This window comes from Xiphophorus maculatus, chromosome 17 (genome assembly GCF_002775205.1).
Source record: "Xiphophorus maculatus strain JP 163 A chromosome 17, X_maculatus-5.0-male, whole genome shotgun sequence".
Lineage (NCBI taxonomy): Eukaryota > Metazoa > Chordata > Actinopteri > Cyprinodontiformes > Poeciliidae > Xiphophorus > Xiphophorus maculatus.
This window is the reverse complement of record NC_036459.1, coordinates 5,054,770-5,259,313: the sequence shown is the minus strand read 5'-3', so window position 1 is coordinate 5,259,313 and position 204,544 is coordinate 5,054,770. Positions and strand designations below refer to the sequence as shown.

Below are 204,544 nucleotides of genomic sequence, written 5' to 3'. Positions count from 1 at the left end.
TACAAAAAAAAGTTAGGAAAAATGTATCATTTTCCCACAACATATGTGCAACTTTGTTGGTCTCTGAGAGAAACATCCTGAGAAGTTCAGCATATTTGAGTTTGTCATTGTAATCTGAAAAGTTTGTGAGGTTGGAAAGCTTTTGGAGAGCACTTTGATTATATATGCCATTTGTTTTAGAAAGTTGAACTCTCCTGGCTACTGTAGCACTGTGCATTTCCACTGATGAGATCCAAAATGCAGCCACAGATTAGACATCCAGGAATCACTCTAAATGTTTCAGAAAGTAAAGTTGTAAGAAGAAACGGATGAGGGAAAAATCCTCTTGCATACCTTCCGCAAACTTGAAAAACGACGACGACAAAAAAACAAACACTATACATATACCATATTGTTACTTTCAAAGTTTCAGTTGATTTGTAATAGATAGTATGAGGCGGACAGGCTTGCAGAGGTGATTTAAGTCCTCATTTCCTCCAGGAGATTTATCGGTGGAGGAAAAATGCAGCGACTAGACGGGAATGACCTCCATCTGGGATTATATGTAATTGAAAATGTCCAACTGAAAACCACTGTTGGATAAATGGCATAATGACTTCAACTCAGTGGCAAAGGGCACTTGCTTGTATTTTCGAGTGGGTAATGTTGGAGAGGAGAGAAAGTAAGAGCAGGAGCGCTCTTGTTCTCCCTCTGAGGGGATTTCTCCTCGTTACTCCTGCAGCTGCTCCGCTCGCCGACTGAGTGGCCCCCTCTTCTGCCGCAGCCCTTCATCTCCCCGAGGTCACATGATTCTTTTAAAACCCCACCTTAGGCCCTTCAACAACTTGTCATCTGGGGTTACCATGGTGACATATGTCATCAGGACCAATGTGGCGTGTTGGAGGTTTATTTTTAACTGCCAGCTTAGCGGGCTGGAATGAGGAACGAGGCGAAGCTGTCAGGAGGTTTGGGGGTGGGGGGAGTTTTGGGGACGTTTAGGGGCTTCCAGTGGGGCTTCCCAGCTTGTAGTGAGATCATGCCAAGGGTGTTCTTGTAGGAATGTGAATCATCTATCTACGTGATCTGTTAATACAACATTATGTCACACTGGAACCTGGAAAGTCAGTTAACAAGTAATCCTGACAACTGGAGAAGGGGGAATTCAAAAGGCTCCGAGTGGCAGCCCGGGATAATTTGTGGGTGCTTTTTCCACTTCCTTTGACACTGAATCCTAAACATCAGCACCTGTTTTACCCAAGACTGTTTTCAGAGGAACAGATTTTTGCATCTGTCTGCGTACTAATGTTCTTGTTTGTTGAAGCTACTCGTTTTCAGAACTTTTAGGTCCTAGTAACTGAAATAGTTTCCACGCGTTGTGGTTTTCCATTACACACCCTTTTCAGGGAACCATGTGAAGAAATGAGCCTAATTAAGATTCTCCACTGTGTCACTAAAGCCACCCGGATATTTATGATTTACTTCTGTTATGCTGTGTGTATGTGCCTTTCCAGTGGAAATTTCTTTTTTTTGTTTTTCATATGTCTTGTGGTCAAAGGTGAAAGTAGGAGTAAAACCTTGCTATCTTGTCAGGGGTGTGTTTATGACTTCATGCACTCGGAGACCTACAAATACCTGAAAGAATTCCAAGTAGTATTTCCAACTCAAACTCTTTTATCATAATAATTCATCTTTTTGACGTAGACAAAAAAGATGAACTAATAGGCCTGAGTGAGTTGTGAGGGGAATTCAGATCCTATTAATAGGCTCAAGGAGTCCCTCCATTGCATCACATCCATAAACTTGTACAGCAATCCAGATGATCACTTTAGCACAGTGCTGATATTACCAGCTTAAGATTGCAAGTTCCAAATCTACATTCAGTTTAGTGCTCTAAAAAATATTTGGCATTTACACATTTCGGCCTTTTTCATTTTGATGAACAACCACTGTTTTTGGTGTCTGATCTTGAGTGGCTACACCAAAGATTCAAGTCAGAAATCACCAAACTAGAATATTAACATGAAGTTCACAAAAAAGTTCTTTAACAAAAAAGTATCATGCTTCAGTCTAATGAAACTCAAGACAGACTTCTTGAGTTCTTCTATGCGTCTGGAATACCACCATACTGAGAGTCAGTATGGTGGCTGACTCTCAGTATGGTGAGTATCATCAATTTTATCAACTGGATCATAAACGTGGAACAGCCAAAAAGTCATCCAGAAGGTCTAAAAGGAACCCAACACAAACTCCAAAGAACTGCAGGCATCAACTGTGAGATCATGATTTAACAATAATGCTGTGCAAAAATGGAACCCATCAGAGAATTTCAAAGTAAAAAACTCTGCTGACAAAAGCAATGAAACACACCAACACAAAAGTTCCTCTTACATTTGTTAGAGCTGGCAGAAACTTTAGTCAGCATTTCAGAAAAACTATCTACTGTGGTGGTGGTAGTGTGAAGGTCTGGGGCAGCTTTGTTGCTTCCATACTTGGATGATTTGACGTAATTAATGGGACCATGAATTCTGCTCTCTAGCAAAAAGAAAACAAACTTCTTTTATACTTGATAGGAGAAGTATCCTTGACCTTGGTTTTCTTCTTTTTTTTAATTTTCAAGAGAAACTATGGTAACTCAAAGTGGAGCATACAGTTGGTTATTGAACTATGAAACGTTTAGAGCCAAGAATATTGCTTTGTCAGAGTTTGAACACAAAAAGTTGTCACCAGAATTCTAAGTCCTCTGTGAATAGAGTTGGTGTTAGCATAACTGTGAAAAAAATACTTATGGTTCCTCAAAATACTGCCCAACTGGAGGATGTAAAGGGAGAATGAAAAGTAGAGTTCAAAACCTTGTGGAATAACGTATCTAAGTTTGGGGAAGGTGAATTAGACAGAACCTGAAGATGAACAAACCGTAGCCTGTCGGTTAGATATGATTTAAACCACTGGAAAGCAGTGACCTTGATCCCAAATAGGTGTTCCAATCTTTATTATAAGAAGCTGTGCTTGTGGGTGTCAGATGCAGCTCAGAAGCCCAAAGATAAGCACCAACACCATTGTGTGAAGCAACAAGTAGATCCATTGTGTCCCTAATTAACGCATAGAATCGCTGCCTATCTCTCTCATATATTTCGACTTGCACTGTCAGCCCAGTTTTACGAATAATTATGCAAAGTAGCCGACTTAAGAAAACACTCTGAATGGGTTTACACAATAGATTGAAGTTTTTTTTTTTCAGACTCATTCTGTTACTTGATCTCTGAACCCTTACCACAAAACCTTTGTTTTTGACTAACTAGTTGAGCAACCACACGCAGCTCAAACCAGATTTTGGAAGAGATTGTGAAATATTAATTATCTATGTCAGTGTTTTTTTATGAAGCTATGTGAGACTGTTTCAGTAGGGGTTGTGATATCAGAACAGTTGCCAGTTACCAATTTCAAACTCAGGTTTAGCTCAAGTTTAAATAGTTTCTCTCATTTCTAGTCTTTTACTACTCAGCCTTGACTTTTAATAGTTAAAATCCTCATTTGAAATTGGATTTAACAGCTTAAAAGTAAGAAACGAAGCACAAAGACAGCCAATAATTTAGCAGTTAAAGTTAAGAGTGGCCATTCTCTCAACAATTGTCATCACTATGCTTTATGCTGGTGAACTATGCAGCTGTTGTGTAAAACATGACAGCAGGGAATGGAAGCAGCTGGGAATCTCAATTTTCACTTTAGACAAACCTCAAAAGCCATTGCAAGTCTAAAGTTTTTTCCTTCTCTTGAAGCCAAGAAGCCATTTGTTTTATGAACTTGTGGCCAAATGTATTTAAAACTGTTCTCTGTAGATGAGAGGAACTCTGCCCTGGTCAGGCATTCAGTTTGACGAATCTCACTCCGTTTTCCTGCACAGAAACTATTTCAGGAAAGTAGAAGTGATCAATCCATCCTTTTTTTTTAATATGTGAAGCAGCCACACACAAGTCTGACACGATCTCATTAGAAGGGTCTTTTCTGTTCAAACGCACCATTTTCAAACAAAAAGCAGCAATGCTGTGTTGTTGCATATACTAGTTAATTGGTTTATTTGGTAGGGACAGACATACAGCGACATAGACAAACTGAACAAAACAGCAGTCCCATGTTTATGTCATAGTGCAATAGCAACAGCTAATTCGCAGCACTTGTCCCCATCTCATCAACTGTGCATTTTTTCTATTTTCCAAACACAGAAAATGTGGTTTTATAGTGCAGTTAGGTTTACTTTACTTTTTATTATCAACACTTGATTGTGGTAGAAAGAATAAATAATTCGACTTAAATTTTTTTTTTCTAAAGAAAACATAGCCTTTTCACGCATTGTTACTAAACATGGCTGGCATTGTATTCTGCATTTCATTTTATCCTTTGTTCTGTGTAGATCCAGCGGCCATGACCCGTTAGTTATAACAACGAAGAACAAAAAGATGGAAGGTGTGCTGTAGGGAGAGTGGCACTTTAACTCTGCTGATGCAGAGATTTTTGTGAAGCGTTCCTTTGTGCCCCGAGGATGTATGTGATTTTAGTTTAATAGCAGCAGGCTTCCACAGAAGAAACTTGCAGCAAAAGGCCACAGCGAAAAGAAAAAAAAAACATAACTCCCGTACTAAAGCTGGACTAAAATGCTCTTATTTCAGTTATCTCCCTCTCTTGCTCATCTAATGGTCCGGTCCATGCTTACTGATGTCGACTATGTTGATGTCAGAGCAAAGAGCTCAAAGCGGCTTTGGTGGCACGCTGAGTGCAGGGGGTTGGGGGGAGCGATCGGTTGAAGGTACGACATAAAAAGAGAACAAGAAATACGAACACTTTCACATGGCAACACAATGAGTGAAGCATACAAACACTTGCACATCTTACGCTGCAGTTTGTCTTTGGCATATCATCCTGCAGATAAGGATTAAGACACCGCCGCAGCATGGTGCCAGAAACAAATAGCCTGGAAGCAGAAGTCCTGATCAGATCAGCAGAGTGAGGCTCCTGAGAGGAGGTCTGTGTTATGAACCGACAGGAAGTGCCCGTGATGTAATGGTCACGCATGCCACGGCGCAGCCTTTCGCAGCGCAACACAGCCACTGAACTGCAGGCGGACGTTTGTCCTTGAGCGCCGGGGCTGCTGCCCACACATTGGCTGAATAAACATTTGCAAAGGGATTTCAGTGATTTGAGTAAATAACTGAGGTGCCTGACTATTGGGTGGAGTGGTGTTTTACTCCCATCACATTATTTGTCCAAAATGCATGTTTGGAAGGATTTAAAGAAGCTTGAGCTATTGGATGAAATGATTTTGAGAGCTCTTTTCCCCGGCAGTATTAGCACACGGCTTCCTAAGAGGCAAGCAAGTACTAACATCAAATTAAAGCTAAACTTTCATGGAAAGAGTAGAAAACGGATGCACAGGTGTATCTCAATGAATTACCATGTCATCATAAAGTCAATCTGATGTGCATAGTGATTCAACACAATAGAAGTTTCACTTTTTGAACAGAATTAATAGATTTTTTATTATTCTTGTATACTTGTAAATGAGTGCACCTGCCAGGGTTACACCTGCAGCGCTGGATGGAGCTTTAAAGTGTCTGAAAACCTTTTTCTGCACAACCTCAACAGCAGATCACAGACTTCAAAAGAGCTATCGGTATTTGTCACTCATGTTTGTTAAAGCAAAGCATCCAGGGTTTATGAGTTACATCACAATGAGCGAGATAGAGTTCCTAGATATATATATATATTTTGTTTCGCAGCAATTTAAATGTAAGTTTTTTTTGTTTTGTTTTGTTTTTTGCAATTGTTCTGAGTGGAGTCAGAGTTCTGCTCATTAGGACAAACAAGCTGTGCTGCAGAGATAGCATAAGGGCTATTCACCCCTCCCTGGCACTGAGCTGATAGTAATACCAGCCTGAACTCACACACTGCTGACACACAAGCATCATTCACCTGCCCTGTTCCCCATTTACCTCGGTGCATCACTGCACTGCCAGCAAGGTAACACGACACAGTGCAGAAACGACACAAATGGACAGGGACATCACAGCCCTCGGGTCTTCCCCGGCTGTCAGTCTTATTCACACCTGGTGGATTTTTAATTTTTTTTTTTAAAACCATTGTCTCTAGCAATATTCCCCGTCTGTGGCGGTCTCCCGCTCAAAGTAATGACCTCATCTGACAGCACAGCTGCCAGTGGGCAGCAGACTGCTTATGAAACCAGCCCATTCTATCCCTAAAATTCTAAGGTTGTGCAACTGGAGCAGGAGCAGCGTGGGCTCGTGTGTGCAAGTTTTATATTTTTTTATTTTTAATGTGGTTGAAATTCAGGGATTATGCAATAGGGCTGATATTGTGTCTGCCAGGGGGGAAAAATCATAAATTCTGAGCTCTATTGTTCTATTAAAGGACTTTATTTCATATGCACAAACATGTACATATGACCTCACACACATACTCATTTTGAAGTCTGACCATATGTGAATAATAGATAGCAAAGTAATGTGTCAAAGTCCTTGGTGTGGCCTGGAAAGAGAGTGGAGATTAAATGTGCACCGACACTGACCTCAGCCAGGTCATATTACACACCCACAAACGCACAGATGCACGCAATCCCATGCATGCAGTCTGCTATGATGGCATTGCTGACCAATAAAATAGGCGGCAGTAACCAGAGCTCAACTTCAGTATAGATTTTATTTATTTATTTATTGCATTTCCCTTTATGCTTTTCTGAGGTTGGTCACAATTTGACTGAGCTGCGCATTAAGCATATTTGTTGTTGAGTCTAAACCAGTTTTTGTTAAAAGTAATTAGGGATGAAAACCGGCTGCTCAGATGTGTTTCATGTTTGAAATTCTGAGATGCAGAAAAGCTGCAGCTGCCATAATACTGAAATCCTTATCTTTGTGCTTTGTGTTGCGTTTTGTCTGCTTTTACAAAATGAAATGGCCAGGAGGGAATTAAATTTTTCTTTGCAACATAATCTTCTAAAATCCATTTTGCACTGAATGTTCAGCACAAAGAAAGTAAATTTGTTACACTGAAAACTGACGTGCCATGGTTCTGTTTGACACAGACAAGTTGTTAAACATGCAACCTATGAAAACATTATTTTTTTCCAACATTTACAATCACAACTAAAAAAAATTGGCAGTAATACTTCTTAAATCTCCATTCAGTTATGTCTATTCCATTATTATTTCACCCTTGCTTGTTAACTTGTCTCTTTTCCTATATTATGCATTATGAACATAACTCACACCAAATTGTTACACCTTGAGATCACACTGTTCTTGTGCTTATTTTTCATCTTTCTGCTTCTTCTCACCTTTTTAGCCGAACACAACAATGACCTGCACATTGATCTGCTCTACAGAACATAATTAGCTCTCCAACGCCTTCTAAGTCTTCCTGTTTTTTTATTTATTTATTTATTTTTTATTTTAGAAAAAGGTCATGAATAATGTAACAAGTTTTGCGTCACAATTTGTGCGGGCAACAATGTTGGCATGTTAAGCCAAGGCACCTGATCCTTTCTTCCAATGACATGATGGAATATGTTAGCGGGTGTTAGCTTTCACCAGGTGAGGCTGCAATATTGATGAAGAGGGTGAGGCGGTTTTTCCACTGCCTCAACCGCGAGCAGCTCCTCCTTTTGTTGACGCCTCTGTCAGCATCTGATACGGACGCGGTGCCTGGGCTGCGGCGGCGCTGCTGGGTTTGATGGGTTGATAAGTCGGGCGAACTTGGTGAAGTGGACGGAAAGGGAGGAGCTGGGCATTGCATGGTGTGTATTTTCCATCTGTCATGAAAGTGGAGCAGCTCATTATCACAAAGTGCTCTCTGTTGATCTGACCTGAAACGACAAGCGTGAAGGTGTAGGTTTAAGCAAATGTTCATGTAGTATTAATGCGTCCTAGTCGGATCGTTCAGATGCTGTTTGTTCTTACTACCAATCATGTTTGGGGGTTCAAAGTTAGTGTTTTGGTCCCATTTATTTAAATAAGCTCTTTGTTATGAAGATTAGGTTGCCTGGTTGGGGAACTTACATGGCTCATCTTCCCTTTATGCAGATGATGTGATTGTCTTCTAGACATAACCTTCAGTGTGCAGAGAAGCAGTTCAAAGCTGTGGTGAGCTCTGGCCTCTCGAAGTCTGACGTCATGGTTCTTAACCGGAAAAAGGTGCACCACCCGTATAGGTCAAAGGTCAGTGTCTGACTCAGGAGGAAAAATATCCTAATGTCTTATTCAGGAGTGATGGTAGGATGGAACAGGATATAGTGAGGGATATAGGTGCCACAGAGGCAGAACTAAACAAAGGGACCATGTATCCATCTGGAGACGGACAGAGAGACGATTTTCATCTTGAATGACCTTGACTGATTGGAAACTGAAGAGTCTGATCAGACCTTCAAAACCACTCATATACCATATAATTTCATGCTAACCAAAGTACTTTTTGTGGAATCAATCAGCAGTATAATGCTATTTATACTTTTCCATCCATTATCAACTAACAAATATATGAAAACATTTTTCTTTCAAAAGATGAGACGTTGTTTGAACTTTTCATCCCAGCTGTCCATCAATCTCAAAAGCTGGAAAGCAGTGCCCTGGTTATAGCAGTTAGATTATGTATGCAGCAGTAATGTCTTGATAATCCAGGTATAACATGAAAGATAATTTCTCCTAATTTGTCCTTTGGCTTTATATTTTTTCTAGGTTTTGTGGCTGTGGTGAGGCAAGAGGTACTTGTCCTCTTTGTGGATACCTTTCCTGTACATGATGGAATAAATGTAAGCAATTTCTCAAGTGCTATTTCTGTATACTTAATCCACAGGGTTTAATGTCCCTGTTGACAATTCAGCATGCAAGTTTGTGAATGCTTTGGGGCACAGTTGAAGCATTGTCAGCCTTAAATAGGGCTTCTGACAGTGTAGGAGAGGAGCTGAGAAAAAATGGAATCTCAGCAGGGAGATTGTGACAATAGCAAATTAAATCTGAAGGGACCTTGCAGACCGATTATAATAGAGCAACTAGATGTCCATCTGAAGAAGTGGCTTTTTCCTTTTATCATCCTTCAACAACAGACAAGGAAAGTAGGGGTTACTTAGATTTTTCTAAGATGCTGCTTCTTTAAGGAGCTCTAAAATTGCACTTAGACTATCAAAATCCAAGATCCGAGGTCACAAACTTCATGAAAGCGATTTGCAGCCTCTTATGAATCTGTCAGCAGGCTTTACCACTTGTGCCTCCAGTGGAATTAACTTCCCATCCTTGCTGTACCGTGATGATTGATTTCAAGGACTGCCTGCAATCCTGTCCAAGCTGTAGCTTGCAAAAGAATGGTTTTAATAACCAAGTTTTAGGATATCTAGTCAAAAAGGTGCCATGCAGGGTGTTACTGGTTATTTGCAGTGTGCTTATCTCTACAACACCTGAGCCCTGGCCATCACACTTGATGGTTTGATTAGTAAGACAGTAAGACAGATGGCTTGCTTTACGTCATGCTTGACCGTTACATGAAAACTGGAGCACAGCCAGGTTCAAATAACCTTTTATCAAATACTATGTCAGAGCCAACAAAACCTGCTGTAAACAGCAGCAGTTTTTAGCTCTTTTTCATTTTTTTCTTTTTGTTGCAGCCAAGCTATAAGTTGGCCAATGACACATATTCTTTCAGTTCCTCCATTATAAAGGAGAAGATACATAGAGAGACTGGGCACCTCTTAGTAACAAAATATTTCCCATATTTCTCATTGCTAGTTGTTGCGTTGTGTGACAACACAGCATCATAAATTTGATTGTTGTTGGTCTCTATATGCAATTGTGGCAGTTGACCAAAGCAAAAATGGACAACAAACATTAATATTGGTGGTTGGTGAGGATGCTTGTATAACAAAAGCAGAACCTGCATTATTGGTACAAAGTTGAACCTGTTCCAGGTTGGTGTTGGACGAGCCTAAGGAACGGACCTTGTCACGATTCTCAAGACCTAATCGTGGATTTCGTTTTTGCAGATGATGTGGTTCTGTTTACAACTTCAAACAATTCAGACTGCAAAACTGGATTGTTTTGCATAATACTATGAAGCACCAAGGGTTAGCGGTGGCTCCTGCCATTATTCAACAGGATAACTGTGGTTTGCTTCCTCCAGGTTCAGGTTCAGTCTTTGCCTCAAGCTGATCGGATCGGAACCTTGCCTGTGTTGATGCTTTACTCTGATATTGTAAAGAAAGAGATTAATTAGAACCAAAGCAACCATCTCCAGTCTGACGTGATCAATTACAATTGGATCATGTCGATCATAACTGAAAGAAAAAGATCTTCATTACAAGTTGTTGAAATTTTATTCCTGTCTAGGAACGCTAAAATACTTAGAGATATGATGAGAAACTATCTTCAGGACTTGTCTTGATGAATTACAACAAGTCATTTTGTGTATCTAACTTTATTTTATGGGTGTAATAAGTAGTGCTGAATAGTTGCTCAGTCTGTTGTAGACTGATTGTCAGCTGTCTGTCTACCAGGCAGCTGTTGGATGTGAGTGATGACAACACGCATGCCCACTAGGGAAGCATACAGAGCTCTAAATACAGCAGCGGTTTACTGGCTTCCTATTTGTTTCCTTATCAGTGCTGTCTCTCATCACTTTTGACTAACAAAGTAATCCACTTTTGAAGTTTGGCCAACAAAACACCCAAGCCTGATCACTCCGATCTCTTCTTCCTACTTCTCATTATGAATACTACTTCTCAGGCTGTTTCCTTTTGTTTCTATAAACAAATATTACGTTGGCAATTTGGGCCATTCAATTTTAATTGAGGTCAATTGAGATCATCAACTTATCTTTCTTGTTTTTTTACAAGCACATGATAGGGCAATGTGTCAGTGCAGTTACTGTGGCTAAGGGTAAAGTGTCTTTTTTTCCTCAGACAAGGCTGTAGGTTGAGTTTTTGCTTATCTTGCCGTTTTAACGGGGCTGTAAAACATAGTAATGATGTCTTACATTAGTGTAAATATCTGTGGTGTTCTTGCATGTAGTGTGTGGAAGATATTTTCCATAACAAGGAAAAATCCTGAAACGGCGAGGAGTTGCTTGACTGAGTGTCAGTTCATTAAATGGACTGCAGATCCTTGGCCTTGTTGAGAGCCTTTGTCCTTGTGCTGTGGGTGAGCCATCTTTCAGGACTGGGTTCATTGAAGGCCCTAGTTATGAGTCATTTGAACTTTAAATATTGTGTGGGTGGGGGGAAATGGGTCAAACCTAAGCCACTAAATAACCTTTTTCTGCTTTTAATAGCTTCACTTCCTTTTCCCATTAAAGATCAACAAAAAAACCCAAAATGTACCTGCTGCACTGGCATCAATAAATGTTGTTGTGATGTTGAGTTTGACTGATTTAAAGGTTAAGCAAAAATCAGCATGGGAATAATTCTCGCTACAGCTCCGTTCAGCTGACCTGGGTTAACCCGTTTGTGTAATGATTGGAGTCGAATCGTAGGATGATGGTCACCACCATAAAAATTTGGAATAAATGGGATTGCATGGTTTGTACTGTTGCTTTGCAGCATGTATGGGTATTTTTGAAGACTTTTTAAAAAAAATGTTTTAAATTGCATGTTTTGTAGAGGAATATAATTATATGTGCATTAAAAATCTCTTCTCGTTTGACCATGAGCAGATGGAGTTCCGAGTCTTATTTAAACCCTTATTTATGTATTCTCTGAGTTTAGGCACCTTTAATTTCCTCCATAGTTTCAATGTTGGGCTTTGTTTAAAATAACTGATGGAAGAATTGCCATTCAAGTTTATCCAAGAGAATGCAGGTAAATTCTGGACTTGCATCCATTTGAGATTCTGTTGCATGTTCTTAAACAGACCGATCATACTTGCAAACTATCTAGTGGCTTGATTAAGATGACATTTTTTCACAACACTTTACTCTCTTGCTCAAAACTTGCTCCTAATAATGAGCCCCAGGACTCCCAACAGAGGACTGCACATAAACACCCTGCCTGTCTCGGGTCGATCTGGACGTCCTCCTAATTGCCCTGAAGGCTTACTGGACCTTGGCATTCTCCTCACTCAGCACTTGGAGTTTAGCTGCTCGTCTGCATCAGGGCATGACAGCAGCGTTACTGCTTCGCTGCAACACGTTAACACTAGCTGCAAGATGAGCAGTGACACCAGGACAGGTAATGATGTAAGTGTTTGTGCCGTCACTCTGGCTCAGACTCCCTGTTTAGACATCATCTTCTCTCTATCTTTAAGGACTGATGTTGAAGTACTAAACATAACTCCTAAATACAAGATTTATATATATATACTGTATATAACAGATGAAAATTCACTAAAGTAAACCCACTGTTTCTTCTAACAGCTGGAAGTTCTGGCTTTGTGAAAGGTGCTCACAAAATTACAGAAAATTGTTGCAATTACAGGCTTCTTGTCATATTAAGTAAGTAACAAAATAAAGGTGCTTTTATGCATGTCTTGCAATGAGCCCGATGGTAAAAGAGCAGTTTTATGTTCAATATTTCCATCACTTTTGTTTGCAAAGTCAGCATGTTTAAATGTAATCAGTTTGCCAATTCCTTTTTTGTGTGTTGTTTTCTGCAGAATAAAATGGCAGACAGAAGCTTCTGCAGAAATGGTTGTTTCATGTTTTTTTGCCAGAGTTTTTATTTAAGACTGTTTGCACCTCGTGTCAGTGGATGTTCTGAATAAGATGGGAAGCAGAAGACTTAAGAGGATGTCCTGTAATAAACTAGGATTTTAGAGGAAAAATGTATACAGATGCACGGAATAGGAAGTTGTGGATCAGCCAGCAAAGATAACAGGCTTGAAATACTAGGATTAGGTTGTGTAAACAATTCTGAGTTTTATGTGACACTTTTTTTCCCTCGATTGTGCAGTAAAACATCACAAAACCGCCTCGTCTTCTTTCTATAAATCTATTTAACACATTCAGCTTAGTGGGTCCATTTAATGTTATAAATCATGGGCAGTTTTCCCGTTCTTTAAAAGTACTGGTAGGCATGCATCCCAATTTGTATTACAGATATATTAAGTTGTACAGTCAAAATTATCCATACATACGTAGTTCCCCTTTATGTAATTTGTTTCACTGCTATTATATAAAAGAAACATGTAACGCCGCATCTATTGCATTAAATAAGAAATTATATTTTAAAAAGCCCCGAAATAAATATTTATTTTTCTGAATATTGCAGGTTAAAATAGGGGAAATGGTAACAAAATCAAGTTATTAAAATATCTGCTTACCTGTTTTAAGATTTTTATTTCCCAGAATCCTTTATTAAATTTATCCCGATCACTTTTCAAGAAGTTCAGGAAGGTTGCCCTTCTCTTTAATTTAATTTCCCCAGAACAAATTGGAGGTTAATTCCTCTAAAGAAAGACAGATCAAATTAATGTAAATCAGTTGCGATGATTACCTCTTCAGATTGCAGGAGAGCAGAGCTAATTAACCCCTTCATACCTTCTGTTCCTTTCAAACTGCATTTCTTGATGTTCTTTCCTATGTACAAAAAAAACTTCATTGCCTACTAGTTTCCCTGCTGGATTTTCAGCATTGTCATGCATCTAGAATTGTAAATTACTCCTCTTGTTTTTATGTGAAAAGGCTGCCAGACTGAGTTACACATGTTGCCAAGTGATGTGTCTCTGGCTTTGTATTTTTTGAGTTTGTAATCCTGAGAAACGCACTACAACTTTGTTTGAAAACACAGAAAAATATAAAACAACGATAATCACATCAATCACATCAATTTGTCAGTTCACAGCTCATATTTTATGTCTGCTTGAAGAGATTTTAAATAATTTGTTTACTGCAGTATGTGGCAAAAAATACTTCAGCCAAAATAGTATTGCAGGATTTTAAAAGGTTTTTACTCTGCAGCAAAAAAAAAGAAAAAGAAAAATACAACCTTGGCCTGTGAACAGATTTTATAAGAAGCAAGACTGTGAATGTGGTGTAGATTTCTCCAGAAGATATATTTCTTATCCTTTCATTTATAAAAAAAATTCTGTAAATGTAACAACTTTTCTTAACCTTTGATATGACTAATTCAGCTATGCTATGTGAAGTGATCAAAAGTTATGTTAGAAGCTGAAGAACTACCCTGCCCATCACATAAAGAGCAGTAAATTGCAAGAGTCCACTTTTGGCCAAATTCATATGATATTGTTTACCTTTCCATGGAGTTTTGTAGTAGATTAAGACATGCTTAATTGATTTGTAAGGTCATATAGCTCCTGTTATATCTGCTTTGGAAAAAATGGTAGTCATTGCTCTTTTAATTAGTAAGGAAGATTTTCTTAACTCACTGCAACACAACAGTGCCTGTACCTGGAAATCTGTCGGAAGCTTTCAGGTTGTCGCTCAGCTCTGAGTTTAGTATATAAAATGATGCCCGAGCATAGAAAACATGATGGCAGTTACTGAAATATCAGTAAGTTTGAATATTCGTCACTCATTAAAAGCTGTACCACACATAGTACCTCATGGCAGCTATTTGTGAACCTGTTCACTTAGTTTTCTAACACGTAAAATGAAGAAACACTTTATTGGTTTGCACTGCTACAACCACAGTTGGCAACAAATGGAAATTTTAATTGTTTTTCCAGCCGGCAAGAACACCGATTACAAATATAGATACACACACACACACACACACTATACATACATTTGTTTTGTTTTTTTGTTCTCTATTGTGGCAGCCGCATTGCAATCTATCATGAAGAGTGATTAGGATTAAACTGATCAATGCATGATGAAATATCCTCTGCTCAGTCGGTTGGCTTTGGAAGAGAAAATTAAATCTGTACTCTTAAGATCCCTGTTTTTGCTGTTTTGGTTCAAAATGTTGTGTAAAAAAAATATTTAGCATAAGAAACCTGAGTGGGAAGGTTTCCATTGACAGGACAGTTTTTCATTCAGATTTTTGCTGTGCCCTATTAACAGAAAAATAACATTATGCTAGAATCCTCATGTCATTTCATGATGCCTTATAAACTGTGTTTTGCTGTGGCTGAACTATAATCTGTGCTCCGTCTATAAAAGAGGGAGAGTAATCCTGGTGTGTCTGATGCTAGAGGACTTATTTGTGTGCAGGCGTGTGTCGGCGTGTGTGTGTGTCCACGCGCTCTTGTACTCCTTCCCATGTTTGAATGTAGCATTCAGACCAATATCCTCTGTTTCTGTCACATATGCAACAACACACACACAAAGCAAGACTGGATCTGTTAAAAGCCCCTCAGTCCGGTGTCATCCCCCTGCTTTTGTGCTGCTTATGGGTTCTGATTGTCCTAATTTTCATTTTAACCATATTCTCGTTTAACTTTTTTTTTTTCCACTTCTTCTATGATGTTCTTCCTTCTCTCCTGGACTGCATGTGCCCTTTAACAGCAGGTCATATGGAGTGGACGGTTGCCGTGCCAACAATCTGATGGGCTGTCAAGCAAAGTGCCAGAAAGCCTGCATGATAGCTCAGTTAGAATAATCCACGTCTGCATGATTTTGAGAGATGAAGCCTTATTTTATAGTAAATTCGCTTTGCCTGAGGGGCGTTCTGCGTGAGAGAAACTATACGTTTGCATACTATACTATGCATATCAGTGCATAACACATGACAAACTGAGACTTAATAAAAGTAGCGAAAATTATAGAGTGAGGCGGAAAAGTTGAGAGAAATATTTTGAGCGTTAGTGTCTGGAGGGTGGTAATGAAATTTGCCTTGACTTTATCAGAAGATTAAAAATCTTAAATCTTATAATTGATTTGACTTATCATCACTGTTGAATAACCTAAACCGACTGATTTTATACACAACAGAGTATAAAAAACAAAAATCAACTGGTCTTAAACACGATGTTTCAAGGTTTTTTCCAATATTTTTGTGTGACATATACACTTATGTTTAACAGATTGTTCTGTTAGAAGTTCAACTAAACTTATCACAGTTTTAGCTCTAAAGTCCTTCTTGATTTTTTTTTTTTTTTTTTTTTTTTTTGGAAGGGGGATTAAACATCTGTACAATAATGCGTCAAAGATCTGTGTTGATGGAAAACAAAAATCAGTTTATCCTAAATTTATTTTGGAAAATTCCAGAGCTAATGTGTTGTGTACACTAACCGAATCAAGAAAAGCTTTTCATTGTCTACTTTTCCTAAAATAAATTACTTGGTTGGATTCTAAGTAGTTTTCCCTTTCAGTATGTGTTTAACAAGTCCCATATGGCCAGCAGACAAACATTGATGGAGGCAGAGGGGGGAAAAAAAGAGAAAGAAAAAGGATGCATGCTGTGAGATGAAATAAGAAATTGAACAAAAATGTCAAGTCTAAACTGGAAGTACAGAGAATATACAAATTTGTATGCGTGATAGTGAGGCAGAGATGGAGAGGCAGATGGAGCGGGGAGGGGGGGAGCAAATTTAGTGACATCATTGGACTTGGTTTGTGTCTGCATGCATGTGTTGAGAGTAGATGTGAGTGTATTGGAGCCTGTGCTAGTTAGGGGGGAGGGCTGCGAGCAAAAGCAGTGACGTATTGTAATCTGCAATACTGAGAAGCCCAGCTGTGCTGAATCTGGGCTTATGTTACGTCATGCAAACTCACATATGCACACGCAGAATATCATGAGTCCTGCAGGAAGGCAGTTAGTGTGGGGAGAGGTCAGGAGAACTATTGCACGTGTGTATCTCGATTGGAGGGCATCATGCGGTCCTTACTTTGGCACGTATCACCTTGATTGCCAGATATCTGTTGACGACGAAGCCTTCCTCTCCCCGCAACCTCCTACCTACGCTCAGCCACTCTCATATGTGTTGCCGTGCACCCTGGAAAGGGCGCAGCAGTGCCAGATGGAGTCGTGGTCAGCCTCATATCGACAGCCATAATTTGGGCCCCACTTTCTCTGGCAACAATTTACCAAGGACTAAAATAACACTCCCTTTGACTGGAAATGTGCTCCTCTACCCAACCTTCTGATGGCACAATCTTTACAAAGAGCTGAAAAATACCTATTTACAGCTCCATGACCATATTTGGTGGTAACCTTTGGAAAAAGAAAAGAAGAAAAAACATTCACCTCAGAGCACCCTCCCATTTTTTTGATGTTTGCTTTAGCTTCTTTAACCTCATGGTCTTTGTACTTTTGATAAACATCAAATGGCTCAGAGAGGAGAAAAAAAACCGGTAACAAAATGGCTTCACGGTCTGAGAGGTCCAAGGCATTCCAGCTGAAAAGATGAGTGTTCAGATGCGTGTTAACCCACTCAGAAAGTTTATTCACAGCTGCTGTCAAGGCATGTTTAGCTTTGAGGCTGCCGCATAAGATCATTAAGCGTGATTGCATAATTATTTTTACTGTACGCATCACACATTAAGCTTATTGATTAGTAGAACAGAACGCACAAATATGGTGGTGTTGCCCATGTTTTTCTTGAGAGTACAAGTATGATTAGCACAAACGTTAGACAACATTTGTCCATTTTTCTTTGACTAAACCTGTACAGATCTGGCTGGCAGTTTTAATATCCATTGGATGTAATATCCTTTGGGGGTTTTAACTCTTCAACTCTTACAACACATATCTTAATTTTTTTATATATAAATATTGGGTACAGTTTGAATCAATTGTGAATTGTCAGAGTAAAAATTGTACAAAGAGCCACATAAAAACTAGCCTTTCACATTATGTTTTGGGATAATTTGAGCATCTTTGCAACGCTCTTTGACACTGAAACCCTCTCTACACATTCACAGAAGTCTGATGTAAGCATATGATGTTCAAGCGCAGTTGTAGGCAGAACAATCCTACAGTCAGTTCATGGTATAAATCCCTACGTCCCATATGGAAGCATCATGTGGGGTAGATGATTTTCTGCAGCAGGGTCAAGGAAGTTGGGTAGAGTTAATGAGAACAAGACGGAGCTAAATTCAGAGCAATCCTGGCAGAAAACCAACAAGAGGTTGTAGAAGATTTGTGTCTGGGTGGAGGGCAACCCTCCATCAGGACACAGCCAGACCTACAATTAAAAATATTCAATATCTAAATCCAAGAGGAAGCAAACAACATAATGAAATATTACAACCTGACAGTCAGACTCCAGACTGAAAATCTCTTGGTATTTTTCAGTCTCCCAGCATCCAGCACAGCTGTTTCATGGCACAATTTGTTTTGCTTAAATACGGAATCTTCTCCATTTCTGATCAAATGTTGGGTTTCAACGGTTATAAAACATGCATAATAATAAACCTCATAAGATGTGGATGTGTTTTTGTCTCTAGTGTTTTGATATTTGTGTGTCAAAGAAGACTCCTCTAATCCATGGTTTCACCTGTGTGTGGTTTTAGTGGCTGATGTTTGGCATGCACCGACTGTTTTTACTGCGCGTGCTTGTGACGACATGTATAGTGGTTCATGTGGGGATGTTTCTGTCAACAGTTCTTTTGAAGCCAGCCATAAAACTCTGATCTTTATCCAGGGCTTTAGTGGTTTGTCAAAATCTCTCCTCAAACATATGTTACAAAAAATATCTCAACCGTGCTATCTGAATGTAACATGTTGATGATAATAAAGTACATATTTTTGATGATTGAGTCACTGGCTGGATTTCAGACCCTAAATGTATTTATTAAGCTTGTTTATTTAGTCAAATGTGCTGCGTAATCGGTGAAGCAGCTTGCAAAATGCTACATTTACAAATTAAATCTACATTCTTGAAGTCGTATGAGAGAATATTCTTCATTCTTGGATGTAAACTTGACATAGACAACTGATTTTGCATTCAATCATAACTTATTGGCAACCAAAAAATATGTTTCTAAAGTTTAAAAGTTTGTAAATCCCATTATCTTTAAAGATATTCTAGGCATAAATACTTTGAACTTTGTGCTAATTACCAATATATATTTAATGTTTATATAAAATGGGGATAGCTGGTAAAGGTGCTAATACATTCAAAGTCTTTAGATCTTCACATGTGCTATTTGTGCTACTGTTGCCCCCTATTTATTTGAGGTATATCATTTATGCCTTAAGAGCTGAATTTGTCTCTGTGATATTCAAAGGAGAAGTGTAGGAGCATTTTGCTGCTCAGCTGGCTGGCAGTGTGCAGCAACATGCTGGGGATGGGTAGGATGATAAAAATCCTGGATGCTCTTCAGAACTGGAGAAAATGGCTCACTCTGATACTTTACCATCTTATTAAAAGAGTTTGAACCATCAGAGCAGAGTGGTGGTGGCTTTGAATCTGTCTTTTTGAAGCCTTGTTGTACCTTGATACTTGTCTAATACACAGAAACACATTTTATAAACAATCTTTGGGCTTGTGGTTTCTCTCTTTATTGTTTAAAGACAATAAAACAATTGTTTATTGTTTTATTCTGTTCATTCATTTTCACTTGATGTAGAAACCGCATTATCCTCAGAATTTCAAGATAATGTAAGAAGAGCAAACAAATTGAGCTTTTAATGGACTCCCGCATGTTTGGATTCAAACATAGAACAAAAAAACTACAGAAGTGAAATGGGTGAAGCAATAAAATGGAAACGCTCTTATCAATAAGGTGGGAAAAAAAGCCCTCACATCTCATTAAGACATGCAAAACTATAAGATTTGTATTTTGGAAAATAATCATCTTGGTTGGTCTAATATCCACAGGGTATGTTTACAAGCACATCGCTTTGTAATGCCCGGGGGTTGCAAAAAAACTTGACTTCCTAAAACCAATCCATCTTTTATTTTTGGATGCTTTCGCTATGACTCATAACTACTCATTTGAGCACTTTCACTTTGAAGGAGTTAAGTAGGCACTGTGTTTGGTTCCGTGCCAGCTTGGTATCTGCAGCTTTGGGTCGTGCCTGTTTTTCTTCCACTGCCTCTCGCTGGAGTCTGCAAACACTCCCAGGAGGCCAGCTGTGAACAGCCGAGTCCCCTCTTCGCTTCGCATCCGACTGACTCTACGGTGCCTTCAAATTGTGTACAGTGTCTGTGTTTATGTCCATAACAGGCCATAAAACTATGAATGAGTGCATTGAAATCTTGTTCAAACACACAGCAAACAATGCATTAAGATAACGATGAAAACGATGGTCAGTAATATTCAGAAAACATGTTGTAAAACCAGACGTAGAAGCATGATATCAAATACTACTATAGTAATGATCTTATTTAAAATCTTACAATACACCTATTTGGTTGTTTATACATGTCTTTCATATTTTGTCAAAATAAATTTAAGACTTCTCAGCTTAGTTGCTACATGTTCTGAGATTAATAAGCAACCTGGTGTTTTAAAAACAATCACATTTTACAAATATAAAGCACAGATTCATGTTGAAGCTGAATTTTGAATTTGTAGAGGCTAAAGATTCCTAGAAATGTGGCCTTTGTCATTTTCTTACATGGTCTTTGCATTGTCAATACCATATTACTGTAAATGAATACATTTGCTGTGATTTTTTTTTTAAATGTATTTTTTTTTTATTCTGTTCATTCATTTTCACTTGATGTAGAAACCGCATTATCCTCAGAATTTCAAGATAATGTAAGAAGAGCAAACAAATTGAGCTTTTAATGGACTCCCGCATGTTTGGATTCAAACATAGAACAAAAAAACTACAGAAGTGAAATGGGTGAAGCAATAAAATGGAAACGCTCTTATCAATAAGGTGGGGAAAAAAAGCCCTCACATCTCATTAAGACATGCAAAACTATAAGATTTGTATTTTGGAAAATAATCATTTTGGTTGGTGTGGCATTGCTGAATACAAGGCATCTCCCATGAGACTATTTAGCCACATAGCACACAATGTCCCTGCCTTGTTTTGAAAAGTCGTGAGTTACTGCCTCGAGATTCTGAAATTGTATCAATTTTGATCCTCCAAGTGGACAGGAAGGGAAGGATGAATGGAGAAGAGGAGGCTTATTCATTACCCAGTGAAAGAACGCTGCATTACTAGATGCAGATCATAATACACACACTCTCTCTTCCCAAGAAGGACAACTTTCCCCTCAGGAACCGACTGTACTCAAAGGTTGCTTGTTTATTTGATTGCTTTCCGAGCTCAACCGTCTATCAGACACGGCTGTTTTGCCTCCTAATTCGTGCATGTATCCATGATTTCAGCAAGTTAAGCCAGGAGCACCTTAATACATAAGAATGTAATTGAAAATACATCCAATTTCTCTTAAAAATGCTCCAAAGACCCTCCATTTTGTTTAAGTCAGGCCAGTTTGCTAGCCAGTCAAGCATGATAATATCAGGTCATCAAAGTAGGTATGGGTACTTTTGGTAGTGTGAGCAGGTAAAATATCGTTATTTCCACAATTGTAAGCAGAGAACAGCAAGAAGTGTTGTAAAATGTCCTAGTAGGTGACTGTTTTGATTTGGATTTGATAAAAACAATTTGGAGCAACTCCAGCTGATGACATGGTTCCCATATCCCCACTGACTGGAAACTTCTAGATGTCAAGCAACTTGGATTCTGGGAGTTTGGTTTCCAAAACAAATCCAAAACTTACTTTAATCTGAAAAGTTGCTTGTGTACCTATTCTGGTGACACTTTTTTCTTCCACTCAATTTTCCACTTCCCCTCAACATATGGGGGAAGTGGGGATGTTCAACACTTGAAACATTGTTTCAAATGTTGCCACACGTGGAATTTGACAGTCCTTGCCCATAACTCAGACACATCTGCGTGTGTTGGCTGTTGAAACACTGCATCCAGATCTCAAAGTCTTCTCCGGACTCTGAGTATCACTTTTGCTCGTGCACAATTTTCCACCGCACTTTTTCCTTCCACTTAATACATCTTCTGACAGCACTCTGAAGAGTCTGCTTTTTCCACAAAAGACCTTTGGCGGCCTACCCTCTTTGTGATGGGCCTCAGTGACCTTAACAGTGACGGCAACATTTCCGAAGCTTTTTCTAATATTCTATACTCCTGTGAAGTTGAATGTTGGGGTTTCAGCAGTCAAAGGACATAATCAAGAAAAACTGTGTTTTTCAATGAGCTGAACTTAATATTTTAGATGAAATCTTTAAAATGTGATTCAGAATACATCAACAACAATACAGAATCTGACTCTTTCCTTTATTATAATAGCTTCCTGTCATTAGCTTGAGGCGTGGAGGTGATCGAAATAGATGGACACTGGAATGCTATTCACATGGACAGAGACAGTAAGGTCGTTATTGCTCTGCCCACAGGAGAAAGACCTCTCCCAGGTCTCTTAAGTGCTTCTCCTTCTTCTTCTTCGCCATTATCAGGATCGTCTTGTCACCGCCGGCTGAGTAGAAGAAAGGCTCCATCACAGCACAAGTGGTATTGAGATGTGTCAAAGTCGCAGCAGGAGATGCCTGTCATGGTTGTGGATTTCTGATAGCCCCGTGTCGCAGGGAATCACATTGACTGTCCTTGATGAGCATGAAGGGATCAGAACAGTTTATCTTTAGTGAACATAATCTGCCAGGATTCCCTTGTCCACGATCACAAGGAAGATGGCTGCAGAAAGTTTCCAGGCAGGGTTTAAAAAAAACCCCCAAAACATTTCTTCTTTATCTGGGAGAGAGAAGCAGAGGCTGCTAATGAAGTTTTATGACTCGAACGCTGCCATACGGACTCCACATTTCAGCCCACAGTAGTCACGCTTGACTGTGTTTGTGCTTGCAGGCTGTGTGCTCACATACCATAATTAGTGTAATGAGTTATTTATAGCCAGCTGTGGAATTAGCTGTGGAATTGCCAGCCGGCCTCGGGGCTGATTAAGTCACTTGCCAATCAATTATTTATGGCTTCCTGAAGACGAGTAGCTTGTCGTCTTTTGTATGCAGCGTCATGGCAACACAACAGGAAGCAGAAAACCCGCGGAGAGGAAGCACACCCTGCGATGGAATCGGCCGAGTCTCCCGTTTGCACCGTTCTTGCTTGCAGAGCTCTAATATAAACCATACTTTTATTAGCACCCCTCTATGAACTCACTAGGCCCAATAAAAGGTGTTTATGTTCTGTTTGAGAGAAAATAAATTGGATGATTGAAAAAAGATTAATCCCTGTTGGTGAGACAGAGGAACAGTCTGAGCATAAAAATTCAGCTTTTCTCATGTAATCACTGAAACCAAATAGAGGAGATATTAATTTATCATATTGGCAATAAACTACTCATTAAAAGTTGGATTGTTTACTATAACTCTCTGCAGTTCCTCCCCATTTTACTTTTGCACTTTTGCATGTTAATACAGTTGGCATAAAACTTGCCCAGAGTGAGTATTTTAGGGTACATTTCAAGATTAACTTTTTTGGTTGTGCTAAGTCTTTCATATACCTTTTTATAAGAAGAAAAAATACAGTTTTGTTCCATTGACTCGTAGAATTTTTAAAATGCAAGTTTTCTTACCGATAACTATGTTTAGCTAAATTCATGATAATTTGTGGAGTTAGAATTAGCAATAATATATATAAAAACTTAATCTCTCACCCACCTATTCTCCTCCATCTTAAAAGGTAATTCCACTTTAACCTCAAGTTTGTATTCTGCAAAGATGTTTCCGCTGCTCTGTGTTTATGAGAAGCTGGATGGTTTCTGGAGTCTCCATCCACACTCTGCACATGAGATCTTGCCTGGCCTAACACATTAATCCAATACTTTTTTAAAAAGAACGTTATTTTGCATACAAGGGACCCAGGTGATTTACAAAATGGCTGTGACGTTTAGGAAAGGAGCTGAAAAAGAGCCAATCAATTATTAACTCTCGCCCTACCGGACTGTTTCTGATCTGATGCAACTTAACTTCTACTCTGCATTGCAGAAAAGTATTTCCGGTTATATTACAGGCTTCCTGTGAGGAAGAGTGAATCACCACCCTGCCAATCAAACTAAAAGATTTCTTTTTTCTTTTCTACTCACTCGGGTAATATGTAAATACAAGTTCCTGTCGTTACATTTCCCCTCAAAAATTACAACAGGTAATCAAATAAAAAAATATTTTTGCTATTGTAGGTGCAAACCTCCCAGTCTCCTACCAGTCAGAAAAACACTCTCATGCACCAGTCAGGCATGGAGATAACACACACCAGCTCACCCCAACCACACCAAGACGGTTCTGTTGTTGCTGGGGGTTTTTTTCTTTTCCCCATAATAAAGTAACCAGATGAAGTCGATCCTTTGCATGTCAGCGGGGCTAGAGTGACGCTTTGAGATGAATTTCAATCAGTCTGTCTCACTCCCACACAGCTAGTTGGCTTCTGGCTGTGTGGGAGGTCCACAGGACATTGCCACGGGCTGCATCTTCACAGATCTGCCACCCAAATCAAATCAAAAATTCTCTGCTGTCGCCTTTTTCCATCGTTAGTTTTTGTGTTTTTTGTTTTGTTTTTTCTCTTATTTGCACAAAATGCAAAGCTTTAAGTTTTCAAAGTTCCCCCAACACAACATGCGGAAAACCTCCTTGCAGCACCACAGGGTTGTGAAAAGTAATTGCCCCCAGTAAATTTAGCTTCCTCAAATGATCAAGCATGAATTGCATTTTGTATTTTCTGAGGTTATCGTTGCCTGACATGATTTTGTTTATCTGAAACATTCAAGTTTGACGAAGAAGCAAGCGATCATTAAGGGTGCGAATACTTTTTTTTTCCACACCACTGGAACTGAGGGAAGGATTTTTTACCAAATTAAAAAAAAATATAGAAGTAATTCCATTTTGAACAATAAACTCAGCAATTGCTGCTAATCCACATATAAGCTGATCATTTTGTTTTGAAGATTGACTCAACAAAGCATTATCTCTTCATTTTTTTCCCCCTTGTAAATGATTGATGGCGTTTCTGTCACTGAAGGACATCTGTTGGCTGGAAGCTCATCAATCTCAGGATGTCTGCTTGCCGCCTAACCTTGGCCGTGTTTCTCTTTCCTACCTGCTGTCCGCGTGTTTGCGGTCGGCTCATCACGTTCTCATTTTCGCATCGTTTCTGGAGGATGTAGAAGCGGGACTGGGCCACTTGAAACATTTATATCCACCGCTACGAGATAAAAGCTTGCTGAAATGCGGCATTGTTTGTTCCGACGTTCGCAAAACAAGCACAACACCTATGCATAACCGAATACAAGTGCAAACATTCAAAACAAACAGGTTTATTGTGACTATTCTGAAAGAGTGCTTTGTGTGTTCATGTATTCCTATGTGGACATAAGAGAGGACCTTTATCTGCAAGGACAAACATGTCTTCTATCACAGGAAGTGATCGCCTGCAACTATTCTTAGTAAGTACACATAAATCAAATCTTCTTAGCTCTCAATATCTGTAAGGACACAGATCCCATTCACAATTATATTTGATTCACAAATACTAATAGAAAACATGGGATATTTTTGTTGGAATCCTTTCGGTCCTGCAGAGCCAGCTGGATTTGTTGTCGTGTCTCGTAAAAGTAAGTCTTAGCCCTTAAAAGTTTCCTTTCGTTACAACAAAATTCTGTGTTTTGGGATTTTATGTGACTGGTCGACATAAAGTGGTGCTGCCGTGAGGCTCATGACTTCTATAAAGAAGCTGCAAAGATCTGCTTAGGTGGAGAATCTAGGCAGTTGTGTCGTTACAAGTCTGACCTCGGAGGAAGAGTGACCAAAAGAAGCTTGAAGTTTGCCATGAGGTCTCGTAAACTTTGAGGTCTGTGAACATTGTGTTCTGATCAGATAAAATCAAAAATGGACCTTTTGGCATAGCTGCAAAATGTTACGATGGGAAACTAATACGGAATATGAAATTGCCCTTTGTAGATTTTGGTTGCATTATCTTAAAACTGTGCATTGCTGTATTTTACATTTATGTTCTGCCTTGCACTGGTTTTGCCCAATGAAAGGCGATAGTGTGTGTGAAAATGTGAAAATCTGTAATCAACACATACATGCACCTGTTTTATCACACACTTTTCGTCTCCTGAAAAACAGTCGGCCTTTATTTTTGCATCGTCATTCATTTTCTGGAACTATCCAAAACAATTAAGCTTTTTTTTTTACATCTAGTAACACTTAATTGTCGTGTCTCTTTATTGTCATACATTGACATTGAACTGGTTCACATTTCTCTTCAAAGCGCTCTCACAAACATAAAATGTGGCCTTTACCTCTGACATGTTCCCTGTGGCAAATGAAGAGCGACATGTCCAATCAGCTGCTGGCTTTGTTTGTTACTAAAATTAAAATAAGGGAATTTTGACTTCTCATAATAAGTCTCAGAATTTAAAAATCATTTATTAATATGCACTCATGCAGCTTTGAAAGAAGCCTCCAGATACACAAACACATAAATAGTCATTTCTCCTTGTTCACTCCAATAAAATCAATCGGAGAGAGTTCAAGGCAAGTGTACGATGGGAACGACAATGTCTTGGCAGTCATTATCCAAACCGAGGGGGCCTGGTTCTCATTACTGTTTATCCTCGCAGAACCTACCAGATCTGTGTACACATATGCACACAAGTTATACTCATGGGTGGCTTCTCGCTAATGTGGGACCTGGTTAAAATGTTTTTGAGTGGAAAACACACAGTGTCAGCACAGCAGCTTATAAAATGTCCCCAGAATTCCTGTATCAGCAGCTTGCAGCCGTTCTCAGAGGGAGGATGAGTGCAGTCTTAAAAATGTATTACACACCATTTGTGCTGCGTATTTCAGCAGCCAGAATGTCACAGCATTTATGTGTGTGTGTTTCTTGCCTACTCCCTCAAAGCTCTATGAATGTGTTGCCGCCTTTTGATCTTCAAATTTAACACTTTCACATAAATGATTGTTTGGTCCCCCTTACAGTAAAAGAAAAAAACAGTAAAAAACATGAGATACTTTTCTGGCTTGCTTAGCATGGCCAACCCGCTCACTGCAGACATTTTCATGCATTCATATGACAAAAACTACAGTTTTGTGTTTCATTTGTAATGTACTTGACATGGAATAAGAGTCGCCCGGTTCATCGCCTTGGAAACAGCAGAACGGCTGGTCGAGCTAGCAGCTCTGCATATTAGTGACGTTATCAATTGGGTTCAAGTTAGGATAGAATCAGTATGTTCACTGGCTTCCAAATGTATTTATACTCATCGAGCTGTTTGCACTTTAATGTACTTTATTGGGATTTTACTGTATGTTCTTTGATGAATAATGTTACATAGCGGTGAATTGAAAGCAATACTTTACATTGTTTTCAAACTTACTCTGAAATCGTCAAAATTTGGCATGCGTTTGATTTTAACTTCCTTTACAAATTGAATAACTTAATGCTCGTAATAAAGTGACATTTCTAGTTTGCCAAAATTCATGTGGGGGACACGGCAAACATGTTGAGGATTTACTTAAAGATGATCATTTGGCCGACATGCTGCTGTTTAAGAACTAATCTTCTGTATCTGTTCTATTATAATTGGACTCTTGTCCAAATATTATTTTTCTTTTAACATAATCCAAAATTATTTCAAAATATTACAGTTTAGGTTGCCGGATTTGTAGGGCATATTGTAGCTCTGACAGTGTTTTTATGTGATGTGCAACTTTTGCTCTTTTTTTGTTTGTTTGGATTATTAGAAAAATACTCATAATCTTCAAATAAACCTTATCCAACAACCTTTTACAGAATCTGGCCATTCACTAAAAGTTGGGTTAGAACAAGTGTGAATTTTAATTTTAAACATCAGAAAGCAACTGTTGGTGTCCAGTTTGGTAACTGTAACTACTGTAATTTACATAAAGATTTTCCACCTTTGAGACTATCTTACATTCTGATCTCATATTGCAATACTACATACACTTCATTAAAATCTTTGAACTTTATGCCAGAAAGTTTACTCTGGCAATTATTAATATCTCAAATGTCCTCTGTGCCTGTGTGTATATTTACTTATGTGTTGGAATGATAATGTTAATGAGCAGCGAGCATGTGCCTCTTGGTTATTTATAAAGTGTTTTGTGCTCAAGGGTATGCGGGCCTCCCTCACTATCTTGTTACATTCATGTCCCAGTGAGGACACCCAACACACTCCTGTTGCTTTCCAGGGTTATCCTGAATCTGACAGGAAATGCATAAGCCTATTGGTTACACATTGCTTTAGGTAACCACCAGTTAAAGAAGTTGTTTTTGGTTTGGTTTGCTTAAATCATCATCTTGTGTAAGGTTTCTTTTACGTAAAAGCACACTATTTTGCTCATGAAAAGTAAAAGTGCATCAAGAAGACAGTGTGGACCCCAGAATAAGTAATAATAGATCTTGAGTCATCTGTTTTGAACATGAATGAAATTTAAATGGTGAAACTCTGGGAGTGTTATCATGGTAGCAGCTTGTTATGGTGTGGTCTGGGTGGCCATTCATCAAAGTTGTAGGAAATGAAGCAGAATGAAGCACACTGCACAGAAAACCTTGCTTGCATGCCGTTGTGCTTATAAGATGATCAAATTCTTCTTTATATTCTGGGTGGAACTGATGGTAGAGGTGCAGAATCCATTATGGAAGACGGAATGGTTCAGATGTGATATCAATGGCAATAGCGTTATGGTATGGTTAGGAAAGCAATTTGAGATAAACCTACTCAGTGAGTACTAGACGGTGTCATCATAAATGTTTCACACTGAACTGATGTGATCCAGCCATGTTCAGAGTTCTTGATGTCCTGGATGAGGCCCAATCATCTTAACTGGCCTTAAAAGGAGCCGAGGAATGCGATGTCCTTTCCTGGGACAGAGTTTGCTGGTCACAGTGAATCTTGCCTTTTAAGATTAAGGTTCAGCTGGCAGTAAATTTTGTAAAGGTTACAATAACTTTTAAAGGCGTTATGCACAAAGACTGATGTGCTCAGAAATTAATGACGCACACTTGTATGTGTGGTAAGTTGATGTAGACAGAGCTGTCAGGCTGTCAGTGAGTGATGCTACCTTTGATTCTATCGCAGGGGTCACATCGTCTCTACAGGTGTGCTGCTTCCTATTGTGTTCCCATGGTGACAGTTCATACAATAAAAAGGAGAAGCCACTCTGGTCTGTTCATAGCAATAAGCTATGTTTGTCCTTCGTTACCACACCTTACAGAAACAAATATACACTTTACACTCCACCTGCACCTTGATGGCGTTTGCTCCATGTCCAATCAGTTGTGTGCACCAAACCTGCGTTTTGAATTATATTGTTGCAGCGCGAATGACGTTTGAGTTACGGGTTTATACGGGCTAAGCTTCTCTGGCATACAAGTTAACTTGCTGGAAAATAGGACACTGTATTGAGATATTTACCAATCACATCACCGTGGATTACCAGATGCAGCCACAGCACATCAGGACATTAGATATGAAAATTAACTGGAGGATTTGCAAACAATAAAAACCTTCCCCCTGATGTCTGTTGGTGCTCAGCTCGGGCAGTGCAGGGCTTCGCACTTGGCGGGAGAAACTGTGCTGATCACCAGAGTGCTGCCATGGATTTTTGGGTCTTTCTGAGGACAGAAGATGTGTTACTTTTGCTAACTAGATTTCACAGGCAAGCTGCTTCCTTCATTTGACAAAACTTTCAGTCTTGAGAATGTGAAAAATTGCACTAATCAGATGAAATATTTCACACTGACATATGAATTATTTGTTCTGCCGTGTCTCCTATCCCAGCTTGTTAAGTCACAGGCAGCCATTTAAATCATAATTTCCTCTTTGCTCCAGCAGTCTAACTTTTGTACTTGAAATATTTATTTTTTAATCCACTGCTTCTGTGTCATCTGCACTTTGTTGGGGGAGGTTGGATGAACCGACTGAACTGGGAGCAGTTGAGATTTAAGGCGTTTCATTCTCCCCTGCTGCTGAAGGGAAATCGAGCTTTTCTTAAGCATGCTATTGACTTGGAAGTTCCACTTACGGCATTTTCATTTACAGCTACAGAGATTTTGCTTTTCAAGATGAAAACATACAATCAGAGATTGGAAATAAAGTAAGAAACATTTCTGTTGTTTGCTCCCACAATTCTTGTTCAAGGAGGAATCTGCCAGTGGTACCTGGGGGAAGTTTTGTCTGTGTGACTCATCAATCACAGTCAGTTGTTAATCAGAGGATCCTTGCTTTTGACAAGTTCAGTCCAGCTGACAGGGGAATTTTTCATCTTGTTGTGTAATCAGAGTGAAGATGTCAAACATCTGTTTCTTCAAAATATTTCATTTGTCGGGGCCAAATGAAGGGTATACCACATATAGATTGGTTTCTCATGAATCGTTTATCCAACTAGCAGATTATAAATGACTGTATGGTTCAAGAACCAATACTAGTAGCTGAAACTGTGTAAAAATTACGTGTATGTGGGACTTTAATGCCTTAAGGAGTTATGTGGTCTTGAATACTCTTTAAAGTATAAATTTAGCTTTATTTTCTCCATTGAGCAGCATGGAGAAAATAAATTGTTTCCCATTCTCTTAAAAAGAAAAACCTAATAATGCCTATATGCAGTAGTTTTGCAGAATTTCACTTTAACACTTATCAGTACTTAATTTATTTTTTTTATTTGCTGACTGAATGCCATGACTTTTCTGGTCCCTACACAAATCATACAGTGCACATGTTGCATTGTTCCTGTGGTTCTCAAACCAGGTTTGTTTGAGATGTCAAGCAAAGAACTTGTATAGTTTTTTTTTTATGTTTTAGTTTTCATTTCACAAGTAGATATTGAAGTCCACAAACTGCTTTTCGGAAGCCCAGATGCAAAAAGGCAGTGAAATTGTTCTATACTGCACTTCTAAACTTAGAAATGTTACTGAGGAGATGTATAAAATTTGAGAATTGTTTTTAGAATTGCAATAAATACATGTTTTCTGGGGGGGGGGTTCTGTTCCACTCTTTGCAGAACCATGCATATTTTCTGAGAACTACCTACAACTTTGCTTTTTTTATTGTCTTGAATGATAAATGAATGAATAACACAATGACTAATACACATCTTCGAGGTGCAGCCAATCAGTGCCAAGGAAAATAAATGTAACTCATAGATTGGATGATTTGTAATCGTCAGCCAATGGTGCATCAAGCAGCATTGCGCTTACATATCTCAGTTTCTGAAGCTCTATTTCCTTTTGAATATTGTCGATATGGACTATGGGAAAATCCACAAATAGGCCGGATTTTCCACGAATAACTTGGTCACATTTCACAGAAAAATTTACATTGACTGGCATTGCAGAAATTGAACTTATTATTTTTTTATGTAGGGAAACTAGGTTTGCATTGAAAAAATTGGAACCACTGAAACGCTGTGAGATGGTTATGCTTTTACTGAGCATCGCAAGCAGAAAAGTGACATGTGAACTGTTCGTGCATGCTTAAGAGTTGCACTTATACAGCTGTACTGTATAAGTGCAGCTACTATCCGAGTACAAACTTGTGACTCAGGATGATTTATGTTTTAATTATGATCTTATGGGGTAGAAATAAAGCTGTAGGAGATGCAAATCAGTCTCATTATTTCCCTGTGTGTGTTGGGTAATAATACATTTGCTGCACAGTCTCAAACTACCCTGCATTTGTGTCAAGATTTCTTTTCTTTTTCTTAGTTTAGATAAGTGTCAGCTACATGTCTGCGATGTCACAGTCCTCCTCCACAGCTTTCGACTGCTGAAAATCACAGCCATCAATGAAAGCCTGTCCCATTGTTACAGTTTGCTTTTTATCTACTGAGAACTGATTATATGCTTGTTCCACCCCATTTGCTCTCATTTTTTCCTGACAGGCACACTCGCTCTGTATCAACACCTATTTCTCTCAGGCTGACTCATGGTTCACATGGTATTGCTGCCAGAGCATAATCAATTTACAGGCAGATTTGTGCCCACACACCAGTGTTGGCTGCTGGAAAAAAAAAAAAGAAGCAAAGTATGAAGTTTTTAATACAGTTCAATTCAGTTCATCAATTATCTAGAAATGTCATCTTGGGACTCCTTAACAAGACAAAGGGATCCAATTCGGAGGCGGTCAAATCCAGCACTAAAGTGCTGATGTTTTAGACATTTTCCTAGTCCAGCATACCTTTAACAAATGAATGGTTCATTAGGAAGATGCTGCAGAACTTGAGGACATGTTAAAGGTCATAAACATTGCGGCAGAAGTAAAATAATATGACATGAAGACAATCACCTAATGTTAAATGTAACACATTTTTAACGAGCCACTTTGTTGCTTTAGGCACTTTGACTTTTGTCATATTTAATCATCCTCAATTTAATTATCGTTTACCTGATCCCCATGTTCTTGCGTTTAAGAGTGTAATTTCTCCATTCTCCTCCATCTGGTAATGCTCCCCTGCAGTTAATTGGACTTATTTGTCCATTATTTTAACTAATCAGCTCTATGAGTATATTTGCCCTCTTTCATTCACTCTTTATGAAGCAAGATGGCGTTTAACCATCTTTCTCCTGAGTTTCTAATTCGTCTTATGTGCCATGTTTTGGCTTGTTGATATTCTGTTGCTGTGTTTGTTTTTCATTGTGTAAACTTTGGACTCCTAATTTAATAAACTATAATTTCTCATATAATTCTACCTATCTCCTGCCCTTGTTTGGGTCTGCAACTGAAGTTTATTCAGTTCATAAACTGAATTAGCAATATTTACGTAAAAACCAAGGCACCCTGACCTTCGCATTCATCCCTATAAGTCACTGTATTTTCATGAAAAATACATTGTTGCTCTTCACTTTGTAGTTACTTCCCTAAAAAGAAAAAAATGTCAGTCTCAGGTCAATAAACTTTTTGATGTTCCTCTACAAAGCCTTTTTTTTCTGTAGGCTGGAACTGGTAACAAATCGCAATATGTTACAAATTAAATTATCAGTTCATTATGTGAAAAAAGAGTGAAAAATGCTTTCAGGCACTTCAGCAAACTGTTACACATTGAACAAATCATTAACGACAGTTGTTTTTTTCCCCCAGAGGTCTAGTTTGTAACCTGTAGCAAAACAGTAGAGGCTGTAATGTCTGAACTATTCAAGCAGTTGCAACCAGAACAAGATTTGTCACTATCAAGTCATTGTTTTTCAGCGATCATATAAAGGTCGCACTTTAATGAATATTTGTATTTATATTCTCTGAATACTCCATAAAAAATAGACATTTAAAACCAAAAGACCTACCTGACTGATGCTAACGAAAAATCAAACCTCAAGTATTGCAACTAAAAAAAGTAAAAGCAAACGACTTTATAGCTACCAGCAGTTCAACAAATTTTACCTGGTCTTCACATCTATCCAGGAGTAAAATATAATCTGGGACAAAATGGCAGCTGACCTGTTTTGGAAACGATTCTTCTCCAAAGGTTGTATTACATCCAGACATTTTACATTTGTTGATGTGTCACATTGCTTAGATAAACCCACAGCTTGTAATGCATCATTTTGTTTTTGTGAAAAAGTAATGCATTTGAAGGGTCAGTGTTTATGCAACTCTTTTCTGATTTATCTAAGCAAAGTGTTACAACCATGAATGTTGCAAACAGGCATTTGGAATCCATCTATTCTCTTTTACTCTCCTGCATTTTGCATCTTGCAAGAGCCACCACTGCCACAAACACTACTCACATAAAGTATGTTGGGAATCCTTTTCTTCCACATTCGCACCTAAAGCGTCAGCAGCTCTTGCCCACACACCAATAACTTAGCTTTTGTGCTCCCGAAGAAATCAATCGGTTGCTACTTAGAAGTGAGAACGATTTAATTAAATAAATGGAGGACATCGGTTCCAGAGTTGGGGAATACACATGAAATGGACAAGAGCGTGGTGGACAATCTGTCGTTTGGATGCCCACCCTCACTGCAGCTGTGAGTCAGTCACCTTTTGAAACACTTCTGACTCCTGAACGCCTGTGAGCACGCCTACACACACACACATGCACTCTCCCCCACAGTCCATCAGGTGTGTGACTAAGCATGCCATTGTCTGTGTAACAGAGGATGAGCCTCAGTAGTTCACTTGTCTCCCCATCCTTGATGTTACACTAACATTTGCACATATTTATACATGCACACACTCTTATTCTCCATCTCTCTATTTCTCTCTCACACACACGTGTATACACCCCCCCACACACACGCACACACACACAAAGCCCTTCCCTGTTTCCCATCTGTCACCCTCTACTCAGCAGACAGCCGTGTCGCCTGTCAAAAGTGCTGGTCATTGATTGCTACTGTAAGAAGGAACGAGTCATGTGGGATTGGGTTTCCAAAGACTGCAGCAAACGGCATGGCTGGTGTGGGGAGTGGCAGCTGTTTGCATATAGTGCTTGTTTTATATGGACCAGCTGTCTAAAAGCCCCCATTGTAAGTGGTTACAGACTGATCTCTCCCTAAAAAAAGTCTCTAGAATTAGTAGATTCATTAGTCAAAAACTAGACAGAAAAGAGTGACTTATGTTTCATTTAATTACCTTTTCCAAAACCCACACCACGTTTCAGTATTGTCCGCCAATCTGAATTGCCAGACATAATTCAAACTCTTGTAAGTAGCCTCCTACGTCTCTTTGCCAAATTGGCAACCTGCCTGTGTTTAGCGAGTATTCCATCCTGTTTATCTACTGTTTCAAAAAAGCCACTATAGCTCTTACAACTTTGCCTGATTTTACTGAAGACCTTCAGAGACTTAAATAAAGGACTGTATTATTTTTACTCTACTCAACATGGAAGAGATCCAGTTGTCCAACTTTGTACTTGAGGGTAAATCCAAATCCAGACAAGAACTGCATCGCTCATGTTCGATCCCACCACTGGCTTGAGTTATTGTTGATGTTCTTCAGTTGACCACGGGATCAAAAATAGAAACAGACATATAAAAACTAAGAAACCCAAACATTTTCCATTTGCTGGTACAATAATTAAGCAGTACAAACCAAGTTAATTTTGTAATTTAGGTGACATGATTTAGAAACTGTTGATTCCATACTTGACTTAAGAGAATTATTTGCCACCTTTCTTACAGGACTTGGTTATCCCAAATCTTTTTCTTTTTTTTTTCTTTCAACCCGCTTATCAGCACCTGCTGATCAAATGGCAAATTGACCAAATACAATCACCAGCTAACTTCTCAGAGCATCTAATACCTTCAACAATCCAGGTTTTTATTTTTTATTTTTTTTGGGGGGTGGGGGGGTTGTGTGTGTGAAGCAACAGCAGTACCAGTCTCTTAAACTGCTACTCCTAGCTCCATTGTGGAAAACTGCCATCATTTTAAGTTTAATTTAATGGCAGTTTCATTATATTCATTTTGCTGCAGATGTTAAGATCGTGGAATACAAAGACTGGAACCTTCCATCGTCCTCGTAAATGGATCCCTGGAGTAACCATATTGATTTATTTGAGTAACCCCGTCTTAGCTTTAACGCTACACGGTCATGTCTGGATGAGCATCATGTTCCATGTTTTCTGAGAAAGGATCACTGGCTGACAACAGAAGGAGGAGGAAAAGGAGGCTAAAACCGGAGTAAGTCTCCATGTCCCGCTGCATCCTCAGGTTACTCACCGGCTTCATTTATTATTGCTGGCCCTCATCCATTATGAATTAGCAGGTACAATGCCCCATCGCTTTGGAACCGATGCTACCATTTCTTCCCTCCCCTATCTTTGCTGCTAAGGCCACAACCATCACCGCTGCCGTCCTGCCAGAAACCTCCACTGTGCAGGAGCTTTTCTGCCATATCCCTGGGCTGTGACCTACATAAAAGGAGAACAGGGACGAAGTCTCGCAGAGGTGGAGGAAAGATCAGGATGGTGAGACAGAACAGACAAGGGAAAGAAAAACACGGAATGAAATAATGCTGAGCAGTGATTCAGCGGGACGTAGATAAGATTTAAAAAACATTCCAGTGTTATGTGGACTTCACATCTGTTTTATCTAGCTTGGTGTTCCTTTCAGTAAATCATTCCCATTCCACATCAGCACAGTTTATACCTTAAGCAAATAACCTGTCCTTAAGGATAGCAATTAGCATCTACTAAAAGTGGCACAAAGCCATCTTGCAGCATTTCGAGGAGAGTGTTCCTGATAATAATACTAATGATGACATGCAGCTCCTATCCAGTCTCCAACATGACTCTCCTCTGTCCTTTTTTTTACCATTTATAGCAAGGAGATCCTTGATGCTGTTGCTGCTGCTCTGGGGAATGTATTTAGTCACTGCTCCCCTGCGTTTGACAGCCAAGAAGCATATGTTTGACATTGGGAAATAAACTGTAAGGAACCCATGTTTTGTTACAGCCTGAAACACATCAGTGTCCTGCTGTTTGCTTGTTCAAACCTGAAGTGAACAATATAAACTGTTAGGGTTAGCAGCAAAAAAATACACACATATATTGCAGGGAATCTGGACATCCTCACCACAAGTTCATTGGTTTGTTCAATTATAATCCGGTTAAAAAATGTTTGCCATTTCACAGATTTCTGACTTTTTTTCTTGTGACTCAGATCAATAAAAAATCTGTTAAAATGGGGTCTGATGGAACCCTGAGGATTAGTGGTGGGACTAATAATAACTTGATTAAATGTTTTAATCAAGTTAATTACAGGGTCGGTAATTATTTTAAGTTTAATTGCACTTTAATCAAAAATCATATGTATCAACAACAACAAAAAAACCATTTATTTTTAAAACCACATTTTTTGCTGCTAAATTATTAAATAATACAACCCCATAATGAATGCATATGTGTTTTTAATCTATTATTCAGGTTGTTCAGCCATCAAGCATTTCAGGAACCTCTGATAATTCATGTAACTTCTGTGAAAAAGTACTGCTTTATAAATGTGGACTGTGAACGCTGACAATAGTGGTGGGGACGTCTCTGCTAGCTGCAACATATTTACAATTACTTCCCTGATAGGCAGACTCCTTATTGTGCACAACCATAGTTTTTCCAGCATCCCATCATGTTGTTTGTTTGAAAGCAAAAATGAACAGTCATCAGACCTATTTGTGGTGAGCGAAAATGCAACTTTCCAAAAATGACTACCAAACAAGATTGAATAAAGAAAAAAAATGATTCACTGAAAACAGATTTTTCTATTCTGTTCAGGTTATTTGTGTTTTAATTTTAAGGTTTGTTTGGATTCATTAATGATAAGCTGGAAAAAACAGCAAAATTAGAAGCATGTCCAAGGAGCAGATTTGAGTAAACCAAAGATTTGAGATGATGTTTGAGGTCAGTGGAGCTATGATTTTCAATTCCTGAAGGATTTATGTAAAGTCAAGCCGACACAATATCTTCCTTTGCAGCGATGTCCTATAATTTTCCCTTGGCAGGTTTTATTTCTCCAACTGCAGTCAGTGCTTATTACAATATGTCCTGCCAAGGTGTCCTTGAGCAGAATCCTATAAGTTACAAAGGAGAACCTTGTTAGATAAGTGTCTGAAATATTCATGCAAAAATATCTCATCCCAGTCCTAGCTCCTTTTGGACAGCTCTGCACAATCTTTCCTTTTTATTTTAGGGTGTGGGTAAAGCTCTAGCATTAGCTCACAGTTGCCATTACTTACTTGGATTGTGCACTCATGGAGAGTGTGACTCTTGTGGGTCTTTTTCTAACTGGGCTATTGGAGCTGGAAAGTAGGATAGCATATTAACTGGGTTATGGTAGCAGTCTACTTCAAAGATCCCCCTAATGCCTGGTCATTTTTTAGAGAAGCTCTCCATTAGATAAAAATGTGTGATTGAAGTTTACATAAAGATTTTACAAATAGACATTTTTGAGTATGGCTGCAATGATGACATTTTGTCTAAATCCTCCTCTGACTTTGACTTGAAATATGTCAACCTACACTGCATCTCACATGAACTACTTTCATGTTCAGTTCACATTGATTCAAACTGAATAATTCATGTTCTTGGTGTGCCACTCAAAAGTCACATCTCCTTCAACTAGTTGAAGTTCATTATTCACTTTTAGTCAAGATACCCTTGAAATGTTTGGAGATGTAACATTTAGAACATTTTGACATGTTCTCTTATTTGTTCTCTTTAGCTGTGTGTTTTATTCTCTACTGTTGATAATATGCAGTATGGACCACAACTTTAACTTTGCTTTAAATTTTCTCCAGATCATGGGCTGGAATTTTCCTAGAAGCCTTGAATCACTCTGAATTATTTTAGTGTCTTTCCTGAAAATGGTCACTCCTGTAACCTATGCTCAGTTAGATAAAAAAAAAAAATAAATAAATAAAAAAAAATGGTTGTAAATATGAGTCAAATTCCTAATAGTCATTTAATTTTCTTTTGTCAACTAACTAAAAAAGCTAAAAGCAGAAAAGTATGTTTGGTCTTGGTCAACTTCAAACCATTACAAGCTACTTTCATCCTGTTGTCAATTGACAGAGTCTCAGAAGTCTAATGTGTAAATATCAAAAGATTTAAATGGGTTTATGGATATTCAGAACTTAAATTCATAAAAAAAAATACTTTAATAAAGTTAAATTGAATTGTTATGCAATGCTTTAGGTACATGTTCACCACTATAGAATAGAGAAAGGAAGGAACTAAATAGTAACCTTAGAGTAGAAATATTAGCAGCCTGAGTTCTGCCCCTGAAGACATAAATATTATTTGGAACCAGAATTAAAGCTGATTACTGTTTTTGGAAACTGATGCAAGAAAGTTGATTTCCTTTAGTTTGTATAAGTAACATAAAATGTATTCATATCACATGACTTATCTCCCAACCAGAAAAATTTAGCAATTTCAAGCTGACATGTAGAACATGATAAAGCATGTAGCATATCTTGCTCATATCTAATTTAATTCATGAACATAAAACTGAAAATTAGATTATCAAAAATATCAAATTAGCTCTGCCTGTTTGAACTAACAACATATTGTATTATTTGCATTTCCTGTGCAAATAGAAAACATGGAAGTTTTTCATTTTTTGCATCATTGCTTCTAGTTAATTCTTCATCTGAGGAAGCATTCTGTCAAAAACAATGAGTGGATGGGAAAAAAGAAAAATCATCTTCAGGCCTTCAAAATGTCACACCTTTTATGAATGTTATTCTTCACCCATTTTTCCCTCCAACACTGAATGTGTGTGAGTGGGCCAGTCATCTGCCACAGCAGTATTACTCAGTTCAGCTCACAGGACACTTTCCCGAGTACAAGAAACAAAGGCCAGCCTGTTTCTATGGTTTCTCACATACTGGAGATCTGAGTGGAATTTTTACATAGTCAAGGCTAATGGATAGACTGGGTCCAGCGCATTTAATGAATACCGAGATGGAAGTATGATGATGGAGAGTTTAACGGCCTATCTCTGAAGCAGCTTACAGGGCCTAAATAACATGTGCCATTGTGCAACTCATTAATAACATGCGGCTCCAAAAAATGCGCTGAGATGCTTCAAAGGTGCCCAAATCCGAACCCACTCACAAAGCTATGCCCTTCTCTAGGTCAAAAATAAAAAGTCCACCTAAACGACTTTAACAAATATGCCCTCTTTTCTCCAAGCTAATGATGTATCACAGCAGTGATGGATGTTTTTCTAGAGGCATAACTGTGGTAAACTCCTGCTGTGCCCTTCACATGACATGCTAAATCAAACTTTCCATTAACTACTGGCCAGAAAACTTAAAAGGCATATATCAACACTTTTACAACTTTTTCTGTTCATCTGTGTTCAGCCTTGTAGTTCACAATAGTTGCATTCATTCCCATGGACACAATCGAGAATTACGGCAAATAAAATACAAAATAAATGGGGGATGGTGAGTTATAAAGGAGGCACGTGAATGCCAAAAACGTTAGGAGCTGTGCTTAAGAGTGATGATACACTGAGAATACCAAACTCCAGCATGATTGCATAATATAAGGTTCACCTAAGATAACATAAGTGATAGGAGAGTCTCAGGTTTGTGTTTGAGTTCCAGTGAAAGTGAATCTTAACACAGTGATTTATAAAGGAAGTATAGAGGAGGTTGGGAGAAATGCTTTAGTGCAGCGGCTCAGAGACTTAGCCAACTGGGACTCTGGGGAGGGATGTAAAAGCACTTTTCATGAACCAAGTCAAATTGAATTTGATGCTTTCTGAATGTCTATTTACAGTAGATACAGGGACTTCTAAGCAAAACTAGTGTGTTGACTAATGCAGCTTTACTTAGTTTATTGATGTATGCTGCCCCTTTTTAAATAATTGGTAAACTGAAGGTTAAATTTAATGCTTAAACATTTTTACACTATTCTGATAGGTGATTTTTGCTACAGTTTGACTGGCATTGTTGTACTGATGTGCAACGGCATCCATCGCTACATTCCTCCCAACAACTCATCTGTACTGCAGAAACCAGCAGTGATTGTGCAAGTTTCACTTTTATGCACACAATCAGTTTGTGCTTTATTTAGAATGGCTCGACAAGACATCGAAGGTTCTGAGGACACTACATAGTTGTCATACCTTTCACTCTATTTGCAGTTTCCAACAATACATTTAATCCTAAACATCACTTCAAGCTAATGCTACAAAAGTTGTCCATACCATACAATCAGTCTTTATCTTCAGTCAGGAAATAAATGGATGCTTTAGAAAAAGGAGGGAAGAGAAATGGAAATATTTTATAAAAATGACTCATTGTGTAAAAGGATTTTTGAAATCTAGATGTCACCAAATGTAAATATGCCTTGGAATGATTTATATAAATATAACTGACATAAGCAACTCATGGAAAAGGTCACAACTGTAAAAAAAAAAAAAAGGAAGAAGAAGAAAAATTCCACCTGCTGAGAAAAACAAACTGACCAGCAAAAACTCTGCAAAATGTGAGTAATGGTTAGAGAAAGTTCAACACATTCTTTTTAAAACTGTCTGTGAGTTGACTAATTTATTTCCAGTGTGCACTGTTTTCTTTAAACTTGACCAGACCTCATGCACTTCCTGAATTGCAGTGAACCAGGTCAGCAACATCATGGGGTTGAGGTTTTTTTTGTTGTTGCTTTGTTTCTCTGTAGTTGCATTAGAACAGTCTTTTTCCAAACCACAAGGCTGCAGCAGTTAGATTTCACACATACTCTGTTTGTCACGTAGCTGATCACACTCCTAGAGATGGCTGAATTGGATTGACAATTAAATTTTTTTGTCAGAAAGTTGTCACATGCACTTTCTTTGTGATTTTAACCAACAAATCTAAACAACTGAACTCATTTTTATCTAGAACTTTGCAAAGTTCCCTCGTTCTGATTTAAATGTGGAATTTAAAAACAAGTCATGATTTACTTTGGCATTACAGTGCCTTTTTATTAAAGCGAAGTGAGCTTTCCCCAGGCAGATCCAGGATAATTGGAACAGTGGTGAATGATAGACTGGAAGGCGAACACACACATGCACACACACATTTACATAAGGACCCACACAGGTCATTACATTTACCACTAAGCATCTCCATAAGCCCAAGCGGGCATATCTGACATATCCATCTGCTCCGGCGGGATCAGGCTGGATCTACCTCTGACTTCCTAAATATGGGTAAGGGGTATGCCAGCGGTAACATTGATGGAGATGTGACATTGTAATAATCACAGGGTTCGTCACAGAGGAAATAAACCAGGGGTATTATTTTACACCCATTTTCATATTTACTGGAGCAACATGCCACTTGTAATTTATTTACGTAAACCAGAATTATTTTCACTTTAGTTTAAATTCTTGTTAGTTTTTTACCTCCTTTTACATGGATTCATTGAACATGGGTTTCTGTAAGAACATCAAACGTTGTTTTTCACACTTCTTTGAAGACCTTTACTTCAACAGTCAATCTGGATTAGAAACCTAATTTATGTATTACTTGATTAACTACAAAAGTTTTGTTTTAGCCGTCTAGCAACACTCAAGCTTGTAGAATCAAAAGTTCAATTATTTAGAGCTCGACAACATGTAGTAGGCTAAAGAATGTCAAAAAGCAAGTGATCATAACCTGATATAATAAACAGTACAGATACAATAGGCCTTCGCAGCGCTTTGCTGCTCGGGCCTAATAAAGAAATGAAAGAAACTATCTTATGTTAGTCAGTGTGAACTGGGTTGCAAAGCCATGTCTAAGGCTTTGGTCCTCAAAGAAACCAAAATGAGAACAACTATTACCAGTGGAGAAAACATGAGGAAAAAGTGAAGCAGTGGTGAACCTTCCCAGTAGAGGTTGGGCTAAAAATACTGCTCCAAGAGTGCATTGATGACTCATGCAGAAGGCCACAAAAAAAACAAAAAAAACCCAGAATAACATTTGAAGTCTTTCAGGGCTCCCTTACACTATTTAATGTCGATGTTTAAAATTCGACAACTGTTAAATTTCTCACAACAAAGCATTTCAGAAAGAAATTACACCAACAGTCAAACATAGTGGTGATAGAATGATGGTCTGAGGCTGCTTTGCTACTTCATCACCTGAGCAGCTTTATGTGATTAGTGTATGCTTTAGATCTGCTCTCCAGCGGTAGTGTTTTAGGAAAGTCCATAACAGTTACATGCATAATCTGTATTGCATGCACTGAAGAGATTACTAAAGTCGGCACTCAAAATAGGTTTAATTTTTAAGGTCCCAATAGTTAATTTGGTCTGTTTTGTCACTGAAAATTTCTCCTTCAATGCATGCCAGTAAATTGCTTCTTAATTTACTGGCATTGAGAAGTTTTATACTCTTTTTCCCTATAAGCTTGCTGACTTAGAAATGTTTTCAGTTTGTTTATCTCACATATAAAACCATCATTTCTAGTTTTTGATACCTTACATCATGCTACATCTGCTCACACATACACAGGGGTTCCTTTGAATCATTGGCCTTAGGTCCCAGTCTGTAACCCTGCCTCACCAAACCTTTTTCCATTCCCAGGGGAAAGCCCCTATGTGAAAGAAGAAATGGGGAGTAAAGGGCACCAAGTTCCCACTGGATCTCCTCCTCCGTGCCCCATCTGTGCCCAGCCCGTGCCACTGTGTTTCAGCTGCTCCAAAAACTGTGTGCTGGCTTGAGGATGCATGTGCTTTTAATGCTCCCCTCTCTGTACATTCTGTGGGTTAAGCGAATAAAAATAAAAAATCTGATGTGGCACTGTAATTAAGCTGCCATTAATTGTTTTGCCTTGTCCCCAGTGGCACCGCTCAGACTTAGGGGGAAGGAAAAGGCAGATTAATGGGGCTGATGGTCTCTACGCCTTACTGAACAACTAAGCACAGTGAAAGCGATTCTTAATTACTGCCTGTTGCCTCTAAATTACCCAAAAGTCATCTGACAGGAAGCTAACTAGCCCCTAACAGATCAGATGTTTCTATAAATGCTGTAGTCCGATCAAAACCGTGAGGTATTAACTTTGCATAACTTCTGGCAACTCGTTTTTTGAGATTTAATCGCAGCAGGTGTTTGAGTCTTGCCTGTTTGCCGTTTTCACTGTAGCCGGTTTCTAATGGCAGCGTTTTCCACAAACACTGCGCTACGTCTAAATGTGGAATCTCAGGTGGTTTCCTGCCTTGGCGTGAACAGAATCAAGACTATTTATATGCCTTGTATCATATGACATGTAAAATTTTCACTGCCTGAAATACTCTTTCCAGCCTCACCAGCAGCCAGTGTGAATGTAAATACAGGAGATATTGATGAAAACAAGGCGAAGAGAAAAAAATGCAGGACAGAGAAGGAACCCCACAAAGCGCCCTTCTATGGCTGGTTTTCGCACATGCAAATTTTTGCGGCAATGGAATCCTATAACCATATACAGGCTCTTCAACTCACACAATCTTATATTGCGCTGGGTGGGTCACCGCCCTTGCAAAGTCTGACCTCAATAGGCACTTGTGGTGAATTATTGTTTGCAAGTGGAAACTTGGCCAGATAATCTTCCTGCTGCTGGCTCAGGGCAGAGTGAGACCACTGTCTCCTTGCCTGCACGCGCACCCTGTGCACACAGCTTTTGTTTTGTCATCTCTACTTCCAGGTCACGCTTATTTGCTGACTCTATACCTTTTTTTTTTTTTTTTTTTTTACAATAACTCCTTGTGTTTGCACTTCATCTTTCTTTTTCTGCTTCTCCTTCTCCGTCTTGGTTTCCCTCCAAACCTACTTCCCAACAACTCTGGTCTTTATCCTTGAAGGCCACTCACCTCTCCGCGGCTGTTCCTGCCAGTGCCGAGCAGTAAATTCCTGGGCTGGTAGGAAACACAAATATGCACAAACCAAGGGGTGATCAGTTCAATCAGAAGGGACCCTTCATCACCCCCGGCGTCTCCTGTTTCTCCAGGCATTCATGCATACAAAGAGTCTTTGTGGAACTGGTTCTGAGAGATTTTCTTGAGATCTCATTCCACATGCATCATACGTATAATTCACGTGTTTGTGTGTCTGGTTGCTTTGCCAGTCAGCATGGTGTGAATGATGATCATATAATTGGGGTCTCCTTCAGCAGACATAAACCAATGTTTGAACCAAAAGAAAAATGTGATTACAGTGATTGTAGCAGACTAATGACATGTTGGTTGAAGAGGGTTTATTATTAAAATGATGATGACCCATCCTTAATATAAACTTTGTCTGACTGATATAGCCACTGCTGTGGTTGAATGTGACTGAACAGTTTAGTGTGAAGTCCTTTAAGACTCATGTCAGCAAGATGATGTCGCATACAAACTAAGAAGTTCAGAGTACAGAGGTGTGCAAAAGGATTCATTTGACGTAAACTTTATTCACATTTTATCCTTATGCAATCACAAACCTTAGTTGTTTTGTTGGACAGATCAATACAAAGCAGCACATATTTGTGAAGGGGGAGCAAAAATGCAGTTTGTTTGCTCTTTAACAATGACTCAAAGTGTGGCATACAGTTGTTTTTAGCCCTTTTTATCTCCACTGATAACACACAGTTGCCTTAAAAGTCAATGAACAAGGGACACACAGTAGGTCAGGGATAAGGTTTTGGAAGTTTAAAGGAAGATTTTATTTTAATGGTTGTCCATCCACCAGGGGTGTACAACATTTGGTCATTTACATCTTACACGTTAACTCTTAACAACTCTTAATATTTTCTAACAGTTAAAAAATAAGAATGTCTTAGTCAAGAATTTAAGTAAAATTCTGTGAAGTCTTAACTCAAGGTTTGGAGAAAAGAATACTTTTTAAAGGCACATTGTCGGTGAAGAACTTCTGATTCCCAAACCGTCATCGGTACTGATTCTTGAAAATATATAATACTATTTTTACTTTTCCTTTACAAAGGAGGAAGCTGCCCCTCTCACAGCCTCCACGTCAAACTCTGTTCCACAATGCTGAGCCAGTGGAAAATCTGATGTCCGCTCAAGAAACAAAGTGGTGAAGAAAGATTGGCTGACCAAAGGACAAAATGTTCATACGGCACGTCTTCACTGATAGGGACCGGCTTATGTAACCCAAATAATGAGGCATCTTCTTGTTCCCATTTTCCACTTGCCTCGAGGCACATGATTTCCATGAGCATTTCCAACACAGTAGAATTTATAGTTAACTCTTTGGAAATGACAGATTTTGAGGCTTCGTTTTTCCATTCTTTTTGGCTTTTCCATCGTGCTTTGTGCAAAGATCTTCATCAATTCAAAGCCGAAATGCAAGTAGGATGCTGCAGCAAAGTCAGTCTTGGTTAGAATAGCAGACGCATTCATGCTGTGTCAGTTGCGAGACACTTTCCAACTGAACCTGCAATTATTTGTCAAGCTATCTCGTCTCATGGTGTGTAGCGCTCTACCCCAGCAATTAAAGTTCTATGTTAGGAGCAAAAAAAAAACACACATACTCACCACAAAAGCAATCTTGGTGCCTACAAAAAAATGTTCTAAACTTTTTAGTTCTCCACCGTTATCTAAAAAAACCATGTGATTCTTTATCAACAAAAAATATAAGTTTGTCTTGAGCGTGTCTGCGATTTACACTGAATGTGTCCACCAGCCCCCTAAGGGTATGGCATGCCTCATCACGAATGCTTAGTCAGACTGCATGAACAACACATTTGCATGCACAAAGGACGGTGACACTTGACATTTACTGTAGTTCACAAGACGCTCCAGAGCATCTGGCAAATTTTCACAGAGAAACTAAGTCAACAGCAAGGTTCATGACAACAGCTGTGGAGGGAAATAATCAGTCTCGACCAATTTAAAAGCAACATGGCTCTCGAAGTGTTAAGTGTCAGTAGAAAATATTTTTATCTGGATTTTGTAAATCTTAAAAAAGGCAAACTGCAAATATTTACGAGAGCTCATCTTCTACCTTAATTCTATGAGTTAAAGCTGTTTACATGGATTAAAATTGAGTTTGAGGAGGCTAAGCCAGTGGTTCAAAAATGTTTTGTAACAAGGATCAGATCAACAAATACTAACAATTAATTGTTTTTCAGAAATGAGAACAAAGGTTCTCAACTCCTTGCTATGTTTGATTGCAATAATGATTTCTCTTCTCTTGCAGAATATTCTACCCTAATCACAAATGGTGGCAGTTGGGCGCCATCCTCAAATTTACAGCTTGCGACTGAGAACACGATTAGATTTGGTTTGATGTTATTCCCAGATCCCATATTTGAATTTCACAGGTAAATAATAACCATAAGCACTTGTTCTTGGGTCACTGTTGTCTGTTTCAGTTTAGCTATAGATTTGTTGAAATGTTTTCCTCTACACATTGTGTTTAGGGTAGTTTTCTATTTCAAGCGTAGCTTGTTTTTGGGTGAAAAGCATTTTTATGGAGGTGGCTTATTACCTCTGCATCAAAGTTTATAAGCTTTGTGTACTTTGTAAATTGTTCAGCCAAAAACAAAGTGCAATCCAAGTACCACAGAACAAGAATCTTGGAGCTAAACTGAACAAGCAATCAGTAGCAGCCCAAGGCCAAATCCAACTAAATTAATCTATTTTTAAAACTGTAACCAAAAACATTGGTGCCTGACAATGAGGAACGTGTTACGGAAAACTAACAAGTTCTGCATGAGGAGCACTGTTGACATTTAGATTTTAATGGCCTCTGACAATCACTTGCATTATTGCTTTCTGCCTGTTTTTTTTTTCATTTTTTTTCTTTTACATCTTCAAATTAAATTCCACTCATGCACTTGTTGACTTTGTGGTCAGTTATAAGATTAGGAGATCAGGCCCATAGTTGTCAAACAGCTTATTGTCTTAAGTTTCACAAGTACTGGGAACAGGCCGCTGCTAGTTTAGCTAAGTCTGGAGATCACAAGTTAATTTCGTTAATCTGGGATTTTTAGGCGATTATGTTTCTGCCAGTGAATAAAACTCGATATATAATCAACTCTTTTGTGGCTAAAAAGCAGCTCGTCTCCCACACATGAAGTAAAAACGCGCCGCTTAAAGTCTGCATCCGTCTTCTTGCTTTCAGTTACTTCCATGAGTTCTGCAGTATTTGAGCATGGGATAAAACGGGAGGGATAATGCAGGAACTGACAGACTTATAGGGAGAAAGACAGAAAACGGGCAGCTTCACTGTTTTGGTTGGAGGCATCTGCTCAGGGTTAGCCGACATAAAACTGTACAGACTGGCACTTTGGAAGCCAACTGAACCGCTGAGGGTAAGCTATATTAAAAAAAAAGAAAGTAGTAGCGGACATAAAAATTGATTTATGCTTTATCTTTTTTGCCACCACTTTGAAAACCTTGCAAATAAAGCCGTGCAGATCAGCTGAGGCTTACATCACTGCTGCTGTTCGTGAAAAGGAAAACATCAGCACATGAGATGGACTTTGCTGAAGTTTTAGAGCAGGAAATTGACCGTTCAAAAGGCACACGGGCAGGTACCTAACGCACTCAGGCATGACTGGCTCCAGCATTTCACAGTTTGTTCAAAAGTTTATTACATCTTTTTTGCTTATCTGCACAACTAGACTGGTGGTTCCTCATTTTGCTTTTCGCTAGGCCATAGAAGTCGAATCACACAGTTATTGCGCAAGACTGCCCAGTGGGGGGAAAAAAAGAAGAAAATATATCTTTTTTCCTGTTCTTCTTCTGTTCCTCTTTGACATAAATCTGACACAGAAATTCTGAAGTGAAATTTTCCAGTGTCAAGTTGTACACAATCACAAACTCATTGACCTTTTCAGATGTTTACACATCTGAAAAGATATGTGACTCAGGGCTATTGTGTTAATGATGAATCCCATTATGTTAAAACGACTAGTGTAATATACAGCAGTTTGACCTTAGCTAAAGTTTGTTTTCTATAGTGGGATCTTAAACCCATCTATTGGCTCACTTAGAAAAAGATCATTTCTCAAGCTTGATCTTTCTGTGAATAGAATTATTTTTCTTTTGCACATTTTGAACTCGAATTTTAACTTTAAAAAAACCCCGGAAATTCTTCAATTATTTTGGACTTTAAAATGCTTACAAATACACCCTCAATTGATGGGTAAAGGAAGAAAGTGAGATGATAAGAGTTAATTTATTTCAGTAAATCAATTCATAAAGTAAAATTTTAATACAGATTCATTACAAACAGTAATATTTTTCATGCATTTACTTCTGTTAGCATTGTGATTGTAGGTTACATTGATGATGGAAACCCAGTTTGTTTTCTTTAAAACTTAAGTGAATGTTGTATAAGACCAATCATTTTTTTAATGCAGAAATACTGTATAGGCTTTCCACAAAATGGAGAACCCAACAGTTAACCTCGACAGAAGATCCCTTTCCTCGAGGCTAATCTACAAAAGGCCTTTATTTAAAAATCTTTTTTTTTTTAAATACTGTTTTTTTTCAGGCATATTCATGGAAAATTAAGTGGAAGGGGAAACTTGTGGTAGAAAATCATGCACAAACAGGAATGATTACTGCATTAAAGAGGTTTGCATGAGTGATTTAAGACCTACCACACAGATGCACCTGTTCTCATCACGTCCTCTCTGAAAATGGAACACATCAACTCAGTTCTAAAGTTCCTACACAGGTTCTCTGCATCTAAGAGAATAGACTTTAACATATTTTGATGCCAAGCCATTTTATAAATAAACAAAAGGATTTTAAAGACCTGTGATTGGTCTTCCAGACTGCTGAGGTCTTCCTGTTCTAGTCTTCTCTGCATCTCCACAGTCAGAATCAAACATGGAGTAGCAGCATTCAACTTTTTTGGTCTTCTACCTGGAAAAAAACTTCTGGGAAAAACTGCAAAACTGCTGAAACACTGAGTTGCCTTAAATAAAGGATCAAATGTTTAGATTGATCAAATGTTTGATTAATAATAAGTGGAAAATAGATTAATTCTTAACTGGATAGCAATTTTTCATTTGTATTCTCTGACCGTATCCATTCAGCAATGGCTTATTATAAGCCATAATCATTACAATTAACAGAAATAAATGCTTAAGTCATACTACAGTTTATAATACATCTATACGAGTTTATTTTTTATTGAATAACTGAAATAAAATAAGCTGTTAAATCATATTCTGATTTTTTGAGGCGCATGCACCAGCAATTATTCCTAAGTGTAGAATATACTTGCTCAGTTAGTGTTTGACTGGTAGCTGAAGAGATTGACGGCAGCTCAGATTGTTACTTGGCGCTGCTCTTCGTGCTGCAATGACCCAGTCAGGGTTATGTTTGCCGAAAATGCTACTTCTCGTGAGTTCTGGGTAATCGCGAATAATGCAGGCATTCAATAGGGAGCAGGAAAAAAAAAACCCGCGCTACATCATGGAAACAGTGACGTCAGGTTTGATTAAGCGTTGAGGGAAGAGTCTTGTGTTGCAGACAGCAGGACTGCAGAGACAACACAGTGATCTTTCTGTGTGTGCTTTTCACTGGCTGCCTTAAATGATGGAGGGAACTGCTCAATAATCCTGTTATTATAAAGCGACACGGGAGCGAAGAGGGAATACGAGGGGATCATGACGTAACCGTTTCCATAGGCGACTGATATGCTGGCTCGACCAATGGGAATCCACACCATTGGTCCGTACCCATCCTCCTTTTGACGTGCATCACATGTCCCTGGCGGTGTTGTGACAGCAGGAAAGTCGGCAAAGCAAGTTGATTCCCCACGGTGTACTTCCGCCTTCGTTTAAATCCACGTTTGAGAAAGGTTTTCGTACGTAAGTGTTCCCTTACATTGTAAATCTAGTCTGGACAATAAAATCAATAAATTAGTTTGAAAGTTTCGAGATCCAGGTTTTAATAATAATCAAAAAAGGTTTAAATGTAATTTATCCTCAGAGGTGGATGGAGTGCAGCGCATAAACAAACTCAAAATGGGAAAAAAGAGGCTTACAGTATAGCGAAGTGTTGTTTTTTAAATCTAAAAGACAATTATTTTATTTATACTTCTGTTTATTTGATTTTACAAGTTAATTGTATACATTTATTCATTTACAGTGTGGTAAAGAGAGTTATGCACCAGTTTGCCTCTGCTAAGTAGAAAAAGAAATGTCGATTAGCTTTCGATATTGGAAACTTTAACCATTTTAATGGAATTAAAAACAAGCACACTTAGTCACTTTGTTCACTTTTAGCTCAATAATAGCGCCATCCGTTTTCATTACTGCACCAAATGGTTTTCTGAGGAGCGGCAGTCGAAGGGGAACTCTCTTGACGCGTTAGAAGTCTTTGGTTGTGGCTGTGACAACGCAGTGGGCGGGGCCTTACCTCAGATCGGGGCAGAGAGTCTAGTCTTTGGTGAGACTGAGGGGGAGTGAAGAGAGAAACGGACAGGGATTGCTCTCCAGAAAACGGGAGTAAGTATATTTTTCTGGCTTATTTCCTTAACAGGGTGGCAGAATGGCCACGTGCTAGGAGAGGCTTCCAGGTGTTCGGAAGCTGCATTCAAAACCAGGTGCTGTAAAAAAAAATCTTAATTTTGGGTGTGCAGTGATCAGCGAGGGCCAGCGTCTGAAAGGGTAACTGCCTACTGTACCGAAGCTAACACCGTTAGCTATCGTTATATCTTGGTTCGATACTGACATTGGGCGTTTCATTTGCCAACCCCAGGTGGCTAGTAGTAGTCGGCGAGGATGCTGCCATCTTCCATTTGCTTGTGCTTAATTTTACGTGACTCCTACTCAGCTCTAGTGTAAGTTTTTGGACTTGTCAATCAATAAGAAGCACATTTTTTTGTGTGTGTGTATATCCCTCATTACAACCTGTATAGGCTAAGGCATGTGAGCTAGTCGGCTAACAGTCGAATGTTGAACGTCAGCCAGGAACGGCTTTTTAACGTGTTAAACGTTAACGTTAAACTCACGACGATTACTTGCTTGCTTTAACGGTTCGTGGACCGTACACTCTCTAACTGCGCTGTGAGCTGAACGTTTCCCGTGAAATGTATTGAAATTTAATGGGTTAAACAAATTAACACTAGGTTACTCCATGTAACGTTGTCTGACTCATTTTGACGTCTATACATGGAGGCAGTTTGTGTTAGATATATAGCGTGTTGCCGTTGCTACCTTGTAAATTCGGGGGACAGTGTTCTGTGGATTCCGCGTGCCGGGCAGTCCTCGCAGCTGTCTGTCACCCCAATGCAGCCGTAGTAAACTTGTTTTTGTAGGGGAATAATCAGTGTTGTTGTTATTTTTTTAGATATACTTTCACTGATAAACAACACATCGAGTCCCTTCTCGAGCTGTCCCCCTTTTACTGCTTTCCGTTCAGGTTAACTTCACCCCTTACCGATATTTTTCTGCTCCTGGCAATCAACCGTTATTTAACGGTTGAGTTACGGTCAGCATTAACATTTAGGAACAGCGGACCTTGAGACAGCCACCCCTAAAACTTTTGCGACTTAATGGAAGCAATAGTATCGTATAGATTATCTGTCGAAATCGAAACGGACTGCAGCCACCGGGCACCTTTTGGTGTGCAGTTGAAGGGATCACTCCTTATCCAATTAAAAAGCACCCGGGCTTGCTTCAGCGCCAGCGGTGTCCCCCTGTGCTGGAGCAAGCCTCTTTGTAATCACCCTAAAATGCATGTTTGTTTTTTTACGGTTAAAATGTTACCCTGCGTTTCAGTTATCTAAGGTCTTTTAGTAATCCTAGAGTACAGCAGTTATCTGTGGACTCATTACATAATTTGTAATGACAGCCAAGCCAGAATGTCTTGAAAGTCTTTATTATAGAAATGATAAACTACTTGGATTTAGTGCCAGTCCAGAACAGGAAGGTCTGAATTAGACTTTACAATGCTCCAAGAATAGCTTTTAGATTAATTTATTGTCTTTCTCAGCATGTAGAAATTTAAAAGTTGTTTACTGATTCACTCAGATCAGTCAGATCCTCTGAGCTCTTTGACTTCAGACTGTCGCTGTTTTGTCACTCAGCAAAGCCAAACCGATCACTTTTCTTATTTGTTGCAGTACAATCTCTTTGTTGTGACTTAGGATGGAGAACTCCACTCACCTTGACAGAGTAAAAAGACAGCAGTCGCTCCATTAGCTGCTGTTTTTCTTTAAAACGCCTGATTACTGCTAATGCGAGGATTTGTTTTGGAAGTTTCTCGTCACACCAAAGTGAATTTGGGGATTTGACAGAACAATTGTTTTAAAGTGTTGTTATTATTATGTTGTAGGGGTGTTGTGTCTGGAATCAGGCTGTTTCAGTGTCATGGTGATAACCTTGAGGAGAAATGCAGCAGTTGCACTCAATTAGGACAGAAATTTAAAGCAAAATGTGTAACATGAATTAAGTGGTCATACAATATAAATATAATCTAACATGTAAATGACTTTCTTTTTATTATTTTGATATAGTTATAGCAAAGATAGAAAACAAGCACCATATATGTAATTTTTGAGTCCTTATTGGTAGCTGTTTCAACTAATTCAGGTCAGACAGTTCTCACTTTTCAAACAATGCTAGGGTGAACTACTCATGATGCGATGGAGAGTTGATGAGCTCATGTTTTAGAGTCACGTCTCAAATTTACATCGTGAAAACGATCCATATAAAAAAGAAAAAACATAAATCTTCATTTCTAAGTGCTGAGTAAAGGGTATTGTTTTAAAAATCCCGGTCATCTTATGAGTAAGGGGACATTGAGTCATGTGAAGTAGCACTGGAAACTAAACATAGTGTGTTGTTGTTGTCATGACAGAATGTGTGGTACCATGAGACAGAATGTATTCAGGATCTCATGTGTTGGGAGTTTTGCTTATCTATCGGTGGAGACTGTAGGGCCAAGGTTATTCCTAGCAGTGGTATTATGTTACATGTCTTTCAAGTTACCCATTACTACTCATTCATTCAAATCTTTCTTAACGTATTCTTGTAGGCATGTCTGGTGGGTTGGTTTCTAATGTTTTTGGAGTAAAAGGTCTATACTTGGAGGAAAAGGAACAATGAATACAACTCCAATGATTTATTCAGATATGTATTTAGATTTAATAGGTTTTTTCCCCCAGACTATTTACATATTTAACATGTTTTTGTTACAGTATTTTCGGGGGAAACATCTGCCTTACAGCATCACAATTGAACAGAATTAAAGCTCTTTTAAAGTGAAAACTCTTAAAATCCAAGCTTCTGAGTTCTCAAATATTTATATTGTGTATCAGGTCGCAGAAAACATTTTCTGCGTGAGCTGTCAGGTGGGGCAGCCATCACTGCATTGGATTAGTTTCATTCAGCGAAACACTGAGTGCAGGTGGACGTATTAAATCCTTTTGTGTGGAGTCGAGGTGTTGTCCACTTGAACAGGAATTTATTTGTAAAGTACTCTCATTAAATCTGTTATGTCATAGCACCGAGTTCTGCTCGCTGTCATTTTCTATCACCAGTGTTGTTGTTTTTTTTAAGAAATTAGTCCAAACCTAATGCTTTAAGGAATACAAACAAGCACAGTGTTGTATTAATTATTTCAAATGTTAGTTGTAACATATGAGGTACTTCCAGTCCTATGACCTTGAGACTCTGCAGAATTTTCAGAAAACGGCTTGTGTGACTCTGGTCGTCACAAGACTGGACACATTGTATAAAGATGATGCCGGCATCGCAGAAGTACGGTGTCATGGTCACCCTGTTGGACTGTAATGAAGTGATGCTTGTGACCACCACCCACCACTTAGCAGGATCCAGTCCCCACGCACACACTAACACACGGAACAATTCACGGTGGATTATGGCAGAAGTTGAGTAAAGCATCCCTGAAACTAGTAACGATTCAAGTGCTGTGCTTCACAGTTCTGATGCTCTTTTACTGGAATGTTGTATTTGGTTTATGCCAAACATGTCCTCTGTTGTGGTGTCTAAATAATAAAATTTTAGATTTATTTGGGGGGAAATAACCTTGTTCTACACGTCTTATTGTCTATGCTCTCTTTGGCAGTAGACTTTGACAGGGAATGTTGGAATAATCTGAAGAAATTTATTTCAGGTATTTGAAGCTTGGCTTGGAAATAATGCTCTCAGCTTTTTGAAAATGACTTTTTAGCAAATAACTAAATAGTTTTGACAGCTACTGATTTCTTATTTTCTTTTTTGATGCCCCGTTCTTAACCACATTGATTATTTACAAGATATTTTAGTCAAACAGTTCAGGAAATGGTTTACTCATTTGGCTAAGTAGTTTGACGATAAGAGATTTTTCTGTCACTTCAGGGAACAATTGCCTGTTACCCCAGATGAAAGAAATGCTGGAGAGTGGCGAATGTGTTGCCGATGACGCCTCTGACTGTGCGCTCTCATGGATGCCTGACAGCTTTTACAGACCTGTGGAGAAGTTCCAGTCTTCGGGGTGAAGCAGCACTCCCAGCTGTAAGCAGCGCGGCGCAAGGAGGGCTGGGTGTCTCTGCCTGTGCCCTCCACATTTACATGGCGTGACCCAGTTCAGCTACGACTCGCTGCGGGGGGAGGGGCCGATCTGGGCGAAGCTAAAAATACCACATTTCGCATTAGGCAGCTCCTCGGCAGAGGGATCCCTAGAACTGCTGCCCTCGACTTGCGCCGAGTTGTTGGCACGTGGAGGTGTTCAAACTGCCAGAGGGTTTTCCTTAGCGTGGATGAGAAAGACCACTGCCATCCCGTCGGCTGGCCGGCTTTCTCTCGCGCAGCCTCTGGGTGGAGGAGGTCTTAGCGAATGTCTGATGTGAGATAACGCTTGAGAGTCACAACTCTTTGCGCCTCAAGGCAAGTCATCCGACAGACAGGCGAGGCTGAGGCAGGGAAGGGGTTAACTCCAGCCACTGTCATTCAACCATACCACGCCAGCTGTTGGCTTGGAGATCCAATCACAATGATTTTCCACTGTTGTGACATGTGACCCGCTCTGCAACCCTAAACTGAAGCAGCACAGCAAATGTTGGCACGTCTTCATCTTGGCATTGTTGACGCTTGTAAAGTGTGATCATGTAAAAGAAGGCTGATAAAGTAAGATAAATCAAATGGATCCAGGTCAATAAAACAATTAAGATTGCATTTATTTTTACCAGAAGAGCTGAGATCTTCACCGTTTGTATTGGAATTTGTGCTACATTGAAGCTTTGTGGCACATCCTGTTTTATAAAGCAGTGGAAACTATTAAAACATGGAATCTATTTTGTAAAATGATGCTGGATGAATGAACTGTAAGGTGCAACATAACAAAAATAGCAACCTTAACCACAATATTAAGACACCCTCAACAAAGCACGAGCCACAAATATTCAACACCCTTTTTATGTGGTAAAAGGAGAAACCACCGTAAGAAGTAATGAGTCAGTCTAGGCAACAAGTTCAAGACCGTTTTCTGGACATGGCCTGGAACAACCACAAGGCCAAGAAAAATACTCAGCCTTATTTTTCAGTGTGAAGCAAAACAGCAGTTGCAGGAGCGATGAGTTTAACTGAATTTGCATAAAAATACAAAGCATGTATGATGTGATAGAATAGTGTTTGTTTAAAACAGAAAATGAATAATTATTCCTAGGATACTACTGCCATGATGACATCTATATAGATTTAATATTCAATACATAAGTGTTACAAAAATACATAAGTAAAAATACATAAGTATTTTTGTAGTGTAAACACCTAAATATTTAATTATATGTGGTGATGTTCTAGTTTATTCTCCATGGCTGTGTGTTTTTGCTACTGGAAATAATTGTGGATGTCCACACAATGGATAAATATAGCGGCTTTTTTTCAGCCAGCTGACCAGTAGTGAGCAGCAACAGTGGGGTCAGGTGCAGTTCTGTTATTCTCTGGTTCTTACAGTTGGAGAAAACTTCAGTCTTGTTTTTTTTGTGTCTTTCAGGCATATTGTAAGAATTTAAACCCTTGAAATGAAATGACAGAAAATTTTAAGTTTTCAAACACTAAATGTTTAATATGATGGCATAACCTGATATATGTAACTAGTCCAGAACAAGCAGCAAAGTAACTTGGGTTTACCTGCAGTTTGAATCGTCAGTTCAGACAGATATGTCCAAATCCTGTTGACTGGAAACTGACCAAACAAACCTGCTTTTCAAACAGTGCTGTGAAAAAGTGTTTGTCCCTCTAAACTCAGAAATAACTGTTATGAACCAACATGCGGAGCAATTATTTTTGTACATAGGGCCAGGGTGGTTTGACTATCTTTTGCCCTTAATGAATGAAATCATTCAAAAAAGTGCTTTTTATATTTACTCAGATTATCCAATATTGAAATTTGTTTTATTATCTGAAACATTTAAATCTGAAAAAAAAGAAAAGCAAAAACAGAAATCTGGAAGGTTGACTCTGCTAATGGTACACATTAGTTTTTCACTAGGGAGCTGTAGCATTTTATTTTTTATTAGTTTAAGCAAATTGGGCAAACCATGCATGAATAACTCTCAATGTACGGCCAGAACAAGGTTTTTTTTTTTTTTTAAGTTGTTGTAAACGCTCGACCCTGTTCAGCTGCAGAAATGTGTTGAAGATTTGCATAGATTCCAGTTGTTACCATTGACATATTTTTACAGTCTGTTGGGTTTTATTTAAAGAACCACATTTGTTCCATGCCAGCTAATTGCTATTACTTCAATCTGTTTAGCTGAACCCTTTGACCAAGAACCTTGTATAAAAGCTGCATTGTGTTTTCATTAGATTTCCAGATGGGAAGGGCTTTTTACGCTCGGTCCAATTGAGTTTCAGATGCGTCTTCTCTTTCGCTTCTAATGCCATTTGCCCAACTGAACATATTGCATCTTGGCTCTACTAAACTAATGTGAACACACATGTTGACAATCTAAACCTCATAGATGAACCATCAGAAATGATCTGAAACTGAATTTTATTCTGCTGTTGAATTAGCATATTTTTAAATTAATTGTTTTTGATGTGCGTTAGCCACCTGGTAGAGCACTCCGCACACAACGGAGTGCACTTGTGAGGACAGGAGTGTCGCCCTCGTTTTGTAACACCCCTATCTGTATGAGTTTATTTATATTCCGTTTTAAGCAGGGCTGTGTGAACTACATATGAAACGTAGTTGTCTCTCTGCCAGCACAAGGTTGAAGAATTTAAAAGGATATCTGACAGTTTAACCAAGTTACCTGGACTTCATGTTGGTTTCAGTAAAATCTCATTAACGCAACTTTTAAATTGATTTAAGAAAATTCTGCAGGTATTTACTTGAGCCCTCTATCTCCGTGATTTTTTTTTCTAGTTTTATATGTAATGTGATTGGCAGCTCAAATATTGACAGTCATGTTTTCTTCCCTGTTGATTAAATGCACCAAAATGAAAATTTCTTCTGTATTTCTAGCAAATACCCGCTTGGTACATATTGTTTCAACTCATTTTTTAATGAGTTGAAACAGATTTTTATGCTAAGCAATGATAAGAAAGCTTTTCTAATTTTCAGTTTTCTTAGGCTATAAAACATAAAAGAAAAAAAAGTGCTTTGATGGAGGTAGCAGTTTGAGTCTAACAAAAAAATGAAGAAATTACAAGATTAAGCCTCTTGAAGTGCCTTATCTGAATTATGAAACTGAAAAGTTGAAGTTCTTGGCTCTGATGCATTTAATGATTAGAAAGTATTTGACCTGCTGATCACTTATCAGAAAGGATCAAAGAAAAAGTGACCATCTTTGATCTCTTCATACCTGATTGGATCGTCCCCATGATCCTGTTTTATGTTTCTCTTCAAATTCAGCATAAAGATACTTATTTTTTCGGTTAAGAATTTTAAATATCTCTTCAGGAACAACTGGGTGGTTTTTGTGCGGGGGAGTGCGTGCGTGTGGGGGTGTGTGTGTTTGATGCCTGGGTGAAGAAATCAACAATGATGCGAGAATCTAGAAGTCATCTGAACCGCCTTTATTATTTCCATAAAAAGCTTAGTTTCATCCTGCTTTCATTTCTCTTCAGCCTTGATTAAATTTCGGCATAACTCTATACCTGGCAGAGCAGTTTTTATAACGCATTTTTACACAATAAGAAATTAAATACATAATTCTTTCATATTTTCTCTTCAGACCTTGATAGAAATGTTCAGGGAAGTCTCCCTAGTTACTGTACAGTGATGCATATTTGTCTGAACTTTATAAAAACAATTCTAATGTCCTTCGTTTTCATGAACCAGCCTCATTGTGTGTGGCTAATTAAGTGGTGGGCTATAGCTTTGTAGTGTTAGAGTAGAATCTGTCTAATCAGGAAGTCGTGATGATGTTTTAACAGACGACTTTTCCTGAGGTAATTACACTGCAGAGAGTATTTAGGATTTTCTGATTCTGCAGTGCTGCATTATTTGTTTGTTTCAGTGACAAGCCTATAACCTATAATGTTTTAAATTAACTTTTGTAGATATCGTCTAAGATTGCAATATTTCAGTTGTTTCAGTGATAAAAGTGAACATCCTGTTTGGTAGGAGGGTGAAAAGGGTAAAAAAAACATTTTGAAATGTAAAATCAAATTCTGAATTAAGCAGAAGTATGGTATGTTGAGTAGTAGGAAAAACATATTCCAGATTAGAGCAGAGCTTGGAAAAATATGTAAATTGTACAATGGATTCCGCTTAACCAGGCTTCAGTATCTCTACTAATAAACTAAATACCACTTTTGGACATTAAGAGAAGTTAGCATCCATTCAAACAGCCAAAAATTTTACTCCTATGCAGAGTGTAAATGCCCAGCACTTGAAATATAATATTTCTCCAAATATTGCATGCAGTGCTTGGCGTTTCTGAAATCCGATACATTGCGCAGCTCTACTACAAACACCATTGTTTGCACTCTGGTCCTGCTGCTGGGTAACTAAAAACAATTAAACACCTATTTCAAAATAGGACTGTTTTTTTTCTTCTTCTTTTTTTAGGTACATTTTTTTCTCTTCCTTTTTTTATAAACCTTTCTGGCTCGTAACAATTAGTGACTCCTCAGGATTATATTGATCAGAGGGAGCTGTGTAGGTGGGACATTCTCATCTTTATTCAGATTGTTTTTGGCGTCTATGGGATTCAATGTTACCACAGACACATTTCTTTTGTCAATCACATCACAGGATGAACTCTACAGCCTTGTCACATGTAGCACAGCTGACTGTTCTCTTGGTTAAACTTTAGTATCTCGCGCTGACAGTGAAGTTTCTCCTTATCTGGCGTCTATTGGTTGGACTTTGTTGGGTTATTGGTGAACACACTGAATCTTGTAAACCTGCATTTCTGTCACCTAATAGATTTTGTAGCTGTGCTTGCTAGTGCATTTACAAATATGAACAATTTTAACGGAACATTAGTTACTGTAATTTGAATTGTCTGGATACAACAGAGAGCATTGTGTAAAATGGCAAAGAACCCTTTTCTCCCTCATTGAGATCAAATTAGACAAATTTTCATTTTGATGTTTAATTTGGAGCTGTATTTGGAAGACCCATTTTGTTCAAAGTGTTACTCACAGTTGTTCTCAGGCTTACAATTTCCCTCCTTTTTACTCCATATATAAAACTATATAATTCTATACATTTTAATTGTAGGTTTATCAGGCCATATCTAAACTCATTACACTTTTAAAAAAATAAATATTGTAAACACATTGTAATATGTAAGAGTACTATTGTATTCAGATTCGTAGCTTTTGACTCTGATAGGCATGTGTTTAGCAAATGCCAAATTCCACAACAAAAATCCCTAATGTTAGCAAAGTTGAAGTAAAAACACACTGATGGTCTGAGGTCATCAAGCTGTGATTTGACTTCACCGTTCTGTTTTTCATTTGTGTGGTCCTTCATGGAATATGATTTTAAACATCAATGTTTTAGGCGCCAATACTTGTTACACCCTTAGAGGGTTTATGGGTAGAATTATATAAATTAGATTTTCCTTCCAAACTTTAAAGATTATAAGTGTCCACTAAGACAGTCTTTCAGCCTTTAAAGAAAGCACAGATTAAAAGGAGGATTAGCGCACTTCTGTTGAAAAATGCCCGTTAACCAATTAACATCAATTATTACCAAAAGCTAATAGTGTGCCATGTTATCCTCATGTACTTTGATTTAACAAAGGCAGCATTATATTTTAAAATTTAACAGTCAAAAATATTGTAAAGATGTAATTTAGTTGTGGTTGAACAGGAAAAAAAAGTTTTATCATTTCCTATGCAAGATGTCTCAGCAGTCCTGTGGTTTAGTCTCGAGTTTCTCTTCCTTTTAGGCAGATTCTAAATGTTTCTTGGTTTAATAAACAAACTGCAAATACATTTTATATTTTAAATCAACAGTTAAATATTAGACAGAGATGCATGCATACAGGTTTATCTATAAACAGAAGAGTATAGAACTTTAGTTCATGGGAAAAATCTTTGATAATCTGTTTAGAATTACAGGTAAATATTTTAACAGATAAGTTCGAGGGGGCGGGGGAAGTCTACTCTTAATCTGAGAAGAGAACGAATTACTTGCAGGCACATTATGTTCATTAAAGGTATTTTAAAATCATTATAGGACTTCTAATTGATCAAATTAAAAATGTTATTGACTTGTTCTGCCAATTACAAACCAAAAGGGTTATTACGCTTGTGGTGCTTTTAGAACCACTCTGGGAATTTCCAAAAGCGAGAATTTCTGTTGTTCAAAAAGCAGATGGCTCGTGATTCCTGCTTACTGAAGGTTTTGAGGTGCTTGACAGTTTGGGGCCTCCTTTGTTGCATGTCCTTCCCTTTCACAGTGCTGGAGAACGTTTGAATAGAGAGCATTTCCACACAGACGGGCAGGCCAGTTTAGCATTCAGTCCAGTGTGGCTCGGCATTGAATTCATAAAATAAGCAAAGTCTTCTCTCAAACCGAAAAGCCATCTGGATGGTAGCAACTGTTGCTCCAGAACCTGTACGCAACATGTGGCTATCGCTGCATCAGCACAGATTACCAAGAATATGTGCATAAATTAAACAAGTGACCATCACACACCTTGACCTTTTACAATAAACCAGATGGTCTGTTGTCTTTTTGGCCTGAAGTTTGATGTGTGATTTCTTAAAAAAACAAAACAAAAAAAATCCTCAGTTGTCATGAAGGTTTATTCTTTTCTAGTTCCCCTCAGTCAATGTTGGATGAGCTTCATACGAATCATTTCTAGTGTGTACTGTTTGCAGACTGATTAAATGCAAGATTAAAACTCAGTTGAGCTTTACCCTCCTTTTGTTTTTGTTTTCTCCCACATGGTCACATGACAACCTGTCCATCGATATGGTTGGTCAGAATAATATTTTAATATTTTTCTAAACTAGTGAACAGCTTTAATTTCATTGTCATGTTTGGATCACTTTTGAAACTGGCATATAAAATGAGGATTTTTTTCTAATTCAGTTAAAGTTCACTTTATTTGAGTTCTTCTAATGTAGCTCCCATTTGGGCTTTGGAAACACAAGGAGACAAAAGTTGGCCTGTAAACTTAGAGCATAAGACTTGCGAATAAACATATTTAACGGAAACAAGAAGCATGGTCAGAATAAGTTCAACATGGGAAAAGGATTTTATATTCTTTTAGATTTAAGAGAATGATCTAAATGCAGTTTATTTTTTCTACATTTTAAATTTGCACAGATTTTGAGGGAACTTATTCTTAAAGGGACAAAGGCATAAAAGGTTATAAATGAGTTGTAAGACATATCCTAAAAAAAAAAAAAGAATATTCTCCACAATGGTGGTGCACACGTGCAAATTTTAAATATTACTGACCCTCTAAACATGTGAAGCATTCTTGTGATTAACTTGTTTTTCATCTTTCGGGTTCACAGACAAATATAGCTGGGTATGATTAGCAAAACAGTGGAAATTATTACTGGGTCTCCTGACAGTATTGCCTGAGGGAAGCAGGCGAAAGTATTGGTGCTTCTATGGAAACCTTCAAAACTCGGTTTTGTATTTTGCAAGATTCTCTGACATGAAAAATCCCCATTTTATCAGCATTTCACCGCTGTGGTCGTAATAGCTGTTAATGATGAATACAGTTTTGCAGCTGATTGTGTGGTTGTGTACATAAAGGCTCATCAGTGTTTGCGGGGTTTAGTTGATGGAGCCATACTGGCCATGTTTCTCACTTATTTTTAATTGCCACATTCATTCAGCTTTATGCGATCACAAGTTTATGAAAGGTTTCGAAATTAAATGGATCACTGATGGATGAACTTCAGATTTGCACATCTTCTTGGTACATTAGTTTGTTTTTTAGTCGCTTCTTCCATTTAGTACATTGACATGCTAATTTAAATAAGTTATAGCAATCTGTATGCTTTTGATTGGTAAATGTGAAGTGTATTTGCAGTGTGCTGGTTATTTTAATTGCCTTATTTTTTAAAGGATTAGTTAGTTTTTTTGTATTAGTTTTACAGTTGTAAAACATTGTTTCAGAGCTGTAATTGTTGTTTTGCTGTTTTCAATATGTAAACCTAAACTTGTTACCTGATTCAGCCTGTTGCAGTTCTTGTATCTCTAATTAATATTCCAGTCTCTTCAAAACAAAGTTATTACCATAGTATCAAACGCTTTGTTTACATCTTGTAGATTCCCAGTTATCCACACCATGGCAATCCTCTATGCTTGACTAAAGTCAGTCACCCATCTGTTTTTTCCCCCAAAAATCTCAGCTTTCCTTCACTTTTTATTATAGGTTCTGAAAAGACTTAATGACGTAGAACAAATTCAAGAAATGCGTCATTTATCTGAATTTTAAACCAAACCAAGACTTGTTCACACGAAGAACAAGTTCGTGTGAATAACTTGCAGCATGACACAAGCCATGCTGCGTCCAGATCTGTGCAAAACAAAGCTTTCTAGCGGTAAGCATAACCAGTCTACAAGACGACAATGCAGCCTGGTGGTTTGACAACTATTTTCACACTGAAAGAAAGTTAATTGGTCAGCAGAATGCCAAAGTTATTTGCAACCAGAACGAGTAATTTGCTTTGTTTGAAGTTGAATCACTGGAGAAGTGTGACAAGTACCAATAGAGCTTTTATAATACAGGACTATTTGATTTGAGGGTATTTTATAACTTTGGCCCTTACTTGATTATGAGTTCAATGTGTGAAATCCTTGTTATGTTTATGGTACTATTTGTGGAAAAAAGAAGTTGGTTGCATGGAGTGCTTATTCTACAAAACACATAACTTAAATTCAACATAAATTCACTTAAATCCTCAAGAGTGCAAAGGTCAGCGACAACTATCAAGGTTGCTGTTTGTTTGACCCTTTTCTTTTTCCTGACTTGAAGCAAGTCTTAATTACGAGTATGAAAACAAAAAAAGACTGGCCCCCAAAGATGCTCTATTCAGGCTGGGAATATGTTTTAAAGATTCTCCAATCAGCCTTGCTTCATACCACAGCTAAACGCTTTCGCTTTTTTGAACATTGTGTATCGTATGAGCTATGTAGATAAATTGTTTTCATAGTTGTAAGAAGTATTCAGTGAAAATATCACTACCTTCCTGCTTCTAAAATTAAACTTAACAGTGTTAATGTTCACTCTCTGATAGTTTGCTCTTGTCTTTCAGATCTGCTTGCAAGGTGATCTCCGGCTCTGCGGGCGTTCTTCAGTCACCATGAACGATTAGGAACTCAGCTCTCCAAGGGATATAATGGCTTGTTTTGTAATATCCCTACACCAACACCTGACATGCGACTCCAGCTGCCTGTAAAGGGCCCGTCAGCTGTTTATGGGAACCATCAGTGTATTTGCACTCTTGAGGATTTAAGTTTTTTTTTTCCCTCTCTTTAAAAAGGGACAACACTTTTCTGTTTTAGCCCCACTGTCGGGTCAAAGCAGCAGCGCTTTGCAAAAGACTGAGTTGGCAGCAGGAAGCAAGGCAATGGCGAACAACTCGTACAGTGGGGTGAAGAACTCCCTGATGGAGGCCAACCATGATGGGGAATTTGGCTGCACACTCAAAGAACTGCGCTCCTTGATGGAGCTCAGAGGCGCTGATGCGATAACCAAAATCAGTGAAACTTATGGAGATACTCAAGGACTCTGCAGCCGTTTAAAAACATCAGCTATAGATGGTACAGTATTGCTTTTTTCCCTGTATTTTAAAAAATAACATTTCTAGTAGTGACAGCTATTTAGGAGGTGATAACGTGCAAAAGTATTTTTAAGGCGACTAGTTGCTATATTATACATACCTTGTCTTCACTTCCTTGGAAACGCTCACATGCCAGACAGGTGGCCGGGCGGGCCGGCTCTGACCCGGGACCTATCCCGGTCTATTTCAAGGCCGCTGGCTCTGTCCCTCACACCCTCCTTTCACCCCTCAGTCTGTATGTGCATGCGTCTGTGTGTAGGCTTCAGACAGACCAGCTGTTTCCCTGGGCACAGCACCAGTCTTCAGGCAGGTCACACTCCCACGTGCGGCGAACCAAACAATGAAGCTTTCTGGGTGTTATCTTTTTTTTCCAAGTTATTTTACAGCACCATATAACAGTTTGTGCTGTTTCTAAATATATTCAGCTTGCAGAATATCCAACTGGGGTGTGCTTGTCATTGGCCCCCCTCCCTCTCCTCTTACCTCTGTATGAATTTGTCTCTCCGTAGACGGTCGGCCTAATCGTCAGAATGACCTTGACTGAACTCTTATGGGAGGGGATTTTCAGTTTGATCCCAGATTAAAACGGCACCACATATTCACTGTAACAGCAACAGTCGGCTGCATGCAGTGCCTCAGAGCAAGGAAAAATCTTCCTGGCCTCCTTCAATCGGACAATAATGTGATAAACACTGCGCTTTACTGCAGCGGAAAACATTTCTCATCGCAGCTACAGTCATTAGCTTACTTTGTGAATCGTGACCTTTCATTTATTGATGGTGGAAGTGGTGTGCCCTGTTTACGTTTCAGCCTTTTTATCAGCCTAGAAGTCTCTGAGCTGTGTGAAGTATGGGGAAAAAAAAGAAACTGCAGGGAAGGAATTTAGTGGTTGACAGTGTGAGTTGTCTAAACATGCATGTCGCTGTGTCGTGTTGCTGAATGTTTGGTGCCGTCGTATTACTATAAGTGACATTGCTTGTTTTGTAAATCTATTTGTCCTCATTTGCTCACCACTCTGTGTACTGGTATAACTTAATGAATTAGAATGTTTCAAATCTTAATTCTTTTCACTAATTACATAAAAAAATAACTCTTATTGTTATTCAAGGGTTTATTTCTGTAAATTTTGACTCTTACAGTGAATGAATAAAAAAAAACAAAATTTAGTTTCTTAGAAAAAAATAAAATGAATTTCAATACAGTATATGCACTCAGTACTTAAAATGTGCTCCTTTTTTCTGAATTTAGAACATCAGTGTGACATGACATGGAGGTAATCAGCCTGTTGCTCTGCTGAGATGTAATGAAAGCCCAGGTTGCTTTGATGGAAGCCGTCCTCTTGTCTGTGCTGTTGGATCTGTTGTCTCCCTCTTGAAAATACTTCACAGGTTATCTATGGGGTTTAGGTCAGGGGATTGCCAGTCAGCACAGTGACCCCATGGCCATTAAAGCAGGAACTGGTTCCTTTGGCATTGTGAGGAGGTGGCAAGTCCTGAAAATAAAATCATCTCCATTCAGTTTGTCAACAGGGGTGAAGCATAAAGTGGTGATGTGCTGAGTTTTGGGCCACAAGCAACCTGGTTTCAGTGCCTCTCCACATTCTTGGATCTTCATTTTAGATGAAATGCAACCTTTATTTTTATCTGAAAAGAGAACTTTGGACCACACTGTGACAGTTTACTCCCTTTTCGCCTCACCCCCAGTCAAGTGGCTTTGATGTCGCCTCTGGTTCAGAAGTTGCAACAGTTGTAGCCTGTGTCTATGTTCCAGCTCTTGAAGCTCCAACTCCAGTCACAGTCTATGCCAGGCAATCCTCTTGCTAAATTGTTGAATGGATTTTGCATCACATTATGCGTTACTAGTCCACTTGTTTCTCCCACAATTTCCTTTCTCTTAACTTTCTGTGTATGTTCTTGGATACAGAACCCTGTGAATAGAGCAGCCTCTTTATCGCTTGCGTTTTGTGGCTCACCGTCTTTGAGGGCATTGGCATAACGGTCCAACAGTAGCCACCACCCTCAACATTCGCCCACTCATTACAGGACACTTTTTCCTTTCACGTGTAAGTCGATTCACCAAGACGATGGGTCCTGTGTGCTTTCAACTTTCATATCTGCGATTACAGAAGTAAAAGGGTGTGGCTTTTAACAGTCAACGTAACCTACGGGGTTTCCCCGAGGGGAGTTCCCTGGGGGCAAGCTCTGTCACAGTTCTTATGCACGCTGTCCAAATGCGTTCACTGCTTTAGATCTGAGCAGAGCAGAGCACCATCCATGTCAAATTATCTGCATCAGATCATATATCTGTTTGTGGGCTCTCTGCTTCTGCCTCTGTCTGTACTTTGCACCAAATCAGTCTTTCTGTAATTCCTTGTTACCCCTCACAGTTCATAGAGGTAACGGGTTTAGTGCTACCACCCACAGTGGATCAAGGGTGTAATGTTGGTGGCTCAGTTTCAACCCTCAATTCTGTGTTGAAATGTTTTAGTTGATCTCGAAGTGTAAAAAAAACTGTCAACCTTGTATCAAAAGGTTGGCAGGATAACTGCCTAGTTGGCAGTCTTCCCCACTATGTGTAGACCTTAATAATATCACTGTTATGTATTATTGGCATTATCTGAGAAACTATATTTTTGGGTTTTATTAGCTGTACGACATAATCATCTAAACAAACCACGTTAAATGCTTCAAATATGTGTGTAATTCACATTTTGGAATATAGCTGTTAATTAATTGAACATTAATCAAATTTTACCAATTTTTAACATTGTCTGTTTCTATATTCACTGCATCCCCAGTTTTTTTCTAAATCCTTAGGTTTGTGAAAGATTATTTAGAGAAAGTTGACTAGCAACTGTTGAATTGATTTCTTTTGCTTCACCCCTGTTGACAATTCGAGTCCCCAGCTACTTCTTAATTCCAAACCTGACCAATTGTTTTTTTGCAGTTTGACTCAGTTTCAGTCCATTCAGTCATTATTGGCATGGGAAATTAAGGCATCATGTAAGATTATAGAGGCTTGACAATTGAAAAGGGATTTATAATTAGTTGGTCAGTCATTTCTCAAAGCTCTTAAGCCAATCCTTTGCTAATCCTTAACATTTCCAAGCTCTCTCTCTTTTTTTCATTCAGTGTATGATTGAGCTGCTGTGGCCGTTAATCAGTGAACTGAAATACTAACTTTTGACATTTTAAAGTTCAGGGCTTTATGTGGGACTAAATGTAATTCTTTCCCTCCAAAAAAGCTGGAAGTCACATATTCCACTAGAGTAAATTTAACTTTAATTGCCCTTAATTTGGTAATTAAGGAAGGAAATCTAAGGAAATCATTCTTACTAGACATGGGCGGGTATGAGATTTTAAGTGTATGAATAACATGAGCAAAAATACATTGATGTTGTAGTATTTTCAGGTGGTGGAGGGACAGTGCTGCGTTAAGGCTCAGCATTGTCAAGCCGATGTGGCAAAATCATCACAGTCGGGTGACGAATATCTTGTCATTTTGTTTTCAGCCTCATGTCGTCCACCTCTTCTTGTCACAACCTCCCCAGCCAACATTTTGCTCGCCCCAGGGCATGTGAAACTACTGTACGATTGGTCAAAATTTTATGGCTGTCTTTATGTGGAAAACAGCTCCAACTACTCACCATCCAGAAAGCAGTTTTCTACCCAGAGAGCAGAATGGATAGTTTTGAGTAGTAATTATCCCAGGCTGTGAGGTAGCAGGTACTGTTGGACCAAAGCACAAACACCTATTCGGTTTTGGTTTGATGAAGCAGGCAAGCGTCTTACTGATGCCTTCTGTTCTTTTTTCTTTTCCAATGACATGCTAAATAAATGAGACGTTAAAGTTTATCGGCCATTATATCCTCCTCTGATGAATTTGTAGACATTCCTCTCTTTTTACTGCACAGTAGTAAACTACAATCAAGGTAAAACACTTTGTCGTATACTGCAGTGGGAGGACTTTCACTGGAGCTTGGTTCGTCTTGTCTGCTTAAAACGAACGTCCTGCAACCACCTGACCACATGACTGTGAAAATCCTTTTCATTACTTGTCCATTTTCCCTGTTTAGAACATGAAATGTTCCCACAAGAAAAGCAACATTTGAAGTGTCAAAAGCAACTTATTGAGATGTCGACTCTTAAAATCTGCCCCAGTTGACAGGACACAGTGTCTTGTAAAAAGGTTGAGCCTATCAATACATGTAGTCCTGCAACGTGACAAGACCCAACTTTACTAGTTCACTTCCTCTTGCTTCTAAAAGTTCTTGTTGTATAAGTCAGTTGTCAGCTGAGCCTCTACAAACCCATTGTTACACGAGCGAGTATTAAGAATTTAAAGGGGAACTTGCATGTTTGCTATTCAAAATCAGTTTTCACGTGGAGTTTAACATGTGGAACTCAAAAGTTTTCTGTGGCATTTGTGGAAGTTGTCATTCTGGGAAAGTTCTTCTGTGTGAGCTGAGTTGCCAAAAAAATAGCATGTTCCGTATTTGACATGTTCATCAAATATACTTATTGTTAGACTTTTAGTAGCAATTGCTTTTACTTTCTTTTTTCCCCCCCTTTACATTAATTAATTTGACTTTTTGTGGTCAAATCGGTCAATCTGCTTCTATCATCAACCATCTGTCACATGATGGACAGCATGTGATAAAAGCAGGTTCCTTGTATCCAATAGTCCATATGCGCCTCCCTCCCCACCAATTCAATTGGAAGGGCTGCTAAATGGTAATTTCCTCAGCTGTAGTTCAGGTTCATGGAGCTTGTCATCAAGTCTGACTTCAAAATACTATGAGTATGACTTTTGACAGTGATTATTCATAACCTATGTCTGGTTGTTGTGTGAAATTGAATAAAGTGATTGGGAAATGTTTGAATGATTGTCATGGGTTAAAATAAGTAGACTCATGCTGTGTTCATAGGATTTAAAAGGGAAAGTTCCAGCCAAATTGATGCATTTTATTGCATAGAAAAGGAAACTTTTTAGAAGAAGGTTACAAGTTTGGAATAAAACAAAGTTAGAAAAGGAGAACATCAGCAACCATCTTGGCGAAGATGGTTGCTGATGCTGCGGTTCTTAAATTTGAGAAATGTTACCCATTTTATTTATATGGTTTTGGGATGGCATTATAGTGGAAATCAATTTAGGCACAATGTTCCAGTTGTCCCAAGTATTGAAGTCCCAGCAAAGTCACCCCATGTTGAGGACATGCTGTGCTCAGGTCTCCAAAAATGCTAATTAAATGTTACAGATTCGTACAGACCTCACTTATACTTTTAAATGATAACGTTTGGCAGTGCAACTAAAAAGATTTGGTCTGTATGGAAGAATGTCTTTTTTGTCTAGTAGTTCTATCATTTTGTCTCTACAGGGTAAAACCTCAGCAGTTTGAAGTTGCTCCATGTCTGAAAAATTACTACCAACACCTGAAGTTCAGAGACCTGTTGACTGAGCAAACCTCGGCATTAATCCTATTGTTATGTGTTAGTAACACATAACAATATGAAATAATTAAGTATGAAATAATTCTCTCAATGTGTGTTTGCAAATTAATGTTTAAAGATGCACATAGAATAAACCTCAAGACCTCAAATAATGTCACATCTATCTGGCTAATCGCTCTCTCTCTCTGTATCACCCACCACTTCTACCATCAAAGTTTTGTTCTTATCAGTGTCCACTTTTAACTTTTTCCTTCTGGGTTTTAGTTCAGACAGCCTCGTCCTCCTATGAAGTGCTGCAGACATTAGAGCTAAAGATTTTATCCAGTTTATGAATTGTGAATAGAGCACACAACAGAGAAGATTAAGCATTACATTTTATCTCCATTGATCAGATTCTTTCCGATATCTAGTGAGAGCTGCATCTTCGTGTTTGTCCTTCTTTACTGTTAAGAGGCCGTTTTTCTGTGTTGTTTCATATTCTAGTTTGTGCTGCTTTTTTATCTCTTGTTTTCTATGAAAGCTGCTGTTAAAGTTAGAGTTTAAAGTTAAAGTTAGGCATTGACAAAGTGCTATTTTGATAAGATTTGGGTCTTGCCATTTCCAGAAATTGTCAGACGGTTTAAGTCTCTAAGTAAATAAACTGGTTTTTGCACATTGGTAAATGGAGCGTCATTATAGGGGGCAGATTTTTATTTATTTAAACATGTGAAAGACTAACTGAATTCACATTACATAATACCAGACATTGCTATTGGAAACTCATACAGACAAACAGCAGTAATTCCCATAGCATGCATAAACATAATGTAGGAAAATGACTTTTCATTCCACGATTCCTACTCCTCTAAGTAATATTGCTGTCCTTGTATACCTTACTAACATGTTGGGTTAGAAGATATGGCTGAAAAACGTATCACTTATAAATGTTTCATATCAGTTGCTATAGATAATTGTCTACCAATTGTTATGGAATAGGTTTTTTTTTCTAAATATCTGCAGTTCTGCCACACTGGTGATATGACCTCCTCTGTTTTATCCACAGTTTTCACTCCACGCCGGTTTTTCTTTTTATGATTTTGATGATTGATGTGTCTATCATGACATATATTACTGATTTATTTTCCATTCCTACTAACATAAAGCTGTATACACCTAAGACCAATAGTGTCAGTTTAGAGTTTGGGCCTAGACTGTATTAGACCCAGAAATAGGCTAAATAACAGTTTTACATCCTGTAACTGACTATGGATTGACTGCCTTTTTGGTTATGCTGGTTCTTTGCATATAACGGCCCCTTTGCAAAATTATGCATATGATCATAACTGTCCACTCCAAAGAGCCCTTGGATGTGAGGGTGTACATATTTGTCTGTCTTGTGTGTGTCGATTATTGGTAAATTGTCCCGAGGGGACTCTTGTTACACTAAGTATAGAAAATTGATGGATAGATAAATGAGTCTCTGTTTAGATGGAATTTTTCAGGTGAATAATTTCTCACTCTTGACTAAAATCACCTTCCTCTGTTGGGTTGAATGAGAGACTGTGTGATTTAAGTAATGATCAACTGTGCCGACTAAAATGAGGGTCCAAGGCCAGACATGGTTTTTTTTTTGTGTGTATCCAATGGAGAGATAACACCTTGCTCGTCCTGTCACTTGTATTTATTGCTCTAATACAAAAGGAAAACGGGGTGTAAAATTAAACTGGGTATTAGCTGTCAGCACGTTTTCATTAGAGGCAAACAGAATTAAAGATGATGGTGAGAGACAGCCAGGGAGCAGCAACATGCAGCTAAGCTGGATAAAACTCAGCTGCTTTGTTCTTTTTTTCCTTGCTGGTGAATCATCACTCCCTAACCTCCTTTAGAAAAGTGTTAGTAATTGCGTATAATTTCAAATGAAACATGTAACCAATAATGCAGAATTCATTTTAGTTTTAGAGACATGATTGAAGGGAGCAGATTAATAAGCAGGATTAAAAAAGAAAAAAAAAGAGGCAGCGGCATGCTAATGTCCCTTTAGGTCTGAAAGTGAAAAGCAACCTTACGTTGCCTCACATCGCCGGGTTTGATCCGAACACTTGTGTGCAAATCCCATCCAGGTCCCTGCTTGCTGCTGGGTAACTGAAAAGAGATTGTGAAAGCAGCTTGTCACTCTGCAGACTCGGATGTGGGATATATTTCCTAAACTGTCCGGTTGAAGCCCTGGCGGTACGTTTGCTGATATGAAGCTGAGGTTCATAACATCCCCAGGATGACACAAGTTCTGTGATGCTGGACATATCCAATAACTGGATGTGTATTTTGGGTTACTGCAGTTGACTTCTTTCTGGTATACTTCAGGCTGTGTAGGAAGCGAAGTGGAAACCTGTGCAGCAACTCTGAAAAATGAGAAGCTTGCTTAGATACAGTGATTGAAATGCATGACCTTTCTGGTTTGTCGTGGTTTCCTCAGACTGGGCTCATTTATAACCTGTTAACAAGTTATAGAGCTTTGGAATATGACTTCACTGCTCTAGACGTAGGGATAGGAGCGCCATCTTCAAGGGCTATAAACATAACCGACAAAAACGACTGTCTCACAGATATTTTGAATCTAAGATACTTAAAATAATTTAGCAATGGTACGAACTTGCTGCGTTATTGGATGTAATGTCCGATCACACGACCGAAACAGTAAAAAGATGAAAAACAGACTTTTATTTCACTGTTTTCCTGCCTGTAAACAATGCAAGGGGGCTGAGCTAACGAAAAGGAGACGAATGGCATATGGGTATCAGTGGTTAAAACGTTTCGTTAGAGTGAGCTAACGAAAAGGAGACAAATGGCATGGGCATCAGCGGTTGAGACGTCCTGATGTTGCGTTCTCCAACATCCCAAGATATCTACAAGTTTGCTCCAGACATGTCCATTCTGGTGAGTGTCTAAATTCGCTTTGTTGATGATGTGTCATAATTTTTTGCTATGATTTTGTCCAGGTGCACTCATGTTCAGTTATGTTGAGTTCATTTAAGTGGGTCAACCATGTTTAGGTCGGGCTTATATTTTCTATGTACCATAGTCCGAGTTTTGTCAGTGGACATCAAGGTTATTCCATTATTGTGAAGTAAACTATTTAAGTTTTCAAGTGTTATCAAATTTACAGTATTAATACTGATGTGCGTTCTAATATGTCCTCATCAAGGCAAACCGACGTATGAAATGGATTAGATCAATCCAGACTGAATCTGGGTCACTGCGAGGTAAACGCCACAACATCGGACCGACATGCACGTCAATTAAAGAGGCGATGCAGCAAGACCGTGGTGGATCAACAAGTGGGGGAGCAAGTTACAAGGACTGTGTTTTCATTATTTACCCCAGAAGAGGTAAATTATGAAAACACAGTAGTGGAGGCTATAGAAGAGGAGCAAGTTCGAGAGGCTGAGGAGGAAACCCAAGGAGAGGAGCTCAGCAAGGCTCTGAAGAGGAACATGAACCATTTGTGTTGAAATATATGTACAGTTGGAAGTGGCTGTTTTCTCTCATTTAATAATTTAATGTGGTAAACATTCATGAAACATTTGTTTCAAGCACTTCAAGTTGCATGTAAACAGGTGATGAAATGAATCACATTTTAAGTAAAAATTTGATATTCAAAATATTTCAGGTAATAAACATACATGTAATAAAATATTATATTTTTAAATAAACATTTTATGTGATTAAAGTAAACAATTATATAAAAAGACATTTTGCAGTAAACATTTAATGTAAACAATCAAACCAGATGAAAGAGCCCATCTTTAAACATTTAATGTGTAATTGAACAGTTCAGAGTAAACAATAAAGGTGACAAATAAATGTTATGAAATAGATCACACTTTAAGTAAATATTTGTTGTATTTAACATATTTCATTTAAGAAGTGAACATGTAATGAAATAGATCCTGTCCTAAAATTGTATGTAATTGAACATTACAGGTAACAAATGTGATGATCATCTCAAGTAATACATTTTATGAAAATTAAAAAAAAAATTTTTTTTTAATAAAATTAATTAAAAACTAAAAAAGGGGTCAAAATGTAATAAAGATGAGTGCGCTTCATCTATACAGTCTAGTAGAACAATTTCACAGTGATTTTGAGTTAATGGGGTACACGGTTTGGAAGCTATTGAAGAAAACATATTTAATCAAATTTAAAATATTGAATATGACTTAAAATTTTACTAGAGGATAGTGTGCCTCGTGTAATAGCATGAATTACCACTTTTTTGTATCAGTTGGTCACAAGACTAGGCATTTATTTACAGGAGTGTTTGGTTTGGAAATTGACGGCCCCCAAGTGAACCTCCAAACACTTGAGGAGAGAGCGGTAGAGAACAGCTGGCCGGAATTAGCGTTCATAAATCGGATCAACCTTGAGTTAAACGCCCCTTACTCTGTGGAGCGCAGATATCCAATGTCCAACTTGAAAACAACTTCACTGCAGTCGGTAACAATGAAAACTCCGGAATAAAGTTTGTTTTGGTCTGTGGCTTTTAAAGATGGCGTAGCAACTGCACGAGACGTAAACATCATACGCAGTGACGTTGGTTGGAAGCTCTATAGATGAGCCAATTTCATGAAAGAGCACTACATAATCTCATTTTAAGATAAAAGTATGTACTTAGTTACTTTTAGAAATACTCATGATTATAATTAGATTTTTAAAAAGTAAACATGTTTAACATGGTTTCTTTTTATGCATTTATCCCTGTAAGCATGTTCATTTGCAAGTGAATGCATTATAAATCACAGCATTTCCATTTGAAAAACTGAAGATGGAAAATTATGTGTTACTTCCTCACCTAGTGAGAACTGCAAACAACATTCCTACATGAACACACTGCTATAACGTCACTGTTATTTGTTTTTTTTTTGTTTTATTTATATATATATATATATATATATATATATATAACAACCAACTGTTTGTCGGTCTAATTTATATTCCAGCACTCATAGTGGAGGGTGATGTGTGTTAGGAACAACTTCACTAAATGTTGCGGATGTAAAGTCACAACACCACTTAAATGAAATGACTTTAATGACTATGCTTGGTTTAATGACTTTGATCCCAAGCTTTTTAACTCGTGTACTTTTTTAAATGTACTATTAGTAACTTCTCTAATTAATAAACATGGTTGTTTCTCAGGACTCGCCGGCAAAGTTAGAGGAAGGAGATAAAAGCTGCTACAAGAGCCTTAATGTGCTGGGCATTCTTTCCTTGGAAAGAGGATTCTTCAACAGTTTTTTTTTTGGGTTGGGCTGTTGAACACAACCAAGCTGCCCATATATACAGTATATATAGATATACAGTATATATATATATATATATATATTTTACCAGCACCATACCATAGCAACAGCACGTAACGACTATTTGCTGGGTTTGCAGTTTAGTGGTCGTTTTGTCTGACAATATAATGCATTTACTCCCCCTGTGGTTACCACAGCACACTACCAGCAGTTTTAAAAATTCTGAATAATTATACATTAATACTGAGAAGTGTAACAACATTCGGCATGAGGTTAATAACAAAAATGCCTTAATACTCTCCTAAATTGTCTCACAAAGTGCTATAAAGCTACTCCATCAGTGATTTGTTCAGTTGCTTAAGTTTATGAAGGTGTGTTCTTTGAGCTTGATGCTATTATTTTAAAGTAAGGAAGGAAGTAGTTTCCTCTTTTTGTTTCCAAACCAGTCAATAAAGACTCTTTTGTTTGTTTTTTACATCACAAAACCACAGAACAAAATTGAAATATGGGAGCATTTTTGGTATCTGGTTTAAAATGAAAAAGTTATAGAGTAACAGATTATATTCAAATGATTATTTTTCTTTTTAACACTGGTAAAACTACAACTGGAAAGCCTTTATTAGCCAGTAATGACGTTAGAGCTGACTTACATTTGTTCTCTTCTTGGGCACATCTGTCTATGAACCCTGACTGTCTACTGTAAAAGTATGCAGCCGGTCATGACGGAGCTTGGTGTAGCGACATTTTTGCATATGTGCGTACGACAACAGAAAGCAACAGAGTCTTTAAAGTTGTAATCTCCTGCATCTTTATACAGGATTCCTCTTGGGTTACGTAAGAATCTTGAGCTGCTTTTCCAGTTCCGGCATTCAATAATGTATTTTTGACAAGAACCTCAATCTCGGCCCACCCCCATCTGCCTGTCAGTTGCAGTTTTATGTCACTACTTATGATCCTGATTTTACCACACCTCCTCTGCTCCACGTTCACACACACACCCACATACTAGACCTCCATCTAGTCTGTACAGTCAGTCGCCCACGCACAGCCAGCATGAATAGGACTAAAAAACTGTCATGCATCATCAAAAGTGTGGAGTCTCTTCTGACTATATAATTGTGCTTTGAATATGGAGGCATTTTGAATGGGTTTCCGCAGCGCGTTCCCTGCGCAAATGGCTCAGTGGTTCCTCAGCCAAGCAGACAATGTGTCAGGGGGACCGCAGTCTTCACGGGCACCAGAGTCTAAATCTGATTCAGCTATGAGTCAGTTGCTCATTTCATTAGAAAGTCAGTTTGTGGGGTCAGACCTGACCTCAGGTCTCACATTGTCTGGAATGCCTGAAAGAGGTGAAAGTGTTTGACTTATCCACTGAATGTGTGTCACTGTCGGAGGGCATTGTCTCCTCAAAAATGCACATGACTCTTTTCTATCTCGCTCGCTGCCAACTAACTGTAGTAAGATTCACTACAGATCTTTCATGCTTGTATTTTATTTTACTTGTGAAATCTCAAGAAAAAAAAAAACATTTATTTGAGATACTTTTTTTTTTTGTCTCTCTTGCAGGTCTTAGCGGACAGCCAGCGGACATTGAGAAGCGAAGAGATGTGTTTGGACAAAACTTAATCCCACCCAAAAAACCCAAAACTTTCTTACAATTAGTGTGGGAGGCGCTACAGGATGTTACATTAATTATTCTTGAAGTGGCAGCCGTAATTTCACTAGGCCTTTCTTTTTATAGACCACCAGATACCGAAAGACAACGTAAGTAAAATGTGATTGATTTGAACGTATTAAAGATACCTTTTTTTGTTATGTCATATTTGTAACTGTATTCACGCTTTTTTCTTCTTTCAAATTATGAAACTAATTTTTCTCAGTGTATTTCAGTATTTAATGTTGGATATGGATTAGTAAAAAAAAAAATATTGAGCCCTTCAGAATTCTTGTTTTTGCATATCAGCTAGTAAATTTTGTCAGACATAATTTGTACAAAATGCAGCCTTTGAATTCTTTATTTAAAAGAAAAAGCTGCTTAAACTGACCTGGCCCAATATTAAAGTAATTATCCCTTTAACTGAATAAATGTTTGTCTCTCCTATGACGACCAGCCTAATAGCACATTTGATAGAACTAGCAAACAATTTATTACATCACTGTGCTGGAATCTGACTGATTTCTTTTGTTTGTTTTTCTTTTTACACAAATGACCTGTTTTAAGCCACAGCATTTCAGTTGAATTTAAATCCAGATTTGGTTTTGGCTGGTTTTGCCAAAAAATGTTTATATATTTTGAGCCTTTCAAAGGTGGACTTGCTGTTGTGTTTGAGAGCTTTGTGCCTCTTTGCCAGAGAACAAAATTTATGGCTCCATCAATTCCGACTGAAGCAGAAAAGCAGGCTCGGACCATAACACAACAATCATCTTGTTTGATGTTCTGTTTCTGAAGTGCTGTTAGTTTTACACACGTGACGGGACAAAAACCTCTCCAAAGCCCAGATTTTGTCTCATCAGTCCACACAATATTTTTGCAAAAGGATCATCTGGATTTTTTTTATTATTTTTTTTAAGCAAATACGAGACTGTGGTTTTCACTTTGAGGCTCTCTCATAGATGTCATTTTTGCCCTGTCACTTATTGTTAACATGCAAGGTTGTCAAAAAAGAAAAAATAAATTAACAAACAGAAGAAATCTGTAGAGGGCAAACCTTTTGTTTTTCACAACACTGTATTAGTAAGTGTAGGGAAGATTTGATCGCTGTGTCTCTGCAGATTGTGGGAAAGCTGCTGGTGGTGGACATGATGAAACTGAAGCGGAGGCAGGCTGGATAGAGGGAGCCGCCATTCTTCTGTCAGTCATCTGTGTTGTGTTGGTAACAGCGTTCAATGACTGGAGTAAAGACAAGCAGTTCAGGGGCCTCCAAAGTCGCATTGAACAGGAGCAAAAATTTTCTGTTGTCCGAGGAGGACAAGTTATTCAAATTCCTGTGAATGAGATTGTTGTGGGCGATATTGCACAAGTAAAATATGGTAAGAGGAGACCGGTCGCAATTTCTTTTTTTTTTCTTCTTTTTTTTAGTTAAAGTAAATATAAAACAAGCTGAGATTTATCCTTGCTGTGTTCTAGGTGACCTCTTACCTGCTGATGGAGTTCTTATACAAGGCAATGATCTTAAAATTGATGAGAGCTCACTCACAGGGGAGTCGGACCAGGTGAAGAAAAATCAAGATAAAGATCCCATGCTGTTATCAGGTAATTTCTAGTCTTACTTTAGCATTACTGTCTTGTAAAAGTATTCATTCCTCTTGGATGGTAGGGTTGAAAAACATACTACAATTTAAGCGTTTCATATCGATAGATTTTTTTTTTGTCTTAATTATCAATATCGATAATTAGATTAGCTTTTGTTCTAGTTATTGACATCAATAATTGAATCAGTTTTTGTTTTAAATATCGGAAAATTTCCCAAACTGGTGGCGTTACCTTAAGCAGCTGCTGTGAATGTTGCTCAACTGATTGTTGCTAGGTAACCCAAGAGTGAGTAAGCTAGTTGAGAGGTTGAGCAGCTAAAGTCTTTCCTCTGCCTACATTCCCCAGATTGCTGTGCTGATCCAGATTAGAGTTCAGTGAAATGACTGAATATTCTGTCAGCTGCGCTATCTGTTGATATTGATAACATGCCTATTTTGATATATATTATTGATTTATTGTCCAGCCCTAGCTTGAGTCTACTCACATTCTGTCACAACTTTAGTCACAACTTTCAGTGTGTTTCAATTTAACCAAAGCAGACTGATTATATATGCATTGAATATATTTCTGACTTTGATTTGTAAAACATTCTGCGCCATCTATTTTTTTCTTCCATTTTAATTATCCACAACCTTGAAAATTAACATAATGCACTTTGAAATGTTTGGGTGAAAAGCAAAAGGAAATGTGAAAAGGCTCAGTGAATATGAAAACATTACGAAAACAAACGTTCTGTTGAAATGACGTGTTTATCTTAGGAAAGACAAACTTTATGAATCATCTGGTCTCTTTGAAATCGCACCACTGATATTACTTGCTTAGTATTGAATCAAAATATATTTTAACATATTTTCAGTTGTTTTGCATGCTCGCAATGGTTTGCTGTGCAAAATGACACTAATCACAATGCTTGTTTAGAAGAGATTAACTGTTTCTTGTTACACTTTTTACTATGACTGTACTAATATGGTAACAAAGGGCTACAATATTTGTTAGACTAAACCTTCCTAAAGTATCATCTAAAATGACAAATAGGCAACGCTATTAATTAAAATAGCTTTTCCATAGGCTACTTCACAATTGAGGCAGAGATTGTAAAAGAAAATGATCAGTGTAAGAATTTTTATGGCATGCAGTGTAGGTTTCATTGAAAAGGCCTGTGCCATTTAAAGACTTGTTAAAATAGAGTGAATTAGTATTTCTGTCATGTGTCTGAATGTAATTGACTCCAAGCTGTTGGTTACTAATGCCACAAATGTAAAAGGTGGCCACTTCTGTGCTCAGTTCCTGCAGATAGCTTTTTGCTTCGTTTTGTCTCAGTTCAAACCCCAGTTGACATTGTCTGTCTGAACGCATATAAATCTTTTCTCAAATGCATTTTAGGTTGCAACCTCTTTCACAAAAGTAGGAAAAGACAGAGAATTTATTTACGTTCTTCTGACCTACATCATATGATGTTTTCCTTTTTTGAATACATGAAGAAAAATCTCCAGAGGAATTTGGAGCTGCTACACAGTTGCATCGTTTTAGTTCTCCATTTCAATCGGCACAAATGAAAATGGCTGTTTGATTAAAATGACTTTTATTAAAGGTTTGCCGGGTTTATGCATTAGCAGCAGTTTCTTTCTGGATCATTATTTGTATTTATTAGCCCCATTTTAAAACATGCATTTATTTATTTTTTCATGTGCAGCTTAATGTGTCACATAAAAACCCGGCAAACGCAGTTTCTAAATAAGACTTCAGCTTAACATTTGTACCTAAATTAAAGGAAAAGGCAAAGTCAAACGATGAGGCTATAAAAAGTGTATTTAAACAAGAATAAAATCAGCCAGAGGCACAACAAAAACAGTTGCCAATGGTCTACTGTTTTTACCTTTGATGCTTTTACTGATACTTTGTTTTCTGTTTAAAGGCACTCATGTAATGGAAGGCTCAGGGAAAATGTTGGTCACTGCTGTCGGTGTGAACTCACAAACTGGGATTATCTTCACTTTACTTGGGGCTGGCGAAGATGATGACGAAGATGATGAGGAGAAAAAGGAAAAGGAGGAGAAGAAAAAGCAGAAAAAAAGTTTGTGGCATTCTTGACTACGTCACCTTTTTATTTTTAGTTTTTAACCCAGTGTTTTTCAAATTGGGGGCTACCAGAGGGTGCTAACCCTCTTCCCTCAGAGGGATACTGGGAAGATGGGGGGGAAGCAAAAATCCAAAAATAAATTAATCCCATAATTTTTATTTTATTTTCACTTTTTTTCATTACAATTTTCGTATTATGTTATTCTATATTATTTTATTCATTAATTCTTTTAATATAAGTTAAAATAATTTATCTAAATGTTATTTATGATGATCATTTTCTGATTTGCTGTCAGTCCATTTCATCAGACTGACGGAATTTTCAAAATGCCTACTGGCTGATGAAGCTAAACATTGTCAATACACTCTACTTAAAAACTTAAATTTTATTGATTGGACAAAGACATATTTTAGTCAAATGTGAATCATCAGTAATAGACAGTTACAGGATATCTAGATGGAGCTAGAAAAATGCATATCATAAAGTCTGAGTTACAGCAGCCGTATTAACAGATCAACATTCAGTTTTTATTTTCTTCACAATATGACTTCTCAATAATATCAAACATGCAGGACTTTATAAGCACTGCACTTTCACCTCTAATATGAATGGCGTTCAGGATACAATATAATGTCAGAAACCTGACTCGGAAGCGATATAAATGTTCTGATTGTTTTTGATTCGTTAATGATCTCTTTATCCCCTCCCGCCCCATTCCACCCTATTCCTTCCCTCCCGTTCCGCTTTCATCCAATTCCCCTTTATGCCCATTAGACAAGAAACAAGATGGATCAGTGGAAAATCGAAAAAAAGGTATGCTTCATACCCACAAATGCTGATTGATTGCCTCATATTAACAAAGCTATGCTGTTAATTTTTCTCCAACTGTTTTTTATGCAGTTTTATTTTATTTCTTTTGCGGGACACTGTGTCAGGGTGAAGTTAGTACGGGCTGTTCCGGGCTGTCCGGTGTAGCGTCTGGCCCTCCCCTCTCCCTTCCCTCGTCCTTCCCTGGCACATTGTGCTTTGAGCAGCAGGTGCTATTGAATCCAGTTATAGCGATTAGTGGTGAAGAGATTAAAGCCTTGCAACAATTTTGGGGCCAGGACATCTGCTTTCCCACCCATGTCTCTCTTCAAGTTGTCCCTCATGATTTTTGTTGGGTTTTTTTTTTTAGCTAAACTCTTCAGTGGGCAAACTGTAAGAGCTCCATTGATGCAGTTGTAGATTTAAAGCAATGATATCTAGGCTGTTTTCTGCTAATTCAGATAGCGACCCAGCCTTCTAGCCCTGCTGGGACTTTATGATCGGTCTGTGACCAGAACCCTGGCACTGCTCCGCGGTGCACAGATTCCCTCTCCCTGCCAGGAACCAACAGTAATCCTTTAGACTGAGATTACAGCCACCGTGTGAGTGCAGAGGAAGCCAGAGTGCACAGCAGCTGCACCACCGCTGTGCTTCTAATGCATACAGTCAAATCCAAAGCCAGGTTACTGTCTATGGTGGAATACATTAGAAAGAGCCTTTGGTGAATTACGCAGGAGCGCTTTGTGCTTCTGAAAACAACTCGGATCAGCTGTAAAAGACTTCTCAACAGGGCACAATGATTTTAAAAAAATGTGTTTTAAGTTTAAATATTTTGTCATTCTTCCATTTTGACTCTGCTGCATATAATAGTAACATATGTTTTAAAACAGCTTCTTCTTCCAAGGAATGCAGCCACAACACTAGTTGTTTACTTTTGCCAGTATTACCTTTAGGAGAAAACATTCTGGCTTTCCACAGCATACTTCTTTTTCCTTTTCTTTTCAAGCGCTGTGCCACTTTGAATTTAATTGATAAATCCTATGACTATTTTCAAGACAAGTAATGAAGCAAATGTACTATTTTGATAATTGTATTTAATCTGTTTCTTAGAGTTTGTAAGTGAAGCATGTTCATAAATTCAGTAAATTGCATTACTTATTTCAAATTACCAACAATTAATGAGCGGGACATTTTATGGTTTTGATGTCTTCATTTCATGATTTAAAGATGACATAAAATTTGATATAATGGATATCACAGCTAGCCTGTGCTTTCTTTACACTTACACTTACTTTCTGACTTCTTTACACTTACCCACATCAATTATTATGTGTTTTGGATATGAGACTAATAAATATTCTAGCACTCAACATTTTGTTGCTTCCAGTTGCTGGTAGTTGTTGTATTTTTCTTTGTGGTTTTAAACTGTAATGGATCAGGCAGCAAATCGGACAGACTTTTATTGCAAAGTTCAGAGAAGACAAAAAAAAATTATTCCACATTAAACTTTGAATATTTGATGTCGACAGAGTTTATCTATATGCATACCAAATTCTGCTGCTTGCTCTGTGTTTATGGTGGCACAGTTCAGTCCATTAATCTGTTTGCTTTGTACGCTTTGCTGCAGCAAAAGCACAGGATGGTGCTGCTATGGAAATGCAGCCTCTCAACAGCGATGAAGGAGCTGATGCAGAGGAGAAGAAAAAAGCCAGCTTGCCAAAGAAAGAAAAGTCTGTTCTCCAAGGAAAATTAACCAAGCTAGCTGTGCAAATAGGAAAGGGAGGTGGGTAAAAAAAATCAAAAAAACTTTTTGTCTCAGATGATGTTCACCTGTAGATCTGCTTGTGATTGGGCTTTGATTTCTCCGCAGGGCTGCTTATGTCGGCCGTTACAGTCATCATCCTGGTGGTGCTGTTTGTGGTGGACACATTCTGGTACCAGGGCCTGCCTTGGGTCCAGGACTGCACACCCATTTACATACAGTTTTTTGTGAAATTCTTTATCATTGGTGTGACCGTTCTGGTGGTGGCTGTTCCAGAAGGCCTGCCACTTGCCGTAACTATCTCCCTAGCATACTCCGTCAAGGTAAATTCTGCCAAGTGACCTTTAGTCAATGCTTGACCAGCTTACACACACCCTTATTAAAGCAAGCAGGCCAGACTGTCGAGACGTGGCTAACTGATACCTTTAAGCCGTGCTGTGATCGCCTTTGTTTCCCGACAGAGTTCGAAAGATTTTCCTCCTTCTTCTTACAGAAAATGATGTCAGACAACAACCTTGTGAGACATTTGGACGCTTGCGAGACAATGGGTAACGCTACAGCCATTTGCTCTGACAAAACTGGAACTCTCACCATGAACAGAATGGCCGTGGTCCAGGTCTACATTGCTGAAAAGCACTTCAGGAAGATCCCTTTGCCGGAAAACATCCCCACCTCAGTTCTAGACACGCTGGTCCTGGGCATAGCAGTTAATTCCGCCTACACTACTAATATCTTGGTAGGCGTGTTTAAAATAATAAAAGAAACAAAAAGTACCCTATTTGTGAGTTATAGTGTGAGAAACTAGATCTAGAAACATAACTTGGAGTCTCTTTTTTGTATTTCTTTTCCCCAGCCTCCAGAAAAAGAAGGGGGTCTGCCTCGTCAGGTGGGCAACAAAACGGAGTGTGCCTTGCTTGGTTTCTCTAACGACCTGAAGCGGGATTATCGGGCCATCCGCGCTGAAATCCCCGAAGAGAAATTCTTCAAGGTCTACACCTTCAACTCGGTGCGGAAATCCATGAGCACTGTGCTGAAGATGGCAGATGGCAGCTTTCGGATGTTCAGCAAAGGAGCCTCGGAAATTCTCCTTAAAAAGTAAAACCTATTTTCTTTTTCTGGCGTCGGCCATGTTGCCTGTAGGTTTTTCTGTTGATGTGAAAGTTGTTTCAGTGCCACGGTTGGCCAGACTTTTCACTAAATTATGTGTAATAGCTTAAGCAGCCAAGAAGTTCAAGTGTATAACACCCAAACCCTTTACTTAAACTAAGCAGTGAGAAAAGGAGCCGGTAACAGCTCCGTAAGCCTCTTAATTAAGCAGGCTCTTTTTTAACCCACAGAAGGCTTAGTGTTCCACCGAATTATCGCAGCACACTACTGAAATGTCGCTTTTCCTGCTTCCTCTAATCTTTATACAATCTGGATCACTTCTTTTACATCTGAACTCCTAAGTTCCCATCTTGTCGTACTTTATTTACATTTATGGTTTCATTTCCCGTTTTTATTTAATTTTTTCCAGGTGCTATAAAATTGTGACAGCGAGTGGCGAGCCGAAGGTCTTCCGCCCGCGGGACAGGGACGACATGGTAAAGAAAGTCATCGAGCCGATGGCTTCGGAAGGTCTCAGGACCATCTGCCTGGCGTACAGAGACTTTCCCGCCTCCGAAGGTCAACCTGACTGGGACAATGAAAGTGACATTCTCACCGGATTGACCTGCATCTGCGTGGTTGGCATTGAGGACCCTGTGAGACCAGAGGTAATGACACATTCTGGCGCTACAGTAGAATCATAGAGATCAAAGCAAAATATCATAATGGCCTAGTTAAAGTCCAGAGTCAAAGCCTACTGAGATTCTTTTGCACAACAGAAGAACGGCAACTTGGGATGCAACTAAAGATTTCAGTTATTCATTGGTCTATTGATTACTCTGACGATTAATCGGATATAAAAATTGGCACATTATGCAGAGTTTTTATATAATCCATTTTATGCAATATTATAATTACATTAAAATATGCAAATAAATTGACATTTTATTGCCTAAAATGCATCAACATAGTGTACCTTAGAGCACGCTTGATCATTTGTTGCAAAGGACTCATTAGCAGCTAGAAAATGTTTCTAGCATCAACATGAAAAGATCAGCCATTTGTGCATAACATCAATACAGGGAAGAGCTAATCTACTGGTTATTTTTTTGATAATAAATGGATATTGAATTAATGAATTGATTAATAAATGGATAGCAGTGGTGCTCAATAAGATTTTTTTGTACAGAATTTGAAGCTGAAACTAAGCCACTTGAGTTCTGGGTAGAACATATTTACAGACAAATGTTTTTATTTTTATCTTAAAAGCAAAATGTCTATAGTTTTTGTAAAGTTTTTGGCTTAATTACTGCTGAGTGTGTTGATGTTTCAGCAACTGGCCTTTATTTGACTATATGCTGCAGTAAACGATTAATCAACTATTAAATTGATAATTTATTATTAATTCTTTAATGGTGTTGACAGTAATCTCCATCCAATCTCAGCTAGTGCAATCATGTTTAGAAAACATAATTTTCCTTCCACTTCAGTTATACACAAAATAAAATTTGAAAGAGTTCAAGGGTGTGAAAACTTGTGTAACACTCTGAACATCTAGCCCGTCGCAGAGAGAAGTGTAGATGCTACTGAAATGTTGGCATATGTCCCTATCCCTCGTCTGCAGCCTAAATAGTCTTGGAAAGGTGATGATGGGAGAGAGGATCTGCTTTGCAACTTGACCATGTGACAAAGACTTGGTTGGAATCAAACCGGCAGCTCGGGGTTTCCTTTGCCGGCCGCGCAGCCTTTCTAAGAAAGGGAAATGAGGGTCAGCGCTTTTTAAACGGTTTCCCCTGAGTGAGGCAACGAGACAAATGTGGACTTTGTAATGTCTCTTTAAGTGCTTGGCTTTCTGTATATTTTTGCTCGTCAGGTGTTCTTGTTGGAAATGATGCAGGATGTTTAGACCGAGATGGATTCAATATCAGTTTTATTGTCTGAGTTTTAAAACCCCCGACTGAACGGCTCCATTTTTTTGTGTGTGTGCCTCCTTCAGGTCCCGGACGCGATTAAGAAATGCCAGCGCGCTGGCATCACGGTGCGGATGGTGACCGGGGACAACATCAACACGGCGCGCGCCATCGCCTGTAAGTGTGGGATCCTACAGCCAGGAGATGATTTCCTCTGCCTGGACGGAAAAGAGTTCAACCGCAGAATACGCAACGAAAGAGGAGAGGTGGGGCCATGATAAATGACTCTGGCTTCAGAAATTCCAGCAGTAGCTGCAGAGAAATTGTATTGAAACTTTATTCTTCACCTTCTCAGATTGAACAAGAGCGTATTGACAAAATCTGGCCCAAACTCAGAGTTCTGGCTCGGTCGTCTCCCACAGATAAACACACCTTAGTTAAAGGTAGTGTCGGTTTAAATGTATAAGTGCATCTAAAACGGTTTTACATTTTATGGCTTGTTTGTTTATGAATAGTGTTCATTTTTTTCCTTTAGGGATAATTGACAGCACAATAGCAGAGCAGAGGCAGGTAGTCGCAGTGACAGGTGACGGTACGAATGACGGTCCCGCCTTGAAGAAAGCTGATGTTGGCTTTGCAATGGTGAGCATTTCTTTGTTTTAAACACTTTCATGTTATCCTTATAAAAAAGATGTAAACGCATAAAAAACACATATCTTGGACGTGCCGTGGTGGCGTAGTGGTTAGCGCGACCCATATTTGGAGGCCTTGATTCCTCGACACGGCCGTCGCGGGTTCGACTCCCGGACCCGACAATATTTACCGCATGTCTTCCCCCCTCTCCTTCCCCGTTTCCTGTCAGCCTACTGTCATATAAGGGACACTAGAGCCCACAAAAGCCCCCTAGAGGGGTAAAAAATAAAAAACACAAATCTTTTCCCTTTTGCTGTTTTCAGGGCATCGCGGGGACAGACGTGGCGAAGGAAGCGTCAGACATCATTCTGACCGACGACAACTTTTCCAGCATTGTTAAAGCCGTCATGTGGGGACGGAACGTGTACGACAGTATCTCCAAGTTCCTTCAGTTCCAGCTGACCGTCAACGTCGTGGCCGTCATCGTAGCGTTTACAGGAGCCTGCATCACACAGGTAAACCATTTTGTTAATGAGACCAGCCTGGCCATTGTTTTTCTGCGCTATTCCGCTCGATTCAGATCTCACTTACAGCACAGTCTGGGCATTCTCCCATTCACTTTGATTCCAAATATTGACTTTGACTAAGAGCCATCTCATTTGGCTTGGCACTTCTCCCTTCACAGTTGAGGTTGGAAAAAACAACCTCCACTGGTTGTTTCCTACTACTTCCTGTTATCTCCTTTGTCGTTTTTGCCAGTAGTAACATCCGGCTGCTGATCACGTGACTTGACTGATGTGTTTCCAATGCAGTTTTGCGAAATACACGTATTTCAATATGGCTGACAAACCACCTCACCTAGCACAGACATTTTTTATGGAAAACTGTGTATTTTTTCAAAAATGCTGTTTCCGTTAAGAAAATTTATTTTTGCTATTTCAATTTTCACATTTCTATGGTTAATGGAAATGCTGCTATTGTGGACGTTTTGTGGGGCTTTACATACACAGGTGTGTGTCTTTCCAAATCAGTGCCAATCAGCTGAATTCACCACAGACATATTCCATTTCACTGTAGAAACATCTCAAGGATAATCAGTGGAAATAGCTACATTTTGAGCTTCAACACAGTATTAAGTAAAGGCAGTAAATAATTATGAGAATATTTTTTTCTTTTAAAAACATCTTTTGCATGTTGTCATGATGGGGGATGTGTGTAGAATTTTGAGGAAAGAGATGAACATAATGCAATCTGGAATAAGGCTTTAGCATAAAATGTGGAAAGAAAAAAAAGTACAGTGAGTACTTTCCAAAGGCACTGCAAGTTATGAACTATTAGGATGGCATCATGTTTATGCCCTTCTTTCTCTGCTGCTAGGATTCTCCCCTGAAAGCAGTGCAGATGTTGTGGGTGAACCTGATTATGGACACATTCGCGTCGTTGGCTTTGGCCACCGAGCCGCCAACAGAAGCCTTGCTGCTGAGGAAACCGTATGGCCGCAACAAGCCTCTAATATCCCGCACCATGATGAAGAACATTCTGGGTCACGCCGTGTACCAGCTAACCACCATCTTTACACTGCTTTTTGTTGGTAAGAAGCTTTTTTCATTCTGAATTTGAAAGATACCTTTGTCCCTTTTAAAATCCCTTTTTTCTGTCTTGCAGGAGAGAAGTTGTTTAACATCGACAGCGGCAGAAATACCCCTCTCAACGCCCCACCCTCTGAACACTACACTATAGTTTTCAACACCTTCGTCTTGATGCAGCTTTTCAACGAAATCAACGCCCGCAAAATCCATGGGGAGCGGAACGTGTTTGAGGGCGTTTTTAACAACCTCATCTTCTGCACTATAGTCCTCGGCACATTTATCATTCAGGTAAAACCAGAAGATAGACTATCGAAGAAACAACTTTCGTTTCTTCCAACATACAAGAAACTCCATTTGTACGTGCAAAATAATTGTGTCTTTATTCTGCTCTTCTAGATACTTATAGTGCAGATTGGAGGGAAACCGTTCAGCTGTGTGGCTCTGTCCTTGGATCAATGGCTGTGGTGCACATTCTTCGGCTTTGGCTCCTTGCTCTGGGGACAGGTAGGACAATAGAAGTCTTTCACCTTCATTCTAGCAACATATGTGCTGTTACACTGCCCCCTAGTGGTGAGCCTGCTGGATGATGAATGGTTTTTACAGTCTAATTAAATATGTTATATGATAAAGATACATTGGGGAGCATCAGATATGTTCTCTGGTTCAGAACATCTAACAAAACAATTATCTTTGCAGTCATTGTGAAAAATGATCAAAGGGCAAAAATGCTACTAAATTTCCAATTTTTCATGTTGCAACCACAAGCATAATTTATTTTCTTGCTTTATTTTCTCCTTTTTAACAATATAAAAATTTAATAAACATGAAATTGCCTGTCTGGACAGTGAGTCTGCAAACAGCGGAAGGTGCTTTTTCCATACTACAGATATGTTTCGTGTGAATTATTTATCCCTCTACACGGACTGATGCCTTTCACCTGCATTATGCAGAAGCTTTCATTGGAAAAAAAGTATTTTTCCACTTCTACTTTTCATGTGATGTTTGACTTTGCTCCATGTTATCAGCAGCATTTTCTTTCCGTTTTATTTTTTATGGCATGTTTCACATGTAGGAAAGAGCCGTCTTCTCAAGAATAAAACCAACTCCCAACTGTTCTTTTTTTTTCCCTTTCTTTTTTCCAGCTCATCTCCTCAATACCCACTAGTCGCTTAAAATTCCTAAAAACAGCAGGCCACGGCACCCAGAAGGATGAAATCCCTGAATACGAGCTGGAGGAGTTGGACGACGTGGATGAGATCGACCACGCTGAGCGGGAGCTGCGCCGAGGCCAGATCCTCTGGTTTCGAGGCCTCAATCGGATCCAAACTCAGGTAATCGTTATTACATATGCCTGCCTTTTACACCCCCCACACACACACCTTGGGAATCATAAGCCATAAACCATTTAACTCTGTTGCTCTTCCAGCTTAAATCTGCGTAGTGTTCCTTCTCTCTGCATTCTTAAAGAAAGTAAAAATCCCTCCTTTTTAATTCTCTTCTGCTTTTTGAGCTTAAGCGAATTTTGTTGCGCCTATTTCGGACTGAAACCGAGTCCATTTGCTATAAGCTCGGCTACTGTGGAGGTCTTGATCAGTTTGGACAGAAATCACAGTGGAACAGTGCGCATTGGAACGGATGGAAGGTTTCTGCAGAGAAAAAGAGTGAAATTCCGATCAGATTTTTGCATCACGGGTTTCCTCCGGTCAGTGCCTTCAAACCTGATCACTTCCTTTTCTCACTATACCCAAGTCCAATTTCAAAGTGACATATGTTCTTTGGTTTCTGCTGCCTTTTCTTTATTTTTTTCTCTCTCTTCTCCCTCTCCTCTGGCTGTGTTGTTTTATTTCCCTCTGGGCTTTCTCCTGTCACGCTGTCTGATTCTTTGCAGATGGATGTTGTGAGTGCGTTCCAGAGTGGAACTTCCTTTCAGGGGGCTCTAAGGCGGCAGGCCTCCAACTCCAGCCAACAACAGCACGATGTAACCAATGTTTCTAGCCCTACACATGTAGCCTTTTCTACTACTACCACTACTGCCCCTGCTGCCAACTCCGCTTCTGCCACTGTGGGGTGTGAGTGCGTGTTCTCCTTTAGTGCATGAGACTTTTCTTCTGTTTGTTTTGTTTTTTTCTTCTAACATCTTTCCCTTACTCTCTTTTTCTTACCTAATGTTCAACTTTTACACTCTCATACTTCCCCCTAATGTTCCCCTATGTTTAATCCAAATGACACCAATCTACATCCTCCATACTGCTTTGATAACTCTGCCGTATATAAATGTCCTCTGTAACCAGGTCTCTTCAAGCGTCAAGGTGTTTTTATCTGTGTCATCCTGTTTTCTGTTTTGCTTCTGCTTGGGTCTGAGAAATGGAAACCTTTCACTGTTATCCTGTGGTGAACGGTAGTGGGAGGGGAGGGGTTGTGTGTATTTTTGTTGATTTATTTTTTATTATAAAGATTATATCCAGAATTCAGCAGGTTTGTCTGCGGCTGCCTCAGTCTGCTCTGTGCCTTCATAGCAGTCATGGGTCTTTGTCGCAGCTCTCTAGTCCCTGGTTGGGTAAATGTTTTGAGTATATGCCCATGATCACGAGCTAAACAAGAGAGAAAACACCCATGACACGGAAATGCTGGAAATCTGATCAAGTTCCAGTGGATTTCTCATCAGTCAGTGGTTAAATAATGATCCTTTTCTTTCCGACTGGTGAGGCTGTGGAAAAGATTGAAGTCAGAAGAATGTTCAGTGCCGCCCTGCAGTCAAATAGAGCTATTGGAAGAAAGTTTGTTGTTGTTGTTTGGGATGTATTCATATTTGCTTTTGAAATTGTTTCGTTGTTTTTCTTAGAGGGGAAAAAAACTATCTAAACCAAATTTGGCCGTATCTGGAAATTGAATTTTCTTCTAAAATTAATAAGTGTTTGTACCACCCTTGGCAGCATTAACTGGCAATGAGTCTTTATTACCTTGAGAATTGCTTCAATTCGGCAACATTCTCTTTTTGAGCCTGAACAACTCAATGAACGTCAAGATTTTTTTTTTATTAGAAATGTAAAATTTGTCGAAAAAATAAAAATAAAAACAATTTGTAAGGGGGATGCACTTTTTTACAGCAATGTACTTGAATAGACTTTCAGCCTCTTTTCATCTGCTTCTTTATGCTGAAACTGGATCTTTGTTGTTTGATGGCACCACTTCCAAAGGCCCTTGCAAGGCTTTTCCTCTCACTGACTCCTAGACTTTTTCTCTTTCAGATCTAACCAGGAAGACCTTCTCACCATCTGTGGAGTTTAAATACCTTATCCATGTCATCCTCAGGGAATTAACGCACAGTTGTATGTAAAACAATAACCCTCAACATTAACAGTTTCCCCCCCCCCCATTGTTTTAGGGGGAACTCCATCAGATCAACAGCATCTTTATTCCCAAACTTGTCTTTACAGATATTCTCTTGTCTTTATGTGGATACTTTTGTGGTGGAATGTGTCCAGTATGGCAAAGTTTTTCCGAAATGATCTTTGAACTCCACTGACTTCCCGCGTATTCTTCCTTAGATACTGTGAAATGTGTCATGGGCTATACTCAAAGGTTTACTGCCATTGAAATAAAGGTAGCGCTGCGCTCTGCATGGGTTCAAAGTCTCTGGTCTCGTTTGTGAGTTTTCTCCTCTTTGTGCTGTTCTCGACTTGTACACGAGCTTGTAGACATGCTTGGCTGCTGCAGCTTCTTTGTTTTCCCTCCACAAACATAAACTACAACTGACCACCACTTGTTTTATCTCTTCTGTCTTTGTCTCTACTCTTCATCTCTCTCTCCCTCTCTGTCCTTTAGCTCTCTTCCTGTCTGACTCTGATCTTTAATAAGCATGTCCAACAATGATGAACAGTCCTCTCCTTTCCTGATCAAATGAAACAAACCTCCAAGCAAGAGATTTCTGAAAATAAGACTAGAGTAAATTTGGGGGCAAAAAAGTATCTTCAGAGGGTACATTTATATATTAAATTCATGTCTTGCTCTAGAAAAATATTTTACAGGGCTGTAATTTCTCACATATCACAACAAAGTTGTGGTTTTCTCACCACAACACCAGGCTGCAAAGTTATTTAACCTCCATCTAAGAGCCTCCAGCTTGTCTCTGTGCAAGAAGATGGATTACATTCTGACATGTTACTGTAGTGGCCATTGACCATCGATGACTTCTCTAGAGAATTTGTCCGATTTGAGCAGATTAAGATTTATTTTCAAAAGTCACAAACATTTTTTTTTCTGTTGGATTAGTAAAAGTTAAACTGCCTTCCAAATGGAATCCTTATGGTAAAATGAAACAGATTTTCTCAAATCTCAGCTATCTTTATCTGTTTAGTTGGGATCTTTTAGAAGAAATGCCACTAATACAGTTAGAGAATATCTCAACTTCTCTCTTTGGCTCCCAAAACATATATTTTTAGCATGTCTCAAAGCATAGAAATTTATCCTGTTATACTTGATTTCTGTAGCTGTACAGAAGCCTTTTAGTCACTATATTTAGATTGCCAGTAGAGAGCACATTACATCGAGAAAATTTGGGATTGCACTGCAGCTCAATAAGTTTTTCCATTATTGAGAGGCCGACACCTTTAGCATCTTACATTGGATATTACCACCAACGGCAACACCAGCAGTGAACTGTAAGTATTCCTTGGAGAACATATCTTGTTTCAGAGATTTCTAGGAAGCAGCCAAACTTCCCAAATGCGTCAGGTTTCACAACAGGTAGAATCAGTAGCTTTTACTTTCAGTAGCACCTTCCGCACAGAAGAAGGCTGTCGGCACAAGTTAGCACTTACATGTGGTCCGTTTACTGATTGGAGAAATGATTGGGAGTTTTCATTTTTATGATTGACTCGGCAAGGTAAAAATTAGACACTTAAAGTCACCAGCTAATAAATCTGTTTTAAAAAACAAAGTAATTATGAAAAAATAAAGGTGTCTGCTGTAAACTGGCCTAAGAGAAACACTAGTAAAACAGATGGACATAAAGTTTTCACCAAATCTTATCTCAATTTAAATGAACTAACATTCAGAAGTTCTTTCCCTAACATTGAGTGAGAACAACCAGTCTTTGAAATTTCACTTGCACGTGTCTGAGATACTCCTCCTTCACAGATTTGGTTTTCAAAGCCCCTAAAACTCACCTTATTACCGAGACATTACAACCTTCCGTTCAGAGTTTGTTTTAACTCGGGGTGTTGATCCAGGAGTTGACTTGAGTCTGCGTTGGTATGCTTCGCTACTAAAAACATGCCTCTTCCTGTCCCTTCCTCCAGATCCGAGTGGTGAAGGCATTCCGCAACTCCATCTCCCTCTATGAGGGGCTGGAGAAGCCCGAGGCGCGGACGTCAATCCACAACTTCATGACCCACCCCGAGTTCCGGATAGAGGACTCGGAGCCCCACATCCCCCTCATCGACGACACGGACGCGGAGGACGACGCCCCCACCAAGCGCAACTCTGCCAGCCTGCCCAATGCCTCTCCGCCCTCGTCCTCCCCCTTGCCCGACGACACCAATCCTCCCGCCGCCCCCACTCAAAACCAGAACAATAACGCCGTTGAAAGCGGCAACCACCTCTTCCCGGAGGTCCCCAAATCAGGAACCCCGTCAGCCCCAGGGAGCCCGCTACACAGCCTTGAGACCTCCCTTTGATCTGACCCAGCTCCACACGGCTGCACCTGTTTTCTCACCCCGCCACCAAAAAGCTCCGCTCTAACGGCCGAACACTGGCAGAGGAGAGAACGGAGGTCTGGACAGAGAGTGGAGTCTTGTGTGAGCTTGGCTTGGGCTGAACTGAAAGAACAGCAAACATTCGTCGGAATGTACGGCTTGGTGTGGATTCTTAGATTTCTCTCTCTTTTTTTTTTTTCTTTAGTTTTTCTCTGTTGGTTCTTGTTAATACCCTGCTGCAACACCAGGAACTCGGTCTTCGTTCCACCCTCCTTGGTAAATTTTTTTATTTTTATTCCCCATCCCCCCTCCCTCTGAGTTGCAAGCGGGGGGGGGATAAATAAACTCAGATTGAAAGTGACCTGTTTTTATTACTCTAATATTATTGCTGTTGTTTGAATTGAGAAGGTGAGGTCCTCCTCTGGCCGTGAAGATCGGGGCTTGTAAGATTCTGAAAGTACTGTTGACTTCTCTTTTATCTGAAGGGTGTTGTATATTTATTTCTTTGGCCCTTCTCATTCAAAACCTATTTCTGCTTTATTGGCTGTTAATATTGAGTTATTTATGTTTTTGGAAAAAAAAACAGGTCTGTTTACAAAGTTTGTAGATAGTTATTTTTTTTTCTGTTTGTAGGCAAAAGAGCTTCCTGATGTATAATTCAGAAAACTGGGACATTAAAAACATTAAGAGGATTATTTCAGATACTGCTGTATTTTCAGGAAAAAAAGGGTGTTTCTATTGAAACTTAACTATTTTTGCCTGCAAGTTTTGTTATATATTTGTCGATATAGAACCTTCTAGCCAAACCGATGAACATAAAGGCTTGTATAGAAAAAGAGGTCCAAGGGGTAAAGGGTGTTTTCACAGGAGACTCAGCTGAGAAGACGATGACGGCCTCTCTCCACTAACATCACTATAAATATTCTTCCATTTCTTTGATAGGTTTCATGTGCACAAAACGTTCTGGATTCTCTTTTCCATTCATTTCGGTGTGTTTGAGAATTTCCACGTGCTCATGACTTTTAAAAGGGATTTTTCGAAGCCGTCTGGGCCTATACTTAACAAGCATCTCACTCAGAATCCAGCTGGGAGTTGGGAGGAACACGAACTCAGACCTCCTGTGTCCGCTTTCAGCTTCTAGAGGTTCTGTTTTTAGATCTGTGGAGCTATGAAGTTTAAATCTTTGTAGTCACAGTTGCATCCTTTAGCGAAGCAGTTAAATCATAGTTTAATTTAACGCTTAAAAAAATCCCCCAACTTTGTAATCACTTTAGTTCAATTTAGGCGCTCCGCCACTGAGTCAGTTTTTCAGTGATCAGTCATTCCGACTAAATATGAATGTGCCTTGGCTACAATAGTGATTTAAATGATCCTGATCCCATCGTTCACCACCTTCAGGAAACTCGCTCTTGTTTCTACAGCTAAAAGCAGGACCAAAACAAAAACCTACACCTTCATTTCAAATGTTTTGGGTGGGGTAGGAAAAATCTCCTCCCTTTGGATGCTTGGTAAATATGGATCCTGGTCATTTCATTTCATTTTTTTTATTTTTTTTATAAGCAAACCATTAGCGCCCTGCCAATGTGCAATACTGACATACATTTACTCAGGCATAAAAAAAAGAAATCCATAAAAATCGTTGCGTAATTTAGGGAGCAAAATGTTGTCGGGCAAAAGGAAAATATCAGTTCATCCACTTTAAGATTATACTCTACAGAAAATTTAAGTACGTTTTCTGCTTTTTTAAAATAAATTCTGTTAGTATTTTCTTCTTAAGCCTGTCCATAAGACTCATTTCACTCATATTAAATGTTTCTGCATTTGGTTTGTTTGTAAAATAGTTTTGAAACCTGATGTACTGGAAACGCTAAAGATTGGACATGTGCATTTTTCAAGAAGAAATACTAGGCATACACTGGTATCTATCTGCACAGGGTACTTTATACATGCTGTACTGTGTTTATAGTTTTCAATAAAAGTTGTCACTGGACGATGGCCTTACTTTATTTTGTTTAGTATGTGTACCGGTTTGCTGATATCCAGGAGTTCTGCTTCTTTTAAGTGAGTTCTGATTCCACATTTTCCATACATATCGTGACATTATTTAGATGCCATCAGTAACACTTGGAAAGGTAGGTGGTCAAAGGTAGGATTTTTTCCCCCCCATCTGTCTTCACATATTAATAGATAAATCTGCTGCTGTTTTATCGATTTCTCATCTTCAAGCTAACAAATTGCACATCTAGTTTAGTGCTGCACTTTCAAATAACTCCACTTCAGAAGGTGTTTGTGCAAATTGACTTCATCTTTTGAAACCTCAGTCTGAACAGAACACAGCAGTTCCCATTCCGCCCCAAGTGAAAGGTTTTGTGCATTAATCAATGTCTCTAGGATTTAAACTGGGGATCTTCTGCACACCCATTCCTGACCAGATATCACTCTTGAAAATCCAGTGTTATGTCAACATGTCCTATATTAACCTTAGAAGTTTTAGTGGAGAACAAAAAACAATAGGACAAAAAGCTGAGTTTAAAACAAAGGCTGTCCAGTTTCCTTATTCCTCTTGTTATAAATGGAGCAGATAGAGAGATCTCCAATCTAAAAGAAAAGGAACAAGATAGCCCAGCTTAATTGTTTATGTATAGCACTGAAAACACAATGAATACTTTCCTCAAGCATTTCACAAAGTAAAAGCCACTTTTATCTAAGGAAACTCATTCAATTTAATTACTGGCTTTGAACCAGTTACTCAAATGCCAATCTATGTCGTCAAACTAAAACAGCACACTTAAATCACTAGTTTTATTTGCGAAAGAAATATAAAAAATATCTTTCCCAAGCAATGAGGGCATTTTATCAGTATGTAATATTGCAGTTAAGGGTTTCTTTTACGTACTATGGTTTCAATTCCATTTTCAAGGCATTTAATGTTAACTATGTTAATTCAAGCATTGGACACTCAATAATACACCCAACATAACAGAAAATGTCACAATTTCTTTCTTTAGGTGTTGCAATTGCCATAATTGATTATTTTTGAAGAAGTCAAGAACACATCAAGCATGATCATATTGGTAATGTTGGATATAAATAGAGCAGCAATTTTTAAAATATAATATGTTTAAATTTATTACTTACATATTTATTACATTTATTACAATTTATTACATATTAAAATAATATTTTAATAGCATTTTGTATCTGTCTATTTAATGTAAAACCAGACATCAAACAGGCACAACTTACCACACTTGTATGATTTGGGATATTTTTTATTTCCATATTGGTTTAAGAAATTAATTTTTACAGTTTATTTTGAATGCATGCATGTGGGGAAAAAATGGTCATTCTGTTCTTATTTTGTCATATTTTAAGACATACATTCATTAAACACATGCAAATGAACTGCTGTTGTCCTTGATTTTCTAGAAGTGATTAAGAATGAAAATCAAAACCACAATAAAAATAGAAACAAAAATTATTTCAAATTGTTTGTTTTTTCTCACAAAATGAATAAGCTTAAGGACATGAAAATATTTGTTGATTTATAACAAGATTTACCTTTTTTATTCACTACTACTACTCCTTGTTAGTACTTGTAGTACTACATCATTTTATTTTTCAAGGATTCAGCTTCATTTTGTGCCACTACACGTCCAGACTGGTAGATGGCAGTAAACGCCTCATTTCTTGTTTGGCGATTATTCAAAGATCTTCTATTGACAAGATGAGTTGCGCTTTATAAATTGGTTGCACCGTAGCCATCCAACGAGTTTGTGTCTTCCTCTAAAAAAAACGTTAGCAGAGTGAGAGCTCTTACTTTTCTCTGCTATGTTTACTTCTTAACTCTCCACAGGAATATCCTCTGCAGGTCTGAAACAGGTTGAAGGTCTGCTGATAACAAGCAGGAACTTTGCAGTAAGTACCGTACTCTGTCTTTAATAAGTCATTTCAGCTGCCTGGACGCAATGCTACCTGCTCCTTTAACTCTAAGCCTGCTTGTCTCGGCTTGTTGCGTTTGTGGCTCAGTGTGTCAGCGGCAGGAATGAGACCTCCTCACCGCTGATCTCAACATGAGAGAGTGGTGGATCCATGTGGGTCTAATTTGCGTCCCGCTCGTGGCCGTCTACCTGCACATCCCGGCCCCTCACCTCTCCGCCACCCTACAGAAGTGGCACAGCGCCGGGGATTTCTTCCACTTCAGAGGGAAGAAGATCTTTTATAGAGGTAGCAGCACTCAGGACGGGGCGGTGGGGAGGAGATTAATCTCCAAATATCCACCTGTTTCCTGTCTCACATCGAGATGTTCTTCCCAGACTCCTACGGTGCTTTGGGAAGCTCAGATGTGGTCCTTCTGCTCCACGGCTTCCCCACCTCCAGCTATGACTGGAACAAGGTATGCAGTCTGTACAGCGGAAGCTTAGCATATCCTGTATGAACACCAGGGTTGCCATGGAGGCAGAAGGCAGGAGGTTCATTTTCATCTTTTGCTATATTATTAGTCCAGCCCATCTCTGGTAGTCTCTGATTCTTGCAGGTTCCACATTTGAAACCCAAGAAACTGCATAGATATATGCCATAAATTCATATTGAGCAGCCGTTTACAAAACAGAGATGCATATGGACAAAGGTGGTCCTAGAATGTTTGGTACCCTGGGCGAACCACCTTTCCAAAGTCCCCCATCTCCCTCCTATTCCCTTCTATGAAATAGTAGACAGGCGAGGGGTGACTGTTGGTGTGATGATGTATTTACTTGTCCTGTATGTTTTAATTTGTGTTTTTATTTCTATTTCTATTTATCTGTGGTTTTATGAATACTGTACAGTATAAGATCATGTATAACATGCAGTAAATATTTATTTGTATGTTTCATAAATAAAATTGACATTGACATGCATTAGGTACTTTTGACATTTAGATCCTCCGGTTGTAAGAGCGGGGAGTTGGGGGATTATACAGTGAGGGGCAGGCGGGGTGGGGCTGCTTGTTGCCCATGTCACCCATGTCAGAAACCGCCACCGCATACGGAATTATGAGTCTGTTAAAATAAGCAATTTTGACGTGGAAAAATGTTCACAAATCCTGAACCGTTTTTCCTCCCTTGCAGATCTGGGATCCGCTCGCACAGCGCTTCCATCGAGTCATTGCACTGGACTTCCTTGGATTTGGTTTTAGTGACAAACCTGTGAGTCTGCATATTTTATTCCCTTATGTGGTAATTATTTTTCCTGCCTCTTTCTTTCATGCACATGTTTCTCCTATTTCCCCTTTTCTGCAACATCCCAGAGACCCCACAGGTACTCCATCTTTGAACAAGCCAGTATAGTTGAGGCCATGGTGGCCCACTTGGGTCTGAGCAATCAACGACTCAATTTGATATCCCATGATTATGGAGATACTGTGGCCCTAGAGCTGCTATACAGGTGATCATTTTATAGCAGGTGTCAAAAGAATTCAGTGGTCGCCATTAGTTTCTTTTTCTTAACTGTTTTTCACTTTGTTTTTCTCCTAAACTAGGAGTGACCAAAATCGGACAGGGCATCTGAACTTCAACAGTCTGTGTTTAACAAATGGAGGTACAATGTTGGCTTTTTTGGGGGTTATTGTTACGTTCACAAAAGATAGGATGTTTTGAAAAATTAATGCAAAACACAATGGTATGGCTATATACTGTATGTAAGTGTATATGTGTGTGTGTGTAGGGTAGAAGGTTGGGTTGGAATTACTGATGTATTTAGGGCTGGAATTAGACATGTGTGTAAGGTTAAAGGCAGGGATGTACGTAACCAGTAGTTTCCTTTCAATAAGGTGTCATTTTGGGTCAAATACAATTTGGTGTTCCAACAGAAAAATATTCCTAAGCACAAATTAAAAGGAACTCAAGAAGTGACCTCCAAAATGGACAAAATTAACTCATAGTATGGTGTAAAAAAAGAGCACAAATGACTTGGTGACTTACAAATGACTTACAAATACTATAGTATGACATCCGAACTGACATTTTCGACGTCATAGTATAGTATGTCATTTTTTTTATATTTTCGACGTCATAGTATAGTATGTCATTTTTTTTTTACATTTTCGACGTCATACTATAGGACGTCATTTTTTTGGACAATTTTGACATACTATATAGTATGTCATTTTTTTGACATTTTCGACGTCATAGTACAGTCATGGCCAAAAGTATTGAGAATGACACAAATATTATATTTTCACATGATCTGCTGCCCTCTGGTTTTCATGTGTGTATGTCAGATGTTGTCATCACATACAGAAATACAATTGCAATCATATTATGAGTAACAAAAGCTTTTAATGACAGTTAGAATGAGTTAATGCAGCAAGTCAATATTTGCAGTGTTGACCCCTCTTCTTCAGGACCTCTGCAATTCTCCCTGGCATGCTCTCAATCAATTTCTGGACCAAATCCTGACTGATAGCAGTCCATTCTTGCACAATCGATGCTTGCATTTTGTCAGAATTCCTAGGTTTTCGTTTGTCCACCCGTCTCTTGATGATTGACCACAAGTTTTCAATGGGATTAAGATCAGGGGAGTTTCCAGGCCATGGACCCAAAATCTCTATGTTTTGTTCCCTGAGCCAGTTAGATATCACCTTTGCTTTATGGCAAGGTGCTCCATCATGCTGGAAAAGGCATTGTTCATCACCAAACTGATCTTGGACGGTTGGGAGAAGTTGCTCTTGGAGGACATTCTGGTACCATTCTTTATTCATGGCTGTGTTTTTAGGTAAGACTGTGAGAGAGCCGACTCCCTTGGCTGAGAAGCAACCCCACACATGAATGGTTTCAGGATGCTTTACAGTTGGCATGAGACAAGACTGGTGGTAGCGCTCACCTTGTCTTCTCCGAACAAGCTGTTTTCCAGATGTCCCAAACAATCGGAAAGGGGATTCATCAGAGAAAATGACTTTACCCCAGTCCTCAGCAGTCCACTCCCTGTACCTTTTGCAGAATATCAGTCTGTCCCTGATGTTTTTCCTGGAGAGAAGTGGCTTCTTTGCTGCCCTCCTTGAGACCAGGCCTTGCTCCAAGAGTCTCCGCCTCACAGTGCGTGCAGATGCACTCACACCTGCCTGCTGCCATTCCTGAGCAAGCTCTGCACTGCTGGTAGCCTGATCCAGCAGCTGAAACACTTTTAAGAGACGGTCCTGGCGCTTGCTGGTCTTTCTTGGGCTCCCTGGAGCCTTTTTGGCAACAATGGAACCTCTCTCCTTGAAGTTCTTGATGATGCGATAGATTGTTGACTGAGGTGCAATCTTTCTAGCTGCGATTTTCTTTCCTGTTAGGCCATTTTTGTGCAGTGCAATGATGACTGTACGTGTTTCTTTCGAGGTAACCATGGTTCACAGAAGAGAAACAATGATGCCAAGCACCAGCCGCTTTTTAAAGTGTCCAGTGGTGTCATTCTTACTTAATCATGACAGATTGATCTCCAGCCCTGTCCTCATCACCACCCACACCTGTCTTAATGGAGCAATCACTGAAACGATGTTAGCTGGTCCTTTTAAGGCAGGGCTGCAATGAAGTTGAAATGTGTTTTGGGGGACAAAGTTCATTTTCTAGGCAAACATTGACTTTGCAATTAATTGCTGTTACGCTGATCACTCTTTTAACATTCTGGAGTATATGCAAATTGCCGTTATAAAAACTGAAGCAGTAGACTTTGTAAATATTAACATTTGAATCATTCTCAAAACATTTGGCCATGACTGTATAGTACGTCATTTTTTGGACATTTTCGACGTCATAGTATAGTATGTCATTTTTATGACATTTTCGACGTCGTAGTATAATACGTCATTTTTTTGGACATTTTAGACATCATACTATATATGTCATTTTATTGACATTTTCGACATCATAGTATATTATGTCATTTTTATGACTTTCGACGTCATACTATACTATGTCATTTTTTTTTACATTTTTGACATATTATACTGTCATTTTTTGACATTTTCGACGTCATAGCATAGTACGTCTTTTTTTTTTTACTTTTTTGACATCATACTATACTATGTCATTTTTTTTTACATTTTTGACGTCTTATTATAGTATGTCATTTTTTGGACATTTTCGACGTCATAATATTTAGCATGTCATTTTTTTTGACATAGTATAATATGATGTCAAAAATGTCCAAAAAAATGACATAGCATAGTATGACGTCGAAAATGTCCAAAAAAATGACATGCTATACTATGATGTCGAAAATGTCCAAAAAAATGACATGCTATACTATGATGTCGAAAATGTCCAAAAAATGACATGCTATATACTATGATGTCGAAAATGTCCAAAAAAATGACATGATATACTATGACGTCGAAAATGTAAAAAAAAAAAAAGACATCATAGTATACTATGATGTCGAAAATGTCAAAGAAAATGACATGCTATACTATGACGTCGAAAATCTCCAAAAAATGACATGCTATACTATGACGTCGAAAATGTCAAACAAAATTACATGCTATACTATGACGTCGAAAATGTCCAAAAAAATGACATGCTATACTATGACGTCGAAAATGTCAAAAAAAAATGACATGCTATACTATGATGTCGAAAATGTCAAAGAAAATGACATGCTATACTATGACGTCGAAAATCTCCAAAAAATGACATGCTATACTATGACGTCGAAAATGTGCAAAAAACGACATGCTATATATACTATGACGTCGAAAATGTGCAAAAAACGACATGCTATATATACTATGACGTCGAAAATGTCCAAAAAAATGACATGCTATACTATGACGTCGAAAATGTCCAAAAAAATGACATGCTATACTATGACGTCGAAAATGTCAAAAAAAAATGACATGCTATACTATGATGTCGAAAATGTCCAAAAAATGATATGCTATACTATGACGTCGAAAATGTCCAAAAAATGACATGCTATACTATGATGTCATTTTATACATATACATTATATAATATACATTTTCGACGTCATAGTATAGCATGTCATTTTTTTGGACATTTTTGACATCATAGTATAGCATATCATTTTTTGGACATTTTCGATGTCATAGTACAGCATGTCATTTTTATGGACATTTTTGACATCATAGTATAGCATGTCACTTTTTTTTTTTACATTTTCGACGTCATAGTATAGCATGTCATTTTTTTGGACATTTTCAACGTCATAGTATAGCATGTCATTTTTTTGGACATTTTCAACATCATACTATAGCATGTCACTTTTTTGGACATTTTTGACATCATAGTATAGCATGTCACTTTTTTTTTTTACATTTTCGACGTCATAGTATAGCATGTCATTTTTTTGGACATTTTCGACGTCATAGTATATAGCATGTCATTTTTTGGACATTTTCGACGTCATAGTATAGCATGTCATTTTTTTGGACATTTTCGACGTCATAGTATAGCTTGTCATTTTTCGGACATTTTCGACGTCATAGTATAGCATGTCATTTTCTTTGACATTTTCGACATCATAGTATACTATGATGTCATTTTTTTTTTTACATTTTCGACGTCATAGTGTAGCATGTCATTTTTTTGACATTTTTGACGTCATAGTATAGCATGTCATTTTTTGGACATTTTCGACGTGATAGTATAGCATGTCATTTTTTTGGACATTTTCGACGTCATAGTATATAGCATGTCATTTTTTTGGACATTTTCGACGTCATAGTATAGCATGTCATTTTTTTTTACATTTTCGACGTCATAGTATAGCATGTCATTTTCTTTGACATTTTCGACATCATAGTATACTATGATAGATGATAGTATACTATGATGTCATTTTTTTTTTTACATTTTCGACGTCATAGTATAGCATGTCATTTTTTTGGACATTTTTGACATCATAGTATAGCATATCATTTTTTGGACATTTTCGATGTCATAGTACAGCATGTCATTTTTATGGACATTTTTGACATCATAGTATAGCATGTCATTTTTTTTGGACATTTTTGACGTCATAGTATATAGCATGTCATTTTTTGGACATTTTCGACGTCATAGTATATAGCATGTCATTTTTTTGGACATTTTCGACGTCATAGTATATAGCATGTCATTTTTATGGACATTTTCGACGTCATAGTATATAGCATGTCATTTTTTTGGACATTTTCGACGTCATAGTATAGCTTGTCATTTTTCGGACGTTTTCGACGTCATAGTATAGCATGTCATTTTTTTTTACATTTTCGACGTCATAGTATAGCATGTCATTTTCTTTGACATTTTCGACATCATAGTATACTATGATGTCATTTTTTTTTTTACATTTTCGACGTCATAGTGTAGCATGTCATTTTTTTGACATTTTTGACGTCATAGTATAGCATGTCATTTTTTGGACATTTTCGACGTGATAGTATAGCATGTCATTTTTTTGGACATTTTCGACGTCATAGTATATAGCATGTCATTTTTTTGGACATTTTCGACGTCATAGTATAGCATGTCATTTTTTTTTACATTTTCGACGTCATAGTATAGCATGTCATTTTCTTTGACATTTTCGACATCATAGTATACTATGATAGATGATAGTATACTATGATGTCATTTTTTTTTTACATTTTCGACGTCATAGTATAGCATGTCATTTTTTTGGACATTTTCAACATCATACTATAGCATGTCACTTTTTTGGACATTTTTGACGTCATAGTATAGCATGTCATTTTTTTGGACATTTTTGACGTCATAGTATAGCATGTCATTTTTTTTTGACATTTTCGACGTCATAGTATAGCATGTCATTTTTTTTGACATTTTCGACGTCATAGTATAGCATGTCATTTTTTGGACATTTTTGACATCATAGTATAGCATGTCATTTTTTTGGACATTTTCGACGTCATAGTATAGCATATCATTTTTTGGACATTTTTGACATTATAGCATGTCACTTTTTTTTTTTACATTTTCGACGTCGTAGTATAGCATGTCACTTTTTGGACATTTTCGATGTCATAGTACAGCATGTCATTTTTATGGACATTTTTGACATCATAGTATAGCATGTCATTTTTTTTGGACATTTTTGACGTCATAGTATATAGCATGTCATTTTTTGGACATTTTCGACGTCATAGTATATAGCATGTCATTTTTTTGGACATTTTCGACGTCATAGTATATAGCATGTCATTTTTTGGACATTTTCGACGTCATAGTATAGCATGTCATTTTTTTGGACATTTTCGACGTCATAGTATAGCTTGTCATTTTTCGGACATTTTCGACGTCATAGTATAGCATGTCATTTTTTTTTACATTTTCGACGTCATAGTATAGCATGTCATTTTCTTTGACATTTTCGACATCATAGTATACTATGATAGATGATAGTATACTATGATGTCATTTTTTTTTTTACATTTTCGACGTCATAGTATAGCATGTCATTTTTTGGACATTTTTAACATCATACTATAGCATGTCACTTTTTTTTTTTACATTTTCGACGTCATAGTATAGCATGTCATTTTTTTGGACATTTTCAACGTCATAGTATAGCATGTCATTTTTTTGGACATTTTCAACATCATACTATAGCATGTCACTTTTTTGGACATTTTTGACGTCATAGTATAGCATGTCATTTTTTTGGACATTTTTGACGTCATAGTATAGCATGTCACTTTTTGGACATTTTCGACATCATAGTATAGCATGTCATTTTTTGGACATTTTCGATGTCATAGTATAGCATGTCATTTTTTTTGGACATTTTTGACGTCATAGTATAACGTCATTTTTTTGGAAATTTTTGACGTCATAGTATAGCATGTCATTTTTTTTTACATTTTCGACGTCATAGTATAGCATGTCATTTTTTTTTACATTTTCGACGTCATAGTATAGCATGTCATTTTTTTTTGACATTTTCGACGTCATAGTATAGCATGTCATTTTTTGGACATTTTTGACATCATAGTATAGCATGTCATTTTTTTGGACATTTTCGATGTCATAGTATAGCATATCATTTTTTGGACATTTTTGACATTATAGCATGTCACTTTTTTTTTTTACATTTTCGACGTCGTAGTATAGCATGTCACTTTTTGGACATTTTCGACGTCATAGTATATTGCATGTCATTTTTTTTGGACATTTTCGACGTCATCATATTCAGCATGTCATTTTTTTTACATTTTCGACGTCATAGTATAGCATGTCATTTTTTTGGAGATTTTCGACGTCATAGTATAGCATGTCATTTTTTTTGGACATTTTTGACGTCATAGTATAGCATGTCATTTTTTGGACATTTTCAACATCATACTATAGCATGTCACTTTTTTTTTTTACATTTTCGACGTCATAGTATAGCATGTCATTTTTTTGGACATTTTCAACGTCATAGTATAGCATGTCATTTTTTTTGACATTTTCGACGTCATAGTATAGCATGTCATTTTTTTGGACATTTTTGACGTCATAGTATAGCATGTCACTTTTTGGACATTTTCGACATCATAGTATAGCATGTCATTTTTTTGACATTTTCGATGTCATAGTATAGCATGTCATTTTTTTTGGACATTTTTGACGTCATAGTATAACGTCATTTTTTTGGACATTTTCGACGTCATAGTATAGCATGTCATTTTTTTTGACATTTTCGACGTCATAGTATAGCATGTCATTTTTTTTTTACATTTTCGACGTCATAGTATAGCATGTCATTTTTTGGACATTTTTGACATCATAGTATAGCATGTCATTTTTTTGGACATTTTTGACGTCATAGTATAGCATATCATTTTTTGGACATTTTTGACATTATAGCATGTCACTTTTTTTTTTTACATTTTCGACGTCGTAGTATAGCATGTCATTTTTTGGACATTTTCGACGTCATAGTATAGCATGTCACTTTTTGGACATTTTCGACGTCATAGTATATTGCATGTCATTTTTTTTGGACATTTTCGACGTCATCATATTCAGCATGTCATTTTTTTTACATTTTCGACGTCATAGTATAGCATGTCATTTTTTTGGAGATTTTCGACGTCATAGTATAGCATGTCATTTTTATGGACATTTTTGACATCATAGTATAGCATATCATTTTTTTTGACATTTTCGACGTCATAGTATAGCATGTCATTTTATGGACATTTTCGACGTCATAGTATATTGCATGTCATTTTTTTTGGACATTTTCGACGTCATCATATTCAGCATGTCATTTTTTTTACATTTTCGACGTCATAGTATAGCATGTCATTTTTTTGACATTTTCGACGTCATAGTATAGCATGTCATTTTATGGACATTTTCGACGTCATAGTATAGCATGTCATTTTTTTGGACATTTTTGACGTCATAGTATAGCATGTCATTTTTTTGGACATTTTCGACGTCATAGTATAGCATGTCATTTTTCGGACATTTTCGACGTCATAGTATATAGCATGTCATTTTTTTGGACATTTTCGACGTCATAGTGTAGCATGTCATTTTTTTTTACATTTTCGACGTCATAGTATAGCATGTCATTTTTTGGACATTTTCGACGTTATAGTATAGCATGTCATTTTTTTTTACATTTTCGACGTCATAGTATAGCATGTCATTTTTTTTTACATTTTCGACGTCATAGTATAGCATGTCATTTTTTTTTACATTTTCGACGTCATAGTATAGCATGTCATTTTCTTTGACATTTTCGACATCATAGTATACTATGATGTCATTTTTTTTTTTTACATTTTCGACGTCATAGTATAGCATGTCATTTTTTGGACATTTTCAACATCATACTATAGCATGTCATTTTTTTGGACATTTTCAACGTCATAGTATAGCATGTCATTTTTTTGGACATTTTTGACGTCATAGTATAGCATGTCATTTTTTGGACATTTTCGACGTCATAGTGTCATTTTTTGGACATTTTTGACGTCATAGTATAGCATGTCATTTTTTTGGACATTTTCGACGTCATAGTATAGCATGTCATTTTTTTTGACATTTTCGACATCATAGTATAGCATGTCATTTTTTGGACATTTTCGACGTCATAGTATAGCATGTCATTTTTTTGGACATTTTCGACGTCATAGTATAGCATGTCATTTTTCGGACATTTTCGACGTCATAGTATATAGCATGTCATTTTTTTGGACATTTTCGACGTCATAGTATAGCTTGTCATTTTTCGGACATTTTCGACGTCATAGTATAGCATGTCATTTTTTTTTACATTTTCGACGTCATAGTATAGCATGTCATTTTTTTTTACATTTTCGACGTCATAGTATAGCATGTCATTTTCTTTGACATTTTCGACATCATAGTATACTATGATGTCATTTTTTTTTTTTACATTTTCGACGTCATAGTATAGCATGTCATTTTTTGGACATTTTCAACATCATACTATAGCATGTCATTTTTTTGGACATTTTCAACGTCATAGTATAGCATGTCATTTTTTTGGACATTTTTGACGTCATAGTATAGCATGTCATTTTTTGGACATTTTCGACGTCATAGTGTCATTTTTTGGACATTTTTGACGTCATAGTATAGCATGTCATTTTTTTGGACATTTTCGACGTCATAGTATAGCATGTCATTTTTTTTTACATTTTCGACGTCATAGTATAGCATGTCATTTTCTTTGACATTTTCGACATCATAGTATACTATGATGTCATTTTTTTTTTTTACATTTTCGACGTCATAGTATAGCATGTCATTTTTTGGACATTTTCAACATCATACTATAGCATGTCATTTTTTTGGACATTTTCAACGTCATAGTATAGCATGTCATTTTTTTGGACATTTTTGACGTCATAGTATAGCATGTCATTTTTTGGACATTTTCGACGTCATAGTGTCATTTTTTGGACATTTTTGACGTCATAGTATAGCATGTCATTTTTTTGGACATTTTCGACGTCATAGTATAGCATGTCATTTTTTTTGACATTTTCGACATCATAGTATAGCATGTCATTTTTTGGACATTTTCGACGTCATAGTATAGCATGTCATTTTTTTGGACATTTTCGACGTCATAGTATAGCATGTCATTTTTCGGACATTTTCGACGTCATAGTATATAGCATGTCATTTTTTTGGACATTTTCGACGTCATAGTATAGCTTGTCATTTTTCGGACATTTTCGACGTCATAGTATAGCATGTCATTTTTTGGACATTTTCGACGTCATAGTATAGCATGTCATTTTTTGGACATTTTCGACGTCATAGTATAGCATGTCATTTTTTTTTACATTTTCGACGTCATAGTATAGCATGTCATTTTTTTGGACATTTTCGACGTCATAGTATATAGCATGTCATTTTTATGGACATTTTCGACGTCATAGTATATAGCATGTCATTTTTTGGACATTTTCGACGTCATAGTATAGCATGTCATTTTCTTTGACATTTTCGACATCATAGTATACTATGATGTCATTTTTTTTTTTTACATTTTCGACGTCATAGTATAGCATGTCATTTTTTGGACATTTTCAACATCATACTATAGCATGTCATTTTTTTGGACATTTTCAACGTCATAGTATAGCATGTCATTTTTTTGGACATTTTTGACGTCATAGTATAGCATGTCATTTTTTGGACATTTTCGACGTCATAGTGTCATTTTTTGGACATTTTTGACGTCATAGTATAGCATGTCATTTTTTTGGACATTTTCGACGTCATAGTATAGCATGTCATTTTTTTTGACATTTTCGACATCATAGTATAGCATGTCATTTTTTGGACATTTTCGACGTCATAGTATAGCATGTCATTTTTCGGACATTTTCGACGTCATAGTATATAGCATGTCATTTTTTTGGACATTTTCGACGTCATAGTATAGCTTGTCATTTTTCGGACATTTTCGACGTCATAGTATAGCATGTCATTTTTTTTTACATTTTCGACGTCATAGTATAGCATGTCATTTTTTGGACATTTTCGACGTCATAGTATAGCATGTCATTTTTTGGACATTTTCGACGTCATAGTATAGCATGTCATTTTTTTTTACATTTTCGACGTCATAGTATAGCATGTCATTTTCTTTGACATTTTCGACATCATAGTATACTATGATGTCATTTTTTTTTTTACATTTTCGACGTCATAGTATAGCATGTCATTTTTTTGGACATTTTCGACGTCATAGTATATAGCATGTCATTTTTATGGACATTTTCGACGTCATAGTATATAGCATGTCATTTTTTGGACATTTTCGACGTCATAGTATAGCATGTCATTTTTTGGACATTTTCGACGTCATAGTATAGCATGTCATTTTTTTTGGACATTTTTGACGTCATAGTATAGCATGTCATTTTTTGGACATTTTCGACATCATAGTATAGCATGTCACTTTTTTGGACATTTTCGACGTCATAGTATATTAGCATGTCATTTTTTTTTTACATTTTCGACGTCATAGTATAGCATGGCATTCTTTTGGACATTTTCGACGTCATAGTATAGCATGTCATTTTTTGGACATTTTTGACGTCATAGTATAGCATGTCATTTTTTTTTTGACATTTTCGACGTCGTAGTATAGCATGTCATTTTTTTTTTACATTTTCGACGTCATAGTATAGCATGGCATTCTTTTGGACATTTTCGACGTCATAGTATAGAATGTCATTTTTTGGACATTTTCGACGTCATAGTATATTAGCATGTCATTTTTTTTTTCACATTTTCGACGTCATACTATAGCATGTCATTTTTTTATGACGTCGAAAATGTCCAAAAAAATGACATGCTATACTATGACGTCAAAAATGTCCAAAAAAAATGACATGCTACTATGACGTCAAAAATGTCCAAAAAAATGACATGCTATAGTATGATGTTGAAAATGTCCAAAAAATGACATGCTATACTATGACGTCGAAAATGTCCATAAAAATGACATGCTATACTACGACGTCGAAAATGTAAAAAAAAAAATGACATGCTATACTATGACATCGAAAATGTAAAAAAAAATGACATGCTATACTATGACATCGAAAATGTCCAAAAAATGACATTCTATACTATGACGTCGAAAATGTCCAAAAGAATGACATGCTATACTATGACGTCGAAAATGTCCAAAAAAATGACGTTATACTATGACGTCGAAAATGTCCAAAAAAAATGACATGCTATATACTATGATGTCAAAAATGTCCATAAAAATGACATGCTATACTATGATGTCAAAAATGTCCATAAAAATGACATGCTATACTACGACGTCGAAAATGTCAAAAAAAAAAAGACATGCTATACTATGACGTCGAAAATGTCCAAAAAATGACATGCTATACTATGACGTCAAAAATGTCCCAAAAAAAAGACATGCTATACTCTGACGTCGAAAATGTCCAAAAAATGACATGCTATACTATGACGTCGAAAATGTCCAAAAAGTGACATGCTATACTATGACATCGAAAATGTCCAATAAATGACATGCTATACTATGATGTCAAAAATGTCCATAAAAATGACATGCTATACTATGACGTCGAAAATGTCAAAAAAAATGACATGCTATACTACGACGTCGAAAATGTCAAAAAAAAAATGACATGCTATACTATGACGTCGAAAATGTCCAAAAAATGACATGCTATACTATGACGTCAAAAATGTCCCAAAAAAAAGACATGCTATACTCTGACGTCGAAAATGTCCAAAAAATGACATGCTATACTATGACGTCGAAAATGTCCAAAAAGTGACATGCTATACTATGACATCGAAAATGTCCAATAAATGACATGCTATACTATGATGTCAAAAATGTCCATAAAAATGACATGCTATACTATGACGTCGAAAATGTCAAAAAAAATGACATGCTATACTACGACGTCGAAAATGTCAAAAAAAATGACGTTATACTATGACGTCGAAAATGTCCAAAAAAAATGACATGCTATATACTATGATGTCAAAAATGTCCATAAAAATGACATGCTATACTATGACGTCGAAAATGTCAAAAAAAATGACATGCTATACTACGACGTCGAAAATGTCACAAAAAAAAATGACATGCTATACTATGACGTCGAAAATGTCAAAAAAAATGACATGCTATACTATGACGTCGAAAATGTCCAAAAAGTGACATGCTATACTATGACGTCGAAAATGTCCAAAAAAATGACGTGCTATACTATGACGTCGAAAATGTCCAAAAAGTGACATGCTATACTATGACGTCGAAAATGTCCAAAAAAATGACGTGCTATACTATGACGTCGAAAATGTCCAAAAAGTGACATGCTATACTATGACATCGAAAATGTCCAATAAATGACATGCTATACTATGATGTCAAAAATATCCATAAAAATGACGTACTATAGTATGACGTCGAAAATGTCCAAAAAATCACATAGTATATATAGTATGACGTAGAAAATGACAAAAAATGACATACTATAGTATGACGTCGAAATTGTCCAAAGAAAAGATATACTATACTATGATGTTGAAAATGTCAATAAAATGACATTTTATGACGTCGAAAATGTCATAAAAATGACACATACTATGACGTCAAAAAAATGACATTTGATGTCAAAAATGTCCAAAAAAATGACGTACTAGAGTATGACGTCAAAAATGTCCAAAAAATGACATACTATACTATGATGTCGAAAATGTCAATAAAATGACATACTACAGTATGACGTTGAAAATGTCCAAAAGAATGACATACTATACTATGTCGAAAATGTCAATAAAATGACATACTATAGTATGACGTCAAAAATGTCTCGTAGTATTTGTCTGAAATATGTGCTTTTAAACTTACCTGATTGTTTTGATGTAAAAATCATGGATAGTCCTGACATTTTGATTTCCAACAGGAATATTTCCAGAAACACACCACCCACGGTTGCTGCAGACAGTGAGTGAATCTGTCTTCTTCATACTTCTCAATTCATTTTAAGTATAATATTTTATTGTTTCCAATTATTAATGGGGAATAGAAAAGGGATGGACATTTTTCATTTTTGGCTGACCTGTTTTTAATTTCTTCCCATAAGCTGTTGAAGGACTCAAGTATTCTGGCAACATTTCTGACGCGCCTCACCAACTTTATGATCTTCCAAAAGGGGTAAGAGGACCAGTGTTTTAAAATACATCAGAAGATTGATGGATTGATGAAGAAATAAGACTTTCTTCACATTTTCTCCTTGATTGGTAGCGTTAGAGAAGTATTCGGTCCCTACACTCAGCCCACAGACGCAGAGTTCTGGGACATGTGGACAAGTTTACGCTACAATGACGGCAACCTGGTTTTGGACAGGTGATGATGTGCTTATGTGCTCACTGTTTCTGGTTCACTGACAGACAGTTGACTGAATGTGGGGCTTCTATCTTCTTAGTATTCTCCAGTACATCAATCAGAGATTTCAACATAGAGATCGATGGGTGGGAGCACTCACATCCACGCATGCTCCATGTAAGTGGTGCTTGGGTGGAGCAAATTCTTTGTTAAAAATGTGTTTTAACCTGTAATTTTAAGACCCTCGTTCATCTCCACAATGACCATCATGTCCTCCCCCTTTTGTTTTTCAGTGCACATGATCTACGGACCCCTGGACCCTGTCAACCCCCATCCACAGTTCATCCGTCTTTATATGTGAGTGATGCCTTTACCTCCATACACATTGCTTTGCAAAAGTGATGTTTAGCAAAAACATTCTCAGGTGGTAACATGTAATTTGTTAGAATATTTTATAAAGGTAAATTAAAATACACTTTACTTGTATTTGATTCTTTCAGGCATTTGGTGAAAAGGTCAACAGTCACCATTCTGGACGACCACATCAGTCACTACCCACAGCTGGAGGATCCCACCGGTTTCCTAAAGGCTTACTTCAATTTCATTCACTCTTTCTAACCAGATCGCAAACGCATGCCTATTGTGAGGTATCAAAATCAGATGCAAAATAACTTAAATTATTTCTAACTGCCAATTAAGAATGTTGACTAACTTAAACGATGAAGTTAAGTCTGAGGAAAGAAAATCATGATTTATAAACCTTGAGATAAATTATAGTCAGTGAGCATATCTGTTGAACACTATCCTGCATTGTGAATTACTTTTGATATAATTTTCTACATTCTTCAAAAATAGAAATGACTTAAAATAAAAAATTTTCTTTAAATAAAATTAATTTTCTGAAAAAAAGTTTAAAGTTGCATTTTGACCAACTTTATTGTGAAGTTGAAAGAAACAAAAAGATGGAAAAACCAAAAAGTTTTAGTTTACATAGAAGATATAAAACATTTGTACCAGGAATCACAATAACGAGTTAAGCTTCAGGACTGAGGAAATGATGGATAAGGGCTGCTGCATGCTTTGTGTCATTAGTTGGCACATATTTGTAGTTCTAGCCTACAGATGCAAGGATTACATCAACAACAGTCTCCTCTGTGCTGCGAACCGTCACTTGCATGGTGACACCATCAGCCAGCGCCAGACGGGCCCGAACCAGGACATCGTGACCTCCTCGGAACACACCTGGACAGAGAAGGCGGGTAGAATCAGGTCACCAGAAGAAACAGGACAACTTAAAATTGTTCTGAGTCTAAAAGATATGTCATGTATTCTGGTGTCTTCATTTCAGCAAATCATTCTCTAAAAATTTACTTTCATCCAGGAATCAGACTCACCAGCAAGAAAGAGAACATGAGAGTTCTTGTTTTCAGGAACTTTGTCGGAGCGTTCACAGGGCTGCATTCCCAGGAAGCTGATGATGTTACCCACCGCCTCTGTTGTGATACAATACACCAGGCATCACTTAATGTATGATTAAAGCACACCTTAGTGTGCACAAGCGTCAGCTTTCCTAAAATGTTCAAACTGTGTACCATCTAGTGTTCGCACAGATGCCAGGGCAAATGTTTCCTCCTTCTCATTTTCGTCTCCCACTTCCTCCCATGCTGCGCCAAAGTTTGGTTTCAGAACTTTCTGTATGTGATCTGCGACCGTCACTTCCAGGTCCTCCAGCTGAACAAATGAGAATTCCAATTCAAACCTCAGGTTCAGGCAGATGAAGCCATTTTACCAGCTCCAACTTCAGTTCTACATACCACATATTCATCATCATAACCGTCGTCATCAGGCTCTCCTGTGTTTGGGTCACAGTCCCTCACCAGGTACTTCATTGTACAGCTGAATGTGCAGGACACTGCAAGTAAACGGAAACCACAGTTGAACTCTAAATCATTAAAATCCAGGGTTCCTAACACATTCTTAGGTTTTGCTGGTTCAAATTAATAGAGTTTTTGAAGTTGTATAAACTAGGCCATAAAGATGGTAGCCAGGCTGCTAAATTAAAAGAAATATGAATGTTGACATGGCACCACTTCTATCTGTACATCTGTAACTGGATGGTGTGCTTTGAACTTGATGATTGGGGCAATCAATACATTTGCAAAAAAAAAAAAAAAAAAAAAATTAAATTGACCAATAATGACAAAGTTGCTCTACTAGACATCAATGAGGGACAACAAAATGCTACGGTTGGTGGGTGCCAGGTTGGAGAAGGGGATGCATTATGATTTCTATCACTATAATGTACTTATATTATCTAACAAAAAGAAAATAGATTGAAGAATTTGGACAGAACAAAGTACCTCTATACTGCAGGATTCAGACACTGAGACGTACATAAGTAAACCTTATGATTGCATTGACAAACCCAGATTTGAGAAATTTGTTACATGAAGTGTGTGCATCAACTAGTGCATCCAAACAGTTCCCTTACGATGGATACTGTGATTTGATATGAAAAATTCTAGACTTTTCCAAACTGAACCCTGAGCGGTCCCAGTAAACGTTCCTACCTGCAGTGGGGTCATCATCAGGCAGCCGCACCAAAGTGTAGGAGGAGCCGGGCTGGCTGTAGGGGAGGCTGGGGGCTGGGATGTAGTGCGCTACCTCGTAGGCTTCTGATGGCTCCATCTGTACTACCACCTGCAACAGACAACAGTTCAGTCTTGTCACATAATAATCACTTATTCTAAATAAGATTCCAGCCAGCATTGGACCAGACATTGGAAAAATGTTCTGGTCTCCAGCAGGGAGCAGGACTACCGTCCATCTTTTAACAAACCTTTTGGAGCAGCTGGTCGTTCAGCGTGTTTGTGCAGTCGAACTGGAACACCATGTGTCGGGCGAATGTGTGCTTGATGCAGCGAACCACGTATTCCGTCTCGGCCTCTGTCAGCTGTACCGGCTCTGACGACTTGAATAATGGGCCGAGAGCCTGGAATTCTGGGATGGAAGCAAGTTGTTCTGCAAGAAAGGGGAAAAAAAATTAATAAATGAATGTTAAGGTGAACGTTTTGATCATTTATCTAATAAAAAGCAATAACTGAAGCGGGTCCATCTGTCTTACTTACCCTGGTAGATGTCTTGCCGTGATGGAGCCAACTTCTCTGGCAGTTTGCTCGTAGCAACAGGAGCAATTTCTAGAAGAAAAACAGACGAACTCAATTTATTTTGTGCACAGCAATATTCTGTAATTTAATCTGAATGAAACAATGTGGTCTTACCCATTTTCTGCTCTGTGATTGGAGTGGTGGCCAGAGGTACAGACTTCATGTCGAAAGGCTTCTCCGAGGGCTCCAGGGTGTACTGGTGGAGGGACTTCTCCAGGCCAGGAATGGACACGGACAGACCTGAGACACAAGGAGGACACGTCAACACCTGATGTTCTGATTAATTGTAAAGTTTATCTTGTAAGCCTCATAAATGCCGATATTTACCATTAAATATATAAGCAGCATTCAGAGCTTTCTGCTTCTGCTGCAGCACGTTCATGTAGAAAGTAGCTCTGTCTCTGACCTCGTCATCGCTGTCCATCATACACCTGTGAGAACAGATCATATTAATCCGTGATCAAATTATTACTAGGCATTCAACATCACTTTGGACATAATATTTGCAGTCTGTTGTTTTCTCATGCTGATTAGCAAATAAATCAACATGAGCTGTCTTTTCTAAAAATAAAAAAAAAACTCCATTAGTTTATGAAATGAGGAAATAGTAAATTAAGCGAACTGGTTTTATATTCGTTGATTTCATCCATTTTTGAGGCTTCATTAAACAAAGTTCATTCAGAGTTCAACAGAGTTTAAATTTCCAACAAACATGCAGTTGTATGATAAAGAAAAAAAAGGAAAGGAAAGAAAACAAAAACATAAAAACAAGGCCTCACCTCTGCATGAGAACCAGGACGCTCGGCAGCAGATCGTCATTCTGAGCTCCAAATTTAGCTAAAGCGCTCACAGCAGCTGAAGGCAGACAAATACAAATGGCCAGTTGGAGGTAATCAGATTACTAGACCAGATTTCTAGGCCGCTGATCTTTATGCTGTCTCACCTGCACGAACCGCCTCGCTCTCCAGCACCACCCGGTTGAAGATGAAGCGGATGTACTTAGAGGGCTGCGGGGTCCGCGGCCCCTCTTTGCCCAGCAGGTGCAGGATCTTGGTGGCCAGCACTGTGTGCTCACAGTCCTCGATGAACTCACACAGATGGGCCAAGCCCGTCTCTTTGCTCTCAGGGTTCTCCTCGATGATGCTGATGATGCAGTCCACAATAGCCCGCTTGTACTCGAAGCCGCCCTGCAGTGACAGAAGTGATCAATACGTGTGGGAGGAGGTCCGCACTGCTACAATAATCAGAATCATAAAACCAACTTTCGAAGCTTTAGAAATAGTGGAATAAAGATGATCGACTTACGTCGTCTCTCAGCATGTTGGACAAGAAGTTCATCATGACGCTGTGCTTCCTGGGATACTTCTGACACAGGGCACTGATGGCCTGAACAACCACCACCTGAAGGAACAAAAGTCATAAAAAAAACATTTTAATACTTCAGATTCAAATAAATTTAACCTTTTTAATACCATTTTCGTCAAATCAAAGATTTCCCACCTTGAACTCATCCGAAATCTCAGAGACAAAGGAGGAGATCTGTTTCATGAGGCGGTCCACGCTGCTCTCACTGCCAGTCTTCAGCAGTGTGGTGATGGCCAGGGTGGCGATGCTGCGGTTGGAATCGGTGATCAGGTTCTCCAGGTCCAGGTTGCAGGCGGTCACAGCCGACGGGTGTTTCATGGCCACCTGAACAACACATGAAGGACTCATAAAAATCTGTTGCGGACTTGCATCCGAGATGTCAAAACGAGTATTTACAAATAAATACAAAAAGGGCCAACGTGTTTGTGGCCTTAACACTTCCGATTGTTAGAGGTCTTGAACTAAACTGTCGCCTAATGTTGTAAAATGAAGAGTTGTACCTTGTTGAGGGTCCTGACAGCAGCATATCTCAGGGCGGCTTTAGGGGAGCTGCAGAAGAGCTGGAGAACTGAAGGAAAACACAAAATGTCTTTTTTTTATGGCATCTCTGAATCTTGATTTATTTCTAATGTCTAAATTGGAATCAAACAGAGAGTAACAATTGACATTACTTAATTTGAATTTGTATCTGTCTGCATTTCTGTATAAAAATTGGATGTTTTTATTTATTGTAAATTTTCTTAAGACGACATGAATTATCTCTCTATGAATAAGTTGAACTGGCACAAAGAAAAAAACTCAGTGTTCTGAATACCAAGCTTTATGAATAATTAAGAGAGCAGGTCACCTGAGACAGCAGGCGCCAGCTCTCTGGCAGTACAGTTGGGCATGTGGACAATGGCGGATGCAGCCTCGTAAACGACCATCTCGTTCTTGTTCCTCAAGCAGCTCTCGATGAAGTCAAACAAGGGGCTGTCGTGACTGCAGGTTGAGACAAAATGAACGTCAACACCAGTTCATTCATTGTGGTGCGGCAGCCATTCTGTCCAGCCACGCTACGTTCTGCTCACCCGCCCTCCGTCTCGTCCAGCAGTTTGCTGGCGATGCGGATCAGCATGCAATAGGCGAACGGCGACTTCAGGCCAGACTTGGTGAACTTGTTGAGCATCTTGGTCACAGCGAGACGATCGTTCTTCCGGAGGTGATACAACAGGCCCAGAGCGTGGTACTAACAGGGCGAAAAACCAGGAAACAGAATTAAAACCAACAGGTTTTGTTCATGAATCCCAGAGTTGCAGTGATCCACCGTGAGCGTGTCTTTCCTACCTGGACCATGATGTTGTCACTGGAGGCAGCTTCCTGGGCTTCATTCACCCAGCGCTTCACCACATCATAGCTCATCTTCACCATGTGCTGAGAAAGCAGAGACAGAAAGCAGAGACGAGGTCATCCAACAGCAAAACACTGTTGTCGGATGATTACCAACGACAACACGAGAAATTCTGGATTCTTTTCTTTTTATGGTTTATAAATCATACCAGAGAGGAGACCAGGGCTGAACTGGACACACTGGGCACCTTGTCCACAATAGCCTGCTTCATGTATCTTTCAATGGCCTGCAGCATGGTGGTCTGTGAGGACACAAACCCACACACAAAGAAAATAAATAACACTCCTAAAGAAAAGACATTTCCTTCCTGCATGGAACGACAACAAAACAAAAATCTGTAAACTGAGATAAATAGAAAACTTCTCTCACATCTGTAATTCTGCACAGAGCTCTGATGGCTGGACCTCTGTACACGTCTTCTTTCCCAGTCATGTCTTTGGTTAAGCTATTAAAGCAAAGACAAATGAGGACAAGACTTTATTAATAAATCATCAAAATATAAATATAGTTTGTAACACAACTGCACAAGAAAAATCAACTCTGCTGGACTACAATGCATCATTTGACAACATGAAATAGGCTAAGAGGTTTAAAAACAAAAAATTTTAAAAAGCAGACATCATCTATTGACCTAAAGTGGCTCAACAACTGATAAGAATCTTATTGGCCTCAGTTTAAGGCTCTGGAGCTCCAGTGAACTATTAACTGAAAGCTCAGACTTAAATCCAATTGATGTCAAGTGCTAGGGCCTTCAACAGGTTACCCACAATCAGAATCTGAATAAAACCGTTCTGCAAACAGGGATGGGCTACAAATCCTCCACAGACATATAAAGTAAAATCAGACACCAAATGGCAGTTGTTGCCAAATGTGACACAACCAGTTACCAAATTTAGGAGTAATTACATTTTTTTGCATAGAACTAGGTAGGAATAAAACTGTAAGAGAGTGAATACTTTTAAATGGACGTTTCAAGTAGACGATTCGTCAACACAAACCTGCTTGTGACAATGATGACATCCTCAGAGATGTTTGCCATCTCTTTTATAGTCAGGTAGCACATCCTCCTCAGGGTTTGCTAAACAACAGAGAAAACCTTGTTTAGATCAAATGTGTGAAAAGTTATTCAACAGAAACGATTAAATGGACATGTCTTACATCATTAGACTGGAACAGCCTCGTCATCGCAAAGAAAGCCTCAGTGGCTTCGGTGGTCCCAAAATGCTCTCCCTACATAAACACAAGAAAGAGAGTGAATAGTTAGTTTTGTTGTTGAAATAAATAAAATCCTTAAAAGTTAAACAAGAGTAAATATTTGTCATTTTTACTTGATTGAGAAGGTAGATGATCTTGGTGAGGATATGGAGACATCTTCTTGGATTGATGGGGGTCTCATTGAAGATCCGTGCCTGTGAATGAAAACACCATGGATAAGAACCACTATCTCCTGGTTACAGATAAAAGTCCAGAGCTTATGCTCAAAATTACCTCTTGCAAAACTGCACTCTTCTCCAAGTGCTGGAAAGGGTTTGACCCACTTCCTAAGAGACAAAATAAATTAATTACAAGAAGAATATGGTATTACTTGTTACTCGAATACCAGAAGAAAAAAAGGCATATTGTGAGAATTAAATACATATGTATATATATGTACATATACATACAAAGGCTAGCTATAGCAGCTAAGTGACAGAATAAGATAATTCAGACAACGCTAGCGTGCACAGCTAATGCTATGACATAACCGTAAACATGGCAAAATATTATTCGGAATTAAGTGTCACCACAAACAGTTAAATGTAAACTCGATAAACCTGCAGTACTGGTCTGCTTTTGCGCTTTAGGTCAGAATATGTCAATAATGTTCTTCTTAAACCATTGTTGAGGGTCCGGTTGGTTAACTTTAGCTAGCAAGCTAACAGACGAGCACTTAGCATTTCTGTAGCGTGTTTCAATCGTAAAACTTATGCCTTCCTATTAACTGTTATATTTAAATCCTTACCAGACTCTTCGTCCTTCTTATCAAACTTTTTAATCATTTTAACTGGAGGTGACGGACGAGGGCGGCAGATGCTCTCAGCCTTGGAAATACCAGGAGCTACTTCCACGTAGCCAAAATGCAGACTGGCTTCCTGTTGGGGGGCGTCCACGTCGACGGAAATGACGTCGTATCATCCCAACTTTTAAAACAGCAGAGGACGCTGTTGACAGTTTTTATTTTCTTTTTTCTTTTTAACTACTATAATAATAAAAAAAGAAGCTTCGAATGCGGTATAATTGAAGTGTCATTTTAACTATTTTAACTATATTTATTGTTTAACCAAAATAAATCAATAAAGTCAAGGGAACTCCAAATCTTGCCTTTTTGTCATCATTTGCTCTACATGTGATATGCGTGTTATATATCTGTAAAAAGCCCAGAAGCTTCTGTAGTCCCATTGCTACTAATAGGATTGAAGCCATTTAAGGACTGATATAATGTTAACCATAGAGATAGTAAAAATAATAATATATACTAGGGTGACCATATTTTAATTTGGGAAAACCAGAACACCATGAAGCGGAAGGCGGGGGGAGCTCTAAAAGCGAGGAAACTCCATACATTTGCGCTTTGGCATGTTGTTGGCGTACTGACATCCACGCTATCTATCTTCTGATTAAGAACAGGGCTGCCCGCACTGACGCGGCTCAGGGATTACGTCACACGCAGCGCCGTGCTCAGTGCCCTAGTGCCTGTAAATTTAATGGTCCAATGAAGGAAATGTAAAAAAACAGGACATTTCCTCACTTTCTAAAAAAACCCCGGGACGCCCGGGACAGGACGTGAAATACGGGAAATACGGACGTTTGGTCACCCTAATACTGTATATACCTCAGGTTTTTGATTTACCCAGATCTGGAGTGCAGTTGCCAAAAATGACCACAGGATGTCAGCACTTCTCAGCATCGTGAATTTAGAGGGTGTGCAATTTAAAACTTACATAGAAACGCAGTTTTGTATTTTATCCAAGCAGTTGAAAATATTAACCGGTAGCAAATTTCATAATGCATTAAATTTCATAAACATTAAATTTAGGTAAATTTTTAAGACCATCATTATTTTTTAATATAAAGATTTGAGAACGGGTGGTTTTTCCGAATGTACCTTTTATCGCCATCTACTGGCCAACATTTAAAACGTCATTACTAACACAGACTCCTTCAACTTAGACTTAGACTTAGACTGACTTTATTGTCATTTTGCATGCACAGGGTGTATACAAAACGAAATTTCGTTGCATACGGCTCAGGACAATGTTTTGAGGTTCCAGTGTTGTGAGGCTACTCCAGAATAAAATAAAATACAGTATAAAATATGAATATAAAATATAAAGTGCAGGACTGACAGTAAAAAGGAAGTTACTTAGCTATGTATATGTGCAAGGTTCAAACAAATTAAGGCAAATCTGGATTATTGTTTATTTATTTTAGCATTATTTTAAGACACATAGTAATTCAGATTTACTGATACCAAAACGGCGAAGCTCTAGTTTTATAGAAAGTAAAGTCCCATTTTCCGATAAGTTACGATGTAAAGCACTTTCAACTGCCTTGTTGCCGAAATGTGCTATACAAATCATCAACTTGATTGATTGATTGATTGAGTGAACCCATCCATCGTCCATAGCTTATTCTTCCAAGGTCACGGGGAATAGAGCAAGATATGGGGTACAATCTGGACAGGTCGCCAATCCATCATAAGGCAGCAGAGAAACACAACGGACAAAAAAAATAAAAAATAAAAAAATCACGTGTCAGCATAGTTTTAGGGTAATCGATTAAACTAATAGTCATGTTTTGAGACAGTGGGAAAATATGTTATGTATCTTTTAATATTGTATGGAAAGAGGCAGTTGTATGTTGTTACATCTGCTTTATTTGAGGAAAAATAATCCTTTATTGGAAAGTAGAAAAATAAGAGACATCTGATGACAACATACATTCACATGCATTTGCATTTTACTGTATTCATGATCTCTGCAGATGATTTGTACAGTATTTTATTGTCAGCGAGTTGTTTGTGCCACTGTTCGTGGGAAATTTGAGTAAAGGAAAACATTACACATAAAAACCAGCAACGACATTTATGCTCGCCCTAAAAACACCAAATCTAAATATGGGCAAAATCCTACATATCTCAATATTTTTTCTAACTTACTTTGCAGACATTAGTGCGCAAAGCTGAAAGAAAACAAAAAACAATCGATAGATTATTGTTTTCTGGAATTAAGACTATATAACCAAGCTAATCACGTGACTTTATAGCACCATATAACATAGTGCTTCTGACAACTGCAAAACTAAGAATTTTTTATGTTTATTAAAACATATTTAAAATCAAAAGTAATTTAGGCCAATTAAGCGTTATAAGGAAAAAAAAACCCCAAAAACTTCAGTCTATATCAAATGTTCACTTTGATGTATTTTAAAACTAAATTTAGCCATCTTTAACGCCGTTTCATCAAGTTAAGTCCAATATCAGACAGGTTTCTCGCTGTGCTTTCATTTGTACAACAAAGACGATGTTAATTCACAAACATTGAGATCACTGCAGTTATGATTTCACCTGTTAGCGTGGTTATTTTAATGTTCCCCTAGAGAAACGAGTTGTTGTTTATTCGAGGAGACAAAAAGTTATTGATTACATTTAGTCATTGCCCTCTGCTGAGTCAAAGTTTCTCCGTGTTTTCTCATTTCCTCCGTCCAATCTGCGCCAGGAGCCGCGCGTTCTCCGCCGCTTTTGCGCGCAGGTTCTTGGCTTTGGCCACGTCAAAGAGGACATTCATGATGTTGGTTGGGACATCCAGGGACAGGGTCAGTCTGCTCCTCCGGTCCCCTTTGATGTTGTTGCGCAGCATCTGCCCTCTGAGCTTCGTCCGACTCATGAAGCGGTAGTTCGCGGGACTTGAAGTCCTTTTTTCCCGACTGGACTCTGCAGAGGACGAGGAGGTGGATGAGGAGAGATAGTCCGCGGACTGCAGGAGGGAAGCCCAGGCATCCACGGGGGAGTAGCCCGGCTCGCTCTCCTCACTTCGAGCCCCCAGAGTCGTGTGGTCGTTGCACAGAAGGTCGGAGCCGCTCTGGTAGAGGCGCAGGCACAGGCTGGAGGTCGGTGCGCACAGGACGGAGAGCAGCAGCAGAGTCTTCAGGGACGACAGCATGCTGTGTCCTCTGGGACGAAAAGAAAAAAAAAAGAGATGCAGAGGATGGAAATTAGTTCAAACTACTTTCTCTCTACTTCAAAACAGTTTTTAAAGAGAAACAACCCACCTTTTTTTTGGTGCGAGCAATATTTGAAATATAGCGTTTTATTTTAAGTTAACCCCAATCTGATGAAGAGAAATTGGTCCCCCCAAAACACAAATGCATGTTAAAAACAAACAAAACAAAAATAAAATCCATGTATTTACCTCTCTTGTCCTACGATAAAGAATACTCTTTTGATTTGGAACCAGCCTGGAAAGAGAAGCCAACAACCAGAAATCTTCCTGCGAATTTATGAATTTCAAACCCCGACAAACTATCAGTGTTTGGAGATCAACAGTGCGCACAGTCTGTCTGCCCGGCAGAGTGTCTTCCTTGTCCATTCCATTTAGTAGAATACTTCAAACTGCAGCCCTACGCCAGCAACAACGTCATTCCTTTGACATTTTGGTTTTTCTCCGAGTCGTCCCATTGGTCGTCATGCAGTGATGTAGTGGTTGAGGGAGAAAAAAAAAAGAATAAAAAAAGTTGCAATCTCTTTTTATGGACAGCAGTCATCACGACTTAGAAAAACCGACTTTGAAACGAGAAAGCTTTAAACCTGCCAGCACCATGGAGAGCTCCATTTGAGCCAAATTTTCTTACATCAACAGATTTCAATGGATATTACCAAAAATTTATGTAAGAGAAACGAGTGACTCATTTTTAAATATATGGAGAAATATATATGTTTTTGAAAATGTGGTATGCTTTCTATTCACCTTGTTTTTAGTCCTCGAAAGAAGCAAACATTTCAAAGGAAACGAAGGTGGTTTATGGTCCGAGAAGAGAACAACTCTAAACTGGTTTAAGCCAGAGTTACAATGGAATGGTGTAGAGAAAAGCATTTTTAGGAGCTACCATTGCAGTTTTATTGATGCAACTGAAGTAAAAAGTGTTTGCTCAAAGAACTGAACAAGTGGGACTGAAAGCAAATGCATGTCAAACTTTTTACATACTTTTTTTTTGACAAGACATTTAAAACAATCATACTCCGCTATGTAAAGTCCCAACAGAAAACATTATAGCTATTTGTTGTAAACAGATGTTCAAAGTTAATTCAGGTATGAAAACTCTATGTTGCTCAAGTTGGGAAGAAAGACAGTTTTCTTAACCAATTTGATTAGAAATCATTATGGCAAGGACTAAGGTCATTTTTACCAAGAGTTGATTTATTAATTAAAACTCCAGGGATTCCCACATAAAAGCTCAGGCTACAAACAAATGCAATAAAACCAAAAAGGCATCAAGATGTGAAGCAGGGCATTAAAATGTGTTTTTGTAAACAGATGAAGGTGTGGCACTGTGAATGACAGGCATAAAATGTCATGGTGGGTAATGTGTATGCAAGAACTGAACAAAATGAGGAGTTAGTCTTATAAAAGTAAGCCAAAAAAACCAAAAACAAACTGTTGAACACTTTTTTCGTTGTGATAAATTGTAGATTTTGAAGAGAATTATACACTAAACTACAGTACAGAGTAAAACAAACAGAACCAGTGATAGCAAAGACTGAATCAAAGCCATGTTGAATATTCCTTTTATTAACGTTGTCATTCATAAGAACTGAAGCGTTCACAGCTCGATTAATTACACACTGTGATTGAAGACTTAAATGTCCTCCCACTTCTCCTTCCCTGCAGTTGATCTCTAAAATTGATTTGCATGGCCCTCTTCAGTATTATATCTTCTGCATTACAGTTCTGTAAGACACTTAGCCTGTTCAACAAGATCTTATTTTTATCTGTTTTTATGACAAAAGTGTTGATATTTGGGATTATTCATATAAATGAGTCGGTTATATGATAAATGTCTGATTGTTCTACTATTGAATTGTTTTCCGTTTCTTTCCATGCAATTAAATGACAATGAGACAGTAAAAGTATAAAACAAAGCCGTCAGGAGGTTAATAATGGTTTAGCATTTATCTAACAAGACTATTTCAATTAAAACTGGAAAGTAAAAAGAAAGAAAAACTATTTTTCAAGCTTAAATGAAGTGCTTTAAAACTGAACATAAAATACTTTGCAAAGATGCTCTCCCAGGAAGCCAGTTCCCACGCAGACTCCACTAGGCACCCATGTCCACCAAGATCCATCAAGAGAGGGAGGCCCTGGCCCCCCAGTCCAGCCCCCATGGCAGCAGCCCCACACAACCCCAAAGAAATGTTCCACCCACCCCAACATTTGGTCAACTCCCAGAACACCAGACATCCCTGCTTTAGAGATTGAAAACTAAATTTCTTTCCTCTTCACAGTTATGTTGGACCTTGCATTGGTCAGTCATTTAACATCCCAATAACATGTTGAAATTTGTGTCTGTAATGTGGCAAAATGTGAAAAACTTTTAAGTGTACCTCTGCCAGGCACTGCATGTTGGATATTTGTAAAGCATTTTGCAGAGTGGGAGTAGATCACGGGGGCACAATCGTGACCAGCGCCAAGGAAGCCCGAGGGTGATTGCTCATGTAAGCATTTTCTGATAGCTTGGTCATGTTTTCTACTTTCAGTAATCAACCTAAGACCCATCCAATCAGACATTTCACAGAAATATTGTCATAGGAGTTAAAATAATGCATCAACTCTCCAATCTCTGCCTTTCCACCATGGTTTAATGTGAGTTTTTAAAAGGGAGGGAAAAGGTCCCAGTTAATGTGTGTCACCCCTACATGAGCGACCACACAGGAATCCCCTGCCACAGCTGAGACTGTATGATGTAGATTGGTTGGGCCCCTGTTGGCCTCTCATCTGGCTCCCAGCCCAACCCACTACACCCCCCACCAAACAAACATATGTGGTGATGACAGAGACAGCAGGAAACCAGCCACCGGCTTCGTATTTTTGCAGACTGCATCATGTAGGGCATAAGAAAGGTGACCGCGATCTGCAGTAATGAGGTGAAAACGGAATCAGGTGTAGTAAAAATCACACACATAAAACCAGTTTTATTTTTTATCAGTAGCATTAATTAGAATCACATAAAAAAAAAAACTAAATCAAAGTCAGTTTTACCAATAAAACAAATGCAGGAAAAAGTACAGGCTCTCACATACTGTTGCTCACATTTCAATTCTGTTCACTGGTAAACATCCAGAAATCAAACTGCTTTCACAAAAAGAATTATAAATAAAAGAAATATAGAAAACAAAAACAGTGTATCTTCAGTAACACCACACTGACAGACAGAATCTGAATTTTCGTCATTGCATCATCTGTCTGAAGGCAGGTCCTCCGTCAGAGCTGACCGAGTTTCTGTCACTCCGCTCTTTGTTCCACATAGACTCTCACAGTCCTGTTTAGATGTGAATCGGTTTTGGTTGCCACCACAGCCGCCGTATACAAAAGGCCTGCATTCCCCCGACTGGCTGTGGAAATACCAGACCAGAGCGTATTCTGAACAAGCTCCTTCCGACATTGGCAGCAAACAGCGATCGGTCACTGAAAGCACAAGTGAGGTAAAGAAGAGTTATTTTGAGGAGAAAAATGTGGGACTTGCCACATAACTACATTTAGACATTTAACTGATTTACATACTCCATTTGGATTTATTTTTATATTTAGACATACAGAAAGAAAATGTAGTGGTGGAGGGAGGAGAAAGTGAAGACACAAGGAAGAAAGGAAACAAAGTTGAGAAAGAGAATAAAGTCTGGATGTGGAAACATTTTTCTACACTTTTCTTCAGCAGCTGCAGCAGCAGCTCAGAGAACAGGACTGAATAAGCTAGGAAGGCCAGTTCTATCATGAACAAGTAGTGGAAGACATCAGAATAATACCACATTTCATGACCCTCCTGGTACTCAGGCTACTGGATTTTAAACACACAGAGGGACTTTATCACAAGTCTTTGCACAGGTTTTCATGTATGAACATATAAGAGCACATTTTTTAGGGTTTCACAAATTGCAGTAGTTAGAGCATGCAAGCTTTGAGAGAGTCAAGATGTGAAAAAGATTTTCCCATAGTGCCAAATTAGAAACCAACTACAGCATCATGAGAGACCGTGTTTTTCTACAGTAATTGTTGTTTCAAATACAATCCCAGGTAAAAATGTCAAATTGTGTCATTACTGATAAAAAAAATAAGCTAACTGGAAAAAGTCAATTAAAAACTCATTGCACACCTACTGTTTTTATAATGAACATAAGAATGAGACCATAAAGCAAATAATTGTTGCTGTTATGTAGGTTATTAAAATGTGTTAATTTTTATTCTGTTGAAGGAATTTTCACATTGCATTCCATGTCATGTTCTCTATTTGTCACTGTATTTACTCAAAATGAAGAGCCAACAAGTAGAAAATTATTTCTGATACTTAAGAAATAGCACACATACATTAAAGCATAAACTGTTTCAGCTCATTTTTTGTGTATGAAAAAGGGTTAAAGTAAAAAAAAAAGGACTGAGCAAACAACCAAAGGAATTGGCTGAAATAGGAAGAAAATTGGAAGTCTTGGCCACTCACTATCATCCTTAGAACCAGATAGTCGTCTTCTCTTCCTCTCTCTGGACTTCACAGCCCATCCCTCATGAGAATCTAAAGACAGAAATACGTCTAATCAGAAGCTGAACATCGCGCTGAACTCAGCCATCAAAGACGAACACATAGCCCCTCTCTCTGGACCAGCACCTAATGAGCGCCGGCGGCATTTTGGACTCATTTGAATGCCGTATGAGGATGTCGTGGAGCGTCCTTTCATTCATTTTTCAATATTGTTATGCAAACTTTAAACTTAAAGTTCTGGAGGAATCACAGCTAATATTTAGGTTCTTCAAGAAATGTTAAAATATGACAAGCATTCAATTTCTTTTTCTTTTTTTTTTAAAAGAGGGGGAGATGGAGTTTGTAGTACTGAAAGGAACAAAACAAAACTAATTTACTGACTGTATTCGGGAAATGTAAATTAAATCAAAATCAATTGTTTGGTGGTCCCAATAAAATTCAACTATATTACTGAGTAAAAAGTACATTAACATCAATGGTTCTTTTTTTGTGGGGTAATACATAACAGACCAACATAAAGTAGTCAATAACTCTAGCCTGGGAGAAAAATTGTGCATTGTTGTTTTTTAAAAAAAAATAGCAAATACAAATCTGTAAAACTTGATGCACATTTGTATTTTGGTCACTCAGAGTGAATGCTTTGCAGAACAACCTGTTACTGTGTAAAAGGTAAACGTCTTTTGAGGTTTGTTTCTCCTTCACTCTTCTACAGACCAACATTTTCCCCCAATCGCTCAGGAAGCAGTCCGACATGAAACTGCTTTGATCTACACAATGTCTTTGTAGTACTGGCTTGTACGTTCTGGATTTAGCCTCTAGCAGCCTTAAAAAAAAAAAATCTAAATTGAAGTCGGAGAACAACAAAAAAATTACTGGTCAAAAAACTGCACTGATTTAATTTTGCACTGGATTATTTTAAATCAATTGCAGCAGTCGGGTAGGCGAGTCTTGGATCAGAATTTTGCCCGAGGGTCAATTTTTCAAAGTGCAAACATCAAAATTTATGCAAGAGAAACCCAACTGAGCTGATTTGACTGCTGTACTGTTGGACATGTTACCTTATCAGTGGTAAAGCAAGAACACAGTTCAGATCCTGGTTAAAAACAATACTTATGTAATTTCAAGTATAATTTCATAATTACCACGGAATGGAAATATTGGTCAAATGAATAAAATGTTAAATATACATTCATGTGAATTCATAGTCATGTTAGTACATATTGATGTTTTTGTTGTTGTTTTTTTTTACCTGAAGCTAGAATTACAAATAAAGCAGGACGTGATTTCTGCCTGTGGATGTTTTTCATTAATTGGTTTCATGGAGTGTGACTTAATAATAAAAAGTGTATATTTACATTTCTGAAACATACAGTATGTCATGCATATGATGCATTTTCCATTTTTAAGTAGAACTATGCTCAAGTACTTTACGTTATCAGAACAAGTCAGAGCACACTAATGATACCATTTGCTTGAAAATCTCCACCACCATAAAAAGGAACCACAGACAGGACATTTTAAATGTCCAACACACAGCTGCTCCACATATGTTTGAGTTGTGTGCTCATTTAGTCCCACTTTTGGTCACACTGTAGCTGAGCAATCTGTGAGCTTGGCCAGAGGGTTCAAATCTGCTGACATTTGTGTTGCAGGTTTTTTTTTTTTTCTTACCAGTGTGATTTCGTGAGCTCCTGGCTTCTTCGAGATTCAGTGGAAGAGTACTTGTAATTTCTTTCATGTTGCTGTTGGATTCTTGTTTTTGAAAGTCATGTCTCGTCCTTTCTTCGTGACGTTCAGTCACAGTAGAGATGGTTATTGCTAAATCTTTGGGCTTACTGGTAGTTTTGCTACCAGTTACCACGTACGATGCATCCGGATCCACAGACTTTACCATAAACTTGTATTCCAGTCCTGAAAAAAAAAAACAAAAAAAAAACAAGAGTTACACAATCAACAGTACATTATCAAGTAACAGAACATTTTTAATCCAGAACATCTCTTGCATAGAAAACTTTGGTGTGAAACATAAAAGTTGACAAGAAAATGTCACGGTTGCGTGTCTTGTAGGTGAACAGATTTTTTTGGGGAGGCGTCCCTCTTAATTGTAGTCGCGTGTTTGTGAATGACTCTACTGTTACTGGCACCATGGTGTGTGTTCCTCTGAGAGAACATAACAGATGGCTCCACACACAGGGGTGCCATGTTGCTGCCACAGGAGCTTGACAGCAAACAGCCACACACGTGTACACACCAACATGCACACAGACACTGTCAGAATATGTAGACCTCCCTGAAAGAACATGTTTATTCAGTTTTGGACAAAATACAGAGTAAAGTAAATGCATAAAGTATGGCTTCAGCGCCGTGTAGCCTCTTACCGCACTTTTCAACCACCTCCTGGTTGACAAGCTCCTTCACTTCTTCAGCCTTCACAAAGATAAAAGCAGAATTTAGGTGATCAGTTATTCAAAAAGGTTTTAAAAATAATTCTGAATGGAAATATTATTCTGACATACTGATAATCCAGGCTCTCCTTTTTCCCCCTTTGCTCCTTCCATACCCTCTGAACCCTAGTGGTAATAAAACATGAGCACTTTCACTTTAAGAATTTCCACATAAAGAATAAATTGGCACTGTTGTACATACAAAGAAAATTATGATTTTCTTTCAAAAACAAACATTTGTAACCTATTTTCAACCATTCCAAGTAGTGGCAGCAGCAACATTAAGGGACACGTTTACATAATACAAACTATATTTAAATCAAGTCCAGATAAATAGGCACTGCAAGTATTTATTTGACCACTACACAAATTTAGTAGCAAAAACCTGATAATATAATTACTTGATCTCATGCAACAAGCGGTTGTTCTTAGCTTTTTCAAAAATGAAGTGTAAAAATAAAATATTATCTACACAGAACTCTTTAGTAAAACAAAAAAAAGAAAGAGAAAATATTTTTAGTTATCTTTATGCTTTTTGAAAGGCATAACTAGAACTCTCAGTAAATAGCTTTGGGTCCAAAGCAGGATAAACCACCGATATAAGGAATGAATAAACAGCTTTCAAGTATAGATCTCACAGTTTCTCCTCGCAGTCCTTGGGTTCCTGGTACCCCCCTCTGGCACGGCCTCGTTTTGCCTCTCCTGCCCCGCTCACCCTGGTTAGTAAAAGTACAAAGAGGAAAATGTATCTTTTGAACAAAACCTCCCCGCAAGACAAAACCCATGACACCCAATCAAAAGCGGAACTGCTCCACACGGTGAAAGACATTTCAGTTAGATGCACCTCTGGAATATCCTCATCAGTATTTTCAAGCCAATCTGCGTTAACACAGAAAGTCCGGTAATTGTTGCTGAAAGGATGTAATTGAGTAAGATATTACTTGAAGGATGCAGACAAAAATAGATCTGTGTGTGTGTGTGTGTTAATTTGGGACGTGTCTCCGCTGTCTTCAGAGCCTAGCACACGCTGTCGTTCTCTCACGAAGGCACATTGATGACTGTAATCAAGCGCCGCTCGTCCCCATCACCGTGTCACATATTCAGTCCACCCCGTTGTGTTTTTACATGAAGTGGAGAAATTTAGTTGGGAGATGAGAATATTTGGAAGAGAGTCTGTTTGACTCAAATAATATTCTGCTGGATTCTTTTTTGGGGGGTGCGGGGGGTTGACTTTATAATTTCCGTTAAATGGTCATGAGTAAACATTTAGGGACATGTGGCAAAAAAAAGAAGCACAATAAGGGGAAGGTTGCATTTTACAAAATGAGAATTACAAAGACAAAAGGCTTTAAACTCAGGCTAGAACAGGCGACATTGTTGGCCCGTGGTGTTGATACACGTTCAGCCAAATGATACTTAGGTTTACTGTGTTTAAATGAATGAAAACACAAACTATACAGCCCCAAAACTGGGTTAAAGTACCTTGGGTCCTGTATCCCCATGAGGACCAGGGGCTCCGGGTGGTCCCTCATCTCCATCTAGTCCCGGACTGCCAGCTGACCCCTTGAAGCCTGGAAATCCGGGGAAACCTGCAGCACCCTAAATTTGACAAAACAATTGATGTGTGGAGTTTAATTGAGAAAACAAAGATTACTAACACATGGAAAACTAAATATGTATCCAGTGTAATGTTACATTGAATTTACAAACCTTATCCCCTTTCGCTCCTGGGTCACCATCAGCACCATTGGTCCCTCCAACTCCTTTGTCCCCCTAAGATTTTATAAATATAGAAAAAATGAGTGCATGCATCTCTTGAAATGCTGTTGAGTGGAAATATGAGTGGATTTGTATGTTCACCTTGCGTCCTGTGAGTCCATTAAGTCCTGCTAAACCTGCACTGCCAGGTACGCCTGGGTCTCCCTGTTTAGGAGATTAAATATTCGCAGCTTGAACCGTTCCATATGTTACATTTCAGCTACAAACTCAAATGTATTTTATTGGTATTTTATGTGACAAATAAGCACAAAGCAGAGCATAGTTATTAAGCTGAAGATAAGAGATACATGGGTCCATTTTCTTCTAAAATGCTAATCAATAAAGTGCAGTCAGCCACACCCAGGCAATCACACATAATCCCCCAAAAGGTTTCTAGTTATAGTGACAAAATGTGAAAAAGTTCAAATCACATAAACGTTTCCACATTTTGATTTCATATGACACAGTTTACTCGTTAATATCTTGAGAATCATAAAGCTAAAGCTAACCTTTTCGCCGTCTAGCCCAGGATTACCGGTGCGTCCAGGAAACCCTCTGAAACCCTGGGAAAGGTTGAAGCAAACTGGAAACTGAAGCACATCAGGAAACAGGGAAGAGAATACTGAGCTACAAAGACATAATGGATGACTAAACCTTTTCTCCTTTCTCCCCCATTTCTCCAGATAAGCCAGGTTCTCCTGGATCGCCCTGTGAAAAACACATGAATCAGATACACAACAGTAACAATAAGAGGCTACATCTATTTAATACACATCCATAAAATGTCATACTGCAATAATCTTTAGCAAGAATTGTGAGACTAAAACTTGTCAATATTTTGTTTGCATTAAAAGGAATTGCAATTAATGTCCGACATATAACTCGTAACATACATTTTTAAATTCACATAGGGATTCTAATAAGACAATGAGAAGCCTATAGCATGAGAGCAGTGATTTTATTCAAGTTTAGTATTTTTGTTTGATAGTACCTGATCACCCTGCATGCCTTGAAGTCCAACATCTCCTTTGTCGCCTTTGTCTCCATCCATTCCATGCTGTCCATTCAGCCCCTAGAATGAATAAAAAACTGGAGTTTTTGCACATCATCACTTAATTAACTTCTGGTGTATATAGTATATCAATAACTCTGTTAAGACAGACTTATTTTACCAATTGAAGATTTAGAAATTATTACTGATTTGTTACCATCACTCCATTCAGCCCTGGCTCTCCGGCTTCCCCCTATAAAAAATTGTGACCATCTTTATCACAGCGCTGTCAAACAGCAATACCCACTGAATCTCATGTTGCTGCATGTCATGCTTACTTTCTGGCCCACCGGCCCTCGCGCACCAAATCGGCCCAGTGCCCCTTTGGTGCCCGCATCCCCTTTAAGGCCCTGATCAGATTGATCAAAAATGTGTTTATGTGACAAGTAGTCAGAATTTGAGACGGGGAAAAAAAAACTTGCAAGGAAATATGTGAACAAATTACACTTAAAATGTCAGCACTTCATTTGTTACCTTTACTCCTGGAGGACCGTCCTCACCCTTCTCTCCTTTATCCCCGTCGAAACCTGGCAGGCCCCTCTCACCCTAAAACAACATTTCCAATAACTTCCTTTGTAGTTCTTTTAATACCATCACCACTGCAGCCAAAATGATTTTTTTTTCTAGTAAGCAGATTTACACATTTTTTTCTGAATGTAAGCGAGTTGCAGAGCCGCTAAACTGTGATGAGTTTCTCCACCGTTGCTCATCAAACGTGGAGAAGTTTCTATGCATTTAATGGGTAAATCATGTATATATTGTTGCATAAGATGAAAATCTAATGATGTAAACATTGACCATATTTGATGCATAAAATGAAGCTTCTAAAATCAAACAGAATATTTGCACATCCCATATTTTTGAATAGCCAGTCACAGTTCCAGTAAAACTCATATTTGTCTTTTTTTCAGGATGCCGCCTGAATAAACGTAAAGGATTCTTTCTATCAATGATGGATCATCTAAACATAAACTACATATATTAGCAGAAAACCATTCAGAGGAATTACGGCTAATAAATTTATCGTCTTCTTGAAACACTTCATCTTCATCCATTTTCTACATACGGATTAAACTAAAGGTCTGCAAACTCTAAAGTGTGCCATGAACTGTTCTGTAGAATTGAAAACGCATTGAAAATACTTCAAACACAATTTAATTTGCTTTTCAACAGAAGAAAGGCCTACACAATAAAGATGATCTCACCGCGTCCCCTTTGGAGCCCTTGAACCCACGAGGTCCTTGAATCTGAAGTGCGCTCCCCTGCAGGGTGGTATTCATTTGTGAAGTCATGTCAGAAATAAAAAAAAAAGAAAAAAGGATTTGGGCAATAAATAAATAAATAAATACACCATGCAAACTGTTTTGTTTTTGTAATATGAAGGTGAAGGCTCTTTAAAATTTCAACTGAAACAGGGTGCAGTGGGTGTAAATTTCATACTCTCTCTCCTCTGAGTCCAGGTACGCCGCGGTCTCCCTGAAAAGAAGCGGAGCTGCGACTTACAAATTCCGAAATACAATCATTTTCATCCGAAAAGTCAATAAATGTTTCATATTTCATGGCTCTTTGCTGCTGGAAAGCAAAACTCATCATCAAACACAATCTATCTTTGACAAATCTCAAAAGACTCACAAATAATTCCTACAATCATTGACGGAATCGCTCAGCGAAATCTAGAGAGAAAATACATGAGCTGATGGCAGCCAAAGCAGCAGAGCTCCAGTTTAAATGTGAAATGCAATAAGAAAAAAGGTGAAGACAATACAAAGGTTGGTCTTGTGAGTACACTTCCAGGCTTTTGTGTATATATTTAATAGACATATCATGTCAGTGTTATCTTTGGGTTATGTTTAACTTAAATATTTGGAGGGGAAAAATATCTGCAGGTTACTCTAGTCTTTGAGTTAGAGGAAAAAAAATGCAGTATTGATATATTATTAGGTCGACAGTTTTGAACGGCTTCAGATGAGACTCTTAACTGACAATGAGACAACAGAACCTGCTTTGCAGCAAAGAACAAGACAAAGAGAAATGAAGCATTTTTCGTTCTGACCTGACTAGATAAAGCAAGTCTTCAGCAAACCTACAGGGTTTTTTTTCTTGTTTTGACGTAATCAAATAGCTTTTCCACAATATGCCCGTATTTCAGTCAGGAAATGAGTCTTAATCCGTCATCTTGCCTCAGTGATATCAGTGTCATAATGACAATGTAAACATACTCCTTACATCCCGTCAGCATTAAGATGACAAATTCAGCTTAAATTAAGACAACATAAGGGTTTATCTGCAGCATCATTAAGCAGCTACTTTACCTTTCAACACCAAAATGCTCCATAATCCATACGGAGAAAGTTTAAGCAACATGGTGGCAGTTTTATTTATTTCTATTTTTTTGAGTGATGCCTTTTGATACATCCATCATGGTTTATGGGATTTTGTTTTTAACTTAGTTTTGGTTGTTGGATTAAACTTTTTCTGCTTGATTTTCTCAGATATATATCTTTTTTATATCACACAAGAAAAACATCTGAACCCACTGAGCACTTTATTTAATAAAGCAGAAAGCTCAATACTGAATTTAATCAAAGCAATGACTATAAAAATATCCTAAGTTGTTACCATCTTTGCCAACATGCATTAACACAAAATGTCAGCCAGGAACATATTATTTAAAATTTTTTAAAATAAATATGAGGTAATATTGTAAAAGCCTCTCACCTTTTCTCCTTTGTTGCCACGCAAGCCTTTTGGACCCTGGTTGAAGAATTGAAAAAAAAAAGAAGAAGAAAATCTAACAGATTGATTAGATATTTGTGTCACTTACAAAAAAAGTGAGAAGTTTCTCACAATATGACCAGGGCTTCCTTTAACACCTGCGGTTCCCCTTTCACCCTGAAAAGAAAACTCTCTGTAATTATCCCAAAAAGCACCGACTATGTCAAGTTAAACTATATAAACACATCAACAATAGAAGATGAAAAGATGCAGAGAGCTCACCTGTCTGCCTGGTGGACCAGGAACTCCTCTAGCACCGGGCTGACCTGGAATACCGTCACCCTGGTGAAATATTTGGTGCATTTGAGACGTTTTGTTTGCTCGACGTATTTGTAGTTTTAGTTTTTAGTAATAAAAAACACTGAAGGAATAACAATTTTTAAAAAAAGAGTAACATACAATGATAAACTAAAACAACTTACTGATGGTACTCTCACTAAGTCTATACTGACTTTTATTCTAGACATTTGGGGGCAGCAGTGACTGTGGGTGTTGGGCTTCATCTTGTCACCAGTAGGTTGCCGGTTCGAATCTCCGCCCAATCTGTCTCAGACGTAATGTCGTTGGGAAAAATACTTCTATTTTAAAAATAATTTTTCTTCAATACAAGGTATAAAAATGGGTTTTGTTCCATTTTATGCATTCAAACATGGAACATGTTCACAGACAAAATTGGAAGTGCATGTGAAAAGTAAATGCTAACTTTATGTTTTCTATGACATCGAGTATCAGCTGATGGGAATTCTGTGCAGGGAGTTCTTAAGACTTCAACAATGGAAATTCTAACTTTTGACTAAGAAATCAAACACGCCATAAACTTACTCATTATGTGTAAGACAAAAAAAAAATTCTAGAGTTGTTACCTTTTCTCCTTTGACACCAGGTACTCCAGGAAGACCCTTCAAAGAGAACATGCTAAATTTGGTTCTGTTCAGGCAATCAGACGAAACAGTATGAAAAGGCTAAAATGTTCCTTAAAACAGTGGTGATTTTACATGAAAACAAAAACTATAAAGGTAGACATCAGGACATCCTATTCAACGTTCATCCTTCCAATGAGAAATTTTCTCATATTAATGTTTCATCTTGTTTAAATAAAGTGATTTGATTGCCCTTAAACAAGTAAAGTTGCACAGAATGAATGTGTTTCTACCTAAAACCAAATGCAAGGACAAGTCTTTGTCTGAAATAACATCACTGAGATGATTCTTGTTGCCATCTGCCAGTCTTCAAAACCACTCAAAGGAAAGTTTGCCCCAGTCTTCACTTTTAGCTGGAAAATGTTTGAAAAGTTTCTTGACTGTTTAAAGTCACTGCATAGAATCCAAATGAGATGAAGATGAAGATCTACTGTAGGTCTTGACTGCCCAGGATGTAACATTTCCCAAAGTGCAACATTTCCAGCTCCCTGCTTTTCTGTGCTTCTTTTTGTTTGTTTTGTTTTTTAAACTACTTTTAGTATCTCCTGAACTTTTTAAATTCCTAAATATCATCCCCCAAAGTCTTTAATGAATTTTTTGTCAGCTTTAATTGTGCAGTTATACAACTTTAGTTTTTTGTTAGTTAAAATTCATTTTAAAAAATCACAACTGATAAACATGTTTGTTTGTTTGCAATGACTAAAGTTAACGTAAAAGAGAGAAATTAAAAAAAGGAAAGTTTCTTCATACATCAGGTCCTGGTGCACCTCTTGGTCCTGGGGGTCCAGTCAATCCATTCTTCCCTCTTTTACCCCGTTCACCCTACAACAACACACAACGCTTTAACGGAATAACTCTTTCCATATTTTCTGTATTTTTCTATGTTTGAGCTAATTTCATTCTGGAATGAAAGAGAATATTGGATTTCTCTGAAGTGTTTTTGAAGCTTAATATATAATTGTTTACCTCTCTGCCTGGCTCTCCTGTATCTCCAGGAGGCCCCTTGAGTCCTGGGATACCCTGTATTCCTGCATTTCCATTAATACCCTGGATGCCCTGCGCTCCTGGAGGTCCTGGCTCACCTGGCTCACCCTGAGGCGACAATTTGAGGCGTGTTAAAAATGCTGAGAAGAACTGAAAGTTTGGAAGACAAGCACTCAGGTAGGCACTTGTTCCATGTAATGTGATTATTCGGCTCTTTTATCACATTTGAATAATTGCTTTCGGTTCAAGTCGTTCTCGCAAAGGAAAAGCTCAAGCACAGATTTAAATGCGGGAGTGAGTCACAGGACCAATTAATTCCCTGAATTAAAACTGCAATGAGAAACAAAGTCAATTAAAATTAATGTTAAAGAAACCAATCTGCAGGGACTGATTGGTTTTCCAAGAATTTCTAAGTAAGCTATCAGTTAATTGTTGGTGTAATATTTGTTTGTTTTCTATTTAATAAGGAGTGAAATTTTACCTTTTGTCCTGGGGGACCAGCTTGGCCCTCTGGCCCTCTATAACCAATACCTGGCTCACCCTAAAAAAAATTAAAAAAAAGTCAGGTGAATATGTATCATCTAAACATAGTGGGCTACCATTTTTAACAACTTTACCTTTTGTCCTTTTTCACCAATTTCCCCCTAAAAAATGTCATCAGAACATCATGGTTAGGGAAATAAATTGGAGGGTAACTTTTATACAGTAGCCAAATAAGCAAACGCAGAGGAATTTCACATAAAAAAAACAAGGGTTGTCAGCAGGTTTAACAAGGGGAATTATTAATGCCTGCTTTAATCTCTCCCAGAGTCATACAGAAGTAGAGCAGAGGAGACATCAAAGGCCTGGATTCAAATGGCGTTACTGACAGGCGAGACGGGAGAGACGCTCTCCCCGAGCTCCGATGTCATTTACTGATGCCGTGTGGATCGGCAGCGGGGCAGCCATGATCATTTTATGAACTGGTGGCACATTTCATTCAGCAAATGTTGACCTTGCTTCATGCTCCCATGATGATGACAACATGGGATTTCAGTGTAATCTGTGTGATGATAACAATGACTCAGTAAATCGTAACCGAGAACTACGGTGCCTTGAAAACTATACACTCCCCCTTGAAAGGGAGAGTAAATAGAATTTCAACATTTTATTTACTCTTCTAGTTGTACAATACTTGGTGCTGATCCGTCACATAAAATCCTAAAGAAATGGATTTGTGGTTTTAGTTGTAATGTTACAAAATGTGTTTTTAAGGCTCTCTGTTTTGACATTTCTGTGTTTACAATTAAACCTTGTTAATTTGAATAAATAAAACACTACCGTTGTATGTTTTAAAGAAAGCCAATGCGTTATTAATTAGACCATCTCTGTGGTTGCAGGAAGGGCAGTGATGGCTCTTTAAATTGGTCTTGATTAAAATATCCCTAACAGCCACCTGATGAACTGTCATTTTTCTTTTACATAATGTCAATCAACACAACATCCATGCGGTTAGTAATCAGAAAATAGAAAAGTCGCTTGAGGGAACAGGAAGCAGTTTTCTGCAGGATGCAGCTGAACTCTGTCTCACATTAATGGTCGATCACAACGATCAGGCAAAAGACAAAACAGAACCACAAACTAAATCAAAAGGACATTTTCTAGAACGTTTTCATAATGTTTTATTTTCACTGATCTTCAGATGACTGAATATCCACAGTCATTTTTCATATGAGCGACAATTTAATACGAATCAATGGAAGTTTAATGTAAACAGCAGGGGCATTTGCCCACAAAGCTAAAAAATGTTAGAATGCACCGTTGCATCATTTTGAGTGCACTGCTTAAACATTCCCAAATAATCATCAGGATGTTTTAATTTCAGGCCTCAAATTATGATTTTAAAGTGTTCTTGCAGAAAAATACAACAAAATGTGCACAGGGTCAAAGTTATGCGTATAGTTTTAAACTTTGCTGCTTTGTTGAGTGGAAAAGGTCAATTAACTCATCAGAATTCAAAATGTATGATTTTGAACCAGCTTCACTTTTTAACCTGTTTCGACTTGGATATATCTAAGTATTTATACATTATGTGTTGTATTATAGGTTATCCTTAACGTTGTTTTAATCTTAAAATAAACCAGTAGTCACCTTTGGTCCAGGTTTTCCATTCTCACCTGGCTGCCCCTGTCACAGAAATGATTCAATTTAATGGATCAATGTAAAGTATTAACTAAATGTTTTCATTTTAAACATACACAACACATTCAAAATTCAGAAAAGTACATGGACTGTGTTGGCAAATGAGTTATCTGATGTTGCTACAATCTGCACAGATTCTGAAACTCCAGCAATAGGACTGAACAATTTCAAGAAAATATTTGTTATGCTATTGTTAAAAATTACAATCATGTAACCGATTATTTACCCCATTTTCCTGAAAAACAAAGAGGAACTGGAGTCCATGCACCTGGCTAAATATTTATCTGCATGCAGTTTCAATGCCTGACACACAGAGTGAATGTACCCAACTAAATATCGCCTTCAAGCAATGCTCTGCAATTAAAATATCACTACTGGGACTTAATATATTGTGCAGGAAACTGAGGAAATTATTTTGATCATTAATTAGATTAATTACATTAACCAGTTGAGCAACAAATTAGATAGTTGAAGTAAAATTGAGATTGTTGGTCTAGAAACAATCTGATGTTTTGCTTCAACAGTTTTTTCTTTATTAATGTTTAACAGGTGAAATTTTTGATTGAGAAGCACGCCTCATTTGAATCATTAGTGTGAACATCATCTGTTGCATCTTGATTAAACATAAAAAGAGTCCAATCCTTATTGTATGTGGCCCATAAACTTTGTCACATTTTGTGATAAAATAATGTTTAATGGGATGAATTTCCACAACTTTTACACAAACTTTTCCTATTATTCGCAGAGTGAATATATTAGTATACTTAGGTGAGTCACCTTTGGGTTTTTACCTTCAGAAAAAAGTACTGTGGAGGATACGGGTATGGCTGTCCAGTTTCTTCACTGTAACCTCCCCCTCTTTCCCTCTCCATCTCCGCCCTCTGCCTTTCCCACTCCTCCCTCTCCCTCTCAAAGTCTCTCTCCGCTTCCTGCTCTGTTCTCTCCCCCTCCACATCTTTCTCCCCCTCCATCTTTTCTCTCGCCGTCTCACGTTCGGCCTCCCTCTCCTTCTCCAGCTCTTCCCTTTCCCTCTCCATTTCCAGCCTCTCCTTCTCTCTCTGCCTCTCCAGCTCCTCTTCGGTTTCTCTCTCGCGATCAACATCTTCCTCCGTCTCCCAGTCGTAGTCGCCACTCCTCTCCTCCTCCACCTCGTAGACTGGATCAGGGTCAGCATCTGGTTCTGCTACAGTTACTCCTTCAGTCAGATCATCTGCTCCAAACATTATCTCTCCATTTGCATCACTGTATATCTCTTTCTCTCCCATTTTTTGCCTCTCCCTACTTGCATGTGCGTGAGCATTGAGATTGTTGAGCTTTCGTCTCTAGAAAAGCAGAAAGCAATGTATTTATAAGTAAAAGTAATTCAGAAACCCGTCAAGAGTGTGTTTTGTGCCTTGCTGATCACACACTTACCCTCCAGCTGCTGTAACCTTGCGCTCCAGAGGACGGATTCTGGAAGTAAAATAGGTGGGAAATCTTATTCTCGTTCCACAGTGACCAGGAAATTGCATTTTCATGTTTGAAACTATGAATTTTTTAAAGGAAGAACAAGATGAGAAAATTACTTCTTGCATTTCCTTCATCCGAATTCTTCCACCTGGAGCACCTGGAATAAATACCTGCAATGCAAAGCCATTGCTGTTGTTCAACTATTAATAACTTTCATTTATCTTTTATTTCTTTGTACAAAACCAGCTGAAACTTACGGTTGAGTCATGCCAAAAGGTGTCTCTTTTCACTCTGGTTCGAGGTTGAGGTGCCTGTAATGTGACCAAAACCTTTAATAAGCAAACTTCATATTGTAATGATAATGTGCAGTCATGTGAAAAAAATAAATCAGTGCACTTCATTTAATATTCAGTTCATTATTCAGAAATGTTCACAATTCATTTTTGTTATTTTTGGAAAAGAAAATTTTGCAAATAAAAAATGAAGCTTGTTTCACGTTTCAGCTGAGAAGTTTGAGGATTTTCCTGCATGTTTCCAGTCACCCCACAGCATCTCAATGGGATCAAAACATTCAGCTTCGACTTGGCCCATAAATTTACTTTTCCCAATTAGTCAGTCAAGCTTTGGTAGATTTACTGTTATGATTTTGGGTTAACGACAACTTCCAGGATCCAGTTCTGCTGCATCTTAAATTTTTCCTCCTTTTGTACAGCTGGCCTCGTATTTTTTTCCTCAAGGACAACGCATGTTTGAATTCATTGAGGTCGTAAAGCACGGCAAGTTTAACGCCGTGCTTCACAGCTTTTAAGATGTTCTTTTTCTAGAAAGTTGTAGGTAGTCTCCATACTTCTGTTGTCCAAATGATTAAATTCTAGGCTCGTCTATCCAAAGAACATGATTCCAGGAGCACTGGCATCTGTCTGGAAAACTTTAATGTGGCCCAATAAAACCTAGTCTACATGGAAATGAAAATGAACAGATACCTACAAAAAAAAATGTAGTTGATTTTTGTGTTTGGTAGATGAAGCATTTGGACTTGTTGTTTTTATGTGCGTGGTGGATTTTGATAATAATCAAAGTAAAAAAGACACAGACTGGCTCATAGTATTAAACATTTTTACTTAAAAATACATGCACATGGATGTTAAAGACACACAAAGTAATGACAACTTTCACCAGTGGAAACAGTGCTGAATCTATCTACATAACGGCTCAAAACACACTTAATGTCATTTTTATTTAAACACTTTTGAAAATTAGAGAAGCAACTTTTTTTCCGTTTCAATAAATATATATATATATATATATATATATATATATATATATATATATTTATATATTTTTTTTAATTCTGAAATAAAAGATATTTGATGAAATTGTCAGCGCATGGTAAAGAGAAAACTAAATTACTAAAAGCCATTGGAACAAATCAATTTGGAGTCTAAAAAGGCCAAGAATGGGAGGCTGTGCTGGATTAACTGAATAGACATGAAGTTTTCTTCACTAAAATGTTCTTTTTCAAAAATAGACCTTTTTTAAGGCCATAGATTTGGATCATTATCTCTGTATGGAAAGGAGTCCCCGCTTGTGAAATGTTGCTCAGGTTCAGGAATCTTCACCAGTGACTAGTTTTATAGTGTGTAGTCTCTGGGGAATTAAGAGATTTCCTGTTTAAAAAAAATGAGAGAGAGAGAGGTATTAAAAGTAACTCAGGATTTTTTTACCAAATATAATAAGATATAAAAATTCTATAAGCTCTATATTTTACAGTTTTGTGCCATTTCTATGTCAAGCAAGCTTTAAAAAAATTACTCTAAATGCATGCTGCTCAAAAATACTATCTTGTCCCATGGTAAACGTTTGTGCATCGTTATTGAATACATAGATATGTGCACTGTTTAAACTGGTGAAATGTTTAGAACAAAGCATGATGCCAGCAATCCCACATGCCTGTTTGGTGTTAGTATCTAGCAAAATCAAGTTTTTCACATTTTGTCATGTTAGAAAACACAAACCACCAATGTATATTTATTCAGATCTATGTGGAGGCAATGACATAAGAATGAAGTGCAAGAAAACAAAGAATTTTTTAAAATCTCTTATGAATACTGATGTGTTCCTTGGTCTTCCTGATGCTAGATTACACACCAATAAAATCTATATACTAATTAAGTAACTGCTAAATGTATTTTGTTGCATTTAAGTTTATTTTATTTCAAAAAATAAAAAATTCTGCACTTTTCACTTTCACTTTTAGGGTGCCTTCCACTTCACAATGACCCACTACTTTTGGTGGTCCATTACATAAAATCTAAATAAATGACATTGGTTTATAAAAATGTCAAATGTTCAAGCAGCACAAATAGTTTTGTAAATCATTGTATGAAGGAAAGTTTTGCATTCCAAGGCATGCAAAGATTGAAGAAACATCCAGGTGAAATATAAGTTGATAAGATTTAAAATAGAAACTGTACCTTATCTGATTCTCCTGTTGCTACCGGAGGAGTGGGCAGTGTCACCTCATCCTGGTTGTACAAGCAGAACAAACTTAAAATTTGGATGTGAATGCAACAGCACAAAAGTGAAGCACCATACTGAGTAAAAATGTTGCAATTAGAACTAAAAAGGCCCACACCATTCAAGCCCAAAAGCCTATTTTGCAATTTAAGCAAAAGTAAGTCGCATCAGAATCTAATCGATCCTAATTTGCCCATTTTCCTTCCCAACTGTAGGTTTTATGTAATGCTTCTGAGAAACAGATTCTTAAATAGAAATCCCTTTTAACCGCTCCCTGCTCTGTGGAGGACAAGAATAAACAATGAAACAGCGAGCTTCCCTCCTTACCTTATCTACACTATCCAGAGATGGAGAAGAAGGTGACGTGGTTGTTGTGATAATCTGACAGGAACAAAATCAAAAAGGAGCATTACAAACATGCTTTCATTTCAATCCCTCTCAGGTATAAAGAAATAAGATGCAACAGAGCATCATCCTGTAACTGGTGGCTGCAGAGTGCAGAAAATATATAGCTGTGATAAATGTAAAGTTTTGATGTGTAGCATGCTGAGAAAGGCAAAGAGTGTATCGAGTAAATGAGAGAGAAGGTCAAAGAGAACAGGAAGTGCTTTTGTTTATATCGTCAACTGGAAGTAACCTTGCAATGATGCAATAGCCTAAGTGAATGGCAACTTGCTTTCATTTCTGATTACATGAGATGGAGAGATTAAGAGACTCAAGTCCTAGAACACAAGTACAAGTCAAGACACAAGTCTTCAGGTCCGCATTCTAAGTCAAGTCGTTCTGCACTCTAAAATACAGAGACATGCAACCATTCATCCACAATAGTAGGAGGTGGTCATTTAAAGTCAATACATGCAATTCTTTAAGAGATAGCAACAGCAATACAAGGGATCCAGACTGCTTAAACTTTCATATTTTGTCACATTAAATTCAGGAGGTTCAATGTATTTTATTGACATTTTAGTCAGACAAATAAAAAGTAGCACTGGTAGCAGCTAGGATTTGCAAGAAAAGAGCCATTGTTGAAAGTCCTGCTGCGGTCTCCCACAAGCTATGTAAGGGACAAAGAAAATATTTGGAATAAGCGTTCTTTTCAGATGAGACCATAATTATATGTCAAAAAACTAAAGGGCATCATCCTTTTTAGATTCCCAATGTGAAGCATGATAGTGGCAGCATCATATTACGGTGATGCTTTTCTTCAGCAAGATCAGGGAAGTTGACTAGAGTTGGTGGGAAGACAGATGATAAATGCAGGGAAAAAAAACTATTAGATTCAGCAGGAAACTGCTGCAGAAAAGAACCTTCCAGCAGGACTCAATGTACAGACAGAATGGCTCAATTAAAGTCCAGACTAAGTATTGAAATTTGATGTTTATGGCTGATTTTCATCCAATTTGATTGAAGTTGAGCAATTTTTAAAACAACAAGTAAAATCTTTGCAGATGTGCAAAGTTGGTACAGATCTACTTCTGAACAGTCTGAGCAGTCATTGCAGCAGAATGGCTTCTACAGAGCTTTCACTCAGGTGAAGCTTTCCACACTTATCAGATTTTTATTTAAATCACTTTCCTTTCACTAATTGTGTAATATGTTGAGTTGATCCATCACACATTACCCAAGGAACACCCAGAGCGATATCTGGTGGTAACGTGGCAAAATGTAAAAAAAAAAAAGTTCAGGGAGTTTCAATGCTTTGCACAAAATATTTTTGCCAACACGCTTGTTTTTTTGACTGTCCTTCTTACAAGAGTTGAAAAACTTTCCTGAGAGCAAACTAACTTTCTCTGAATAACACTCAGGGGACATTCCTCAACTACATCAGAGGGAAAAACAAAATAATATATGCCTATATGGGGATTTTCTTTGGGACAAAAAGATAACTTTCATTTTATGGATGTGTCCTTGTGCATGCTGACCAAGCTAAAACAACACAGTATGCTATCCATAATGAGTAGTTACCTGTGCATCGGTTTCTCTGACGGTGGGTAGAGGACGACTGGAGGTTTCAAACGGGTCTGGACTTTGTGTGAATAGCGGATCCTCCTTATAAAGATGACATATAACATAACATAATTAAATTGAAGAGTTATATCGTTACAATGGCTTTTGTCTATTGTTTCAATAGACAAATAGACAAAACTAAAGACAAAAGTCCTTCGTTTTCATCTGCAGGACTTGGGAATTCATCTATTTAGACTTCAAGCCGCATTCAAAAAAGCATTGAGCATATTTTACATTAAAAATGAATCATAACATTTATACCCAGTCTAGCTGACATAGATGAGAGCATTCTGTTTGAAGCAAATTTACCTCTCTCTTCTCTGTCCTCTCCAGAGAGACTGCAGGTTCGTCTGGGAAAAGTTCTTCCTATTTCAAAGAAAGAAACAAAAAAATTTTCATCATAACTTTTAAACATGCACACCTTTGGTGCAAAATATACACAGCAGATGCAGCGAGCTGCACTGCAACTAATTCAACCCTAATGATTAAATTCAGGTAGTGGGTGTGTCATTAATCAGCGCTTTCCAGTATTTGTGTGGGCACAGATATTTTTGAGTCCCCAGAAATAACTGGAGGGGGAAAAAAAGCCTCTTTATATCCTGAGCTTGAAACTGTAAAATAATCCACATCATCAACATCACATTTAAGAGAAAGCTTCCAACTGAACTGAGACTGAATTACTAATTTTGTTCAACCACTGCCTACCTCGTATTCATAAGTATATTCTTCATCGTCATAGAAGTCCTCATTTTCCTCTTCCTTTTGCTTGTGCTCATTATTCATCTTAAGAGAAAAAACGCAATTAGCAACATTTACATCAGTTGTGTGATTGAGAACAAAGCCAAGAAATTGCAAAGCAACCCACCGATTAAGTCGACATTTTAATTGGAAGCACATAGACATTAAAACAGATACATGCTCCATATCATATAGGCACCATTCATGAAACCTACTGTTAATTGAGGGTGTTATAACTAGAATTAGTTATTTAGTTCTAATTTATTAAAATGTAGTTAAAAGAGCTGTTATTTCTTGTCAGATTATGTTATGTCATGTTAGAATTGCGAAGGAGTTCGTTTAGTAGTTGGAGAAGTGTTAGTTGACATTAGGGGTGTAACAATTCATTCGGCTCACGAGACGGAATAATGCAGCATACTGCACTTACGGCAAGACAACAAGATGACGCTAACAATATTTTTGGGAACGTAATTAAAAAAAAAAAATCAAAGTACAGCCTCTTAAAGTTTAGAAATGGTTATTTGCCACCAACAGCCCATACTTCCCTGACCAGCTGCAGTGAACATAAATAGTTTTAATGTTTTTTTTTAATTAATACCTTTCAGACAAAATAAACGTCTCACTATAAAATCAGACGACACTAATTCTCAAGATTTCATCTCATGTTTTGCATCTATAGAATCTGGCAAAAGATTAGATGCATGGTTTTCAAATTGCTGACTGAAAACAGACCAATGCATTTCCTTTCATTAAATTTTATGTCGCATCCACTGAGGGTTGTTGGATGAATGTCATGGACAAGCTTCTCCTTTTGCTGGACACAAAGTAAGTAAACTATTATCTGAGACTTTAAGGGTGATAAAATTGCAAACTGCCACTGCTGGCTTTGACTCGGCTGATAATATAGTTTGCATCATCAGTTACACCCCTAATTTCTTTGTTTTTGGTCAGTTTAAATGAAAAGGTAAGTTCAGTTTGACACCCTTTGAGGACATTTACCAGGCCTTGTCTCTGCCTCTTATGTCGTCCTTTATTTCCTTTGCCCTGGTTAAGAAGTCAACAGTCAGAGAGAAAAGAAAAAAAAGATAAACGTTTCTGATGTTGGTAAAATTATGGTTGATAAGTTAAGAGTGATATTAACAGCAACTAAGAAGTTAATGATTATCATGGTGAATACAAAAAATATTCAAGACATAATCCAACATTTATTTGAATCACACCACTGGCTTCATGTTTTAGCTCAATGATTTTCTTCTCCATTTATTCAGAGGAATTTTGACAAAGAAATAATTCATTTGATGAAAAGTTATTGACAAAAATCCACCTACAAATATGTTTGTGGCTAATTGAAGTTAAGCCATTCATTACTGTTAAACTAGAGTTATTGCAAAGTGAAGTACTGATGTTGCTAAAGCTTTTTAGCGGCAAAAAGAAAATATATATGTATAGGGACTGCATTATATCGACTGCCAAATATGTTTTTCTTCAGTTATATTTTCGGGGTTAAGAATATCTTTCAGGTTAAACTTTTTTCACTGCATATATCTCAGTGACCAATTCCTGCTCACGTCTGCAACACCATCATTGTTAACTTGCAACGAGACGTCAAGATTAAATCTTTACATGTCTTCAAAAGTTGATTTGAATATTTTTATTGGATACACGTCATTATGTTTTGTGTAGAATGAGTTAAAACATGAAAGGCAAGTGTAGTTAAATATGCACCATTAAATATGTGCATTAAATTAAACTGAGTAATGTTATGTATTTTATGTATATTTAAAGTGTATTAATGAGAAAGCTACGGCAGCTTTACTTTCCCATGTTCCCTGTTCTTCTTCTTTGGTGCAGAGCTCTTCTTCAGTGGGTCATCCTGTGTGAGGAGAACAGTCTCCAGCACAGTTTCAGGCAACCCTGAGACCGTCTAGAGACACATTTACTAAATTTCAACAGAAATTATGGATAATTTTTTATTATTATCAAATTGCATTTTGATATTACTTTAATTCAATATTTAAGGTAGATTTTAGAATTCTAATTATAGAGTGATTTACAGATAGCTGGTTAATGAAATTATTGAACTGAATAATATTTAACCATAAAGAACAAAAATGACAGAAAACAGAATAACAGCCAGTCACACCCCAAAGCAGCATTAAATTATGAAATTCCAAAGAATGCTGAGAATATTAGGAGTTCCTACCTCCTCAACATTGGTATAGTTTAAGGTAGAATTGACCAGAGTCAGATTTATTTTGAGTGAAGACACTTTGTCCCCATCCCAGTCTTCTTCCTCTGTCCCTTTGGATCCCTTTAATTTGGTGAGTTTCTTCTCTCCGTTCACTGTAGTCATGGTCCAAAGCGTTGGACCCTCTGCGGTTTCAATCAAAGGACCCTTCAGAAAAAACAAAATGAAAGACGGTCAGAATGTATGTAATTGGAGAGATAAAAGGGCTCCAGCACATTTCAGTACTACTGCATGTTAATCATGTTAATGGCAACAAAAAGCATGTTGTCAATGTGGAACATATCATGGTTCATTTAATGAAATCTCAGTGGAAATGTATTTATATATCTAGACCTGCAGCTACTGTTGAGTGTGTGTGATAAAGAGAACTCCCATTGTTCTAAATGGTGGATTTGGTTCTTGTTTTGAAGAATCTCTGAAATTATGTTTTCATCTTTCCACCCTGGAAAAAGAAGGGTTTAAATCCACAAGTAATATCACACTCATGCCTAAAGTCAGTGAATGTAAACTTAACACAGAAACTTGTAGTTTTTCTAATTTTATGAGGAAAATAACTTAGTATTGGTTAATCATTACCAAGTTGAATACTTACAGCTGACAGAGGATCACGCGGCTGGCCCTCTAAATGTTTGTCCTCATCATCTAATGCTATCAGTGGCTTGCTGGTGAGGTCAAATTTCAAAGAACTCTAAAAAAAAACAACAAAAAACAAACCGTATTTCTTCACAATGTTACATCATGACTGATTTGATTAGCAAAACAAAATTCTTACATATGAAATATAAAGACACCGAAAGACTAAAAAAGCTGAATTTAAGAGTAATAGAAAAGAATAGAGAGACTGACTATTATTTGAATCTTAATCCTTTTGCATTTCATTTTCTTTACAGCCTCAACATGTTTTGGATATAATGTTGAGTTGTTTATATTACATTTCTATTATTCCTGTCCAGGCTGTATAGAAGCCTCTTGGGGAATGAGCAGGAAATATCCAGATTGACATTACGTACAGTGTACTCAGTGATGACATTGGAGGTGTGAGTATCAGTTTTTTCTTTTTTCTTGGATGTAGTGAGCACTTGGAGCAGTTCCTCTACACCATCCTGCAGCAGCCTGTCAATCAAAGCCTTCAACAAAGGCAGCTGTGGGGGAAAAAAAGAAAAACAAAAATGCTTTGTTTACAATGGATGATGTGCCATCACACCGCTAAAAATTTCATAGACTTATAAGGTCAAAGCTTACCCTTATTCCAAAGTTTTCAAACATTTCTTCAATGTCCTAAAATGGAGGCAAAATATTTTCAGTGACTCAATCGCATAAACCCAGAGAATGTGTCCCAGAGGAGGAATCACAACGTCATGTGTTCAACCTTCATTTCCAGAGTCTTTCCAGAAGCGCCAGCATCCCCCTGTACAGATATGGATGCTTATAAAGCGCACAATATGGCAGTTTCCATTTCCATGTTTTTCACATATAAATCATCAGTAACTACCTTTTCACCTTTCAGGCCTCGCTCTCCTTTTTCACCCTGAAAAATATGACAAACAAAGCATCAAGCACATATTTCCGCCTAAACCGAACCATCCTCAATGAACAGTCATACAATCTTACCTTCATTCCTGGTGCACCCTACACACACAGAAACAGAGAAGCAAGACATTTTGAGCATGCATCTAATATGCATGACATCAAGCTTACAATGTTGTTTTTATTCTTTCCACAGCCAGTTTCAACCTAAGGTAAAGTACAATGCAGCCATCGCTCATCGACGATTTAGATTCTATCCAGGCAATGCATGAATTATGCCAAGCGGCAGCAGAAATGACGTGCAATTATTTATGAGCTCCCCATGCTGTATGCAGAAAGATGTTGTGTATATAGAAATAGTAAACTCACAGTAGCTCCTGGTGGACCCATTGGGATTGGAAATGCCTGCCGAATGTCATCAATTGTGGCGCCCTGAACAAAGATAGCTCCACTTAAATTAGTAAATAGTCATAAGTGGCTTTTCCTACATGTCCTATATATAAAAACTGGGGGAGTATTATTGGTATTATGGAAGCCACTGTGTGTCGAAAATTGGCAACAAAATTGATTTGCTAATTTGTTTTTCAAAGTTAACTGCATATAAATTGCTCCATCTGTGGCACATACAACAATAACTTCTTTAAATGTTGCAGAAAAAGTATGTTTTCATATATTCTTCCTTACAAACATCATTGCTAACCATACATAGAAAGTCCCTGATTTTTAATATTGTTTTTAATCCTTGCATACTTAGAAATTAGTAGGTTTACAACACATAAAAAAACACCTAATAGTGCAAATGAAATGCTAAACTTTTAAAGAAATTGCTACACATAGAATAAAACAATAATGTAAATCAAGGTACCGTGATTGTCTACTTAAAAACATAATCGCTGTTTGTTTTTGGATGGGATTGAAAGCTCAAAAATTGTTGAAGACTGTTCTACTTATAGTTTAAAAAATATATGAAATATTTGAACAAGAAAATCTATTTTACCTCACACTGCATCAACACACCCACAGTTAGGTAAAAGCAAGGTAAAACAAAGAATTAAATGAAACATGATGGAGCACAGTTCTAACTGAATCCCTCACTGTTAATCACTTAAAAGGCCTCACAAATCAGACATCTGCTTCCGGGTTAAGATATGACAATGAAAGCATAGCTTTATTTCTACCTCAGTCGTGACTAGCACCTGCCTACCAGGCGAACCTGGAGGCCCTGGCTCCCCTTTACTTCCATCTTTCCCCTTTAAAAAAGAAAAACAATTAGTTGGAACATCAGTTTAAAGGTGACAGAATAGTGTTTGTCACCTTCAAAACGACTCACATTAACACCAGGATCCCCTTTGTCGCCCTTAAATTTAGAGGAAAATTAACACTTTTCCAAAACAATAAAAAAGCACCGAAATTGTTACTTTGAAGTATGAAGTACCTTTTTTCCATCCTCTCCTTTGAACCCATTTTCTCCCTGTGAGTAAAAACAATTTGAACTTTTTGAAGTTCATGGGGAAAGATACATAAAATATGGAGTAAGACTGTCATAAATGTAGCTTGCATTTCTCACATCCTTTCCAGACAGGCCTCTCTTCCCATCAATGCCTGGTCTCCCCTGAAACAAAACCAAAAAAGTTAAAATAGAATTCTACATTTGGATTGATCTGAACCCTTTTTGTTAAGAAAAGGCCATCAAGCCCTGAGATTACACTAGCTGTTAACTGAAGAAACATGCAATCGGTACATGAACCTAATTTGACCATATAGCTTCATCTGGAGGTATTTAAAATGATACTCACTGGAGTTCCTGGTAATCCAGGCATTCCAGCAATTCCTTGTTCTCCTCTCTGTTCATTGACACACACATGCACAACTTCTTTTAAACTTGCTTAATCATAGACAATATGATTAAATAAACCTAACACACACTAAGATTCTCTGAGCTGCACCAATGCATAACATGCACCAATTCTGCACAAAAAAATATGACATTGTTTCTGAGTGATGTGTTGATGGCATAGTGGTAAGGGAGCACTTGACTTCGACTCTCTTATCAGTTCATCACCTGTCAACACAAGAGAAACACCTAAAATCTAAATCGTATCAGAGAATCAGTCAGAGCTTTATCCAAGCTGCCAGTTTTCTGTAACATGATTTGTAGTTTACAATTTATTGTCCACTAAGCACCTGAAGCAAAATCTGACTAAATATTTCCAATTCTAAATTAGTTACTTAAACAACAATTATTGTGTTTGCTAAATGTCAGAATGAGATAATAAAAAAAGAAACATGTTTTTCCCCAAATCAGGAGTTTATATGCATTTTCTGGCATTATTGCTTCAGTACGTTGGGTCAAAGGTAACAGATTCAGATTTGCAGGCCCCCTTGCTCAAGAACACCCTTTTCCATTCTGCACCAAAGTTTTCTCAGCACCGGAGTCAAGACTCTGTGACAGCTTCCCCAAAACATTTAATTTTGTTGCGATAATGGTATTTATCCATTTGGTAAACCCATCTGTCATGATCAATGGGTCTTTTTGTTTTTGGCTTAAGTTTTGGTTCAGTTCTGTCATGTTCATTGAATGTAAACTTAATTTATAGAAAGTAAAACAAAAAAAATCTTTATCGTTCTGTCATTCACCGAAGATTTAATTAATTTATGTAATCCTAACTGAAAAGTTTACTCTTACTTAATGTCAGCAAGAAAAATAACAGTCTTCTTATACAGATTCTCCAAGTATCTGGTTTGAACTGTACATACAACTTCAGGGTTTCTTAAACACAACTTCTGTAGGGTTCACCAAGTTTGATTTACTACAATTTAAAGACAATGCAACACCAAACACAATACAGTTTAATTCCCATTTCATGGTCATACACACCAGAATATTACAGTATTATAGAAATTTAATGGGAATATTATGAACAACAATTATGTATCATTAGACCACATCTTTCCTCTCCTTTGCAGCATCTTATAAGAATAGTTTCTAATGATAAAATTAATCTCATTATCACAATCTGGACCTGAATAAGTAACAGTAAATTGATGGCTAATTACACAATTTAGATATTAAATTATGTAAATCACATAAAAAAGCTGCCCATTAAAAATAGATTAAGATTGTAGTTCATATAGCATATAGTAGGGTTAGTGTTGTTGCAGCTGACTTGATTGTGCCGAGTGAAACCTCTTCAGCCTGCAGCACTTCTACCTCCTGAAGTGTCTACAGATGCATACATGCATAGAGCTCACAAAAACGTTTTATAAAGCAGACATCTTTCCACTATGTGTGGATTGGTCACATGTTAGTTGCTAAACATCTTTCTGTGCATCTAGAAACAATTTTGTACCAATTTGAGAGCTACTTAAAGGAACCATTTATTGTATTTTGTATGTACTTACTGGACCAGGTTCACCTTTATGCCCTTTATCTCCCTACACAGAAGACAAAACATCTTTTATTTTGTTGAGTGAAATGAGAAGTTACAGAGACCTCTTGATTGTACTTTTCAACAATTCAACCTTTATTCCTGGAAGGCTGTCAAGTCCATCTCTTCCAGAGCCCTGTAAAACAAAAAATTTCATATTTGAAAACATTTTTAATCTAAGATTAAGTCCACAAACAGAAGAATGTTAACAAGGAATTTTATTTTAATTCACCTGCAAATTTCCTGGTAATCCAGGTTTTCCTTCTGGTCCCTGGAAAAAAATTTTAATGTTTAAGAAAACTCACTGATTGCTATCAAATAAAATTCTTGAAAGTAAATATTTATGTAACTGCATCTGTTAGCACTGTTGTTGTCCATTGTTCGCAAATAATTTCAAGCAATTTTCATTAATTGATATGCTTTAAAATCCCTTAAAAACTGTGAACTTATTCCAGGACAGTTTACACATCTTTGTACCAAACAACAAAACAAAACAGAAATGCAATATACAGCTGGAGATGAGTGATATATTGATTAGATTCAATGTATTGTCCCAGTTCAAGCACAACCCTGCCCCACCTATTCCTCATGCTTTTATGTGATCTTTCAGCCAATTGGAATTTGCTGTTATCTTATGTTACAGTTTAAATAATGATTATTTAATGACATTTCTTTACAAGTCATACAATATTTATTATTAACCTAAAAACATGTTTTCTGTAACCAAACACAGCATGTGTTCAAAAGTAGCCATTTTGATCACTGATTTTCAGTTTGAGATTAATAGAGTATGTTTTAAATTGAATTTGAATTTAATTACTCTAGAGAATAATCACCAATTTTACATCCTGATATCATCATAAATTGAAACTTTTGAGTTTCAGTTTACGTCTCTTAATGATATCTGTAAAAATAAGCAGCTTAGTTTAATATATATATTTAACTTGACACATAAGGGGACGAATCCTTACTCTTGGCCCAGGAAGACCAGTTTCTCCTCTCAGACCTGGCTGGCCCGGTTCTCCAGGGTCACCCTGTTGAAAACGATAAAAACACAGCAGAGAAAAACTAAGGGTTATCATCTAATGGAAAAAAAGCTCAGTTCTGACTGAGGATGCTGCATGCTTTCTGTTCTTGTTACCTTAATAACTCTGGTCAGTACGCTGTTTTCTGCAACAACCTGGTGATTATCAGGACAACAAATCTCATTTACTCCCAAGAAAAACAATTAAAAGCAAATATTGTCAAAACGTTGATATGTTTTAAGGAACGAAAAGTATAAAAACAGTGATTCAGATTTGCTTACTTGTGTTCCCGGGGGTCCAGGTTTCCCCTTTGTTTCAATCCCAGTTGCGTTAAAAGAACAGGAACAAAGCAACAGTTAGGATCTAAGGCGTCACACCAAACACCAAGTGTTTGCAGCACAAGGGAAAATTAGACTGTGCTTCCAAGGGTGACACACACAAAAAGCAAAGTTAATTAGCATCGTATCAAATCAGGAATCATGTCTTCACAAGAGGATAAAAGGTTGTGCAGCATTTAAAGGATGACTGACACAGAAGAATGATCAGAAAGCAGCGAGAAAGAGAAACAATAAACAGCAACATCACTGAGAGGGGGAGAGGGTGCACACGCAAACATACCATCTCTCCTTTATCGCCTTTCTTTCCATCAGTACCCTTTAATAGAATAAATAAAGGGTGGGCAAATAAATGCCTGAATGTTACTAAAAATCTGGGAGCGCAGTAAAATGGAGTGACCATCATGTAATACAACTTACAGGAAGACTTGGTTCACCTTTTTCTCCAGGGTCACCTGGTCGCCCTGGTAACCCCAATGGACCCTGATTAACAACAAATCAACAGAATTAAGCTTTCGATTAGGATATAGTCTTAAACTAGAGCAAACATTGATATAGTATAATTAAAGTTGTAACATAAAGGAACAACTGAGGTAAAATAGGTTTACAAAGGAAAACGTTTATTTGTGCATTTTTTTCAGTTTGACATCTTTACCAAATCTAAGCAAACTGAATGTTTGATGCAAACATGTTAATTATTCAACTGAATCACAGATTGGATACAAATCTGTTCTTTAACTGCCATCGTTTTTGATTGTATTTAATCAAACATGATTGATTAAATATAATCAAACACTTTTGAATTTTCATTCAAATCTGTGTTTTTTGCCACTTATCTCAATTTTAAGAAGGCAAAAAAACCAACAATACCCTTATTCCTCTTTCACCAGGCTCTCCAGTTAACCCTGTGTCACCCTGCAAGGTTCACAAAAAATAGATATTTTACAGCAATATTTCAAGCTATGTCCTAATTGCTAATAACTTACTACAGAAAAGCAGAGTAAGACACTAAAAGCTCAAATGAAACCACATAGACTGACCGTACCTTCATTCCTGGCTCTCCCTTCGCTCCAGGTGCTCCCTATATGGACAAGTAAGAATGAATATTGAAGCATTTGTCGACACATGGTTGTTTGTACAGGCTGGACGTGAAATCAAGGAAAAGCTAAAGTTGACATTTTCTGACCTTCACTTCAGTGAAAACTTTGTGTTGATGTCGTTGGACATTTGCTCAAGTTTTAACAATTAAAAAAACTTAAAATACACCACATAGCAAAAGTATCTACATTTTGGGATTTTATCTGACATCAGAACATAGTGGAGCATAACTGTTAAGTGGAAGAAGAAAGAGACGTGACTTTGTGAAAATGTTCTCAAAAGAGTGGTGAGAAAATGTATTCAACTCCCTTTAATTTAAAAATGATTTTTAAATCCATTGAAGCTTGTGGTTAAAACACTACAACACAAAGATTTAATGGGTGTAAATAGTGTTGTACTTTGACCGGAGTATTGCTAGCAGTCTGCTGTGGTTGGTTGGAATTTTAATCCACTATTACAAATAATCCGATGTAATGAAATGAACAGGATTATTATACTGACAACTCATTTTAATTGCTGTTTAACAGCCACACAGGACTTACTTACATCTTTACCTCTTAATCCTGGTTCTCCAGAATTTCCAGGCAAGCCAACACTTCCCTTCTCTCCTTTTGCACCATCTTTGCCCTAAAAAAAACAACAACAAAAAAAACATAAATCTTGTTTTCAACCTCAGTAAATACTTAAAATATTATAAGGGTTTAAAAATGACCCCACTTTAAAACCTGGTTTAACTAAACCAAGTATTAAACACGGAGAAATTTAAGTACTCATTTATTTTACTGGTAACCAAGTGAATTTTGCTTAAATCCTGTTCTGGTAATAATAATAAAAAGGTAAAACTTTGTCTAAGCCCTTCACTCCAAGCATCAGGCTGACCATCATAAAGACTATCATAAAGTCTGCTGGTGGTAATAGCTAAATTGCAAGCCGTTAGTGTTAGAGCATCCTTGATAAAATCTGCTGCTTCCTGTGACGGGGAATGAGGTTCTTCAAAAAAAAACAACTCTCCACCTGAAAAATACTGAGAACCCTGGAGATTAACCCAACCTTTTCTTTCCATCAGTAATTATTGAGTCATTGTGGGTTCTGTTATAATAGCGGCCATTTCATATCGCAAATGGTGCTTGAAAAAAGTTGTGAAAATATGATGTACGCGTGGAGAACAAATGTTTTTCAGTATTTATTTATTTTTTTACTGAGGGAGATTTAATTTAATACACAAGAACTTTACCAAATACTTTAACTGATGTGAAAAAAAAGAAGAAAAACTTATTTCACATTGACAAAATTTCACTGACCTTTGGTCCTGGTTTTCCTGATAGACCAACATTTCCCTAAATATAGCAAAACATTTCAAATAATTTTTTTAATGTATTTATTTGCATTTTTTTGCTTCACAAGATGAAAACTGTGTTAGCAACTCACCCTCTCACCATTTATCCCCTTCTGTCCTGGCAGACCTGGAATCCCAAAACCAGGACTTCCCTGCATGAACCAGAACAAAACAACTACATTTATATTTCCTCTGCTTCTACTTTAATATATGAAGACAAAAACAATATTTCTTTTTCTTTTCACCTTCTCTCCTTTCTCTCCTTGCTCTCCTTTTATTCCCTGAGGGCCTGTTTGACCAATTGGGCCGAGATCTCCCTGTAGGAGGAAAATGTTCACATACACAATGTGGACACACACTCATGAGTGTGGCAAAGTTTCCCCCCCTCCCACTCCAAATGATACCCTGTGGACTGACATTAAAAAGGTCCCCTTGAAGCATTCAGAAACCGACTGCAAACCTTAATGAGAGAAATCTTAATTGTGTTTGATAAGCGGACCCAGAGGGCTGAGTGAGTGTGCAAGAATACCCTGAACAATTAATTAGCAATGTTTTCATGGAGCAAAACATCAAAAGCATCACTTCCCCACAGCTCAGAGATGCATCTTCAACCAGTTAAGACCAATAAATTTGGCCAACTTAAAAGCACGTGAGGCTGTGGGTCTTCCAATCAATGAATAGTTTTAGTGACTAAACTTGTCGACTATAAACATGTGTCCCCATCTTTTCATTATACAGTCATGGTAAACCAATTAGGTTACAGTAAAGCTAATTTATCTCAGTAACTCCATTCACAAAGCGAGGCATAGATTAAATACACACTGATATTTTCAAGCATCAATTCTGTTGCTGCAGTTGATGCCATTTGGGTTTACAGTGAATGAAAACTTGGCATTGAAGATTAGAATATTTTAGGCCAATAAAAATGAATAAAAAAATACAAGTTTAATGAAAAGTTTGATATCTACTTAAATGTTATTTTCAAAAAGTTTCCAGCCTAATCTCCAATGGTTTGTAGAGACTGATGTGCAGTAGACTCAAAAGGGGAAAGACACACACACCTCCAAATTGACCAGGCTTTGAGTGCCCAAATGAAGTTGTAAGCTTCTCAGGCTACAACTGCAAAATGTATTGCTTGTCATAAAAAAGCCCAACATCACATTTAGCATAAGAGGAGGGGGGGGAGGATGATCGGAAATAGGAGGAGCAACAGGAAGGGAAATGGTGGACATGTAATGACACATGTACTCCCTTGAAAAAGAGATTTGCAATCTAAATGGCTAAATTAAAAAAATAAAGTAAAATAAAGTGTAGTCACAAAATGCCACAACTTCATGTTCCGTTAACTTGCTGAAAATATCTCCAAATGTTCCGTGAAATGCACACAGATTTTGGATTTTTGTGCAAAATTTATTTGAACTACACTCGTCAAGGTGTGCGCAGGCAGAACTTTGCCAAATTAAAACACCATCCAAAATTTGGATGGTGTGGATGGCTGTGCAATGCATTGCACTCTGCAGAGGCATCGCCCTCAAATGCAACTTTGCATGCATTTGTTGAGAATACTGATGGTGTTTTCTCCTCAACAAGTGAAGGAAGAAATGTGCCATACATAATGAAATGATCCAGATTTTTAATCAAAAAACTCAGAAGTGGAAAAACAAAACTAATTGTGTAGTGCTGAGAGCAGCAATACCAAGATTTCCTTAGTGGTGAATTGGGGTTTATGTTAAAATTATACTGCTTGTAAATATATTGTGTTATTTTACCTAAAAAAAGTAGAATCAATAAAGATGATGATAGAAACTGACTCACCCTGGCACCTTTTTTTCCAGGTGGGCCAATTATCTGCCAGATTGGTTGACAAAAAGAAGGAAACTCAGTGATAAACGCTTTAATATGTGTTATTTAAATGCATAATTATTTTTTCTTACACCCATCGCAGGATCTCCAGGGGCTCCTCTTTGTCCTTCATCCCCTTTCAATCCAACTGGCCCAATTAATCCCTGGAAACAGTTGAATCAACTTGTCAACGCTGGATTTTTTATTAAAACTTGGTTTGCTGTCTCTATGACAATTCAGTGGTGTAGTCTATTAAAATCTGTTGTTGGTCCCGAAGACAACAGTTCAAATCAAAAACAACAGAACCGGAAAAACGACTAACTCTTTAATTTACCCATTGAGAATCAAAAGTTTTACTAAAAAATCTTCAAACCATGTTAATTAGAATCGGATCTTGAAAGCGACTTCCTTATTCGTTCATTTAAAAATTTGAGTATCTCTGCTAAGATGATGTACAAGATTAGAAGCATTTCTAGTTTTTATTTTCCATTGAAAAAAGGAAAATAAAAACTTTATTGTATGTGTTTATATTTTTTAAAGTTACAGTAGGTGTTCTTGTGTGACATCTATATTTTTACTAATAATAAACTTGACTAACTTGAGGTCCTTGTGGTCCATCTGGTCCTTTCTCTCCCTGCTCTCCCTAAAAGAATAATAATAATAAAAAAAGAGTTTACAGATTTTACATCTACATGCACACCCACCATTATCAGTCTTATGCATAGCTGAAATAAAAATGATTCAATTTTAGCACAACATAAAGAGTTTTCAATTTAATGAGGGGAGAATACATTACTGAAGGAGACAAACTCACCTTGTCCCCTTTTTCTCCTTTCAATCCCTTTTTCCCCTGAGAGTAAAAATGAGTCACATCAAATGAATCTCTTCATCACAGAGTCTTAGCCTCAGTTAAAAAACGTTGATTATAACTCATTCCAAGCTAGCACAATTAATTCATATTCTCTGCAGGGTAAAGACAAGCAAAGGTTGTTGCATGAAATCAGCTGAACATAGAAATGAACTACAAACCCGGGGTCCACCCAGTCCCTGGATGCCCTGGTCTCCACGGTCACCCTAGAAGGACAAAACATATACATGTATTTATTTTTTTTATTAAATATATGACATTTTTCATGCTGAAGATCAATGTTTTGTACCTTTGGTCCCTCTGCTCCTGTTAAGCCAATATTTCCCTGTAAAATAAACAAAAACATTCAGAAAAATTGTTATTGTCCAAAGTACATTTGGCACCATTAGACACCTCTCCTGTTAGGACAGTAAACAAACTCTTTTGCTCAGTAGAAGCAGCTAGCCTTTCATCATTGTTCAAGGTTGGAGCATACAGAGTGGGAGCTTTGCACCATTTTCTTGTTTTCTGCCAGGACACATGAAGTGTTTGACTAAAGGTTTGTCCGTCTTATCTGACCAAACCACCTATTTTTAAGTATCAACAGCCTTCATTCTTTTGTATTTGTGATCATAGCACAATGACAACCAATATGCATTTCCATTGTTTCTTTTCTCAACACTTTTGAAATTGTGCTAAATTCAACACAGCAACATTGAAGCTCTACTTATGTACCTTGTCACCTTTCTCTCCTTGAGGACCTTGGATTCCTTGTATACCTTGTCCGTCTTTACCCTGCAGAAGATGCATCCATAGCAAATTAAATCTGTAAGTCCAAGATGTATTCACTCACAGGTATAAAGGATGTTTTACCTTTTCTCCTTTGTGACCTGGTAATCCTGGTATGCCATCAATGCCAATGGGACCAGGAAGACCTGCAATACCCTGCAGGAGTTTGCATAATGTAACAGTGAAAGAAAAACATTTTTAAAAAGGAGTATTTCAATATTTTTTTTGCTCATTAAATTTAAATATTAGCCCTTCTTTCTTGGACAATGTCTTTTCCCACTATCTATAAATGTAACAATTATGAACTTACATCTTTTCCCAGCTCTCCTTTGTCTCCTTTCAAGCCTTGCTTCCCTCGTAAACCCTTTCAAAAATTTATGAAGAAACCCAGCATATTATATAACAAAGAAAGTGAATCTGCAGTTATAAAAATAGGCTTAAGTGCAAGAATTGTGTTAAAGTAAAATTAAAGCCAAAGAACCAACAAGTCATTTAACACAAAGAAACACAAAAGAGGCTTCATACTTACTTTGGCTCCCGTAGCTCCAGGATCTCCCTACAAAGCACAAAAAGAAAAGCAGCACAGCTGGATCAACGTACCAAAAATATCTCCATTTCTCCCAAATTATTCAGTTTGTTACGCAACACATCAGTGGGTAAGGATAAAACAAAGAGAAATAGTGAAGATCTACCTTCACAGATATTCCTGGTGATCCTGGCGGGCCTGGCTGGCCAGGGAGGCCAGGTGATCCATTCGCTCCCGGTACCCCAGGTGGTCCCTGCGGGCCCTGAGCAACTCCAGGAAATTAGGTTTGAACTGCTCAGCATCACTCAACGCCAAACACTTTCTTTAAAACTTACTGAAGATCCAGGTTCTCCTTTTCTTCCAGGCACAAAATTTGAATCTGTACCAGCTATGACATAGCCAGGCTCTCCCTTTGATGCAACAAAAGTAAAAGGTGAAGTTTTGCACAACATTCATAAGTCGCTGCAGATATTAATTCAGGAAATAGGAAAAATTCTGGTGAACTCAGTCTGGAGAATTTAGCTCAACATCTGACTTACTCTCTCTCCCCTTTGTCCCTTGGAGCCGGGGACACCTGGAGGACCCTGCCGAAGGACAGAGATGAGACAGCATGAAGAGATAAAATACAAAATTAATTTGACATTTAAAAAGATCAAAACATTTTATAAAACCTAATAATTTCTTTAAATCCATTGTCTCCAGACTTTCCACTAAGATTAATAATTTGTGGTTTTCATATCCCTTTAAATTTGTCACAATTATGTTACAAGCACGAACTTCTAGATATTTTCATCCGATTTTCTGTAGCAGACCAATAGTGCAATTTGTGTTTCAAACAAAAAACTGAGAAGTGTGGCTATGTTTACATTCAGTCCCTTTTGCAGAAGCACCTTTTGCTACATTCACAGCTAGAAAGTATGTCTCTGGAAACGTCTTCCCATTGTTCTTTGCAACATTTGTTTTGTGTGTGCCTTGTGTACCATTATTTTATGGTACACAAAAATATGGCATTTTATGGTTTATATATTGTCCATATCCACAACAGCCTTTTGGTAGACCCTCTTGATACATTAAAGAAAAGAGAAGCAGCAGGTGCTAGATATGATTTTTGTTGCATTTAGAGAAAAATAATATTTTATCAAACTAATTCAAGTTCACAAAGTTATTTCAAAACTTTTCTTGATCTCACCATTTCCCCTGGAAAGCCTGGAAGGCCCTGGAAAAAAAAAAAAACATGACTTTTTTCAGAATCTGACTATTAACAATGGGATTTATTTATTTCTGAATTTAGTTACCCGCTGACCAGCAGAACCTGGAGGTCCCGTTCGTCCTGGTCGCCCTGGCAGCCCAGGGATACCATCTGTTCCTGGAGGTCCCTATAGATCGAGAACTTTAATCTTTACACAAATGCATAAAAAGACTTCAGGTCTTCTGGTTCTGGTTCTGCTCTGCATCCCCAGAACCAGAACCAAACGAGGAGAAGCAGCTTTCAGCATCTATGCACCACAAATTTGGAACAAACTTCCAGAAAACTGTAAAACAGCTGAAACACTGACTTCCTTTAAATCTCAACTGAAAACCCACCTGTTTAGAATTGCATTTGAAATGTAATCAATTACAAACTTATTGATGTAACTTGACTTAATGATTGATTCTATGTTGCATTGTGATTCTGTGTTTGTAATGATGTAAAGCACTTTGAAATGTCTTGCTGCTGAAATGTGCTATACAAATAAAATGTGATTGATTGATTGATAACTTCCTCAGGATTAAGAAATAACACATTGAAATAATTTTCTTAATATGATGTGAATACTTCACGTTTGTTATCAAACAGGCAGAAAAGCTGTTAAGTTCGTTCATTTTGAAGGTTGTTGCACAAATTGTGGTTTTGTACACTTAAATATGTTCATTACATTGATTTCTGTTGCACATTTTGGTCACCAGAGGGCAGTGTTTAGAATTGACTATAGTTTTACAAAGACTGGGGCTAAAATGCATCTGGGGACTTTCTGTTTGCTCTCCTTGGACATGAACCCTGATTTTCATGATAAGGTCACATTTTTGGCAAGAATTTGATGACATGCACGTGCAGTAAAAGCAAATTCAGCATATCTGTTGCCAAGATACAAATGCCCAAAGTATTTGTGTCAACTGCTGAAGAAGTTAGCATGATACACTTTCCGGGTCAGAGTTCCTATTTCTAAGTGGAGCGTGGCACAGGTGTTCCTACGTGTCCCACATAGGAAAACAATTTTCCTATGAGATTGAGTCCTCAATCTCATATGAAAGGGATTTTGTCTCATCACAAATATGTGAAATATTTAAATATGTGCATCACTGTTGATGTGCTCCAGGCTTGAAGACTGTATGTATATTGGGATCAGTAATGTGGAATTTACATTGTTCTGCTGGCACAATGGGGCAGAGATATTACAATGCATGATAGCATGAAAATGCATGTTGGAGTTTGCATGTTGGTTCTTACCTTCTCTCCTCTTTCTCCTTTGGATGATATGAAAGGATCAAACTGTCCAGGGCTTTGCCTAAATTGCTACAAAATTATATTTTATAAAGTTACAGCATGATGAAAAAAAGTCTGAAAAATGCAGAATAAATTAAACTATGAGAAAAAAATGATCAAATATAAAGAGTAAACATACCAAACCACCAAGACCAAAACCGTTTCCCTAAAATGAAGAAAAACAGATTACTAAAACACCAATTTAAATAATCTAAAATGCTACTGTGAGACAGTTAACACACCTTTTCCCCTTTCTGGCCCTGTTGAAGCATACAATTAAGATGATTATGAGCAGCAAACCAAAACCAAATTCAGATTTACTTGTTCAGTTTGTTGAGGGGTACACACCTTGGCACACTGTGAGGCGCAGGGACCTAAAGGCTTATTCAGCTCCTCAGGGTCTTCAGTCGGAGTGTCCAACTGAGCAAACTGAGCACGAAATGACAAGAAAAGAACACAATGTTAACTCTCCAATGGAGCCTAATGGCATAGAAGGCTTGCCTTTGACATTGGATCTCTCTCTGCATTCATCTCCTCTATCCACTGCTCTGACGTCAAAATGAAGTCAAGAACGGTGACGTATTTGCTCCTGCAGAGCTATTGTTTGTGTGTTTGAAGATGGACTGAATGTCTCCTTTTCCACATGAATAACTCCCATCTCTACACAAATCGAAATTGCACATTCCTGTGTGCTCTGAAAGACTTCTACATACAATAAAACCGCATCATTACCACAAGATAACTGCGATGCTTCGATTGGCATTGTTTTTCTTTTGTGTGTGCAGGGAATATAAACTCATTCCACTCATTGTAGTATGAGAAGTAAGAAGAAAACTATTGAGGCAGTCTTTCCTTTTCTTACCTCATCCTGTAGTTTGAATTCAGAGAGAAGCTCCTCACTGCAGATGCTTTGGATAAATTCTCTCTCTATGGAGGGGAAGTCATCAAAGGTTGGCGAGTAGAAGATATTTTTATAGCTTCTGGGAGCTGCAATTTTATTGAGCTCCTCGATGTCTGCATTGGAAACTCCAACTGCTAATATGCTAACCCCTACAGAGAAATAGATTGAAATATTCAATGTTGTATACAGCAATGTACCTGCAATAATTCAGTATTCACCAAAGTGTTTAAATTAAATTGAGATATAATTTCTCTATTTCAAGAGTTAAGTTTGTTCACTTCTATAATTAAAAGTGTATCAATATGCTAACATATTTTCTTCAACCAATATAATTTCATATTAAGATGAACTCATTCAGTGCAGTCGTTTGATGTGAAATATTTTTCAGCAGTTTAAGGAGCACCGTTCAATCATCCAGAGACACAAAGAGTTTCACACAACTGCAAACTTGCAGTGAAAGTCATAAACTTAAATCAGAGCTTTTATCTATCAACTATTAGTTGCGCATTCCACAAATCGCACCTTTACGGCTAAGTTGGAATAAGGAATCCACAGATAAAATAAACAATTAACGGTTACATTTACATTTTACCAGACATCATGTATTTTGTGCAGCAAATGTGTGGAAGAAGATTTGGTCTACATTGACATTAGGGGCTTTAACACAAATTTAACACACCTAATTTTGAAATCATTCCATTTCACAGATTCAGATTTATTCGTATCCCAAATGGGCAATTGATGTTGCAGCAAGTATAAAAACTAAAAGACAAAGTATCAAAGATTAAAAAATAAAAACAAAACATACCAAAAGGACATGAAATACAAATCAAGACATAATGGGAAGAGTACAGCCGTGTATTTCATGATTGACCGACAGTTGCTACAAACACTAAATCAGGTACAAGTCCCCCTACCTTGTACTGCATTAAAAAGAGATATTGCCATAGGAACAAAAGAGAGCACAATTATATAGTACCTAGTTTTAGTCTATTGTAAATATATAAATCAACTACTATTTTGTTCCATTTTAATTAGTAGAAACTCCACAACAGAATGTCAGCAAGAGTAGAACATTTTGTTTTTAGGTTTTTTTCCTGAGAGCTAAAACTACAAATTAAATTTAACCAGAGACTAATTTTTAAAAAGTTGGGCATTATAAAACTTGGAAAAGTACATTTTTTCCAAAAGGCTCACACAGGTTTTTTCAGCTCCAATCAAGTATTAGTTAGAATGGTTCTTTGGATACAAAAGGTTGTCAATATCCAAGCTCTCAGAACAGACAAAATGTGTGAAATAGGCAAGAACACATTTAAAAGACCCTGTATTATTAAGTTTTTCAGGGATTCAGAGGTTTCCGAAACTCACCTAAAGCCCGTGCAATCCTGGAAGGTGGTGTCACATCATCCTGGGCCCTGCCATCTGTGATCAGAACCAGGACATGGGCCACATCTTGCCTCATCCCCAAAGACTCTTTGAACAGTTCCTGCAGAACATAGCCGATGCCTTTTCCTGAAGACACAAATATCCTAATATAGTATTCAGATAACTTCTATTTCCAACATGTTGATCTTCTTTAGTTTCTATAAACAGTGTTTATTGTTAAGTCATTTTACTTTGCTTTTTAAAGTCAATTTTATTGGCTTGTGTCAGAAAAAAACATATTAAGAGCATCAACATCATAGCAGTAAAGGAGATTGTTTTTTTTCTTTTTCCCTCTACATCAGTATGGTACATCCTTAAGGTTGTGACATCAATAGACAAATCACTTTTAAAAGATTTACCTGCCATTTGAGGCTGTGGAAGACAGAGAAAAACACGGTTCACCTTTGAGTCGTTTTAGCTCACCTGTTCTGGTGTTGCCACCTCTGTAGCGCAGGCCTCTGATAGCCCTGAGCACAGAGTTTCTGTCTTTGAAGTCACTTAGATAGAACTCAATACGAGGCTCATCGCTGTAATGAACCACGGCAACCTACAAGATGACAAAGGAGAAAAGTGCTCATAATCAGCATATTGGCTTTTTGATCTAATGTAAGAGTGCTGAATGGATAATCATGACAGATGTTTAGTAGTTGCTCCATTTTTTTGTGCTTTCTTCCTTCTGCTAATATTCTCAGACATCTTAAGTACAAAGCCAAGTAGCTGAGCACCTTTACTTTAATAATTTTTCTGTCTGATTATGTCCAATTATTAAAAAACTTCACAACATGTTACAGTTATTTAATCCTACCCTGAACAAAAAGTATGTTTTGTGAACTACAGTTATCAGTAATATAAAACAGCATCTGCAGCATTAAAACCAGCTTTGAATTTGTTCAAAAATACTTGTAGCCAAAGTGATGCAGGTCCGGGGCTAATTTTCAGCAAATCATCAAGCCAACAAAAGAGAGAACAAGACCGATTTCACTAAGTGACAGACCTGTGTGCCGTGTGCGCCGATAACGGGGAAGTAAGTGGTCACTCGGAAAATGAAGTCTTTCATCTTGGCAAAGTTGTTAACGCCGATGCTTGACGACTCATCCACCAAGAAGACTATGTCTGCTTTGGTCTTCCCACATACTGATGAAACAGAGAAGACATGCCTAACACATGGATGTTTGATATTCTCATATTAAACAGACTGTGAGCAGCATTTCTGAAAAACCTGGCTGTGGTGGAGCTGTTGACTTTGTGGAGCCTGTGGATACTTTCAGTGAAGTGACTGCAGCCTCCTTGGCCTTAGTGACACTGAGCTGGACTGGAGGCTTTTTAGTAGTTATGGAGTTAGCTGGTGGTGCAGCTGTGGGGGGCTCAGTGTCCCTGGCGGCTGGTTGAGCAATGGTTGGGTTGACGACGAACACGGTGCTGGGGCCAGCTGTGACACGAGGGGGTTTCGGGGTCACAGTTGCACCAACAAATTGGACTGGTTTCACAGGATCATCCTGCCCTACTGAAATTCATAAAAACCATCATTTTTAGTTATAAGGTAAGCCAAACTAAAGAAGTACCTGCAAAACACTTTGGTAAAATTGAATATAAAACAGTTTAAGATTTTTTTAATATTAAACTTACAAATTACATCATCTACTAGTACATATAGATATTGTTTATTCATAAAAAAAAAAACAAGCCTTTTGATTGCATTTAAATACTATACTCATTTTTACTTAGGTCACCCTCACAGCTATTGGCTGTAATGACTTCAGTGAGATGCTTCTTGTAGCCGTCTACCTCTCTGACATCAGTCTCAGGAACATTTGTCCCATTTCTCACTCGGTCACTTGATCATCACTATTCTTAATTTATTTCCTTTACAGTTTTTACATCTGTACTTTATATCTGTACGCTGTGAGGGCTTGAACCCAAAGGACCTTGTTATTTCTAACAAAATAATGTTATAATATTAAACATTATGGTCTCTATTTTTTTAAGATATAAAATTCTGCAGTGTTAAGTCAAAATTATGTTTTGTATGTTCTATGTAAATGTAATGAAACTACAATTTTATTTCTTAATCTAACAATGTTTTTGTGTGTTTCTAAATAAACTGTGCATAATGATAGGAGTGAAGACAACAGAACAAAACCAAAGTTTATATTTCAATTGCACATACAATTCGTACTGAAATCTAAAATAGAACTTCACAGATTGCTTGTTCAAACTATTTGTGTAAATTCTTACATATCCTCTGATATATGGTGCTTATAGGCCCCTCCACTTCGCCGTACAATGGTCTGATGGAGAAAATGTATGTTCTACCATACTGCAGGTCACTGATCTTATAGGATGAAAAGGCAGGACCCAGGGTTTCTGTTTTTGTGTCCAACACTAAAAACAGGAAGAACAAATTAGTGACATTTATTCATCAAGAAATTAATAGCAGTGTGTCATTATATTGCGTTTTGCCAATCAAATAATTTCAAAGTCTAATTGAGATCATTTTTATAAGGAATTATATTCATTTATCAAGAAAATTTAACCACAAGTATGTTATCCTTATGTTAAAATGCAGCACACCCACTTTTATAGAAATTGTTGAGACATATAATGACTTTAAAACCACAATTGGTTCAGTTCTCAAATCTCTACTTTGCAGAGGTAATTTAACTTCTTGGGTTTTACTGAAATGTGCAGAACTTAAGTGATCCAAAAACAAAGATTTGTCATCAACACACTGACCTGAAATATGCCTCCAAGAGAGAAGATACCCAGAAACTCCTGCTACACGAGTCCAGTTCAGAACTGCGCTGCTCTCAGTTGTGTTCAGGGCAGCAAACCCTTCCACTTTTGGAAGATCCACTAGATCACAAAATTACAAAAACAGATGCACAAGCTAAATAATAAAATAATTAAAGTCTGACTGTTAAAGAGATGCCTCTTCAAAGTTTTTCCCTTCTGATACAATTTCCTCCTAATTTAAAATCTACACACTGCATTGTAAAGATGTGTGGACACATTAGGCAATACGTTTCTGCTCAGTGTAATGGGAATTGAGAACCCACATGTCCGTGCAGTGACCAGGACAGGACTTCCCTCTCTTCCACCAATCATAGGGGAAACCTGGATCTTATAAGCCGAGCTCTCCTGAAGGTTGTCCATGGTGAAAGATGTGGAAGCAGCAGGTACCACTTGGGATTTCTCCTTACCCCCTAGAGCAAAAAATAATTAGAATCAAGCATGCACAATATGGAAGTGTGGAGCAACACTGCTGTGAACACTTACATGGTTGAAACTATAACATGATGAGGCACAGGAGACTAGAATGTTAACATTTAACGTTTTTTTTCTTTTTATAACCAAAACGAATGCACAAAATGAGTCAATTACAAAATGAATACTAATTTTATGCTATGATAACCTTTGCAAGTTAGGTGATTATGCATAGTCTATTAATTAGTAGACAAATTGACTTTTCTTTTAAGCAAGTTCTCACCAAGAAAGGGAATCCAGTAGATTTTGTATCCTGAAACTCCTGGTGTTTTCTTCCAAGACAAGGTGAAGGAATTTACCCCAATGTCCACAACTTTTAGCTCCCTCACTGGCTGGATTGGCTCCGACTCTGAGACTTCAGCTGAAAACAGATGTGTTTACATCCAAGTTTGAACTCATTTTATCAAATCGCACTTAACCTGCCATCTTACAGATTTGTTGTAGTCACAGGAGGGAAGTACTTTTCACATGGGCTCAGATTGGTTTAAATAGCTTTTTGTCTTTATTAAAATAGTGATTTGAAGCTACTTTCTTGTTCATTGATATAAAAGTTAGTGTGAACAGGAAAATATTTATAAAAATATAAGGATTTAGAGTGGAAATTACTGAACTTATGTGAATGCACAACTTCACAGGTCAGAAGAAAGTTCATTGCAGAATGAACAGAAAATCTGCTTTTCTTTCATACATGTTAGTTGAGACAAGGAGATATCTGGTCCCTCCAAGTTGCCGTACACTGCAAGGATAGTTATTGTGTAAGTGGACTGTGGGATAAGATTCTTGATCTGGTGGGACAGGACACTTCGGTCTAGATACTGGGACTGTGGTTTCCCGTCATCTGTAAACATTGACACAGAGATAATTAAATGAGGGAAATAAAAACAGTTACTAAAAAATTAGGCAGAGTAGCACACAAAATACAAATTTAAGGTTAAATGACTCACCTGTGTACCAAGAAAGTTTGTACTCTGTGGCTCCAACAATAGGACTCCACTCCACAGCTATGGAGGTACTAGTGTAAGATGTCACCTTAAAGTTGGACACATAACCTAAAGGAGCTGAGAAAGTAAAAGAGTAACCATTTACAAATTAAGAACAAAACACATTTTTTAAACTAATTTAATGGTATTTATGAATTTATCATATTTTATTTATTTCACCAAGATAAGTAGAGCAGTTTCGACAAGTATAGCAATTCATGGCAGTTAATGAAAACAAAATGTCATTTTTAAACTTTAAACTTTTATGATAGGTTGTTGGACGCAAAGCAGTAATAAGGAACCCTCCAATCACAGAGAAGGGTTGTGGACGGAACCCCCCAAAAAACAAACAAAAGAACCAGGAACCATGGGAATGCAATAGTGAAGGAAACTGTATAAAGAATGTAATCAATGCCATGAGAAGCAGGTGAGTCCAATTAACTGAACAAACTGCAGCTGTGAGAGAAAAACATCCAAGACCTGTGACTAGTACAGATCGACTCAACTCAGGGAGCACCGGCAGAAAACAACAAAATCTCAATAGACAAACTAAACAATACCACCCACTTGAGAATCTAATGTAACATGCAAAGGAAATGAGAGCTAGGAATCTGAACATGAATTTTGAATGAAGCATCATCAATATACAAAAAATACCAAACCAAAATAATCCAAACACATCCATGGATTATGAAAATAATCACACTGACTATCTTCTGTTTCATCTGCTTTCTTTTTAAAGAAAGATCAAGTTTGTTCTATTCATCAATTAACTGAACAAAAAGCAGATTTGCTTTAGGATTGCCATGTGTGGGCACTATTACCAAAATATGCATAGAGATATTTGTAAGGAAATAATTAGTATAATATAATGTAGAGTTCATATGTAATGTTGCCATGTTTATTCATAAGCCCTCCTTGTTACACACTGAGAAAAAAAATAATTAAAAATCAGCCAGAATTTGAATGAGCTCAACAAGGTCTTGAGGGGGGTTCTCTGTGGTGCTTTAAGATCACAGTGCGTCCCCAATAAAGACGTGATGGAGCATGAATATCCTGACTGCTCTGAGCATGAAAAACATCCAAGATGAGATCAGAGGGGTTTGTTATTGTGGTGCCAACAAATCTGGTTCCACACAGTGCTGCATGGAGGAGCCTTTTAGCAGCAGTAGTAGCTCATCCATTTGGCATGGATTGGTCATCCAAGAATCTGAACAGGTCTTATGCCAAAAGCTACAATCAATCAATCAATCATGGCCATGCCAGTCAAGCAGTGTTCCAAAACTAATTTATTACAAACACTTTCACCGCCACATTTTGCATACTGTGAGAAAACTCTGACAGCATCCATAGCCGTAACTTGTGATGTGTAGCGTGCCCAGCCTGCTTGTCTTTAGATCAGTTTTGCAACATGGGGACCAGAGAAATGCAGCAGAAGTACTCACAAGTTCTAAACGTCGCAGAGATGCCAGGCCCGACGGCGGACCCAAAAAGCACGTATAGAGTCAGGACGTATTCTGTGTCGTGAGCCACGTTCTTCAGCTTGTATTCTGTGGTGCTGCTGTTTAAAGCCAATTGCCTTGGACGATCTCGACCAGCAAATTCTAAAAATGAAATAAATATTTTAGTTTTTCCTTCAAGTGCAATATCCCCAAGTGACTTATTTCCCTCCCACTTGTTATTATACAAGACTCCTCTGCAATAATTTCCTTTTTCCCCCTAAAAAATAAAAAATTTCCCAACAATCTTCTGGATGGCAGTACTGGCCTAAGTGTTCATTTAGGTGTATGTATTGTTTTTTTAACGTTGCCATTGTATCAATATAGAAACAATGTAAGGAAGTAATTAACCTTGTGGTTTTTCTAGCAAAGAATACTCAGGGGTTGTATGATAAAGCTTGGGAACACACTATTAAATTTAAAGCACAAAACATAGGTAGTACCTGGGGTGGGTCCCCATGCCAGCCTGTATCCTGTGGCCCCTGGGACGCTGTTCCAAGACACAACAGCTGAACTAGTGCTGACAGCAGAAGCCTTCAGAGTTTGAACAGCACTGCTTTCCACTGAAAGAAGAAAACAAAAAAAAATACAAGAACGACTAGATATAGAATATACTTGTCAGCCACATACAGCTGAGATATTTACATACACTGTACAAAAATGCCAACTAGTGATTGCAGAGTCGTGTAAACCTAAACTCAGTAACATCTAACAAAGATGGTTTTACATGTTTTGACATTGTTGGTGGTGACGGGTCCCTCAGTGTCTCCAAAGATGGGGTTGATTGTGACGATGTACTCAGAGCCTGAGTGCAGGCCTTGGATCATGTAGAAGTTGAAGTTCTCCCCAAGGTTGATGTTCTCTATGTGACCATCTGCAGGACAATGGGAGAAGAAGAAGAAGAAGAAGAAGAATTACTTTATTCATCCCAGCAGGGAAATTATTTCGCAGTTACAGCAAGAATTTTTTATACACATAGAAGAAGCGCATTCCAGAATGAAGAACACATTATTAGGAGCAACACAGCACACAGTATACCAGTGTTCTCTAAAAATAAGAGAGGGTACAGCACCTGGGGATGCCCATGTCAGACGGTATCCTGTTGCCCCCTTGACTGACTCCCACCTTGCTTGGACGGTATCTGTAGTGGCATTCTGGACCATGAACTGCTTGACTGCTACTAATTTTACTGTTAACGACATTTTAAAGATAAACAAAAACCATTTTCAAAGGTTAATGCAATATTTTATTTATAAGTTTTAATTATCCTAAAATATTATTTAAAAAAAAAACTTGTAGGAACATTTAATAAAATTGCTAATCAAATAAAATTCATGCAAAAAAAAAAAATTCAAAATCTTTTAATCCACTTTTATATGCAGACGCTGAGACCTCATGCAGCCTACAGTCCTACTGGCAGATTGTTTTTAGAACAATACCTCCCTATTGTGGAAATGTTGAGGTACTACATAATGGTGTTTACTTTCTTCTAATAAATGTATGAATCAACTTTCTTATAGATATTCTCTTTTTTAAAGCTGATTATTATGAAGGGCAATCAAGTAATAAATATGCTTTCCCCAAAACATGATAATACTGAAGTGTTTTTTCCTGTTTGAATAAACATTTTATTTCAATGTGAGACACCTACATGTTTTTCCCACTAATGACACTGGTTCACTGGGCCCCTCGGGATAAACCGCATAGATATTGACGGTATACTTTTTATCTTCTTCCAGGCCGTCAATCACATGAGAAGAGATGTCTCCAGGAAGCAGCTGCTCGTATGCTAATCCTGGTCTGTTGGCTGAAGAGCATCAGAAAAATTAAACAAAATTATCTCAATGATACCATTTCTACAGTGTCTTCCAAAAAAGTATTTATTCCCATTGAATATTTTCAGCTTTTGTCAAGTTGCAAACAAAAACATAAATCTATTTTGTTTCTATTTTACTCATGTGCCCAGAAATAAAATCTATTCCAATTGAACCTTTAGAAGTTGCATAATTCGCCAATGAAATTCACCTGAGATTAATTTAATCTCAATATAAATCGGTTTACAGATCCTGCACTCCACACTCTCTGGCTTTGATGGAACAGCAGCAAAATAAAGCAACTGCTGAAAGAAAACTCCCTGTTTGCCACATGTCATGCAAGAGGTTAGAGCAAACACAAGGAAGAAGGTGCTTTGATAACAGAAGACCAAAATGTAACTTTTTAGCCCACATGCTACACTATGGGAGGCAAAAAGTAACACTTCACATCATCTTTAACACCCAGCTCTAATAATGAGATGTTGTGGTGGCAGAATCATGCTGTAGGGATGCTTTTGTACAACAGAGATAAAGAAGCAAATCAGAATTAATGGAACAATATATGCAGGGAAAAATCCCAAATAAAACTAGTATAAGCTAGATTTAAGACTGGAGCAAACGTTCACCAGAATAACAATAGAATAAATACAATAAAAGCATTTCCATGTGTTAAAATGGTCCAGTCAAAGTCCAAAAGTAAATTCAACAGATTCTAGGAAAGATTTCAGTACTGATTATGGGGAACCACGTGGCTCAGTAGTAGTAGAGCAGACGCATCACATGCAGAGACATGTCCCCTGTCCCATTACTGCATGTCTTCCCTGTCTCTCTCTGTCCTCTTTTCTGTCCAGCTATTAATGAATAAAGGCCACTGGAGTCACAAAAACTGTCTAAATTATCTAGTTTAAGGGATGTTTTAAAGGCACGGTTGTAAAAGCACTGTTGCTATGCAATCTGTAAAGCCAGTCATACTGACAGTCAACTTACACCTGGGTATAAAGATCTTAAATCCATTGAGCTTTCCCAGAGGAGAAGTCCAGCCAAGACGTAGAGAGAATAAGCCCTCCTCGATAACGCGGAAGTTTGATACTTTGGGCAACAAAGCTAAAGACAGAAGTGCATTGCTTAGAGAACAGCAGTACAGCAAAGTAATAATAAAAACAACGAAGGCTTTGAATGGATAAATATATGCTGAAATACAACCCCCACTTGTTTTTACTGTGATTGTTTCAGAGTTGCCGATGAGGTTTGGGTAGACGGCGTAGAGGGTGAGGGAATACTCCGTCTTCGGACTGAGCTCTGTCACCACAGCAGAGCTGACGTCTGCCTTCCGATCCAGCTGTTACGTAACAGGGATGATCAGTGAAAAATGAATCAAAGAATTATGTTTCAGAAAGAGCAAAGCAACATGAGATGATGAGGAAAGACATCTAAAGAAAAAGATGCACCAATTATCCAGAGGCAGTTCAATTAGAGAAATGTCTATAAACAATTTATTATGAATGTATTTTTTTCATTAAACTTCAGGCGATTTCAGGATTTGATGGCATCTTAATAATTCTATTGATCACATATTGTTAATTTGACAAGATTAGCTACTCTATTCCTGGGATTCACGTTCATTAAATATTCATACATGCATGTTTGTTATCATTACTGTAATTTTTACTCATAAATACTAATAAAGATTACAACACTTTTTTTTTATTTGAGGTTCCAGAACTTCACTACATTTTCAGTCCTCTTTCACATTTTAAAACATAAAAATTCGATAATATAGATTACCCTTATTATAATAAGTATGGAAACATAATTAACAGAAAGTAAGTGAGGAGGGAAAGAAGTAATGAAGAAGGACTGAAAGAAGAAAGGAAGGGAAAAGATAGATGTAATGAAGGAAGAAAGCATGAAAGGAAGGGATAGGACAATGAAGGAAAGTAAAGGAAAGAATGAAAGGCAGAAATGGGAGGTGTAGACCAGCATCCTGACCATCTCTCACCTGCCTCTGCTGGTTGAGCAGGAGTTGTCCCCTGGAGCTGAGAGGTGTGACCAGGAGACGGTATCCAGTGACATCCCCGGTAGCCTGGCTCCACGTCAGCCTGAGGGAGCTGTGGGCCAACTCACTCACCTGCAAGTCTCTGGGACCAACCACGTGCTGCTCGCCTGCAGTTTTGTAGAAATACAGACACTCAGATGAAGTAAAGAGGAAAAGTATGCTTGGCACACAAACAGATTAAAGTTTACCAGCCTTAAAAAGTTGGAGGTTCCAAACAATTTTAAATAAAAAGTAGAGTAGAGGTTTCATCCTAACACATGACCACAGCAAGAAAGTCATGGTTTAGATCGAAGTAAATTCATGTGTTAAAAATGGTCCACTCAAATCTGTGCCAGTCTGTGGCAAAATGCTGTAATTAGTGTTCACAGATGGCCTCCATCAAATATGACGGAGCTAGAACTATTTGTTAAACTAGAGCCTCTAAATGCACACAGCTGTTGCAGATATGCCTCAAAAGACTTCAGAGTATTGACTTAGGTTGTGGTTCTCAAAGATGTTTCACAAATATGAATTTTTCCTTCTTTCCAATAATTTTCTCCTTGGTTAATCAAATGGAATCTGTGGAAGTTTCTGTTTGAAAGATGAAAACATTTGAAACAAGGTTCAGCGGTTACCACTTCCTTTGCAGCTCACTATAATCATATGAAAGTAAAAGCACTGATAGTATTTGTGGAACAAGCTTACGTGGCTGGATGGTTTTAACAGGTCGTGGAGGTTCAGAAGCACTGAAACATAACCTCCGGGACAGTTTGGGAAGAAGAGTTTCCAGGAGAGAGAAGTCTGCACACTCCAAAAGATGTTCCCCGAAGGGCTCAGACACGATCCTTCTCAACTCGGACACATCGGCTCCTCTTACGCCTCAATATTAAAGAGAAAAATGAGAAAAGGGGGTTGGGGGGAAACAGAGAATTATGAGCAGATATTGATTTCAGTAATTTGACGCTGGAAAGAGAAACAACATACTACTAGGGGAATTGTATGTTGAGTAATCCATATTAGATCATAAAATAATCCACAAATTCACACACAGAACTAATCCTATACTCTATAGGCATAATTTCAAGGCATAAGTGTTGTGGGTTTAAGTTTGTGAAAGTACCTCCTGAAAAACTTTAAAATATATGCATTATTAATGTGAATGAAATAGTTTTTTTATGCTAGTCTTCTAATTAAGTGCTTGTGGACATCACAGCTGCAGAGCTTTCATGCAGTGCTGATGAACAGAAGCAGAGAACTCTTGTGTCAGAGGTGCAGATGAAGCACACTGAATCTCCTAATGAAAAATAGCTGCTATTAGCGCACCATCCGCTAATGAGCAGTAATTACCGCACCGCTGTCGCCTCAGAATAAAGTTTGTTTGGTTATGGCAGTGTGCAGGACAAAAAAAAGGTAAGGATTAAGGCAAGAAACATAGGGCCGAGTATCAGGAAATGAACTTTAACAAATGCATCATAAGTGAGATTATGTTTATGTGGTACAAGTAAATACACACATACCCCCTCTAAATAAGAAACGCAACACATTCATACAAATACCCACACTGAAATCACAAATTCAAATGCATAGGACATGAATGTCTAACAACAAGACATACCTGATAGACCAGCAGAGAAGAGATAAAATCTAAAGTTGGTTTCAGCAGTGGGGATATTGAAGGAATTTTCAATACCTACTTTCACACTCACCTACTGCAAAGAGTGTAATCCCACTGTCTGCAACCGCCTGGGCTCCAAGGTCGACCTGGTCATCCGAGCGTCCGGTTGTGATCAAAACAGCAATCTGTGTTACAGAGAGACAGGAAATTACATACGCCACAATATATTAACAGGTTTATGAATATTTATTCACACCTTAAATTTATGCCATTTTCATGCTAATTCAGATGTTAATAATGTCATTTTAGAATACCATTTAGAGACAGCTAATGGGAAATATAAAGCCAATAATAAGCATAAAAATTTCAGTGTGATCCAGATTTATTAGCTGTGTATCTGCCCTGAACTTGTATACTCAATTTATTTTTGTTTTGCCTATTTGCTGGGATGACTAATTCGCTAAATCTGCCCTCCGAACAAATTTTCTAAATAAGAAGCCTCCATTGAAAATCGATTATTCTACTCAAATCCTCCATAGGCGTTGACATGGTTTACTTCTCAGTTACAGACAAATTACCTAAATGGATGAAGAGGAATTTGCAACATTTTCCAACTTTATTCCTGAGTGAGTGAGGAAGATGAGCCTGACAGGTCGGTGTGAGAATGTAGCTGCTGTTTAGCAAATGATCAGACTGAAGAATTTAATAATTCATCCTCCTCTGTTCTTTTCTTACACACACACTTAAAAAATGTGTGTGTAAGAGGGTAACCTGTTATGCTTTACATAGATAGCAAAAGTTATCAAGTCTTTTTTGGTGACTTTGAGGAAAAAAATGGATGTGGGTTGAAAATACTTGCAGTTTTCTCAGTACCAGAAAATCTGTTGCAACATTACAAAGTAAAACCTTTTTTGGAGTGATGCATTCCAGAACTGCAGACATGAATAAATATTATGTAGAATGATATGAACAAGACTACACTTGAAATATCTTGGCTTCAAGAAAAGCTACCATGCAAATAACGCTTTAGAGTGTCTGCTTAATGAAACTAAATCTGTGCTGATGTATTATCTTATTAGAGGGACGCTCAGTTAGTTTAATCTTTGTCAATGACCAATGGATTTGCAGATTGTTTCACATTCACAACCATTTGGAAAGTCGTCCATTATTGACAGCCTGATTGAGCATGCAGAATCTGTGCTGGAAAATCTATAAATTTCCTTTTTTTTTTCTTTTTTCCCTTTCCAAACAGAAGACAATGCGAACAGATGAAAATCTGCTGTCAGCCGCAGACACGCGATCAATTTTTATTTCAAGCATACAGCGGGACGCTTTAATCAAATTCACGGCAGTGTGAAATGGTAGACCACTTTGTTTGTTTATGCCACGATGTCCTGTGGAGTACAAATACAGATTCCTGGCAAGTCATTTCCTGTCATGCGGGGCACAGCGCATGCATGTGTTTGTAGCATGGATTGGTATCTTGAATGGTATCTTCCAACTCGTGGTCAAACATGTGCACGTTAGAGGCATAAAACAATTAAATAAAACCAGACAAGTGCAGTTAGCCATGATTAATCTCAACATACAAAATGCAGTACCTTTGGGGTAAAATCTCGGCTGATGGCAGGGCTGAACACAGAATCTACAAGGAACCGGAGAGCGCTGCCTGTCCTCCTCGATCCTCCACCGTAGGGGAGGTTTCCAACAGTTCTGAGCACCTCCTCAAGTGAACTGTAGTCTGTCAGAGCAACAAGCATCCTGTAGAGCAAAGGCATGAAGAAAAACTGGGTCATGTAGAAATGATGGAACAGGAGAGAGCAACGGGTTTCTGTGTGTGTAAAACTTGTTTAGATGACTTCTCTACTGAGAGGAAAAACAAGTCTTTGACATTGTGTCAGGAGTTCATGCTCGACTACCTCGGAACATCCCCAAAGAGAGTGACTCCGAAGCGAACCCCCTCAGCTCCCACTGCGTTGTCCTGGAAGGAGGACATGATGGCTGAGATGAAGTCTTTGACTCTGAAGAAGCTGGTCAGACCCACACTCCATGACTCATCCACCAGGAACACGATGTCTGCCTGCACCACCGTCCTGCAGGCTAAAAAAACAAGAGAACAAAATAGGTTAATTTAACATAGATATAGTGCCTTGAAAAAGCTTTCTCATCTCTTGAGCTTATAAGCATTGCTTGTGTTATGATGGAAACCCAAATATTGTATTGTGCTTTAATGAAATAGATCAACACAAAAGTAGAACATAACTGCAAAGTAGAGGATAAAATTATAAAAGCTTGACCAGCGAAGTTGTGAAAAAGCGCAAACCAGTAATATGGTTTAAGACAATATCAAAAGTTTTGAACATCTCAATCAATCCTGCTTTTCCGAAAGCTAGTCACCATTTAACAAACCATGTTTATGTGCTATAAAGATGTATTGTCTTAATGTGCAAAATTGGTAGAGGCACACCAAAAAAGATTGATGTTTTCCTTCCCCATCACAATTATGCACCAATTATTTTTAGTCTATGACATAAAAATCCCAGTAAAACAGGCTGAAGTTGTGACAAATTATGGAAAAGGTTAATGGGTGTAATTACTTTTGCAAGACAATGTCTATGAAAAATAGGCAAATTTGTCTTAAAAATTAATTCCACTTTGTCTAAAAATAAATAAAGGCCTGCTTTATCATTCTGTAATACATTACAGAATTTAATGTAAAAAAACAAACAAAAAAAACAAACAATTACAGTTCTTGGCCAAGAAAACGCTGAAAGATTTACAGCCAGGATTTCTTTAATTCATAGAATATCAGCTGTGACATTTAAAGAGACATATCCCCTTGAATGGGTGTAAAAAGTTTGGGGGAAAAACACCCTTCATCGACAAGTCTTTTTTTTTTGTTTGTATATTACGCTCACAACCAAAGCATTCTTCATCCAGATGAAACAAATTAGCTTGAAAAAAGAAGCAAATCTGTTTCAATGGCTTGAGACATGGATTCCTAAGCTGCCCACCAGAGGACAGTCTTGTTCCACCGTGTTAGGATCATTCCTTCTCGTTTGCTTCCGTTGTGCAGCCACACCGCCACACAAATCCCCATGAATTTTTAATGAGACACAAGTGAGCCAAAGAGACTATCAATATTCTGAGCACTCCAGCAATAAAAGTTTAGTACAGAAATGAGGGGCGCTTAGAATAATAAGGTAAACACACCCAAAATCAGGGTCAGTTGCCTTGCTTAACAAATGCATTTAACATGCAGAGTTTGGAGACATTTAGATGCTTTTCAATGTGAGGAGAGCAGTCTGGATACCAGTACACACATACACACACGCAATCTGCTGTGTCTGCAAACACCCTCCGAGTCAATATTCTGGCATTACATATGCAATAAACCAAAGTGACGACAGCATTGATTAGGCTGGCGAATAAAAGATGGGCTTCACTGATTGTTCTGTAAGTGATAAGTGATTCTCTCCTGTCCTCTATTTGATTACCGAGCTTGCTCCCTTCTATTATCTCGCCTTCTTGCTTTGGCTGATGTCCCAGGATCCACAGGGGCTGACATATGTCCCCGCACCATGCCGATCCAACATTATATTCTCCCTTACACACCCATACATCTCATCAAGGCAGCAAATATCACAAGGAATCCAATTTTTGTGGCTTCTCTCGTGCTGAGCCAACATCTTTGCACACATTCTGGCTTTGGTTTATATTCAGCAACAGTACATTTATCACTAATGGGTTAAAAACCATTGATTAAATTTCAAAAACTACAACAATGCGCATCCATTTTATCCTTTGAGTTGAGTCTCATACAGTCAAGTCAGCCACGTTTTGCATACATAAGCAGCCAATCTATTCAGTTGGATACACTTTACACCCTGATTTTTTGCAGAAGCACATAAAACGTGGCGGATGCCCCGAGCAAGGAAGCAGCTGGGGGCTTGTGTTTGTCAGAAAAACCCAGACTGGGGTGGAAAACAAGATCAATTATCCAGAAGTTTGTCTGTCTGGGCTGGCAGGCAAGATCGACATGCCAAGGATGAGGACACAACACAAGCTGAGAAATTACAAGTGTTTTTCATTGAAGGTTATCTGTGCGGATATTTCAAAGGTTGTAACCCCATTGTTTTGTACCATCATTGATTTCAGCATTAGAGGTAGCTCAGTGGCTTCAGCATATATACAGCAGGACACTATCGCTTCAGGAAAAAAAACAAAAACCTTTAATGATGCACTACTGCATTCAGCACCAACAAATGCAAAAGAAGTAATTTGAATTTTTAAAGTGAAAACATCTTAAAAACTTGAAAGCCAACAAGGTCAGCATAAATACACAAGCTTTAATGCAAACAAAAACAGGAATTGACAAAAGAAGTCAAAATTTTGTCCACAGAATGAAAGCACTAAATAATAAAAAGCACAAATGTTAGTTGGATAAACAGAAAATAACTTTCTAATGCTAATTTCAGTGTCATGCCACTATGTTCAAATGCTCCTTGAATACTTTTGATACAATCCGTTTATTGTTGTTATGCGACACTGTTATTTACCGTTCTCTTTCTGTCCTTTCCCTGTTACATCCAGGCTTCATACAAAAGTACAATTTTTAATAAAAGACATCCCTGTATGTGTAATTTATAAAAACTTTAGCAGTGGCATGAAAAAGTGCTTTCCACCATACAGGTTTCTACTGTTTTTTGATTTTTTGTCACACTTAGCTGTGAAAATATCTGACATAGAAAACCAAAGGAACTACAAAATGCGGCTTTCAGATGATACTTTCTTTAATTAAAGTGAGAAAAGCCACCCAGACCAACCTGACCCTATCTGAGAATGTAAAAAATGTCCAGGAGATACCAAAGTTTTCTCCAGCTGTATAGAGCAAAATAGTACCCATTTCTGTGCATTGCAGAACTGCTGTTGGAAAAAAAAAAGATTTATACATATCCCTGAGAAGAATAACAATTTGGCTTTTGGGAACTATTACATGTGAAGGAGCATCTTCATTTACGTTATTAATACCTTCCCATAGTTCTTTATGCATCACTTTTAGGGATGTACAAATATTTCCATCGATATTGAAATTTGGCATAAACATAGCTGCAATTGCCAATAACCGATATTGTTTATATTTTATACGTTTCACTACCCTTTGACACCTTGATAAAAAACAAGCACTCCGCTGAATTTTCCACTGCTTTTCTGCTTCAGTTACACTACCAACCATCTTGCACTGCATCACAATCACATGACCAAACAAATATCACACGACAAACCTTCTGCCCTACCTCTCCAGAAACAAATAGCAACAAGATGGAAATAAATATCAGCTGTTAATATCAGCCCAGTTGTATTTATCGAACCAACACGGTATGTTAATAAATGACTAATATTGGCAGATACCAATGTTTTTGCCGATACGTCTTGCATTCCTTAACACTTTCTACAAATCATATTACCAAACTTGCGATTTGCTAACTGACCTTTTAATGACATCCAATAGCACTTGAGGCAAACTTTCTGTATCTAGAGGATGTATTTGACAAACTTGCAGAAAGAAGATGTATACTGCACAGGAGGCTAGAAGATGTTTAGTCTGTTAAGAAACTGCAGTTGGTTTAGTGTCTACACCTTGTACTGATCACATGAGGAGATGTAATGAAAGGGCACTCGCACGCTGTGCTCATTGAGAAGAATAGCATTCATTGGCTCAAGTACCCGACACATATATCTTACCAAAAAATCCATAGTCATCTATCCAATTGCTAAATAAGTTGGTATAATATAGTTATAGCCTAAGAACATAAAAAAGGGGTCATTTAAAATACAAGTTTCCGGAAAACGTTTTGAACTCTTCAAAATTATAAAAAGTAGAAATATCTGATGCAGTAAATTGTGTCGTGGTGTTCCGATCAGGTATTTAAATGTCATCCCTTACCTTCAGCTTGGGCTGCCACCCTTTGATGAGTGAGTGAAAAGCATAACAGAAAGATCCAAACAGATGAGTGCGCCATGCTCGTCTTCTCCTCGTTTCCTCCTTCAGTCACCTGCTTCTCCTTTCCAGCTCTTCGCAAACTCCACTTCACAATCAATTACAACGCCTCCATGCTCCTATCTGAAAGTACACAAGATGAACAGGGAGTGACAAAGTAATTAAGGACCCTCTAACATAAAACAACCCCAGACATTTTTTACATTTGTAAATGTCTTATAATTATCATGCAAAAGTCCTATTCAAGACTGTTTTCCTTCAATTCTGATACAGTCTTCTCGACAGATATTTATATATTTACTGTAGAGGTACTAAACAAAACTTGCAGAATCTTTAGATATTTATAATGTGCAGTTTAGGGTCTTGAACTCTTGCTGGCCTCAATCACTTCCCTGTAAACAGTTTTACAACCTACTCCCTGAGGCCAGAGAGAACAAAACATCAAACCGTTTTTAAGTTGTCTAATAGAAACTTGCAAGAGGTCACAAATAAACACAGAACATCTAAAACACTGACTGTAATCTGCTTCAGTTAATTTCAGTGTTCATGATTTATCAATGAGAGAGACTTGGTAAAAATGGCCTCCACTGGACAGTTGTCTAAACCAACTCTCCAAAATATCCAAATGATCTTTGATTCAAGACTTTTGTGGAAGTAGTCTGTGGACTGAAAATTCAAAAGCATGACTTTAAACTGTGCATTAAACTAATACCATGAAATAACAGGACATCATTTGGGCAATATATGTGATAGCGCGATGAGCTGGAATAATTTTCAGCACTTGGCGGACTTGTCAATCATGAATTATGCTCTCTACAAGAAAAACAAAGTTTGCGACACCAACTCTGGTGCACTTAATTTATGAAACAGAACATTGATCCAAAGCACATTAGGAAGACTACCTAAATGGTTGGGTAGATCATTTCAAAAACTGCCATGTCATTACCTTAAACAAACTTTTCATGCTAAAAAAGGTCTTAAAAAACTTCCAATGTAGCTTCAAAGAAGAGTGGGCCAAAATTTCCCCACTGTTATGTAAAAGACTTATTGCCAATTATCACAAATTATAGCAGTTGTTGTTGCCAAGGGTGGAACATCTAGTTTTAGAATAAGGGGATAATTATGTTTTCATTTTGAGCCAAGTTGACTTGAATAGGTTCTTTCCATCCATCCATCATCTAAATTTGCTTTTTGTTACAGGGTCAAAGGAGAGTTAGTGCCAGTCTCCTATAATGCATAAAATTATTTTAAAGTTTTGTTTTATTTTCTATTTTATTCAGGTTGTCATACATTGTATGATATGTAATCATCTGAAACATTTAAGTTTGACAAAAAGGCAAACACACCAGAAATATACTCCTTTAACTGCACTATACTGTAGCTTCATATTTTTTAAATTAATATATGAAAAACAAAAAATAAGTTTGACGTACATTTCAGGAAAGTAATTACTACAGATCTTTTAACTCTCAAGCTGCTTCTGTCAGGATTTTCATTGAATTTTTTTGGTTGCTTCCTAAAAATATGACTTCCAGATATTGCTTTACTGTAATAGCCAGAAAAAGAGTGAAAAAAACAAAACAAAAAAAAGTTCAAACAAAACAACAAACTTTCAGGAAGCAAAGAAAACCTGTGCATCAAAAATAATTACAGAATTTGGAAATATTGGCAGCCTTTCAACATTTTTAATTTAATTTAATTTCAGAGTCCGCCGCCTTTAATTTAATTACCGTTTACTTACAGTGGAATAGCCAGACAAATATTTGAAAGGATTAATTACAGAAACCAGAATCATTTGAAAATCAATGGCATAAAGTAAAAGCTTTAAAAATTTAAAGACTGGAAGTTGGCCGTGGGATTCAGATCTATGCTTCTCTAAAAAAAAAAAAAAGGGGGTTATCCATTCATTCATCAATCCTGATTGGCATGACCACGATGTTTTCCAACAAGCAGTAGAAAACAGACAGCAATGGTATTAAAAACCCGAGGCATGAAACATTGTACCTACACTTATAAATTTGTGGAGTTTTTTCTGGGCTAAAATGGTGCCAAGGCATGTTTCTATAAATGCAGCACACAATAAATGCTTGGGTTGAGCAATGTCTAAAAATCCCTCTGTGTTAGAAATTTATTTTGAAGGGTATTGTTCTACTTTAGTTTGCAAATTCAGGTCAAGCATCGTGCTAATTTATCAACAAAATAGTTTAATGAATAACATTCACATAAGCAAATGCAATCAGCATCTAATCATTAAATCTTTAGTCAGTACAGCACACTTGCCAAGACCTCACACAGCACTAATGACTTGTTAAAACCCATACTGAATGAGCTTACCATTAACGAGAAGGAAAAAAAAAAAAAACTCCTTTTAAAACTCTGAACTGATCAAGAGAATTCCTGCTGGTATGTTTTACGTTTGGTTGCTAATTCCCACATACCTTGCAAACATGTGGATGTGAGTTACAGCAGCATGTGTAAATGACTAACATCAAAATGAGCTCTGCCTTCACTCAGCAACATAAAAACATTTTTTAAAAGTTTACTTGAGCCTGAAAGAGTCACAACCCATCTATCAAGCCAATAGGCTTCATAAACTTCCACCAGAGAGCACTTCAGTGGTAAATCTATATGATTACAGCATTAAAAAAAAACCAAACAAAAAAATAACAAAGAAAAATGTGAAATCATTTGAATTCCAGAAAATGCCTCCATGTGATTTGACCATCTGGTCTGACTAGGCTAGAATGGCTGAAGGCTGAATAGTTTATAACTACTGCAGATGGAAGTGAGAACTGGGAGGGCATGAACAGCCAAGGAACTTCACTTTCCCTCTCACATACCAATGCAGATCTAAGATCTGTCTCTGCATGCATCACTTTAGTGTTATACTGCAGGCAGGACAAACTCATGTCATTATAAATGGCAGGTAGGGGATTACTTTCTGTGTGCCGTGTCAGCAAGCAGAATCTTTTAGCCTTAGACTGGTTTTAGTTTAAGGAAACATTTTCTAAGTGTATTTTAACTGACAAAAATTTCCTAAAACAAACAGCTACAGAAACTACAATAAAAAAAAAAAGATACAAGATGTTTAGAGTACTTTAGTGTTTAAAATTTATTATTCAAACACCGTTAAGTTGTGGAGACAAATTCCAAGATCTTACCATAAAACCAAACTTAATTTTTATGGACAAAGTTGACTACAATGTTTTTCAGCCAACAAACCGCAAAAGCGTGATGTCCATCACCACAGATTAAGCTATGCATTCCTGAGCATATCTGTACTGTTTAGCTGACAAAACTGAAAAGACTGGACCCATGATTGTGAAGTACCCCAGATTGAAGTAGTATTCAGCGCTAGCAGCCATGTCTTGAAGATGTCAACAGAACCAAAACAGTAAACATCAAAGATGACATTCAGAAGTTACTGAATCAGAAACCCCATACTTTACAATTATGCATCGACAACCTAAACACAGAGTTTTTTTTTTGTCCTGAGAATGCAGACATGAACATGCTCCAGTTCAATAAAACAGATTTGAACTGGATAATCAAACTCACAAGACCACTTCAGCAACTCCATGAGATTAAAAGTTTTGTTTATTGTCCAACTGCTGGCAGGACAGTCATAACCTCCTCCTGAACATTTTTAAAATACACTACAGAAAAAACACACCCTGAGAATTTGAGAATGATGGTTGGACAACACTTTCTGATCCAATCTATGATCCTCTTCCTTTCCGCTTCTCTTTCATGAGCTGTGACTGCATCACAATGCCAAGAGTTGGCATTTCAAGGTTAATCTTGTTCATTTCTGGCACCAGAGTAATCTTTAATTACTTCAGGGACCCCTGCTACCGGGATCGACTGATCAATTTGAAGCAATGAACAAAGCAAATTTCTCCTATTGAGTCTTAAAGCTGAAAGAAAAATGCACCTCTTTAGATATGAAAATAATGCTGTTAGGTTAAATTAGACTAAAAACAGATTTTCAGATATGACGTTGACAGTGGTTACATTCATGTAAACTTTACAGCCGAAACCTTTGAGCCGCTCCTTTAAAGCAATGAGTTGATGTGTTTCAGTGACTTCCCTAGCCAAAGGCATATGAAGTCAATCTCCCAGCAATGCAGACCGTTTCTATTATTGGCTGCCAACTGGTGCAAAAAATATTGTTCATGAAATCTCTCCAGTGGCATTACTGGTTAAGATACTTGTCAGTATCTTAACACTTTAAGTATATTAATGTTTATTACTACTTACAAGCAAAACAGCAGATTTGGGAAATATAAACAAACAGAGCAATGTTTAGCCTCTTAGCTTAAAATGTTAGCATGTTGACAAGTGTAAAGAAATTTGGAAAATGCATGTTTGCAGTCTGGTCATAAATCAAACAACAAACAGAATTAGAAAGATTGTGTTGTGGTAATTCATTCATTGTAGATCTATTTTCTACGAAATATACTGCAGTAAGTCTAGCGGTTATTTAAGTGTTAACCAGATTGTTCCTCCAAATACCTAACTTATGACCAGCATGGATGTCAGACATCACCACTGCTCATAGCAACAATGCCTCAAGACATTCCTGCACTGTCTATAATCATAAGTCAAATAAAGAGACAGATGTCCTCAATGATCCCATTGTGACTACATCCTGCTCGCTTACCATGCTGGTTTCACAAGGATTTTTCTGCTTTGTCAGAGAGAAAGTGCATTTATTGTGTTTGTGGCTTTTAGTTCATCGCTTTTCCATGTGGATTAAGTAATGTTACAAAATGAGGTTTACCACCCCTAGCCTTTATTCCCACCCCTCCCCTCTTATTTCCTATCTCAATTTCTCACACACACTCACACATACACACTTCACATGCCTGCAAGTCTAACTGCATGTCAGCTATTTCTACATAATGGCATTTTCCACCTCACCACTTCACAGGATGGATTATCCCCGTAGGTGGGAAACTGGTGACAGTGAAGAGACACACACATGCACACACACCACTCTGAAGCTACTGCATACATTGGCAGATGTCTTTGGTGCAACACATCAGATCTACAGCTGGTTCACATGCCAACAAATACAGGCACACACTTTGATAAGACTTACAAGTTGCAGATTTTTGTCAAAGTAACAATTTGCATTTGAACTCAACCAACCAACCCTGGTAAGTCTATGCACAGACATAAAATACCCCCCCCCATTTACCCTACATATAGTTTCATCTTCTGTCATTGCTCTCACCAACAACTTGATGTGCTCTTGCTATTCATGATGCACTACAGTTGACACGACTGCATAATGCATCTTCTCCTTTAAGCCTGTGTTAAATTTGAATGGGTAGATGCACAACCAAAGGCAAATGCACATGTGGACTGGGTAACAGCCCGACACAGGAGACTGATGTACAAATCTTAAAAAGATAGTAATTTCCACTAATCGTTTTATCTTTATTACAGACAAGGAGAAAGGTAGGAGCACATTACGGTCCCTGGCCTTTAGAGGCATTACTTATTTTGACAGAAATGTACCTTTTCTGTTCTTTAAAGACAGAAATGTACCTTTATAGAGCAACAAAAAAACCTCAAAATCAGAGTTGCTTGCATAAATTCAGAGGTTCAGTCTGCAAGGGTTTTGTGATGTTGAAATGTATAACTACTCTGACATAGTATATCAAAGAGCGGTCAAATTATTGGGTTTTACATGTAACCCTAGAATGGGCTACAGCTTTTTCCACTTACCAAGGAAGACATTATCCTTTCTGTTAAAAACAAACAAAAACCAAGATAAAAATGTATCCAAGACTGTATCCTTTGCTATATAGATGATTAAGAGAGAATAAAGGGGTACATCCATATGTATCAGAGCAACAGAAGGTTTATGTGTTGGAGTAAATGAATGAGTTTCACTGAAGAGAAAAGTTAGTGAAAAAAGGGGTGGAGGTAAAGCTGCAGCAACCTGTTGGATCCAAGAGAGCTCAAATAACAGAGAAGGCTAGAAGACAATTTACATAGAGGAGGAAATTGGTTCCAATTGTGGATAAGCAATGACACTACATGTTGCATCATGAAATGCATGAATGCAAAAATAAACTGCAAAGCTCAAACATATTGATGCAACCAGTTGAATTTGTGGTTAAAAAAAAATCCATCAAAACCTGTTTGCAAAACTCACTTGAATGAATGTTTAACATGTTGGCACAAGCAACCAAGATTTCAGAACCCCAGGCTACTTTTTTCCCCTGCATTTCAATTCACAGGAGTTTGTTTTTTTTTAGATAAATATAAAAGTAAAAGATGAATCACTGTTTGACTATATAAAAAAGAAAAATCATATACCCCACCTTTGCAGAGCACTTTAATTTCATAATGAACATTGAATCGGCACAACAGACATAAAATGTGAAAGTGTATCAAAGGTCTACTTTTATTCTTTATATCATGCACTCAGCATTTGTATGCTCATATATAAAATGGCTCGCAGAGCAAATAGTGACCCAGAAGAGTAAAGGGAAAGAAGAGGATAAATCTGTCATGTTTTACAAGCTGTTGGTGGTTTTACTTGCACGTGTGGGTATGTGTTTTTTTTTTTACATGTTTAGGGGCATTGGGTCATTTTTAATGATGGACCTGAGGAATGTGGTGACCCATTTAATAGGGCTTCTCCAGCTGTCAGCGCTGACATGTTGTAAATCTGCACACGCAACCAGGGGGCGTGGCTTGCTGATGAGAAGATTCAGAGAGCCCTTAGTAAAAGGGGACAATACATCTGATTACGCCACTTCAGTTTTTTCTGAATGGGTGAGTATTCACTGTAGAATCGTTCATTTCAGGTTTGATCATTTTTTTTACCATCCCTTTTCTTTCAGATGGTTCTGAAGCTAAGCCATCATCAAAAGCCCAATGCCTTCGTACATCTCAAATTGTGTTCAAGAGTGGTTGTGTCTGAGGGTGCTGTGGTGGCGCAGGGGAAAAGCACTGGAAAGCAGCCCAAGCTGAAGGTATTGGATGTTCTACCTTCTTGCATAAAACACCAAAATGATCTCCAAAATCTCTGAGAAATGCAGCAGGACGGCCCAACGCACCACAAGCAAACCCAGACATGGGGAGCTAGTAAGTCTGAATGAGAGATGGCATTCCAACGCAAGAAAAAGGTGTAGTAAATTTGTCTGGCTTCAGGGCCGTCTGTGTATTCTCACTGCCCCGCTGCCGACCCTGACCACATGTTCGGCACATCAATCAGGACAACTCTCCCTAAAAGAGGTCACAGAGTTTGAGCAAAAATGTAGTAAAATGGGCTCCGTGCATGAGGAGAAATATCTACATATTACTGATCTAACTGAAAAGCTAGATCAGCAGAAATCCAGCTTGCTTACATTTTGTAAACGTAAGAGTGTAGTGTGTGAATTTATAGAGTTATTAGTTAGACAGAGTGCTTGTGAGTGTCCATACATTCACAAGATTTACCAAATATGTTGTCGGAAAAAGCAACATAATATTTTTCTATAAAACACACCAAAATTGATTAGAGTGGGATTTAAATAAAATTTTCACCAAAATAACTACCACTACACTGCTGATGATGTAGAACAGGGGTGTCAAACTCCAGTCCTCAAGGGCCGCTGTCCTGCAACTTTTAGATGTGCCTCTGCCACACCACAGCTGAATAGAATAATTAGGTCATTAAGGCTCTGGAGAACTTATCTACACAAGGAGGAGGTAATTAAGCCATTTCATTCCAGTGTTTTGTACCTGTGGCACATCTAAGAACTGCAGGACAGTGGCCCTTGAGGATTGGAGTTTGACACCTGTGATGTAGAAGGAAAGCAGTTAAAATGGCTCAATGAGAAACTAAATTAGAGAAAAACCATGAAGCAACTACACTTTCTGTTATGTGGAGGCAAAATTATCAATCATAATGGACATGGAGGAACAGAAATATGAGGGCCGGTCAGTGAGGAGTTAACCTACAGCTGACTGCATGTGGACTGATTCTATCTATTAGTTTATTAAACTAATGATCCTCTGGGAGCATATATGGGAGATTAAAGGTGGAATGTGTTCAATACAAATATTGCAATCTAAATAATGGGCCCAATCACAGAGACCAACCATTGGAAAAATGTGAGTTTTTTAACAACAAGGAAAATTAGTGGGGAAATCACAGGATGAGAAGGACATGAAGTGTGGCAGAGCGACAAGTTCCAGTCAAGATCAACGAAAACCAGGGAGCTCATATACCAAAGTGGGAGTGGAAAATTACACTGGATGCAGGATTCTGTTGAAGTTGAGTGCTGAGCAGGAAAACTGAGGGAAGCAGACTAATTAACAAAACACAAAGGAATGTTAACTAAGCACAAAGGAGAACAAGATTGACACTAGAGAATCAAAACTCAAGAAGTAGTAAGAAGCCAAACATGAGAACTAACATGACTTAACTACAATAAAGAACAGAGAAGGAAAAACCCAAATGACAACCAAGAACTCAGGATCAATCACCCTCTTCAGTGCTCCATTACTGGCCATGCCACTGATGTTTGAAATATAAGTACATGTTATTACAATAAACTACTTGTATGGTTTTCTAAGAGATTGTCCATTCAGCATGTCTGCCTTCTGGCAACTGTTCAAAAAAGCTCCTACTTCTAATTTGATCAAACAGGCACATCTTTTATTTCTCCTCCTTTTTCCCCATTTTGGCTTCACTGGGTCCATCAGGTTATGAATCACAATCAAACATTACATAAGCTGCTGCTTGCTCAGCTCTAATTGTCCAATTTCTCTCAAATTATGTTGAACTCTAGCTCTGACTGGAAATTAAGAGTTATCCCTTAAATGGTGTCTTGTAGGATGTGTGGGAAAATGATTACAGTCTTATTGGCTCATTCTAAAACAGGAGCCAGACCTTGATCGCTCTCTTTACAGCACTTCGCTATTCTTCTCTCCAAATCGGGACATATCACCTCCTGCTGCAGTGTGACATCTGCCTCAGAGGCTTGTTTTCCCATGCCGCCATTTCATTAGCTTCCTGCTTCCTTTTGTGTGGCGTTAATGCAATTGTTGACAGTGTGACAGCATGAGACGGGTGTCAGACAGATTTGATGCTGGTATCAGTTTTTATTTAATGCCGTCATGTTTGGGTTTCACACCGGGGATGCGGGAAGCCTCTCTGCGGCTTGAGGCTATTACAGTTGTGATCCACATCCATAAAGCATAAAAACTGGGCAGAGTGCCCACCGTTGTCAGCTACAAAAGGTCTCCTCTGTGCCAGTGCTTTTAGCACTTCAAACATACGTAGAAACATATGTGCCCTCTTAGAGCTCAAGTGCTTAAACGCAGCATATGCCACAGTTTGACACAGAATGTGGGGAGAAAAAAAAAACTAAAGCTGAGAAATATGTATATGCAAGCAGCACAAGAATGACTTAGTGGTTACAGAAAATCTCTCCTGATGTATGTTGATTTTATTAACCCTGACTCTTTTTGACTAAGAGTGAGAAGGCAGCCGTCATGGCAACAGAAGAAAGCAGCGGGTGCAGCATCGTATCTGTTACTTTTCAGGAGGATGAGCTGCAGCAGAGCAGGCGGTGATACACCACCCGTCTGAGCTGGAATAATTTGAAGAAATGCAAAAACTGTTTTCTGCTTGATCGGCCCTGATCGATGACTGGGTTGCCAGAAAAGTGAAAAGAAAAATGTGATTATTTTCTGGTCCGTGAATGCACCATACACTTTTCAGGGTGGTTGCTGTTAGTACCTAAGAAAGACTCCAATCAAACTATTTTTATAGTGTGACCATATACAGGCCTTTCATACAAGGATCCGCTCCAAAATAGCTTGATTCATTACAATTCTGGGACGAATTAAATAATTTTTCTGAACATTTATTTTTGTATTTGCTGAAGTTATCTTTGTCTGTTGTGATATGTTGTGTCACCTGTGTCTTGTTCCAGTTGTCAAGGCTCTGTAAATATTCCAATGTTGATGATGACAGAGGAAAAGAATTTCAACTTCAGTCCAGATGATGAAGCCAGAGGGCGTAGCGGCTCATCTCGATGACAGAACCGTTTCACACATTTCACTTGTTCCGCTTTCTCTCTTCATCGGACCTGTTATTAAAGGAAGAAGATTAAACATTGTGGGTGAAAAGACAGAAAACTTATAAAAGCCAATTTAGAAATATATGGTAAACTTATAACTGTGCAATTACTGCTGTTGGCAGCTTAGTATGTTAGAGAGGTCAAACTCAGTTTATAGACATCTTTGTTTCTGTTTTGCCCAAGGTTTCACCCAGAATGAGTCTCAACTTGTCTGAAAAGTGCCTTGAGGGCACTTTTGATTGCCTGAGCCTGTGCACCTATCCACCATAACAATTATTACCAGATTATGTGCTCAACCATGCAACAGAATCTCCTATATGATGTCACTTTGATATTTGCCTTGCAGTTACAAAAACTGATCAGAAATCAGAAAGAACACCAATTTCCGTGAAGTAGAATAAACATTACACTCATATTTTCTTACAAATTAAAAATACACAAATTTGACATATTAAACAAATATAGTTCAAACAATGGCTCTCAAAAGTCCTCTAATTCATAAAAAAAACCTACATGTGTGATTTCACTATACTAAGATGCCTCAAAAGTTATTTACACAGAACCACCTTTCGCTGTGATTACAGCTTGAAGAATTTTAGTGTACGTCACTACCAGCTTTGCACATCTAAAGACTCTGGGTCAAAATGCTTACACTGCAAAAAACCTCCTTTCCTTTAATAATCTATTAATATCTGTTTCCATAAGCTCTGTTTGCTTAAGAGTATATGAAATTTTAAAGCTTACAGTGACTGACTTCAGCCTTAATAGAACATCAGATCACTATGCGAGTGTGTTTGGCTGACTGATGGAGGAGCTGCATTTAGATTTATAGTGCAGAGAACTTTGTGGAATGTGCTTGTGTTGTGGAATGTTACACAGTAGATAATGACATACAAATACACACGCGCAAACACACCCCACACGCGCACAGGCAGAGACAAGTCTGCTAAGAGCAGGTCACCGGAGCTCAGCAGCAGTACTCAATGGGATGGAAAATTGCTGAAGGGCGAAGTGTGACTATAAAAGCGGTTACTTTATGTGCATAATGCACAAATGGCCACATAATAAATTTGCAAAAGTAATGTTTGCGAATAAACATGACAGCTAGCAGAGACGCCGTTTAATAAATGGTGTTGCACAACATCCAAAACAATGATGAAAATTGATTCACAAAAAATAAACACTGATTAAACATGAACATTTGAGACAGCATTTTTGGTATGTATATTCTGTCGTACACTGTAATGTAGCACTGCTCTGCTCTCTGGTGAAACAGTGTGTGTACAATGCTTTGCTATATTCCACTTTCAACGACAATGGTCTCAGTTTTCCTGATATTTATAAGCTCAGCATGGACCAGTTTAAATCCATAACTATTTGTGCTGATATAATGAACTCATTGCTCCATCTTCCCAACATTTCTAAAGAAATATCTAAACCAAGGCTGAACTCACACTCTGTCTCCAGATGAGCTAAGCAGAAACTCAAGGCACACCATTTTCTTGTTTCTCTACAAAAATTCAGTAGGCTGCTAAACTTGACCAAAAATAAAAAAAAATCTAATTTTTCAGACATAAATACCTGTGCAGCGTTTATGTCAAATGTGCTATTGAAAAAAAAAAAACAACCTTAACTTTAAGCTCATCCACTGAATTCAACCAGCAAATGGTTAATACGTATCAAAATTCATAAGAGCAGAAACATATGGTGGAGACGAAGGATTACAAAGATGGAACACCTGGCAGTTTTCACAACCTGTCATGTAACCTTTGTCGGCATAATCCACCTCCGTCTCTCCCCCCTCTGTTACAGTATAATGGCCTCTTTTGACTTTTCTCCCCCATTGTGTGTGCCCTTTGAAATGTCCATCTTTGGTTTGATTTAATATGCATAACAGCATTAGGGCACAAGGACAGCAATTTGTAGGACAGTAGGATAAAGAGGAAGTGTTCGCTGAACCCTGTAAATTTACTAAAAGCATATTATGGATATGTATAGTAAAAGCTTACAGGTACAGAACTTACAGCTGAATTTGTTTCCCTTGAACTTTGCACATATTGTCAAACTTCAGTATATTTGATTGACATTTTATGTGATAGATTAGTAAAGAGTAGTGCATCAAAGTCACTACAAAACCAGGGAATGTAGTTGAATCAGCTGAATTTCTTTTCTCATGATTTAGCTTAAGATTACATTTTTGTGAACTGAAGCTATATAAATAAACTGCACTGAATTTGTTATAATGGATTTTATTCAAGGTGTTGGAGTAAATATGATTTAAATATAAAAAGGGACACTCCAGCTGTCAGATTTGTATTTGAAATGAAAAGTTTACTTTGTATTGGTCTTTTGCAAAATGGAATGGTTACTTTTGCAGAAAGTGGTAGGAGTCATGTTATGAAAGTCAGACTAACGGCGGAGGAAAGATGAAGAAAAAGAAAAATGGCAGGACAGAATCAATTAAAAGAAGGAGGGGTAATCTGATTAGAAAATATTGTGTGAGTTTGTGTGTATGGCTGAGATGTCTGTTGGAGGGCGTGGCTGGCATGCTGCAGGTCACACACCTGTCTGCAATCACCTAAGCTTCTGGAGACTTAAGGAGCTTTTGAACCATTAGTCTCTGCCTGTTGATGAACCTTTCAATGTAGTCAAGCCTTCAGTAATCCTCTGAGTATTTTGTCTTCCTTTGAGAAGTATCAAGTCTAGTTAGCTTGCTTACTTAGCTTTACTTGAACTCAAACCCTTGTGTTCTCTGTGACGATCAAGAGAAGAATAATCTAGAGTGAGAACGTTTAGGAAGACTGGAACTGCCACACTCTGAAGAGCCAACAACTGAGAAAAAGCCCCACAAAAAAGGCCTAAATCAGAAATGCTTCTGGTCAAGGGCTAAAAATCTGAGACGCATTCAAACATCCACATGTTCTCTCTTTGAAACACTTAGCCGCACGTCAATAACAAACCCACGAGCTCAACGACATGCCCCAGGTATTTCTTCAAGTCCCAGGTGAGGTCAGCTCAGCCTGGAGGGTGTAGTATTCTTCCGATAAGAGGTGTTTGTTTGGACACGTCGACTACCTGCAGAGATTTCCCATTTGACACAAAGCCTGAGGATAGCCAGCCAATCAGATAAAGCAGCAGAGAAAATACAACACAGATTTGTGTAAAACTCCTTCCTCCCCAAATCCCCAGCTTTTATTTCTAAATAAATCTGCAATTGGTAAGAAAAAACTAATAGTTTTAGACATTGCATTTAAATAACTATTGTTTCCACGATCCTGTTGCATCTAAAAGGCTCTGATGAGAAAAGATCATAGTGAGAATCTGTTTGCCCTCTTCTATTTTTGTCACTTGCTTCATGTTGTCTAACAATTTTTTACTTTAGTACAAAGAAATAGAATCTTAAAAATTATTATTTTTTTAGAACCGAATGTTCAAACCAACCTCACTGAAAAAGTAGTCACTCTGGTGAGTCACTATGTAAATTTCTCCCATGTCTGACTTATGAGGTCAGTTAGTGTTTTCACTCTTCTGTGTCATGGTGATCTCTTATGAGTCCAGCTCATCATTTTAGACATTTTTGGGGAATAAATTACTACATTTTAGAAAACTTATGGCGTCTTCCAAGTTGTTTTGTGTGGTGGCTGACAGTTTCTACCTAAACATCATTTCTTGATATTTGTGCATAAAATGCAAAATGTCCCTGTGGTAACTGTGCATCAAACAAAATACAGTAAACAAAAGAAGTGAAATTCTCAGAAAATAACACAATAAAGGGTGAGAGTAAGACATGAAAGCACAAAAATAAGTTTGTCACTGCACTCAACAGAAAGCCTTTGCAACAATTACGTTTTTGAATAGGATGATGACATTTAGGAACATCTAACTGCATTCCTCGCAGCTATAATCAAATAATGACTAATATTGTGCGACACTTTCAGAGGCTGAAAGATGAAAACTGAAGCACATGAAAACAAGCAGAATATTTATACATTTCATTATGAGGAAGTATTGATGTTCGCATCAATATAAGCTTATGAATAAAGCTCTTTTTATTCTCTGCTGAAGTTTGTCTTAATACATTCTTTTATTCAGAATGTGAAGCGGACTTTAAGTCACGTTAAATTTTAATCATAATAGAGACTTTGATTCATTCACGCATTGTCCTGTGCGCTTACCAGAGCTTTCAGCGAATCATGAAATTACTAAATTGCCCAAGTAAAAAAAAAAAAAACCTACACATAAGAAAACACAAAAAGTTGTTTTCCACGGTTTCCAGAATACATAATCGATTTAAATTCAAACAGCATAAGGAGGTGTTGGTTTATGGAGACATACAAAATGAACTTTTTCTTTATTCACTTCCCAGTGAGTAGAGATCCATGTGGTCACCAGTATGTTCCACCCTGATGCAAGACTTGCTTAAATTGGCTGACCAACTACAGCCTTTTTAGCCCTATAAATGTGTCTCCAGTTTGAACATAACTGTGCTGTGCAGTCAGCAACTACTTGCCTTCGCCAGTACATACCTTGACAGAGATACCATCACTATAACATCTAGCTTTGCACTGGACAAAACACCAACCTTATTAGTTTTCAATTGCTCTCACTGACTCCTCACTTCACATCTACGTTCCTCTAACCTGAAAAACAAGAAAAGGCAAAAGCATGCTGACTAGCTTTTCACCTTTTGATTCAGTTTATAATGTGGAATGCTTGTGGAATCACAGGTCAGGTCATATAGATTCAGAAGAGACTTCTTTGAAAGAAATGCTGGCGCTTACTGATAAGAGTCTGAGGAGCCAATATAAAAGTAAGAGAAAACCACACAAGGTGCCACTTATGTCAGCTAAGAACAGGAAGTAGAGCCGACATTTCAGAGAAATTGGAAAATTAAATGTTCTCTGTTCAATTAATCTCAATTTCATTCAAATAGTATAGGCAGAATTGGGCATAAAAATACAAGCACAGATCTATCTCAGTTTGCATCAATAGTTTAGTGCAGATTAGTGGTGGTAGTACATGGGTAACCCTAATAGTGGAGACATTTTCAAAGAATTCAAATATCTAAGTGGTGTGAAAACACACAGTCTTTCTATCTTACCAGGAACTTTGCATTGACTACCATACATTTTTCATTCATTCTAAAACCTAAACCTGATACTTATGCTAAGCCTAAACTGAACTCAATTCATACCTTCGTCCTAAGCTAATCACCTAACCCAAAAAACAGCACTTCTTTTGAGGACTAGGCTTTGGGCCCCATAAGGAGCAGTGAGTCCTCACAACATAGTATTTCTTGGAAAGATGGGCTTTAAAATATATCACACACACGCGTGCGCACCCCTCCCCCACACCCCTACACACCTGTGACACCCCCCCCCCCCCCCACACACACACACACATACACTAAAAAAAACAATTAGAAAGTGGAAATCGGTCACAAAACTCCCATCACTGCATCTCAATCATTTAAAACCCTGCAGGCCTTAAAGAAACTTCTGGTCTTGATGAGGCTCTCAGACCTGCACAATAAGATTTCTGCTGTCCACAGAAAAAGCTAATAAAAACTGTAATTAATTGAATTTGTATTCCAAAAAAAATTAAAATAAAAACAGGTACATATGCAAATGTTTATAGCACTGATGGAAACAAAGGAAGTTAACACAAGCCAAGTCGCTATCTGCCTTTTGAACTCTCTGCCCACTCAATACTTCTGTACATCAAGGAATTAAGTGTTCCTAAGTCTGCATTTTGTATTGATTATCACAATTATGCACTATTACCATCCTATTATCTGCACTGACTGCCTTTAATTACACTGGAGAACAAGAGGAAGAGTGAAGATGGAGAGGGAGGGAGACGCTGAAAGTGAGAACGAGGCACTACACGGAGAGACAGATGAAGTGAGACGCCGCACCCAACTAATTAAAACAGAAAGTTTTTGTTTCAACGCTCTGACAGGGAATGAAAGTGGAGGGGAATTAATCTGCCTACAGGGAACACAAGCTTTACACACACACACACACACTCAATGGGCCGTGGACTTATAGCAAAAAGGACTGCAGAGTGCTGTTGCCATAGTTACCAACTGTGGCAGCACATCATGCGACAGAGTTAATGCAGAGGTGTGTTTCATTTAAGCTTTCATTGTATCAGCAGCCTGACCTCACCCAACGTCTTCAGCATGAGCACGCAGAACGAAAAGTCACGCAGATTAAAACTAAGTGTTTCCGTCAGAATAGACAAAATCTTTGCCAACTCTTTAACAGGTGGAAAAATATCCAAACAGAAAAAGATGAGATACTGCAAGAAGCTAAACCAGGGGTGCCCAGTCCACTCAAAGTACTAGCCTGCAACTTTTAGATGCATCCTATCAACTTACCCAAGAAAAACTGTACTCAAGAATACCACTAAATCAAAAGGAAAAGACTGACACCCGACAAATTAAGAGCAACAACATATTTACTAAAACACTACTTTAGTACTGAATTTGTGTTTGACAATATATTTAATTTGTGTAAATTACACCACCAGACAGAAATATAAAATTATGTGCAAATTCTGCTATATTGAAGGCTGAAATAAAAATATAAAAAAAGATGCAAATAACATGATTACAAGATCAATTCAACACTTTCCAATTTTTTTTTCTTCAAATGAGCCTTAAGAAACCCATACTTACTGTAGGGCAGGTAATACAGTGGACCCATGTATTCACAACTTCCCACTGAAAAATAAAATCCATGAATACTTGAGACGCCATCTGAAAACACTTAGAGTCAACTGTTTTAATAGCTCAGCCACCACATGTATCTTAAAGTGGAACAAGGGAGGGGTGTGTCACATAAAATCGACTTATGAGCTTTACATCAAGTTATAATGAAAAACATACCTGGAGTCTTGCTTTGATTCCTTCATGCACATTTGAGGAATCCTTGAATCTCAGCATCAGCATTTAGCAAACACCTGGTGGAAATGTGTGTCTGCTGAGGTTAGAACTACTTCTCAGTCCAACGCTACTAAAAACAATTTTAATGGCATAATGAGAAGCATTGTCATGATGACATGCTGAAGGCAAAGTGTTGGAAAAGATTACAAGCTTCTTAAAGAGACAGAGGTCAATTTCCAGGCATCAAATTACAAAGTCAAATTTCTTGTATTAGCATGCAAGTCAGATCTAAGCCAAACACCAGTTTCTCTATTCAGATTAAAACGATTGTGAAAGACATTTAAAAAAAATAATCCTACAGTATTCAACCTTACCAAATTATATAAAATTTATTGAAAAAAGGGAAAAATATTCTTTAAAAATTGTCTAAGTAGAAGGAATAACTTTATCTATAAAGATTGTCTTTCATCTTCTTCTTGCATCCAATTATGCTTCTTGTCGGACTTTATTCAAAGATTTAAACATATATTTTATCACAATATTACTCATTTAACCAACGCACAACCTATAAATAAATATCATTACTGTCTCAGTGAGGTTGTCCCAGTCTGGAGCGCTGACATAGAGAGCTGTAATTTTCTGCACCTATATTGCATTGTGGATGTATTCTAATTAAATAAATAAGGAAATCCAAAGCAGCGAAGAAACCAGAGTTCAATCAAATCCGGAAAACATTGATTTGGTCTCTGTGGGATGAAGTGTTTGTTCCTGCTAATCCCTCCTTCAGTGCACTGAGGGTCAGTTGTCACTATTACAGTTGTGCCTCTAACATAGCATTGAACATTCATAGAAAGTAAAGTGCTCTGAAGTCCACTTACAACTTTTATGAGTCCTCAAAAACAAATCTCTGTTAAATCAAACAGTTTCTGTGTTGATATTGTGGCAGTATCTCATAATACTGCCACAATATCTGTATGTTTCTTGAGGTTCTGCTGTCTGAATAAGAAAACAGTCATCAGGGAGTTTTGTTAAAATGGGTGGAGAAGGGACAAATTATTCTAAATGACACTGAAAAACAGCAGAATGTATTCTCATTACTGACAACTCTGACTATTCGCCAAATTATTATTTTTTTTAATTGTGAAAAACATTACTCCAGATGCTTATCTTAAATGCGCAGTTAACGACGAAAAGCGACATATGTTTGCAGTGTGCCTTTCCTGATAAGAAATAAAGCTCTAAGTTTTGCAGAGATATTTCTATCACACTGATTCACTCCGAAGATAACTTTGCATGACCTGAATGCAACCCCTGAGCTAAAATTGAAATCTGCTGTGTTAGTCAAACTGATGTACTGCTGCTTCCAATTACTTCCTAGCATCCAATTCTGCTTCTAGTTACAACTCCTTCTGGAATGGAAATATAGATTAATTCCCCTTTCCTTTCATTTCTCGAGTATCGTGAAACATATTCATAAGACGGAAATCTTCAGCTTTGTGTAAATTGATACCGTGCTTCTGCATATCTGTGCCAGAGTGGCTCAAACCTCCTCACACGTAACCCAGCAGCAGGTCTGTTTCTTGCAGAAAATGTGATCTCCTTTCCTATCTGGTGAAATGTGTTAGTTTTGATGACTTATGCCAAAACGGAGGGCTTACGATGCATTTATTTTTCTGTCAAGACGAATGGAGCTGCATGGAAAAGGTGATGTTCTGCATAGAAATATAACGCACAAAGCCAGGAAGTCTAGATAAAAAAACCCACAGCTTTCACTGTAACTCATGCTACGCAAGCAATCAAGGCTCAGAATGAAAAGCAGGAGCTCTTCACCTGCTCATCCACCTCTCTTTATTCTCGCCTTTGAACAGACTCGCATGCATACCTATCTAATGCAATGCTAATTCACAGGAAGACAACATGTTAGCCCATGATAAGCTGCAGAGGCACAGACTGCAGTGTAAGTAGGTTAGACCCCAGGAGCCCTGAAGACACAGTCTGGCTTTCGAACTTTTAAAGAATTATGACAGTGTTGCAACATCTGCTGCCTCAGAGGAAGAACGACAGTGATGAATGGCCAGGTGTGCCTAGTTGGCGCGCGTGTATGTGTGTAAACTAAGCTGCACACATCGAGAGTGCAGGAGACAAAGGACCCACAGAGTGAGTGTGTGTGAGTAAATCCACATGCACTTACAGACAGGCTGGCTGGCTGAGGGACCGCTTTAATAAGCAATGCATACATCTGTGGCAGATGACAGTTTCTGTTTGCTAAGAATCACTAATTAACGGTGTATGTAAGCATCCATGGCAAGTGTGCACCATGTCAGAAACACACCAGCGTGTTTGTGATGGTGCACTGTTTAATAGCCACCAACCACGTCCCTACGAATGCATGTCCAGATGAATAAATGATCCCCCCCGGAACAGATAAAGATTAATGATGTATTTATCATCCAATGACAAGAGCTTTATGCGGCACATTCAAGATCAGTATCTTGACTGCAGCTGTTAAAGCCCAGCTGATGAGATCGTTGAGCTGTAGAGAATACAATAGCCCTTCACTGTCAGAAAAATAATTGCTACGCCACTGAAACCTGACGTGTGCCACATACTTGTTCTACGATCTGCA

General features: G+C 37.8%; 5 protein-coding genes and 1 long non-coding RNA gene across 13 annotated transcripts; 3 read left to right on the top strand and 3 right to left on the bottom strand.

The window, feature by feature from the left end:
* Window positions 1-50,648: 50,648 nt before the first annotated feature.
* On the top strand, window positions 50,649-95,984 carry atp2b1 (ATPase plasma membrane Ca2+ transporting 1). Of its 4 annotated transcripts, none has more exons than XM_023350243.1 (22): window positions 50,649-50,730; window positions 63,922-64,429; window positions 76,745-76,942; window positions 77,951-78,208; window positions 78,306-78,431; window positions 80,347-80,505; window positions 81,286-81,324; window positions 82,946-83,101; window positions 83,189-83,403; window positions 83,574-83,816; window positions 83,934-84,175; window positions 84,597-84,834; window positions 86,163-86,342; window positions 86,432-86,519; window positions 86,612-86,718; window positions 87,033-87,224; window positions 88,087-88,300; window positions 88,375-88,586; window positions 88,695-88,802; window positions 89,441-89,629; window positions 90,187-90,276; window positions 93,599-95,984. In XM_023350243.1, the coding sequence occupies exons 2-22, from the start codon at window positions 64,237-64,239 to the stop codon at window positions 93,974-93,976; spliced, it is 3,825 nt and encodes a 1,274-aa protein (XP_023206011.1). In that variant the 5' UTR covers window positions 50,649-50,730; window positions 63,922-64,236; the 3' UTR covers window positions 93,977-95,984. The 4 variants fall into 4 exon arrangements, with proteins under 4 accessions (XP_023206011.1, XP_023206013.1, XP_023206012.1 ...); XM_023350245.1 differs by having other exon boundaries at window positions 90,187-90,365; window positions 93,599-93,706; XM_023350244.1 differs by lacking the exon at window positions 90,187-90,276.
* A 1,831-nt stretch (window positions 95,985-97,815) lies between these two features.
* On the top strand, window positions 97,816-114,190 carry mest. Its single transcript, XM_014471870.2, has 12 exons — window positions 97,816-97,912; window positions 98,024-98,221; window positions 98,311-98,390; window positions 99,103-99,180; window positions 99,282-99,418; window positions 99,513-99,571; window positions 112,923-112,963; window positions 113,103-113,173; window positions 113,264-113,365; window positions 113,445-113,521; window positions 113,638-113,701; window positions 113,845-114,190. Exons 2-12 carry the CDS (start codon window positions 98,068-98,070, stop codon window positions 113,960-113,962), a joined length of 981 nt encoding a protein of 326 aa, XP_014327356.1. The 5' UTR covers window positions 97,816-97,912; window positions 98,024-98,067; the 3' UTR covers window positions 113,963-114,190.
* Window positions 114,191-114,261: 71 nt separating this feature from the next.
* Window positions 114,262-121,413, bottom strand: copg2 (coatomer protein complex subunit gamma 2). The gene is made up of 24 exons (XM_005807414.2): window positions 121,269-121,413; window positions 120,755-120,807; window positions 120,595-120,675; window positions 120,425-120,496; window positions 120,265-120,344; window positions 119,636-119,711; window positions 119,415-119,507; window positions 119,203-119,289; window positions 118,947-119,104; window positions 118,724-118,857; window positions 118,377-118,444; window positions 118,012-118,200; window positions 117,817-117,912; window positions 117,455-117,698; window positions 117,291-117,366; window positions 116,839-116,942; window positions 116,626-116,751; window positions 116,473-116,541; window positions 116,184-116,365; window positions 115,915-116,044; window positions 115,159-115,256; window positions 114,937-115,075; window positions 114,739-114,837; window positions 114,262-114,586 (listed from the first exon to the last, which is right to left on the bottom strand). Exons 1-24 carry the CDS (start codon window positions 121,303-121,305, stop codon window positions 114,456-114,458), a joined length of 2,622 nt encoding a protein of 873 aa, XP_005807471.1. The 5' UTR covers window positions 121,306-121,413; the 3' UTR covers window positions 114,262-114,455.
* Window positions 121,414-122,665: 1,252 nt separating this feature from the next.
* On the bottom strand, window positions 122,666-124,912 carry LOC102236517 (urocortin-3-like). Its single transcript, XM_005807413.2, has 2 exons — window positions 124,717-124,912; window positions 122,666-124,477 (listed from the first exon to the last, which is right to left on the bottom strand). The coding sequence occupies exon 2, from the start codon at window positions 124,465-124,467 to the stop codon at window positions 123,997-123,999; it is 471 nt and encodes a 156-aa protein (XP_005807470.1). The 5' UTR covers window positions 124,468-124,477; window positions 124,717-124,912; the 3' UTR covers window positions 122,666-123,996.
* A 2,599-nt stretch (window positions 124,913-127,511) lies between these two features.
* Window positions 127,512-195,038, bottom strand: LOC102218208 (collagen alpha-1(VII) chain-like). 5 transcript variants are annotated; one of them, XM_023350284.1, is made up of 108 exons: window positions 194,867-195,038; window positions 184,882-185,058; window positions 180,854-181,034; window positions 180,536-180,695; window positions 179,026-179,119; window positions 178,025-178,198; window positions 177,284-177,447; window positions 176,494-176,623; window positions 176,272-176,388; window positions 175,122-175,277; window positions 174,543-174,659; window positions 174,198-174,344; window positions 173,914-174,033; window positions 173,417-173,575; window positions 171,936-172,049; window positions 171,680-171,829; window positions 171,215-171,352; window positions 170,784-170,930; window positions 170,461-170,580; window positions 169,963-170,109; window positions 168,947-169,231; window positions 168,722-168,861; window positions 168,151-168,274; window positions 167,671-167,814; window positions 166,264-166,451; window positions 165,750-165,830; window positions 165,644-165,661; window positions 165,541-165,567; window positions 165,366-165,431; window positions 164,173-164,253; window positions 164,067-164,093; window positions 163,417-163,461; window positions 163,213-163,287; window positions 163,044-163,139; window positions 162,881-162,907; window positions 162,662-162,715; window positions 162,436-162,507; window positions 162,298-162,357; window positions 161,873-161,908; window positions 161,745-161,789; window positions 161,530-161,565; window positions 161,314-161,358; window positions 160,808-160,879; window positions 160,689-160,721; window positions 159,119-159,190; window positions 158,966-159,025; window positions 158,839-158,874; window positions 158,084-158,164; window positions 157,485-157,520; window positions 157,310-157,354; window positions 156,860-156,922; window positions 156,723-156,758; window positions 156,386-156,412; window positions 156,221-156,259; window positions 156,051-156,113; window positions 155,312-155,350; window positions 155,174-155,215; window positions 155,054-155,086; window positions 153,448-153,495; window positions 153,219-153,263; window positions 153,087-153,122; window positions 152,982-153,008; window positions 152,830-152,901; window positions 152,021-152,083; window positions 151,736-151,753; window positions 151,617-151,652; window positions 151,494-151,532; window positions 151,367-151,402; window positions 151,135-151,266; window positions 150,717-150,812; window positions 150,080-150,271; window positions 149,693-149,800; window positions 148,876-148,920; window positions 147,844-147,921; window positions 147,448-147,504; window positions 147,097-147,180; window positions 145,459-145,512; window positions 145,089-145,139; window positions 142,872-142,925; window positions 142,731-142,784; window positions 142,579-142,617; window positions 141,957-142,487; window positions 141,115-141,150; window positions 139,602-139,628; window positions 139,466-139,525; window positions 138,967-139,092; window positions 138,751-138,822; window positions 137,944-137,979; window positions 137,303-137,362; window positions 137,153-137,197; window positions 137,024-137,059; window positions 135,746-135,781; window positions 135,511-135,567; window positions 134,780-134,851; window positions 134,584-134,655; window positions 134,463-134,498; window positions 134,246-134,326; window positions 133,909-133,962; window positions 133,764-133,817; window positions 133,357-133,419; window positions 133,207-133,269; window positions 132,979-133,095; window positions 132,135-132,212; window positions 131,569-131,622; window positions 131,431-131,479; window positions 130,724-130,963; window positions 129,014-129,085; window positions 127,512-127,986 (listed from the first exon to the last, which is right to left on the bottom strand). In XM_023350284.1, exons 2-108 carry the CDS (start codon window positions 184,955-184,957, stop codon window positions 127,757-127,759), a joined length of 9,081 nt encoding a protein of 3,026 aa, XP_023206052.1. In that variant the 5' UTR covers window positions 184,958-185,058; window positions 194,867-195,038; the 3' UTR covers window positions 127,512-127,756. The 5 variants fall into 5 exon arrangements, with proteins under 5 accessions (XP_023206052.1, XP_023206051.1, XP_023206053.1 ...); XM_023350283.1 differs by lacking the exon at window positions 194,867-195,038 and adding an exon at window positions 190,672-190,796; XM_023350285.1 differs by lacking the exons at window positions 151,736-151,753; window positions 194,867-195,038 and adding an exon at window positions 190,672-190,796.
* Window positions 162,040-164,348, top strand: LOC111611840. Its single transcript, XR_002754267.1, has 3 exons — window positions 162,040-162,121; window positions 162,321-162,390; window positions 164,169-164,348. It is a non-coding gene; the product is annotated as an uncharacterized LOC111611840 (long non-coding RNA).
* Window positions 195,039-204,544: the final 9,506 nt, after the last annotated feature.

Coding starts and splice junctions, on each gene's coding strand:
- LOC102236517 (XM_005807413.2), bottom strand. CDS start 124,467: ATGCTGTCGTCCCTGAAGACTCTGCTGCTGCTCTCCGTCCTGTGCGCA.
- LOC102218208 (XM_023350284.1), bottom strand. CDS start 184,957: ATGGCGCACTCATCTGTTTGGATCTTTCTGTTATGCTTTTCACTCACT. Junction 171,353..171,679: donor CTCCTTGTCTCAACTAACAT/GTATGAAAGAAA, acceptor ATCTGTTTTCAG/CTGAAGTCTCAGAGTCGGAG. Junction 164,254..165,365: donor AAGGAGAAAGAGGAGAGAAG/GTAAGAACCAAC, acceptor CTCGATCTATAG/GGACCTCCAGGAACAGATGG.
- mest (XM_014471870.2), top strand. CDS start 98,068: ATGAGAGAGTGGTGGATCCATGTGGGTCTAATTTGCGTCCCGCTCGTG. Junction 113,366..113,444: donor GGCAACCTGGTTTTGGACAG/GTGATGATGTGC, acceptor CTATCTTCTTAG/TATTCTCCAGTACATCAATC. Junction 113,702..113,844: donor CAGTTCATCCGTCTTTATAT/GTGAGTGATGCC, acceptor TGATTCTTTCAG/GCATTTGGTGAAAAGGTCAA.
- atp2b1 (XM_023350243.1), top strand. CDS start 64,237: ATGGCGAACAACTCGTACAGTGGGGTGAAGAACTCCCTGATGGAGGCC. Junction 83,102..83,188: donor TGTGCAAATAGGAAAGGGAG/GTGGGTAAAAAA, acceptor ATTTCTCCGCAG/GGCTGCTTATGTCGGCCGTT. Junction 84,835..86,162: donor AGGACCCTGTGAGACCAGAG/GTAATGACACAT, acceptor TGCCTCCTTCAG/GTCCCGGACGCGATTAAGAA.
- copg2 (XM_005807414.2), bottom strand. CDS start 121,305: ATGATTAAAAAGTTTGATAAGAAGGACGAAGAGTCTG. Junction 120,808..121,268: donor TAAGAAGGACGAAGAGTCTG/GTAAGGATTTAA, acceptor TTTGTCTCTTAG/GAAGTGGGTCAAACCCTTTC. Junction 115,257..115,914: donor TGATGATGACCCCACTGCAG/GTAGGAACGTTT, acceptor GTTTACTTGCAG/TGTCCTGCACATTCAGCTGT.